Source organism: Camelus bactrianus, chromosome 8 (genome assembly GCF_048773025.1).
Source record: "Camelus bactrianus isolate YW-2024 breed Bactrian camel chromosome 8, ASM4877302v1, whole genome shotgun sequence".
Classification (NCBI taxonomy): Eukaryota; Metazoa; Chordata; class Mammalia; order Artiodactyla; family Camelidae; genus Camelus; species Camelus bactrianus.
The window spans coordinates 14,561,808-14,838,696 of NC_133546.1; the positions used below are offsets into that span (position 1 = coordinate 14,561,808).

The 276,889-nt window shown below is 38.9% G+C and overlaps 8 protein-coding genes, 4 long non-coding RNA genes and 2 pseudogenes across 41 annotated transcripts; 7 read left to right on the forward strand and 7 right to left on the reverse strand.

The window, feature by feature from the left end:
- Positions 1-16,320: 16,320 nt before the first annotated feature.
- LOC141578337 (uncharacterized) lies at positions 16,321-25,067 on the reverse strand. The gene is made up of 4 exons (XR_012508539.1): positions 24,937-25,067; positions 24,721-24,786; positions 23,512-23,683; positions 16,321-16,423 (listed from the first exon to the last, which is right to left on the reverse strand). It is a non-coding gene; the product is annotated as an uncharacterized LOC141578337 (long non-coding RNA).
- LOC105077450 (UL16-binding protein 1) lies at positions 24,825-34,383 on the forward strand. 3 transcript variants are annotated; one of them, XM_074368170.1, is made up of 5 exons: positions 24,825-25,142; positions 29,491-29,754; positions 29,995-30,270; positions 30,899-31,034; positions 33,072-34,383. In XM_074368170.1, exons 1-4 carry the CDS (start codon positions 25,067-25,069, stop codon positions 31,015-31,017), a joined length of 735 nt encoding a protein of 244 aa, XP_074224271.1. In that variant the 5' UTR covers positions 24,825-25,066; the 3' UTR covers positions 31,018-31,034; positions 33,072-34,383. The 3 variants fall into 3 exon arrangements, with proteins under 3 accessions (XP_074224271.1, XP_074224269.1, XP_074224270.1); XM_074368168.1 differs by having other exon boundaries at positions 24,828-25,142; positions 32,268-34,383; XM_074368169.1 differs by having other exon boundaries at positions 24,828-25,142; positions 32,364-34,383.
- Positions 34,384-60,793: 26,410 nt separating this feature from the next.
- On the reverse strand, positions 60,794-62,206 carry LOC141578339 (uncharacterized). Its single transcript, XR_012508545.1, has 2 exons — positions 62,072-62,206; positions 60,794-61,327 (listed from the first exon to the last, which is right to left on the reverse strand). It is a non-coding gene; the product is annotated as an uncharacterized LOC141578339 (long non-coding RNA).
- LOC105077317 (retinoic acid early transcript 1E-like) lies at positions 61,245-67,065 on the forward strand. 14 transcript variants are annotated; one of them, XR_012508543.1, is made up of 7 exons: positions 61,245-61,563; positions 61,929-62,022; positions 62,739-62,841; positions 63,453-63,716; positions 63,970-64,248; positions 64,721-64,787; positions 64,907-65,043. XR_012508543.1 is itself a non-coding variant. In XM_074368180.1 (7 exons), exons 3-7 carry the CDS (start codon positions 62,766-62,768, stop codon positions 66,263-66,265), a joined length of 867 nt encoding a protein of 288 aa, XP_074224281.1. In that variant the 5' UTR covers positions 61,245-61,563; positions 61,929-62,022; positions 62,651-62,765; the 3' UTR covers positions 66,266-67,065. The 14 variants fall into 14 exon arrangements, 13 of the variants coding, with proteins under 13 accessions (XP_074224281.1, XP_074224282.1, XP_074224290.1 ...); XM_074368180.1 differs by lacking the exon at positions 64,721-64,787 and adding an exon at positions 66,156-67,065 and having other exon boundaries at positions 62,651-62,841; positions 64,907-65,044; XM_074368181.1 differs by lacking the exon at positions 64,721-64,787 and adding an exon at positions 66,156-67,065 and having other exon boundaries at positions 62,654-62,841; positions 64,907-65,044.
- A 2,294-nt stretch (positions 67,066-69,359) lies between these two features.
- LRP11 (LDL receptor related protein 11) lies at positions 69,360-118,404 on the forward strand. Of its 6 annotated transcripts, XM_074368175.1 has the most exons (9): positions 69,360-70,136; positions 77,013-77,170; positions 90,628-90,769; positions 94,406-94,531; positions 95,237-95,443; positions 98,249-98,325; positions 102,498-102,587; positions 104,261-104,343; positions 106,698-106,831. In XM_074368175.1, the coding sequence occupies exons 1-8, from the start codon at positions 69,503-69,505 to the stop codon at positions 104,297-104,299; spliced, it is 1,473 nt and encodes a 490-aa protein (XP_074224276.1). In that variant the 5' UTR covers positions 69,360-69,502; the 3' UTR covers positions 104,300-104,343; positions 106,698-106,831. The 6 variants fall into 6 exon arrangements, 5 of the variants coding, with proteins under 5 accessions (XP_074224276.1, XP_074224274.1, XP_074224275.1 ...); XR_012508540.1 differs by lacking the exon at positions 98,249-98,325 and having other exon boundaries at positions 106,698-106,821; XM_074368173.1 differs by lacking the exons at positions 104,261-104,343; positions 106,698-106,831 and adding an exon at positions 116,496-118,404.
- Positions 97,286-103,039, reverse strand: LOC141578338 (uncharacterized). Its single transcript, XR_012508544.1, has 3 exons — positions 102,600-103,039; positions 100,762-100,878; positions 97,286-98,179 (listed from the first exon to the last, which is right to left on the reverse strand). It is a non-coding gene; the product is annotated as an uncharacterized LOC141578338 (long non-coding RNA).
- Positions 110,764-154,283, reverse strand: PCMT1 (protein-L-isoaspartate (D-aspartate) O-methyltransferase). Of its 7 annotated transcripts, XR_012508542.1 has the most exons (11): positions 154,028-154,164; positions 143,445-143,521; positions 138,993-139,097; positions 137,710-137,741; positions 128,528-128,632; positions 126,688-126,808; positions 124,856-124,941; positions 120,184-120,353; positions 113,900-114,043; positions 112,882-112,962; positions 110,764-112,373 (listed from the first exon to the last, which is right to left on the reverse strand). XR_012508542.1 is itself a non-coding variant. In XM_074368177.1 (9 exons), the coding sequence occupies exons 1-9, from the start codon at positions 154,254-154,256 to the stop codon at positions 112,361-112,363; spliced, it is 1,005 nt and encodes a 334-aa protein (XP_074224278.1). In that variant the 5' UTR covers positions 154,257-154,282; the 3' UTR covers positions 110,764-112,360. The 7 variants fall into 7 exon arrangements, 4 of the variants coding, with proteins under 4 accessions (XP_074224278.1, XP_010964002.1, XP_045380658.1 ...); XR_012508541.1 differs by lacking the exon at positions 143,445-143,521 and having other exon boundaries at positions 154,028-154,283; XR_006728577.2 differs by lacking the exons at positions 113,900-114,043; positions 143,445-143,521 and having other exon boundaries at positions 154,028-154,279.
- A 2,221-nt stretch (positions 154,284-156,504) lies between these two features.
- Positions 156,505-168,473, forward strand: NUP43 (nucleoporin 43). The gene is made up of 8 exons (XM_010965699.3): positions 156,505-156,694; positions 157,016-157,138; positions 157,925-158,002; positions 158,984-159,164; positions 160,505-160,640; positions 161,611-161,762; positions 163,870-163,992; positions 166,703-168,473. The coding sequence occupies exons 1-8, from the start codon at positions 156,575-156,577 to the stop codon at positions 166,930-166,932; spliced, it is 1,143 nt and encodes a 380-aa protein (XP_010964001.1). The 5' UTR covers positions 156,505-156,574; the 3' UTR covers positions 166,933-168,473.
- A 474-nt stretch (positions 168,474-168,947) lies between these two features.
- Positions 168,948-174,370, reverse strand: LOC123619795 (uncharacterized; annotated as a pseudogene).
- LATS1 (large tumor suppressor kinase 1) lies at positions 173,337-210,168 on the forward strand. Of its 2 annotated transcripts, XM_074368172.1 has the most exons (9): positions 173,337-173,605; positions 180,993-181,150; positions 184,208-184,675; positions 189,116-189,263; positions 193,423-194,936; positions 196,952-197,534; positions 199,976-200,158; positions 200,349-200,455; positions 206,325-210,168. In XM_074368172.1, the coding sequence occupies exons 3-9, from the start codon at positions 184,334-184,336 to the stop codon at positions 206,832-206,834; spliced, it is 3,387 nt and encodes a 1,128-aa protein (XP_074224273.1). In that variant the 5' UTR covers positions 173,337-173,605; positions 180,993-181,150; positions 184,208-184,333; the 3' UTR covers positions 206,835-210,168. The 2 variants fall into 2 exon arrangements, with proteins under 2 accessions (XP_074224273.1, XP_074224272.1); XM_074368171.1 differs by lacking the exon at positions 180,993-181,150.
- A 6,530-nt stretch (positions 210,169-216,698) lies between these two features.
- Positions 216,699-247,132, forward strand: KATNA1 (katanin catalytic subunit A1). Of its 2 annotated transcripts, none has more exons than XM_010965695.3 (11): positions 216,699-216,996; positions 223,042-223,215; positions 223,996-224,153; positions 229,385-229,565; positions 237,683-237,804; positions 238,726-238,831; positions 239,707-239,865; positions 244,215-244,341; positions 244,844-244,978; positions 245,474-245,600; positions 246,769-247,132. In XM_010965695.3, exons 2-11 carry the CDS (start codon positions 223,048-223,050, stop codon positions 246,965-246,967), a joined length of 1,482 nt encoding a protein of 493 aa, XP_010963997.1. In that variant the 5' UTR covers positions 216,699-216,996; positions 223,042-223,047; the 3' UTR covers positions 246,968-247,132. The 2 variants fall into 2 exon arrangements, with proteins under 2 accessions (XP_010963997.1, XP_074224291.1); XM_074368190.1 differs by lacking the exon at positions 216,699-216,996 and adding an exon at positions 220,402-220,423.
- LOC141578340 (uncharacterized) lies at positions 229,578-242,679 on the reverse strand. Of its 2 annotated transcripts, XR_012508547.1 has the most exons (4): positions 242,452-242,679; positions 242,214-242,361; positions 231,298-231,482; positions 229,578-230,896 (listed from the first exon to the last, which is right to left on the reverse strand). It is a non-coding gene; the product is annotated as an uncharacterized LOC141578340 (long non-coding RNA). The 2 variants fall into 2 exon arrangements; XR_012508546.1 differs by having other exon boundaries at positions 229,578-231,482.
- Positions 247,133-248,526: 1,394 nt separating the features above from the next.
- GINM1 (glycosylated integral membrane protein 1) lies at positions 248,527-266,362 on the reverse strand. Its single transcript, XM_010965693.3, has 8 exons — positions 266,205-266,362; positions 261,616-261,675; positions 261,349-261,445; positions 256,443-256,594; positions 255,566-255,722; positions 254,877-255,010; positions 253,311-253,474; positions 248,527-249,227 (listed from the first exon to the last, which is right to left on the reverse strand). The coding sequence occupies exons 1-8, from the start codon at positions 266,322-266,324 to the stop codon at positions 249,116-249,118; spliced, it is 996 nt and encodes a 331-aa protein (XP_010963995.2). The 5' UTR covers positions 266,325-266,362; the 3' UTR covers positions 248,527-249,115.
- LOC123619766 (protein S100-A11 pseudogene) lies at positions 252,034-252,343 on the forward strand (annotated as a pseudogene).
- Positions 266,363-276,889: the final 10,527 nt, after the last annotated feature.

The following is a 276,889-nucleotide window of genomic DNA, read 5'->3' on the forward strand; positions in this document are numbered from 1 at the left end:
AGATCCCAGCTCAACAAACATAGCACATTTATAAGGATTCGAGAAGTTCTACAGTCATGGTTCCTGATCTTCAGGACTCAAGCTCCACACCTTTTTAAAAAATACTTATTTTATTTTTCTAAATTTCTTTTGTTTAATTTGGGGGGATATAATTAGGTTTGTTTACTTATTTTAATGGAGGTACTGGGGATTGAACCGTGCATGCTAAGCACATGCTCTACCACTGAGCTATTTCCTCTGCAGCTCAAGCTCCACTTCTGAGCTTGCACATAAGGCTTCCTCCTCCCATTACCCTCCTCCACCTTTCCATGAAAACCAGTGAGTCCTTCCTCCACAGCAGCCCCTGCTCCTAAGATAATAAAGCAGCACAGGTGTGACCCTCTCTATCAAGTGGGCGATCCTTTGTCCATTTCCACTCAAGGAAACATAATTAGAAATGCAGTCAAGATTTCCAGGTGGGGAAATTTGATTAGTTGTTAGAAATAATAACCCAACTGTTACACAGCAGTTACAGAGAACAGTGGAATCTCCTTCTCCAGGCAGCTTTTAAAATGGGTAGAATTCCATCTGTCAGGAGCAATTAGGTATCTCTCTCCAAAGCCAGGGAAATAAAAGAACCACTTGTTCAAAGTCCTCCCACCCTACAGCAGCCACTATCTACATTGACAGTTTTCTTTTATTTATTTGAATATTCATTCCTTCTAACCCAAGGAAGTGTCTTCTTCATCACTAATTTGTCAGAACATGTGTCAAAGCCGTTGGGACTATACCAACAGAAACACCTTTAAGAAACCAACGGTCACAAAGCAACCAATTCACTCTGGCAGAGGGGCCAGTGGGTGGGCTGTCAGTTACTGGGGAAACTGTTTTTTCACCTGGAAGGCTTCCCAGGGAAATCAGGAAACCAGGCAGAACAGCACAAAAGTGGGGCAGCTGCCACACCTGAGAATAGCAGGATCTACCTCATCACTTAAGCCACTTAAGAGTGGATTAAAGGCTCCACTTCCTGCCAGGTTGAAAAGAGAGAGGGGTTCTGTATGTAAGAGTCCATCTTCTCCCCTGTGAGCAAAGACTTGGGCGATGCTTTAGAGAAATTAGCTGTAGGAACAATGCATTTTAAGGGGAGAGAGAGCTTCAATAGCATAATAGTTAAGAGAAAAAGGGCTTTGGGCTCAGAAAGCCTTGGCTTGGATTCAAGGTCCAGCTCTACTTCACAACCTTGTCCCAGCTGGTTAACATCAGTAAGTTTCATTATCCCAATTTCTAAACAAAAATAAAACAGTTCCCAGCTCACAGCATGGTTATGGACCTTTATGAGAGGAATCCATCTAACATGCTTAGCCCAGCTGCCTGCACATGGTTGCGGTAAATAAATTTGGCTATCATTATTACAGTGATTGGTGTGATTGTGACCTTGTCGTGTGTGTGATGCACAAGTAGATGAGGACTATTGGTATTAGTATGACTGTTATAATTATTATTGTGTCACATATATGATGCTCCCAGGAAGTTCCACCTTGTGGAGGGTGGCAGGGAAAGGATTTGTCCTTGGACTAATTGGGAAGTGGTAGTGAACTAAGAAAAATCAAAGTGGCCACATGTGCTCATGCACAGGTCACCAGTGTCTTGATCCAGACATTCCACAGACTTCTCAGGACTCATGCTGATGCCATGGGTCCAGAGGAAGACCTGGACAATAGCCCCAGACCTTAAAGGTGTTTCTAAGCCTTTTCCTCTCAAGGCACTGATTGCCAAGTTTTAAAACAATAACATAGACCTAACTGAGCACAGCATCGAAAGACTTGCATTAAACTAGACTTTGAAGTCTCAGTAAATAACCCAGCTTTACCCTGCCCCTCTTTGGTGCTAGTGAGCCTTGGTTGAAGTAGCTGTCTCCCTCTCCCTGGTAAACACCAAATCCAGCTTTGTTTTAATAAAAAAATAAATGAAACAAACTCAAAGAAACAACACAACAGTTGGCCACGCATGGACTTTGGGGCATCTTCCTCCCTGTATCCAGACTGAAGAGAGTCAGGGTGTCACGGGCTCCTGAAATGCCCCACAGGGGCCTTGTGAGAAATATTTCCACATTCCACATCATTTTTGACACTTTAATGATGAAATCTGTGGGCAGATTGAAACGGAGACCCCAAACTGGTTGGTTTCCAAAGAAAATCACCATAAGTTGGAAACCTGAATATAGCCATTCATCCTCTAGCCTTGGGATATGAATGGATCATTAATGAGAGCCAGGAAAAAAATGGCGCTGTCTCAGACAGGCTGGCCAAAAGGAAAAGTCTTCCTGACCAGCGTGTGTTCCTTGCAGGCAGGGGCCATGGCCAAGACACGGATCCCTGGCGGCCAGCCCAGCTCCAGGCACATGGTAGATGATCCACAAATGCAGGATGAATGAGTACAAAGTTGCTGTCAAAAGATGTGGGTTTGAGCTCCTGCTTTGTTTCCAGACAGCACAATCTTAGGAAAATTCTCCCCAGATTTCAGATTTTCATCTAGGTAAAGCATAGATTAAAAACAACACAAAAGAAGAAAAAAGAAAAAAAAGTTTTTTAAAGGGGGGAAGGTATAGCTCAGTGTAGAGCACATTCTCTGTAAGCCTGAGGTCCTGGGTTCAATTCCCAGTACCTCCATTAAAAAAAAAAAATTTTTTTAAGACTGTTATAAGAAATAATACTTAAAAAAAGAAACCAGCAACACACTTCTCTTAAAATCTTTGTAAGAATTATATAACCTAATACAGATGAAATTTTTTTACAAGCCACCAAAAGAGTTTGTCTAAGAAAGGGAGAGGGGAACTTAACTTTCCCTTAGGACCCGTTATTTACTAAGCAGACTGACAAAGACTGGTCACACTTGTGACTTCATGTAAAAGAATGTCAAATAGATTACTATTAGGTATTCATTAATGAATATGTCTTGATTGGCTTTTTTTTATTGAGTTATAGTCAGTTTACAATGTTGTGTCAATTTCTGGTGTACAGGACAATTCTTCAGTCATACACACATGAATATACATATATTCATTTTTACATTCTTTTTCACTGTGAGCTACAACATGATATTGAATATATTTCCCTGTGCTATACAGTATAAACTTCTTTATCTATTTTATATATACCTGTCAGTATCTGCAAATCTCGAACTCTCAGTTTATCCCTTCCCACCACCCTCCCTTCTGGCAACCAGAAGTCTGTATTCTATGTCTGTAAGTCTGTTTCTGTTTTATATGTAAGTTCATTTGTCTTCTTTTTTTTTAGATTCTACATATGAGTGATATCCTAAGGTATTGCTTATGGCTTACTTCACTTAGAATGACATTCTCCAGGGACATCTACATTACTGCAAATAGCATTATGTTGTCATTTTTCTGGCTGAGTAGTATTTCACTATATAAATATACCACAACTTTATCCACTGACTGGATTATTTTCTGATTGGATTTGGTTACTTCCTCCAAAGCCACCATCACTTTGCTGGTGATGGGGGCTATTGGGGACTGGTGTCACTCAGAACTGGCCTGTGGTTCCCACTGCACAAGGTGAGCAATGTCCCCAGGATGAGAGGCTCCGCAGGGATGCTCAGAGCTGTGGGCCTTGCCTGGGTGTTTCATGCACCTGAATGTCAGGAGACCAGGGACGACACAGCTAACCCAATCCAGGGGACCTGTATCAGGGTTTATCATCAAATGCTGAGGGGCCTTGGTTTATAAATCTAAATTTGTCTGAGGTATTATGCAAATTACATGAATAGGTCACGCTAACTATTGACTAAGAGTTCAATCATGAACCTGAAAACAGACACCTCAGATGACATCTTAGGCTCAAACCAAACTTTTATAAAGAGCTGTGTGGCTTCCTCCTCATCTCATCTGCTCCTCGCCGACTCCCACGTCCCTTTTCTAGAAGAAGATAAGAGGATCTGCTGACAAGGAAGATTCCTAAACTCATTCAAGAAAGGACAAATACCCACCTACCAGTATTGCTGTGAGAACTAAACGAAGGCAATATATTTAAATAAAAATAATTACTCCCATTTACTAAGCACTGTGCTAGGTGCCTTATGTGTGCTGCTCTGAATAGGTATTACTGTCCCCATTTTACAGATAAGGAAACTGAAGTCTGAAGAAGATAAATAATTTATCTTAGGTCACAAAGGTATATTAAATAGTAGACCTAGGATTGAAATCAAATCTGTCTGACTCTTAAATCTGTTCTTAACCAATATATGACTTTTGTAGCCTACACATCACCACTTGTGCTTACAACCACCCAGTGAATGTTATGTCCACTCTTCTCCTTTGGAAAGCCCAGCAACATACAGCTGCAACAATTTCTTTCCAATCAATTTAAACGGGGGGTGTGTGTGTGAATGTGAATATGTGTGTGTGAATATATCTGTGTATGCGATCGCTATTGATCTATTTGCTCACTGATCTACTGGTAAATCCATTTCCCATGAAGCCTTAAACGACAAGATTTGGCAGTCACACACATTCCAATCACTTTTTTGGGTACAGAAGAATAAATTATGGGCTTACAGTATCTGACAGATTCAGTTTGAATCCTGATTCTACCCCACACTGGCTGCATCAGTTGGGTTTTCAACTGCAAACAACAGAAGCCATGTTTAGCAGAAAGAGTCTGTTGAAGTCTCGGGATAGGCAGGAGGGCTGGAGATCCAGGCTTGCAAAACCGCAGGGACCAGGCCAAGCACAGCCCAGCCAGGATGACCCCAGGAGCATTCTACTTAGAACGCCACACTTGCCTCACTGGACCTCGCTCCACGCAGCTGCCGTGAGTAATCCCTGACTCTCCCTGCGTGTGGCCACACTGTTCGAGTCGGAATCCCAGGCAGAAGCATCCAGGCATCAGACTCAGGCCACAAGCCTGCTGCCTGGTTGCCGGGGAGCTGAAAAGAGATTCTGCCCTCCTTGGTCCACTCCTCATCCTGTGGAGCTTAAGGGAGAGCCGTGTTTGTGTTCCATAATATTAACTCCCTTCTCACCGCTCCCCGTCCGGCCCACGGCCACTGATGGCCGAGGCTCACTCTGTCTACCGGACTCTTGCAGACAGCCCAGTCGCTGGCCCGCCTCTCAGAAGCACAAGCTGGCTGACAGATCTTGACACTCCACCCTCTCTTGTTACAGTGGTGACTTGCTTTCCTGGGGCTTTGCTTCCTTGCTTTTCATGCAAACTGTAAGATTTTCATAGTCTCTAAACTGTTTAAACCACCAAGTCACAGAAGATGTTAACTCTCTGCTGGAAGTTTAATCACGGAAAGGCAACAGATCAGTGCAGGCCACATTCTGAGAATTTTCGGCCCTCCTATCTTGACAGTTTGCCCCCTCTTTGCTAGAGAGGCCGTCTGCTTTCCTGTGGCCACAGATTGTAAGATTTTCATGGTGTCTTCTGAACTTCCTTCAGAAGTAACAAGAATGCAGAGAGAGCAATGCACTTGACATCGAGTGATTTGGTTTCAAATTCAAGATCCCTTACTTGAGCCTGCCAGTTCACCTTTCCATGTCTGTGCCCTCACCTAGGAAATGGAGGAAATAGTTTTTCTTGACCAACCTGCAACACAAGAACCAGGTAGGGACCATGGAAAGAGCTGCCTAAACAGGAGTTTGGCTTTGCGAGTGAGAGATACAGTTGTAGAAAGGAAGGACAGAAAGGCAGAAGGCATCAAATTTCCCACCTCACCCTTCTTGGCTCAGTCAAAAGACAGCCCGGTATAGGCTTCCCAGGCCACGTGCTCAGCCTGCCTGCAAGGACACACCTCTCCCTCCCTACAAACAGTGGTGCCGGTGCAGAACCCTCCTCCTGAAAACTAGAGTCACTCTCTCCACAGACCTTCCAATGGCTTGTTCTGATGCACAAGCTTTTTAAAAAAAAGTGTCCTTTTGGTATCTCTTTTCTTTTGCTCTGGATATATCATACTGGTCTCACCTTGGAATAGTTAACACAGCTAACACATTAGAAGAGAAATTGCTCCTACTCCCAGAAGACCACAGATACATTCTCATCCATTCTCACATAAACAGAGGGGTCACCCTGTAAAAAGAGTGAATTTATGCCACCACCTCCCCAGCCTGAAATGAAGTAACCATGTTCACAGGAAAAAAAAAAAAAAGGCACAAAAGTAACTTAAAAAAAAAAACAACTCACAACATCAAGGTTTGTTTCTTTCTGAAGATAAAATATAGTTTAATAAAATAAATAGCAGCTCAAATTTGAAATGTTAGTCCAAAACACACACTGCAGTGGAGCAAAATATTTCTTCCCTTCTTAAGATATTTTGGGTCACCTTTTTTTTCAGAAGTCTTAAGTTTTAAATTAAAAGATAAGAATTTATATGCCCATCAACATTGCTTAATTCCAAGAAGCAATTTTCATGCTTATACTTTCTCCTGAATTTTCTACTGTAAATCAAATAACTTGCCAGCTGCATATCAGAAAGGAACTACTGAGGTGGGAAGCCCCACGAAAAAGTCTGGCAGGACCCCCAGGCAGGGCCACTACTCTCCTGCCAGCACCATCCGCTTCCCTGTCCCCTCCCTGGGGCATGCTCGCTTCTTGCCTCTGAAACTGCTTGCTTCTAGGAAAGCGGAACTTACCCCTAAGATTCTATTGGTTCCCTGAGCTAACTACTGATTGGGCCATTTGTAGCACCTCATTTGCATGGAGCTCACTCCTGATTGGTCCATTTCTATCACTCCCGATTGGTCCATTTCTATAAAGCTCATTCCTAATTAGTCAATTTTGTTACACCTTATTTGCAAATGATGTTGCAAAAATCTAGACTGGCAGCCTATAAGAGCCTGTGTAAACCTACAGATGGGGTCTAGAGCTTGGAGTGTTAACTCCTCTGGGCCCATCAGCATAATAAACCTGAGTGCTCCAACCCTCCAAGTGCTGCCTGGTCTCTCATCAGGATCCAGGTTGCTGTCACAACTGAGCTGTAATCCTGAGCTGTAACATGCTTTGTTGCAACAATACAAAGAAAAGAAAAAATCCACAATTGTTACTGAATCTCCACTGCCACTCCAATGACTTTTTAAAAACACAGTTTTTAACAATGTGAATCTTTTCAAAATCCAGACATTAAAGGTCAACAATGATGATAATATAGAGATGGGGAAAAAATCACTTGCTGAACAATAATTTTATAAACCATCTTCAGAGAAGCTCAACTATAAAACTTAGCTGTATACATAGGATTAGACTTTCAGAGCTTCAAGAAGCCTTGTTCCACCCCCTTATTTCATATCCAGATGAGCGAACTTGACTTGTAGAGGTCAAGTGACTTGTCCAAGGTCCCCCAGCAATAGTGACCAAGAGAGAAAAGGAACCCACCCACCTCTTCTGACACTGGTGTTCTTCCACTGCCCCACCTGTATGCAGCAGGAATTAATTTACTACCACCCTACTTGCTACATGGAAGGTAAAATATATAAGAGGCACTATACCAGGACACATGAAGCTTACTTAATAAAAAGAGTGTCAGAAAACATTTGGCAGGAAGAGAGTCATTTCAGGTGATGACAGGATGTTGTCTAATTTATTTTGCAGGGAGAAAGATGCATCGATTTATTCTTTCTCTCAACCCAGTCAGGCCACTGGCCTTTCATCATCAGACATATCCATTTGCTAAATGTTCCTGCCAACCATAATTTTTGTTTGTAAATATTTCATCAAAGTTTAAAAATCTGCTTTGATCATTATCATTATTATAACTTCAACTTACAAATAGGTTGCATTCAAAAGTCCTTTTGCATGTCATTTTAGAGCCTAGAACTTGCTTTCTATCAGAAACAATCCTACACATGAATTAGGTTCCCAGCTAGTCCTTCCCAGGGCTCTAACCCATAACGCCCACGAAGTAGCTTACAGCACATAGCACGCGGGACCCTGGAATAGGAAGTCCTGTCTTTCTGACTCCTCCATCACTCCTCTGAAGAGCAAAACTATTCCATTCCTTTCCCTCTCCCAACCCCTGCTAAAACAAACAAATAAACAAACACCAAATCTGAAATTTAAACTCTACCATCAAACTAAGAGTCAACTCTGCAATGATCATGCATTTTTTTTTTTTTTCAGTTTGGATTCCTTGTGCTGCTGGGTGAGAAAATCCCCAAACCTACTGCTCAGACCAACGGGCTGTGGGCCTTTTGCATTAGAAATTTAGGCAATGATTGTTTTATAAATCTGACACTGAAAGTCCTAAACATGTTACCACTTTCCTTCTAATTTCAAGGTATCTCGTTAAGCAGTTTATGCATGCTTCAGTGTATACAGGCACCTAGAGGCTTTGGAGTCAGACCAAACACGAGTTTACATCCCTGCCCTCCCACTTTCTAGTGTGCCTCCTACGTAAGATATTTAACCTTTGGAAACTTTCAGATCAAGTGTTCGGTGCTTCCCGCGGTACTGCACTGATCTCCTTTCCCGCTTCACCTTCCATCACTTTCCTACAGTGGCTGTTTCTACCTCTTCCCCAAACCCTCCATGCCTCTGGTCATTTCTTCATTTGGGCTGACACCCCTGCCCCATCACGTCTCATCTTCCAATTCCCACTTCACGTCTCCCTCCCGCATTCAGCATTTCTGACCCTCAGATGTGATTTCAACACGGTTCTGATTGCACTCTAGTTGCTGGTGTTATTTGTGTTATTTATTTACTAAAAATAAGCTTCTGGAAGACAGCCTGTGGCTTGAACATCTTGTACTTTCTGCTGTGGCTCCCACACTGCATCTTTGATGCCAAGGGTGTTCACTAAATATTTGTTGAACTGAATGAATCGTGATTCCTAACTTAGACTGCAGCTGGTAAATGCCTTGTCTCCCATAAATTCAGCCAGTTAGAAAGCAGAGGAAGGTAAAATAATAAATACTAACCAAAGGAAGAGCAGTCTTTCAAGGATTTCTTCTAAGTCTCAGCTGTTCAGTCTGGTGGGGAGGAGACTTGAAGAGGGCGGTGGCTCTGTTTCATAGAAGGATGGAGGAGGAACGAAGGAAAGAAGGGTTCTTCTGTCTCACCCTCATCCAGGACTCCCTGTTCACCAAGCCTCATTCTCATTATGAGACTGGTTCCCCAAGTGTGTTGAAAAGAAGGATCACAAATACTCTGTGCATCCCTGGCTCACTGCAAACCACTATCTGCCTGGGCTTCACCCCACCATCAAAGGGATTTTAAACATCAAGGATTTTCCCTGTGCTAACGTGGAGGGGTGTACATTTAATCACGTGCATTTGTTTTACACAATTATGCATTCACTCCTTTCCTGGTAAACTTATCCCCTGATTTGTCAAGACCCACCTCAAATGCCACCACCTCTGTAAGGCCTTCCATGATTCCTCATTCATTTAACAAACATACAGTAAGCCCCTACCATGTGCTAAACCCTGTGCTGAGGGCTAGAAATACAGTGCTGAGCAGAACAGACATGGTCCCTACTCTATGGAGTTCATGTCTCATACAAGGTGACATAGAGGCTTGTAACTGAGAGATCCAACTGCGGGCAGGGAATTAAAGCAGGCTTCTCTAAGGAAGTGGTGTTTTACACTCTCCCCTCCCCCCCTGTATTGCCCTTGTCTGTTATATCTGTAATTGCAGAGATTTGGGACTATCTGTATGTGTTAAAAATAGGGATATATGTCAGTAACATCCTGACCACAGAGCCTGGCACGGGGCCAGGGCCAGTAAGTGAAATGAGAGAACCAGCTCTGAGGCCCAGCCCTGCTTCCGGGAGTAGACGATGGTCACTTGGTAAGGACAAACATCAGCACATCACATCCTAACAGAATCAGAGAGGCCACGGGTCAGCTCTTCGGGAGGTATTTAGAAACGGCCCTGTGTGACCTCTCAGCAGACTGAGGTAAGAGTGACCCCAGTTACTTAGCTGTCAGATCATCAGCCTCTTGTCCTGACAGAGGCAGAGCCATGACTCTGGTGATAAAGTAACACCTTCAAGTAGAATGCTCTGAGTTTGAGATGAGAGGGAGCCCAGAACTCAAAAGCATTAAAGTGACTCTTCCCCAGCACGTCCCCTCCTGGTCACTGCCAGCAGGTGAGGTGTCAGAGGCAGAGCTGTGCCTTCTCTCCCTGGCATGACTGCAGGGGGTGAGGGGTCACACTGCTGCCCTAACAGACCTTGCAGACCAAGCCGTGTGCGTCAGGGTGTTTATCAGCCTTTCTAGAGGAGGTCCGGTTCTGGTCACAGTTATTTTATCCCGCAGAAGGAGAGAACTCTTGGGGACCGTCACAATCTTCTCTGAGACCGGCACGACCTGCAGAGTATTAGCTGTCTTTCCAAAGGGAACAGAGAATTAATTAGTATGACATTAATTATGGGAAGGCTGAAAACAATTGCCCACCGACAAGCTGCTTTAAACTGGCCTATTCCTACACAGATCGTGCGTTTTCTTCACAAGACCCTGCTCCATCAAGGAGCTTTCCCGCATGAGGCTCAGCGACAACTTCAGAAGGGCTGGCTGGGGTGGAGCCAGCAGGCTCTAAACAAATTTCTAAATATTGTCTCAGTGATATTTGAACCTCTACCAGCTGGGATGGGGCCAAGGCTGTTAATAGCTATAAAGAGGGAGACTTGACAAGAGGTTCTAGAGAATCATAAGCCAGAATGAATTTCTCATCTGGGGCCTTAGTATCTTAAAGTATTATTTATTCATTCATGCATCCACTCTCTCGTTTATTTACAGACTTCACGAGTCAAATATGCATGGCTTCTAATCTCATGGTGTTCTCAACCCATCTCAGGAGACAGAGGAACGGGGAGGAAAGTGAGGAACCCCGGTGTGCCACATCACAGGAGCACCACGGAGGGGTCCCTTGGCTGGAGGGCCCCTGGGGGAGGTGACACAGAGCTGGATGGTGAGGGACAGGAGTTCACCAGCCAAGGCTGGGGGAAGGCATGCAGACAGAAGGACACTCGAATACAGCTCTTAATCTCTACACTCTTCAATAGCTTATCTATAAAATGAGAGAAGGCACAGCCCCACGCTAATGACACTCCTGAGAGGACTGGAGAGCCTGGCTGAGATGGCGCCTGACAACCACCCCGCACTCCCAGGTTACACTCCAGCAGACGCGGGTGCCCAGCAGTGGGGGTGCATTGACAGAGATTCCATCTACCTTTTCCTCTTCCTCTTTCCATCTAGTGGCCCGGGAATGCCTTTCTACCTTCCATGGGCCAAAAGGAGGAAGTGCAAGTCTGTAGCCAAGGAAACAAAACAAAACTTAGCAGTGGAGGGAAATCGATGAGTCACCAATCACAGACCGTGCAGATAAAACAAGTACACTCGCCGGAGAGTAGAGCTGCTCACAGTAAGCCCACTCTCACCCCTTATCAAAGTGCCGTCAAGCACTGGATTCTAGCGTCTGGATTCTGTCCTTCTCTCTTTCTTTTCAATTGTGGCAAAACACACAGAATTTATCATCTTACTTTTTAAGTGTACAGTTCAGTGCTATTAAACACATTCATACTGTAGTACAACCATCACCACTATCCATCCCCATAACTCTTTTATCTTGTAAAATTGAAATTTTATACCTATTAAATAATAACTCCCCACTCTCCCCTCCTCCAGCTCCTGGCAACCACCTTTATACTCTGTCTTTATGATTTTGACTGCTCTGAAGTTCCTCATGTAAGTGGAATCATACATTTGTATGTGTGTGTGTGTGTGACTGGCTTATTTCACTAAGCATAATGTCCTCAAGGTTCATGCATGTTGTAGCATGTTGCAGAAGTTACTTCCTTTTTAAGACTGAATAATATTCCATTGTATGGATGTAAAATATTTTGCTTATTCATTCATCCATTGATGGACACAGGTTGCTTCCATGGCTTAGCTATTGTGAATAATACTGCTATGAACGTGGTACCAAAATCTCGAGACTGCTTTCATTTCTTTTCAGTATATACCCAGAAATGGAGTTGCTAGATCATACAGTAATTTTATTTTTAACTTTTCAAAAAACTGCCATACTGTTTTTGACAGTGGATATACTGTATATATATTTATATATGTAATATATATATTTTATATTCCCACCAATAGTTCATGAGGGTTCCAATTTCTCCACACCCTCACTAACACTTGTTGTGTTCTGTTATTTTGATAGTCATTTTAATGAATGCAAGATGATTAACTCACTATAGTTCTGATTCACATTTCCTTCAATGATTAGTGATGTTGAACATCTTTTCATGTGCTTTTTGGCCATTTGTATACCTTCTTTGGAGAAATGTCTGTTAAAGTCCTTTGACCATTTTTGAATCAGGTTGTTTGTCTTTTTGTTGTTGAGTTTTAGGAGTTCTCTATATAATCTGTATTTTAATCTCTTATCACATACATGATTTGCAAATATTTTCTCCTACTTTGTGGGTTGCCTTTTTACACTGTGGATAGTGCCTTTCAATACACAATTTTTAAAAATTTTCATGAAGTCTAATTTGTCTATCTTTTCTTTTGTTACCTGAGACTTCAGATATCCAAAAAATTATTGTAAATCCGATGTCATGAAGCATTTACTCTGTTTTCTGCTAAGAGTTTTATCGTTTCAGGACTACAATTAGGTCCTTGAGCCACTCGGAGTTAATTTTTGTATATGGTGTTAGTTAAAAGTCCACCTTCATTCTTTTGCATGTGGATGTCTAGTTTCCTCAACACCATTTGTTGAAAAGTGGACTCTCTCTCTTTTCATAGCACTTCAAACTTCACCTCACATCTGTTATCTGGTTTGATCTTTCTAACAGCCATACGAGGCAAGTACAATGGGTATTTGTATTTCTTTATTTTTAAATGCATTTCTTTTTCATTGACATATACCTGATTTACAATACCATGTTAGTTTCAGGTGTACAGCAAAGTGATTTGGCTATATATATACATATATATGTATGTAACTATATTCTTTTTTTAGATTCTTTTCCATTATAGGTTATTACAAGACATTGAATATAGTTCCCTGTGCCGTACAGTAGGGCTTTGTTGTTTATCTGTTTTATATATGGTAGTGTGCATCTGTTAATCCCATACTCTCAATTTATCCCTCCTCCTTCCCCTTTGGTAACCGTAAGTTTGTTTTCTATGTCTGTGAGTCTATTTCTGCTTTGTAAATAAGTTCATTTATATCACTTTTCAAATTACATATAAGTGATATCATATAGTATTTGTCTTTCTCTGTCTGACTTACTTCACTTAGTATGCTAATCTCTAGGTCCATCCACATTGCTGCAAGTGGCATTATTTCATTCTTGTTTATGGCTGAGCAGTATCCCATTGTGTGTGTATATATATACACCACATCTTTATACTACTCATCTGTCGATGGACACTTAGGTTGATCCATGTCTTGGCTATTGTAAATGGTGCTGCTATGAATATTGTAGTGCATGTATCTTTTTGAATTAGAGTCTTCATCTTTTTCAGATATATGCCGAGGAATGGGATTGCTGGATCATATGGTAACTCTATTTTTAGTGTTTTAAGGAATCTCCGTACTGCTTTCCATAGTGGCTACACCTAATTACATTCTCACCAACAGTGTAGGAGGGTTCTCTTTTCTCCACACCCTCTCCAGCATTAAGTGAATTTCTTTATTGCTGAAGGACTGAGATATTAAATCCTTTGTTCAAGTTACACAGTTGGTTAGTGGCAGAGCAAGGTCTAAAATTATGGACAGCCCTGCGTTCTTCATTCCCACTAGATTGCACTTGCTCTGAATTTTCTAGTTGGCTATGGCTGGGTTTGGGAGTAGGAAGAAATAGCCAAGGTTAAAGGAGGAAGGTATAGAAGCCCAAATCACAACATAAATTAAGTTTCCTCTTTGTGTTTTGGTTTCCTTTTATGTCAACTGAGATTGTTAAACAGAAACTTCAAATGTTTCCCCTTTAAATACCACTAATGGCAGAAGAACATGAGCAAGCATTATGCTTCACATCTAAGGACACAGAAACCCAGCCCAAAATAGCCCTCTGCAAAAGATAAAGTTCTTCGAAGTTCTTTATTTTCACTAAAAAATACTCATGTGCAGTTCTGCATTTTACTTCATAATATCCTCAGATTTGTTTTAACATAAACATAAATTAGTTCAGCTTATCCCATACAAATTTTTTACAAAAATGGGTTCTCTAAGGCAAAGCACAAGCTTATCCTGTGGTTTCTTGTACTCCCTGTCACTCAGCACTGGACCAACAGGTGCACACACCCCAGAGTGAGATACAGAGAGTTACCTCTTAAGTTTCCATCCTCTACGTCTTATAGTCCTACATCTGGGCTTCTAATAAAAGGTGTGAAGTCACACTAAGATTTGTTAATGAGTACTGAAAAGTGAACAATTAAAAATAATGATTTTTACATTTATACAATCCCCAAAATGGGACAGACCCTCGATTTGTACCCACTCCAGGCTAGCCCAGACCCCAAGTAGCCCCTGAAAGAGGATCAGTGAGGTAGCAGGCAAAGAGTCACCCACCTGATTATAACAGCTGTTCCATGCTGAACAAAAGAGTACACCACAGATCACCAGGGTAACATGCAAGGGCTAAAAATTCAGATCCAACGCGACACATCACTCCATCATTTACTCGTCACTAAGCAAGACTATTGTCAGCTTCTAATGAAAAGCATCCATGCTTCTTCTGATAGCTCCTGGTAACCAAAAGGATTTTTTAAATTGTATTTAAGCCCTTCCTTTCATGGAAGTAGCTACTGCACTGTATAGGTATCTGCTCAGTTTTTGGAATGTTCATATGTCAGAGCTACAGTTACAGTGAGAGAGACCTCCCAATTTTCTCAATATGCAGGGCTGAGATTAAGATGGAGGGTGGTACTTAATGGAAACCTTTTGTTATGTACGAGACACTTCATTTGCCTAGATTTCCATTATTTCTGAACTACAGGGCAGTTTACTGTATTATAAAAGGCCATTTGCAAAAAGATCTTTATTTGTTCCCTTGGACTTATGTTAACTGGCAAAAAAGAGTACAGGACAGAATATAAACCCTTATCACATAAACAGATATTGAGAGATAATCTACAAGTCCCATGTAGAATTTAACATCTAGTCTGTATGGAGCTGCTTGTGTTTCTAATTTTGTAAAATTATCATCTCTGTGAGAATTTGAAATGGTTCAGTTAATGAATACAATTTCAATGAATTATATTTCAGTTATTACCCATCCATCCTTATTCATCTCCAATGTTTATTATAGTCTAATGTGCATTTCTTTAAACCTGCATTTTCCTTGGGGACTAGAGTCACTGTGTGTATACTGCCACAAGGCTGAGGTATTCCCAGGAGTCCTCTCCCTAAGCCATGTGGAAGTCTCCTGTCTTGACACACTGGAAGCAAATACCACACACCTGGAAGCGCTTCCTATTGCATAAGAATCCACAACAAAAGATGGTTTTTGCTTCTATTATTTGTTTTTGTTTTATCAACACGACACTTTAAACTTGATACCAACAATCCAGGTGAAATTAACAAAACTGAACACAACCTCTCTTCCCCATCATGCACGTCCTGGTAACTGAAGACTAAATTAAGTAGCCTTTTTCCACGTGGTTTTCATGACAGACAAACATCCTGCTACTTTCACCTCTTCTGCTCCCACTTTTTTCTCACCCCTTAAAAGGACTGTCAAAGCTTAGCCTTACTTTCTCCCACCTCACTCTTTAACTCAAGTGCCCTCTGGTGTTATCCTTGATTTTAGCAACTACAGTCTTGTTTCAATGGTGATAGTTCTATCAGGCTTCTCTTAAGTAGCAGCTAAGGCTAAATTAGACTATAAGACTTTGTTTTTAAAAAAAGAAATTAAAAATTAGAATGTCTATTGTCATTCTAGGTGAAGTAAGCCAGAAAGAGAAAGAAAAATACCATGATATCACTTATATGTGGAATCTAAGAGGGGGAAAAAGAAGACAAACGAACTTATTTACAAAACAGAAACAGACTCACAGACATAGAAAACAAACTTCTGGTTACCATGGGGGAAAGAGGGTGGGAAGGGATAAATTGGGAGTTCAAGATTTGCAGAGACTAATTAATATATATAAAATAGATAAACAGCAAGTTCATACTGTATAGCACAGGGAACTATATTCAATATCTTACAGTAACTTATGGTGAAAGAGAATATGAAAACGAATATAGGTATGTTCATGTATGACTGAAGCATTGTGCTGTACACCAGAAATTGACACAACATTGTAGACTGACTATACTTCGATAAAAATATACCAAAAAATTAGAACGTCTAGATGCCAGACACTCCAACCTGCTTACTTAGTACAATTCTTCCAGGGCCTCACTTTCTCCGGTCGTGGACTTCGAGAGTGTTAGCGCAGAAATTCACCTTACAGCGCATGTAAGACAACGCTCATCTGAAAAACAAAGAAATCAAGACTCAGAGAAATTAAGAGACTTGCCAAGGTGAGAGAATGAGGGTTTAACACCTAGATCTTTTGCCACCATATAATGAAAAGAGTTAAAATTTCTTCAGTACTTACTACGAGCCGGGCACCATGCTAAATCCATTATGTGCATTATCTTATTTGAACCCCACAAAGATGTTTTAAAGTAGGTAATATTCAATTATACCTATTTTACAGATAGAGAAATACAAATTTGAGAGAGACAGTGGGGAAACGTGTGCTCCAGATCACACAAATACAGGTTTTAAACCAGGCAGCCTGATCCCAGAAACCATGTGAAGTCACAACCAATCTTACTGCCTTTACAGAAGCTGGAGACATAGATGCAGATAGACAGGTATATTGGTATAGATGGATATGCATGTACTAATGTATATATAAGAATAAGCAAAATATAGAATTATTTTGCATATCTTAAAACTTTGAATAGCATCATATTTTAGAATGAAAAATGAAAAACATTTGGAAGACACAGTTTCCTAAAAAATGGGTGACTCTAAACTATAGTGGCTAAGAATTTTGCACTTGGGTGCAAACATAAGGTAGTGGTTACTTTTAGGGGAAGGGAGGAGGTTCCGTTGGGATGGGGTACTTGAGGGAGCTGCTACGGTGGCTGCAGAATTCTGTTTCTTAACCTGGATGGCGGATACATGGGTGTTTGCCTTATAACAACTTGTTAAACTCATTAAGCAATACCAATTTTTCTCTATATGTTTCCATCTTCCCTTCTCCTCATCTGAGCAAATAGCTTTCTGAGTTCTTTCCCTCTGGGGAGATTCATGGAAAAGCAGAAAATAGAAAAGACTCCTTTCTTTTTTCCAAAATTCTAAGCTCTGAGAGAAAGTCCTAGACAGTGTCTTCAAGAAATACAAAGAGAAGATTTCCCCCACACTAAAGAAAGCCCAAGGATATGAAAATAAAGCAGTCAAAGACCTCTCGGACACGTGTTCGTCGTATGAGTAACAGTGGTGCACCACCGAAAACCTGTTTATGACTCATAGGACTGATTCTGTCTTGTGTTTCTTTCCCTTCTTCCATTTTTCTTCTCCTTCTCCTCTCCTGTTCCAGGGCAGATCTCGACCACTCATACAGTGTGACCCATCCGTTCTCCTTCCCACCAATGGCTACCGGTCAAATGAGTAACCTGGCTTTGTGAGAAAATGAACGCTACTTGTAGTAAACTTTGACTCAGCCATGAAGGGCCAGTGACTGGCTTAATGTTTTCCAGGAGGGAAACTGAGAGGCTAAATATTATAATCACAAAGATGAATCTTATGGCTCAGACTGAAAACAAGGAAGAGTCCTTACCAAAAAAAAAAGAAAGAGGTCAGGAAGAATTCAAGTTACCTTGGGTAAGAATGTTCTGCAAGCAGAAATCAGACTCCTTTGGCAGGAGTCTTTCAAAGGAGTCTTTGGGAAGTCAACACTCCTTTGACATAAAGTTTACTTTTAAGAGAGATAAGAAATATTTTGATAGTAATTTAAATGGACGGCATTCTCTTGACAGGAGCGATTTTTTTAAACATTCGATATTATGGGAAGAAAGAAGAGAAAATACACACCAAAAAAATTCAAACAATGGTAAACTGAATTATCATTTGATCAGTTAAATGTAGGTACAATTAAATGTTTAACACATGCCTGCTAATAAGCAAAACATTTTCATGGTAAGTGCTTATTACTACCTTTCCCTTTATGCCCATACACTTTTTTTTCAGGACAAATATTACTTCCTTCTATTGACAGCTTTCATCCACGATTGCGGAAATCAGAGGCTTAACTGTTGTTCGCGTTTGCTGCTATTAGCCCTTGTTTGTTAGTTCATCGGGAGGAGGAGGGACTTGAGTCAAAACGTTTCACAAAAGGAAATGGGAAATCACTTGATTTCTATCAGAAAAGCTTTGTGGTTTTTCTCACTCTGCTGTTGCTATGTCACGTGGAGTCTGCCAGCTAGAGCTCACAATTTTGGGGGGCAGAAAGATGCCTGTATGGGAGAAATTGCATCCCATGCGGTAACTCTGGTAATATTCATTTTCATTGCTCATTTTTGCTCTTAAAAGTACAATTCTCCTGACGTCATATTTTCCTGTAGTGCAACTCTGTCTGTTAAATCCGAAATTAATGATTTTTCCTTAAAGGCAAAATGTTACTGTAATTCACACTGTCCAAATATATTCTAAAAATGTATTTTAAACTATTTTAAATTATTCATTAAGATTCTGTAACAGTGTTAAAACTACCTAGTAATATCTGACTAATTCAGTTGAGTTCAGTGTTTAACGGGTGCTGTTTTCTACAATGTGGCTGTTTTTTAAATTTTTATTTAATTATTTTTTAGCAAGTTAACCTCTTTATTTTTCCTCCCAGTTTTACTGAGATACAATTGACATACAGCAGTGTATGACTTTAAAAGGTATACAGCATAATGCTTTGACTTACGTACACTGTAAAATAATTACCACAGGAAGCTTAGTGAAGATTCATCATCTCAAACACATACAAAAGAAAAAATATATTTTTCCCTTGTGATGAGAACTTTTTGGATTTTTCCCTCTTAACAACTTTAATATAGAACATACAGCAGTGCTAATTATACTTATCATGTTGTTTATTACACCCCTAGTACTTATTTATCTTATAACTGAAAGTTTGTACCTTTTGGCTACCATTATCCAATCCCCCCTCCCCCTCACCCCAACTCACCCCCAATTCCTACCCCTCCCACCCTCCCACCCCCACCCCGCCTCTGGTAACCACAAATCTGATCTGTGGGTTCTGGCCGGCAGAAGTCCCACTGAGACGGAATGAATTACTCGAGACTCTGTGGAAAAAGTCAAGAGAGCGAGAGGGAGTCGGGAGACAACTCCACGAGCCTCTCAAATTCTCCCACATTTATTGTGTACAATCAAAGGAGAAATCACTAACAGTTGTGTGATGGAATGCCAGAATTTAGGGAAAGACAGAGTGGGATGGAGATTGTAGAAGCCACAATGAGTACAAAGTCTTTGTTTATCTTTAGGGAAGTTGTGGGGAGAGGGGAACAAGGTACATTCTTATAGATACGTCAAAGCAGACCACCAGACCAGCCAGTTTCTTGTTTTGGGGATAGAAGACTATCTACCAGCAGGCACGCCCAGCCCAGCGTTTATAGCCGAGGGCTTGGGTCGTTGCTTTGCAATTAGCAGAGTGCTACCTAAAACCTCAACTATGCAAGCAAGGCATTGTCTCCGCTTTTATGGCAAGGAGACCGGAATGCAAATGCACAGGCGCCTGCTTGGAAGACAGTTACTAAGCAAGTTTGTTCTTCTTTAAGGAGACCAGCAGCTGGGGTCTGTTACAATTTGTTAACCCAATCATGGGCTCCCACACTGATCTCTTTTTTCTTTTTTTCTGATCTCTTTTTCAGAGTTTGTTATTTGTCTGTTTGTTTTTAAAAGCATAACTGACCTACAATACTATGTTAGTTCCTGGTGCACAACATAGTGATTTAACATTTCTATATGTTTCAAAATGATCACAACCATGTCAGTCAGTTTGTCACCATACAAAGATGTTACATTACTACTGACAATATCCCCCATACTGTACTTTTCACGCCCTTGATTCGCTTATTTTGTAACTGGGACTGTGTACCTCTTAATCTCCTTCGCCTATTTCTATCATCCCTCCATCCCCTCTGGTAACCACCTGTTTGTTCTTTGTGTCTGTTGAGTGTTTCTGTGATGTTCGTTCGTTTGTTTTGTTTTTTAGATTCCACATGTAAGTGAAATCATACAGTATTTGCTTTTCTCTGTCTGACTTATTTCACTTGGCATAATACCCTCTAGGTCCATCCATGTTGTCACCAATGGCTGTGGCTATTTATTTTTTTAAGTCTAGAATCAGTGTGTTTCCAACGACTAAAGGGACTGGATATTTCATTAAACTATCTATCATACTTGTAGTAAATCTAATATATGGCTGACCTTATGAAATTTATAAACTATAAAAATGATAGTGAGAGTTGTCATCTAGGTCTGCCATTCACTTTGTCTGAAATCAAGTGTTCACTAAGGAAAAAATGATTAGTTTTTTCATTTCTGCAAACTTGAAAATAGTACTGCTTGGTACTGCAAGGTTGGTTAAGATGTTTCATGACTGAAGGAATTTCATTTGCCTTGTTTTTACTTCCATAGTTTAGAAACATGCCTTGTAATGTTGCCAAATGCCTACATGTTTCTAATACATGCTAAAAGATAAAGGACTTTAAGCTACTTCTATTCAAAAAGAAGAGGAGTATTGTCTGTAATTATATCCGGATAAATTTGATTCACATAAAATATGGAAAGAGAATAACAGCTGACTAGCACTAGCTGAACAAAAGAAGAACAATGAACTTGTCCCACATATGAGCGCAGTTGCTGCTCTATTAGTTGTAAAAGTTTTTAAAACCCTCCCCTCACCTCCATGAGGCTAGCTGGCAGCCCAGCATGGTACAAAATTTACTTGAGAGAGATGGCAAAGAGCACAATCTTCCAGCTCCCTCCTTCAAATGAACCCTGAGACACGCAGAAATAAGAAGGAAAGAGATCCGCTGCAATATTAACAGCAGCCCTGGAGAACCAAGGAGTATTATCGTCAAAGACTGAAGGAAAAGAGCTTTGGGGCTAGAACTTTATATCCAGACAGATTTTCATTTAATCAGGAGGATGCAGGCATTAGCTCTCTATTTTCTCCATAACATATCATCACAAACCTATCGGCTTAAATCAACACACACTTAACTATCCGTAGGGAAAAGACCTGGGTGGGCCCTGTTCCTTTCTCTGATCTGGTTCTCACAAGGCTGAAAGCGAAGTGCACTGTCACCATTTCGCTTTCTGGCCAGCTTGGCTCTCGACCAGAGGGCCTGAAGGAAATCCACTTCCTAGCTCAATGGAATCCAGTTTCCTGCAGTTTCAGGACTGGTGACGCATTCAGACCCAGGATGGGGAAGGGGGTGCACCCCGCAGCCCGCGGGGGTTGGAGATCCTTCCTGCTGGGTGGTTTCCCCACCCCCTCCTCATTCCCCTCCTTGGGCTCTACCTCCTCGGTAAATTCTCTGGGGCTGGTGGCCGCCCTCCCCGCTAGGTCAAGGCCGAAAAAGAGAACACTGGCAAGAAAGTAATGCCTGGAGGGTAGCAGGTGGAGCGGGGAGAAGAGGGGAGAGGGCGGGGCAGGAAATGCTGCTGCAGCCCCCCAGCCCCCACCAGCACATTGAGAAGTCCGAGCCCCTGGAGACGGACTGGGCAATACCCAGACATACCCCGGAAAACACCTCTCTCCACACCCCCTACCCGCGTCCCCACAACACTGCTCTTTGCCAGCGACTTCCAAGACCGAAATAGCGGTAAACCGCAGGTACAGCAAAGGCTCTTCGTTCTCCACCTCACCTCGCACCGTTTATAACACATCTCTTCCGGGCCCAAGAAGCCCAGGGTCTCCTGTAATCACACCCTCCACCAACCGGCATCCTATCCCCTTGCCTGAGGACACATTCCAGCCAAAGCCTAGGAACCCGGCCGGCAGTTGCTGAAGGAGAAGGGATGGGAAGTACAGCTTCCCAGAGTCTGACACAGGCAGTGAGGGTGAGGACGCGCGCTCCCCCTTCTACCTTTCGGTCCCAGACCTGCTAGGGACACAAGCATCACAAAGGTCACTGATTTAGGCAGGAGTCTGCAAGCTGTTCCTGTAAACGGAGGATAATGAATAGCTTCGCCTTTGCAGGCTGTTTGGTGTCTGTCTCTGTACCAAGTAGTGCAGAAGCAGTCAAAGGCAACATGCAAACAAATGGCGAGGCTGGGGTGGGGAGGAAGGCAGCAGATGTGCCAGTGTCCTAGTTTGCTGACCCCCCAGATTTAGGGTATATACTTGCCCCAGATATGGGTGCCACACTCTTAGTGAATCTGCCCAGGAGTTCCTCAGCCTGGCTTTGAAGAGCTCTGTCCTGGCCATGGCTTCTGGGTGGAGTGAATGTGATAGGCACGCACGTGTGCCGTAGAGGGGCTCCTGGTCCAAGGTGCCACAGGGACAGCTCATAAAGCCGGAGGTAAGAGCAGAGGGTGAGCTGTAGTGCAGCATTTCTGATGTGGGGTTTAGGCCACCTGCTGGTGCAGCTTGCTTGTTCCCTGTGGCCCTGCTCATGACAACTGGGAGGAATCATTTCTGTCTTATAACCACTGGGTCTGTCTGGCCTAATAAGCAGTGGGCCAAGGAGCCCACTCTGGGCAGCTCTAGGTTGTATGGTCACTTGATACCCTATGGCCAGAGGCCTCATCTCTACCAGGTCCCAGGACTATACCAGGAGATACTTTAAAATGTGTGGCTTTCCCTCCTGCAAGTGGCATGGCCTTGCTTCTGACCCTACGCGTTCTGTGTTGTGATTCTCCAGTGAGGATGCCATAAACTGCACAGAGCATCACTTCCCCCCTCATATACCTCTGTGTCATAGGATCTGTTGAGTTGTAGGGTCCTAGTGGCAGGTCCCCCCACACTCATTCATTCATGTCCTGTCCATGACCCCTTTCCTGATGCAACAGCTGAACTGAGTAGTTGCAGAGGGGCCTAGGTTCTGCATAACCTGAAATATTTAGCCTCTAGACATTACAGAGGTTCTTTGGACCAGGGTGTTATAAAATGGAGCTATGAGAGGGATCACACCCCTGCATCATTCTGATTCCAGATGTTTACTTCTTACTGTTCCTTCTTCCAGATTTTTTTTTTTTTTTTTTTTTGCATTTCACTTGTTCTGTTTACGGAAAGCCTTCAATACCATCTCAAATGTCAAGTCCTGAGAGACACTTCTTACCATTATCTTCATGAGTCACCTCCTCTTCTGCCGTGGCATCAAATCACAAAGAATAAATAAATCTTTTTCCTTTATCTGTCCCTTGGGCACAGCAGGTCCTGAACACCTTGCTCTAGAATGTTGCATCAAGAGTTCTAAACATCAAAATAAAAAATAAGAGGAAATCCCCATCCTGTGACTCTAGTCCCTTTGGTCCACGGGGGCTGGTTACCTCTTTTGCTGATACGAAGAGTAAATGACTACAGAATGGGGAGAAGACCGCCGTGTGAGACAACCACGAGCACAAGACTTCTGAAGACAGTACAGTCTCCTGTGCAGAGAAGTCGCTCCCATCTGAACTGCACACCGAGGGGGCAAGTTGGCTGTGAGTTCAGTTATACTCTCTGATGATGCAAAAAAAAAAAAAAAAAGTATTAAGTTTCACAAGCTGGTTGTACTCAAATATATTTTCTCAGTTTCAGATCCTTGTCTATTTTATTGAGTGGAACGTCTTGAACTGAAAGGATTCAAGAATAATGTTGCATTTCCTTGTCTCAGGAAACACTTTTTATGATAACTTGTCAGATTGTCTACGAACAAACTCACTTTTTTAGGCATTATTGATAAAGTCTTTTCTTCACGTGATATTTTATGCAAGAACACTTCAGATGTGTTATTAGATGTGACTGATTTTAACAAATCCTATTAGATTTGTATCAACTAGTTACATGTTATATTCATAGTCTTTCGTGAATCATCGCCTTTTTGTTTAAGAGATGGCCTATTTTGACCCTTTGTATAGGTACATTCCTATTTTTGTGACAAAAGAACATTTAAAATTGTCCTGAACAGAAAAATAATGGCTATCAGAAATATGTTTTGTTTTAGTGTGAGTTACCGTTACTGTATTTGTTTATTTGAAGGTGGAAATTTAGCATTCAGTGCAGTTTTCAATAAAAAGTAATAAAAAAATCAAACAAGCAAAAGGCTGGATGAAAAAATATTTAGTCTTTCAAATGTGTGAATGAGGACTTCGGAATGACATACAATAAAAGTGGCCACCCAAATCCAAACCTCTCCACATTATCAGTAAATAGAGAGCAACAAAAGGGGCAAAGGAAACGTCTGTCTTCAGCAGGAGGAAGAGACTGAAAACACCTGAATCCATCTGACTCTTTAGCTATGAAGGACAATACAGGTAAAAATTGAATTGTGTCTGAGGTTTAAATGGTAGTAGTGTCTGAGTGTGAAAACTATTTTGGTGATTGCATTGTAATTATGTAGGAAAATACCCTGCTTGCATTTTTGCCTTCACTTGGAACTAGAAATTCTGGTCTCAGTCCACCTAGCTTTTTCTAGCGAGCAGTTACTTGGTTCACAAAAGGTCTTGGGCTCCACTAGCATAGAAGATGCTTGAAAACATATCGTTGGTGACACCTACCGGTAACGGCTGTCTTCAGTCCCTTTCATTAAGCCAGGAGAGTTCTCCGGAAAGAAAATACTGAGTCTTTAAAGAAAAGAAGGAATGACTGTGAAATCGGGAGTGGAGACGGGGAACGAAAAGGGGCCAGAAGAACAGGGTGGAGAAAGGCTGAGCGGCACTAGGACCAAACTTCCCAATCAAGAAACTGACAAGGGCAAGCGAGGGAGCGCTCACCCCTTACATAGGACGTGACACAGGACGTTGACGAGCGTGGGTGGGCGGTGCCTGGGACGCCGGGCGATCTTAAGCTATTAAACGGAGATTCACCGCTCCCGGCACAGTTGCGTCTCTCCAGAGGCTAGCGATGGTGCGGACCAGTGGCTCCAAGACCAGTTTTCGCTTCCTGCGTCTACTACTCTCAGTTTACATGGTGTACAGCGGTAAGTTTGTGAGGTCGGGCGAGGCGGGGGGCATCTGCAGAAGGTGAAGGGATTCGGGGGGGTTGGGGGGCAGGAGATGTCTCGCTACGGGGGAGGAAGTTTGCCGGGGTGGGTTTCTGCGGGAGTTACCGAAACTTCTTGCTGGATGGGTGCCGTCCAATCTTCTTCCCCGAGGAGCAAAGAGGCTCCTCCGTGGCTTCCCGGGGACCAGTTGCCGCCCTCCGAGCCAGAAAAGGGGCGGTTTGGGAGAAGAAGTAAAGCCGGGAGTGTGAGGTGGAGCGAGGAGAAGAGGAAGAGAGCGCGCGGCAGGAAAGTCTGCGCAGCCATGCAGCCCTGCAGCCCTCAGTCCCCAGCCCCCAGCCCGCCCCTCGCGAAACCCCAGCCCGGGAGCTGGGCGGGGCAAACAGGAGGCGTTCCCCCAGGGACGCGACCCAGAACACCGGCAAAAGCAGCCACCCCTGATCTGCTCGCACAGACCCTTCTGGTCCCTGCTGCTCTCTGTCCTTGAGTCATCCCAGGGGTAAATTTAAGACGCATCCCCAAAGAGACGCTAAATTTTTTTTTTTTAACAGAGACGCAATTCTTAACCACTTGTGAGTCAATTAGTTCCTCCCAGGAAGCTCATACTGTAACTGTTTGAAGCTACTACATGATTTAAGTTCTGCTCACCGCTGGAAAGGTCCACGAGTGGTGGCAGAAAAGGAAAAGTTGGTTTATTAAGGAGGCCTGTACCTTGGGAAGATGGTGAACTAATGTCCTAAGACTGTCTCCAAGTTGCCAGATGAGGAGATGATTTTAAAGGCAGTGCCAGGGACGGGGCTAAAGTGTGCGCCCTCAGCTTGTGCACAGCTCTCCGGTTGGTTGGCATCAAGGTGAAGTTTCAAGCATCACGCCATCTTATGTTTTCAACCAGTCCAGGGGTCTATGAGCTTGCATTCAGCAGTTTTATCCGGTGGGGGTTGGCTTCCGGGACATGTAATTTGGGAATGTGGATCAGATCTTTATATCTTTCAGAAACTCGGAATTCAGTGACACTGCTATGTGGCTAGTCGATAATCTAAATTGTTATCACTTTCCCAGCCCAACAAGTATTCTTAGTTTCTCCATCTTTACATATATTAATCTTTAATTGGGGGGGGGTATAGTTAGGGGTTTTAAATTATTTATTTATTTAAAATGGAGAGACTGAGGATTGAACACAAGACCTTGTGCATGCCAAGCACCTGCTCAGCCACTGAGCTATACCCTCCTCCCCATCATTAACTCTTGAACCAGACTTTTGAGACTCACAGGAGGCCTGGTAGAGGCCTTTAAAGCTTTTCTACAAACACTGGACAGGCAGGGGATATGGTGGGCTGGGTGTCTGTCCTGAGAAGGCCCCACAGGGTCCTGCTTGGTTATAACACTATTCATTAACCATCTCTCCACCGTCCCAAGGAGCCCAGTGCCTCCAACACCTTCCAATCTGTGAAGGGATTCTAATCACACCTTCTACCAGCTGGCACCTTACCCCTTACCTGAGGACACATCCAAGCAAAAGCCTGGGAACCCGGCCCACGGTTCCTGAAGGAGGAGGGATGGGAAGCACAGGTTCCCAGCGTCTGACCCAGGCAGTGAGGGTGAAGACGGGTGCTCCCTCTTCTACCCTTTGGTCCCAGATTCATATTGTCTAAGGACTGGGGAGTCAGCATCCTGTAATGGTTATTGATTAAGACAGGAGTTGGCAAACTTTTTCTAAAGAAGGCAGAGAATAAACATGTTTGTCTTTACAGGCCATGTGGTATCTGTCTCTGTGCACCAGGGGCCTCCACCTTTGTAGGACAAAAGCAGCCAAAAACAATATGCAAACCAACGGGGAATCAGATTTGCCCACTGCCCTGGTTTTGCGACCCCAGTATTGGGTGCCCCAGCCCCGAGGGAATCATCCAAGGGGTGCCTTACCTGTGTCTTTTATAACCAGGACCTTGCCCTGTCCCGACTGTGGCTTCTGGGTGCCGTGAATGTGATAGGAGCGTGGGTCCTGCAGATATGGGCTAATTCTACCCCTCCTTTGCTATAGAGTGGCTCCTTGGTCCAAGGTACCATAGGAACACTCGTGAAGCCATAGGTGTGAGGATAGCGTGAGTGGTCCTGTGACATTCCTGGTGTTGGGTCTCGACCACCCAGTGGAGCAGCGTGTTTGATCCCTGTGTCCCTGCTCATGCCAAAGCAGATAATCACTTCTATCTTACGACAACTGGCCTCTCTGATTAGTGGGTTGATGAGCCCAATTCATGATGGGCAACTCTGACATTCCATGGCCAGAGGTTTCATCTCCACCAGGCCCAAGGACCATACCAGGAGATACTTTTAGATGGTGTGGGTTTCCCCATGCAAACGGCATGGCCTTGCTTCAGAACACTAGGGATCTGTGTTGTGAGCCTCCAAGTAGAAATGCCATGTACTGCGCATAGCACCTTTCCGACCACAGGTACCTCTAATAGCATGCGTTCTACTGGGTCCTCTGCCCAGGAAGCAGGTCCAGTCGCACACTATTCACGTAGTGTCTGTGACTGCTTGTGTGCTACAACGGTAGCTGCAACAGAGACCCATGGTCTGCAATGCCTGAAATATTTACTACGTTCCATTACAGAAAACCTACGGGCCACACTGGCAATTAAATGGAGATAGGGTAGGGACCACAGCCCTGCATCCTTACAGAGGTTATAGGCTGGTACTCACTTCTGTCATTTCCTCCAGACAATGATATTGTTTTCCATGTGCAACTTGAGGGGTGGCGAGGCAGTGTGAGAAGCCTGAATTTGGAAATCACTACTATAGTAGTCCTCACCCACAGTAATATACTAACTACAAAGATTTTCTGTTCATGTTACAACTCCAGGGCTTGTGAAATGACTGCTGTGTAGATCTGTGGACCCTGTGGCAACACTGTAAGCGGGACTGGAGACAGATGTCTAGTCAGTACCTGGCCCTTCATACATCACCTCAATAACAGGAGGGCCATAATGATGCTTCAGGTCCCTGGGCAGGGCATCAGTCACACACTGGGTCCAAAATGAATCTGTGGGTAGCTTCTGCTTCCGAGTGTATGCCTACCCAAGTCATTGGCATGTGGCTCCCAAACATGGGGAAGGCCAGAAGGACTTACGCACTCTCTGTGGTGATCAAAGGGCCCTCCTCCTTGGAACCTGGCCTGTCTCTCTCTAGTAATGGATTCTGGGTGTGAGAACCAGCTCAGTTCTGGAAACTGGGCCAAGGATCTGGATGCTTGGTTGGAATGGCTGCATTCAGCCTCCTGATCACACATCCTTATGTTTTGTCTCTCTTTTACTTGTTTCAGTCAAGCAGTTTTCATCCAGACTGGCTGCCCATCTGTTGCCCCTGGGACCAGCCTGCTCTATCAGCCATCACCGTAGCTGTCTGCAGTCAGGCCCCAGCTGACCTTCTGGCCTTTCTAATCACTGGGAGCACTGCACCTGCTTGGCTCCTGACCTGGAGCACCTCCACCTGGCTTCTGCTATGTCAGCATTTTCCATCTCTGCTACCGCTGGAAGCCCACTGGGAACACCATCTCCTACCGCCATTCCCTGACCTTCAGCAAAAGTCACCCTTGAGCTGTTTGAGAGGCTTCTCAGCCGTGCTTTCCTCGCAGACTTGATAGGGTCCTTCAGCCTTTCCCGTGGAGGGTGGTGGCTTGGACACTTTTCTGCACTTTCCTATGATGTCCGCCCTGGCGGATTCACTTCTCTGGGCCTTTTAATCCCCTCCTCTCATACCTACCTCGGAAGTTCTGGATGTTCTGTGTCATGCAATGTGGGCCGTGCCTTTTTCTAAGCTTCCAAGGCTCATCCTACTCGAGATGAGCAGCATCTCCCCGGGCCTTGCTTAGTCCCATGACCTGTAACTGTACACTCTCCCTTCTCCAACTCTGGGTTCTCTGCTCATCCATCCTCAGTCTGATCAGATTCCTCAGAAGCAGCCCCTTCAGGCTCTCCATGTCCCCACAGGACGCTGAGCTGGATTCCGACGATCCTCTGGCTTCTAAGCTTTTCCTCCCACAGCCACCCGGCACGTCTCTGGAAAGGTTATGTGTCGGCTGATGCTGGGTACCGACCTGGTAGACAAGGGGATATATCCAGCATGTGTGATTTCTTGCCAGGAGGGAGCCGCCTCCTTCTCCCCAAAGAAGAGGGGGCACTGGCCTGTAACTGGTGGGGGGAGGGCCAGGCAGGGGCAGTCCTTGCTCTGCCAGCCCAGCCCCAGTTTTTTTTGCTGTCACCAAGAAGGGGGAGGGTGCATGGGTGCTTTCCTGCCAACCTCAACCCTCACTGGCATTTTTCCTTCACAGCTCCTCACTCTCTTTCCTATAACTTCACCATCAGTCCTAATCCCAGACCGGGACAGCCATGGTGTGTGGTTCAATGCCAGGTGGACAAAGAGTATTTTCTCTCCTATGACTGTGGCGCTGCTAAGATCCAATCCATGAGTCTCCTGGGAGAGAAAGTAAAAGGCACAAAAGATTGGGAAGGACAGATGGAAACACTCAGAGATGCTGGGAACGTGCTCAAAGAGCAATTGCCTGACATTGTGCCGGAGGAACACACTCTCAGGGGTAAGTCAGAAAGTCTGGGTGCACAAGGGAGCAGATTGTGGGGTTAGGTTCCTTCATTGTATTCGGGTAAAAAATAAAATAAAATTGGATTTTGCTCCTTCCCCAGTAGGCAGCAGAAAGAACAGGCCTTAAAGGAGAGAGCAGCACCAGATTAGATGGGCCCAAGGGAGGCAGACACCAGGTGGGGGCAAAGAATATGTCAAAACTGGAGGCTTACCTCTTTCCCATGGTGGGGGGCAGATCTTCTTACCCTGCAGGGTATGATGACATGTCACAAGAAAGCTAATGGAGACAGGGGTGCATCCTGGTACTTTGGCTTCCATGGCCAGATGTCTCTCACCTTTGATCCGGAAAATGAAACCTTGACATTGGTTCATCCTGAAGGCAGAAGGATGAAAGAGAAGTGGGAGCACAACAGGGATGTGACCAAGTTCTTCAGGAAGACCTCCATGGGCGATTGCAGGGCCTGGCTTGATCGTTTCTTGGAGCACTGGAAAGAGATACTGAAAACAACAGGTAAGGGTGGGGGAGGACGTGATGGTCCTATCAACATGACATTGACCTGCCCCTCTGTGTGTGTGTGAGTGTCTTTGAGAAAGTGATTCATCTGCCTTGAATTGTTCATGGGAGAACACAGGGATGTTCCAGCATCCTTCCTTTCTCTTCTCACCTCCTGACTCTCTTCCTCACAGCACAGGCTCTGGACCATTCACCGTGGATTCTTGCTGACCCCACACATGATGGCATCATTCTGATTATAGAGATTTACTTCTTATTTTTCCCTGTCTCCAGAATTTTTTTAAAATCTCACCTGCTCTATTTCTGCAAATCCACCAATACGACCTCAGATGTCAGCTCCTGAGGGGACTTCTCTGATCACACTGTCACGTGTCACCTCCTCTTCTTTCATAGCAGGAGTGGGTGGTAATACTATACCCCTCGTTGGCCCCATTAGCTGTCTGATCCTGGTGGAGACACGGCTCTTCCCTTTCCCTCTTTCTACGTCAGGACCCGGCACTAGGGCTGCCATGTGGTGGGTTAGAACTGTCTGCATAGGAGAGGCACCTGGGCCAGGGGCGCTGAGGAGGCATCTCCTCAGTTTTGGGGTCTGAACAAGGGCTTTCACTCTTCCTTTCCTCTGCAGCATCACCAACCACGGCCACCCACACAACCCGGTCCAGGGCCATAGCCGTCATGCCCACGGCCTGCCTCCTCTTCGTGGTCTTCACCTATGGGGTCTTCACCTATGGCATCCTATGCTGAGTCCTTTTCACTAACAGGTACTGAGGGCAGAATTCAGGGGGAAGGAAGGGGCAGAGGGCCTAGTGTGGGGATGGGAAGAGGTGAATCCCAGCCCAACCCCTGCCCCCTCACTGACCCTTTTCATCCTGGAAATGAAACCAGGTGGAAAAGACCTCATACCTCTCAATAGCCATAACTTGGACCAATTCAGCCCTGAGCGCTAGTAGCTCCTAAGTATCGGGTGGCAGTGGAAAGGGGTTGGGCCCTCACCAAGGCTCAGAGCCTGTTGATGCTCAAGTGGTTTAGCAAAGTCAGCCTGAGCGGCACAGGCACCTGTGTGGCAGGGCCCCGTGGGAGGTGGTGTGGGGCCAGCAGGCACACAGGGCACAGGCAGGACTCACACTTGGGTCAGAGCGGTGTGGTGGTTCCATGTGACGTGTCAAGGGGAAGGGGACACATCCAGGAGGCTAAGAGGAGAGGGGCCTGGGTCTTATCCCAAGAGGAAGGGATGGGAAGGCTTTGCAGATCCAATGCCAAAGGCCGGAGTTTGGTGCTGGTTCCCATGGAAAGTGGCTTAGGTCACAGCAGACAAGGCAGAAGGCCGGCCATACAGACCGTGCAGGATGGAATTAGGAGGAGGCCAGTTCTCTGTGGAGCAACAGGAATTCTGACTCCGCATATTGCGTGCAGCTGGCACCAGCCTCCTGCAGACTCCAGCCTGAGCCCTGGAGCAGCCCCTGCTGTGGGCAGACGTGACTCAGGAGACGGGTGGGACTGAGCTGCAGTGGATGCTCCCAGCTGGGCTGGACCAGGAATAGATGGGGCCAGGGCAGGGACCATCATACTGACAGAGATGCGTCCTGCTAGCTAAGAGGCTGGGAGAGAAGGGAAGAGACTCAGGCTTGCCTGCAGCCCTCCCTGAAGCTCTCAGGGTGGAAGGCCCCTCTCCATCAGAACTGCCACCAGGTCCTTTAGGCCCTCCATCAGGGGAGGATCAGGACCCAAGGAAAGAGGGCAGACTGACTCATTACTGGCTTCAGTCCTGAGCCCAAGCCCAGATATCAGGGCCTGAAGCTGATTCTGTGATGCAGTAAAGGAGAGAAGAGGTTAGGACAAGCTGCTGGACCCAGCATGGGGTGGGAGGGTGGAGAAATCACATGCCCCTCAGTGAGGGTGGGGCTGGAGGTGGGGAGAGACTGGGGAAGGGTAGCCCCAGGAAACTGACAGGATTTCCTCAGCCACGTGGACCAATACCTGTTTCCCTTCTGAAGGCTTATGGTGCTACCACAAAGCCCCTGACAGGGTGGTCTGCCTCAGAGACTCTGCCTTTTGCTTGGCCACCTTTGATCTTCTGCCGTTCATTTTAGACCACCACAGATTCACACCCTGCAAATCCCAGGGCTACCAGCCGATCCCGATGACACAGTAGATTGTACCATCTCATGTCCTTTTTCAATTTGGTGACTGTTCTACTCAGAACATTTTTTCTAAAACATTTTGCCACGTTCTCTTGGTGCTACTGATGGAATTCCTGCACTGAAACATTCAAATGTTTGAACAAGGAATCGCAACAAACAGGACCTTTTCCATCTTCTTCTAGTTTGTGGAAAACCAGACTCTTCTCTGCATCTCGTGACCTTGTTCTTGCAAATGATGATGCTGCCAGAAAAATAACATGTGCTGCTTATTACAGAACCTCAGGAATTCTTTCTGTGTCTGGGGAAACAATGTGAGGGTATTTAAGAAGAATTCAATCTTATTTATGATTGTATCTATTAATTTATTACACTAGATGTAATTCCTTCAGATTTCTGTTTTATCTTTTGGTCAACTAATCTTCGACAAAGGAGGCAAGAATATACAATGGAATAAAGACAGTTTCTTCAGCAAATGGTGTTGGGAAAACTGGGCAGCAGCATTTAAAACAATGAAGCTAGAACATTCCCTTACACCATACACAAAAATAAACTCAAAAGGGATCAAAGACTTAAACATAAGACAAGATACAATAAATCTCCTAAAGGAAAACATAGGCAAAACATTATCTGACATACATCTCAAAAATTTTCTCCTAGAAGAAATAAAAGCAAGAATAAACAAATGGGACCTAATGAAACTTACAAGCTTCTGCACAGCAAAGGAAACCAGAAGTAAAACAAGAAGACAACCTACGGAATGGGAGAAAATTTTTGCAAATGAAACCGACAAAGGCTTGATCTCCAGAATATACAAGTAGCTCATACGACTCAATAAGAAAAAAATAAACAACCCAATCCAAAAATGGGCAGAAGATCTAAACAAGCAATTCTCCAAGGAAGACATACAAATGATCAAAAGGCACATGAAAAAATGCTCAGTATCACTAATTATCAGAGAAATGCAAATCAAAACTACAATGAGGTATCACCTCACACCAGTCAGAATGGCCGTCATTCAAAAATCCACAAATGACAAATGCTGGAGAGGCTGTGGGGAAAGGGGAACCCTCCTACACTGCTGGTGGGAATGCAGTTTGGTGCAGCCACTATGGAAAACGGTGTGGCGCTTCCTCAAAAGACTAGGAATAGACTTACCGTATGACCCAGGAATCCCACTCCTGGGCTTGTATCCAGAAGGAACCCTACTTCAGGATGACACCTGCACCCCAATATTCATAGCAGCACTATTTACAATAGCCAAAACATGGAAACAGCCTAAATGTCCATCAACAGGTGACTGGATAAAGAAGAGGTGGTATATTTATACAATGGAATACTACTCAGCCATAAAAACCGACAACATAACGCCATTTGCAGCAACATGGATGCTCATGGAGAATGTCATTCTAAGCGAAGTAAGCCAGAAAGAGAAAGAAAAATACCATATGAGATCGCTCATATGTGGAATCTAAAAAACAAACAAAAACAAAGCGTAAATAAAGGACAGAAATAGACTCATAGACAGAGAATACAGCTTGTGGTTGCCAGGGGGGCGGAAGGTGGGAAGGGATAGACTGGGATTTCAAAATTGTAGAATAGATAAACAAGATTATACTGTATAGCACAGGGAAATTTACACAGAACATTATGGTAACTAACAGGGAAAAAAATGTGACAATGAGTGTGTATATGTCCATGTATGACTGAAAAATTGTGCTGAACACTGGAATTTGACACAACATTGTAAAATGATTACAAATCAATAAAAAATGTTAAAAAAAAAAAAAAAAAAAAAAGAAATAGTGCAGGCTGGGTTCCAGACCATGACAATAAAATCCCAACAAAGGGAGTCACATGAATGTTTTGGTTTCGCTGTGCTTGTAAATTTATGTTGACACTACTCTGTATTCTGTTCAGTGTACAGTAGTGTTATCTGTAAATAAACTGTATATCCCTTAATTTAAAATAATTTATTGCTAAAAAATGCTATCATCTGTGCCTTCAGCAAGTCATAATCTTTTTGCTGGTAGAGGGTCTTGCCTCGAAGTTCATGGCTGCTGACTAATCAGGTGGTAGTTGTGTAGGTTGGTGTGGTTGTAGCAATTGCTTAAAATAAACCAACAATGAAGTTTGCTGCATCAATTGATGCCTCTTTCACAAACGATTTCTTGGTAGCAGGCAATGCTCTTTGGTAGCTTTTTACCTGTAGTAGAACTTCTTTCAAAGTTGGAGTCAGTCCTCTCAAACCCTGCGGCTGCTTTTTCAACTAAGTTTATGTCATATTCTAAATCATTTGTTGTCATTTCAGCAATCTTCCCAGCACCTTCACCAGGTTGGAATTCCATCTCAAGAAACCACTCTCTTTAAATGAATATATGTATATATATATAAGTGTTGGGACATTGTACTGTATGCCAGAAATTGACACATTGTAACTGAAGGTACTTAAATTAAAAACAATTTTTTTTAACTAAAAAAAAAGTTCTGTGTAAGATCCATGACTATGACAGTTACAAGATAATAAACTTTCCATAAAAAAAAAAAAAAAGAAAGAAAAAGAAACCACTCTCTTTGCCTGTCCATAAGAAACAACTCCTCACCAGTAAAGTTTGATCACGGGATTGCAACAATTCAGTCACATCTTCAGGCTCCATTCGGTCTGTGGTCTTTTTTATGGCAGCTCCTGCTGACTAATATGGGTTCCTGGCTTCCTATAGAGACTGGGAGATGGGGGCACATGACACTTGCATTTCAAAGAGATGGCTCCCAGGACTTTGAGAAAGACAGTCCAAAGTTGTAAGACTGTTGAGAAAAAAATTATTTACAAGGTTTTGAAATAAAGTGTTCCAAGAAAAGGGAGGTCAGGAAAGAGACTATCTCAAGGTTCATCCAGCTGAGGGAAGATGAAGGATGTCTTGGTCACATTTGCCAAAATGCTGACGGTGGGAAACCTCACAGCAGCTTGTGTTTAGAGGAAAAAGCTGTCGACAGCCAGGATAGAAGGAGGTCGAGAGAGTTATTCCTAAGCCAAAGTCTCCAGAATGTCAGCAAGATACAAAGACTAGCAAATGATGGTCACGATCGTGATGATGACCGTGAAAGGTGAGTTATTTCTATGGCATTGCACAGATAAAAATGTTGGTTGAAATTCAGTCTCTATGAAAATATCCTGTTCCCCCAAAACATTCAGCCCATAATTTTAGCATCTATTGATGACCCTGGACTGATAACCATTTTATTAATACCAGAAAAGGGACAGCTAGTGAACATGCATTCATTCAATAAATATTTACTGGGAGCTCTGGCCTGGCTGGGAACTGGGCAGGCAGGAAGACCACGACTGCCCTCGCTGACCATCTTAATGTGGCCCAGGATCTCTGTGTCAGTTGGGGCTCCTCATCTGAACCATGGAGCACAGAAGCTGATTTCAGCGGCTGTTTCCTCAGTTCTCCCAAGATTATACACAAGGCGATAAACTCATACAGTGGTTCTTCCAATTAATTAGATGGATGAAATCAGATGTGAAGGAGATCAGTTGCCTTGGGAGATCATTTTCTTAAGCGCTGAGTACAGACTGTGAGAAATTGTATGACTGGGAGGAGTCCCAAGCCCAGAATTCCCTCTTCTCGCTTCTGCTGCTGCTGGGGTCCCACCCTCCCACCCAAAATAAGCACAGGACCTGGAACATCAGGAGAGGGCAGTGGCTTCAGCCCTGGCCTCCCACCTGCTTCCTCCCCACCCCACCCCCCATCATGGTGATGCTCCTGCAACTGCTTTGGCTTGCAATCACTGCTGTGGGGGCTTTTTTCTTTCTTTTTCTTCTTGTTTGGGGTGGGGGTTGTAGTTAGCTTTAATTTTTTTTTATTTGGAGGTACTGGGAATTGAACCCAGGACCTCATGCATGCTAAGCACACACTCTACCACTGAGCTATAACCCTTCCCTGGGATGCTGTTTTGAAGTTGCAGTTTCCTCTCTCTCCTTGAATTTGTCATAGCTCGGCAGTGCTGTGTCCCATCTGTCCTGGAGCTGGGGGTTCTGTCTTGGTGAAGGAAGGACATGTGTCCTTTTCATCCTTTTCTAAATCTTCTGAACCAGGTGCTTAGAGCTTTGCCTGTTTTTTTGTTGTTGTTATTGTTGTTCAGATGTGTATGGATGTCTCTGTCTTTCTTCCATGTGTGTTTAGTGAGGCTTGTGGGTTAACAGGGAGGTGCCCGGGGTAGCTGTCCCCACCCAGTGTTTGGAGAACCAAGTCTACTCTCCAATCTTGCTTCTTATCACCCCCAGGGTGGAGCTCCCTCCTCACAGGATATTCTGGAAAGCAGGGCCTCAGTTTAGAACCCCTCCCTCCAATCTTCCTCCTCTTCACTCTTGTTGCTAAGTCCCACCTTCTTCCCTAGGAGGCCTCTGACTGCCCTGAGCCTGGTACTCCTTTACCACACTTCCCAGGTTGTTTTGCCTGTTCACCTTCTGCTGAACGTCCTGTGTGTCCAGACAGACTGTGAGCCTTGAAGGACACACCTGATCTGGTACTGTTGTAACTTGCCCTGTACCTGGCCACATGCTCTGCTCACAGTAGCTGTTCCCCCAGAAGATTGGCCAAACGAATGCATTTGGCAACAGGGCACACACTCAGTGGTCTGTAGAATTTGCCATTCTTCCTGAACATCAGAGAGTCGGAGGGGACATAGGGCAGAGGACTCAGTGACTGAGGATGCTGGGATCCAGAATGGAGGCTGCTCCCTCTCCAGCCCAGCCCTTCAGAGGTTTCCTTGTGGTGTCAGGGAGACTGAGGACCTAAAATATCCTTTTCTCCCCACCTAGCCCTCACCAGTTTCTCTCTCAGGTGCTCACTTCCTTTGCTTCCACTTCACTGTCATGACTCGGTCCAAACCTGGACAGCCCTGCTTAATTTATATATTTTGATTTTCAACTTGTAATTAATGTATTCAAGAAATAAGATTGTCCTATAGAACTGTCATATTTTGGACTTGGCTGATTGCATCCTGGTACCTGTCTATATTATTTTGCTGACAATATTTCTCGTAAACCAATTAAATCCAGAGGATTGATTAGATTTAGGCTCATTTTTTAGCAGGGGAGGGGGCAAAACTCTTTCTTGTAAATATCCTATTATATTACATCAAAAGGCACATAATGTGCCGGAGCCTGCCGGCAAAACGAACAGGTCTGAAGACGCGGTCGCCACAACTAGGAAAAAAGAAGAGACACACACACAAAGAATGGGATCGAGAGGGACGGGTCTTGCAGCCTGCCGAGGCAGAGACCTGACACCGCCGCCGTGGTTTATTCACTGATTCTTTTTATAATGCTTGAGAAGAAAAAACATTGCATACCAAGGAAGATTACATAGTGTGCCTCAAGATCTTTTACAATGCTGTTTTGGACATATTTATTGTAGTCATAAAGTTAAGATGTCAAGCTTTCCTTATCTTGTTTTCCTTGGGCAAGGAAGAAAGTCCAGATCCTCTTCCAGGACAAACACCTGTTAATCTACAATCTTTAAGGTGGGGTGTCGGGACAGGGAATCTTTGCAGAGCAAGTTTCCCAGGGCTATGTCTTGCAAACAGGGTTGTTAACTCCTGAGTGCTCGACCCTCAGTCTTTGAGGCAGCTCCCCGCAATAATGTCCAATAATGTTGGGCTGGACCTTAAAGTGGGACCTGGTACACATGAGAGCCCGTGGGCCTGTGGGGCAAAGGACTATGCAGAGCTCTCCAACCACCTCCAGACAGAAAGCATCCACTTCAGGGACTTCGTGGCTCCCAGGAGATGCATGAAGTTCAGGACCATCTTCTGTGTGGAATAAGAAATTCACTCAAAAACACGTCTAGGAAAGTAGCTTTCACTTTGGCTTATTGATACTTTTATCTCCCTAAACCTTTCAGATCAGATGTGGTAATTTATACCTTTCTCTGGATTACTTGCCAACTGAAACAAACCATTAAAAATTACCCTAAAGATTTGAAATTTTTTCAAGATTTGACAGATGAATAACATTTTGGTGCAACTTCTATTTTTAGAGAGCTATGGCTGGACAAAACATTTTATTTTACAGCATTGCCCCAATTGCTTAAACTTTCTCAACAAAAAAATTGAATGTGCTGAATTTACAGAGAACTTAAGGTCTCAAATGCCCAAGTAATGAAACTTATTTTTGATGTATTACAGGAACAGCTGAATGTTAGTTGTTATCAGAACATGAAATACAAAGAAATAGAATTCAGCCGATAAATCCATGTGGCTGTCTACATCGTCTGAGAAACAGATGTCAGTGATTTAAAGTGCAAGGATTTCATCAAGGGAAACCCCTGTGAGAAAAGGAGAAGAAGCCTGGGGAGACTGGAGAAGCAATGGGACGGCTGCAGTTCTAACCCCAAGTGAAGGAGAGAGGGACAGACGGCTGGATGGTGGCACTCTGCATGGCCCTGTAGTCTAGGGAAAGTTTCACAAGGCCCTGGAGGAGTTCTTGAGTAAAAGTCACCCATCAGATGAGTCTGTGTCCCCCAGGAAGGGGCCTGCCTTAGTCACCCTGTCTGGCTCAGTCATTGGCTGGGAACAGATGTAGGGAGAGGGGTCTTGGCACAAACACAGCCATGGACTTCAGAGCTCAGCCTGGGACCTGCGGTCAAGTAAGCACCCTGCCATTGAAGACCTCAGGGGCCATTTTCAAGGCCAACAAGCAAAAGCCAGACAAAGCCCTCAGCTTGAGAGAGAACAGATTTTAAAAATATATTAGTATTGTAGGAGACAAAAAATAATTTTCCCTCTACCCTTCTGAGTTCTTGGCTGTAATAAAAGACAAGTTAACGAGAGAAAAAGAATCAGAAGTTTATTAATATGTATACCTCGTGTACACATGGGAAATAGCCAGGAAAAGTGAGTAACTCCCGAGGTAGCTTAGAATTCAGACTTAAATACAATGTTAATTGTACAGCACAGGGGATACAGCCACTCATTTATGGTAGCTATAAGTGGAGTAGAGCACTAAAATTGTGAAGCACTGCTATACACCTGAAATATTATATAATATCATACATATAATTTTGTGTATATTGTACATCGACTATAGCTCAATTTTTTAAAAAGTTTAATAAATGAAAAGCAGTTTACACCATGCACACACACGCACACACACAAAAATACTGCCTTAAGAGGGAAAGGGGAACGGGAAGGAATGTAGGCGTAGGGGAGTAAATTTTTAGGAAAGATGAATGGGCCCATAGAAGAACAGATGGGAGGTAAAGGAGTAGGTGACAATGTTTGTCCGAGTGTGGTGTCAACTTCTAGTCTCCTCTCCCCTGATGAGTCAGTCTTTCCCGTGGTCCCACTTCACAGATGAAGAAATCAAGCTGCAAAGACTTCCCAAGTGAACATCAGCTCAGCATCTGGATCTGGTTTCCCTAAGCACATGGACCTTGCGCTCTGCTCTTTCTGGAACACATGAGAAAGCTGGCAATTGGACTGCCAGTGAGTCACCAAAACCCACGTTGGGCTCCTGCGGTGCCTTGCCTCCCCGTTTTTAGCTGCAGCCTTACTGGTCTCAACATGGACAGAAAAGGGCCTGTGAGTCATTTGCTTGTTCCTGTTGGATTAGCTGGGAGTATTCCTGGTGGTGGCTGATCTGATCGGGAGCTTCTCTAACTCGGCTTGTCCACAGAAGACAGTCACAAGGATCTATGACGAAAACCAGAAATTTGGCTCCTTGGAGTGCCTGAACTGGGAAGTCTGTCCTAATCAACTGCTTTTTTATAAAGTCACTTGGTGCCTGGACTGCAGCCTTGTAAGACCCTGAGGAGACACCCCAGCCACGTATGCAAGACTTTGTGAGCTAATGACTGGGCCTTGGTAAACTGATGAGTTGGTGGTGCTTTGTGACACAGCAGTAGAAAACAAATGCGCATGCCTTCAGGCTGGGGGCAGTGGTGCAAACAGAATCATTTGATGATTAAAATAATTTCCCATGGACTAGCTTCAGCTCCACGCTTTTCAAACCGTGTTCCTCTTTCATTACCCACATATTTCCAGGCAGGAGCATAGGATATGTTAGCATGGCAACGCATGCTGTGGCTGTGTACCTCTGTGTGTGACATCCAGAGGGTTACCCCAGCGGGCTGGTCCTGCTTTGAAAGTCTAGTGGTTAGTTAATTCTATGTGCACTTGGAAAATAAAACCACCCCAGTTTTCTCAGCACTCCTACAGAAATTTCAGCCTCCTGAGTCATGTATACCAATATAAAACTAGAAAATGCTTGGTTTAATTTCCCCTAAAAGCAATTTACTCATCAAATACTATGAGAATTTAGAAATGTAGCCCTTGGTCTAGTTAATTTCTCCGTTCCCAGAAGGCTAAAGAATACAGCCTGAATTTTGACCCTAGTTTGGCAAAGCCCCAAAGAATCAGGACAGCTGGAGGGCCTGCTCTTGAAGTTATTTCCACTTCAGCAGGTAAGAAGCCCAGTCCTTCGACCATCTCTAAATCTGAAAAGGCTGGTTGGGGATTGTGGGGGTGCCTGGCCCCTGGAGAGATTGTGCTTACACACCAGTGGAGTGTAAGTGGAGAGAGTGGAGTGAAGTCTCTGGCCCTCTAGGCCTCCGAAGAGACCCTTCTGAGTGCATAGGGGTCAGCTGCCTCCTTCCTTTTTATAAACATGTTTCCTTGTTCTTCACCTAGGATACAACTTCCATATTTGCACGCATGGGACATTTGACCTGTCTTGTCACTTTGCTCCCCTAGAGGTAAGATTTGGAATATGGGAGCCACATAGTCATTATTTGCTTTTGAATAAAGACAATTTGTCTCTGATCCAGAGCACCTTGTGTGCACATTCAAGATAAGCTTAATGAGCATGAACTTTCAAAGCCCACCAGAAAGGGACTGTGAACCAGAGGAATGTATTTCATTAAACTAAATTAAATGTATTCCCAACTGATTCATCTTAACTAGATTCCTATGTTCATTCTTCCTTCCTGGATCCAAAAAATGTCAGTAGCCACTCCAATTCCACCTGACACGAGGGCCCAGAGAGGAAGAGAACTGAGGGTCTGATGGGGTTGAGAACATGCCACCCTGAAATACGGCACCTTGACATAATGAATATTTTAAGCAGAAGGATTTTGAGAAAACAGCAAAAACAGGAAGCTTGCTCTCAAATTTCTCCACCTTCTCCCCTGAAACAGATCTGAAAACCCTCCTGGGAGAAGCGCCCTCCCTTAGACCCAGAGGAAGGGAGCACCCTTGTTTCAAAGGGACTCTGAGAAGAATCCAAATAAACAGGCCTTGCTAAATTTCCCAAAATTCACTGCACTTACCCATATTCTTTAGCCATCATATTTCTAGACAACTGTCCACTCTTCATTAAACATGACACAAAAATACTCAGGTTTGTTTCTTTGAGCTTTTATTTCCTCATGAAATTTTCCATGTCACATAAAACTTACATTAAATAAATTTGCATACTTTCTCGCATTAAATGTTGGGCAGGTTAATTTCCAGACCCAGGCAGGAACCTCAGGAGGGCTGAGGAAACATGTTTCCTCCCCTGCACATCTATGAGCAACTCCAAACATCTATTGTCAATTGATTTTCAAGAAGGTTCTAAGACAATTCCTGGGCAAAGAATAGTGTTTTAAACTGTTGAGTGAAAATCACACAATGTGAGCGTTGTGGGCTAAATTTTATTTGGGGCAAAATGAGGAGTATAGCCGGGGATACAGCATCCCAGAAAGTTCTGAGAAACTGTTCCCCAGATGCAGGGGGAGAGCTCAGTATTATATATGACTTCAGTGGAGGGGGGACGTGCAGTCCGGCACACGTTTAGGCAGAGGCTGCTGCTGGTCACGAGGGGCAGATGTCACCGTTAATGATTTTAGTGCTTTTCTAGATACGAGGAGATGCAAGAATTGGGGCTTATTAAACCTTTTCTGGAAGATGTCTAACTATCTGAAGTCCTGTGTAGCCAGCTTTCCCAGAGCTCAGAGAGCCTCAGTCCCGATCTCCACCCTGAACTCCTTTCAGGGAGTGTTGGAGGTCAGCGGCTGCGGAGGCCCGTAATGTAATCCAAGCAGGGGTAGATGGCAAGTGCCAATGGGATCCAGTCTGTAGAGGCAGATGGCCAGGGCCAATTTTCAGTTGGCAGTTGCCCCACTTATGGTCATAAATTCGACCATAGTTTGGGAAGCATTTCATGGCCATTTCGTCCTATGGAGCTAGAGGAATGCTTATTCTCAGGTTAGGTGAGGATTTCATTGATAGGCCGCTCAGTGTGCTATTATGGGACTAGGCCTTACTAACAGTAGCAACAAGTCTCTGGACCACTGTCTTACTAGGCTGTTATGGTCCAGGAAAGAAAATTCCCTCTTGTTGCTTCTTCCCCTATCTGGAGTTAAGCTATCACCATCATTGGGCTGATACAGAAGTATGTAACTGGGCTCCTACTTCAAGTCACCGTTATTTCTACTGGAGGCTCAGTCACACATTTGGAATAAAAGAAACAATAATCCTGTAAAACAGACAAAATACAAATAATATAGTTAGCAGTATTAGTAAGGTCATAAGCAAGAGTGTAAGCCAAGAAGTTCCATTAGGTGCGGCCCAGTGTGTCCCCAGGTCATCTGACTTGGTCTTTTCTGTACCGATCCGTATGTGTAAGGAAGATGTTACACAGGATTGTTCATAAGGCACCCAGACAAATTTCCTAGTGTTGTTAGGCGGTTATCCTTAGTATAGTTTAGTTTTTCCCAACATAAGGGAGACTTTAAACTTAAATGACCATAGCCTGGTGTTAACCATGTGAGTCTATCCCCTAATTGTGGGAGGTGATACTCTTTGGCTGAAACTTTTCTTGCTGCTCTGATTGAGCTTTAGTAGCTTTAGAAGAAGATTCATATTGATGGCCTGGGTCAGAGCAGGTGCTAATTGGGCAGGTGAGGGAATCCCACCTAGTAATATCAACAGTGGCCTGAACAGGACTATCATTTCTTTCTCCTAAAATACATTTCCTAAGGGATGTCCAGTCAGAGCCTTGGAGTGGAGAAACCCACCAAGGTAACCCAGAAGTACTAAATATAGATAATTGATCATAAAAATAACAATTAAATTAGCTTTAACTCTGCGTAAGATTGTGAAATATATTTAGTTCATAAGTGAAGTTGTGAGCAATAATCAAAGTAATTGATTTACAGGCCTGGTCGGGTGTCTTGGGCCAGCTGCCTGCCTCAGATGTTGTCTTCTTCTCCTCCTGGTCTGGTAGCTTCTCCTGACAAAGATCCTTCCATTTAGGTTGGAGATAGTCCTTAAATTGTGTCTTTTCCAGTGTGAACGAAAAATACTGCAAACTATATCAGGTAACAAAGAATGCTGAAATCATCAAGTCATCAGCCAATGCCGCCACCCCACAGTGAGGACAAGCCTGCAGCCTGGCCTGTGCAGCCACTCACAATGGTGCACTCTGAGGGCACTCAGAATAATAAAGGACAAGATACTCGCCCTAGGTAGCTAGGTGCTTGTCAAAGGAATGAATTCAATGAGCCCAAATGTTTGCTTCCTCCCATCCATAGAAAAGCACTAAATTCTTTAACTTGAGATGCCTGTTTTTCTTCAGATAACAAATAATCTCTTAATGTTCCATCCACTTGGTCTTTGTTGTAAAGCTCCTATATATTCTTAGCTCCTCCCCTACCTCTTCGGAGCAGTTGCTCAGAGCAATATGAGAGGCTGTCACGCTGGCTCGAGTCCTTCCGCCAAATAAAACATAACTCTCAACTTTTAGGCTACGCATTTATTTCAGTTGACAGTTATGGCGACCATGACAAGGGACCCAGAGCAGACTTCTCTCCTTCGCCTAAACTCTACGAGGAACTGGAGACTTGGTACCAGCAGTGGCCCTTTGTGCCCATCTGCCTCCTTGTGGAGTCCAGACGAATTTGGGTGAGTCTCTCCTGCTTCTTGGATTTCCCATATTGGTTGATGATCGTAAGTTTTGTTTGGCAGTGTGTCCAGGTACCTGACCCTCCAGCTGAAAGATACTGGGGGGAAATACCCACCCAGTGGAGACATGCTGGGTGGAGCCTGGTTCAAAGATAGCGGGAAATACCCACCTAGCTGAGATGTAATATGTGTTGGGGGGGGGGGTGCTGACTGAGAGACACCAGGGAAATCCCCACCTTGAGGAGCTGTACTTGGGGATGGGGGGCAGGCTGGCTGAAAGACACCAAGGAAATCCCCACCTTGAGGAGATGCCCTAGGTGGGACTGGTTGAAAGATACCAGGGACATACCCACTCAGTGGAGACACCCCGGGTGGGGTGCGGTTGAAAGATACTGGGGTCTGGATTGAGTGATTAGGTAAGAGGCTGGTCTAACGCTTTCCTCAATTTGGCTACCTCCATTGAATTTGTTGGGATAAAAGTAAAAATCTTAAGAGGAACCTTTCAACTCCAAAAAAGGAACCCTCCTCCTGGCTGGCAACAGCTTTCTCAGGTGATGGAGAAACTTGCAGGAGTGACAGAGGCAAAGACCTCATGCCGTGCAGTTGTCCCTGCGGGAAAACCTACTAGGGATTTTATTCTGACAACCCGACCTTAGAATGGGGACTAGAACTTTCAAAACAAAAGAAAAAGAAATGACAGATTGCCAGCCTCCAGCTAACACCCCAGCCAGGCTGATGTATGTACAAAACTTACAACTTTAATTGGGAATTTAAAAAACTCACCCTGAAAATAACTAGCCAGGCCTGATAAAAACATTTTTTGGAATTCTGACCTTATAAAAACAAAAGCCCCTTTAGGGGGAACTTGGATTTCTCTTCCTGTGTCCTTGAAATGTAAATATTTTATCTTTCTCTGGACGTTGTGTTTGTGTGTGTGTGTGTGTGTGTGTGTTTCCTTTTTTTAAAAAAAGAAAACTTGGACTCTGCCATCCAAAAGGTACAAGTTATTGTGTACATATGACGGCCAAGCAGGCAAATTGGGATTCTCAACAATCCTTTGATTGTACCAATTTTCAGGCATTTTGCCATCTTAACCTTTGTTGCATCAGCTTGGACCAAAAAGGCCTTTACCTTTTGGGGAGTAAACTTTTGAATTTTATTATTATTAGGTGACACCCCCCACTGTCATGTGGAAAAGCCTATTCATTTTATTGGTTTAAAGTCACTGTATATATATAGTGTATATTATGTGTGTGTATGTATATATATAATATATATATATATATAATATATAATATACACATAAATATAATTGATGGCCGTATGATGGACCCTTTAATTTGGAGAAACTTCTAAATTGGTGAAAGTTGAGACAGCTCTCTTTATAAACAGCTGTCTTGTTGGTACCTATTAAAATAAATCAAGTTTAAAGGTGGAAAAAATATATCTAATGGTTAACCTGAGAACTTAGTTAAAAAAAAAAAAAACGGTTTGGAAAGCTACATTTGTGTTTTTCCTTTCCCCTCAATGGGTTTTAGAGATGCTAATAAAAGCATTAGAATAATTAATGTTAATTAGGTTGAGTAACTTGGAAAAGGAATGTAAAAGAATGTCAAAAGATTTTTTTCTTAACAAGAAAAAAATAAGGGACTTATCCCAAATGGATAAATATTTTTAGATGGTTATTTTGAATGGGATAAATAAAATGGACATTTTGGATTAAGATACAAGGTTTTGATACTACACTATGTAAAGTTACAAAAAGGACAAAGGGATCACCTACTTGTCCCCAACATTAAAGTTCAAACAAGTCTGCTTTATTTATCCCAGTTTAAAATGTATATATTTATAGGGCTGGAAAAAATATATAGAGACTGAGATACTTGATCAATGGTGCAACAGACTAATGAATCAAATTAAAAATTGACAAGGGCCTAAGTCCTTTGGCTCAAACTTGGGGATCCCAGAGACTTTTATATAAAATTAGAGAAAGTGGACAAGAAATAAAAGAAAAAGGCTTCTGGCACTCCTTCTAGAAATAAGACTTATTGATTAAACCTAATAAATATTAAAATTAAAGATATATGAGTTGATAAAATTGAGATAAAAGTTTGTAAAATTGGTGTATTTAAATGGGCTTTATATAAGCCTCTTGTGCTTCATTATGTTGTGAGATAGATATGTTTCGATGGAAAAAACGCTTCCCCTTCTTGGTATTATAAAGCTGGGCACATATTTGTCCCCCAGAAAATATTAATTAAACAAACTAAAGGAAACCAGTAGAGTTACCTGAGCCGTCCAATATAAAGTAAAACTAAAAGCTAATATTAAGGGCCAATAAAAAAATAATAAGTGATTTATCCTGGGTTTAACTATAACTCAAGGAAAAGAGACCTTACTAAATGCCTTCTGCAAGCTTTTGAAGACATGATGAAGTAAATCTTAAAGTTTTAAAACATGGAATTCTTTGTTTAGTGCTCTCCTCACTGTTACAGAAGAGCAAATTGAGGAGATACAACTGGGCCTAGGTGACAGACCAGTTCTTTGGGGAACTGGAAGCAACTGTCTTTGTCTTGCAGGTCAGAAATGTAAATACAGCAAACAATGACCTGAGACTGAGCCTAATCAGCTCAATGAGATAAAACTTAAGGCCAAAGAAATTTTTGGCATTTTAGAACTCAGAACTTTGACGGGTCCTTCAGACTTTGTCAAGGACAAATAGAAATCTTAAATGTCTTTTTCATAAATAGTAAGCCTTAGTGATTTGAGCAAGCAAATTCAGCTTACTCCAACTGTTACTTGTAAGCCGTAAATTTATATTGTAATACCTAACTCATAAGTAAGTTTTAAAGTGAAGCTGTGAGATCTCTAGCTTTTGTCTGTTTCTAAGTCTGTGTACACATTATAGATATATTTCTACTGCTAAGAAAATCAAAATCAAAGAGCTCTGCTTAATTGACTTAAAAATAAGAGCTTACAAATTAAATATTTCTAAAATAAGAACTGACCAAATTGACTTTCAGGTTCGCGTGAACTGGAAAACATTCAATATTAAGTTAATACTTGGTATTAAGTTTAGTTTAAGTTTGTTCTAATTAATATAGACATATTTAGAGTCATCAATATTAAGTATACTACCTTTACTGTACCTAGGTTTAATGAAAGTCAAAAAAGATCTTGTTATATCTGTTGCAGATTTGTCAAAAAAAAAATAATAGTAATGTGGTGTGATAAAATTCTAAGTAAATTAAAAGCAAATGAGATGAGAGCTTTTGGGTAAATTCTTTAAAAATATATTTTTAGAAATGTATGCTTAAGATAATCTCTGTAAGTATTTGGTATCTTTAAATTTTAGAGTTGTGCTAAATTAAGTTAAATGATGGGAGTTTATTAAATAGCTATGCCATTTTCAGATAAAATAAGATTGAAATATTAATTACTCAACATTTGACTTCCTCTTACAGAGAAACTAAAGGTGTTTAGAAATATTAATAAATGGTTGGTGCCACCCTGAAGTATTCTCTACTATTAAGGGAAACATCTCAGTATCCTAAGAAAGGAAGATGAATATGTAAGGGGAGATAGAAGGAATGGAATTATATTTTCTTAATGGAAAATAATGACTTTGTCCTGAAGCTGGTTACTTCTGAATGGAAGAGAAAATAAAGGACAAAATAATCTGAGTATAGAAACTTGTGGAAGGTTTGTGGAAGAGGAACCCTGAGGAAAGAGTTTTGTACATAGTCAGGATTGGCTAAGTTTAGGATAAATTCGTTCAAAGTAAATGAATCTCAGAAGTAAGCCAGTACAAGATTAGATTTGCTTTCTCTCTGTTAAGAGGACAAAGTTTTTTTCAAATATTAATCCACCTTCAGTCACAGATTGTAAAGCTTCTTTACCCCTTAAGTGATCTGTTCTGCATTTACCTTTGAAATATTTTCTTGTTAATGAATAAGTAGTATTTCACAGTGATCTATACTTTTATCTGACCAAGTGTTTTGAAACCTTTTAACAAGCTTTCCAAATATCAACTTCTGATTAAAGTTCTTTTGACCTCCAGTTAACGTTGGGATGCTACAGAGGGCCCTGAAACATCCCAAAGAGAGATTTTAAACTAGTCAGTTTCATTTGGTATGTTAAATAACATGGGAAGTATTGTCAAATGAATAATAAATCTTCCTAGGTTATATTGTATGAGAAAATATTCTTAATATAGATATTGTAGAAATTATATGGACTCCCTAAAATTCTGATATATCTGAAATGTTACCAGTCATAATTCTGGTTATTGTGACCAGGTTTCTTTATCAATTACAGTGTAACAGTGTTTAATCATGCTTTTAAATCTTTTTGTCATTTAAAGACAGTTATTGTTTATTCTGATGATTTTGCAAAATGCTTTTTCCTCAAGGAGATTTACTGATTTCTAATAAATTTCAAACTATAGCACTGAACTAAACTGGGCAAGAAATTTTAAAGTTCTGATAAAATGATTTCATAAAACTGTTAACAAAAGGATTAGTTACATGAGACTGAGTAAGCGGATAAATATGATTATAATTTTTGATTTTGTCTGAAATATGACTGGCTTTTAATCTGTTTCCCAGACATAAAAAGATCATATTTTAGTGGATATTAAATTCTAGTTTTGTTGATTGAGGTCTATATTTACTAAGACACTTCCCAGATCATTCCTTGCTGTTATGTTACATTGCTGCAGAGTTTAATTGAATTATTAAAAGGACACTCTAGGTTTGTTTCTGAAGCTCTGTAATCTTTCCTGGGATGAAGGTCCAATGCCCCATCACCTGCAACCAGGAGATTATATATACTGGAACAGGCATGACTTCAAGAACTATCTCCAACCTGAATGGAAGGACACTTTTTCAGTTACTCTTAGCTAGACCATACACAGCAAAAGCTGAAGGAAACTTGACTTTTGGATTAGTTTCCAGTCAGAAAGAGCCTCTGCACTGGGCTGGCCTATAGAGCACTGCTCACCTTAAAACAATGCTCAAATGGAGAAGAAGCTACCAGGCCAGGATGAGAAGACAACATCTGAGGTAGACAGCTGACCCAAGACACCGGACCAGGCCTGTTTACCAATTACTTTGATAATTGCTCATACATTTGATTATGAACTCATCCAGTTGTTAGGTTTATGGTACATTACCTCTATCTAGTACTTCTGTGTTACCTTGGTGGGTTTCTCGACTCCAAGGCTCTAACTAGACAGCCCTCAGAAAATTTATTCTAAAAACAAAGTATAGTTCTGTTTAGGCCACTATTGACATTACAAGGTGGGAGACCTCACCTGGCCAATTAATAATACCTGCTCTGAGCCTGACCACGAATATGAATTTTCTTACAAGATCACTTAAGCTCAATCAGAAACACAAGCAAAATTTTAACCCAAAAATATAACTTCTCGACTATTAAATCCTTACTCGTGACTTTATTCACGTTACTAGCTGTATCACTTATATCCTGTCTATTTTATAAGATTGTTGTCTCTTACATTTCCCAACGTCTAACTAGGCCTCCAACAAGATTGATGATGGCTAAACATCTTGAGGAAAAAGATAAAATGTATCACCCTGCATAGAATAATTGTAATAGTGTGATTCTAGGTGTGGAAATGAGCAATGAGGGGTAAACATTTCCTGGATCATAATAGCCTAGTAAGACAAGTGATCCAGAGAATTTTTAGTATCAACAGGGCCTGATCCAAAAATTAGACTTAGAGTGGCATGTCAACAGAATCTTCACCTGATCTAGGAATGAGACTTCCTAGCACCGTGGGACAAAATTGGTCATGAAATGTCTCCCAAAATATTGGTTGAATTTAGGACCAACGAAGAGCCCTGTGAACAAAAAATACTGCAAACTATATCTGTAAACAAAGAATGCTGAAACCATCAAGGCATCAGCAGCTGCCGCCACCCCCAGTGAAGACAAGCCTGCAGTCCAGCCTCTGCAGCCACTCACAATGGTGCCCTCTGAGGGGACACAGTATAAGAAAGGACAGGATACTGGCCCTAGATAGCTAGGTGCTTGTCAAAGGAATGAATTCAATAAGCCCAAATGTTTGCTTCCTCCCATACATGGAAAAGCAGTAAATTCTTTAAATTGAGATGCCTGGTTTTCTTTAGATAACAGGTAATCTTTTCTTGTTCCAACCACCTGGTCTTTGTTATAAAGCTCCTATATATCCTAGCTCCCTGCCTACCTCTTCAGAGCAGTCCCTCAGAGCCATCTGAGAGGCTGTCATCCCGGCTCGAGTCCTCCTGCCAAATAAAACATAACTATCAACTTTTAGGCTGCACATTTATTTTAGTTGACACCAGTACGCATAATCTCCTGGTTGCAGGTCATGGGGCATCAGATCTACATCCAAAGACAGATTTCTGAGATAAGCTTCAGAAATAAACTTAGAATTTCCTTTTAATAATTCAATTAAGCTTTACAATAATATAACCAAACAGCAAGGAACTGTCTGGGAAATGAGTCTTAGGCCGTAAATACCAACCTCCATTAACAAAGCTATAATTTAATATTCACTGAAACATAATCTTTTTCTCTCTAAAGTCACCCTCATTTTTTACCAAATAGAGCAAAGTCAAGATGAATTTGTTTGCAAATTAAGTCTGAGTACTTGATCATATAGGCTCCTTTAAACTGGCTGTGCTGGAACTTTTCATAAGGAGTCTTTGGCTGAAATTTTAATAAGGTCTCCTAGGGCCAGGAGAGCCAAGTCAAGGGCTTGTGACAGATTTTGCTTTACATATTTAGAGGAATTCTTCTCTTTTGGAGGTCCCCAAGATACCTTAAAGTTCCTATACCTGTTAGGAGGTGGTCTTCCTAATTTATCTGATAAAGCCATGGGGAACCTGAGAGTTTCCAGTCTCTGGAGGAATCAGATAGAGGGAAGAGATAACTGTTCTAAGTCTGCCGACATAGGTATAATCTACCAAATTGCTGTGAGTCATCATTAGCTTAAGGGGAAGGGTTTCTTTATATCTGGAAAACACAGATTAAAAGCCAGTAATGTTTCCAACAGGAACCATAAAAATTATAACCATTATTCACTGGTTCACTCAGTCCTATGTAACTGATCCTTTTTGTTAACAGTTTTATGAAGCCATCAGATTTTCCATTGGAATTCTTTAATTTCTTGCCCAGTTCAACATTATGGCTTGAAAGGTGTCAGAAATCTGTACTTATCACAGAAGTCTTTTCTTGAAGAGGAGGCATTTTGCAAAGAACATCAGAGTAAACCAGAACTATCCATGAATGGTAAAAACCTTCAGGCACAGTTAAAAACTTGATTACAATGCAATTGACAAGAAATTTGGGTACTGCTGTGACATACAACATTTTAAGTTAATAATTAGAATGATGACTCATAGCGTTTTATCAGGATATACCAGATTTTTAAGAATTCCGTATAATTTCTAGAATAGCCATATTAATAATATTTTTCCTAATATGACCTAAGATGATTACTTATTTGACAATACTTCCTATTTAATTTAACATACCAGATGAACCTAATGAGTTTAATATCTCTTTCTGGGATGTTTCAGTGGCCCTTTGAAGCATCCCAATATTTGCTATAGGTCAAGGAAACGTTATTAAAATTTGATTTGGGAAATTTGTCAAAAAAATAAATAAAAAAGGTTTTGAAACACTTTGTCAGATGGGATCATAGATCACTGTGAAACAATACTTACTCACTTAGCCAAAGTGATAACAAAACATTTCAAAGGCAAATATGGACATTTATAATAGATTTTTCATTCAAGATAAAAGAAACTTTATAATCTGTTATCAATAACAGATCAGCATTTTATGAAAAATTTGTCCTCTTATCAGGGAGAAAAACTAAATTCAAGTTTTGCACTAGCATACTTTTAACAACTAAATCCATTTACTTACTTAAATTAAATCTAAATTTAACTAATCCTGATTATGCACAAGGCTGTTTTCTTAGGGTCTGTTTCCACAAACTTTCACCACTTTCTGTACCTGTATTAGTTTCCCCCTTATTTTTTTTCCCATCCAGAAACAACCAGCTATACGACAAACCTACTTTTATTTTCCCTTAACAAAATGCAATTCCATTCCTCATACCTTCTCTACTGAGTCACACATCCTACTTTCCTGCTGTTTATTGAAATGTTTCCTTTATTTTTCCTAGTAGATTTAAGTAAAACTTTAAAATAGAATCCTCAACTCTTAAAAATCTCAATTTCTAATGAAAACTAAGAAGTAAGCAATTATGAATTCTTTTACACTAGTATTCTGTAGATTAGCAAACATAAATACCAATAATAATTTCTAAAAACCTTGTGCATCTTATTTTGGCACTAAACATATTTATTAATAGTCCTAAATACCTTTAGTTTCTCTGCAAAAGAAAGCCAGTATTCAGTAATTAATGTTTCAGTATCTTACTTTATTTGGGAATGACCTAGCTATTCAGTAAACTTCCATCATTTAACTTGATTTAGCACAACTCTAAAATTTTTAATAGTTTATTCATTTATTAACCATTTTTAGTTTATGTATTTATCTTATAATACTATATTTTTAATTGAAGTATAGTTGATGTACAATATTATATGTAACAGGTATACAGTATAGTGATTCATAATTTTTAAAGGTTATACTCCATTTATAATTATGATAAAATATTCACTATATTGTCCATGTTGTACAATACATCCTTGTAGCTTATTTTATACCTGATAGTTTGTACCTCTTAATCCTCCACCTCCATCTTGCCCCTCCTCTTTCCCTCTCCCCACTTGTAACCACTAGTTATTTCTCTATATCTGTGAATCAGTTTCTTTTCTGTTATATTAACTAGTTTGCTATTTTTTTTTTTTTAGATTTCACATCTAAGTGATATTTTACAGTATTTGTCTTTCTCTGTCTGATTTATTTCACTTAACATAATGCCCTCCAAGTCCATCCATGCTGTCTACCAGAAACTAATACAACATTTTGAATCAACTGTACTTCAATTAAAAGCAAGCAAACAAACAAACAATCCATGTAAAATACGGGCAGAAGAACCAGACATCTTTCCAAAAGAGGAAATGCAGATGGCCAACAAGGACATGAAAAGCTGCTCAACGTCACTAATATTGGGGAAATACAGATCGAAATCACAATGAGACATCATCTCACACACATCAGAATGGCCATCATCAAAAAGACACAAATAACAAATGCTGGCAAGGATGTGGAGAAAAGGAAATCCTTGTACACTGTTGGTGGGAATGCAAACCGGCCTAGCCACTATGGAAAACAATATGGAGATTTATCAAAAACCCAAAAATAGAACCCCCACATGGCCCAGCAACTCCACTCCTGGGCACATATCTAAGAAAAACAGAAACATTAATTCAAAAAGATATACACACCCCACTATTAACAGCAGCACCACTTACAATTACCACAACATGGAAGTATCCCAAGTGCACATCAACAGACAAATGGATAAAGATGATACAGCACATATATGCAACAGAATACAACGCACCCATTAAAAAGAAAGATATTTTGCCATTTGCAGCCCTTCATTCACTTTTTTTTTCCTCTTCAAAAACAAGAATTTTATAAGTGGCATAAACATTTCCACTGCATCAAAAACAACAAAATATCTAGAAATAAACTTTACCAAGGAGATTAACTATACTCTGAAAACTGTAAAACACCAATGAAGGAAACTAAAGATGATACAAAGAAATGGAAAGACATTCTGTCCTCTTGGATTGAAAGAACCAACACTATCCAAATGGCCACACTACCCAAAGTAACCCACAGATCCAATACAACCCATGTCAAAACACCCACAACATTTTTCACAGAAGTGGAATAAAGAATTCCAAAATGTATATGGAATCACAAAAGACCCCAGATCACCAAAGCAATCTTTTGCTCCTGGTTTGCTGGTGCTGAATTCTTTTAGATTTTGTTTATCTGTGAAGCTTTTGACTTCTCCATCAAATCTGAATGAGAGCCTTGCTGGATAGAGTATTCTTGGTTGTAAGTTTTTCCCTTTCATCACTTTAAGTATATCATGCCACTCCCCTCTGGCCCATAGAGTTTCTGCTGAAAAATCAGCAAATAACCTTATGAGAGCTCCCTTGTATGCTACTTGTTGCTTTTCTCTTGATGATTTTAATATTTTCTCCTTACCCTTAATTTTTATCAATTTGATGACCACATGCCTTGGTGTATTCCTCTTTGGGTTGATCCTGTGTTAAACTCTCTGTGCTTCCTGGACTTGGGTGACTGTTTCCTTTCCCAAGTTAGGGAAGTTTTCAGTTATTATCCCTTCAAAAATTTTCTCAGGTCCCTTCTCTCTCTCTTCTCTTTCTGGGGCCCCTCTAATGCAAATATTACTCTGTTTCATCTTGTCCCAGAGTTCTCTTAAAACAACTCTAAAATTTTAAGTTACCAAATATCTGGAAAAATTATTTTTAAGTAGACACTTCTAAAATATGATCCCTGCTAAAGAATTCATCCAAAAGCTCTTATCTCATTTACATTCAATTTGCTGTTTAAAAATTCACCATACCAAGTTATCTTTCTTGCGGACAAATTTGCAACAGATATAATAAGATTTTATTTGACTTCTATTAAACCTAGGTACAACAAAAGTATTATATTTAATGTTGATGACTCTAAAGACATGTCTATATTAATTAAATCAGCAAACTTTAATACCAGATGTTAATTTAATACTGAATATTTCCCAGTTCACATAAACCTGAAATTCATTCTGGTCAGTTTCCTTTTATATTTCTGAGAATTAATGTGTTTAATTTCCCTTAGGGTAATTAAGTTGAGCTCATTTACATATTAATTTTGATAATGCCATCCAAAGGTAAAGACATATAAAATACACAAATAAGCATATAGGCAGACACAACCAGAGATCTCATAGCTTCATTTACTAAACTTAGTCATGAATCAGGTATTACAATATAAAACTCACTAGTTTTAACAGTTGCAATAAGCTAAATTTAAAAGGCTTCTCCCTCTCTCCCTCCCCCACTACCCCTCCCCCCCCTTTTTCTTTCCTGCTGTCTCAGGAATTGGAAATGGTCCAGATGAGATAAGTGTTCCTGAGAGCCCGGGTCTTAAGGCACAGGGAGAGAAGAGCACGTTCTCCTAGAATTCTGAACAGATTCTCTAGGTCTGCTTTTAGTATCTGGGAGAAGTAAGTGAGGCTTTCAGGATAGCCCTGTGGCATTACAGTCCATGTATATTACCTTTCATTCTAAGTAAAGGCAAAAAGATCCTGATCATGTGGATGTATAGGAATACTAAAAATGTGCTACAGAGATTTATTACAGAAAAGAAGCCACTGTTTTTAGGAATATAAGACAGTAAGGTATGGGAGTTTGGCACTACAGAATGACAAGGAATAATAATAGCATTGGTAGATCTCAAATCTTGTACAAATCTCCAACCCTTGCCAGTAGGGTTTTTTCACTTGGCAAAATGGGAGTATTACAAAGGCAGGTGCAAACTACAATAAGCCCTTTCTCAGTGTAAGTGGATATCAAAGACTTTACTCCTTCTGTGGCCTCCTGCCTTAATGGATATTGATGAATATTGGGCAGGGGCTCGTTCTCATCGATAGTGATTTTAATGGTTGATGCAGAATGTATTCTTCCAACATTGGGAGAATCAAGTGCCCATAATTCTTTAGGTACTAAGCCTAGCAATTAGTTTAGTTCAGCATCATCCTCGTCATGGGTCACAAACAATATATGATGAAGGAAGTCTTGATTGGTCCTTCAGATCTAGAAACATTTATCCCTTAGGAGTAAAGGAAACATGGGCTTCATAAGTTTCCAATAGATCTCTGGCTGTCAGGTGAATAGGAGCGCTTCCTGCTAGAAAAAAAGGAGTACTTTTTCAAGCTCCCCTAAGTAAAACTCTAAAGGTAATGATTTAAAAGCCTTAATAGGTGCATTAGAAACCCCTACAACTGAACTGTATTACTTTGAGGGAGAGAGCCTGTAATTTTGGTGGGGTTCAGAACTGAAAAGGTGGCCCTTATACCTGTTTGGGCTTTAATTATTTCTCCTTGTATAATCATTTCTACTTCTCCCAGGGTGTTAGAGAGAAGAGGAAGGACTCCCCATGTTCTCTTGGAGCAGCCCTGTTCTTATTCAACTCATAATTCTGGTCTAAAATCCACTTTTCTTTCCAGGCTTCTTTTTCATAACTTAGAATTCATTTTCTGATGCCCTGTTTTTCTGCAGTAAAAGCAAAGTTTGGTTTTCTCATTCGGTTGTGGATTGAACAGGACTGGTTAACCTTTGACTGGCATTGAGTACTTAATTGGTGCAACTGAAGGTTCATGATTTTTGTAGATATCCCCCCCCTTTTTTTTTTTCTTTTTAACAAGGGTGTTTGTAATGTGGACCAACTTAGTTTGTGTCTTTTGACTAGAGTAGTCAATTCCTCACCTAAATTAAAGGATTATTTTGGTGATTAGAGAATGATTCAGGTGTAAAGCCAGAATATTGCTTGAAAGTTTTTTAGACCTTTCATAACAGTCGGAATTGTTTCATCAGGTCTTTGCTTGCACTGCTAAATCTTTGTCCAGTCCAGTTTTTTGGAAAAGGCTCTGGGATAAGTTCGAGTAATTTTCAAGCTAATCTGTTGCATTCAGTGTTAGTCTATGGACTATGCAATTGAAAATCTGTTAAAGGGCATTTCCAACCTGCTTTCTCCATCCATTCCCTTGCTTTGCTTTCAGAAACGGATAGCTGTATTAACTGGCATAGGCCTGAAAGCCCAGGCCTGTAGGTCCAGATGGTTAAATCAGACTCCTTAGCAAATACCAATGGATCGTGACTTGGACTGGGAAATTCCTTAGCCAAGACTCTAGTTCTGCTTCAGTCCAGGGTGTTGTACGTAAACACTCTTCCTGTAATAGGTTTCTCCTTAAAGGGAGCTATCATCACCTCTGACTTTTTTTTAATCCTTCTTTAGCAGGGAAGAGGGAACAGCAGAAGGTGGAAGAGATGGAAAAGAAAAAGAGATAGCGTCTGGACCAGGCAATTCAGATAAAAGAGGTTACCTGGGAGGACCAGAGAGAGAGACTGTCAGTGCTAGCAACTGTTTTTACTTCTGATATAGTTTCAAGCAATTTCTTATTGGTTTCCTGCAAAAAATAATTACTTTTTCATTTCTTCTTTTAGAAGCTTCTAAACACCAATCAAGTAAGCATTCCATTCGGTCTGCTTGATCTTATGGCCAGCTTTTTCTAACTCTGCATGCAAAAATATTAATTTTGGAATATCAGAAGACCCCCAATTTGGCCATTTTGATCAAGATCTCCTTTAGATAATTTCCCCAATTAAGTAGGTACTTGTAAGTATGAGCTCTCTACATGAATCTGGCTGGGGTGTTAGTCGGACATTGGTTTTCTGACACCCCTGTTTCTCTGTTTGAAAGACTCTGTTTCTCATTTTAAAGCTGAATTTATCAGGGATAAAATTTCACTTTTATCCCTGAAGATTTCTACTGAGGTAGCCAAATTAAGGAAAAGCATGAGCTCAGCCTCTTACCTAACCACTCAGTCCAGACACTGGTTTCTTTCAGCCAGGCCTCACCCAGCACATCTCCACTGGATGGGTATTTCCTCCCAGTATCTCTCAACTGGAGGACCAGGTACATGGATACACTGCCAAATAAAACTCAGGATCATCAACCAATATGGGAGATCTGAGAACCAGGAGAGACTCACCCAAATTCATCTGGACTCCCCAAGGAGGTGGACGGGTGCAAGGGGCCTCTGCTAGTACCAAGGCTCTGGTTCCTCATAGAGTTCAGGTGAAGGAGAGAAGTCCGCTCTGGGTCCCTTTGTGGGGTCACCAAAACTGTCGACTGAAATAACATCACACAATGTGAGAGTTGTGGGTTAAGTTTTATTTGGGGCAAAGTGAGGACTATAGCCTGAGAGCCAGCATCCCAGAAAGCTCTGAGACACAATTCCCAAGAGGCGGGAGAAAACTCAGTAGTGTATATGACTTCAGTGGAGGGGGGACATGCAGTCAGGCACACGTTTAGGCAGAGGCTGCTGCTGGTCATGGGGAGCAGATGTCACCGTTAATGATTTTAGTGCTTTTCTAGATATGAGGAGATGCAAGAATTGGGGCTCATAAAATCTTCTCCTGAAAATATCTCACTGTCTGAAGGCCTATTCTACCAGTTTCTCCAGAGTACCTCTTTTTTGGGGGGGGAGGGTGAGGAGCAGTAATTCGATTTATTTGTTCTTAGAGGAGGTACTGGGGATTGAACCCAGGACCTCATGCATGCTAAGCATGCGCTCTACCACTTGAGCGATAGCCTCCCTGCAAGAATAACTCATTTTTGATCTCCACCTTGAACTCCTTTTAGGGTGTGTTGGAGGCCAGCAGCTGCAGCAGCTCATGATGTAATACAAGCAGAGGTAAATGGCAAGTGCCAATGTGATCCGATCCTTGTATAGGCAGATGACAAGTGCCGATTTTTAGTTGGTACAACAAATGGTGCTGGGAGGACAACTAGACAGCCACATACCAAAGAATGAGGTGGACCCCTTCTTACACCATATACAAATTTAACTCAAAATGAATCATAGTCGTACATAATAGAGATAAAACTATGAAAGTCTTAGAGGAAAACATAGGAGTAAATCTTTGTCTTTGGGTTTGGCAAAATCCTCCTAAATACACCAATAGCATAAATGACAAAAGAAAAATATAGACTACGTTGACTTTTTCAAAATTACAAATTTTGTACTTCAAAGGACACCATCAAGAAAGTAAAAAGACAGGGGAGAGGGTCTAGCTCAGTGGTAGAGTGTGTGCCACATGCACGAGGTCCTGGGTTCAATCCCCAGTACCTCCATAAATAAATAAATAAACCTATTTACCCCCCCACTACGGAAAAAAAGCCAGCAAAAAAAAAAAAAAAAGTAAATAAATAAAAAGACAATCTACAGAATGGGAGAAAATACTTGCAAGTCATGTATCTTGTGACTGATATTGAGAATATATAAAGAACTCACACTCCATAATATAAAGGTAATAAACCAATTTTTAAATGGGACAAGAATTTGAGTAGAAAAGAAGTACACTAATGGCCAATAAACACATGAAAAGAGGCTCGATATCCTCAGCTGTCAGGGAAATGTAAATCAAAACCACGGAGCTTGCCCTGTACACCCACAAAAAGACAGAAGGTAAAAAGCCTTAGGGAGGATGTGGAGAAATTGGAACCCTCCTGTTAGGCTGGGATAGAGCTGATGGAGACGGGGCGTATTTTGTTTCCAGGGTGGCAAATTAAGCTCAGAAAATGAGACTGCCTTTGCCGATAGTTTGTTTAACATGGGTTCACCGTGGAAATTTCACTAGCTAATAGCATGCAGGTTAATATCTCTTCATAAGCCAATAAAGAAATAACATACTCCAAACACATGGTTGATGAAACATACTATTGTTCCACGCAAGGGGAGATGACAGAAATAAAGTCCAAAGTTTGTCAGGGTGTACGTTTTATATGATGGTTCCTTCAAAGTCCAGGAATTGCCGGCTTAACCAACCCGGGGCTGACTCAACGGCCGGTGCAAAATGACAGCCCCTTGTAGCAAGAGCATCAAGGCTCAAGTATTTGCGGCAGGTATGTTGCACGAGTAAATCTGTAAGTTAGTCGGCGACGAGTGCCTCCCCAAGGCAGGAACTCATGTCCCTTCTTTTCCTGAGACGGCTGCATCCTGTAACACCACTGCCCACCAAGAGAAGCAAGAGTCTGAAGAACTTCGGAAAGCTAGATCAGCAAAGGGAAGCTTTTGCCCAGTCTGAAACGCTAGGATACTCCTCACAAACCCTCAGTATTTGTAACCTAAATGTTCCTTCGCCATATTTGCTTCACCACACGTTCTTCTGACAATCCCAACAGGCATCTTCAGCAGCTGAGCTGCTAAGTGCTTATGAACCACAGAGATGAGATGATGACATTCTGACACATCTTTCATCATTCTTGTATCAAAACAACCCAAAACTAAATTTTTGTCTTAGTCATGAACAAGTGGATTAGAACAACTTCATTTAGGTCATAAACAGGTAGATTTGAAATCAGATCAAATCAATACACAACAGAGTCAGTGTGGGTGGCAGTGTGAAGTGAGTGGGTGCACGTGTGCTGGGGGAAAACCTGTGCATCTGTGACCCTGGAGATTCAAGGGTGAATGTGGGGACCACTATAGATGAGGAGCAGGGAGGAATGTTGCCAGAGAGTGGAGGTGGCAACCTGCTCCCTCTCACTTGTCCTGGCCTTGGTCGCAGATAACCTAGAACAGAGTCACGGTGAGATTAATGAAATCAAAAGTGGGGAGGGAGAGTCAGAAAAATAAATTAGATTCATGGTGTCATGTACTTTATTTTATCTATCTGTTTATTTAACTGAATTTACAAGGAATCCCATCCAAGAATGACTGTCGTGTGGCAGCAGCCAGGTGGGTAGGGAAAAGTGCGTCAGGAAGTATTTAGGAAACACGGTAGGGGGTGATAGAAAAGTGAGGGACAGGGCCACAGGTCCTGGAAATAAGAGACTGGGAAGTCGTTAGTGCTTCCCTTTGCCGGTCCCTCTCTCCAGTCCAGGACCCCAAAGCCCCGCGCAGGCAGATAGGAGGAAGGAAGCTCGTGACCGTCCGGGCGTCCCTGACGCGCCCCTGCGGCGAACCTCGCACTCGGGTTCTGCTCCAAGCCCTCGCGAGCCTCCCAAGGCTGTGTGTTCCGGCCCCGCGAGCCTCACCGGAGGAGTGCGGTTTCCCAAGCGCCGCGGCCTCCGCCCGGGCCCCTCTTCGCAGCCGCGTTGGGTCGGGATCCCAGCCAAGCCGCTCAAGACGCAGTGGGCCCATCTCTGGCGGAGCCAGGGCCGCGGGACGCCTGGGGGTGATGCGAGAGAAGAGGGATCCAGATTGAAAACCCAGAAAAGGGAGTTTCCGGAACTTCTCTCGGGGACGTCTGCAAATGCCGACGATCTCCTAAGCTGTGAGAGCAACTTTGGGTGCACCGGGACAGGCGAGGACCGCCCTCGTGGCCCGGCTGCTGCCTGCGGGCCCGGGGCCTCCCTTGTCAACGACCGCGCCCTACACACAGGAAGCGTTGGACCCCGGCTGCGGGTGAGAAAGGGAGGAGTGGACGGCTAGTAGGACCCCTGGGCTGGTCCCCCAAGGGTTCCGTCTTCTCCCGCCGTCCCGAAGCCACCAACTCCGAGCCCCGCGGACTTTTACCCACCTGCTCGACTGACTGCCTGGGCGAGGGGGTTGGGAGTTTGGGGGTGGGGTGGGGGGAACAGCTGCGGAAGTGGGGATGGGGGGCGCTGCCGGGCAGGAGGGGGTCGGGGCTGCCAGTCAGTGAGGAAGAAGGGGAAGTCCTACACCTTTGCTTTGAGCTTGCGCCTCCCGTGCCTTTCGAGGATTTTGCTACTTGCCGGTGAACAGAGGCTAATAACGCCTTGGCTTTTCTTGTTTCTCGGCTCTAACAGGATTCTAGGACTCTATCGTACTTGTGTTTTTTCTTTTTCACAAACAAGCACGCGCTAGACCACGAGCCAGAAGACAGCCGGTTCGCCACCCCGGGTACGTGCCGGACGTGCAGGGAGCGGCGCCCGCCACCGCGGCTACTTACCGGGCGCGAGCGCGCGGGCGGGGGCGCGAGGCAGGCAGGCGGACGCCGGGACCAGATGGCCCTCAGCCGAGGCGAGTGCGGCCCAGCGCCCGCAAGGAGGCGCCAGGCACGGCGGTCCATCCGTCTCTGATGCACCGGATGCCAGCGACCTGCAGCTAGTTTGATTTAACAGTGGGGTGTACTTGGTGAGAGTGAATCAGAATCATTAAAGAGAAAAAATTTGAAAGGTTAGGAGTGGGAGAGTGGAGGTCGGAGAAAATATGAGAAGACGGTGGAAGGGGGACAGAAAAGAGACAAAAGAAGCTGCAAAAAACCAAAACAAAACAAAACAAAAACCAGAGGAAGTTATCTCGGAGGTTAGAGGAAACGGTGAGTGGAAAGAGAAGAGAGGGGCTCACATTATTTTGCTCCAAGAGGAAAAGGGTTTTGGGAGTTGAGGGGGTTGTAGAGGGGAGGAAGTTTATTCAAAGTGAATTTACTTTTAAATGTTACCTCTTTTTTTTTTTTTAATGAGGAATTACGTTCTGAATACTTGCAAAACACTCCCGTGGTATAATTGTTCTTTGCATTGTTTTTCAGTAGAGCTTCCTCAGTCATCTTGGACTGAGGACTCGGGGCAGTGCTCAGAGGTGAAGGTACATAGATGCACACCAGGCCTCTTTTGTAGGTTACTGTCCTAAAACTGCTGGGAAGAATGTTGCCGACATCTCACGCTACACGTCTTCTTTTGCTGATACTGCAGCTTATAAAACTCGACAAGACTCTGGGCAGTGAGTGTCCTGGGATCCAGACCTGGCTGGGGAGAGGGGAGAATGGGAGGGAGAGAGGGAAGGGAAAGGGCACCACACTGGTGGGTGCGCATCCAGGTGCTCACTTAGAACAGTGAGGGTGTGGTTCAGCTGGGCTGGCTGCCCAGGATGTTACACCTGCTTTGCCTGGCCCCAGCCAGAGGCGTTATCCCTGCTCCAGTGCTCCTGTGACAACTCTCTCCCTGTGGGCAAATCCTACCTTTTACTCCAGGAAGCCTTTAGTGATTACTGTATGTGACATGTGTCCTATGGTGTCTTTTCCTTTGTGGAAAGTCCTGCCTGTTCATGCAGATTTTAAGTCCCTGGAGGATAGAGACTGTCTTGTACTTTTTTGTACCTCAGAACTTGGAACCTAACGCTAAATAGATTTGTCAGAAGAATCCTCCTGGCAACATTTTGTGCCCCTGAGGGGTCCATGGTAGCATGAATTTTTTTTTATTAATCCTCAGTTAAAGGTGAAGTAGGACTAAGGATGCAGCAGATGGAGGGTGTCTGGGATGGAGACTCCTCCCTCTGCAGCCAGGCCCTTCAGGAGGCGTCTCTGGGGACACCCCTATGTTTCTCTCTCACAGATGCTCATTCTCTCTGTCTCGACCTCACCATCAAATCACAGTCCAGACCTGGACAGCCCTGGTGTGAGGTTCAGGGCTCGGTGGATACAAAGCCTTTCCTCCACTATGACACTGACAGCAACGAGGTCAAACCTTTGGGTCTCCTGGGGAAGGAAGTAACTGCCACCAAAGCATGGACAGAATTGAGCCAGACACTGGCAGAGGTGGGGCAAGAGCTCAGAATGATGCTGCCTGTCTTGAAACCACACAAAAACAAGACCAGGGGTAAGTGTGGGAAGTGGGTGGGGAGATGGAGACAGTCAGCAAGAGAGGGGACAGAGCACAGCACATGCAGGGAAGGGGCTTTATTTGAAAGAACTGACCACGGGTCCAACCATAGAACACGATGCACTTAATGGGCAAGAGCGGGCAAGTCATGGGGAGAAGAACACAGGCCCCTAATGTGCAGAGACACTTGAGCCACTGGGGAAGGATGGGCTCCGGAGGGTCCAGGATGATTCTTTTTGTGGGATGGCAGGTCCTCCCACCCTGCAGGCCGAGCTGTGTTGTCGGCGTGAAGCAGAGCGATGCACTGGTGCCTCCTGGCAGTTCAGCGTCGACAGACACACAGCCCTCCTGCTTGACGCCATGAACATGAAGTGGACAGTCATTAGTCCTGGAGACACAGGGATCGAGGAGTGGGAGAACGACCAGGTACTGGCAGAGTATTTCAGGAAGACCTCTGTGGGAGACTGTAATCACTGGTTTCAGGAATTCCTAGAACACTGGGAGGAAAGGCTGGAGCCGGAGCCCACAGGTAAGTGAGCAGAGTGTGGAGGAGGTAGTAGCTCTGCCTTCCCTGTGCAGATGTGAGCACGTATGTGTGTGGAATTGAAAAGATGATGGATTGACTGAGTGATTGATTTCTTAGTGGTCTCCCTGTCTGGAGAGTGAGTGACGGGCACAGGATAGGATTTCCCACCATCCTCCTTTCCCTTCCCACTTCCCTCAGCTCAGGAGCCCCGAGCCCCCTCCCCCCAATAACCAATGATCCAGTCCCCCTGCACTGCTAGATGGTCCCCAAATGTATAGGCATCACTGTGCTTCCAGGCCTTCCTTCTCTCCTTCCTGTTGTGATCTTTATCAGCTCAAATGTCACTTCTTACGAAGCCCTCACCACCTTCCCCAGACAGAATTAAGCACCCCCAGATCTGTCCTCAGAAAGGTCTTTCCCCAGCAAGCATGTCTGCCTGAATGGTAATCAGATGGACATTTGCTGCCTCCCTCAGGAGAGATGTGAGCTCTATGAGGACCAGGCACAACGTCTGTTCATCTTCCTCCCCAGGACCTGGCAGGGTGACTTCACATAAAGAGTCAGTCACTATGTGGGGGGACATGTGCTCTCCGGGAACAGAAGGTGCTGAGGAAGGTGTATTTTTAGATCTGATAAGGTTTTTGCTTTATGTTTGTTTTAGCACCAACATTACTGTCCTCAGATAATGAGCAGTCTACAGACCTCCAGTTAATGGCATGGGTCATCCCATCCATCTTCGTCAGTTTAGTCCTAATTGGCATCACCATCAGAAACCACAGGAGGTCACGTACCACCCAAGGTGAGAAGCAGGCTGGCCTGTGGCTCTTGGGCAGGTCATGATCTGGCAAGGACTTGGGAGAGGTGAGCCACAGGCCTCCCCTAAGCTCTTGTCCACTGATCCAGCTCTACATAGAAATGCACTTTCTATGTCTTGAGCCCCCACACTCCACAGTCGGGCTGGGAGCAGAGGCTGGTCTGGGCAGCACAATAGTGCAGTGAGGGGAGGGGCAAAGTACCTTCTCCTGTGGGGGCCAGGGTCAGAGTTCTACAAGGCCTATGGTGAGTGTTTTCTTGATCTGGTCTAACCCAGGGCTCCCCTGTCTTTTGGTGAAAACGTTTTTTGTTCTCTGAGGTCAGCATTATTTAGCTCAACAATTTTCCTAATGTTCTAACAGCTGTTCCATTATCTGATATTCCTTCTCCGGACCGTGAGAAGGTTACGATGTTTCACCACCTCTTACTGGCAAAACCCAACCCTTGATGACAGTCTGGCTGCCGATCCAGGCAGAGAAAAATATGAGAAGGGCTTAACTACCTCAACCAAGCCAGTGGATTTATGCTGCACTCCCAGGAGCAAAGGGGGTTGGGGAACCAGTAAGGAGGGAAAAGGCCACTTTTAGAAACTAGGTCTCACAGTGAGGGTTTCAAGGAGGCTGGGCCCCTCCAGAGGACTGGGTGCTGCTGACTCAGCCTCCTTCTGGCTCCCTGAGCCTGAGGGCTGTAGGCCTGCATGTTCGGGCAGCAGCAGGTCAGGGCCGCTCCAGTGAATGTTGGTGCCACAGCTGAGCTGAGCAGAGGTGAGGGGCAGGCCGCCCCAGGGAAGCACGTGCTAGACTGAAGGGGGAAGAAAATCTTCCTCCGCCTTTGGGAGGGGCCTCCCTATAGCCTCTCACAGGCCTTCCCTTCAGTGGGAGCGCCAGCACCTGAGAGATTTTGTGTGCCCGTGACACACTCCGACTTTGTCTTCTTTGGCCTCGTTTGACTGCTTTTGCTGATGTGACAGGTGAGAGAATAACAAACAAGAAGACAAAAAGGTTGGTGGGCAGCATCTCAGATCAGGAGACAACAGGCAGGAGCCCAAATGATCCAGAATGTAGCACAAACACCTGTTTCTTTTCTGAGGGTAAAAGGTGGTTCCAGGACTGAAGAGCATGTCTCGACTTTTCACAACCCCTCAGACTCTGAGAGAAGCAGGAATCATGTGCACAGAGGGGTGCAGAGCCAGGACCCCCTGACCTGAAGGGAGAAGCAGCACCTGGGACCAGCTGCCTGGGGCCCAGGCCCTCCTTCAGGCCCAGCTGCCCTTCCTGCCCTGCCTGTGACACGTCTCACAGGCCCACCCACTGTGACCCCTTTTCCCCAGGCCAGTCTGAAGTGAGTGTCTCCTGTTCGCAATCCACAGAGATTTTACCAGGACAAATCTAGATCACTCAGCTGCAAGGCGTACAAGCCCATGCAACGGATCCAAGGAGGAGGCCCGGGAGGCGCCCAGGGGAGCCGCGGGGACTAGGAAGTGGTCAGGCAGCTCCTGCCTTCACTCTCTCCCTCTCTCAGGGCTGTGTGTACCCCGAGCTCTTCCTGCCCCTCCCGCCACTCCCTGTGTCCCCTCTGCTGAGCGGCTCTTCTGCCCCATCGTCCCTCACAGGATCCCACCTGGTTGCCCAACCTGGTGGCCCCACCTGGTTCCCAGCTTCACTTCCCTCACTGGTTCCACTGTCCCTCGAATCTAAGTTCTGTGTTCCTGGGAGACAGTGTCTGATCGCTGGGCTCGGGACAGGGGTTCCTCATGGGTCCATCAGCAGTGGACGGGCCTGGGTCACCTGGGAGCTGGGGCTGCCCCTCCAGGGATGTGGGCAGAGCAGACGCCATGAAAAGGGTGAGGATGGGAAGGAATCTTAGTGCAATGACGGCTGGGCTGGCGGGTGTGGGAGATTCCGGCTTCAGCTGGTTATGCGCCTTCTAATTGTGCAGAAGCTTCTTCATTTCTGTGGGGCCTGGGTTTTTTACCTGTAAAATTAAAAGGAGGAATGTGATATAATATTTATTGGCATTTATTGAGCATCTTTCATGAGTCAGATGCCTTTCTAAGCACTTCACGTGCACTAGTTTAACTTTTTAAAATGCCTATAAAGCACTTAAGTCAGTCACTAGGATGACAATCTGATTCCAACACACAATAATCTACCAACAAAGTGCAAATCTCAGTTTGCTGGACCTTTTCCCTTAATAATCTCAATTCCATCTATTGGAGATCATTAAAATATAGACACATCTCCATCTATTCAGATCACAGCCCTGAATTTATATCCTCACATAAAAATTCTTCTGTCCATTCATAAGGTTGTGACATTTAAGCTTTCAAATCAAAGATATTTTATTTCTAAAAAACTGAAAGGAGAAAGAATTAGAATTTGGAGATAATTTATTTCCTTTATCACAAATCACTGTAAAATATTCAAGTGATATAAAATCTTATGAAGTCAAAATGTGAACATTCCCCTTCAGTGCTCCCATCTGATACCCTAGAAATAACCACTCTTAACCGTAAACAAAACATTGTCTTTTCCACTTTTTCAAAAGATTGTGAAGTTAGCGAGGTGGGGAAACTTTGGCTGTGCTGGAAGGGCTTGGACATGTTGTCCCTGAGAAATGCAGTCCTGTCCCCGTCTTTCTTGTCCTCCCACCATGGAAGAAATGAGCTGGGTCTCATTCTGTACTGAGGCTCCATCGTTGTCCCTAAGATAGGAGTGAGGTCACATGTCCATCTAACGCCTTTGCAAAGGCTACATGAAATCATGTCATGAAAGAGTTTGCAAACTGGGAGATCATATACAATTGTTAGTTAACATTATATTATTATATCTGTTTATTTTTAATACTTAATAATTATTATAATAACTAGTTTTAGAAGTTTTGCTGGGTCTGAATACCTTCAAGGAGAATTTCACCACACGTGAAAATTTTTCCTCATAACGAGCTTTCTCAGGCTCTGAGGTGTAAGGCAAAAAGGAAACCTTACGTTGCTTCCTGGGCATCTCAAAGTGGCTGCAGTCGTGTGGGGTAAACGTCTTACAGCGGAAGAACCTGGAGCCCAAAGTGCTGGCCTCCAGACACAACCTTCAGGGCTAAGAGGCCTTTTTTTCTTTTTCCAGCCTCAAAGTCACTCAGAAACTTACTGTATGTTTCGTGAATGACAAAAATATTGTGTTAGTTTTTTTCCTTTTCTCTTTCTATTTTTACCTTCTAATTCTGCCTCCTACTCTGTTCTGGACCTGAAAGCTGTGGGTTCCCAAATGTCAGCTCTGGAAATAAAAATTATAGCAAAGACTTCTATTTTCCTATCCAGTGATTTATTCTTGCCCTCCTAAAAAACAGAGACACTTAACAATGTACAATTCACGACGTTCAAGTTTCTAATAAAAAAACTGTCAAAAGAAGAAAATATGATTCATAATCAGGAGAAAATTGAATCTACAGAAATGGGCTCAGAAATAAACAAGAAGCGGGAGCTGGTCACAGGCAGCTAGACTCTCGGGTAGCATTACCTGAATTGGACATTTTCATGTACCTTATTATGTCGTGTAGAACACAACTCTGTAGATCTTGCAAGACCCAAGATGATGGCCTCTGCTCGCGCTGTAGAGAGGACTCAGAATGGCCTGTGTTCAGACTTATAGTTATGTCTGGGTAAAAGTGACTGACTGCGACTATTATTTGTGTACTTTTCCACAGCGCCGCCGCCTTACGTTGCCCCCGAACATCTTGGGGACCTAAGATCGGGAGAGTCAGGGACGTTGGGGATGAAGGGTTGAAGATGGTGCCTGGTGATCCCCGGTTCCTAGCTGAGCACGCCCTGCCTCTGGAGCAGGCCAAGGATTTGTGAACCCCCTTCCCCTTCTCCCCAAGCGCGCGTAACCCTTTGAGCTGACACCCAAGGAGGACTGACTAATAACGCGCAGTGCGTTAAACACAAACCCGGCCCAGACTCGGAGGGCAGGGGGCGCAGATCCCTCTAGGGGACGCTCTCCCGCCAAGACTACTTCCCTCAACCGCGAAATGGGTGGGTGTGGGCGGGGTCAACGGGAGCAGAGAGAGGGCGTGGTGGGCGGGGCTTGGCGCGCCCCGCCCCCGGGCCACTGTTCCCTCCCCGGGTGCTGATTCTCGCCGAGGTCGCCTTTTCCGCACCAAGCGCCCCCCGGCTTGGGGCAGACAGGCGCCGCTGCGCCCAGAAGCCCCCAGAAAGGACTAGAGGCGGTGCCAGGCCGGGCTGGCCATGCCTCCAGCTGCTGCCGTTCCCGCCGGCGACTGCGCGCCCGCGGCCTCGGGGACGCAGCCGGGCCCCGGGCGGGCCGCTCTCTGAGGCGCCGGGGCCTAGCACCCGCCGCGGCAGCGCAGGAGGGCCGCAGGGCTCGCGCTCTCCCGCCTTCCTCGCGCTCTGCGGCCCCGCCTCGGCTCGCTTCCTCTGCTGCCGGTCGCCATGGCCTCCGCCGCCCGGGAGAGCGCGGGCTCGGGGCGCGGACGGCCGCCGCGGCACCGGGCGCTGCGCGGGCTGCTCCTGCTGTGCTTGTGGCTGCCCAGCGGCCGCGCGGCTGGGTCGCCCTCCGCGCCGCTGTCCGAGCTGCACGCGCAGCTCTCGGGAGTGGAGCAGCTGCTGGAGGAGTTCCGCCGGCAGCTGCAGCAGGAACGGCCGCAGGAGGAGCTGGAGCTGGAGCTGCGCACGGGCGGCGGCCCGCAGGAAGGCTGTCCGGGCCCGGGCGGCGGCGGCTACAGCGCCATGCCGGACGCCATCATCCGCACCAAGGACTCCATCGCGGCCGGCGCCAGCTTCCTGAGGGCGCCGGCGGCCGTGCGGGATTGGCGGCAGTGCGTGGCGGCCTGCTGCCTCGAGCCGCGCTGCTCCGTGGCCGTGGTGGAGCTGCCCCGGCGGCTCCCGGCCCCCGCCGCCGCGCTCGGCTGCTACCTCTTCAACTGCACCGCCCGCGGCCGCAGCGTCTGCAAGTTCGCGCTGCACCGCGGCTACAGCAGCTACAGCCTGAGCCGGGTCCCGGAGGGCGAGCAGGAAGGCCTGGAAGCTGGCGCCCTGGCCACCGGCCGAGCCGAGCTTCGGCTGGGTAAGCGCTCCACTGGAGAAGGCTGGGGCCAGGCCGCTTGGGTCCTGCAGTCGCTGTCCTTGGACCTATTGGTAGCAGCATCTGGGAGACCCGCCTAGGCAGGAGACCTGGGACCTCCTCAGCCGAGTCAGAAAAGAAACACCCTCGATCCAAGTTAACTGACTTACTTGCAGGCATGTAAAGGAGTGGCTTTGATTTCTCACCCTAGGGATGTTTTCGGAGAAACCCCAGTAGACTGGGCAGAAGTAGGCACGGTAGGCTGCTTCTGGAATTTTTCTAAGCTTAGGGAAGGAGGCTGATCTGAGAGGATTCACGAATTTAAAGGAGAAGAAAAGTTCAGGAAACAAAAAGTTTATTTTATTCTCAAAGATTCTTATAAGTCATGGTTTGTGTCAAGTAATTGCAAGAGCAAAATCTAATTAGATACCAGGCTGCTCATAGCACACCCTGATTTCTTAGCTTGGCTCTCGCCCTATGATTCCACCTGTAGTTGCTTTCATCAGACATAAATGGGAAGAGACACGTGTCAGGTTATTTTGAGGTAGATCCAACTGATTCCCATGAAGTACGCTTTTCTTTTGTAAAGAGGGAAAAGAAGGGACTTGATTAGTTGAAAATAAGAAAGCTTAAGGCACCTTTTGAAAAGGAGCTTAAAATGATGCTTTGCATTCTATAGTTTTACTTTCTAAGAATGCTCAGAATGAGAATCAAGACACATACTGGAGACACACAAAAAATTGTAACAGCTGGAGATTAAGGTCACTGAGGGACTAAAACCTTGATTGGGTCTGCTTGTGGTCAGCTCAGTGTATTTGACTGCACTCTGTTGCTGTTTACTTTGTAATAACCTAAGAGTGAAACCATAACAAGATTAGACGGGCAGAGCCTCAACCACTTTGGACATCTGGAGTCTCCATGACCTTTGGGTCTAAAGAGAAGGATCTGGAAATCTGTATCTACAATGGCCCACCTCACTACCTACCTCCAGGGGAATAAACATTAAAAGGTCACCCTAAGACTGCTCAGCCTTGACGCAGACCCTGGGAAGGATCCTAGAGTTTTCTCCCTGAAGTGGAGACAGGAGGCGCTTTCACTGGGACCCCCACCAGCATCCCTGAGCACACCCATGGCTGTTACACACACACACACACACACACACACCCCTTTCCTCTGCCCAAACAGGAACTCAAAAATCCCAGCCACAAAGAAGCAAAATCCCTTTCCCTTTTTCTCAGTGCCCATCTGGAAGAAACCGACATTGCCAAAAGGGAGAGCTCCTATAAGCCAGGGGAAACCAAAAGGAAAATAAACAAGGGAAGAATATGCCTGTGGGGGGCGGAAAGTTCAGTTTACTAGTAGAAGATTCTGAGTCATTTTTTCTTCCACTTTCTTTTTAGCCCTTCCCTTCATTGGGGAGAGTTTGTCTAGAAATTCAGTTTTCTAGATGGTCAAGGGTACATATAAATGGCCACTGGGCTTGGTCTTTATTCTGGAAAAACACTGTCTTGCTCACACTTAGATCCCCAGTGGTATGGATACGTCGAAGCGTGCAGCTCAGACCCAGAGCACCCTCATTCTGTCTGCAGGTAGGGCAGAGGTTACCCTAGCCAAGTGTTCTGCGTTTTCCCTGCCCAGACCCTTAACCTCTTGAAGTTCTTTGTGCTTCTGAGACTAAGTTTTTCCTTCTTGAGTGTTTTTGTTTTCTTTTTTTGAATCTTGTGAGCAGGTGAAGTTTAAGGCTAAAGTAGTAAGAAAACGGTTTTGAAAAGCTCTTGCAGAGAATCTGTTAGGGGACTGAGGGGAATGGGAAGATCATGAGGAAATGGTGAGGGGCCAGGTGGGATGGGCTAGCACAAATTTATAGCGGGTCCCATCAGCCCTGTTTGTTGCCACCTTTATTGAGTTTGGCACTGTTATAAGCTCCTTAGACACATGAACTCTGTCCTCAAAACACCTCAAAATCTGGATTCTTATTATAATCCCCACTGTACTCAAAGGCTTAGTGACAGAAAGTAACTTTCTGGAGGGTCTCGTAGCACATGAGCTGTGGAGCTGTTCTGTGAATTGTGAGCTGTGTTGGGTGAGTAGTGAGCTATGTTATGTGTGTTGTGTTATGTGAGTTGTGAGCTGTGTTCTGGAGCAGCTTGAGTGCTTTCTCCAGCAGCACCAGGCCACCTGGAAGCAGACACATCCATGGTTGGGTTTCCATGCTGGGACTGAGTAGGTGGCCGTAGGGGTTGTGGGAGAATGTGGGAATGAGTGGAGGATGCTGGAGAGAGGTGTGTTGAAATGACAGCATCTGCCTGCAGTGTGTGCAAAGGTCAGAGTAGGGGGCTTGAAGCTCTTCCACAAGAGGGTCCCTGCTAATCCTCTTGGGCCTTGAGTGCTTTCCTTGCCTTCCAGCCAGGCTGCTGTGAGGATCAATGGTGGACGTGCTTTGTGAATTATAAAGGCAGCACCCATGTACATGACGTTGTTATATGACCCTGGTTAGGTTGCGTGGCTGACTGGAGAGGTTGGGCCACTGGGTTCTCCGATGAATGTGAAGAACAGCAGGAGAAAGAGACAGGAGTGGTTAGGACCCCAGAGGAATCTGAGAATAGTTTCCAAGGGCTCATGGACCAGAACCTCTATTGCTGTTTCCACTGGACATTCAGCTTGAATACTGGGATCTCTGGGTAGACCCTCTGTAATTTGAGAAGTCAGGACTCTTTCTGTGTTAGGAAAAATCAGAGTTTTCAGGCAGTGCTCTGTCCTCCCCTCTGCAAGCCCACACACTGCCACCCCCAAGTACAGAGGAAGGAGTTGATTTAGGAAGGTTCAAGACTAATCTCTCCACACGTGCTCGACCTATCTCACATTTCTCACATTTTCAACCTGTCCCTTTTGTGTTATAAATAAACATCATAGAAGAGTAGCAAACAATTGTGCTTAATAAGTAATATTGAGATAACTGGTGGGAATGGTGGGGAAAATACATTTAGACCTGCAACTCTGATCACGCACAAATGAATTTCCAGTTGGGTTAAAGAATGGAATTTTTTTTTAAATTACACCATAGGTTACTCCATACATAGGAAGATTTGAAGGAAATAAACTTGCTCTTACACATATGGGGGGAAGATAACTTTCTAATCAAGAGATCACAAAGAGAAAGAATGTGTTATATACACATTTTTTAAAACTTCATTATGTCAGGAAACAAAAGGAATTGCAAATGAGTCTGAGAAAATATGAGATTAAAGCATTTATTATATTAATAGAAAGCTTATGTGAATCAGGAGGAAAAACAAAAAGAAATGAGCAAAGGATATGAACACAGTTCCCAAAAGAGGACATGTAGTTGATAATTATGAAAAAATGTTCAACCTTTGAAGTAATCAAGATGCAGATAATACCAACTTATACTGATTAAATTGGCAATAAGTTTACTCTGAAGTTTACGTTTACATTGACATGCTAATGGAGAACTTAATATAATCTTACATGGTCACTGAAAGTGTAAATACCACTTTTTTGGAAATCAGAGAAGATAGCAGAGACCATTAAAATATTCATTCTCCTGAAGTACTTTTTTTTTTAGGAAAACTATGCTAAAGGAAAAGTATGAGCAAAGAAGTTTATTATGGCATTATTAATAATGGTGAAAAAAAGTGGTAATGAAGTAAAATGTCCAATAGTAGAGGTTGAGAAACTGTTATGACAACTGTGAAGTTTATACAGTGACACTGGCAATGCTGGGATATATGAATAAATATCAATAAATAGAATATATTAATAAGTTAGTAGGTTAAATTCAGGATGTATCTTTATATTTACTATTTAAAACCAGAATATACATCTAATGCCCCCCAAGTACAGGGGAAGGACAGAACTTTTCAGTTAGACAGATCTGGGCTGACATTTGGACTAACAAATTTATCACTTGTGTGATCTTATGCAACTAAGCTAGCCTCTCCGACCCTAGTTTCCTAATGAGTGTGAGGCAGATGACAGTCCCTGCCTCAGAGGCTGTTGAAAGTTGAGCAAAACCGTGGCTCAAAAACACTGCCTGGTACAAAGAAATCACCCAATAAATGGTAGCTGTTAATTACTATCAGCTGCTTAGAAGGAGAAAGACTAGAACAGTACACACCAAAAATGAAGACAACCATATTGGGGTTGTGAGTAATTTTTTCCAAAATTGTTGCTATTAAGAAAAATACAATGAAAAAAAAAAAACAAACCACAAAAGCAAACAAACAGAAAAACCAACATGGATTTTGACCCATAATACCTAAGCCTCCTGCCGTTAGTCTGGCCCCACTTCTGTATCCTCAGCCTTGGCTGTATCATTTGTGCCCACAAGGTAAAACCCAAATTACAGACCTCTTTCTTGTTGTTAAGGCTCTGTTCAGAGCAGTGTTGTAAATCAGAGTAGTTAACAATATCTTTCTCCATATAAAATGCCACCTTGATGTGCTCCATCGAAATTGGAATGAGTTTTATTTCACCTCTGTGGAGTTTATCAAGTGTGCTCAGGTTTCAAAGGAAGTCAATGTTTCTATAGTACTTAATGTTGGTTTATTATATTTTTACAATGAAAATTCAAAGTTACATTTATCTTGTTTTTCATCACAAATTGTTTAATGATAGCACACCATTTCCTCTTCTTGTTGTCATTTGTTTATTTCTAAGGCCTGTTTCTGGGTAGATAAGCTCTGGCTTATTTTAAAATCCATTATACAGTGTAATTTGCCTGGACTCAAACTGAGGAGGAAATGTAGTTCTGTTATTTCAAATACGACAGGGACCAATTTAGAGAACATGAGGATTTCACTGTGTTCATAAATCACACCTTAAGGCTTACCTAAAGAAAAGTAAATGACTAAAGTGATGAGTTTTTTCTTCCAGGAGGGCCAGGATTAATTAGTTTTATAATATGTGGGATATTTCAGAGATTACCTACCTGATTTTTCCATCTTAAATATTTTTGGTTAAATCTTTGAGGACCTAAAAATACGTTATTAGTGTCATTGCTGTTTATATCATATAGGTATATTTTAGTTTGTCTACTTAAAAATGGTATTTTAAAATAAGTTTTAATGCAGATAGCTGCTAACTATAATGTATCACTGCTGAATTATAAGATTCCAGAATTGTTAAGTGGTAAACCATTGTGTGGAAAGTGAGAACCTTCCAGAAGCGAAGGAAAGTTCTCTGTAAAAGTGTAAAAGGGCCTATTAGTAATGTAATTGCCATCTCTCTCCTTACCTAGGAGAAGTAGAATAAAGACATTAAGCATCGGATCTTTGCTCACGTGTAAAAAGGCAGATCAAATTTCTTCTAAAGCAGGGGTTGCTTATGTGGGTTATTTAATTCGGAGTTACGGGTCCTCATTGTTTTCAGTAACTGTAAAAATGGGACTTACCTTCTCGATAGGTATGTGTACCCTTTGGCAAGCAAATGTGCTTATTCCTTGTAAACTTGCTCGTTAAAAAAAGAAGTCATCTGTCTTTGAGGCTGGCAGCGGCATTCTCATTCAGAAAAGCCACAGCTCTAAGAGCTGCAAGCCCCTCCTGACATAAATCCTGGCACTGGGACTTGAGAGGAGCACTAGATGACGAGATAGGGCTGCACAGGTAGGTCAGGTAGGTCTCTGGACATCCCCTGAAGCAAGGAAATGACCCAATCAGATTATCATTCCAGAAGAGTCATCCAACTGCAGTGACTACCCTTTGTTGCCTAATGAGAAACTAATAGGATTGCTGCTAACCCCAAATTGCTCACTGGGCATCTGATTGACCCTTAGAAGTTTACTTGGGAGGAAACTTTGGCTGCATGAGAAGAAAGCAGTGTCTTGTGCAACATCATTCAGAATAAACTAAGGAAGAACTAGTCTAAGCCAGAATTTGGACCAGAGCTTTGGCGCTGGAGGAGGGAGGAAATAGTGCAAGCCAAAAAGGATGCATTAAAAAACCTGTAGAGTTTGTTTTTTTTTTCCGAGCTACATTACATTACTACATTTCTTTAAAATATATGTGCATTTGGGTAAGATGCTTAAATCAATTAAAATATTCACAAATTTGCTCTTAGAAATTCTTTCTGTATCTGATAGCTTCTATGAGTCATCACTGAAGTAGATGTGAGTTAAATATTACTATTTAGTGAACACTAAATATTATTTAGTACCATTAATGATCAAAGGTAAATATATCCCTGTTTGCTATTTTAGGGTATCTCAGAAACTCTTTGCCAGCTTCTGTTAAAAAAATTATTACAAGCTATGAACCTCTTTTATTTCCATCGATGAGAAATTGGATTCCAGAGAATTTCTATCTGGATTTTATTTTGTGTGTATCCCAGAGCTTGCCTTAACTTTCCAAAATTTAATTTATTTCCTTTTCCTTGAACACTTTATATTATTTATATTTTTAAAACTTGAAGATAAGAAAAAAAGAAAATCTACATCAGAGGTAAATTTTGGGGAGGTTTGTTTCAAAATCTCTTTTAAATAAATTCATTTAATTCATTTGAACTTAACTTATTTATAAATTAAGTGAAAATTTCATTCTAGAGAATAAAACTACTCCTCCAGATTGAGGGGCCTAGTACTGTCTCATACCCACAACTTTGTCCTTGCTACTGCTAATAGCTAACACCCCACACCTCCTCTTCTGCATGTATTATCACTAAACTCTATATTCATAGTATATTTTATTGTTTATTATGTGAAGAGAATACAGTGAAATAATTAAGAAAATAACTTGCACTTGCTATACATTTTCTTGCTAGTTCTTTTGCTGGGCTATATCTATGCTAGCAAACAGATACCTCTCTTAATAAGTTAGAAACAAAATAGGAAATAATCTCTCTTGTGATTATTTTCTTTCACAGAAAAGGACGAGCCTCCACTTAGCAAGGCCGGGCAGGATGTGGTTTTGCACCTGCCCACAGATGGGGTGATTCTGGATGGCCGTGAGAGCACAGATGACCATGCCATCGTCCAGTATGAGTGGACACTGCTGCAGGGAGACCCGTCAGTGGACATGAAGGTAATTCATGTAGTCATTGTAATGAAAACTAATGTTTCAGTGACGTGGTCTTTGGTAATATCCCTCCACTTGTGTTCCCAACATGTCTATAAGCTAGCAGAAGAGGTATAAAATAGAGAAAGCATAAAAATGATGGTTGAAAAAATGTTTTATTACATGAATTTATTTTTCTACTGAGGGAACAGTGATCTTAATCATTTGTTTTGAAGCTTACCCTCATTCTTGATGCTCTTTTGTTGACTTCTTCTGAACACAAAACCACTTCAAGAAAAAAGACCCATGCTTTGTTTTGATGACTCAGCTTACTTAAAAAATTTTTTTAATTTCTTTTTTTTTTTTTGGTTCAGAGTCTAAGTAGAAAATTTGAAAAAGACAAAGGAGCATAAAGAGGAAAATAACAATAGAATGAACTCATTCTTCCCATGACCTAAAAAGCAACCACCTTACCTAGTAGTCAGGCCTGCTTGAGACAAATGAGTTAATAAATGAAGGGGAAGGTGGCACCAAACACTCCTATTCAGTGTTCCTCACTGATTTCCATCAGTCTTCTCTGAGCTGCGCTGGGATTGCTGCAGATGGGAATGTATCACTTGTTCTGTGGCTGCCTGCACACGGGGAGTCTTTTTTTTTTTTTTTTTTTTTTATTGAGGTATAATTGACATGTAACATTATTTTAGTTTTAGGTGCACAAGATAATGACTCGATATATCTTGTATATATTGTGAAATAATCACCACAATAAGTCTGGTTAACATCCGTCACTACACATACTCACAAATTTTTTTCTTATAATGAGAACTGTTAAGATTTAGTCTCTTGGCAGCTTTCAAATACACAATACAGTGTTGTTAAGTATAGTCATCATGCTGTACGTTACACCCCCATGACTTATTTATTTTATAACTGGAAGTTTGTATCTTTTGACTCCTTTCACCCATTCTGCCCATTCCCCACCCCCTGCCTCTGGCAACCACCAATCTGTTCTCTTTATCTATGAGCTCAGGTCTTTGGGGGGGGGGTTGTTTTTTCAGATTCCATATAAGCGTGAGATCATACAGTATTTATTTTTCTCTGTCTGGCTTATTTCACTTAGCATAATGCCCTCAAGGCCCATATATATGCACACCACATTTTCTTTATCCATTCATCCATTGATGGACGTTTAGGTTGTTTCCATATCTTGGCTGCAGTGAACATGGGGGTGCATATATCTTTCTGAGTTAGTGTTTTTGTTTCCTCTGGATAAATATCCAGAAGTGGAATTATTGGATCATCACGGGGAGTCTTGAGTTTTGAGGAAAGTGGTTTTTTATTAACCCTTTATAGATAAGAGTGTTTCCTGGCTTAGGCGGATAAATCTCATCCAGATCACTTCAGTCAGGGGAGGTGGGGAAAATCGGTACTGGTTTTCCGGGGTTGCCGTAACAAAGTACCACAGACTGGGTGGCTTAAACAACAGCAATTTCACACAGCTCTGGAAGCCAGAAGTCCCAGATCAAGGTGTTAGCAGGCTTGATTTCTTCTAAGACCTCTCCTCTTGGTTTGTAGTTGGCTGTCTTCTCCTCCCTGTGTCTTCACAGGGTCTTCCCTCTGTGAGGAAGCACTGATTTCTATTCTATTGTAACAAAAACAAGAGCAATAATTAGCTAGTCCTTCAAGACTGATTCAGGTACATTGATTTACTCAACAGTTACATAGTCTTAGAACAGGACTGGACCCTCAATCAGCATCTCACCCAGCCTCCTGTCCATGTAAGATCCCCTGCTGTTGCATCCCTTCCAGTGGTCATCCAGTCTCTGCCTGGTATTTCCAGAGAGGAAAGCTCACTATTTCACATCATGTTGCATGACATCTCTAATCAGCTCTAATTGTTGGGCCAGTAGGGTGTGCCTCCCTGTAACTTCTATGTATTGGTGCTGGGTCTTCTTTTTGGAAAAGCATTGAACACATCTTTTAGTTCTGTGTATCAGCCAGTAAAGTTTTGTTTTGTTTTGTTTTGTTTTTTAATGAATGTCACCACTTGGAATAGTCTTCTCAGAGCTCAACACTCCCAGTTCTTTCAGATGTTCTTCATATGAATTGATTTTCACACAGCCCACCATTCAGCCTCTTTTGGCTTTTCTCAGATTCATCCATGCTCTTCTTAAAATCTGACATCCCTAATTGAAACCCGTATGTAAATTGTGGCTCTTCCTGACCCGGACTATTACTTCCTGTGATCCAGATGTTGTCTTCTGTTCTACTAATGAAGATTCGTTTACATAAACTATGTTAGTAGCTGCTTCACACAGTAGCTTCATGTTGAGTTTTCCATTAGCAGGATCACCTAAAACCTGCTTCATCTTTCTACACGAACTGTTCTGATGGCCTGCGGTGATGGATTCCTACGTTTGTGTAAGTGATTTATTGAACCTGAGTGCAGGACCTTATATTTATCTTTTTTTACATTTCAGTTTTTGGCTTTCATCTACAACAGAAATAATTCTGAACTTTGAATGTCATCCATCTTATTGATTATTCTTCTGTGCATTGTGTCAGCTGCAAAATTATTATATCTTTACTGAAATCTCTGAGAACTAAGATCGATCAGGAAAGATGCACGGACAAGTCATTGCTCAGACCACTCTGAGCGCTCTCTTGAGATGGACACTGACTGTTAACGGGCACTCTTGGGATAGATTTGTTCAAGCAGCTGCAAATCTGTCTCTATTATCATTTAGCTTTTCATAGTTGCTACTAAAAGCTTTATTCTGTAAACAATGAATTGTGCATATGAGTGCTGAGTAAAACTAATGCTGATGATTCAGTATTTAATTTACTGAAGATATTTATAAAGAAGAAACAGAATTAGGCATTTCTTAGAGGCTTTTAGGGCTGACTGCAGTGCCATCAAGAGGAAAATCTGTACTGATTCCCCAGCCAAGCGTGTAACAGTGATAGCAGATAGACTAAAATTATAAAGCCACCATCTAAATGACAAAGTCTGCAATAGAGGAGCTGTTGGGTGCCAAACTGCACCCGTCTTATAATGGTGTCCATTCATGAATGCCCCCAAAGTTAACTCATCCCACCATGACTTCATCATAATAATAGCCATTAGTGATTGAGTCCCCAGTCAGTTTCAGGCAATTTAGACATATCTGAAATCCTGAGAATAACCTCAAATGTAGGCTCATTCTCATTTTGTGGATTAAGATTGTCAGAAAAAAAAAATAGTGAAAGACTTTGAAATGGCAAGAGGATACTTAGTACCTTTCAATTGAATGCCAGCATTGCCTAGCAGATCCTTCAGAGTTAGCATTTATAAACTGCAGAAGACTGACAGTAATGCAAGTGATTGTTGTCCATGGAAATGCAAACCATTTTTTTTCATATAGAGTTGCAATTACTTTCCACTCTGCAGAAAAGAGGGTTCCAAACATGAAACTTTAGCACCCGTAGGTATTAATTTACTATTAAATCCACTTCAGTACCTAACAAGTACTAACAGCAAACTTGCTTCAGTTTTGCATCTACTAGCAACTCATGTCAGCATTCATGGCTCTGTATGTCTGTCCTTCAGATTCTCCTTCGAGTCAGTGGAAGACCTGTTGGTTCTCTTTCATTAATGAGTTAAATGAAATCTGTGGCACACGTTCATATATACTGTGTGAGAGTCAGTTTTAACATCGTGAAAGCTTTCCTTTAACAGTAAATAACCACCTTGACAGGCTATCCTTCTGATCCCTTTTACTTGGGCCGTCTGATTTTACACCCTAAAATTTCTGACAGGAAAATGGGGACCCTCAAATCAAATCACCTTGTTTCTAAGAATGGGATCCAGCTGATGAGAATGTTCGTTTATATACTTCTTCAGGCTACAGAATGGGGCTCACCTGGAAGGTTGTTGGGAACAGAGGAAGGGCAGCTATAGCCCAACAAAGCAAAGCGATGAACTTAAAACCCAGTGTTGGATATCCTTGTTCTTCAGCCCTGGAGCCTCCCCACCACTCAGGAGCTCTCACTGGTTGGGCTTTCCGCTGGGTGCCTATCCCAACCCCTTCGTGAGCCCTCTCCTCTCCACCTCCCTTTTTTCCACCATCTGCAGAGTCCTCACCCCTTTCTCTCATCTTCTGTGGTAGCACAGTCAGCCCTCCCTTTATCTTGTGAAACTTTAAGACCAGGTTTCAGACCTATCCTTTCATGTCCAAACGACCCATTCAGGTGTTCAAAAAACAACAAAAATCAATGAAGTTCCCACCCTAAGAGGAACTGTGCTGCCAGCTTCATTATGATAAAATTAATAGTAACCTTTTTTAGCCTCTAGTGTGTGTTCAGGACTGTACTAAACACTTTCCATTAACTAAGCATATGGGAAAGGTCATGTTCCTGACTTAGTTTCTTCATTTATGAAGAAAATGAATAGGAGAGATGATTGGTCAGAACCAGGAGGCTATCCACCAGGTTATAAAGTTAAATAATCTCTGCCCTTGAACAGGATATTCTACATCCATTTAACTGAATATTAATCTACAATACATTCTTAAATGTAAGAAGACACATTTTTCAGATAGTCCATTAGATGACTGAGTTTCATAATTATTCAACATAATGCGTTCAAATCTGAAGTCAGAAAGTAAAATATGACATTTAGGAACATGATGTAGAATATAAAGATTTTCAGGGAGATTTGGAATTCATGAATCTGTAGGTTGATTTCCATTCATCAGTTGTGGAAAATTTGACTAAACGGTTTTAGAAGACCGTGTGTAATGGAAGCTTACTAAAGGGTGGATATTGTGTACACCAGTAGCTTCATTATTAAATTAAAACCAATTGCATGCTAGCATGCCTGCTGTACATAATTAATTTTTAAAAACAGGCGCTAACAAAACAAAATAAAAAATCAGATAGGTAGATTATCATCCAAATTGGAACATGTTTGGGAGTGAAAGGAGGTGGTATTAATAATTACACCTGGACCACAAAGACAAACCGGGGATGTCCTGAGCAAACAGAAACATGGATCCTTCTTGATAAAACCCAAGTTTCATGAGACTGGATGGTCTATATTTGGCCTCCCAATTAGTCTCATTTTAGACCACCTTCAGCAGCTCAAAATAGTATTTTAAAAGTGAATCTTGAGGGAAAAGGTTTTCTGGGAAAGGAACATAAATAGAAAGAAGAATATTGACTTTTTTTGTCACAGAGAAATGTTACTGAACTCAGGTTTGGCTACTCACTGCTCAAAAGCCAATAATTCGGGAGGCAAGTGTCAGTAGAAAGGGAAGGTGTTTTAATCAGGACAGCCGGCAATCTGGGGAGATGGTGGGCTACTGTCCAGAGACCAGCTCCAAAGATTCTGCTCAGCCCTGAAGATTCTGCTCAGCCATGACAATTTTTAAAGAGAAAAATGAGGGGAAGAATTTCAGTGAACTATCGAGGCAGGAGGTTGGCTTCTGCGTCACTCTCCATTGGCAGGCGAGATTCTCCCAAGGAACCCCAGCCCCAGATACTCACTCCATGTGCTCACCAGTGCCCAGAAAGCCTTCAGCAGGGAACAAAGCCTCACTCCTCAAATGCCTAGAGAGGAAATCCTTCAGACTCTGGTCTGAGTCAAAAAAGGGCTTTTAAAAAAAGTACAGTTTTTGACACTGAAAAAGCCAGAGGGCCTGGGTGTTTCCTGGGGGTTGAGAGCAAAGGCAGAAGGAGAGAGGGAGAAGCAAAAAATACACCACCACCCCCTCCCCCAGCAGCAAAAGAAATCTGAACCTCTGCAAAATGTCGCCTACGTCACTGCACCTGTTATTTTATTCACCCGAAGCTTCGAATAAAGGACGAAAAAGTTACGGCATCCCACAGGGCATTTTTGAGCTGAAGATTACCAGGCCTGCAAATTTCTTAAGTAACACATGGGGATAAGTTGGTGCACATGAATGAATAGTCCATTGTGGCTTTAAGAATTTCTTTGTATTTTGCTTCAAGATGAAGAGTGATGTCAGTTAGGGAAAAAAAAATCAAAAATCCCCAGCAAATCCTAGGACTGACTGCTCCAGGTAAGCAGGGAGACACATGAGAGCATCATAGACTGAGTAATAGTTCACATGGGTCATGTTTCAAAGTTAACCGTCAGCCTAGATGTAGACTGCCCTTAAGCATGAATTCTTTTTACACAATAGCTCAAGGCCTTGAATATTTAATTGCATTTTTTTCTTTAAGAAAATTACTTAAAAGGAAATGTTGAAAAATAATCTCCCCAGAAAAAAAAAGTACAGACTTCATGCAAAATAAATCTGGGTAAACCGAGTTGTGAGAGAGCTATTTCAGTAGCAGCAGAAGCTTGGAAGTCATTTTCCTGTTCAGAAACACTCAATTTCCCAGACAATAAGTTTGCAGCACAATAGACTTTCTGTATCACAGGGCTCTGCAGTCAGTCTGGGCTTTCGGTTCTCGTTGGGTTTAAACCACCAGACTTTCTGTCACTCTCCCTTCAGAGGTCCTAACACTTCTATTGCTGTGGTGGGGGGTAGCGGGCAGGGGGAGGAAGTGCTTTTAGAGGTTTTTAAACAACTTGTATGTGAGTGGGTGTATATGTGTGTGCGTGTGTGAGGATTACCTTGCTTTTTCTGACCATAGAAGCTAGCCGGTTTGTAGTATAAACTGTGCCGGAGTTCTTTCTAAGAAATGATTCTTGGTGTGAGGGCCCAGAAAGCCTAACCCTGCTAACTGGGAGGGAGAATTCTACGGTGGCTATGAGCGTGGAATTTGGAATCAGATGGTCTGGGGTCAAACCCGGTTTTGCCAATTCCCTAGCAGGGTGAACTTGGGAAAACTACTTCATTCTTTAAGCCTCAGCTTCCTCTTTTCAAGTAAAGAGAATATTACTACCTGAGAAGGTTTCAGTGAGGGGTTAAAATGCGGGGGGGGGATAATGCAAATAACATGCTTAGCACATTGCAGAGCATAAACTGAGCACTCACAGAGAGGTAACTATTACAGCTCATTCTAAACAGCCTGGGGTGTAAACTATCTGTGGGGTCTCTTTGACCAATAGTTTAACTGAACTAAATTCAGAATAAATTTACTCACTTGTATGTAAAGCAGACAAAAATTATGAAAGTCTTCTACTGGCGAGAAGCAAGGGAGTAAGGCGCTGTGAAGAATTGGTGGAGGATATTGCCCTCAAGTAGCTGACTCCTGTTGAGGAAATCAGATGTGCCCCTAAATAACAATAATACCAGGCAGAAGGTAGCAAGGCCAGAAGAAAATATAAACAAAGTGCTTCCGGAATTCAGAGGGAGGGAGAGATAACTATATATATATAAAACTGAATCACTTTGCTGCACACCTGAAACTAACACAACATTGTAAATCAACTAGACTTCAATAAAAATAAATTTTTAAAAACATCTAGTTGAGGGGAGTCAGAGAAGACTTTGCAGATGACGGTGCTATGGTACACATCCCTGTAATGTTAATATTTTGACAATAGGATTCATAGTTAGATTGACTTGAAAATTTCAGACTGGAAAGATCCACATTCTGTAGTGCAGAAATTTTGGGCACGTGTGAGAGCGTTTAAGTTCAGTGGATATCCTCTGATTACAGTAACCTAGGGCCATAAAGTCCGTAGACATTTAAAATGAGAATCATGTTTAGGCTTTCCCCAGAGGACAGTTGCCCATTTACCCCCGTGGTCTGTGCAGTAACATACTTTTACAAACTTCCTTGGTTTGGAAAGAAGGGCAGGGAAGTAGGAGAAAAAGCAAGAGGGAAGCGGTGCTGACCTTTCACCTGTAGAAACTCTGCATTCTGGCCAGATGTCAAGAAAACCGGCTCCCATCCTCAGGGAACATTGTCCTGCTCTTGGTGAGAACGATGAGAACTTTAGCCTTACTCTCTTTCTCCGCTCCTGTTCTAGCTGTCTCTCGTCTTTCCTGTTTGCCATTCTGTTCGCTCTTTTGTCCATTCATTCATCAAACATTCATTAAGTTTCTAGTCTCAGAACTTAGCACATTGGAGGTAAGAAGAGAAATAGAGCAAGATTCCTTGTTCCAATCACCCTCGTAAGAGAGGCTAGAATAGCTTTCACCCAGGACCTGGGGAGCGGTGTCCCTATAAGAAATGCCTGAAAGGTTGGCTTTTTCTTATATTGCTTCTATTTCTGTTTCTACACATTGTCAGGAGCCAAGGCTGCCCCGCCCCTTTGATTTTATATGCTGCTCCTTCATGTTCCTAGCCCTTCTTCCTACATGAGCGGCTTTGCTTATATCTCAAAGCATTTTTAAATTTTAGTATAAAAAGTGATTCTTCTCTGATTGGGCTAAGTTAGAGGCATGAAAGGGAAATGAGGGAAGAGTTGGGGAAAACTGGTTGTGAACATATTCTGAAACAATAACACGGAAGTAAACCCTGGTTGGGTTGTAGAATGAAGATTAAGCTCTGGTTCCCCATCTGTTAGAAAGATCTCAGTCCAAAATATTTCTCCCTTTGATGCCTGAAATCTCTTGATAAGCAATTTAGTTCTATTTTAATTACTGCCTTCTTAGGTTCTCTTCTTTTAAAAATGATCCTCCTCTGGTTAGGATGGTAAGGGAAATCCACAACTCTTGAAGAAATGCTCTTAAAATCACCTTCCTCCAGAATTGAGGACAATGGGCACATCAGAGTGCTGTTCTTTGTGAATATGATCTAACTCCATTCATGTGAGTGAGTACAACTAGGAAAGGACAGGCTATTGAGCTCCTTTTGCTTCTTTTTATGGAGCTCTGGGCCCTATCCATGTTGGAAAGTAAGGAAATAGGAAAAGGAACATGTAACTGAAGGTCAGAGCCTAAGCATGTTCACCTGAACTATCTAGACAGCTGTGGTACCAGTTTATGTTCCAGCCTCTGCTGATCAGGACAGTTGCCTCTTGTGTCTTTTTCACTGTCTGTATGCACTGGGGGAGGTGGCAATGGATTACAACAAGGGTTGTAATTGTCTTCAAACCACAAACAGAGCTCGTGTCCAGTTTTGCAAGTTGGATTAGTTGACATGAGACATAAAGCTAGAAAGCGTTAGCGTTTGTTGGCTTACTGAAACATTTTGTACCACAAGTTGTGTCACGAAAGGGATTCAAAAATGAAATCAATGTTTTATCATTTATGGCTTAAAAATGTAAAAGAATTGTCTGCTTCCAGGAAATAAAACAACAGCGGGCAAAAGTAACTTGAAATGATGAAATGCAAAAAGTCAGAGTATTTACTTCCTTTTTTTAATGAAAATGATACAGCGAAAGCTTTATACAAATTACTAGAAAGGAGGGGGGGTTAGGCTTTTGTAGAGGAAATTTCACAGGAGACTAACAGGATCTTAATAACCTTTTCAGTTATCAAAATAAGCCTCAAACAAAGACCTTGGTATTAAGTTACTATAGTTAGTTTCTGTTCATAGAGGCAAGGCCTACAGATGTGCACTGGTGCCAAATGCAAGCCCGCTTTAGAGGCCCTTTGGGCAAGATCCACGCTCCGTCAGCAGTTGTCAGTGTGTCAACCCCTTTCCATTGTTGTCCAAACCCAGCAGCTCTCGGAGCTTTCCTGTCGAGACGGCTGATCATCACTGCGCCTGTGGATAGCTGAGCTGCACAACCTGACACAGCTATCCTTCCCCTGCAAGCAGATTTTTCAAACTCTATTTATCTGAAAAAGGTTTTGAGACAAACTTCTACACACCTCCACTCTACTTGTTAGAATGCCCTGGCCCCACAAGAGCCAGGTGGAAATTTGGCTCATTAGAAACCATGTTAATTCTGCCAAGTGAATAAGGAGGCCCAGAGCAGTCATTTGATGACGATCACCAACTCACACACACACACACACACACACACTCACTCACTCACACACACACACACACTCACTCAGACAAGCCAGGGAAGGGATATTTAATCTGAAAAGACCTAAATTTGAGTGCACCCAGGATGTTGAAGGTGATTACCACGGTCTGCATCTGGATCCAGTGTCTCCTGCACTGGAGAGGAAGTACTGAGGAAGGCTGGAGGGCAGCAGCCAAGGCCCAGGCCAAGGGACTGGCCCTTTAGGTGGGGGATGCTCTGTCCTTCCAGCCCCAGCATTCCAGCCCTGGGGCTTCCCAGAGAAGGCCCCCAGAGTTTTAGTTTGGCACTGGCATGCTGAGTGACAGCACCCAGAAGCCCAGTGACTTGCCTTTGCAGAGATCTGACTGGGGCCTGGGTGATGACAGTGTCTGTGTGGATGGCCCATCCAGCCCCAGCCTCATGGCTTCCCTGGTCTCTTAAAATCTCCGCTAACTTCATCTCCGCCTTACTCCTATGGCCACACTCAGTGTCCCCCGTCACACCCACCCTACAAACCCCAACTCTGACTCACTTCTACAACCTACCCTCTCTTCCCATACACCCAGGGCAGCGACCCCCGCCGTTGCTGGCCTTCGGCAGTCGCATGTCTGCATTCCGGCAGACCTTCTAGGACAGAGCCTCTCTCACACCACCTTGCTCAAGGCTGCAGGGCTCATGTCAGCGCACTCCAGTGTGGTGTTCCCATGCATTCCTGTCTAAGTCCCAAGAAGCAGGACATAGTGGTGTAACCTGTTGCTGCCTAGCAAGGCTGCCTGACTCTGAGCCAGAGTTGGAAAGAGTAAGAGCCTGCCCTACCTACCACCTCCACGTAGGCAGATCCGTGCTTCACCACCCAGGCACTGTCACTGGCTCCCCTTAGGTTAGCCTCACATCCCTATGGCCATAGAGAGAGGTCTTCACTGACCCTTCCCTTGCAACCATGTGGACAGGAGTGGGAGAGAAAGTTTCTAGGAGAAAGGGTGTGTCAGGCCTCAATCCCACTGGAGCTCAAGTCTTCTGACCCCTGCAATGACTCAGGCAAGAGACAGGACGGGCTCAGACTGGGGTGGGCACGGTGGACGTGATGGTTTTTAAAGCAGAACCAGCAGGATTACCTGATGGATTGTATGTGGAATGAGAAAAAAGAGGAGTTAAATATGAACCTGAGGTACCAAACCACTGTTCTTGTCTCATTTTTAATCTCACTCTTCGGAATCTCTGACCTTCTCTGACTGTCCTCAGACTGACTACCACTCTCATCTCAGTACGGTCTTGTTTCTCGGGACCAGTTCCCACTCCAGGCTCTTCTAAAGTTATCTTATTATCTTCCCCTCTCTGCTAGGCTTTTAGGTAGTGTTTTAGTTCTCATGTAAACGACCCCGGTGTGATATTCTCTCGGTGCAGCTGGGCCTGAAGACAATGTAACAGGGTGGCAGTGATGCTCTCTAACATCTCTGAAATAAACAACAAAGGGCCGGTGGCCTCCTTGCCAACTTCTGCAAGGAAAGTGATGGGACAGCTTGTGGACTCCTTTACGACGGGAGGTCTCAATTCTGTCACTGCCTCAGGGAATGAAAGTCACTTTACTGAGGTTTTGTTTCCTTATCTATAAAAATGGTAATGTCATTCATCTTGACATGAGAATCAACCAATGGAGATAGTGGATATATTTAAGCATTTACTATATTAAGCTTTTTATATAAATTTAAAAAAATTTATATCTATAATTTCTATTATATTTAAATTCTATATTATGCTCTTTTTACATGGTTATCTCATTTAATCCTCATCAGGCAGGTGCTAACATTACTTCTATTCTTCAGGTGAAGAACCTGAGGCCCGGGTAGATTGTGACTTGTGCAAGGCCGCTCAGCCAGTGTATGGCAAGGCTGGTGTACAAACCCAGGTCTGTCGGATGCCAGGCTCTGGGCTCTTAACCACTTTACCCCTGTTTCTTCCAGTGTGATCAGTGCATCACCTGGGTGTGCTTGTTATGTGTCAATTCCCAGACCCTGCTCTCCACACCCACTGACTCAAACGCTGAGGCTGGGCCCAGAAATCTGCACTTAACAGGAGCTCTGGGTGATTACTGAGCAGCCTAAAAAACACTGTATTTCATTAAATTGCCTCTAAATGATTGTAAAGCATTCTACTCGTGTGTATATATAGTGCTCTTAGACAAATCCTCTAAGCCAAGCTTATGTGCAAGAGTCCAAATTCTAGAATTCCATAAATAAGAACCAGCAGATGATACTTATAATAGGGACACTCTCTGTACCTTCAAGTCCATTCATGCATCAATGTAATAACATGTGTAATGGTGAGAATTCGTTTGTAAACAGTAACATCCAGATTAGTTCATTTAAGCAGAACGGGATTTTCTTTTACAGTTGATAGTATCATTGGGATGGCTGAAAAAAACAGCCCTTCAACCAAAAGTGACTCCCCAAACTGAGCTCTTTCCACAACCAGGAAGCTGCCTGTATTGTGGCAGGAGGAGAGGATCAGGATGAAGCCCTGGGTTCAGGGATGTGCGGGAGTGAAGCCCATGGGTGATCAGCAAGGAATAGCTGGGAGAACTTGGACACAGAAACAGAAGCCAGGGAGGTAGAGAGCTTCAGAAAACAGGAGTGCCCAGCAGTGCTAAACACAGTTAGAGGGCCAGCTAAAATTTTTAAAATATTTTATGGAAAAAATATATATTATATCTTAATATATTTTTTAAAATTAGATTTAAAACATATGTAGAGACTGATGAGTATTGTTGACCATGATGACTGGATGACCTTTGCTGGGTCAGATAGTGAGTGAGTTTTACCAGCACAGTTTCAGGGAATGGTGGGGAAGGAGGCCGGGCGTGTGGGATAAAGAATAGCTGGGAAAAGAGCAAGTGAAAGCAGCCGGTGCAGCATGAACAGCCCTTTCAAGAAGTTAAGTTGAAATGGAAAGGAAGTAAGACTGGCTAGCAAAGATCTTGGAGGGTTTTTTTGTTTTACTGTTTGTTGTGTTGTTTGTCCTTTAAGTCAAGAGAAACTTGAGCGTAGTATTAGCAGAGACATTTGAAAGAGAAGTTAATTAATTGGTAGGTCACTGTACTGAAGGTCACAGAGGGACAGGGGCCAGGGACTAGGTGGAGGGATTGGCCTGGAGGGAACGAGGGACAGCTCATCTTATGGCTGGGGGAAGGGAGGTGACAATGGGTACAGATACAGTTACTTCCCAGGATGTGAGCAGTGGAACCATAAATATGGCCATAATTATGGTCCTAATTTTTTTCTTGAAATAAATGAGGTCACGTGCTGAGTGGGAATGGATAATGCTGGGTGTGGAGCTTGGGTGTGGAGCAGGAAAGAGGTACAGGTTTGTTAGCACTGCTGCCAAGGACAAGAGAAGGACTGTCAGTCTAGGATGTTATCAGCCCAGATAAAATTGGAGACTGTGAAATCAAAACAGGATCAACCCGCCAAAACAGTGTGTGATTTAGTATTTTGCAACCTTGGACCAGGAGTGGACTGGTGGGTCATGGGGCTGCTCCAATGGCAACACTGATTTCCAGTGCGGGATGATGTTGGACACTGTGCCTCAGTTTCCTGATTAAATACTATGTTTCCTATTTGGGTATCAGGTGCCTCAGTCAGGAACCCTGAAGCTGTCCCACCTGCAGGAAGGAACGTACACCTTTCAGCTGACTGTGATGGACACTGCTGGGCAGAGGAGCTCCGACAACGTCTCGGTGACGGTGCTTCCCGTGGCCTTCTCCACAGGAGGTGAGAGGAAGGCCCTTCCCTTGCAGTCACAGTGGCCCACAGAAACAGGCCATTGATGGAAAGATGGCATTAGACGGGCATTTTACATCCTATGCACTGCATGGGCTCCTCCATTTTACTTCTGGCTGTTGTTGAATGAGAAAGTATTTACTAAAAACATGGTGACAAAAATCGGCTTCATTATGTTTGGGGCTAAGTGACACTGCCATATTGGGATTGTGAGGGGAGCAATGCAGGGGACGAGATTTGACCATATGTGCATGGGGACCTTGTAGATGCTCCATCTTTCTGTGACTCGATTTCATAAACTACAATCATCTGGCTTTTTCAGGAGAGGATCTTGCTTAAAGGAGGGTGGTCTACTTGATACCTATGTTCAAAGAATGCAGCTAAGGAGTACATTTAAAACACATTAGAATATGTGAAGTACATGTGTCGATGTAAAAGGATTATTGAAAATTTTTCATGGATACTTTACACAGATGCGCAGATAACATAGCTTGACATATGTCTGAGGGCTCTACATTCTGTTGTACAATGTAAACTCATTTATCTGTTTCTTACTTTCCCAGACACTTACGTTTCTAAGATTAACTCATCAAGTTAAAAACAAATTTAGATGAACTTGGCAGCACTAAAGATACAGGGGTACTGCAGGGGGAAGCTCCCCACCCCCCCAGCAAATCACTGTGGGAAGCACTGAAGTGTTGGACGTGAGCGGGTCCTATCACTCGGTCGGCGGGTCTTTTCTCAGCGTCTGCAGTGTGCGGGAACTGTGTGTGAGGCCCTGGGCACAGGGTGGTGCACTCCACAGCTCTGGTAAATGTGTAGCGTGCCTCCTACATCTTTGATTCTTCAGTACTTGGATGATAATTAAGCCAGCAATCAGAAGAATAAGAATAAAAACATTGGAATATGGCTGTGATTTACTTGTACGTATGTCTGCTGATCTTGTCTTCCACCAAAGATGTGGGTCAGTATGCATATTGGAAATGAAGGAAGGAGACTTTAGAATCCAAGGACAGCCTTGATAATTTGCCTTCCACAAGGATACAGTGCATGAGCAGCATTCAAAATCAGGTTGGCTGAGGTTTAAGCTTACTGTGGGGGAGGAGGGGTGAGTGCAGATGGACAGACCAGGTCCCAGACTCTGGCTCATTGCAGCACCTTGAGTCACTGACAGTGACTAAGTGGAAACATCCAGCCCAGCCCACATTCGAGCAGACGCTCTATTTTTTAATTTATTGCAGCTGCACGGAACAGCCACACAGGTACTCAAGATATACCTTGAATGCTGGCCATGCGCCAGGGCCCTTGGAAACACAGCATCTGCTCCAGCTGGAATCACTGCCAGCAGGGGACTGTGGGTCCCAGAGGGCTGCCCTTCTGGAACTAGGGCTCCTTGGGCAGGAACCAAGTCAGGCACTGATTCCGGGAGGAAAGTGTTCATGGGAAGCTGTCATCCCCCACAGAAATTGGAAAAGGGTTGCTTTTGTACAACTGAGGTGCCTCAGAGGGAGAAGGGGCCCCGAGCTGACGGAAGCAGAGGGCTGACCACTCACCAGCCACTTGTTGCGCTGGTTTATTTACTCAGGCTGGTTTTCCAGAGCTCCCAAGGCAAGTTGCCAGTTGTACATTTCTGGCCTTTCTCAAGATGATAGTAAAGTGTATTTGAAGCTGCAGAGACTAATGGAGTCACCTTTGATTACTGAAAGGCCAACTGGGTATAGGTCTTATGTAAGTGACTTTATGTAGAAAATAAGAAAGAATGCTGTGTGTACTATCAACTGCTGTACGGAATCACTCACTGGTTAGATTGGAATAACATACTATGAATTGAAGTTCATCAGACACACACAGAGACATTGAGAACCAGAGGTGGGGCACTGAGAAGCGTTTCTGTCTCCTCTATTATATACAGGAATCTTGCCGTTAAAGACCAGCTTTCGTGGTAACCGAGGGTAACGCCTTCTGGGGTGAACAGGCAAGCATGTACCCCTGCTTCTGTGGTAATAACTTGGTTCAGTTTTGGATGTAGAGCCTGCATGTTCTCAAGCTTTGCAAAAAATAATCTATTCAAATAGCAAGACAACAAACCCCTGTAAATTTGATCCAGATAAGTGGCCTCCAAGTAGGAACCCCCAGAGATGGTCAAGACATTTTTAAGATGGAAAAGAAGACACTAGAACTTATATCTTTATTAATTTTTAATCTTTAAGTTTTCCATCTGTTTTATAACATGTATAACATGTTAATAGTGGTACATGAATATGATTTATAGATTGGAGATACGTGTGGTCAAAAAAATCTGGAGACCACTAACACAGAAATAGATGGATAAATTACTAATACGGATTTATCTCCCAAACTACCAAGGAGTAAGTAAAGGCTTGAGATATTTAGGATTTTCATGTCATGAATTTTATAAATATGAGCAGAAGCCACATCCTGCTTGGTAGTCACAGTTTGCCTTCACTTTTCCTCCCAACTCTTTCCTGTGACTGAAGCAGATTCTCCTTTCTAGGCCAAGTTCTCAGCCGTAACTGCGGGCTCCTTGCTTCCTCTTTCTCGGGAGCTTCTTCTACCACTTCTTTTTTTTTACCCTCTTCTTCCTCCAGAATCAAGATATCTTCAAATTGCCTTCTACCCAGATGGACTCCTTTCCCAAACTTTTAATTGAACTGCTTTCCAGTAGGTTATGTATCCAAGATTTCGTGTGGGCATGTATGCAGTGCTCAGCCATTTGTCTCAGAGGGGTATCATCATTTGCCACTCTTCTGTGTCCCAAGAGAATTGTCTAGTCCATCTGTACCTGGGAAATTATGGAACTCCTATGACCTACGTTTAGCCTGGTGCCTTTAGTCTGTATTACCAGTGTCAGAAAGCCACCCAATTGCTATGTAGCTAAGTCTAGTAAAGTTGGCTTAATCTGGAGTTGGGGATGCAGAGAATGCCTTTCAAGAACAATACATGTAGCTTTTACAAATTGCACTGCAGGCTAAAAACTCCTAACAGCTCAAAAAGGGAGAGAATTTCGTTATTTGTAGAAAATAAATTCATACCAGCTTGTTGCTAAAGATCCTGCTTATTCTTTATAGCACCAAAGATGTACGGTAGTCAGCAAATAGGGTTCAATAGTTGGAAGTTGATCTCAGTAAAAATTAATACTTAGGAGACATGAATGCAAGATGTAGCATCTGAAAAAACACGGTCAGTCAGCCAAGTGCTGTGCAGGGGTTAAAATTGTGTGGTGTCGGGGGCCTGCTGAGGAGTTGGTGGGTGGGATGAACAAATGAATGCAGAGTGAGTCTTCTTAGGGAGGAAACCCAGGGCTGGATGGGGAAGACCAGAGCTGAGGCTTCTCCGTTCCCATCCCTTAGTCATTGGCAGCTTGGAGAACAGCTCTAAGACAAGAAGTCCATGGTGATTCCTGAATATTAAGTCAGGAAGGTCAAGAAGAAACCCCCTAACCTTTCCAGAACCTTTTGCTCCAGCACAAACTGTCAGGTGCCTCCTCTTTGTCTGCATCTCTTTACCCAGATGCGTTTCATCATATACACAGTCTCTGTTAATCTTGACACAGTGGAAATCTTAGCTTTCCTGCCCTCCTGTGACTTGAGATTTGTTTACAAACAGGATGCTCAAACGCTTGCTCGCGCTACCACTTCTTTTGTGATGATGGCTGTTGCATTGACATCACACTGGCTTGCGACGGAGTGGAGCAATGTCCCGACGGGTCTGATGAAGCTTTCTGTCAAAACTGTGAGTTGGCTGCATCACATTTTGCCTGTATTCTCACAGTTAATGCAAACTCAGAGGTGTTGTTTTTCTGCCTGGTTTCAGGTATAACTTCACATGAACAAGCTATGCCTTAAATTAAATTGAGCATTTACTATAAGTCTTTCATATGAGTCACAAATGTCAAATTTTTTATATTACTTACATTTTTAAGAGATGTTTTCAATTTTCCAAAAGCTTCTTCCCCATCCTAAAAATGCTATTTAGCATATGCTTTTTTTTAAAAAAAAAAACAAAAAACTGAAATGAGTTCACATTTTGTTTTGATAAATTTTTTAGAAAATTTATGGCATATTAAGATGTGGCTAAGTCAGAGCTGTAAATCAGTCTTGTAATATTGTGTGTATAAACACGCACCGCAAGAAAGAAGGGCTGTGGGAAGGTTACTGACGTACTGGTTTGAGGAAGGATAAAGAATCTCAAAACCTGAGGTTTAAGTTGTGTCTTTGCCAATTTCTTTACGTGAACTTGTAGAAAGCTAATCGTTAGAAGAGAGAACTGATTCCCATTTGAAAACAGGAGTGAATAGCTTTTTATAGGGCTCTGATGTATCTTGGATGGGTTATCATTCCCAAATATCCATGACTTTAAATCTATTACAAATTTAGTGGTTTTAGCTAAAGTTCAGAAAAGAAACTCAACAACTGACAGTAGCTCTTTCACGCTCAGTAAGCCTTGACCGCAAGATGGTGACCCACACGGCAACCGCACAGCCTAGAACCACAGGACCCGGCAAAGAGGCAGGTGGGGGCTCCTTGTTGGAAAAGTCCCAGAAAGTCACTGCCCCCAAACAGCCACCTGTGTTATCAGCCACGGAGAAGAGGAATCATTCCACTTTTTGGGGACCAGAGAGTCGCATTGATCCTGGGATGCCAGGTAAGGACTTGAGGCAGGTTTTCACAAAGCGTTTCATTTTCTGTTATGACACTTGGCTCAAAATGAAGGTTCTATTTGAAGAGTGTTAAGGAAATATCTTAAAGGGAAGAACAAAGTTAAAATTAAGAACTTTCCAAAAAGAAAAAAAATCTATCTTCTCTGATTATTTATGGTAAAGAACACCTACTAAATATGTTCATACATACATACATACATATGTACCCCAGAGGAATCAATATATTTACTTGTAAATAAGTTAGAGTTTTAAAGTCTTAACACCTATGTTGAGGAAACTAATGCCCTAAGTGTTAAATTTTAGATCATTTTAAAGTGATGCAGCATAACCCCTATAACATATTTATGTAAATCCTCTTCATATTAAGGAAGTGAATGTAAAGAAAATATTATATTGAAATGGTTGCATGTGCTAGTAATTCAATATTATGCCTCCAATTTAACCATCTATCATACTTTTGTTTTTTAAAAATATGGCTAGTAATATTTTAAAATACAGTCATACTCCTAAAGCATTACAGGGTTCTATTGTTTAAAAAAATTTTTTACATATTTATATTTGTGTGATTATATGACATGGGAGACAGAGATACAGATTATCACATTTCTATGTGCTTTTGTGAACGTCTTTTCAGTACTCAACTCTGCATACATTTTAATGAAATAATCTGTCACTATTTCAATAACTTCTTTATGAAAATTTTTTTGTTCATTATAAAAGATACAGAAGATGCAAATAATAAAAAAGGAAATGGCTTTAAAAACACCCCTTTATTGAAAACAACTTTTAATATTTTGGTATATTTCCCTCCAATCTTTTGTTAATCTACTTTGTAGATTTTAAAGTGCCTTGATACAAATATGTCTACAAAATATCCAAGGAAAGGCTTTTCTTCTGGACAGGTTAGGTTAAGCACACTTCAGATGTCTGCTTTTGTCTTTTCCTTGTTGGTACTGCCACCTAATGGGAGAACTTTGTCACTCCATCCAAGCCTTGGGATTTGTTTTAATCCATTTTCTCCGTATGGAAGGGGAAGACAGCCACCCAAGAAAGAGAGCCAGGGGAGACCAAGTATTTTTGGCAGCAGGGATGAAGAGTTGATGGAGATGACTGAGTTCTCAGAGGCCAGGATGGGCCTCTGAGCATGAATGAATTAGCTGAAGGCGGAGTGGAGACTAAAGGCCAGTCTCCTTTCTTAGGTTCTAGTCTTGGCCCTGCCTTTAGGACCCTGAGTAGTTGCTTCATGTCTCTGGACCTCAGTTTCTTCATCAGTTAATAAGGGATTCAAACAGATGGTCTCTAAGTCCCTGTGTAGCCTGGTGTGTTTCAGGGAAGGTAAGTAGCCTGACACTCATGCAAGTCTCCGTCAGCCCTTATCTGTGCCAGATATTGCTCTGTGATCCCAGCTCTGTCTCCTGGGGAGGGAGGACTCAACCTCAGGGTCTTTTTGAAAATAACGCTCCAGGCTGCCACCACTGGTTAATGGGAGCGGGCACCCAATTTGAAATATATTTGCAATCTCTATTTCTGTTCTTTTTGATAATAAGCCTTTGACTTGGGCTATGAAAATGTAAGGAGTGGAGATTCACAGATGCAGAGAGATTAATATCCAGTTATTATTCATTATGTGTATTATTTTTCCTAATTATTAAAGTAATATGTGTTTACTATAGAAAATTTGGGGAATACAGAAAAATATAAAGAAGAAAATTTAAACCATCTAGCAAAAGCTCATTATTAACATTTTGTTGCATTTTCTTCCAGTTACTTTTACTTATATACATACATACACACATTTATTCACTTTTAACAAAATTAAGATAATATTATTTTTACAAAACTTTTATTTTTCTCACAAGCATTTTCATGTGTTATTAAATGTCCATCAAAAACATAATGTTTGAAAGTCCAGGGTGAAGAAAAGAATAGAACTTTGAAGATGTTAGAAAGGGCCCCTATGGCACATGGTTTCCATTTGGACAGCAGCCCTCTCCTTCCTCCCCTTCTGTTATCCGTGAGACCATCAGACTAGAATCCCTGGGCTCTGATCTCATGTGAGTTGAAATTATGTTATCCACAGCATAACATAAATAGACTTAAAATGCATTATTGTTCATGGCCTAGGCCTGAGTTTCACAAGGATCATCAGCTAGTACAGTAAATAGGGACAAGTTAAATTTTCTGCTGCCTCCTTCCCCCATAGACACGTTACAAGGATAAATAAGACTTAACTCACTGAAGACATGCTAAAGAGATACTAAGATTAATACTAATAATGCAGTACAGAAAGTAATGAGATTATGGCAGAGGTGAAAAAGTACAATAATTAATCTTACAAGAATACAGAGGAACAAGTCTCACATACTTTTAGTGGGATTCAAATTAGTCCAGTCTTCCAGAGGGCTGTTTCTGAAGCCTTGACCCAATTATCCTACTCTTGGGAATTTAACCCAAGCAAGTAACTAAGGATAAAGTTGCGGGTGTGTACAGATATCCAGTTCCATGAGCGAATGAACGAATGCACACTCCAACCTCTCACAGCCATGGGTGAGGATCCACCGCAGGGGTGCTGCTGCTTGCTCCCCACGCCAGCAGCACAACGGCTGAATTGTTGTTGGAGGTGGTTGCAGCTGGAGGGCCAAGTGATCTATTAACAAGGCCGTCCTCTTGTGTCTGACCCAGCCGGAGGAAAGAAATCTGGTTTCCATCTGTGCAGAGTGCTAGAAAAATGGTGATGTATCACAGTCACACTGAATCTGTTTTTTTGAAACTTGAGAATTCATGTTTAGCCCAACAGGTCAGCCAAATCCCTCAAGGATCCAGACTGAAGCATGGACTTAGGAGAATGCATGATTTCTGTACAGAGGTGAGGGCTTCTGCCTGCACTTTCTCAGCTTCCCTTGCTACTTATGCCAAAGCCTGGCTGTTTAGCTTATCTCTGGAGGTAACTAGAGTGAGCAGCCATGACCTTTGCATTATTGTGGAAAGAATTTTATTGAAAGAGGATATTCTCATAAAGAATGTTTAAAAGGGTGATTTTCACATGCCCCATATTTCATGTTTTTGTTATGGTGGACTGTCTTTATTCTAATTGTGAAACCATTCTGAAACTATAAAACATTTCTGGGAAGGTGGTTTGAAATTGTTGAAGCCTGTTAAGCAGCACAGGTGAATAGCCTGCTACGCTCCGGTGTGGCAGGGACCACCTGCATCTCCATGAACGGAAGATCCAGTTACGGGAAATTTACTTATCACAAATGAAGATAATCAAATGGTTATTTCCACTAACTTATTTTGAACTAACTAACATGGACCTACTCATTTCTTTGGAAAATGTCATTTAATCAGCTATAGTCAGCAGATGCCTTTAAGCATACCCAGATATTCTGCGGCACTGAGAGAAACAAACATGGGTCTTGGAAAAGGCATCCTCTGCCTTCTACAAGGTGTCAGTCTAAAAGCTTTGGTCACTGTAATGGGGATTACATCATTTTATTATTTGAAATCTATTGATGGCTTATGCAGTAAATTCTATTCTATAACATCTGATCCACTTGGGTCAGTCCCAAGGAACCATGTGGTTTCTTGGTATTAAACAGAATGACACAGTTCATTTTATCTAGAAGCTAGTTGAATACCTCCAGTATTCTAATAGGATTAAAACATGTCCCTCCAGCCAAATACAAATATAAGGTGATAATTTTCTTAGCCTTCCATCACCCATGAAATTGGAACTCCTTTTAACTAATCTTTGACAAGTTGTAAAGGCTTTTTTCAAAGCTGCCTAGTGTAGAAACAATATAATAATGAGCAAAGAGAATATCAACGAGGAGGTTATGGCTATAATGAGGACTGAGTAGCATTTCCAGGACAAGCAGATACGCAAGCCCGGCGTCATGGTTAACTGTAATCTGGCCCTAGTACCATCTCTAGAGCATTTCTTACTGTTTATTTTTACTTAGTTTTTTTTTGTGGCATGATAGCTCTTTTTATGTTTGTTTTGTTTTGTTTTTTGGTTAGTGGGAGGTAATTAGGTTTACTTATTATTTATTCTTAGAGGAAGTACTAGGGATTGAACCTGGGACCTCATGCATGCTAAGTATATGCTCTACCATTTGAGCTATACCCTCCTCCCAGTCTTTTTTTTTTTAATTGAAGTATAGTCAGTTTACATTGTTGTGTTAATTTCTGGTGTGCAGCACAATGTTTCAGTCATCCATATACATACACATATTTGTTTTCATATTCTTTTTCATATTGAATATAGTTCCTTGTGCTATACAGAAGAAACTTGTTGTTTATCTAGTTTATATGTAGTAGTGTCTGCAAATCTCAAACTCCCAGTGTATCCCTTCCCACCCCATTTCAGAGCATTTCTTGACGAGAGCTCCCTCTTACCTACTTGGCAGACACACAGTATTGTCTACCAGTGAAAGGACAGTTGTGTTGTCCACATTATTTGGCAGGTGGTCACAGGAATCTACAGAGCACTCTGGGAGGCAGGCCCATGTGGTAGCCAGTTTCCCAGCTGGCTTTCCAGTTTCCCTCTAGAACATGCCTGTATGTTCTACGGCAACTGAAAATGAGATTAAAATAGCTGCCATCCAGCTTCCAACTCCCTCTGTGAATGTGTAGCTATGTATGTTCGACATAACCCAATATATCATTCAGAGGAGGGAAAAAAATTTCCTGAAACATTAACTCTTCCAAAAGGATCATTACCAAAGTGAATTATTCGCAAAAGTAAGCGATGTAGTCGTCTTGTTTTGTTCTGACTTGCTGCACTGGTTAGAGCCTGTGATAGGATGTGTGGAAGTGAGGCATTTCTCTGTGGCATTCCATATGCTGCTGTCTGGGACAAGTGAATCAGGCAGTCTAGGAAATTACGGTCAATTCCTTCATAAAATGTAGAAAACAGAAATTCCCATTTCAAATACTAAGAGGGCAGGGCGGGTGCCCTAGGAGATTCTAGAGTCCTTGGCAATTGTGTCTTCTGAAATTTCCTCTGGGGACCGCCCTCTCCCTAATTACCCCATCCGTCCCATCTCTCCCACCTCCTAGATCGCTGGCTTCCTCCCCCAGGGCATGAGGGCAGTTAAGAAAATACTCTTCAAATTTGACAACTGAAGATTCAAAATGAACTTGTATGGTCCCAGCGCTACACCAGCCCTGTCATTTAGGTTGAGTAGTCCCTGTCCCCATCCTACTTAGGTGCAGGTCTCCAGCCCAGGTGACAATCCGTTTGCTCTAAGGGCTGAGCAGCCCCTACACCTGGCAGCCCAGCCACTGTAATGGCTCTTACCTGGCCGTCTCTCTCCCCTTTGGTTCCAAGGTGGTCACTGCCTTCTCTTCAGTCTCACACTGGCTGCTCTTCTTCCTTTCCGTCCCCTCACTGTGGGTGGCAGTGGGGCCTCCACCACTGCAGTAAAGTGGACACTAATAGAAGTCTATTTGAAAGATAAAGCTGATTCCTAGCCCACAAGAAATTGCTTATGCCTTATTCTTCCCTTCTCTTTAGGCTCAGAGTTTACGAAGGGAGCCCAAATGACCGGCTCTATTTAGGCTGGCATGCATGGGCTTTTAGAGGCACAGTAGAAGGTTGCGAGCCTGCTGGTCTTGGTCGAGAGAAGCAAACATGGGCTGATCTCATGGCACTGATAGTGAATGAGTAGGATGCATATCCTTTGCAGACACACTCCAGTAGGAACGTCTAAGAGCAGAAAGGCCGGGGAGGAGGCTCTTGCGGTTCCCGAGCCAAAGGTGATGGAGACCCAGGGCTGCGTGCGGCAGTGAGGACAGAGAAGAGGGTCTGCGTGATATGGTGACTGATGGGTTGAAGGGCTGGGTGGAAAGGGGCATTAAGGATGCCTTAATGAAATAAACGTAGTTACAGTCCCTTCTGTTTAACACGTGGCTGCAATGATCATTTACCATCATTGCTTTATCCGGCCCTAGTGGAAATCTGGAATACCTTAACAGTTTTCCATTTTGCAGTTGATTCCATGATCCTTAGTAAATTCATGAAATTCATGTATATTTCTTATTACAAATGACCAAAGAATCCCATGCACTACTTTTAAATAGTCTTATTTTAGTTGCAGGTTATTTTGAACATTTCTGTTGATGCCATATGAGTAAAGAAGCTTAAAAAAATTTTTTTTGGTTTCTTCATAAAGTTCCTCATGTCAGCTGATCATTTCCAATTCTTTCCCGTTAATCATTATATTATCCAAAGAAGTTGCACTACAGCCTGAGGGTAACTCCACTAACTCATTAATTATGATACTGTCAATGTGGTAGACACAAATGCTATGAATTCCTAGATGACAAATAGAATGACGCAGCCATGGCTCATCAGAACCTGGGATAAAAATCCTAAAATCTGGTCTGTCTTTATATTTGTTCTCAATAGTAAATTATAAGTTAATAGAATAGTTAAAACACAATTGATAACCTATCATTAAATCAGAAGTGCTGGTTTCCACCAACAAGCAGTTAGACACACCTGAGTTTCAATCCCAGCCCTGGGCCCCACTTACTGCTTGAATGAACCCGGCTGAGTGCTGAACCTCTCTGAGCCTAACCAGAAAAAAATGGAGCTATTACTGTCTGCTAAGCAGGGCTGAGATAAGTGAAGTAGCATGTCTGAGTACCTTATGTATGAGGTGTGCTTATGAGTGCTTTACATTTGCTCACTGTTCATTTTCTAAAGAAAAACTTTTCTGGATCGTGTCTGTTTCTACGTTATGAAGTTCAGAGATGACCCTTGACTTTCGGCTGAGGCCTTTCCTTCCTTCTCTGGGTAGGGGTGGAAGTTCTGGGACAATGTGCTTGTTCCCCCTTCTCTGCCCCCTGATTTTGTACTAGCCTCTCACTCTGGTTTAATTATCTCATGTTTTACTATCAAACATAGGCCTATGTTTATTGGAGAAATAAAGTCTGTAAGTGCTTCCTTAAAAAATAAATGAGGCTGTATTTTCGTGTCTGTTCCCTGAAGTTTCTGATGTACCTTCTGTATGTTTTATTTATTTTCTGCAGGTAGTGGTTCCTCAGGGAAGAATGGAAAAGAGAAAAATTATATTTTTGAGTCAAAGAGCAGTCAAAGAGAACACCCAGCCCCAGAAGCAGGTAAATATATACCTTGGAAATTCATTGCAGAGAATAAGCATTTGCAGAACCACACATCCTGTAGCTGAGGTTATTAGATGAAGCTGCAAGAGTTCATGACACGAACAGGGATCTGTGGGTCAGAAGAACCAGTGCATTCTCTTCTCCTACACCATGTTCGTCTTTGGGCTCTTGAACCAGTATCTTCACATCTTTGGGCCTCAGCTTCCTCTTCTGTTAAGTTAGTTGGACTGGATAATCACTATAGTTCCTTCCAGGTGTCACATTCTATGGAGCAAATAATACTCAGGACATAGTGGTTAAGAACATGGACTTTAGAATCAGATGCGAAGATTCACATCCTTGCTCCCCAACTAAACTCTAAGACCTTGGGCAGGTTATCTCTCTGGATCTCAATTTCCTCATTAGTCAGATGGAGATAATAACTGTACCTGCCTTACAGAGCTGTTAGAATAGAGGGGACAATTAATATAAAGCATTCAGCACACTGCTTGCTCATGCAGTGAGCCACATGAATGGCGGCTATTGTGACTGTTGTTTATGGTCAACAAGGGCGAAGGTCTTAGTGTGCCCAGCTCTCTCTCGAGGTGCTCTAGGGACAAAGGACAGAAGACAGCAGGAAGGGGGAAAGGGGGTCGGAAGGAGAGGGAGTACTTAGCAGGCAGGAGAAAAAGATCATAATTCCATCATTTTGGTTATTTTTAACTAGAAAGAAAGCAATTTCAACATACATACTCTCACAAACTAATTAGTAAAAGAATATTAAGAACAAAATATGATTCTCAAGTTATATATCTAAACATTGAGAAAACTTTCTTTACAAGTATTTTTTGTAATATCTGAACAATATTCAAGTATAATTTTTAAATAATAAATGACTAAAATAACCCAGAAGTCAAGTTCCTGGATGCTGCCCAGTCTGTCAGCTGGCCTGCTGAACTTAGCCTGTCCCAGGATATTTGGATAAAAAGATCCCATCCCCTGTCAACATAACAGAGAACCGGGCTTGTCCCTTGCTCCCATGGCCAGCTGTATCCAGAGAGCTTCAATTCTGATTGCCTGGTGCCTGTTCTAACTGTTACAGATTTGAGCGTCACTCCAGTCTTATGAACAGAATACCTAATTCATCCTCTTAGCTCGTTTCTGAGAAAACTATCGTGATGTGTTTTAGAAGGAGCTGGGAAATTTTAAAGTCTCAAATTACCCAAACTAAAAATATTGAAGAAGCTATGTCAACTGAGTAAAAGTTGAGAATCATTTTCAGTCTCCTAGCAAGTACGTTATGGGAGACTTATCTTGTCATCAAAGCGTTAATCAGGAATCATATCTGACAGTTCAGCAACTTCGTATCTGACTTTGGCAAACAGAAATCCTCCTAGATGAGGTGCTATCATTGTAGCCATAGCTAAATCTGAGCCCCAGACTTGGGGTGGGGTCTTCAACCACAGTTCCCTTCCCCTGGAGCCTGAACGCTGGCACTCATCTTTAAACACATTACACATATCTAGAAGCGCAACCTGCCCTGAACAAATAGGATCCGGGCTGGGTATTGGGCTCCAGTTTAAAACAAATGGTTTTGGGTTCCCAGGGTTTTTGTGGGGGTTGACCAAAGTCTCTCTGTTTTTCTCCAAATCCTTTGTAACAAACATATCCAACTTATGTCGCTCGTACAGGAAGATGCAGAAGGAACTGACACCTCCAGGTTCAGTTAAGCCCTTTCAAAACTTCTTTCCTCAGGGTTGCCACTGGGAGATGGGTATGTATGAGGCAGCTCTAGAATCCAATTCTAGACCATTGGTTTATCATTGATTTTTATCTTTCACAGTTCTCTATGGGAATACTGGCCTCACCCAAAACTTTGTTTTGTACCCGAGTCACTAACACAGCTTCCCCATCCCATCCTCCTGAACCCAGACACTTCCAGAGTACTCTTGAGAATCTTCTTCAGGAGGTTTACCTAGGATTCTACAAACACACCAGAGGTTGAAATGCCATTAGTATGTACTCAGCCCCAGGTCCTCTTGTCTTTGAGAGGAGGCCAGCTATACCTAGGACTAGTTTTAAGCTCAGAAAGTCAAAGTTATCAGGAGGGAACTTCCTCAGTTACTTACCCGCAGATGTAAACGCCTGTCTGTACTCACCGTCTCTTCCTTTCCTTCAGCACTGAGGGAAAAGGTATCTCCTCTTTCCAAGGTCAGTCTTTCCCCCTGACCTGGATGCAGCTCCTTATCTCTGCAAGTCTGTTTCTCCATCGTTTGTTAACTCCCAGTGTTTGTAATCTCTCCTGGCTCATTCCCCCAGACACATTCAGACACATTCTGATCTCTCAAAATATGTAGAAAACAAAACAGCATCCCTCAGCCTTCGACCTCCCTGTAAATGAATTCCAGTTGCCGAGTCCGGGCTTCCCCCCGCTTGACCTCTGCTTAGCATTTGGTTGTGCTGACCGCTTTCCTTTAGAAATAGCCTCATCCCTCTGCTTCCAGGACCCCCCTCTCTGTTGGATGCTGACCATTTCTCTGACCTCTTTGTGCACTTTTTGGTTCTCTTCTCGTCTGCCCTTTTAAATGTTGGTATTCCCTAGGGCCTTGCTCCTGGCCCTCCTTTCTTCTCCTTTTCTCTCTGGCAGTCTCACCCACTTTTGCGGCTGCAACCATCACCTTGATGCTAAAGGCCCTCAGATATTTAGGCCCAAATAATCCAACAGTCTAACAGAAAATTCCACCTGGACTGGCTGTAGGCATCTCAATCTGAAACTGTCAAAAAATAAATTAATCTCTCTCACTCATCCCAAACAAGCCCCATCGCATCTAAATCACTCAAGCAAAAATCCTACAAACCGGATACGTGGACCACTCCTTTTTATATCTGTACTTCATATATAATTCTATCATAGTAACTATAAAAGTTTATTGCATGTTTTCATTTAAATGTCTATCTACCCAGACATGAAGTCATTAAAAAACAATCTTATTTAGCTTTGGAGAAGTAGTGGACCACAGTGGTTCTGGAACTGCTGCCTGGGGCTGTATCCTGACTCTGCCACTTACCCTATAAACTCAGACAAGTCACTTAATTCTCAATGCCTTAGTTTCCTCATTTGTAAAATGCAGGTAATAATAGTGCCAACTCATATGGTGGTTGTGAGAACTGCTTAATCTATGAAGCACTTAGAACAGTGCTGGCACACTTTATTATCTTTGATTACCAGTATTCGGCCCATGGTTGCTAATTAATGCAAAATGAATGAATAACTGAATGAAAGAAAATGTTATAAAATCAGCTTATGCAATGGAGATTTTTGCTCCTCTAGTTCCACCAGTTGGCAAGACCCCTGTAGCTAAAAATATTTCCACCATATCATCTCCAAGCCTGGCCTGACTACAGGGTAGATCAGACTAAGAATAGAGCCTGCTGAGCTTGATAAGAAAGACTGATCTGGGGTACATTCTGTCCCTTCCAGACTCCTGAAAGGCTCTAAACGCTGCTTCTTGTCTACGTGTCTAGGACCAGCCCCACAGGAAAAAGCCTCTGAAGGAGAACCAAAGAGGTTTTTTTCCTTCAAGTTGTCAATAGTGGTTCTCCTGGCTGGGAGTAGGTTTCCTGGATTTAGGAAACAAATTCCTTAAAGCCCTAGCCAGAACAGGAAATGAGGAGTTAGTTCATACTTACGTTAAGAGAGAATGATCATATATGAATCCATAAATGTTAGCTGCAACTAAAATGAAAATATTTCCTATGGTCACAATGTCTTTACAGTTCTAGTCATAAAATATCTATTACAATTGGATATAAGGATGATCTAACTGTGACATTTGTACCCACTGGTGGCATACAAATCTTTTAGGAGCCTGGCTGGTACAGAATTTGGTTTTAAAGAAGTCTGGGTTTGAGACCTAGACCTGCAATTTACAAGCTATGTGCTCTTTGGCCAGTCATTTAATCTTTCTGCATCTCAGTTAATCTGCAAAATGGAGGTAATACAAGTGCCTACTTGAGTTGTTCCGATTAAACAAAATAGTGCATGCAAAGTACTTACCATATAATAAATTGTAGCTGTGATTGTTACTAACCACTGATGTACTCTGTTTGTCTCTGACCTTTGCACAGGTGCAGTGCTGCCCCTGGCCCTGGGTTTGGCAATCACGGCTTTGCTGCTTCTCATGGTTGCTTGTCGACTACGACTGGTGAAACAGAAACTTAAAAAAGCTCGTCCCATTACATCTGAGGAATCTGACTACCTCATAAATGGGATGTATCTATAATAAGTGTAATTTAAATAGCTGAGGTCAAGGACATGTTGCACTTATAATTTATACATATATTGGGTTATATAATACATATATTGGGTTACAATATATAATTGTAAACTCTTCTGTTTTTAACTGGGCTAAGAAAACTACTGAAAACCCTAGAGATTCTGCAAGACCTAAATCTTTGTTTTTATTTATTGATTTTCCTTGGAAAGTATGTGAACTATTTTGAAATTTAGAGAGAGGAGTCCATATGATTAAAGACCTTTACATAGCTGATTCTGATTTATATAAGGTATCCCTAAAAACAGAAATTTGTAGTTAGCCAAGGCAGAAAATTCAGTCTCTCAAGAGGTGGCCTGAGAAGGGCAGTGTTAACTCTTTACTTTCTGCCCTGCTTCCCTTGTTCTGTGGCCTCCTGTTCCTCACGTTCAGCTTCCAGGGCTCTCTTTTCCCTTCTCCCCTTCAAACCTGTTTCTGAGGATGGATCTCAAGTGTTTATACCCTCAATGAGATGGTATCTATGGCAGGAATATCTTAATTATAAACCTAAGGAGCAGATCAAAGAGGCCTCGGGGAAGGTGAATATGGGTTCTTCCCAATGCCTCTGACATCATTAACTTTGGGAGAAAAACTCAGACTTTGGATTACGTAGCTCTGACATGGTCATTAAATGAGATAGGAAATCAAGGTGGAAGCAGAGAACCCAGCAGGTCAAAAATTTTAACAGAAACTTAGCTGAGGGCAAAATGAGCAAAGAAGGTGATTAGTTCTTTCTTATATCTACTCAACTTGATGGTCCAGAACACAGTTGTTCATATATATAGTCACTGGTTTTCAACATTAGTTATGTGCTGAAGGAAGGAAAAATGCATTCAAATTGAAAAGCAGAACACTGAATGGATTTCTGGGTACGGCTTTTGTAAAAACATCATGTGTTTAAGTATCAGCAGTTCTTATGTCCAGTGGAGTGAGCCAGTTTTTCCATTATTTATTTAATGCTCTAAAATGTTATAATGTGCAAACAGCTAATGCCAGGCTTATGTATTCCCAGAGCATAAAGGAGTTTTGCACAAATTCATCTTTACAGAAAACCAGCATCTAGCTTATTAGCATCTTTTACCTTTTAATCTTCAGGATTTTAAAGGCATATTATTTCCATCATTGCTTAATGCTGGGATTATGCACATTCTAGAAATTATTCTACTGAGAGGAACATATGTTGTGATGTTCCTATTCACATAATATGGTTTTTTACTGTTAAGTGGCAAATCTTTTAAAATTCTTGAAACCCTCTAGAACACTTTATTTTTAGACTGAACCTGATATAGGCTTTTCCTTTGGCAAAGGACTTAATTTGGGTCACAGATATAACTGAATACATTAACAAATGGATGAGTAGTTCTAGGAAAACAAATAAATTGGTTATTTTTATTTCCTGAGAAACTCAAGCGTTTTGTTGAATTTTAGAATTGAGCAGATTTAAACTTTTCCTCAAGGAGTTTAGAGAAATGACTGTGTGAATGAACTGAAGATTTTGTACTCTGTATGTGATGCTGTGCAGTTTGTTTTTATATAGAAGGATGTCACCTACAGCCATACCCAATAAAATAAAACCTGATGAGGCATGCATCTTTCAGCACATCTTTTATACACGAAAAAATTAAACACAAGTTAGTATTGGTACGGTGTTGAAATACTTGACAAAAGATGTCCCATATCTATATGTACAATATTCCTTTAATAAATTGTATTATATTTTAATCCTTTTTTAAAACAACTTTTTAATATAATCACAGTTGCTAGTACAGATAGTCCCTGACTTCCATTGCTTTGACTTACTTTTTTTTGACTTTATGATGGTGCAAAGAATACACATTCAGTAGAAACTGTACTTGGAATTTTGAATTTGGATCTTGTCCTGGGCTAGTGATATGTGGTACCATCCTCTCTCATGATGCTGGACAGCAGCAGTGCAAGTCTTTTTCCCCAGAAAATATCCTTTTATCTTGATTTAAAACTGATACAGTATTGCTAGCATGGAAATGTTTCAGGCTCTTTGATCCAAAATGTAATTTCTAGGCAAAATCCTGACAGATAATCACCAAAGACCCAAATAAACAAAGAGTGCTGATAAAAGAAATTCCTCGACGCGATCTTTTAAAGGTCACGGTAAAATGTTCAGTGCGTGGGAATTCAAATACAAATGTCCTCAGCTGCCCTTAGTCCCTGGATTGCTGCCTCAGTAGTCCATCACCTGCCCTGTGGACAAAAAAAAAAATTATTGCGTGATGCCCATCCTATTGGGATACTCCACCCAAGTGAGAATGATTTCTTCACACCCAGCAGCCAGAACTTCATCTTATGTTAGGAAAGGAAATGAAGGGAAAGGGGCAAGAAGAACAAAGAGGGGAAAGAGAGTGAGGGTTTCACTGGCTCCTACAACACTCTATGCGGACTAAAGCAAGGGAGCATGTCACAGTCCTGGCCAAACAGCACAAAGTCAATTAGAAAGATGAAGCCTCAAGTGGGGAACCAACCACTGTGGTCATAGCAATGATATTAGGAAGGATTAAGGATAAGGAAATTATCAGACTTTTTTTCCTTTTTATTATATTATAATACATAAACACAAACTTCTTGGGCCCCATGGACAGCCAGTTAGTTCTCTTCAAGTAGGATTTTTTTAGTGGCCCTCTTTGTGAACCACCCTTTCAGTACAACGGGGACAAAACATTGTCATCTTCCTGGAAAATGGTAGGAGAAATTGAGAGACAGGAAACTGAAATCTGATTAGAACTTGTTTACTGAATGCAGCTCTTTAAGAGCACAGTAATTTATAGGAAATGATGATTTATACTCAGCAAGAAATTTATTACTTACCTAAGTTATTAGCTTTTTGAACCCCACTTAGAACATTTAAAAAATTTCCTATGTTTGTTATTTCATTTGCAATACTAGTTTTCCATTACCATAATCAGATGAGTTATTTTAGGGCTGTACCAAACCATTAGAACATTTGTTAACATTTGGTCAAAAACCAGTAACACCTACCTCTCTAATGAAACAAAACTAAGGAGTTTTATTTCTAGGCTGACAATCAGATGCCAAGAATAGCTTCAAAGAATTCATGAGTATTAAGTTATTATTAAAAAATATTTTATATTTTAAAATACACTGAATTTTTAAGATGCCCTAGTGTAAGTAACTTATAGTCAATTTAAAAGTATAATCAGCTTTTTTTGAGTAATGCAACTTTCAAAAATTACAGCAATGGGATTTTAAATATTTGCAGAATGTCATTTCTTTGAATACTAGTTGGGAAAGAGCTGAAACCCTTATTCAAAACTAAATTCTTACTTTAATTCATAATTGAGAGCTAGATTTGGCTTTAATAAAAGCAGATCTATAAAAATCATCTTGTATCAACAGGATCTCACTACGCTGGAACTTTTAAAAATCTTTTTATTGTTGTCCTTCATATTATGTAAAGGAGTGACTTATATTAAGGAAAAATGAAATGCTAAAATATTTTGGAAGTTATGAATACTAAAGATTAAAAAGAGATTTCTTCTCGGATCAAAACATACATAAATTCAATTCTTTTAAAGAGAAAAGTTCACAGATCTAGTTAAAATTTTTTATTTCTATCTCTACCCATTTATTGATGCTACCCTAAACTCCATTCCTATTTAACAATTTTAATTCACAAAAGTGTGAAGTCCAAGAGCAATGCTTGGCCCAGCATTTGTCCGCACCAATCAGATGCCTCTTAGGTTGTCTTATCAGATTTATAAATTATCCCCTCAATCAGATTGCAAACCCCTTGAGAGTAAGGGCCTTTTTCTATCCCCAAGACCTAACAAAGGGACTTACATAGAGTAAAATGTTGATAATGGCTAGGAAGGATACAGACCAGTGCATAAGTTGAAGAATTGGTTTAATTTTAATTTCTAAAGAATACCTGAGTCCAGAAGCAGTACCAACAACAGCAAACTGAAGCCAGCATTGAACTCAAAACTCACACATTTTGCCCACCTACTAATGCTAGTTTCCTATACCTAAGACTTGTCCAAGAAGAGACACTAGTGAAAAGACGTATGCATAATTTTTTAAAAGCCATTTTCAAAGAAGTAATGTTTAAGACTTTAAGAGGTGAGGGAGGGGTGTCTCACACCCTCACTAAGGCTCTACTTGCCAGTCATACGCACAACACTTGCACACAACAGAGGGAAGGGCTTTGCTGGGAGTGCTAGTTCTGCTACCTCTAGAGTTTCTATTTCTTCAGGTTCTAGAACCCTTAGAAAAACTAAGATCCTACTATAAAAGGTATTTAAACAAGATCCCAATGTGCTACTGTCTTCTTAGGAACTCATTTTACAGTTGATATAGTAATAAATCTATTTATAGGTGATGGATGGGTTTTGGTAAATTAATTCTCAACCCTGTTCTTTCTTGACATTAAGTCAATTCATTCATTCATTTGGCACTTACTGTACATCTACAAGAGGACAAGCCCTGTGTTAGGCAAAGAAAAATAATAAATGAGGTGTCATTCTTGTCCTCAAGAAACATAGTCACATTTTACAAATGTACAGTTAGATTAATGCTATTAACCCACTTAGATTTCACAAAATGGAGCATCAGAGGAACAAATTTTTTCTCTGTAATCTTAGCTCTCTGCACCTGGTGACATGAGGTTCTTCTATATTCAAACACCACCAATGCCTCTTTCACTTTTAACTTTATTTGGCAAAGCAGCACTGCATAAACTGTTCAGTAACTAGGACACAGCTTATACAGCATGTTAAATTCATATACATTACCAGCAGCAAGAGAAACAGAAAAAAACAATACTGAGCTACAAGTCTCCTATAATTTTTAAAGAGAGAAAGGAAGAACTATGTCAGTTATGTCCAATGTGAATAGATGGGTGTTTTAAGGGACATCACCTGCCATCTTCTTAAGTTTTAATATTTACAAATGCTTAGTTTTAAGGTAACAAAGCAGCTGATTGTATCTACAACATGCTATTCTATGACACCACATCAAAAGCTTTAAAAAGGAAGCTCATCTGTATTTTCTTAGTAGCATCTAACAGACATCCAAAACCCAAGAATCTTAACTTGTGAATGGTGGTGTTACCGGATGCACAAAAGCAATCTGATAAATTAACAGCAGAACAGAATTGTGTCTAAGAAAAGAAAAAAACCACTCCTCAAAATCAATTGACGAACTAAGTTCCTCATTTTGCAGAACCCCTTCTTTTAATATTTAAAGTAAACTGTGGGCATGTTAAAGTAATAATACACAAAATTATACTTTGCACCCTTCTTCTACCAATTTGGCTTCTGTGCCTCTTTGAAGAATCAGAAACTTCACAAAACCACACATTTTCATGCTGAAAATAGTGTAAGAAAGTCCAAAACAAGCTGTGATGCTGTTGATTTTCGAAAAGCTTTGAGGACTGAGATGAGCAATCCACTGTAATATTATATACTGGTCAAGCTGATGTTGCTTTTACAGTTCGTCCCTGGGGAGAAAAAAGAGAGAAATACATAAGTAGGAGTTACATACTACCAAACTTGGCTAATAGTTTAGGTATAACTAACAAATCAGTAAAAATGCACTGATTTTGTATAAAAATCCCCAAGCGACATATTATTTAAAAAACCAAAACTGAGCAAATGATCCCAAGTCAAAGCAAAAATGGAAATCAGCCATTTCAAACATCCTTCATGCTACTCCGGAATGAAGAGCGAAACCTAGAGGGCTTGAATTCTTTATTTTTTATTCAAAAGTAACTTTCTTGCTTTAAGACCAAAAATTCAGACAAATGATAAATTTTAGATCTAGGATCTTGCTAATACTATTTATTATAAAATTATAACGAGTAGTTTAGATCATTTTTTTTATAGTTATATTCACAAAATTGAACAAAAATTTAGTCTTTTGCTTAGGGTATCTGTTAGCAATTGTCGAGTGGGTCAATCTCAACCCAAACTCTGGGAGAAAAAGCATCATCTGTAGGTATAATATACCTGTCAGCTGATTTCATAAAGCAGCTTTATCAGCTCCAAAAGAAACCATTCGCTCAGCCAGGTGCAGCACTGTACCAGCAACTGCCAGTGAGAGGAAGGAAGGAATAAAAATGCAGTCTAAAATAAATTGTATGGTATATAAATTATACCTCAATAAAGCTGTTAAAATTGAAAAAATAAAGCTACCAGAAAAGCCTAAAAGCTTCATATTTGAGGGTAACTGAGTGGCAAAAAATTGTTTAACGCTCAAGTACTTTAGGGGTAAAGAAGTATGGTGTTTGCAACGAAATCTCAAATGACTTAGGAAAAAATATTACATATATGTCTATATGTAGAAAAAGAGGGAGTGAAAAGGAATGTGGGAAAAAGTTAATAATTGGTAATTCTGGATGAAGACATTCAGCTCTTTGTTCTATTTTTGCAACTTGTCTGTAATAAAAATTTTTTAAGGTTTTAAAAAGTTGTTAAAATAAATTTGAAGGGAAGGTAAATAAAGAGCTAAAATTTCCCAGGTAAGTGGTGAATTAAGGGATTATTAGACAATATTTTTAATTGAATTTTATAAATTGTACAAGAAAATATTTCAAAAATCACTTCTTCCATAATATGCCTTTGTCATACAGCACTGGATTATCTGTTAAACAATAAGTTATCAGTTCTGGTTCCTCTTAATATATTCCTCTAATTTAAGTACTATAATTCTCATTAAACAACTTTTACTTAAACTCATGCAAACATTAAAATATTTAATCTTCAAAGAGTTCACTTGCAAAGTCATCTATTCATAAATTAAATTCACTTGTGCTTTTTAAAATACAAAGATACCATTGTTGTTCTTTTAAAATAATTTTACCATATTTTATTTACCTGTTGCAAGGCATTAAGGATACTGTCAATAAATATCTTTATTGCCAAACAACATGGTACAGTATTTCCAAATAGCCTCTCCACTTAAAAAAATTTTTGAAAAGGGAAAAAGATAAAAGCTCTCAACAAACTGGGTATAGAGGGAACGTACCTCAACATAATAAAGGCCACATATGACAAGCCCACAGCTAACATCACATTCAACGGTGAAAAGCTGAAAGCTTTTCCTCTAAAATCAGGAACAAGACAAGGATGCCCACTCTCGCCACTTTTATTCAACATAGAACTGGAAATCCTAGCCAGAGCAATTAGGCAAGAAAAAGAAATAAAAGGCATCAAAATCGGAAAGGAAGAGGTAAAACTGTCTCTTTTTGCAGATGACATATTATATATAGAAAACCCTAAATACTGTACCAAAAACTGTTAGAATAAACTAATTCAATAAAGTTGTGGGATATAAAATCAATATACTGAAGTCAATTGTGTTTCTAAATACTAATAATAAACTATCAGAAAGAGAAATTAAGAAAGCAAACTCATTTACCATTATATCAAAAACAATACCTAGAAATAAATTTAACCACGGAAGTGAAAGAGCTGTATACTATTGAAGATGATACAAATAAATGGAAATATATTCTGTGCTCATGGACTGGAAGAATTAATATTGCTGAAGTATCCATACTACCCAAAGTAGTCTCATTCAATGCAATCCCTATCAAAATTCTAATGGCACTTTTCACAGAAATAGAACAAAACTAAAATTTGTATAGAACCATAAGGTATCTTGAACAGTCAAAGCAATCTTTAGAAAGAACAAGACTGGAGGCATCACACTTCCTGATTTCAAACTATATTATAAAGCTATAGTAATCAAAACAGTATGGTATTTGGCATAGAAACAGATACAGAGACCAATGGAACAGAATAGAGAGCCCAGGAATAAATGGTCAGTTAATTAAGGAGCCAAGAATGTAAAATGGAGAAAGAACAGTCTCTTAAATGGTGTTGGGAAAACTGGATAGACACATGAAAAAGAAAGAAATTAGACCCCTATCTTACACTATACACAAAAATATTAACTCAAAATGGATTAGAGACTTGAATGTAAGACCTAAACTTACTGTGGTGATCATTTTGCAATATATACATATATCAAATCACTATGTTGTACACCTAAACTAATACAGCGCTATATGTCAACAAATACAATGCTATATGTCAATTGTATCTCAATAAAACTGGAAAAATCATACTGTTAAAAAATATTTAATGATGTGGGACAATGTTGATGACATTTAATTAAATTAGAAAAGGAGATTACAAAATAATGCTACTGTATGATCTCAGAATTACAAAAGAGATGTATATAGATCTATGGATCTGAAATGTTAATAAGTGGTTATTTCTAGATTTGGGGATCATGGTTGACTTTTATTCTTTGTATTTTTTTCCTGTTTTTACAATGCACATATATTTCTTTGGTAGTCAGGAACAATATTGTTAAAAACAAATAGAATGAAATCTTTACAGCACCAAAAACAAAAACAAAAACAAAAAAAGGAAACAGAATTAAGTTTATAGGCCTGAATTGTAACATTCAGGGCCCCAGGGAAAACCAAACATTTGCTGCCAGTGCACATATAACCTTGTCAGATCCTAATACTCCAAAATCCATATAATCTTCAAGTTATTAATTTTTCCTAATGTTCAACATTTTATATAACCATATCTTTCTTTATCTGGCTTAACGAACATAGAACATTTACAATAAAAAGTAGTATGTCTTAAATTTCTAGAAATTTAAAAAATTACTATATCTGTGCTATTCATTAATAACTGTATATATTTCTTTGTTGTATAACATATAATTATACATAATTTAGTTACTTATTAGGTTAGTAACTCTGAGCTACTAACATTTAGTTTTATATACTCTTTATCAAGGACAAATGAAAAGATGTACCAGGAAATAACAATCAAAATCCATTAGTGTTTTCTAATTAATGGGTTTTCTTGGGTAACAAAAGCTTTGTATAATTAACTTTCTACAAAGCATTATAAGAGACATAAAAAGAATTCCAAAAGCAACAGAATATATTCCTGCCTCTGCATATGCAAAATATATCATAATGTCACAACATATGTAAAGAAATTAAAAAGGGACAGTTTTTAAATTAAATTAAAATTAAATTAAATTAAGAAGAATAATATGGAACAAAGGATCAATTGGATACCCCAGGACCTATACTGACAATCCAAGAAATGCTCAGTCAACTCACAACATCTTTTGCATGTGTACATGGCACTTCACGAAGATATCTACAGACAGAGCACTGTGAAATGAGAACCCTGAAACATTCCTCAGTTTCATAAACCAGAGATGGACTTATTCCACTGACTCTTGTAGCATTAAAAACAAAGATAAAACTTGTCAGAAGATTAACAAAATATTGATTTCTAGATATATAAAATAAATATACTTAAATAAAATACAAATTTAAAAATCATTAAGAGTTTATGAAGCAACTAATACAACTATTACACATCCACATTCATGAACATGATACCACAGGTTCTGGGTCTACAGCCTATGCATCTGGCATTCTCTCCCCTTCTACTAATCCAACAAAATTGCAAGGAATACTTTTCCAAGTTATAAGGGGGCAAAAGTCTACCTTCAAGTTTGGGGTTTTATTTGGCACTAGAATTCAGCACACCCACTAGTTCTTTTTTTTTCCATCTAGTTTCTATCACACCTCCTCAGCAAAGACTGGATCTCACTCACGGAGCACTGCAACAACTCTGCATGCCTCAGTAAGAGAAGGATGGAAAAGCTGGTGAGAAATCAGAGACTGTTTCATAAGAAAGCACCAGGATGTGTTCTTAAATTAACCCTGAAGAAAATTTAAAAGAACAGAAATTATCTAGCCTGGCAAGAAACTAAGGAGCTGTTTAGACGATAATTCCCAAATGTGGAAGAGCACTTAGAAAATGGTAAATGATCCTTTTAACCACATTCTATACTCACTACCACTGCCTTAATTCAGGCCACCATCACTGCACCTCTGACTTGTACAAGCACCTCCTGTTTCTGACCCTAGTTTTAACCCTTTCCAATCTACTCTCTACCCCACTGCCAGAGTTATCTTTCTGAAAGGTAGTTCTGATTACTTCGCTGCCTGGCTCCTATACTTCCACTGCTCCCCACTACCTCAAGGCAGAGTCATCACGCTATACTCTTAATTGCCTGTTTGTCTTATCTTTGGATTTTTTTTTTTTTTACATCCCTGTCATGAACTCACAGAAGTTCCACGAGAATGGTCAGTTTCAGATTCACAGCTATGTATTCCTGGCTCTATAATCCCCTGCATAGTGGGTACACCCATACTTTTTGAATTAATGAGTGCATTAAGGTCCTCAAGCTGAAAAATATTTAACAAATTTAACAACAGAACAAACTGCCCAAGAAAAGTATCAGATGTTGCTTTTCCAAAGGTAATTTTAAAATACACATTTTTTTTTTCATGTCAAGAACAGTTTAAGCACAGATTAACCTGAAGGGATGGGAACAGGGCACGTAAGAACTAGATGTCCCTCAATCTATTTCAGACCTAATTTTAAAAAGAAGCAGGGATATCTGCTGCAGAGGAAGGAAGGGGTAGGAGGTGGTGGTGAGAGCTGATTTCAGACTACATCTGTAACCTGGCTGCTTCCTCTCAACTTCCGGTTACATCTGCCCCATGTGACGCCCTGGTAGACAGAAGAGGGCAGGAGGAGAGAAAACTGACGTGATTCATAGTTCTCGGAGTAGCTGCTTTCCTCTGTCACTACAGCTTCTGCAGAGACCACACCCAATCCTACTTCTGCTGTCCTCTGCTCTCAGTGGTTTCCAGTAAAACTGTTTACTTGCCTTTAGGTTTAGAGTGGCAATAGCTTCCTGCTATCGTCCTGGGTATGACCAGTCCCTGGGTATGTCAACAGCCTTTAATGGTTCCCATAACCTTTCCCATATTTCTTTGAACAGTCCCTTCATTAAAATCACTTCAAAATCCTAGCTGAGCACACTTCTGCTTCCTTCCTGGACACTTAAGAGTTTACGAATACAAACAAATAGATTAATGGTCTCTTAAGATCTTAATTTAACTGTTGATGTTTTTACCCTTCCAAACATCCTATTTTCTAGTGATTTCTTTCAGTACAATTTTATTTTAATGTAGCAGTTGTTTTTTTCCAATTTCATTCCCAGACTTTGTTTTACTCTTTATATTCTTTAAAGATTTACATCTAAGTAAGTGATTATCTCTGTAATTGGAACTACATCTTTGGATGTTAAAAAATGTGTTTGAATAGAAAATTTGCAATAGAAAAAAGTAGAAAGTCCTCCTACTACAACTAAAAAAACATTTCCAATGATGCATACAACGAAAAATTACTCAATGTTTTAAAAAGCTGAAAGCCAAATAGAAAACCAAGTACATATGTGTGTGTGTGTGTGTGTGTGTGTGTGTGTGTGTGTGTGTGTGTGTGTGTATAAATAAATGTTTGGTGTATATATTTATGCATGACTGGGACATTGTGCTGTACACCAGAAACTGACACGTTGTAATTGACTATCCTTCAATTAAAAAATAAAAATAAATATTTGGTAAATGACTGAATAATTGTGCATAGATTTTTAAATTATTTTAAATTTAATACAAAAGTTTAGCCTTATCAAGAGTAAATAAAAGTGTGTGGATGTCTGAAGCTTATATAATTGGGTTAAGGGGAGAACCTCTCTACGAAGGGAAAAAAAAGGCAGACCAAAAACAAGACTATGCAAATAAAATTAGGTATAAGGCCATGAAGTTTAAGTTTCATTAGCTTCAAGCTTAATCCACCTCTGGTTATAAAAACAAAATTCCTTTTTGTAATTCCTTCATCATTAAATTACAGATGGAATGTTCAATACTAATATTTAACGTGTATAAAAAGAGAAATTTTAAACTTACTAATGAAAATCTAAACTCTTACTTGATACCAAATTTCTGTTATTTCAGTGACATGTTTGCCCCTTTTATACAACAGCAAGATCACAATTATGTAATGGTATAACCACATTAGAAGCAAAATGAAGGGAGGTCATAATTAGTTGTTAACAACTGTATCTGATCCTGACTACTAAGACTGATAGCTTTTTAAATTTTTTTTCAAGAAGTGGCTGTGCTCTAGGTTAGAATTCAAAGAAAATAGCCAGAACTACATCAGGTGAGGAATTAAAATGGAACTCCGAGTAAGCTATCCCAGAAATGGCCAATCATAATTTAGTTAAAAGTGAAATCTAGCTTTGAACAAACTGAGTTAGATTCATTACCATTTCTGCAACTGAACATTCATCCAAAAGGCACCTTTCCTCTTTAGAGAAAACAAAATTGAGAGGTCTATTGAACTTATAATCACCATTTTACTTATTAAGAAATTATCTTAAAATAAGTACCTCTGTCAAATAAAAATAGATTCTAAAACAAGGAAACAGGCTTTTCTTATTTTGGCATTTAATTTCAAGTAGTCTTAGCTAATGTCATTCTTACTTATTGATCTCACTCCCTCCCACTGGAGGGAGTGGGAAGGGCAAGAAGGAAGAGAGGAAAAAGAGAAATCTTGGCTTCAAACAAAATATTCAGATTATGCTGAGACATAAAAACAAAAGTGGGCGTTAAAATGAGCCATGCTGTGCTGAAGATTATGCTGCATGCTGCTGGCCCTTTGGGTGGGTGTGTGAGACCTGGGCACTCGCTCTGAGCCTAGAGAATCCCCTCTTCTCCACAGGAACTTAGAGTAGCTTAAATACTGGCCAGCCTGTTCTACAGAATGGTGAGAAGTTTATTCCTTACAGTGGCTCTGAAACAACAGTGGAATGTAAAACAGGCACCGATGGAAAGAGAGAAATCAAGCTGAGAGGGAGAACATCCTCTCTGGGATTTTGACACCTTCAAAAACTGGGACAAGATATTTTCCTTCTTTCTCTTCACAACAACGGTATAATAGAGAGTGAATGGGGCAGGAAATGACAGCCCCATCTCCTCGGATGAGAGCCTTTGTTTCCATGATCATACACAGCTATAAAAATTGAGCTGTCAATATAGAAATAGAGTGGCCGAAAATAAAATACCCTTAGAAATACTGAACTGTAGCTGAAATCTTCTTTAAAAAGAAAAACACCTTTGTGCCAACCAAGTCTCACCCCCCTTGCCCAAAGATGAGTTAAGCCAAAAGAACAGACCATGCAAAACCTTTCTACGTTTTTAATGTAGTGAATTTCTGATGTTAAAATGGAGTAGCATAAAGGTGACAACCAAAAAAGCAGCTCTTGTAGTCTAATCTCTTAAAATCCACACCCTTTCACCTTGCATGTGTGGAAGAAGAAAGAGCAGAAGATAAAATCACTTCCACCTGGACCACTGCTTTTCTTTATCTGTTAAAGGCACGTATATCACTCCCATCAGAGGTTTCATTTTGACACTGCCATCTTGTAGCTTGTCATACTGCTCCAACATCTGGTTTCCACCTGCAGGACCAACTGGCAATATCAATCTTCCACCAGGCTTTAACTGGTCTATTAGCTGAAAGAAAAAGTAAAGCACATACACATCAAGTTATAGATTTTATATTAATAGTCATTTTATATCACTATAAACAACAGTCAGTGTCCATGGGCAGAAAGCAGAAATGTACTTCATTTAGTACATACATACTTTAATTATTAAACTTATTACTCAATTACCTACCTCCTCATTTACCTATCGACCTCCCCCATTACAGTACAACTTCTCTGACAACAGGGACTGTGTCTTACTCATCTTTGTGCCCTTAACATCTAACATAGTACCTGGTACGACGGCAATGCTCAAAGTGTGTGAGTTGAACCACATAATATAGAGCTATCCTCTTTGGGAAGGCCAAAGGCAAAGGAGAAAATTTCGATGGCTTTATGCCTGTTCTGAATCTTTGTGGTTTGGAGGGGAGGAGCGAAAGTACAGAAAATCAGCAAGGAATCCCTGCCCTATCATAGAATTTATCATAGCATCACTGAACCAAAGATAAGGGAGCCTTGGTTTTATGACTGAACTTAAGATTACTGGCACCATGACATAGTGAAGGACGATAGGACTGGAGTCCCTGCTGTGTTAGGACAAAGACGCCCCTGTTAATGAAGAACCGAAACTACTTAATGAAAGCCCCTCCAGTAAAAATTTTAAGCCCTATCCTACCATTTGAATGTAGCCTTACAGATCACCACTAACCGAAAGCAGTAAGGAAGAAACTTTACTTTGGACAGTATTATCCCAAGGAAGAGTGCCTTCAATTAAAATTTTGGTTGTCAGCAAGTCTTATTTTTTCCTTTTTAATTTTTCTAAATGCCAAAGTTTTTAATGAAAAATAGCAGACTTCTTCCCCCTACTTCAATCTTGCTCCCTAAATCCAGTCATTTAAAATACTTTTTGCTGTGTCTTTTTGTAGTGCTTAATTCTGAAGCATGTCTTCTATTTTTTTTATTGAGATACAACTGACATATAAACATTGTATTAGTTTTAGGTTTTATAACATAATGACTTGATATATGTGTATATTGCAAAATGATTACAATAAGTTTAACCAACATCAACTATCACACATAATTTTTTCCTTGTGATAAAACAAACTTTTAAGATCTACTCTTGGTAACTTTCAATTATATAATATGGTACTGCTAACTATAGTCATTATGCTGTATAATATTTCCTTTTTTATTTCAAATTACATGTTAGATCAGGACTGAATTATCATAAACTGGGTTCTCATAAACAGTTGTCTCTTGGTATCCAAGGGTGATTGGTTCCAAAACCTTACCTCTGATACCAAAATCCACAGACCCTTAGTTCCTTTTATAAAATGGTGTAATATCTGTACATAACCTATATATCCCATATACTCTGTTTGTCTGTTTATGGGGGGAGGTAATTAGGTTTACATATTTAGTTTTAGAGGAGGTACTGGGGATTGAACCCAGGACCTTATGTGTGCTAAGCATGAGCCCTACCACTTGAGCTCTACCCTCCCCGCCCCCTTATCTCATATACTTTAAATCACCTCTAGACTACTTATTATACTACAATGCAAATATTATGTAAATAGTTGCCGAGTGCGACAAATTCAAGTTTTGCTTTTTGGAAATTCCTGAAGTTTTTTTCCTGAATATTTTTTATTTGTGATTGGTTGAATCCTTGAATGTGGAACCCCCAGATACAGAGGGCCAACTGTATTCTGTTTCTTTCCTCCATACCAACCAATATCATAATTTTTTATTGGAACCATTTTCAGTTATGACTGTGTAAAAATAATCCGCAGTTGAGCCAAAAGGCAACCGATGACGGTTTCCTTTCTTATGTAATAGTTGTTATCCTTGCAGTTAAAAACTGAAACTTTTTTTTCATTCACATTTTTTTGGTAACTGTTTCTAAATCTTTGTACCCACCCAACAGCTTCTTCATGAAATTTTCACACAGTCAAACCTATCTAATTAGTGTCTTCTTTTTTTCTTTTCTTTTTTTTGGGGTAGGCTCCCTTCTAGTACCTGCTCCAAATCTGGACTGGTTATTCTCCAGGCCCGCTGCATAGCTTTCATACTGGACTTCCCTTTGCAGTAATACGGGAGACTCTTACCATTTCTCTCCTGAACAAGATGTGCTACCTTCCTACATCCCATGGCTTCTTGTTTTAGGTTTTTCCTCTCTCTCTCTCCTCCCTCATTTTTTTGATGATATTATTAAAGCAATTCCTCCAGAAGTATTCAGTACATGGAAAGTGAAACAGTACCTGGGAATATTTCTAAAGAGAGGGACTGAGATTTGCAAGTCTAAAATTATCTTTACTGGATGTATTTAGCAATATGTGTGGGTACAGAATTCAAGATTGGAAATCACTCTCAATTCAAAATTGTGATGGTGTGCCTCTGACTTGTTCATTCTAATGCTGCTTTTCTAGTCTAATGCCTTTCTGATTACCAATCCTTAATGGATTATCTATTCTGTTTTTCTGGAGACTTTCAGAATATTCTCTTTATCCCTAATATTCTGAAATTTCACAATGATATTGTAGTTCTTTTCCCCCTCCCCCTTTTCAAAAAAAACTCGTTGTACTAGGCACTTAATAGAGCTTTTCAAACTGTAAAATCATGTCCTTCAGTTCTTAGAAATTTTCTTAGGGCTAAGGGCTTATTGTTCCTCATAAAGAATTTTAAGTAGCACCCCCTCCTTTCAGGCCAAAGCTTCATCTCTGATTTCCAAGGTCCTAATGCCTCTAATATCTAAGCTTTCTCTGAGTTTTGCAGAACGAATTGCTTCTGCATTGATACTCCCCTCTGCAGTCTCTTTGGTTCAACTTCCTCCACCCTTCTGGGTCACTTATTACGCCATCTGCTTTCTGTCTTCACACACTGTAGAGTTCAGGATTGCAAGTATAATCTCCTAGATAACTGAATATGGAGTTCATGTTTCTGTTTCTTGTTTTTCCACTTGTTTGGGGGGGATATCCAAAGGAGGCATAAACACCTTTTTTATCTTAAAACTGGAAAGCCCCTTCAGCATGTCTATCTTTAAATTTCATCAGATGTAAAGACTCCTATAATACTTGCAAGTGCTACTACAAGTGTTCAAATTCATATTGGGCTAAAGCCAGAAATGCCCTTCAAGATCATCTTAGGGTCTTAGTGGGGGGGAGATGAGACCTGCACCCAAGACCTTTCATTTAAACACAGTTCTATTTCAGTTTTTTGTTCCTACTAGGCTGCCAATATATATTTTTTTAAGTTTAAAAACCTACTGGTCATGTGTTCCTATGTGAAAATTCATTGAGTCATTCATTTATGACTTGTACACCTTTCTATATCATGTTAGTATTTCAATTAAAATGCGTTAGAACCACTGGTTTGCTTTTTATTTTTTTAAACAGGTAATGGGGCCAGAGAAAATAGGTGATTTTCCTAAAGTCATTCAGCAAATAAACAACAAGTCAATGACCAGAACAAATTTCTCAGCTTTCAGCTTCTCATAACTGTCTACACATACAAAAAAGAACACTTCCGGTTGGGGAGCAAATGAGGCTTGGCAGAAGACACAGGGTCACTTTTAGCCCCTTGTCATCTAGTCAAGAACCATGTAAAAATCATATGTAACAGAAACCTAAGCCAAAAGATTATCTGGGCTGACATAGTTTATCAGAGTCTTACTAAAGTGAAAAATTAATTTGATACTTAAATATTTCCTTGACTATGTAACACATGTTACTGGAATATCTGCCCTCTCGCTGCAACTTTACAAACCCTATTATTCTTTTTTTTTTTCAATTGAAGTACAGTCAATTACAATGTGTCAATTTCTGGCGTAGAGCACAATGTCCCAGTTATGCATATACATACGTATATTCGTTTTCATATTTCAAATCCTACTATTCTTTAAGATTCAGTTCAAATTCCATTCTTGTATGAAGTCTCGACTATTCTATGCAAAATTCTCTCCCTCTCTTAACTCCTGCAGTACATATTGTCTTTTTCCTTCAGTATCTATCACATGTTAATGATATGCTATCATATCATTAATTTCCCTGATACATGTATGACACATCTCTTCTATAGCATAAAGTTCCTAAGATGTATGATAAATACTTCCTGGTGTTACCCATGTACCTAACATAGTCTTGCAAATTCTGATACTGAATAATACACCAAGTGATTATCAGGTCATGAACTCCAGAGGCATTTTCCCAATTCTACTGGTGTACTATTTTTTAGCTGGATCAAATTCTGCTCCAAATAAGATAGCCATGAGCTAGGGTTTAGTAATCTTCTTGTCATTTATATAATTGTTTGCATATAAAAAAACCTGCCTACCATATACAATTAAAATGCACATGTTTCAATTAAAAAAAGTTGAGCATCATTATTCACCTCCTAAAATAAGGAAGGAAAAAAAAAAGCATAATGTAACATAGGTGATATTTTGACCATCACCTAGAAGTCACTTCTCTATAAATCTTCTAGAGCTTTAGCTGGATAAAGCATATAAACACAGAAACAATTTCAACTCACTGCCTGGGGCACAACTGGGGCTGCAGCTCCTACATGAATAGCATCATAAGGTGCTTCTTCGGCATATCCCATTCTTCCATCCCCCACTGAAAGAGTAAGAAAATGCTTTAAAAATCTGTTCAGCTAGAACTACCCAATGTGAAGAATTACAGGAGATTTAAAGCAAGGAAAGAACAGATGTTTAAATAAATGATGCTGGGACAACTGGATATCCAAAGTAAAAATAGACACTTGGACCCCGAGCTCATATATACACAAAAATCAATGTCACAAAGATCAAAGATCTAAATGTGAAAAGCTAAAATGATAGTGCTCCTGAGAAAGAATATAGGGACATATCTTCATGTCTTCAGAGTAGCCTTAAACAGGATACAAAGCACTAGAAGAAATTGGTAAGTTTGACTACAGTGAAATTAAGAATTGCTATCTATCAAAAAAGTACCAATATAAGGCATGCCAGAGAGTGGGAGAAGAGATTTATAATATGTATAAATAGACAAAGGGCTAGTCTATAGAAGTCCTACAAATCAAAGAAAAATATAAATAACTTAATATCCGAATAGCCATTTCACAAAGAGGAAATCCAAATGGCCAAACATATGAAACGGCATTTAATCACTAGTTAATAGGAAAATACAAAATTAATATCACAGAGTTACTGCCATACGCTAAGAGGGCAACAAGAAAAATCTAGTAATACCAAGTACTGGTAGAGATGTGAAGCAACAGGAGCCCTAATACACTGCTGATAGAAATATAAGTTAGTTCAATCAGTTTAAAAAACAGTTTTTACAGTATCTATGGTCACTCTATGAACCTGCAACAACACTGCTAAAGAAGTGAGTGCCTGTATGATAAGTGTACCTATTATGCATCTGGACTTACGTATATTGTGAATATGCAGCATTGTGAATATCTCCAAATCAGAAACAATCCGAAATATTCATCCAGAGTAGGATTAATAAATGCATTCTGGTAATGTTCCTACAATGGAATGCTGTACCACAATGAAGATGAACCATATGCACAAAGAAGGATGAATCTTACAAACATAATATTGAATGAAAGAAGTCATTCATCATTCAACATATACTGTATGGTTCCATTTAGCTAAAGTTCAAGATTAAACATCATTTATGGAAGTGCAGTTAGGTAGGAAATGCATAAAAGTAATGATATGAGTCACTACTAGGGAAAAGGGAGGTAGTTACGATGAGGAAAAAGCCAGCAGAGGACTTGCAAGGTACTAATAATGTTCCATTTTTTGATCAGTGTGGTGATTAAATAGGTGTTTGCTAAGCTTCACATTTATGTTTTATGCATATTTTGATGTCTGTTATTTTTCACAATATACAATGTACTCACATGGAAATATTTCCATGTTTACTACTGAATGGAAAAAAAGCAAACTAAAGGACAATATGTAGGGTATGGTCAATTTAAAAACCAAGTGTGTGCAATTTATTCATATGTATATTTACATGTCTAGAAAACTTAAGAGGGAAGAAGAGGGGCTTTCTTTTCCATCTTACACATCTCTGCACTGCCTAAATTTTTTATATTCAACACTTGTTACTTTGATATTACTCCTTAAAAAGCAATGAAGAAAGAACTTAGCATGGCATTTTCTGAAATAGTTAACAATCATGTCACCCATGATCAAGACAGAGTCAGTGTAACATTTAGAGTAACTGTTCTTCTTACTTAGTACTTAAAAGTACATGTTTAAAAAAATGCAGCAATTAGCTCTGCGTATTATTTAGCTTGCATGGGATTTTTCTGAAAATAGAAACCCTCCAGAGAGGAAATTTTTGAAGTTTTCTGATACTCACCAACCAGCTGCACTCTCCCTGAAGACAAAAGCATTGGATCGTCCTTTCTGACATTATTTATTGAGTCATCTACTAGCTCTTTAATGTGGTCAATTCCTATGACTTTTCCACTAGATCCAACCTGGAAGTGAGAGAATAATTCAATAGTTCACTGTTCTAAATTTGTTTTTCAAAGTGTTTCTTTATCCAAAGTCATATTCTGCAATGAGAAATCAAGACAAATAAAAAGCTTAAGCCTCCAATTAGACTGTTAAACACTCAGTTTACTATAAATTATTTGTCAAGTACAAACTTCTCAACTATAACCTCAAATGAATAATGATATTTCAGTAATTAAGAAGCTAGAATAAATTACAAAAACTTCTAATACTAAGAAAATAGTATTTAATATTTAAATCCCATTTAAAAGTGTGACTTTAAATATAAAAATGTTACATAAAAATTTTTATAGGGATTTCTACACCTGATTCTACTCCCATATTTGGAAAATATAAAAATACTAAAAAGGTCCCAAGTATAAATATTAATTGTAAAATAAATTTAACACTATAAAGGCTCTGAAGTCAGACTACCTGGATTCACATATAAGTTTCACCACTTACTTATAACTGCATATCCTTGACAAGTTATTCTATCAATCAGATTCCTTAGTTGTAAAATGAGGATACCTCATAAACGATGTGAGTAGTAAATAAGAGAATACATGAAAAGTGTTCAAAACAGTGACTAGCACATGATAAATGTGTGAAAACCATTAATTAATACCATTTTTGAAAAGATAACACAGAAATCTAATGACTTTTTAAATTATTATGCCTCTGAAACCATAAATATGTTAGGTATAGAGAACAAGTCACTAATTAAATAGCATTCCTAGTATTTAATTATATCCCATTAGTGAGGGTTTAACTTATACAAAACAAGTCAAACAACAGAAAAGAAATATTTGAGTCCTTATTGTGTGCCAGGCACTGTTCTGGATGCTTAGGATACATCAATGAAAACAATTCAGACAAAATTCCCACCTCCCTGGAGCTTACATTCCGGTAGTCCGTCGATTATGTATTCATAGCAAAATAAATGGATTCTAGTCCAAAAAGGATCCATAAACCATAATTTAACTAGACCAGAACCTTCCAAGTTGGCCTCCAGGAAGAAGATTTCTCATAATCAACCTCATTTGATTATCTGAGCAGAGATGAACCTTTACTACAAGGTGCTTGAGTAGGCCTCCAGACTTACACTCTGGATAGTCATTTACTAGATAAAGACTCCGGTGATAAAATTTGAAGTATAAAGAACAAGGCATTTTCCTAAGTGCGTTTTTCTTAATGTAAAAAAAGCTCTCCTTCAATCCTGATAAACCTGTAGGAGTGTCTGGAAATCAGGCTTTATTATGTTCTGCTAGATGAGAACTGGGAAGAATGAAGTCTGGGAGCTACTGGTTGTCACTCTGCAATCACAGGAGCACATACGATAATGAAGCCAACAGAAGCCAACATGTGGAAGAAAGCAAAGTCAAACCAAGAACTGGAGAGAAACCCATTATCCATAACATCATCTCATCTTCTTCTGAATCCAGCCATACAAGAAGCCAGATATACCTCTAGACTTTTTCATTATATAAACCAAATAAATTTCTTTTTACTTCTGCCAGTTTGGACTCAATGGTCTGTCACTTCAACCAAAAAAAACCTAAGTGATACATATTCCAACTGCTATCTTAATAGAACTTATAAAGAAAGGAAGAAAAAACCCTTAAAACTGCTAGTGAAAAAAATATATAGCCAAATCACATAATATGCTTCTGTCAGGCCAGAATGGAAAACAAAGCTCTTACCATACGTGCAAAACATGCAGTAAGGATTCCACTTCCAGATCCTACATCAAGAGCTTTAGCTCCTTCATGCAATTGATCAAAGAGAAGTTCTAGTGCATACGCATGCTGCCAAAAGAAAACAAAGCAAGTATTCTTTTTTTTCAAGATTCTATAAAGTATACATACAATGGCATATAAATAAAGTTGCTAGCTTTATACCAATTTTCCTACTATTGTCATCTACCAAAACAATGAAAACATATTATATACTTATACACAGGAATTACATAAGAAAATTCTTGTTTGATTAAAATTCTTGCATTTAGATAAAGTGTTTCAGTAATTTTAGATCTCTAGTGTGTGAATTTTATAATTTAAATTCAAATTCAAAGTCAAAAGCTACAAAATGACTTACAATAAAAAGTCTCCAGCCTACCCCTGTGAGTCCACAACCAGTCTCACTTCCTGAGGGCAACCAGCAACCAGTGTTACCAGTTTCCTGCGATTTCTTCCAAATGTATTCATTTTATGTATATACTAGCAAATACATATGCATTTATAAATTTGTTAATCTTGAGGGAGCTTCCCTGTCAATACTTAAACAGTGTGTTCACTCTTTTTTATGGCTGAGGAGTATATTCTTCTATAAATACATTATAATAACCAATATGCCTAATGAGAGATATTTAAGTGGGCTTCAATCTTCTGTAACAAGAGATGAAATAATTTTAAAAGGTGTATCTGTAAGATAAATAATCTTTTTAATAATCTTGTAAAGTGTATCTGTAGGATAAATTCCTAGAAGTGGAATTAAGGGGTCCAAATGAACATGTTTGTTTACAGTATACATAAATTGTAAATCAAATAAAATCATGTTGGTTATGCTTTGGATCAAACCAAGAAATAAAGCCTTATCTACTCCATCCTCTTTATAAACTTACATTTCAGTGCTTTTCCAAAATATGAGGTTAGAACTAATAAATGTTATCTCAAAAGCTGTCCTTAAATGCCTGGTATGTTCATTATTAAAAATCATCAGAGCCAGTAGCAATAGCACATTCACTACCAGCTCTTGGTTGACAAAAATACACATCCATGAATCCACAGCGGTAATAAGTAAATACATTCTTTTATACATACATAAATGGAAAAAAGGGGGAAACTGTTTCCAACTGTTTCAAATATAGATGGAATGATGAACTTAGGTTGCTAGTTGGCAATTATTTCAGTAATAACTGATTCAGGTAAAAATCATAAATGGATGCTAAAACTGGTGAATTATCATTTGATGAGTAACAGGATATTTACATCATCTCAAAGTGTTTGCCCAAGACACATTAATTACAAAAGGGAAAAATAGTAACTTTACAGTGGAGTTCAGAAGTTTCTTGGTAGAGAAACCTGACTGACTAGAACTATGTTAATCAGATGATTAAAGTTAATATCAACAATAATGGGACACACTGTTATCACATGACATCTGCTAAAATACATCACTTATGGGATATTTCAGGCAAAAATGCACAACTCATATCTAATCATGAAGAAATATCAGACAAATCTAAATTGACAGGCAATCTATAAAATAACTGGCCTGTACTCATAAAAACTTTTGAGACCATGAGAAAAGACTGAAGGACTTTTCCAGATTAAAAAAGACTAAAAAGACATGACAATTGAATGAAATTTCTGACCTGCGATTTTCTTTTCCTATAAAGGACACTACTAGAACAACTGATATCTAAATAAGGTTTGTAAATTGGCTAACAATGTTGTATTGATGTTAATTTCCTGATTTTGAGGACTGTACTGTGATTATGTAACTGAATGCCCTATTTTTAAAGGTAAAGAGCATTCTGCCTGCAAATAACTCCCAAAGAGTTCATAAGATACATACATATTTATGAATTATGTGTGTGTGTGTATATATTTATATATATATATTTATGGAGAGAAATAGTGAAAGTAAATGATAAAGCAAATGCAGTAAAATGGTAACATTTGGGGAATATGGGTAAAAAGTATATGGGAATTTTTTGTACTATTCTTATAACATTTCTGTGAGTGTGAAATTATGTCAAAAATTTTTTTTAATTTTAATTATCAGGAACAGGTAATATTCAAAATGGAGAATAGAACAGAAACTCCTTATTCTGGAAAACTAATTTAGGTGATAAAAGCTAGAATACTGGTTACCTAGAAGATGGAGGTTGACCAAGAAAAGAAACCTTTCTGACTGAGGGAGCCTTCTAGGGTGCAGGAAATGTTCTGTATCTTGATGTGCATAGTGGTTACACATTTGTACACATGTAAACATTCATCAAGCCATACACTTAAGATTTGTGTACTTTATTGCATCTATATTATAATTTAACAAAAATGTTTTGAAATACTTTTATTCCAATCACTAAAAGTGGGTGATCAGATATTTGTGTATGATGTGATGCAACAAAAGAACCATTAGGAACTGTTCTTGAAAAGAAAAAAAAAAAAGAACAAGTTAAATACCACTAGGTAACATTTATCCATGTTTAGAATACGGGGACTTCTATAGGACAAATGAACAAGTTTTGTCAATAAATAAATGGCATTTTTAAAAAGAGGGACTGTTAAAATTAAGAGACTAAAAAGACTAAAAAGGTGCAATGGAAGGATCTTGCTTGGATCCTGATTTAAGCAAATTAACTGTAAAAGAATTTTTTGAAAAACCTGGCAAAATTTGAACACGGACTAGGTATAAGACAATATTAAGGAACTATGTTAGGTACGATATGGTATTGTAGTTGTGTTTTTAGTCTCTCAGATTTATACTAAAGTATTTAGGGGTGAAATAATATTACATTTGGGATTTGCTTTCAAATACTTCAGCAAAAGAGAAACAATTAGATAAAACAAAATTAACAAATTGTAATTACTGAAGTTGGGTGATGGCTATGTAAGGGTTCATTATACAATTCTACTTGCATGTGTGGTGTTGGAAATTTTTTCCATACTAAAAAGTTTTTTTTTAAAAAAGAAAGAAGTTAAGGCTATCTTTTCCCACAATAGCATAAAAAGAGAAGGCCACTGATAGATGCAGCCTCATATAACACAAGGATTTTCAAACCATGTTCTAGAAAGTCATTAAGGTTCCACAGAAATGTAGACTGGTGTGTTTGGGAAAAGAGTAATAGAGAAATGTCTAAATTTATCAATTTTTCATATAGACTTTTTTGCAAAGAGTTTCTTGCCTAATGAGTAAAAACCACTAGTACTATGAAAAAGAGCCCTGGATTAAATGTCCCGAGTACTAGATTCTACCAGTTCTGCATTCATTAGCCCCATGACGTTTGAAATTATTTTTAGCTCTTTATTCCTCAGTTTCCATATCATTAAAATGGAGAGAAAAAAGTTGCTCTGATTCTGCCTTCTCCACAGAAGTACCATTGTAAACAGAAGTGATGAAGTATGGAAGTATGTCATAAACTCGAAAGGACTTACAAATAAAAGGTATAACATTTACATTAATGAAAATTCAACTATTACAGCACAATGACCTGATGCTGCTATTCTTCAAGGTACTTCAAAGTCATTTATACAGGCAAAATTAAATTAATCGACCTTTTACTTCCATTTAGTGTGTTTTTGATAAACTCTCTCTTAGGAAATCTCACATGTAACTGTCAGACAATCAGTGGCTTCACACTTTTGGTTAGAGAACAAAATGACTTGGTTAATAAAATATTCTGGTTACTCCCCTTTCCCTTTTCTCCTGCTATCCTGCCCCATCTGTTCCCTTTCTAAACAAGCCAATCCTAAAGCCACTGAGTTGGGCTGAGCAAGGTAGTTAGTTGCCCACGCCCAGGTGGCAGAGGAGGTAGCTACAGCGTCCAGGTAGAAGTGTCAGAGTCCAAGCAGGGTGAGGAGGGCATCTGTGTTTACATATGGGAGCAGATCCAAATAGGAGTCAGAATCCAAGCTAGATGAGGAAGCTTTCTGCACAACACGGTGGATCAGTGCCAGGTGTCAGACATAAATGGTGGAGAAGGTAGAGTAGGAGAGGGGTGGGGGGAAATTGGCTATATACCGTGGGATTGATGGAATAAATATATTAAGGAAAAAGGAACCAGGTTTCTCACTGTTAGAAAAGGTAGTTAAATATAAAAAGAGAGAAAATAAGAAACTATTAGATCTACAGTGGAGAAGGCTGGCAGACACCACCTTAATCAAGTGAGTATCAGCAGTAACGGGACAAGTCAAAACTGTACTCTGTCTGACACGATGTAATGAGAACCCAGCATCACTTCTGTGATAGTCCCACCAAAGAGGCATAACCTGAATGGAATCATGAGGGAACACTAGACAACCCAAACAGAAGGACATCAACAAAATAACTGGCCTGACTTCTTCAAAAGAATCAAGGCCATAAAAGTCAAAGAAAGGCTGAGGAACTGGTTCAGATCGCAGGAGACTAAAAGAGTAGTGATTCTGCACTGGATCCTTCTGCTATTGAGGACACCACAGGGACAACAGGAAAAATTTGAAAGGAGTTTGAACATTAGATGGTAGTAATGTATCAATGTTCATGTCCTGGTTTTGATGGCTATACTGTGGTTGTGTAGGAGAATGTCCTTTGTAGGAAATACACTACACTCTCAAGTAATTGAGGGTGATGGGGCATCATTTCAGGAATTTGCTTTCAAATGGAGTAAAGAAAGAAAGGTTCTTCATAGTGTACTTGCAAATTTTGTCTAAGTTTGAGATTGTTTCAAAATTTTTAAAACTCTAACCTATCTTTCTTTGATGTTTCAAAATGATACAGCAGGATACTAACTCTGAATTATTATGAACATCAACCAGTGGAACAAGAAAGTGTCAATTAATGAGGTTTCTATGAAACACACTGGATTAACTTTTACTGAGGAGACTGCTGGAGACATTTTATTTAGTCAAAGCTATTGCTTTTAGACAAGAGGCTTAGCCCAAAGGATGGAGTCTCTAATAACAGAGAGTTTGTGAACTTTTTTCAGGAAGAAGATCTGTAGCTTTTATCAGATTCTTAAAAATGATCTGGAGTCCCTGAAAAGTTTAATTTCCATTAATAAGTATCATATTTGTATGAAATAAAGAAATAAAGTAACTGGAAATACAATGAACACCCTTTCTCCCCATATAGTCACCAACTGCTTATATTGTACCATACTATATTACCAAACCATCTGAAAATATGCTGTAGACATCATAATACGACACTTCTAAATACTTTAGCATGTACCTGCCAAAACCAACAAACAAACTAGGACATCCTCCTTTGCAACCACACCACCATTACCACACTCAAGAAAATAATAAATTTAGTATCATCCAACATACACACCACACTCAAATTTCCTCAGCTGTCCCCCAAAACTCTTCTCTGTTTTCCCCTCAATCCATTCAAAGTTCATGCACTGCATTTGCCAGTCCAGAATATTCTCCCCGTACCTCTGTTCCACCTACCACTTTTCTTTGTTCATCAGAGTACTGGCTCCTTTTAAAAGTCCTGTCCAGTTGGCTGCCCTGCATAATAATTCACATTCTAGATGTGTCAATTTCCTCACAGATTCAGATCAAGGACCTTTAGCAAGAACACCACACAGGGCACCTCCCACTGCACCATATCAGGATGCACATAACATTGGGCTGTCTTACTGCTAAACTTGCCAAGCTTTACCACTCAGTAAACATGGTAACTACTAGATCACTCCATTTTCAAAGTATATTTTTCTCTTTATAATTAATAAGTAACATGTAGAATAATCATTCGAGACTACATGGATATCTTCCCCCAACAACATTCCTCTTAATGGTTTTAGATTAATTGATGATCTTTGCCTAATTCAATTATTATGTTGATGATTACAAAAAAAACTGATTTTTTTTTTTTTTTTGAGCAGAGAAAGGTTTATTACAGGGCCAAGCAAGGAGAATGGGTGGCTCATCCTCGAAAAACCCAAACTCCACAAAAAAATGATTTTTAAAATTCTATTATTCCTTCCACATTTATTAATTGGTATTCTCCTGTTTTTCATTTTTTTCTTGCCTTGTTTTCTTTTTTTTTTCAATCTCTATTGACTCTTGGATTTTTGTTTCTGAATTCACTGTGTTACAATCCATTATGTTCACTATCTATCATTTTTTGATTCTCAAATTGTCTCCCATTTGGCTTCTGGGAGTCTCTTCAAACCTGCTCTCCTATGTCCTCCTGACATTATCCCCATTAGCCTTTGAGTACTTCTTCACTTTCTGAAATTTAGTCACTTTTCCATGAAGCTCTAGTCTCTTTCAGTGAGAAATGGTATTTGGGATTCAATATCTGGAGGCTAAGTATGCTCCCTACTACCAGGATGCCATTTCACATTTTTCTATAATTAAGACTTTGGAAAATATTCTAAATCTGTGACTTTGAGGTTCAATAAACACAGTTATAGAAATGGTCAATAAGCACATGAAAAGATGTTCAACATCATTATTATTAGGGAAATGCAAATCAAAGACACAATGAGACTCACTTCGTAGCTACAAGGATGGACAAAATAAATAAAACATACAAGTGTTGAGGAGGAAGTGGAGAAAGTAGAACCTTCACATATTGTTGGTGGGACTGTAAAATAGTGTAGCCACCTTGGAAGTTCCTCAAAATATTAAACATAGAATTACTGTATGATCCAGCAAATTCTACTCCTAAGTATATACCTAAGAGAACTGAAAATATATGCACACATGAAAACCTATATATTAATGTTCATAATAGCATTTTTCATAGCAGCTAGAAAGTGGGAACAATCCAAATGCCCATCAACTGATGAATAAACAAAATGTGGTATATCCATACAATGAACTATTACCTGGCAATAAAAAGAAATGAAGTACACATGCTACAACATAGATAAACCTTGAAAATATTGTGCAAAATATAAAAAGCCAGTCACAAAAGGCTATATATTGTATTATTCTATTTATGTAAAATGCCCAGAATAGACACAGAAACAAAAAGTAGATTACTAGTTGCCAGGATCTGGGCAGAATGAGAGATGGAACTAACTGCTAATGGGTACAGAGTTTCTTTCTGAAGTGATGAAAATGTTCTGAAATTAGATGGTGGTAATGTTTGTATAACTTTGAATAGATTAAAAACCACAAACTATGTACTTTAAAAAGGTAAATTATATCTTAATAAAGCTATTATTTTTGTTTAAAAATGCACCCTTTGCCATGGAGTTACAGCTATGTTTCATTTGGCAGTGAACTGAACACTCAGCACCAAACTTCAAGGAAAAAAAAGAAAACTGACACTGTATTTATCTGAAAACATACCCGTCTGGGTAATTTCCCAAACATATTGGGTACCAATTCTCTAAAACAGCTATTAGGATTAAATGAACACATAAATCTTTCATTTTAAGGAGTTCAAACTGTGTGCAGGGATCTTAAGAATACATTTTTTTTTGGTTAATTATTAATTTCTTCGAATAGGTAATGTATACAAAAGCCATTCCTATCCTAAAGCAAAAAAAAAAAAAAAGAAGAAGAAGAAGAAAAAAAAGAACCTGATAATATACAGAAGGTATACAATGATAAGCAGATCTCACCTCCACTCCTATGCCTCCAATCATCTAATTCCCTACTTTAGAAGAAATCATTTTTAGTTTTCACGCTTATAGGAAGTTATGTATGTGTATTTATTTGATTGTTTTATATTACAGAATACTCTAAAAATTCTTCTGCATTCCACTTTTATGATACTTCTTGAAGAATCTTGCCAAATTCGTATTTACAGAGCTTCTTCATTTCAGTTTCACAGTAATTCACTGTACAGATATACCACAATTTATTAACCATCCACTATTAGTGGACTAGTAATGATTACTGGGTTTTTTTGCTATTATAAATAATGTGCCAGTGAATGTCTTTAGTCATTTTGCCCTTGTGCAAATATATTATGGGATAAATATCTTGAAATAAAACTGAGAGCCTAAGGTATATTTATTTCACACTTTATAGCTACTGCCAAACTGCCTTCCAAAAACACTATCAATTTACTCTCGACCAAAAAAAAATATGTTGACTTTCAGTTTCCTTTTTGTAATACAAAGTTACAAATTTTTTATTTCTAATGATAGGGAAAAAATGGTACTTCACTGTAATGCTAATTTGCAGTTGACTTAATCTAAGTGAAGATGACAACTTTTCATCTGTTTAAATGCCAATGTCAATGTATTTCTTTCTCTATGGATTATCATTCTTGTACTTTATCCATTTTCTTTTGGGTTTACTGATATTTTACTTCTTAATTTATAGGATACACACATACATATATATACTCCATATACATATATATATGGAAATTTGCCCTATACTGTCATATGCATTTCAAATATTTCCCTCAGTTTTTCTTCTTTGAATTTGCTTGTAATATTTTCTCTCTGCAGAAATCCCAGATTTTTATGTTACAAAATATATTAGGTCTTTTAATGGCTTCTGGGTCTTTGGTTACGTTTTAAAGTCATTTCTATTCAACATTTATAAATAATTTTCCTATTTTTTCTTCTAGCATAATGATCAGTTCATTATGAATTTATGCGCAGAATTTATCTTAGTGTAAAGAAGACTTTAAGTTTAAATAAGAATTTCTCCAACTCCAAATACTTGCAGAGAATCAGGAAAGCTACTGTTCTTTTCACCAAAAACCAACAGAGCACTTATTTAAATAACTGACATTTAAAACCCAAGAAAACTCGCAACAGATAAAAAGTGCAAACTTAAAACAGGTCGTTCTCAAAATTATACAGCTAGACATAGCTACTATACTCGACCAGTACCTAATGAATATGAAACAATATTACACTTGCGATTTCTTTAATATGTTCATTATATTATTTAAAATATTCTCTCCCTTAATTAACTCATCACTAAATAAATAACCTTTTATATCCAACTTTACATGATCAGATTAGATACTAATGACAACCACCAAAAACTTTAATGACAGCTTCTACCAAAAAGAATTCCTTCTATACACCTTGTATTAAGAATAAGATGCTTGTTACCAATTTCTATAATTCAGATGATAAAACCGATATGCTTAGAAGTTTAAAATGTTCTTTAAACCTTTTTTACCGAAGAAAACAGTCTTAGAGGAAAAATGTGATTCATTTGTACCCAAATGACCAAAGTTAACTTACCATATGTGGAGCACTGATTGTTGCTTGGAACCCTGCAAAAGAAGAGAACTACTGATACATTCAGCTGCAAAAACATATGAAGTACTCCGTGTAATTCCTTTTCTAACATCCATAAGTTATTTTTCTTTTTTTATTTTCTTTTCATAAGTTATTTTTCATAATAATTATTTTTATGATCTCAAGAAAATAACACTTTGATTTTGTACTTTAGAGTACTGTCATTACACAGTTACAATTAGAGAATACAATCATGCCAAAGGCTCGTGTACTCATCTAACAGAACAGCCCCACTATTTCCAAAAATGTCTTCTCCTATATAGTTAGCTAAAAAAGGAAGAAGTTCATTAAGTTGAGTTGACAAATTTGTGATGTTTTGTCTTCAGATTTATAAAAAGTAAGCTTCCACATATCACTGAGTATGCAAAATCTTCACAAAATTAAATTGTTTCATATTTTTGGCACCTTTAAAAATTAGAACAACTGGCACTCAGAGCAGCTTGAGATTAATGAACTACTTCAACTTACTCTCTATACTATCACCTGATGTTAATTTATACAATCTTTTCTTAGTTTCTAGCTTTTAGTTTTTTCTTCCAGTGTTGCTCTCTCAAAGCTTATATACCTGCTTCTGCATCTGAAGCAATTTTCACTGAGCGGTGGTAGCAGGTGCCTTCGGGGTTCAGAAGCTCCCCAGGATCTTCTCTGCTGACTGTTAAAGTGCTTCAAAAGAAGACAGCATGGCTGCTGGCCGACAGAATCCTGAGGCACCTCTAAGCCTCAAAGACGCCCACTGCCAAGGCTCAGCAGTTCAGCAAAACCTGCTTCAGGAGAAGGACTTAAATACAGAACTTTCTAAAAACAAGCACAAACCAAAAAATTGAGGGCAAGAGAAGCAGGGAAGTCAGTAATAACTTACTTACACATTCTCTTTAATGTTGATTTTAAAAACTGATGCTAATGCAAAAAAACCTTAGTCAACATTAAGAACCCTAAAAGAAAACTCAGCACGCAGCTTAAACTCTAAGTTCTCATTAAAAGTATATTTTAAGAAAAATTTTATAAAATTCTTATATATATATCACATAGTGTTTAAGAAAATAGAAAAGACACTTCATATACAACATTTTATTTAAATGGTTTGGATTATGAAACTTACTAAGACATAAAATTCAAATTAGTGAGGTAATAATAGATACATACCTGTGTCCCACTCTATTTTTATTTACAAAAATTATAGAGTAAATGAGTAAAACTTGTGACATTTTCAGAAACTCAACTCTTACCTATTGATTGTGGAGAATCCATATAGGGGTTACATTTTGCATAGTGGGAGCGGTCTGTGGCCAGCATTACTTCAAATACTTTATCTGTCTTGATGATTCCATTTTCTGAAATGAATGAAGCAATATTTTAAGGTGGGAGTGGCATGATCCAATGCATTTAAGAATAATTACTCTGACTACACTACAGAGACTAGGCTGGAAAAGAGCAAGTCTGAAAGCTGCTGCAATGGCCCAGGTAATCACAACTTGGTCTTTAATAATGACAGCAAGGATGAAGAAAAGTAGAAGGATTTGAGTTATATTTAGTAGGTAATGTATACCTGACTGACTAGGTGTGGAGGTGGGAGGGGAGTAATGCTTGGGATGCTGATGTCATAAACAGATCTGAGAAATCCTAGAGAAGGATCAAAGCTAAGAAGGAAAAGGGTAAGTTATTTATTCAATTAAGGGCTATGGACCATACACATTGAGATATTCAGTGGTCAGTTGGACACATGGATCTGGGGCTCAGGAAAATGATCTAGGATAGAGACATAGATTTCTAGTTGTATAGATGGCAAATGAAGCAATGGAAGTGAACTAAAGTGCCCAGGGAAGAATATGCAGCAAAGAAAAGCAAAAGTGAACATTTAAGAGAACTGCAAAGGAAGTGGAGCCTTCAAAGTTTATGACAAGGAGCAGCCACAGAGATAGATGAAAATCAAGCAGATATACTGTTACAGAGGCCAAGAGAAACAAATTTTTCAAGAAGGAAAGCAAGGTCTATATGCTCTTCCCTCAGTGTTCATGAGAGATTGGTTCCAGGACCCCAGCAGATAACAATATCTGTGGATGCTCAAGTATCTTATCTAAAATGGTGCAGTATTTGCGTATAACCTATGCATATTCTTCTGTATACTTTAAATCATCTTTAGATTACTTATAACACCTAATTCAATTTAAATGCTATGCAAATAATTGCCAGACATGCAACAAATTCAAATTTTGCTTTTCTGAAATTTTCTGGGATTTTTTTCCCAAATATTTTCAGTAGACAGTTGGTTGAACCCATGGAGACAGAACCTGGAGATATAGAGGGCTGATTGTATATATTTGGCTCCCCAACTATCAATTTTTTGATAAAGCCCTTATTAACTCATTATGTTTACTGACTATCTAACACATACTAGACACAGTGCTACATGTTTAGGATAAAAATAAACACAACACCATAGTTCTTGTCCTTACCTAAAATCTGTAAGATTAAATTACAAACTTGATTTTAACAATCCAGAAATCAATTATGTAAACCAAAACATGCTTTGCTTAATTTGGTTACATTATGAACAACTATTTTTTTTCAGATTTCTTTTTTTTAAATTAGGTATAATTGAAACACATTATATTAATGTCATGTATACAACATGATTCAATATTTGTATATACTGCAAAATGATCACCACAATAAGTTGAGTTAACATCCATTACCATATAGTTATAGAATTTTTTTTCTTGCAATGAGAATTTGTAAGATGTACCCTCTTAGCAACTTTCACATATGTAATACAGTATTATTAACTATACTGGCCATACTGTACATCCCCATGAAACTTACTTTATAACTGGCAGTTTGTATCTTTTGATCACCTTCACCCATTTTGCACCCCACCCACCTCTGACAACCACTCATCTGTCTCTGTATCTATGAGCTTGGTTTTTTGTTTATTTTTTTAGACTCCACATGTAAGTCAGATCATACAGCATTTGTCTTTCTCTGTCTGCCTTATTTCACTTAGCATAGTATCTCCAAGATCCATTCATACTACAAACGAAAAAAGTTCACTCTTTTTAACGGATAAATAATACTCCATTGTGTGTGTTTTACACACACACACACACACACACACACACACACACACACCCCCACAACATCAATCTATTCATTCATGGATGGACATTTAGGTTGTTTCCACTGTAAATAATACTGCAATGAACATATGAGGGTGCATATATCTTTTCAAATCAGTGTTTTTGTTTTCTTTGGATAAATACCCAGAAATGGAATTGCTGGATCATATGGTGGTAGTATTTTTAATTTTCTGACGAACTTCCAAACCTCCACTGTTTTCCAAAGTGGCTACAACAATTTACATTCTCACCATAGTGCACAAGGGTTCCCTTCTCTCCACAGCCTTGCAAATACTTATTATTTCTTGTCTTTTTGAGAATAACCATTCTCAGAGGTGTGAGCTGATACTTCATTGTGGTTTATGATTTGCATTTCCCTGATGATTAGTGATGCTGAGCATCTTTTCACATACCTGTTGGCCTTCTGCACGTCTTCTTTAGGAAAAAAAAGTCTATTTAGATCCTCTGCCCATTTTTTAAATTTGATTTTTGCTACTGAGTTGTATAACTTCATATATTTTGGATATTAACCCCTCATCAGATATATGATTTGCAAATATTTTCTCCCACTCAGTAGACTGCCATAACTATTTTAAAATGAGACTTCTGTAAAAGCATCATGAGAAGTTTAAAATGTTTATGCAAACTAATTTAATTTATTCAACAACAGTGGAGCTTCTAGATTCTAGAGGATAATGGCAGCCACCAGAATCTGAATTTCCCCACCTGGCCACTCAAAAAAAAACCCTAAACTTAAGATCAAGAAGGAGCATAAACAAAAGCACACATGATCCATGCTTTCACATCACTAAGAGACAGAGAATATCCAGACTTCAAATTATCTATTAGTAGAAAAATAAACAAATTCCAACAAAGTTCTTGCTTTTGCTACAAGGTGTATCTACCCCTATATAGGTAGGGGGTGAAGTTTAAAAGACTAAAAGAAGGAAGTAGGGTATGCAGATGAAGCACAGACAAAATCTTTCCCAGAAAGAGGAAGTACAACACTAAGTACTAAAACAGTGAACACAGGTCTGGGACTTAGAAGTTCACTGCACTGGCTACAAGGAAAGAATTTAATATTCAGTGGGTTAATGACAGTTCCAATACCATTCAATGATGAAAGAATAGTCTTTTTCAATAAGTGGTGCTGAGACAACAGGATAGCCACATGAAAAGAATAAAGTTCAATCTTTCCCTCACACTAAATATAAAAATTAACTCAAAATGGATCAAAGATCTAAACACTAGGGCTAAAATCATAAAACTCATAGAAGAAAATATTGGGGTAAATCTTCATGACCTTGGATTTGGCAATGGATCCTACATATGACACCAAAAGCATGAACAATAAGAGAAAAAAACAGATAAATTGGGTCTCATCAAAATTAAACACTTTTGTGCTTCAAAGGACATTATCAAGAAAGAGAAAAGATAACTCACAGAATGAGAGAAAATAATTTGTAAGTCATATATCTGAAGAAGGAATTCTATCTAGAATAAAGAATTCTTACAATTCAATGTGAAAGAACAAATAACCCAATTTTAAAATGTTCAAAGGATCTGAACAGACATATCTCCAAAGAAGATATACAAATAGCCAATAAGCATATGAAAAGATGCTAGATATCATTATTCATCAGGGAAATGCAAATTAAAAACCCAGTGAGATACCATTTCATATCTACTAGTATGGCTATAATCAAAAAGTCAGATAATAACAAGTGTTGACAAGAATGTTAAATTAGAACCCTATGTACTGCACGTAGGAACATAAAATGGTACAGCCACTTTGAAAAACAGTCTGGCAGTTCCTCAAGTGGCTAAACATATCAAAGGCCCCAGCAATTGTATTCATATGTGTATACCCAAGAGAAATGAAAACACATGTCCACACAAAAACTTGTATACGAATGTTCACAGCATTATTAAAAATATCCCCAAAGTGGAAACAACCCAAATGACCACCCATTGATGAACAGATACACAAAATGTGGTATATATCCATACAATGGAATATTATTAGGCCATAAAAAAAGAATGAAGTAGAATGAAGAATTGATTCGTGCTATTACAGAGATGAACCTTGAAAACATTATGCTAAGTGAAAGAACTCAGTCACAAAAGATGACACATTGTATGATTCTATTTAATGTGCAGAATAGGAAAATCTACAAGATAGAAAGTAGATTAGCAGGTGCTGTCGCTGATGGGTTAGGGGAATAGAAAGGCAAAACAGGCTATCTTTTTGAGGTAACAAAAGTATTAAATTGACCATGGTAATGGCTGTACACATCTGTAAATATGCTAAAAAACCATTGATTTGTACAATTTAAATGAGCAAATTACATAGTGTGGAATTAGATTTTAGTAAAGCTATTTTTTAAAAAATGTAGTGGGACCAGATGTGGCAAGCACAAGAAGCACTTGTTTCATACAAGCAGGGAAAGGACAGTGCCTCTTGATATGGCAATGAAGGAAAAGAAGGAAGAAAAGTAAGGATCCTACAGAAACAAAACAGCAATAAGATATGCCAACTCCCCCCCCATTTCCCACCACTATTACCAACATCATCATCCATTAAAGAAACTGCAAGTCACTACACTGACAGAAGGTGCTCTTGAACTGTGGCCACAAAATGCCTAAAAATAGGAAAAAGAAAAAGAAAAACCAACTCCAGTCAAAGCTACTGTAAAAAGAGAACAATACGCAAATCAAAGCAATTCAGCTGATTAAACATACAATATTTAAAACTATATTCTAAGAAAACTTAACAGGAAGTAAGTAAAATTATTACCAGAAACAATCAACTTCCAAGATACATACTAATAAAACTATCAGACTTTAAAAGCAAGGAATAAAATTCTCAGCATTTCAAAGCAAAAAAAATCAAATTACCTAATAAGGATTAAAAAAAAAGCAGGCAACTATCAGGTTTCTTAAGAGCAATATTCAAAGCAAAGCAACTATGAAGCAGCATTTTCAAGAAATTCAAAGAAAGAAAGTACAAGTTAACAATAAAAAGGAGCAATGATACACCCAACAACATGAACAAATCTCAAGAATACTAATCTCAGTGAAAGAAGCCAGACTAGGAGATTTTACACTATTTGATTCCATCTATAACAAACTCTAGAAAAGTCAAAATCATAGTGGCAGACGGCTGATCTGCAGTTGCTAGGGGTTGAGCTAATTCCTGTTCTATATCATTAGGGTTGTGGTTACACAACTGTATCTGTTAGTCAAAATTTTCAAATTGTAATCTTAAAATTAGGAATTTTTATGTAAATTATACCTCAATAAAGCTGAGTTTTTAAAAGTGTAAGCCAGGGATTTTACACCCAGCCAAAACTGTCCTCCAAATAATAAGGTTATAGAAAAAAAGTCTTGAATGTGCAAGAACTTCGGGAATGCTGCACACACAAGCCCTTCCTGAGGAATCTTCTAGAAGATGTACTTCATCTAACTAAGAGATGATCAGGGATACATTAGAAAAGGACACATATCCAACCTTAGAGCAAAGACTAAAAGGATGGATTGGTCTGCCTTCAGCAAGAATCCTGTCAAGCTAGTTTAGCCAGAATCCCCCATAACCTCTGATGTTTCCTCTTAGTAATTTTCTACCCACTGACCCCCACCCTGCTCCTAGGCTATGAATCCCCACTTGTCCATTCTGTATTGGAAACTGAGTTCAGTTAAAACTGAGGTCTCTCTTCCTCTATTGCAATAGCTTCTGAATATAATCTGTTTTTAACTAATTTTTTAAAAGACCAAAAGGGTAAAGACATGAGTTGAATAAAAAAACTTAAATGCTGTATATGTTCTGACAAAGTAGAAAGAATGCAACTAAAAACAATGGGAAGAGGAAAAAGAGGGAAAAGTAGAATTAGATCACTGACTGTGGACAGGAGGAATCAAAGGATACCATTTAATACTGACCAGACAGTAAACAGTTTAAAAATGGTGGTTTAAAGACACTATAAAAGGTATAAACACAAACTCTTCAAATAACAAAAGAATACTTATAAAACAATGCATGCCAACTAAAGAAATATTGTAAATAGTTACAGACTGGCCGACAAACATATCATCTTTCCATTTAAAAATATTATAAGTTTTGGATGAATTAACCCAAATAGAAAGTATTATCTCTACACAAATAAGCTTAGGCAAACTACCTGTAAAGGTTATTAAAACAGTAAAAGTATTTTTTCAAATGTTTTAAAAGCAGAGTAATAATAATAGATATATAATTTCCTAAATATTTATCATGTGCCAGACAAAATTCTAAGCACATTACATGACATACACTATCTCTTCTGAGATATAAACTTAGGAACTACGAAACAATCTTAAATTGTCTCTAACAATCCTATAAAGTAAGCACTATTATGACTCCATTTTACAAATAATAAAATTGAGTGTAGAAAGACTAAGTAGTTCAAGATCACAGAGCAAATAAGGGGTAGGGCCATTCAAATTGAGATGTTAGATTCCTGCTGACCACTTCACTGTACCGCTACTACCGTATTAAAATAGCTTAGTGACTTCTACTAATTCATTTCCCAAAATAATTCTTGAGTGGTTCATTTGCCCTGTATTCAATTCAAATTCCAGAGGGGTGATTCGTAGACTCTCATGGTCATAAGGGGCCTGAGAAGCCATCAAGTCTCACTTCTTCATAAATAGGTACCATGATCTCTACTTGAAAAGTTGCATTAATGTGGAACAGCCCTTTCCAGATTCAGACCACACTAATTATCAGAACACTTCCCTGTATTAAGAGGAAATCTCCCTCTTTATAATTCACTTACATAAACCCTTAGGCCTAGATACTCTCTTAAATAACAAAAAAATACTGAATTTTCTATCTAACCAACACTGTTTACACATCTGAACATATCATGACCACTTCAAGTCTTATCTTTTTCATGTTAAACAACCTCACTCAATACTTCAATTACTGTCATATATTCACTTACTCATTCTTCTCTAGATGTATACTTAAAGTGTGGCACTTAAAATTAAACGTGTGGTTTATAAGCACATTAAAAAAATCAAGTAAATTAAAGAGATTACTTCCCTTAAGCTAGATAATATACATCTTTCAAACTCATGTCAGTTTCTCTGGCTGCTTTCTTACTCTGTAGAGGCATACAGAATTTATTAAAAACCCTAAATTGTTTTAAAAGCATGTCACCAGCCATTAATTAAAAAGCTGAATACATCAAGGCTCAGGATAAAGCTTTATTAAACCATTACTGGGCAGTTTCCAAAATTTTCACCCCAAGGTTTTTATTATTTGCTTTTGCCCAGGATTCTATATTTTGAAAGATGCATAAAGCAAGATACATTTACTAAGTTATTAAATAATTTTTCCATTTTTGGTAAGCTGACATATACAACTGCCAGTGCCCTGAAATATTTCTAGCAAACTGCAAAGTAATTTAACGTTTCACTTTGAGTGTATAGCCTAATTATGAGTAAACATGCAATTACCATTAGGCTTTCTGAATTAGTGAACAGCTTTAGAACCACCCATACTTAATTTTCATGCACCCTAAGGACCAGGGACCCTAATTAAATAATTATAATAATGGCTAATGTTGATCTAAATATGCAATTGATCCAAATGAGAAGTTAGTAGAATTCAAAAAGGAGAATGCAATTGAAACCAAGCTGTAAATCAAATAATAAAAAGCTTGAAAAATTACAGCCACATTAAGAAGGAATCTGCTTCTCTTCTCAGACTTAAGGAGTGGGGAAGGGTGAAGAGGGAGATAAATTACAGGAAAAAAAAATACTATACAAGAGTCATGATTTACCCTAAGAAAACTAAACTGTGGCATTAATTGACGAAGTGTAAAACAAGGAAAAACATTTGACTATTCCTCTTCAATAGTAGAGAGGTCTGTGATATTAGAAACAAAGAACAGAGAATAAACTCATGGCACACTGCACAGCTCAGCAAAGTGTTAACTCAGTCATTAATGCTTGTAATGATGGTTACTAATCTTCAACACTTAAAAATAAACATAGTGCAGATTTATTTACTGCCCAGAACAAAACAAAATATTACCAACTTTGACAATGTAAAAGAGCAGCTAATAAGTTGCAAAATGAGTATCCTTTCTGACAAAGTGGAAGGGTTAAGGGATACTGTCAGTTTATAAATTGTGGAACAAGAAATTGAGGTTAAAGTATATTACTTAAAGTTAAAAAGGTAACCACAAAAGAGGAAGCAAAAATTGCAATATAACCATATGTGGGGAGGGGGGTAAGTTTATAGGGTGTAAATACTCATCCATCTTGGCAGATGATGATGTCTAAAGTTGATAAAACAAGAAACAGCAGTTTAAGCATATGATTTAGAGACATGAAGACAGTCACCAGAAGGACCAAATACATAGTTAAAAGTGGTTCACTCTAAGCAGTCTGGGAGTGGGGAGGAAGAGGGCTAGCAATTACTATTTTTCATTATAAGCCCTTCGGTACTATTTTATCTTTTAACCATGTATATATATTATTTAGCTAAAAATTAATCTTAATTCTCCTAACGTTACTACCACAGGTTGATAATATTTATATAGATGTATAAATACAATGTGTGTTTGCTCTAATAAGATGTAACATGTGGCAGGGACTCTTTTTCTTTCACAATGATAGAATTTTAATTGGATGCATTATCTAGGCTCTCTGTAGTTATGCACAGTCTTACAATTAAGTTCTTGTCAATGAGAACATAGGCAGAAATTATGTATGCAACTGCCGGATCATGCTCTTAAACTGATGTGGGTTTCCCCCTTGCCCCATTTTCCTCCCCACCAGCTAGAATATGGAAGTGTTGAGAACTTTAGGGAACACAACAAGAAAGAAGGAGCCCAGGTCTTAAACACCATGGAATTACCATATTAGCTCCGAACTGTTTATATGTGGATTGTTATGAGAGGCAGAAACTTTGATTTTGTTTAGGCCATTGTTATTTTGGTCTTTATTATAGCAGCCGAACGGGTACCCTAAAACACAAGGTATATGAAGAGTAAAGTGAGATCAGTCTGAAGAACAGGATTGGAGTTGGAGCACAGGAACAGGTTGCAGAAGACCCTTAAAAGGCCTGAAAGCTAAGCAAGAAGTGTTTATACTTGATACAGTAAGCAACAGAAGTCTGGGCAGAAAAGTGACATAACAGAAAGCAGTACACTAGGACAATCGGTGTAAAGTACAGAATGAATGTGAGAGGACAGAAATTGAAAGTATGATGACCAATCAGACACTTGGAGGCACATCACTCCAAGTTAAAACTAAACCTACGCCAGGACAGTATTGATGAAAATACAATGAAAGAAGGGACTACAAAAGGCATTTGTAATAACTATTGAATTAATTTGGACAGAATTAATTAATTCTGTGAGAATCAATGACTATTCCAAGATTTTTGATCTGGAAAATAGAAGAACAGAATCCTGGCAGAAACGGAAAAAGAAGAATGTCTGTGTTGGTATGAAGCACTGAAAACACAGGTAAGAAAATAAACTGCAGATGGATTTCAAGTCATACAGAAACTTTCTCTAAGTTTCTGTAAGTAACTTGTTACAAAGTTACATCTCAATAAAAGAAATGTTACATTATTATATTATTGTTTTATGACTTGAACAGTTTTTAATCATCTATTCCCTATTTCTTCTCGACTAACAAAATGTTGAAGTAAACAGTAAGAAATGAACAAAATGATCATCTTTCACTTCCCATCTAGAACGATTAGGTGTGATAAGAGGTAAGTAGAGCTTGAGACACTTTTGGTACAGAAAGTCTGAAAGGGATTCGTTTTAAATTCACACTGTAATCACAGAATTTTAAGTGATGGCAAGTTATGATAAAGCCTATCATCCAAGTACCAGAAATTATTCAAAATACATCTTTCTCTAGACCATTGTCACTCTTAATAGATACATAAAGTCAAGTGTTTTGACACTATTTCCCAAAGGAGGATGCTCCTGGGACTCCTCAGATCTCTGACAAACTAAAATGTTATGCAAAACTCTAAAATATAGGTAATCAAATGTTAATTTCTGTGGCTCTCTTCTAAAACACAAACACACACACCTCACCGGTGACTTCACGCAATCTAGGATGCAATTAAAATTACAGAATCTTGGATTTGAAAGGGTCCTCAGAGATCTAGTACATAGTAAAAGCTGAGGACAAACTTCTTCCACAATATCCCTTATGGTGAAATAGTCAACCATTCTTTGCTTCAATACATCCAATGACAGAAAACAATACTTTTCAAAGCTAATTTTTTCACTGTTAGGACAGCTTTGTGAATAATTCCTTATAATAAGCCAAAATTTTTTTCTCCCATTGTCCTGGTCTGACCCTCTACTAAATGACATTTCTTCAAATATTTATATATTATTCCTCTCCTTAGCTTTCTCATTGCTAAATCAAACAACCTTTATCTCATCAAATCATCACATAAAATGCTGTTGCTCTTGTCATCTTGATCACCCTTTTCTGATAATCTTCAGTTTCTTACTACTACTCTTAAAGCACGTTGGCCAGAACTAAATGCAATACTAATAAAAACATGTGGAACAGTACAATGGAACTAAGACCTCATTAAGTAGACTGTAATACAACCTAGCATCTAGATCTAGTGCTGTCCAATAGAATTTATGATGGTGGAAATGTTCTATATCTACCCTGTGCAACAGGTTAGCCACTAGCCTCAGGTGGCTACTGAGCTCTTGAACTGTGGTTAGTATGAATGAGTGGCTGAATTTTTTATTTCAGTTAGTTTAAATTTAAGTAGATACATTTATATTAAATCCCCCCCATCATAGCTATTAAATCTTATTCAATGCACTGTAAATTTACTTACAAGTATGTACCCGGAAGACTGACTAGATGTAAGTTAAAATGAGGATGTATTCTTCTGGATTCTAAATGAGGTCCACTTCTGCTTCTTTGTTTTTATGAGGGGGGAGGTAATTGGGTTTATTTATTTATTTATATTTGGAGGAGGTACTGGGGATTGAACACAGGACCTCATGATGCTGAGCATGCGCTCCACCACTTGAGCTATACCCTCCCTGCCTAAATGAGGTCCAAATTTCTGAAAACAGTCTCTTAGGATTTTATCACCTGGTTATATTTGGCCCACAAATGCACATGATAAAACTAATGGAATATTCTCTTTTCCACTAGTCATGCTACAAGTGGCTAAGAACTGACATTCTAAATAGAATGACAAAATAATTTCAATTTATTTGCAGAAATAAGGATATAAAAATTATAAATTATCATTATTCTTACAAATTAAAGTGCCTACCAAGGATCTTCACTTCAATATCTTATAAGCAACTCAAACCAAACATTCCCCCAAATAAACTCCTGCTCTCCCACACATCCTTACGTTCCCCACCTCCCCCAAAATCCCTGCTGCTCACTCATCTATTATTTCATACTCAGAAAATGGCAAATCATTGACATTGCCCAGGTCTAAAACCTTGGTGTCATATCCTTGACTCCAATCTTTCTCCCACACCCCAAATCCACACCTAGTACATTCTGTTCTCTCTGTCTCAAATGCCTGTCCCCCAGTTCTATCTGAATGGCTTGTATTTCTTCCCGGTCACCAAATCTTTATTCAAATGACACCCTAGTGAGGCGTTCTTCTGCAAACCTACCACCCTACACTCCCCATCCTTCTTCTCTACCACTTATCATGTGATTTATATTTTATTTATCTGCTCCCATTAGAAGTAAGCTACAAGAGAGAATAGATGTTTGTTTTTCACGGCTCAGTCTCCAGCGCCTGGCATATAGACAACAGCCAAATATCAGCTGACTAATTCTACAAACTATATATATATTATACATGCAAAATGACACAATCAAGAATGCAAAGGAAATATAAGTAGAAATAACTGATGCATTAGGGTAGCAGATTGAATTTTTTTTCACAAATAAAAATACGTAAAAGAACAATTGTTAGCATTGTTTTAAGAGGCCAGTACAGCATTTGAAGTCTGTTAAGAGTTAACCTTCCACAAACCCTTTGGTTTAGACATCCCTGCTCTAGGATACAGCCTTTCTCAACCTCATCCACTCTTGTCCACTTCTTGTCCTAACTTTACCATGGCATGAAATTATCCCAATAAAAGTAGAAAATAAATCCTAATATAAACATTGCTTGAATTGTCATATTCCCTGGATTAAGCACTCACAGTTGTCTTAAGTTAATTTGTTTCATGAGCACATTATCAGTCTATAATTATAAAATAACTATATTTTTCATTTCTATAGACCTATACTGTCCAACATGTGGCTAATGGTTAAAGTTAATTGAAATAACACAAAAATCTAATTCCTCTTAACACAACATTGTAAAATGATTATAACTCAATAAAAAATGTTTAAAAAAATCTAATTCCTCAGTTGTACTAACCACATTTCAAATACTCCATGCCCCACGTAGTAGTGGCTACCATACTGAACAGCATTGATACAGATATTACAGAAAGCTCTGCTGGGCAGGACTGCTATAGACTTTTTTCCTAAAATTTTATTTTAAAGTGATTCAGCTGAAACACTGGTAGGGTTTAACCTTGTGATTTTCAGTTCTCTATAGTAGTGATTCTCAAAGTGTGGTCCTTGGACCGGCAGCAGCACATTATTGTTGGAAATACAAATTCTTAAGAGCCCCAGCAAAATATCTTAATTTGTTTTAACAAGTTCTCCAGGTGATTCAGGAGATTGTGAAGAATGTTCAAGTTTTAGACCACTGTTCTCAGTTACTTAAGAGCAGTTATCATCAAAGTATAAACTAAGACATATTATGAGATGTACCATTACAGTCTAAAAAAATCAATAAATGATATATCAACTATGAAATCATAAACAATTATATTTTTGTCTTAAAAAACCAAGTAGATATTTTAAAAAAAATTATAACAGTATTAAAATGAAACCAATCATGAACTTTTTTCATTAAAAAAATTAAAACTGTAATTTGCTTTTCTTTCAGTTTGCAGATCCCTTTTCACTTCAATATCAGCATAATCATGTTTTAATCTTTTTCTAAAGAATCAGTTAGAAGCCTTTAAGTTAGGAAGAATACATAAAGGCAGAATAATCAGTAAAGAGTGAAAATTTTTCAATTTGTGCTAACTGAAATTTTCAAATGAGCAAACATTATTTTTACAATAAATTAATAAATAAAATGAAATCTATTAGCTAGAATTAATTCAGCAAAGTGTTGAAACAAAAGTTGCAAGAGTGTTACAAAAGAGGCTAAACAATTTATTTACTCTCACTTCCTCTTATTTCCTCTTACCAGTCATAGACCTAGTATAAAACTAAACTGTGCACTATCAACACCCATGTATGTTAAATATTTCTCATTAAATTTTCTGATTAAAAAAATCCTTAGATATTTCAGCTAAGAATAGTAATGCAATACATTAAAGTGATTATAAAACCACTGGGAGAAGATCTAGTCTTGGCTTACTACAAATTCGACCCAAAAAGGAGAGACTTTAAGAGCCCGATTGATTACAAATTTCTGCTACAGCCAAGTGTCTACTGTGATAACCTACCAGTGGAAAATTACTTAATCACAATTCAAGTACAGAATATTTCAGGTGTGTATCCTGCAACAGCAGGCACTAGATCATTTCAAAAATTTTTATACAAATATTTATAATATATTGAGCTTATGTGCAATCCGTGGGAACCTAAGTCACGATAATATTGTCTCAGCACATAAACTTCCACTTTCAAATATTCTTCCATAAAATGAATACTGGCAATGCTTGACAGAATTTTAAAATCTAAACATTCTTCATTACTAAACATTAAGGACACAATTTGCAAGTTTTAAATATTGTTTTGAAAAAAAGTCAAATGATGAATATTAAGTATTAACCATGTACCAGACAATGCTATTTACTTCTCTCACTAATCTTGATATTCCTAGCACAGATCCAAACATATAATACACATTTAATAGGCATTTATGAAAAAAGGAATGATTTTTAAGTTTTGAGAGGATTCAAAAAAAAGTCCCAGGCCTCAAGGAGGTTACAAATCGAATTAGGAAACATGACAAACACATGAAAAGCTAAATAATCTATAACAATTAAAAATGTCACATGGCAAGGTATTATTATTTGCAAAGTCAGTGGCAAATAAGAGAGCTATAAATTCTGACCAGAGTGAAATTATTACGGACTGCGGTCCTTCTGGTCTCCCGACTAGACGACAACACTGTATTTCGATTTAAAAAAAGAAAGTGACACAGCACTCGTCCCACCCTAAAATTATCATCAGAGGAAGGAATACAATAACTAAAGTGAATGGTGTAAAGAAACTTCCATACAAGGCTTTTAAAGCATATGGTAGCCCTGAAAAAAGAACATTCCACACACAAAATCGTTTGCTGGATCCCAAGACCTGTAAAGGCTCCTGAAATACAAGTCTCTCAGGAACAGCATCCCCTGATTATTTCTTCCTCCGCCCCCCGTGAAGCTTTCCACTGGACAGCCGCCCCAGAAATTTCTCTCAGCATCCGCAACAATACTCTCATCTCCCTCTCCCTCCCCTCGCCAGTATCAGACGGTGGCATCTCCCGCCAGAGGAAAAAACGGAGGGCGGGGGAGGCAGAATAGGGGAGAAAGCTTGCAGCTCGGTCGATTAAGACAGAGGAGGAGGTGAAAAGACGCGGGGGTCGAGGGTGGGGTCCCCTCAGCTACAGCCCAGACTCAAGGAGGCCCGGCCAACATCCCACCTCCAGGGCACTCCCCTCGCCCGCTGTACCCGGACGAGCAGGCGGCGGACTCAACTGACAGTCCCACAACCTGTGCCGCGCCCCCTCCCCCAGGCCCGCGGGGAAACGCCTGCCCCTGCCCCACCAGCAGCGGCCCCTGGCTCCTTCTCCCCAGTTCCCTTCCACATCGCCGATGAGTGACAGGTCCCGGGGGAGGCGATCGCAAGCGCACACCGTTCAGAACCGCTGGTGCAACCCTGCGCCGACGCCCTCCGGCAGGCACGGGGTGGGTAGACAGAATGTTCCGGGCGGCCCAGGGGGACCCGGTCCAGGCCTGGCCTTTCCCAGTGGCCCCACACCGGGCGGGGGTGGCACTTACTGCGGAGGTTGTGGATTAGCTCCGAGTGGCTGGCGCCGCCGGATTTCCAGGCCATCGCTAAGCACACCCGGAGCAGGTACAGAACCACCTTCAGCGCGGCGACGGTGCCTAACAGCTTCCCCAAGAGTGAGACCACCTCCCACACGGTCACCGCCCCGCTCGCGTCCCCGTTGTAGCCGCCGCTGTGACTGCCGTCGCCGCCGCTACCGCCACTGCGCGCTCCCGGCATTCCCCGCGGCACGCATGCGCTCTGTGACGCCGCGCGGCCTCGGGTGCGGTCGGGTGGGGCCGGAGGCGGCGGTGGCCGCGTGCCCGCCGCCTGCGCGGGGGACCTCTGCGGCTCCCTGACACTAGCGGGTTGGCCTCGCTGAGTCAGCGCCACTGCCGCTGCTGCGTGGCCTTTCTGAGTCCTCGGGCTGCGCAACGCCTCCTTGCTGGGTTTGGCCTGCGGCAGGCGGAGTGGGCCCCCGCGCGGTCGGTCGCGTGCTTCGCTGAGGTTCTGATTACCCAGCGCGGTGCCGGCATGGAAGGGCCGATCTGGTTCCGCCGCTGCCGGTGGCTCCACAGTCGCCGCTGGGTCAGCTGTTGGGAGCGGCGGGGGTGCTCCTATAGCTGTCCAGATTGTTAGACGGTGGGCTTCCTCCGTCCTGCTTCACCCAACCCAGTTGACTAATATTTAGGTCGGTTAGAGTCAGAACTCCGCGTGGTGGAGCCTAAGCCGGAGGGCAAGTGCCCTCTAATGCGAGTACTCTAGCCTCTGGCTTGTGACAAGTACATCAGTGGTTAGCAGAGACTTTGGGACCCCGGTTTGTTCTAAAACACAAAATCAGAGTGGCTGAATACAGAGAAACGGAGTCGGGGGTGGAGCGTGGGGAATGCTTTGCTCTTTAGAACAATGCAGGTAGTTTAAAATACCACAATATCCTATGGCGAATGTGTTCCTTTCCCAACACAGGTATGCGTTTTCAGCTAATTCAGCTTCATAAATTCCATTGTTAGACTAGGCACCAGCATTATTGCTATCACCTATTCAAGACATTGAGAAGCTGATAAGAAACATTGCCTGTAGCATCCAATTTGCTGACTCCTAATCGGAACTGAGGCTGGAAGAATCCAGTCATCATTTAGTCCAATAAACTTTTAAGGAAGGAAACAAAGCTATGTCAAGACATCGATGCTACTGCATCAGCAACAATTTTCAAGTTCTAGTTTTTACCAGACCTTGTCAAATGTGTTACGTAGTCTACTTTCAATCCGAAATATATATTAACGTTTTCCTGGGATTCTGCGACAATAAACGAAACAGTGTTCTTTACTTCAATGTTGGGGATGAAATTGTCGGTTTGGGACGCTAGTGATTTTCTATCTCATCTCTCTGCAGTTTCCTAATAGTCCTCCAGTTTAAAACAATACAAAATATCATTCAGTGTTCAATAAGAACCTGATAACTCTCTCTAAAGCTTATCCAGATGGATTGCATTTCCATGTGGTGCTTCTATAAACTGTTGCTGTGAAATAGGACTACCAATATCAAATGGAAACAAAATCATGGCCCCTTTTATATAGTATAAAGGAGATTTTTTTTAAAAAAAAAAAGATGAATAAGCCTTGTATGCATTAGGGATTTACATTCCAAGTGGGGAGATTTGCGTCAAAAGAAAACTAGCGACAGAGGACAAAATTTAAGTACTATTAAAGGTATAGATATTAAGTGATATGTTTATTTAGATCATCATGGGCTGGAGTAATAGGAAAAGATGGAGGAAGGAATTGGTCCTTGAAGGATGAGGAGGATTTTGAGAAGCAGAGAGGAGTTAAAATAAAATAAAATAAAATAAAATAAAAAAGATACCATAGGTCAAATCAAAAATACAGAAAAAGGAAGAGCTCTGGCTCCCCAGCTGTTGACGTTGTAGTTCAAAATCATTCTTAATTATATACAAAAATGAACTGAGGAACGTTACACAATGAATCAAAATTGGAACTGGGGTCTTCAGAATTCCAAATTCAGCTTCTGACACTGTGTATTAACTTTGAAGAAAAGGATTTGTTTTGGAGGGCATGAAGGGAGAGGTTTTGAATAATAAATTGGTATGTCAGTCACGTATTTCCATGAGAATTAAAGAATTTTAAATCTTTTCTATGCGCGGTGAAATGCAAGATTCAATGCTTAGGTGTGTCTACTGAGTGGTTTCTCTTACATTGATTTTGTTTTTGCCCTTAAATTTGTCCTACATTGCGTAATTATTGCACAAATGTATTGCCTCAGTATTCCTGTACTGACTTTGCAGATTAGGAGCAGGTACTACAGCACCGGGACCAGCACACTCTTGCCTCGGTCAGAGCCGCTGCCTTAGCTGCCTTCAGGAAGGGCGTCCCATCTGCCTCCCGCTGGCTCGTTCGTTCCGCACCGCAGACGGAGGAGAATTGGTTCTCTGCAGCCACCGTCCCCCTTAAGGTCCGGTCCAATCAGGACTCCGCGGGAAGGGGCGGGACTGAGTGGCGCGCGGTGTGCTTCTTGCTGTACGTGCCGCGATTGTTTTCGGCATGGAGGAAATTTATGCTAAGTTTGTGTCACAGAAAATCAGCAAGACTCGCTGGCGACCGCTGCCTCCGGGGAGCCTACAGACCGCAGAGACCTTCGCCACGGGGTCCTGGGACAATGAGGTACCCCTGCTCCAAGGCCGGGGAGCCCTGCCTCCTCCCTCCTTCCTAGAGCCGCGCCCCCGGCCGCCGGCGCGCGAACTCTCTCGGCTTTTAGCTCCTCTCGTCCTTCTCTGTGCCTCGAATGCCCATCTCAGACTCGGTTGCCCTGTACCTCAGAGCCATCGATAGGGTGCCTGAGCCTTGAATCTCGTTGTGTTTTTAATAATCATCATGCCATTTTCCTGAGATGCTTTTAAAGCAAGGTTGACTGTAGGCAATGCAAATTTTAATTTTAGAGTTTGACGTATATATCATTTCAAGATAAAACTTTCTGCTTTACAGGAAAATTATGTCTCACTGTGGTCTATTGGAGATTTTGGGAACTTGGACCCTGATGGAGGGTTTGAAGGAGACCATCAGTTATTGTGTGATATCAGACACCATGGTGATGTAATGGATTTACAAGTAAGTTTGTGTAATATACAAAAATTAACTTTTAAAATACTGAGGGTACTACATTTAGAGACGTAAAGGGCCTTAAAGTTTGTCTAGTCTCACCCTGGGTTTACAAGAAACTGAGTTCTCTGTAGGTTATGATTTGCCAGAATCAGGACTGAGGAAGGGGATGCAGAATTAATCCTAGCTTGTTTGTCTGGTTGACCATCTACTATTTACCACGCACTGTTTGGGGAGCTTTACATAAGTTAATTTAATTCTCAGTAACTGCTTGTGAATCAAGTATTGCTATCTCTGTTTTACTAATGAGAAAACTGAGACTAAGATCTTTTGAGCATATACTATGTGATAAATACTATGCAGGGCACTTTACATATTTTTGCTTTTTGAATTTTCATAACAACCACCTAAGTAGAGATTAGTTCTCTGCTTTGCAGGTTTAGCAAGGCTTAGAGAACATAACTTAGCCAAGGTCTAAAAGCCAGTAGTAAGTGGTGGGAATGGGATTTTCAGATTCTGATCTGTATGACTTCAAAGTCCCTGTATTTTGTTCTGTGGAAAATTGCCTAACCCTGGGAATGATACTTTCAGGTGAACGAGTTTAGAGAGAAAAAAATTAGTTATTCATTCTTAACGAAAATACTTTTATTTGTGTGGACCTATCACATTTTACTTGCTTAGCATTTACAGGCTCTTTGCATTTTAAAATTGTTGTACTACTAAATGAGTTAAACAAATAAGCTTCCTCCTTATGAATATTTATGAATCTATAACAAGCAGGAATTTTTTGTTTAGTTTTTTGACCAGGAAAGAATTGTAGCTGCTTCATCAACAGGATGTGTAACAGTTTTACTTCACCATCCAAATAACCAGGTAAAGAACTTTTGTTTGAAAACTGAAACATTTTAATTATTTGCATTTTAATTATTCTTAGGAAGTCTTAAATAAGATTATACTTAATAATGACACAAATAATAAAATTTTATAGTCTCAAAACATGAAGGAGGAAAATATCTATCTTTTAGTAGATTAATTCTAGGGCTATGTTTGTTTGAACTATGATTGAAATTGGGTATCTCTTAAATTCTATTAGATTAGGTCTAGCAATGAAGTATTCTGGCAAGTAATTTTCCTTTAATTCTCTCTTTTAAGATCCTGTTCTGGTCTTTTGAAGAAAGAAAGAGCACCTTCTAGCTCAGGTATCAGGAGAGAGAACAGGACCAGCTGCTTTGCTTCTTTAGATAGAACCTAGGTTTTCACCAGAAGAGAAGACACACTGTATGAAGGGTTGACAGTTTTTTCAATACCTTTCTTGTGTGCTAAAGCCTAAGAGTGCTGAGCGTAGTGATAAGGGCAGTCCTTTAAAGTAGCCCAACTTGAGGTAACAGTTTTAAGTTGCTGGAAGAGAATGCTTATTTAGATTTTGGAGTTAGTAAAGGTCATCTTACTAATAGAAGCGCTTGGTAAATGTAAGATCCGGATCTTGTTAAGTATTTTTCTTAATGGAGTCATTTGGAAAGCACTACAGAGATTTATCTCTTAGATGTAGGCCAGTTCACTTAAGAATTTAGAGTTGCTTTTGATCACGTAGTTACCTGATACCCAAAAACCATTTTTTTAGCTTGAAGTAAGTTTGGAATATTATAAACAGCCTTTTTTGGGGGAATCTAATCTGGTATATACAGAGCTTTGATGGAAGTAGCTTCTAGACTTTAATACTTGGAAATATGAAGGAAAAAGAGTATTCTTTTTCTAGAAGGGTGTGAGACAGAATTTTAAACATTTTAGTTGGGGAAAGTGGTATTTTTTTGGAGCTTTGGGTTGATTAATCATATCGTCATTTCTGACACCTAGACTCTGTCAGTCAGCCAGCAGTGGACAGCAGCTCACTACCACACGGGCCCGGGCAGCCCTTCCTGTAGCAGTGCACCATGCACGGGTGTTGTGTGTAGCAACCCAGAAATTGTCACAGTTGGAGAAGATGGTCGAATAAATCTCTTCAGAGCTGATCACAAGGAAGCTGTAAGAACTATAGGTAAGAAAAATCATATTTCTTTTGTCTATCACATAGTAATCGAGCACCTACTATGTGCTAAGTAAACACAACGCTAGGTGTTCGAGGGATTTAAAAATATACAAAGCAGGATCCCTTTATCAAGACTGTATGTTGATAAGGCATGTATGAAGGTGGGACTAGAGGAAAGAGAAATTTGGGTGAGAGAGCTGGAGGGGATTATCAGATAAAGAATTGAATGGCAGGTGGCAATTAATTTAATTTAGGGTCTAGACATAAGTAATGCTAAAAGATGGCACACCAGAAAAAGAGGACAGCACGGAAGCAGGGTAAGACCATTCAGAAGATGATAGAAAGTGTAGTTTGACCTGACTTTAGGTATTTGTATAGAAGAAGTGAGAGGTGAAACAAGAAAGGTAAATTGTGGCCAGGATGTCCATCAACAGACGGATAAATAAAATGTGGTATAAACATACAATGGAAAAAAAAAGTTGTGGCCAGGATGTATAGAATCTAATGCACAGCTGTAGAAGTTACATTTTGTTAGGTGGGCAACTAAGGAGCTGTTGAACGTTTTTGAGCAAAGGGTGATGTACTCCCTATCATGCTTCGGAAGGATTGTTCTAGTGTAGTAGTTCTCAACCATGCTCTGCACAGACTTGCCTGAGCTGATTTTTAACAGCCCATCACCTTAGACTTCCTGAATCAGAACCTCTGTGGATTGAGCCCATGAATCAGTTTTTTGTGTTATGATTTTTAGATCTGAGGATCACCATTTGTTTAATTATTAAGGACCAATGCCTGGTAGCAGTTTGGAAGAGTGTCACAAAACAAAAGTCCATAAGTATATGCTAAATTATGTGGCATAAACTTAAACATTCAAGGACAAAGAAAAGAACTATTAAAGCATTCAAGAAGGATTTCATGAGGAATAAGATGAGTAGACTTGCAGTGAGTCAGCACTACAAGGTCAGAGTGAACTCTGGAGGAAGCGCTGGAGTTTGGTCCAATAAAATGGAGGCTCTGGGTTAAGTAGTGGGAAAGAAAATTGAATATAGAGGAGCTTGAACAGCTCTCTCAAAAATGGAGGGTAACAATGTTAAGTGGAATTAGAAATATGTGAAAACTCAGCCCTCTATTTAAAAAAATAAACAGTTCAGGTGTCCTGTGAGTGATACAGTTTTTCTATCAAAGGAGAGTCCATTTTACATATATATTACTGTGCATTTCTCTATAGAAATTAAACTGTGACTTACTTAAATTTTGCTTGTAATATTGCAGTCAATAGAAGGAATGCAATTTAAGATTTTCATGGAAAAGGCAGACCCATTAACACACACTGCTGTTTTCTTAATTTGTAGACAATGCAGATAGCAGTACCCTCCATGCTGTAACCTTCCTTCGAACACCTGAGATTCTTACAGTAAATTCCATTGGACAGTTAAAAATATGGGATTTCAGACAACAAGGAAATGAGCCCTCTCAGATATTATCACTGTAAGTTTTGATTTGTGATTTCAGTAGTATAAAGCAAAGTTTATTTGATTATTTATAGCAACTGACTTTAAACCATATTGTATTTTAATTGCATGGTAGAGGATAATCCCTGATTAAATTTAATAAAGCAAATATGGTTGACCCTTGAACAACATGGGGGTTAGGGTCACTGACCCTCTAAACACCTGAAAATCTATGTATAATTTATAGTCACTGCTCTATATACCCAGAATCCTCTGTATCAGAGGCTGCACATCCCCAGATTCAACCAACCGTGGATCATCTGTACAGTAGTATTTACTAGTGAAAAATACTTTGCATATAGGTAGACCCATGTTGTTCAACAGTCAACTATATAATTTGATAAGCTTGAAATTACCATGCTGCATTTAGTAAATATTTGTTGTATTGATTCACAAGTTTATGTTATCTCTTTGAAGTTTATATTATTTAATGGAAAACTTATTTTTTTCATCAAATTAATAGTGGGTGTAATACACTCTAGAAGGGATTGGGAGAAAAATAAAATCCAAGATATTTTTCCAAAGCAGAAATCCCCTTTCTATGTGTACAACCTTATCTTCTCTAATAAGAAAATAACATGTATCAAGCTGAAAAGAAAATTATATAAACTAAGGATTAAATAAGGGAAGCAAGGAATATGCTGTTTAGCTGATATGTAATGTTTTTAAAAAGCCAAGAAATGGAAATCTTCTGTATATCATCAAATTATTTTGCTCCTTATGTCTGCAAATTGAAGAAAGAAAGAATAACTTTGGCCTTTAATCCTCTCCCCAAATTCTAATGTTTAGAAATATATTGAATGTAGTTAGTTTTTTGACATAAGTTCAGCCAGTAGCTCCAACCACAAAGTTACCATTTAGTTACTGGACTGAAACATGTTTCATGGATTATTCAAAGATAAATTATACTTTACAATTGTTTGAAGTCCTTGTATCTCCCATTAAAGGACTGGTGACAGAGTGCCCCTCCACTGTGTTGATAGACATCCCAACCAGCAGCACGTTGTAGCTACCGGTGGCCAGGATGGAATGTTGAGTATTTGGGATGTTAGACAAGGTACAATGCCTGTGTCCCTCTTGAAGGCTCATGAAGCTGAAAGTAAGTGTTGTGGAGATATATAAGGTTTTGGTGGGTGAACTGCATGGTATATTGTAAGTACCTTTCCATAACGATATATATGGATCATTCTACATCAGAGCTTTTGACTGAATTGTATAAATTTATAATAATTAACTAATCTCTTTATATTTGACATTTATATTCTTTAACATGTTTCATTATTATACAGAAAACCGTAGTGATTATCCTTATATATTCATCTTTATGTGCTTTTTTCTTAGGATAATTTTTAGAAGTAGAATTGATAAGCCAAAAAGTTTGTCATTTTAAAGCTGTGATTCATGTTGTCAGATTGTTCTACATAAAAATAATACCAGTTTATATTGCTATATCCAATATGTGAGAATGCCCTTTTCCTATGCAAATGCAGGCTGTTGATTTCAATATTTGTTAATCTGTGTGTTCTTCAGTTTGTATTGTACCTTTTTTTTTCCTTTTAACAAGAACAAAAGATATAAGCTCTTGTTTTTTTTTTGTTTTTTTTTTTTTCATGTTTGTCTTTTGATTTTGGTGGAGAAATTTTGGCTGAACAGGAATTTTTCATTTTACCACCACATGCCAGGTGGATTATAGTTTTGAATTCTGATGTAAGAGAAGTTGGTATTAATGTTTGAATAAAAGTATAAAAGAGTAAACATTATACCAGTATTGCAACTTCTCATTTTAAGTTTCACATTATTACTTTGGGAAAATAAATGATTTTTAAGATATTTAAGAAACAGATAAAGGGATAGAAATTTTTTGCCTCTTCCAGAGATAGCTATGTCCAGGAAAAAAGAAAAAAAGAATAGAGCATGCCCTCAGTCTGATGTTACTACCCAGTGGTAGCAGAATTCCAGACTTTCAGATCTCTTCTTACCTGCTCGCTTTTAACTGCTGGCCTATATTGTTAAGCAAAACACACAGCTGTCATGGCTTGTAGTGTATTTTGAATTCATCCTGACTCTTGGCTAGAAATGAAATAAGATATTTTATAGAGTTTGTTTTCTAATTTGAAAGTACATTAATACACTTTCAATAATATTGAAATATATTCATAACTATGTAAGAATGTACATTTGGGCAGTCTGCTAATGGCTCTGCAGGCTGTTTTGTTTCAGTTTTTTTTGTTGTTTTGTTGTTGTTGTTTCACTTTGTTTTAATGAAACAGTAAGAATGTGCTTTACGCAGGGTCTCACCCAGAACACATTCTTTTCCTCAGGAGGGTGACCTTTTGGTTGGTGGCATGATGTTTAATTGTGGTAACCGTCAGAATGAGAATTGCCAGCTTACAAACACGTGCCTTGCACTTTTTAGGCTGCACTCTGGGCACTTTCTCTGCTGCCTCTTTCAGGTCACCTAACCCAGAATTACAGAACCCTTGTTCACAGACTATACTGTTTTACCTTCATGGTGTAGATAACTTCCTTAGGAGCCTTGGCCAGTCCTGGGCTCCCAGATGTTTGTTGGTACACAAAGTTCCCTTAAAGTTTAGGGCTTGAGGAGTCCCTAGTCCCAAGCTGGCTTCTTAAAAGCCCTTCACCTGAAACTGGATCCAGACTTTCGGAGCATTTCCAGGTTTGGGTTTGCTAGAAGCTAGTTGCTATTTCTGTGACACAGGCCAGAAGTATCTAGATCCTGGCATGAGCCAAAATTGGACTCTTCCTCTTAGAAAGTCACTTGTATACTAATTTTATAGTCTTCTCTCTCTGTTTCCAATAATATAATCTTCATAGGTTAATGACACAGGAATTGAAAATAAGAGAACTTAACAATTTTTTAAAAATCTTTTCAGAATTATCCCATTGTCATACTTTCCCATTAAAAAATGTAATAGGTCAGATGATTAGCATTTATTCTCATTCACTTGCTAGCCCAATACACAATTAGATTTACTTGGCTTTTTTATCCTATATACATGTTTTAGCCATTTGGAGAGCTATATTATGTCTTCTCTTTGATTTTGAAGCCTTTGATTTTTATCATAAGCGTGAAGTTTGAAGGTGTGTGATGGAGGTTAATTGAAGATGATGTCTAGAGACAGGTTTTTTACGTTTATTCAACTTATATCTACACAGGAATAAGCTTCCTGGTTCTTATCTTTTAGTGTGGGAAGTTCACTTTCACCCATCCAACCCAGATCATCTATTTACTTGTTCTGAAGATGGATCTCTCTGGCATTGGGATGCCTCCACAGATGTACCTGAGAAATCATCACTCTTTCACCAAGGTAAAAAGTTTTAATGAAGATTCTTGTATGTAACTTTATTATATTTTTAAAACATCAAAGTACAAATTCTCATATTGTTAACATTAAGGAATGACAAAAATGTTTCCACTGTCTGGCCTCAGGGTGAATTCTAGTATCACAGAGCTTGCAATCTGACTGTCAGCCACTTACTGCCATACTGCTCATGACTAGAAATGCTATTAGGTGGCTAACTGCAGGTAGCCAAGGGTCTTATTTGTGAGTACACTGTTCTGGGCCCTCATACCATAAGATAGGCACTGATAACTCTCTTATGTTACATTGTCAGGGGTGTATGGCAGGACAAAAGTCGGTCTGTTATGTATTAAGGTACTGCTTTCTCCTCAGACTAAAAGACCCTGTCTCCTGATTAAAGACAGAGGCAAGTAAAGGTCAGCCAGAAACTATATACTTAAAATTAAGGAGTATTTTTGTTTCTGTTTTGGCATTTCCTAAGCTTCCTTTTTTTGAGTTTGTCTGTGGTTCCAAAGTTTATTCGTTCATTCATTCAGCAAACATTTATCAGATGCCTGCCACATGCTGGCACTCTTCTAGCTGTTAGAGCCCACGACAGTGAGCAGAAAAGCCTCAAGGCACATAGAGCAAATATTCCAGTAGACAATAAATAAATAGATAGTGTTTCAGCGAAAGTCCAATCAGAAAAGCAGAACCTACCCTAGATTTAGAGGAATTGGTTTCACATGGGTTAGAAGGACTAGAAGAACAAAAGGAGGGATGCTGGAACGGCAAACAGCAAAAACGAGTAATGCCCAGATATCAACAGTTGTTAGCACCTCTGCTGCTGTGCTGTTGGAAGTGCTGTCAAAGTTGGTCCTGGGTCAGCAGAAAAGGTGCCACCTCAGCTGGGGCTGGTATTACTGCCCATGTGGTCGTTGCCAAAAACCTGGAGCTGCTCCCCTGGTCTGCCTTCCCATCACCCACAGCAGTATCTCCCATGGGCAGGGTCTGCCTGGAAGGCAGATGGCAAGGGAACCTGGAAAATGGAGTTTGTCCGTATGATACATAGTAGAGCATAGAAAAGTAGGAAAGGAGACTGAGAGTAAAAAGGAAAAGAACTGGACCAAGTACTCTGATGACTATGAGGAAGTGAAGCAGAGTGGGGGGATAAAGAATTAATTGGGGGAGAGGCCGCTTGGCAGAGAGAACATCAGAGCAGAGACCTGAAGAAGTGAAGTTGTGAGTCATAGGAAAGCACTCCAGGCAGAGGAAACAGCACATTCCAAGGGCCTGAGACAAAAAGGCAAGGAGGCCACTTGGCTGCAGCTCAACATGCGGGCGACAGGTGGGGATTGGCTGAGGAACAGGACTTTGGAGACTGTGATAAGGACTTTAGATTTTATTCCAAGGGTGATAGAAGCTACTGGAAATTTTTGAGCAGGGGAGTTGCATGATCTGTCTTATGTTTCCAGAGAAACTAATAATTTTATCTAAGGATTAGCTAAGCACTTGGTGTTTATTTTTCTACTCTTATGCCCACTATCTTGCATTTGAAATTTTACTGTTTGAAGAACCTTGGTTAGACTGGAAGTAGCCTTTGTCTAGTATTGCAAGGGACAGTACTAGACTCTGTGAAAAGGTAAAATAATCTATGCAACCTGCTCTTGCAAAAAAAGTGAAAGTGAAATCATGATCTAAGACATATTATAAGGTAGTAAATTTTTTTTTTTTAACGGAGGCACTGGGGATTGAACCCAGGCCTTCTCATGCTAAGCATATGCTCTACCACTGAGCTATACCCTACCCCACATAGGTAGTAAATGATTAGTGGTGCATACAAGTGTTGAGGGTTCCAGGAAAGAAAAGAGAAGCATGAACTAGAGTCATCTTCAAATTCTTCTTAGAAAAGGAAGTTGAGCTGGACTTTCAAGGATCAGCAAGATTTAAACCCATAATCTTTAAGTTTCAAGATATCAGGGACTTTACCTTTTTCATTCCCAGCACTTAGCCCAGAGCCTGGCATATAGTAGATACTCAACCATTTATTAAATAAATGAAATCTGTCCTTATTTGGTTTGGCAGAAAGTTGAGAGGAAAGAAAATTGCAGATGATTGCTAAGATTGAAATATACTGCTTCTGTACCACTTAATCCTCTATTAAATACAGAGCACTGTCAGAGATAAAAGTTTATAATCTGGTAGTGTTCTAAAATTCTACTTTTAAGAACATTTACCTAACATAAAGGCTAACAATAAAAGATCTAAAGCAAGTTGATTATATTTTTAGAAGTATGGAAATAAATATACTTTTAGAAATACATCCAGAAGTTTTCTCATGATCACTTCATTTTTTGATTACCTGACAGCTTAGATTTCTATATATTATCTTCATTTTAAATCTCTTTTTCTCTTATTGTCTTTTGGCCATTTTGCTACATTTCTGAGGCTTTTCATTAAAGAATAAACAAGAAAACAGGGTCAAAATGAATCTTCTGCTTTGCTGAAGATTTCAGGTTTGACAGCCATAGTATCCCATGGAAACTTGAGTATTTAATACCCCTAAATAAACCTTTGGTCAAAAATTGTGCTGTATAATATGGAATTATCAGCCTGTTAGTCCTGAGAATTAAAACATGTTTAAATCATTGCCTCTTAAAAATACTGGAATTTCAGGTGTTTACTAGTATAAAATTAGTCTTGAAAGATGTTTTTCCCTCTTCTTTTTTTCCCTCAGGAGGAAGAAATAGTACTTTTTTGTCTCACAGCATTAGTAACCAGGCTAATGTTCACCAATCTCTGATAAGTTCCTGGCTCAGCACTGATCCTGCCAAAGACCGTATTGAAATCACAAGCTTGCTTCCCAACAGGACTTTGTCTGTGAACAGTTTGGATGTTTTAGGTCCTTGTCTTGTTTGTGGAACTGATGCAGAAGCAATTTATGTTACTAGACAGCTTTTTTCATGAAAATACTATAAGATTTCATGTAAAACATACAGTTGGAACCTTTCAAATTCCAACTTCTATGCAAATTTTCATTATTGGAAAATGTGAAATTTGCAGCGGAAGCATCCGTAAACTGTTGTTAATGTCGATGCCCAGTTTTGGCTTTTGTTAACTGAATCCTGCTCTAACAGTTAGTCGCTAGAGTCTGATTGATGACTAATGGCAAAATAATTGGAATGTATGGAAGAACATCAGGAATCCTTGTGGTCATAAATGCACTGCCTTCAAACAGACAATTCTGGACAGCTTATGGAATCAGCTCTTCATTTTTTGATGTTGTAGAGCTTAATAATGTCATACAATTTAATAATAATGCTACCAAGGAGTTTCTAGCCTTTTTATGAATAGTATATGGGGCATACTGCTCCCTGGTGGCATTAGCCAATGTTAGTATTTATTCTTTTTACTGCAAGTATTTTTTTCAATTCTTCCACATTTTATTTCCTTAATAATTTCAATACACTTTTTCCAGAAAGAATTGAGTAGAGCAAAATTGACAAATTTTTGTAGTGTTCAGATTTTTTTAAAGGTGAAAATGTTTTGACAGATTCTCTTAGAATGGATTTGAACAGAACTCTGTCAACTTTGTTTTTATTAAAAATAAAGACCCAACTTTATTTTTATTAAAAAGGAAAAAGACAAATACATTTTTTTCTAAGGATTTTTGCTCTTATTTGATTTTACAACATAGTTGAAAATTGCTGAACTGGATATTGTACAATAAAATAGAACTTGACATTGATAAGTGAGACACCTTTTGAACTTAAATTTAGCAGGTAACATGTATGAGTCTGGTATGATGATACAGTAAGAGTAAAGAGTTTTGCCATCTTTATCCTTATCCAAAGTGTTAATGATGACCTAACATGTAGTGTTTTAAGATAATTTTATGATACTGCCTTTCTAAAGTTTGTTACATTAAATGCATTATTGAACTGATAAGACCTTAATGACAAATCACTCGTATTACACAATTGAAGTGTATGTCTATTTACTTTACAATCCCAATAATAGTAATTTTCAAGTTTTGTTTTTCTGCCCCAATAAATATTTTCAATTTTTTTATGCCACCTTACCTCAGGGTTTTTTGAGTTTTGTTTTTTTGTTAACATTTTAAAATGGAGTACATATACACATCTGCTGTATACATTTGGCTCAAAACTATTTCATTAAAGATAATTAGTATCTTTGAGTTTCAAAGAATTCGAGAAGGAAAGAAAATATTGCTAATAGGAATTTGTAATTTATTTATAGTTTTATTGCTGGGACTAATTTTTAAACTTCCTGTTATTACAAAAAGTCATTCATTACAGGAAAAAAACAATCAAAAGAAAAATTTAAGTACTTATAATCTCAAACAGAGATAATTTGTTTCATACCCTTTTCTATCCATCAATGTATATAATTTTTTTAATGCAGTATACCATACATGTTATATTTGTGGATGCACATTCTCTAGCAGTAAACAGATGGATTCAATAATAAAAATATAGCTAAGAATTTTCCTTTGACTTTATATTTCCCTTTGTATGAATGTCTTGCTGCTGTGTCCCTCTTTTCACCCAGTACAGGACTCCTCCCATTCTATGGAAGAGGCTAACATCCTTGCTTTGAGTGGGCCCAAAGCTGATCTCACTCCTGGAAGACCCTAGTTCCCAGGTGGCACATTTTCCATGTTCAGTGAATGGCAAACTTGTGCCTCCACTGTGATCCATATTATTTGTTGCTGAAAAGTTTAAAGGTTTCACCTTCTCAGCACCCTCTTCAGTTTCCAGCAGCGATGTATACAATTTCCCTTGATCCTTTCAGTAAATAATTGGTAGACGGAGGAAACCAGCCATATAGGCTTAGAATACTAACTTGGACTGGAAACAAGTTTTAAGTTTAAAGCTTTGCTTTGCTTTAAGTGTATTTGTAACAGTAAATGAGAGACAGTACATTTGAATAGTGTTACATTTTCAATCAGTTGATGAATTTTGCTAGATTTAATAAGAAACATAAGCTTTATATAGTATAAATAAAACCCTAATATATGAATTTGTTCATTGTCACTTACTGCCTTTATTCATGAAACTATCAAGTAGAGTTTTTTGAGGGCTGTAGGAACTCAGAGGTGGAAGATAGCTCAGAGGGCATCTCCAACCTAAATTTAATCATCACTTCCACAGCATTCCCAGCCAATTATCCAACTCTACTTGAAAATGTACCATGATCAAGTTTCCCATTTTCCAATGCAGCCTCCACATTTGGACAGCTCTGATAGAGCATTATGGCAGGGTTTTCATGTGTGAGTGGTATCCCAAACAATCCTATAAAAAAGGGTAGAATCATGTTATTGTGGGTTAATGAAATGATCATGGGAACCTACTATAAGACAGAACCAATCACCAATTTATCAAATTTGCATTATGTTGGGGTCTTTTACTATAAGATTTCACTAAATAAATGAATGTTCACGTAAACTGAAATTTGCTTTCACTTGTCTTCTTTCCTCAGGAGGCACAAAAAATTTTTCAATTTCTTTCATCATATATTCAAATATTGAAAATACAGATTGTAGCTTCTTTGGGGTAAGCTTTTAAAATCCCTTCAATTGTTCCTTGTGGGCAAGGTTCCCTTCCCCGCCTTTCTTGCCCTTCTTGGCTAAATCCTGCATACCCTTCTGGACTCCTTTGAGGTGTCATTTTCTCAAGAAAGCCTTCCCTTGGCTAAATTGCACTCTGCATCAAGAGCCCATTGTGCAGAGCATATATTGTGCTTACGGCCATTTGTGAAAGCAGGCTGTCTCCCTCTGCTGGACCACAAGCTCAAGAACAGAGCCCATGTCTGAGTGTAAACTAAACTGAACTCACAATTCATGCACTGAATCAGTGTAAACTAAACAACTCACAATTTTGTCTTCCCTTTAAAAAATACCTCATTTGCCAAAGGCCGTCATTTAAGTGTGACTTCCAAAATGAACACTTTTCCAGTGGTGTCTGCCTTGCTGATAGTATGACAGAAATCTATTCTGGTTCTGGGTACAATATTCCTCTGCAATGCTGTTTCAGCTATTCTGACATTTGTTCAGTTAGACTGATGACTAGTTGAACTTAAACCCTTAATTTTTCATACCTGATACTCCCTAAGCCATAGTTCCGTATTCTTGAGTTCATGCAGGTGGTTTTGATCCTTTGCTGTTGGTCCATACTCCTGTTTAAAAAGACGGAAATTTTATTTCACTGTAGGAAAGAACTAACAATCATGACTGAATCTTTTCTGCAGAAGCTGATCATTTTCAGAATTTCCCAACGTGTTCTCCCCACGAGGAGATAGGTTAAATGGACTGAGTGCATAGGCCCACTCCTAGAGTCTTCCCAATTATCAGTGGCACATGAAACGTTGGTATTTGGCTACTGCTGTGAAATATTTATAAACCAACCTAATTTATTGACAGTCTGCCCCATTCATTTATCTTTTTCACAAGGCTACTGTGAGAAAACTCCCATGGTATAGCTATCATCCTACCAAAATTTTGGCATAATTGAAAAGTTCCTTGTCCTTTGTGAATAACACTTCTACTTCATAGTATTGTGGAAACATCCTTCTAATAATCCATTCTGGAACTTGTCCAAGAAGCATACTAAATTCACTTGTGTATAGTTTATATCAAGCCTTCATTTAAGCTTATGGTATCAATATGGTATCTAGCTTAGACTAATTAGATGGTCTGAAGAGTAGCAGTACTCTTCTTTTACAGATAATGAAACCTGGGGAGATCCAAACTATGATAGGCGACTGTTTAAACTTTCACTGGTATTATTCTGAATGGCAATTAATGTTAAGTGGCAATATAGAATAAAATAACTAACAGCCTAGACTACAATCATCTGATCATCAAAACAGTTTCAACATTTCACTATATTAGAAGAGGGAGAAAACCACGAAGGGGGGTGGGAGTGAGAAGAGAGAAGTAGAATGACTGGACTCTAGCTGATCAGGTAAAAAAAAATTAATTAAAAATAAACTAATGTTCAATTCCAAATTGTCATGACTGGACTTTGAGGGGACAGTAGCTGAGAGACCAGCCTAGCACTGCTATCAGAAATGCATCAACTGTCAAAACAATTTTTGTACAGGCTACGGATATAAGAAGCTAAATTGTAATTAATACTAGACTGTAAAATACTAGCTGCAACAAATCAAAACACAGATCTTACCCCTGCATGGTATGAAATCAATTTAAATTTTAAAATTTCTTAGCCAAAGGTATCTCACAAACAAGGATTACCCCAGTAGCCATGAACATGCCTAGAACCCAGATTTGTTTTGTAATACTGTTCTCCAATAAAAGGAACCAGGGCTCCTTGAAGGGGCAGGAAATAAAATAGGTGGCTTGTAGCATCTTGTAGCACCAGAAAGTAATAAAGTTAAAAAAAAAAAAAAAAAGCCCACAATGATGGCAGTGTCATAGGGACACAGAAGCTAACTGGAAGAGCTCCAATAGCCAAAGCTGGAACAATTTGATCAACAAAATATAGAAAATATCCAAACTATTAAATAAATATCCATGAATCCACACTGATAAGAATAAATGTTTGAATAAAATGGACAAGAGACAAGTCTGCTCAGAACTCCAAATAATTTATGTAGATTCTCCACTCTCAAGGAGGTAGAATACCATTCTCCACTCCTAAGTGTGGTCTGCTCAATCTAGAGACTTCCCCTAAGATAGTATGAATTCGTGGGAGGGCCTGTGTTCTCAGGACCACATTGCCCTCCAGGCTTCTTCCATGTGTGCTGCCTCTGTTCCTACTGTCACCCAAGCATGAAATTTGGCCCCCTACACCCATTGATAAAAATAAAAGGAAATAAAAAATCCCTATTCAATGAAGCATTGAGGGGTTGAGTAGGCTGAAGCTGGACCAAAGATTTTCCATCACAGCAATACAAAGACCTTTAAATAGAATGGCAGATACTGCCATTCTTAGACAGCCAGCACCTCTAGTAAGCATTTCCCTGGTCTTTCACCTCCACCCCTTCGCAGAGTCTCAGCTACTTTTCATCTTGGTTGTTTCTTCTCTCCTGACCATGCCCTCTCTCCTTTCCCTGCTCTTTTCTTCCCCTACTTCACAGGAGTAAACCTCTTGGTCCTACCAGAGCAATTTAATGAGCTCCTTGAATTATCTTGGAATTTTCCCAAAGACAGTAGTTTTTGGAGATACCTGCCTTTAGGTTTAGAGAGAATTGAAGAGCTTAAATGAAGAAGTTCTGAGGGTTGGTGACAGAGGTGACAAAGTGTGGGAGGCAGTATGCTGTTCCAGATATAGAATCCTTCTGGAAAGGGCAAGCAGGACTCTGAACATACTAGATTCATATAACTCATGCAATTTTGAAGCTGAAAGATACTTTGCAGGTTACCCAGTTCTCCAGTTGAAGAAAGTAAGACCTAAGGCTATTAAGTGATTCACTTTGTTCTATCTTCTACAAACTCTGTGCTTGTGAAATACAGGTTTTCAACCAAGTGGAATGTAATCTTTTAACAGAGGTTTTCACATTTGAACTCTGGATACAGTAGCCGGCAACAAATTCAACATCGGGGGGGGGAAAGTCTTTAATTGAAAAAAAAAAAGTTATAGTTAGTGTCTAGTAGAAAAATGATGAAAGGAGATATTTGAAAAGACTAACTGCATATATTTTCTAGAGGCAGAATTGGCAAAGGCGCTCTTTACAAAGAGTGGACAGGACCTTCAAACATCATACACCCAATGACCCCACCCCCAACTTCCAATTCAATTAAACAAGAAATAAAGCCTTTTCCCTCAGTCACCGTTATTCCAATTATGGCAATAATGACTTCCTCTTCTTCAGATTCAGTTGACAGATTAAAAATCTCAACTCTCTGGTCGGTTCTGGTTCGAGAATGTATTCATCTGGCTGATTCATAAAATACTTAAACTCACAGATTTACGTGGGAAAAGCAAAAATCAATTTATTTCAAAGCCACCAGAAATCTCGAATCCCGATGTCCACATCGAGGTGTCAGAGAGCAACACACTACTGTTTCCTTTTGAGAAATAAACTCCAGATGCTCATCTTTTATTCTCTATTAGTCCATAGAAACAGCTCAATTGAAAAAAGAGAGACATCGAAATAAATGAGTGGGCTTGGGAGAGGGAGAGCCTGACACCACCAGCCGGGGCGTCACCTGGGCAGCGCAAGGCGGGGACGACGCGGGGCGACGCGGGGCGACGCTCGCGGACACGCAGAGGAGCGGGCGACTACGGGGAGCCGGAGGCCACAGGCGGCGCGCTCGCTCCCCGTCGCCGGGCGGGCAGAAGCCCCCAGTCCTCGGCCCCCGCGCAAGCGACGCCGGGAAATGCCCACATCCGGGAAACCTGCAGCGGAGTGCGGCGGCGGCGACACCGAGTGGAAGGCAAAATGGCGGCGGCGGCGGCGGTGGCCTGGTGCTAAGGAGAGAACCAGGTCCCCGCGACCCCCGCGACGGGCCGCGCTGGCCCGCGGCAACCCCCCAGCGTTTCTGCCCGCCCTGCCCCACCGGGGATACTTGGGGTCCCTGGGACGGGCTGCAGCCTCCTCGGCGCCTGCCCTCCGGCCCGTGGCCGCTGTCCAGGAGCCCCGCTCTCCCCTGCAGGTAGGTCCGAGGCTGGCGTAGCGGGTGGGGCGCACTCTCTCCTCCCGAGCCCGAGTTGGCCGGGCGGTGGCCGCCGGGGCCCACGCCCATCCCCGCTGGCGGGGGTCCAGGGGCTGCTGCATACGGGCGGGCCGGTCCGGTCCGGTGCGGGCCCAACTTGGCTGGTTGCATCGACCTGAGCGGAGCCCTGCCCTGGGGAAGCGAGGGTTGGCCGCGCCCGGGGCTGGAGGAAGAGCCCCAGGCTTTGCGGCCTTGGAAGTTCAGGTTAGGTTGGGAAGAGCCTGGAGGCCTTGAGCGGACTGTCTCCCTCACACCTTCACCCTTATCCCCAACACGCACGGGTCATCGGTGTCTAGGAGGGAGGGAAGGCGAAAGGTGGTTTTGAAGGAAACTTGCAGTGAAAGAGCCACAGTTCTTTGCATCCCAGAGGAACCCGATCTTAGATAAACCTTAAAGAAATACTGGGAATTTCTGTTTACAGTTCACTGTAAGTAGGTTACTGTTCGTAGTTGGAAGGGGTAGGAGAAATGGAGGGGCCTTTTTGGAGTAGAAGTGTGTGTAAAAATATAGAGAAGGAAGGAAATTAAAGGAACATTGTTTATTGTAACTTCAAGAAGCGTTTGTATCACAAAGAATAACTTTCAGGTGACTTGATTTAACCCCATTCTTTCCAGTTGAAAGTTATTTTCTTCTCCAATTGTAAGTTCTTTTCTAAGGGAATAAAATTTTATGTCTGTCGACCCATATGTTAGTGTAACTCAAAATATTATATCTTCGTATAGAAGTTATTCATAAATCTAGTGAGAAATAAGTATAATCTCACACACAAATAATGTATGGAAATGGATTTGAATCATGAAGCTTGTCAGGCCTTTATGGATTATATGTTGAGGCTTAAGAATTTTTTTACCAAATATCCTCCATCTGGAGGAAAAAGATAGGACATTATAATTGGAATGAATGTTCTGTCCAAAGTTATATACACTTGTGATTTAATTAAGGTGATTACTTTAGTAAGTTGGCAGACAGGTAAAATGGGCTAGTTGATTCCCTAAGGCAGTGGAGGAATTTGATTTTAACAGTAAAAGTAGCAGCATTGTGCTCTGATCGGCTGCTACTGCAAGGAACTAGATCATGATACACGCTTGGGGAGGCCCAGTTTTTTCTTTGCCTGAATATGTACTGAATATATCACTTGCCACTCTCCAAAAGCAAATAATAAAATACTTCTGCTACGTATTTTTGGTATGCTATGTGGATTTCCTTCTATAGGTTGAATTTTTGTTTTTAATCCTCCTCCTCATTACTCTACACAAATGTAGTCTTGGAATAGTTCCAACTCTGGTGATTCAGTTTTCATTCTAGATGTTGTATTTAGATTAGTGGGGGATTTTTGTAGACCACAAACGTTACTTAGTCATTGGAGAACATTTTTATCAAGTAGAAATGGCCATCATTTTTCAGCATGAAGATAAAATATAGTGATTGTTTTCACTTTTGGTAAGTTAATTCTTAGAAAGTGAATTGGAGAAAATGTAATCAGTATGCAGAGATTCTTGAATGTTGCTGTATGAACAACTAAGAATATGCTGCTGAGACAGCTATTCTCATGACTGATTTAGTCAGAGCATTGAGACAGGCTATCTTTCTTATAAACCTGATTCAAACGGTAACAGTTTGAAATCTTCTTATATAATGGGATCTGTTCTCCTAAGTTGGACAAGGTATCAGCAATATTTGTTTGGACTTACTAACATTCTTGCATTTGATGAAGGTGTGAACTTTCTAAGAAATGAAGGTTTTGTCTGTTCAGTCTAACCAATTTAAGTATCCCTTCAAAGAATGTGAGTGAGTCACCATCCCTTAGTTAGAAAAACTAAATATGTAGGTATGGTAAAAAGAGCCCTAGGCTGGCTCAGGATGTGTAGAGTCCATTCCTAGCATGATCTCCAGCTGGCTATATGGTCTTAGGGGGGCCACTTTACCTCTCTGGATCCATTCCCTCATCTGACTATATATATATCTCCAAGACACCCTTGCTCTGTCAGTCTGTGATCTAGTAGGAAAAATGAGACAAGTGCAAGAATAGGGCAGAAACAAGTTTTATTTGACCGTGCAAAGTGCATTTGGAATTCAGAGGAAGATAACAACTGGCAGTTCGATGAAAGCTTCATGATGAAGCATTTGAATGGCACCTTAAAGGTTGGATATAATTTCTACAAGGAGAAATATGGCAGGGGTTCTCCCAAGAAGAGTAACAGGAAAAGAAAGAACATGAAAGTAGAGAAGCACAAGGTATGTTGGCTGAGAGCAAGTATATACAGTGTATGTTACATGGGGGAGAATCTAGGTAAGATAGTGGAAAGAGTGAGAGGATAATAACATATTTATTGAGCCAGGCACTTATTCTAAACATATGACATGTATTAAACCTATTTAATGCTTAAAATAACCATATTAAATAGGACCATTATTGCCCACATCTGAAGATGAAGGAACTGAAGTACAGCTTGCTGAGATTACAAAGCTGGTTACTGGTAGAACTGGGATTTGTTCCCTGCTGTTTGACTCCAGATCTCTGCCTTTAATTGCTAAGTTAAAGTAGGGTAGGTAGGGAGGTAACATGATCAAAACTATGTATTAGTTGTCTGGCACCATGTAACATGGATTAAAAAGGTAAGCTTTTTAGCATTGAAGACTTCTTTCTAAAATTCTCTTTATTTATTGAGTTTTCACATATCATATCAGCAAAGATTACTAAAATTTGTTAATGCCAGTGTCAACCAGACCTTGTTGGAGGGATTGTAAATTAGTCCACCTTTCTGGAAGGCCACCTTACAGTAAGTATCAAAATTTTAAATATGTGTTCTCTCTGACCCAGCAGTTCCACTTCTGGGAATTTATCTTAAGGGAAATGCTCAACATTGTGTGCACAAGAATTTTTATCATCACATTTTTTATTAACTAATTTTGATATGTACAAGGAATATGTATATACACGTAAGCTGTGAAGTGTAACAAAATGAACTCACCACTGATCCTCAGAACTAGAATGTTAAACCAGTACAATTGAAGTTATCAGTGTTTGAACGTTATTTATAAGAGAAAAAAATTGGAACTAACCTAAAGGCCCACCAGTAGGGGATAGATAAGTTATGACACATCCACATGATGTAATTCAATATACAGTTACTTTAAAAGATGAGGTTGAACTGTCTTATTTCCTCAGTTCCAAGACACTGTTAAGTCTGTAACAAGCAATCTATTTAGTAACGATTTTTCAGGGGAAGAAAATAAATTTATAGGGGGAAAGGTGTATCTCAGGGTAGAGTGCATGCTTAGCACGCACAAGGTCCTGGGTTCAATCCCCAGTACCTTCCTTAAAAGGTATATAAGTAAACTACCTCCCCCTGCCAAAAAAAAACCAGACACACAAACACGCAGAGAAGGAGAAGAATGGGAAAGAGCAATTGCTAATAAAATAGTTTAAAAATCTCCATAGGCAGATCTTGTGAAAGCAACCAGCCTTGGAGGAAGGGGAGATTCCTTGATAGCGCTTTGATTCAGTTATCTGGAGTGGGGAACTCCTCCCTCCATTGTTCTCTGTAACTGTTGGCCATTGTTCTCCAAGAACCTTCTGGGAATTCTTCTTCCATTATCATCCTTGGCCACATGAAATGTGAACTTTTGGGGAATATTCCCTCTTTGGAAGGTGCAAATCTTTCTTGACTAAATTACTGCTCATAGAAATTGAGAGCCCAAGAGCTTTAGATTTTGAATAGTTAAAGGCTTTTTTTTAGTTTGAACTTGAGTAGTTTTTTTTAAAAAGTTTTTAACAAAACAATTTCCTCAAAGTTAGTTAAGTCTCTGGTATGTTTAGGTCCAGTCAGTTGTGTTTCAGTAACTATAACCAAAGTTCACATGTGTTAGTAACCTCATCCAAAGACTTGAGAACTCTCACTTCTCTTCTCACTTGGTTATTTGAGGGAAGGCCGTACCGTTAATGTTGTTTTTTAAAACACTGAGGTACTTGAGTCTGCTAAGAGATTTCGGTGGACATCTGTGCTCAGAGTCTTTGAATCCTACCCCTTTGTGTTGGGGTCTAAAAGCAAGCTACTTTTCCAATTCCTCAAGACTAAGTTTCTGAACTCTTTCTACTCCTCTCTATTTCTGCTGGCAAATAAGCTGCTTTCTTGACCTTATCATTTATTTATAATGCTTTGCCAAATAGCCAACAGAAGCCAACATACACTTCTAAGATTCTCTTTTCCAAACTCTCTTCATAGAATGACAAGTTCAGTAGGTTCCTTGTTACCTTATAAGTTACAACAGGCAAACCATTTTATCAAATATTTTGCCACTATGAAACATATTTCCAGCCTCCATTCTCAGTTTCCTTGAAGCCCTCAGACTGACCACTTAGCCAATACCATATTAGGTTTATATTATAGCAGCACCTCACTTCTAGGTACCAATTTCTGTATTAGAATAATGAGAGACTAAATATACAAGTAGACAATGGCCAGATCATATATGAAAATACAGCTCTGATTCACAGCCTTAGTAGCAATAGCAGTAATTGCAAGCTTCCCTCAGGACCAACCAGAGAAAACCAAATATGCTACCCAAAACAATCACATAGGATGCCCCATTTCTAGTTAGCTGGCCTCCAGCTTCCTTGTGGCAGCAATCTACAGAGCACACCTGAAGTCTTCCCTTTTTTTAGTATAAAACTTCCATTCTGCTACCTGCCTTTGAGTCTCTTCCATACGTGAGTGATAGTGGGTAACTCCCTTGCTATAGCAAGCTCTGAATAAATAGATTCTACTTTTATTGGACAGTCTTTGTTTATTGCCACAATGATATTAGGCTGTTTTGTGGTAACAAATTAGAAAATATTAATGGCTTAACACAATAGAGATTCCTGTCTTGCTAATACAAAGTCCATTGGGGGTCAGTAGTAAGCCATCAGTGGCTTAGGGACCCACATTCCCTCTATAATGTGAAGCTACCATCTCAGAATGTGACCTGGATGTCATTGAAGAAGGAATAAGACATAACTGACACACATTATAGATCTCTACTCAAAGGGCTTTGGGAAATATGGGAGATAAAGGGTAGTATGTGAATATGGTCCCTGCCACAAGGTTAATCAATAGTGACTGGATAAAGACATACCACATTTCTTCCATGTCATCATTTCTGAAATCAGATGATGCCAATCATCTTACAACTGAAATGAGTATTTAAATATAATGTTTATTTCCCTTGAAAAGCTAATGTTGAAATGATATTGTTACATGGAATCAATAGTTTCTTTATAGAAATCCTTTGTGTTTTACTGTACTTCGTATTTGAAAAAGAATAATTTGTAGCAGAACCATTCCAAGATCCACCATAGTCATTTCCTTTTCTTTATTTTCTAACTTTCTGTTTTGGAAAATTCAGCATACATAAAAGTAAAGGGAATAGTACGGTGAACTCGCAGGTACCCATCACCCAGCTACAACAATCATCAGTTTATCACTACTTTTGTCTCATCTGTATTTCCATCCACTTCACCACGAAACCGGATTATTTTGAAATAAATTCCAGGCATCATATTTTATTTGCAAGTATTTCAACATGTACATGAAAGAGATAAGCATAAATAAATTATTCATTTATTTGAACCTGAAACACACTATCACACATATCCAAGAAGTAATTTCTGTGACCATTGTGCACTCGCTTGAATGTTAGGAGTGTTAGTAATTGCATTATCAAAGTACAGAGTTATGGAATATAGGACTAGAATGAATCTCTCTGGTCCAGCATTTTCTAAAGTATATTATGTAGAGAATGAATCTCATAAGATGCTCTGGAGAAAAATAGTTCTTTGGTCAGATGAGTTTGGGCAACATTACATTCTCTTCTTGTAAATTCACATAATTATGTAAGAGGATGGCATATTTTGTGTGTTTTGACCCCATCTTGATTAAGTCATATATGCTAGAATATGCAGTATTAATAATGATTGCATTCGTTTCCTGTGACTTATGTAACAAATTACTACAACCTTGAAGGCTTAAAACAGTATAAATAAAATTTATTCTCTTACAGTTCTGAAAGCTAGAATTCCAAACAGTATCACTGGCCCAAAATCAAGTTGTCAGCAAGGCCACTCTACCATAGGAGGTTCTAGGAGAAAAGCAGTTCTTTGCTATTTCTAGCTTCTCTTAGCTGCCAGCATTCCTTGGCTTCTGACCACACCCTCCAGTCTCTGCCTCCATGGTCACATTGCTTCCTCCTCTGTATATCAGATCTCCCCCACCTCTCACGCATGTACGGCTCACTGAGATAATCCATGATAATCTCCACATCTCAAGATCCTTAATTTAATGATATCTGCAAAGTCCCCTTTTCTAAATAAGATAACATTTTACAGATTCCAGGGATGAAGAAGTAGTTATCTTTTGGGATGTTATTATCCAGCTACTACAGTGATTCTCTGTTGAGGAAGGGAATTATGAGGGACTTCTGCTTTACATAATTATATAATATTTGAATTGTTCAATAAGGTGCATCTTTTTATAATTAGGGGAAAAACCAAGATTATATTTTCCTAAGAGTAAAAAGAAAGTCGAGGTGGAGGTTATAGCTCAGTGGTAGAGGGCCTGCTTAGCATGCACAAGGTCCTGGGTTCATTCACCAGTACCTCCATTAATAAATAAACAAATAAACCTAATTTCTCCCCCCTTTCCCCACCTCCCCTCCAAAAAAGTAAAAAAAGGAATAAGTCACCTGTATTTATTAGTTTAACAGATATTTTTGCACTGTCTACTGTTTACCAATTTGTGTGTTGGGAGGATGGAAACATGCTATATCTTGACAGAGAGAAGCAACACTATGCTTATTTTGTTTTTTTCCTCTCTGTCAAGGAGAATGATCTTGGAAATAGTAAAGTAATGATAAAGTGATGGCTAACTTGGAGTTGAAATCTAAAATAAGTGATATATTAAAGGAATACCTAGATGCTATAAATGAAAGGCAGCCCAGGTGCTAAGTGAACTGACATGTGAAAGTGCACAACCACTGTTGTTAATCCTCGATCATGGGGAAATGATAAGTTCTAGAACTGGAAATGGAAAATATCTTCCCTTTTGGAAAGGGCAAGGAGGTAGATTCTGCAGTTTTAGACTGGTGAGCTAAATGTTAATTGTAGAAAAACTCATTAGTAAGCTATTAAATTAATATTCTGGGAAGGCTTATCATTCGAGACCAGCTTTCTTCATGAAAGCACAAGATGTATCAGTCCTAATTTCATATATGAAGTAATTATCATTAGACTGGGTTATGTTGTAGACAGACATAACAATGACAAAGTTCATTATTTTTGTTTTTACAGAATGAAGAAACTTGGGCTGCTTATCAAGTAGAATTTGATTGATTCATAACTAATTTAGCAATTATACCACAAAGTAGAGGTGATGTCATCAGGAAACTGTGCCTCTAGTGGTCTGCTTCAGGGTTTCATCCTGTCTCAAGCTTTCTGCAAATTTTCATGTATGCGTATATATGTAATTAATATCCATAAATATAATTTTTTTAAATAAAAAGGGTTTCTTTTTAATAGCTGTAAGATACAGTTTATACACCATAAGGTTTACTCATTTAAAGTACACAATTCAGTGATTCTGTAGTATGTTTACAGAGCTGTACAGCCATCACCATAATCTAATTTTAGGATAGAAAATGGCTTTATTTTATACATAGTGTTTTGAAATTTGCCCTTTTTGCTTAAGAATATTAAAGAATATTATGAGTATCTGTTCATGAACTGCATCAGAAGATCTGCTTCATCACATATAGAGGTACTATAAATTCCTCAATTACCAATGAACATCTAGGTTGATGTCATCTTTTGCTGTTATAGGTGGTATTGCAAGGGGCAGTCTACATTTTTAAACAATTGTGTGTATATTCCTTTAGTTGTATTGGGTTGTTCTTCTTAATCCTTGTTCAAGCCGTAAGGTAAACCTTCTTACTCTAACTTTTTTTGCCTCAGGAGGCAATTTTTGAGAGAATTAAATGCCCAAGTCCACATTGCTAATAATTAACAGAACAAGGACTTGAATATTTTTGTTTGCTTTTTCATTACAAATGCTGTGCTTTTCTGGCAAAGCAGGATTTTGACAAACCAGAGTGTATCCAGAAGAGGATGATGAATTAAAGAACAGTTAAAGGAACTGGGATATTTAGGAGACATGTTTATTTCATTTGGTCAACATATATTTATTGAGCACTCAGTATGCGCCAGGCTCTGATATAAATGGTAGACAGACAGTGGTTATGAGACAAATAATGTCCTCCACTCTTACAGAGTTTTTATTTCAGTGAGGGGAGGTTGACAACAAGTAAACAAATAAGATAACTTTAGATAATGATAAGTATTGAGAAAATAAAATGGGATAATTGGGTAACCAGGGAAAGGGTCTTTGAGGAGGTAACACAGGTTTACTATCTCTGCTTTGTAGATGAGGAAAGTGAGGTTCAGAGAGTTTGGGTGAAATAGTTTGTAACTGGAACCATGGGGATATGAAACATTGCTAATTATCACCTACTGAGAGCCTATTTCTATTCTCATTAAGTGTAATCACCACTCATGTTACATGATGGTTGCATAAGAATGCGGATAAAGTTGTTTAGCACCAGCTGTAACAGGCTCTAAATATGCACGGAGATTTCATGGTGCTCCACATAAAACACATCTAGAAATTGTTGCAAATGGAATGGCTTTCTTGAGTTAGTGATTTCCCTCTCAGTGGGGACGTTTAAGTGGACTTTAGGTGATTGTTCCACCAGTGCATTGTAGACGCCATTCATGCATGAAATGAGGAATAAGACAAGTCCTTAGAGGTCCTTTCCTCATCCTACTGTCTTACTGTCTCTAGAGTCCCAGTCCACAGTTTGAGAAATAAACCTAAGCATCTGGTTTTGAAGCATAAAGGTGTCTTCTAGACTAGCGGTTTAAAAACCGTTTTAAAGCAGCAGTGCCCTTCCTTTTAAAGCAATCTTATACTTGAAGTCTAATTTGTAAAACCTAAAATTGGAGCCACCAGGTGAAGTTGATAATAAGAGGTTGCCCATTGTATTGTTCACTAGAAATCCCTTGCATTTGTATATACCATTGACCCTTGAACAACACGAGTTTGAACTGCACAGCTCCACTCCTACGTGGATTTTTTCAGTAGTAAACACTGCTGCACTACACAATCCACGGATGCAGAACTGTAGGTACAGAGGACGGATTATAAGTTACACCCAAATTTTCCACTGTGTGGAAGGCTGGCACCCCAAGCCCCTGTGTTGTTCAAGGGTCAGCTGCACTTTATGTGCTTACTAAAGCACTCTTAAAATTATTTTTTATCATCATAACCAGTACTTGAGGTAATTCTGTAGATTAGGAAATAGGGACATGTAATCCTTCATGGAGCCATAACTATAACCTAGGTCTCTTAACTCCTAAATCAGTGAGATTTCTCCCCCTGATACAGTAGTCTTCCCTTATCTGTGGTTTCACTTTCTAAGACTTCACTTACCTACAGTCACCTGTGGTCTGAAAGTATTAAATGGAAAATTCCAGAAATAATTCATAAGCTTTAAATTGTGCACTGTTCTGAGTAGCATGAACGTAATCTCACGCCATCTGGCTTCATCCTACCCAGGAAGTAAGTCATCCCTTTGTCCAGTGTATCCCACTCATAAGTCACTCAGTAGCCACCTGGGTTATCAGATTGATTGTCATCATATGCAGTGCTTGTGTTCAAGCAACTCATGTTTTCCTTATAATGGCTCCAAAGCACAAGAATAGTGATGCTGGCAATTTAGATATATGCCAAAGAGAAGTTGTGAAGTGCTTCCTTAAAGTGGAGGGGTGAAAGTTCTCAATAAGGAAAAAAAATGATGTGCTGACAAATCTGTAAGTGAAATTGTGTAGAAAGAAAGAGAAATTCGTGCTAGTTTTACTGTCAAACCTCAAACTATAAAAGTTATGGCCACAGTATATACATGCTTAGTTAAGATGGAAACGGCATTACATTTATACAGTAAGGTATTTAGAGAGACAGAAACTACATTTGCATAACTTTTATTACAGTATATTTGTTCTATTTTATTATTAGTTGTTAATCTTTTACTGTGCCTAATTAATAAATTAAACTTTATCATAGGTATGTACGTATAGGAAAAAACAGTACAGTTGACCCTTGAGCAACACAGGAGTTGGGGTGCCAACCCTCCAAGCTGTTGAAAATTTGCGTGTAACTTTACATTCAGCTCTTCATATCCACAGTTCTGCATCCTCATATTCAGCCAGCCTCAGATCATGTAGTACTGTAGTATGTATTTATTGGAAAAAATCTGTGTGTATGTGGACCCATGCAGTCCAAACCTGTGTTGTTCAGGGGTCTACTGTATGTAGTAGGGTCGGATACCATCCAAGGTTTCAGGCATCCACCAGTGGTCTTAGAAGGTATACCCCATGAATAAGGGGGTGACTGCTCTATATGGTACTACTTTATCAATCACTTTATAGCTTTGTTTATTTTTTCTTTTCTTTAGATTGTAAAGAACATTCCTGGGGACTTCTGCAAAGGATCTTTTTCAGTTTTGTTCAAGGGAAAGCTTTGACTCTATCAAGTATCTCTTAAAGAAGTCCTTTGTGGTGGTTATATATATAGATGTTTCATGAAGAGGAGTGAAAAGCCAGAAGGATATAGACAAATGAGGCCTAAGACCTTTCCTGCCAGTAACTACACTGGCAGCAGCCGTCAAATGCTGCAAGAAATTCGGGAATCCCTTAGGAACTTATCCAAACCATCTGATGCCGCTAAGGCTGAGCATAACATGGGGAAAATGTCAACTGAAGATCCAAGACAAGTCAGAAATCCACCCAAGTTTGGGACGCATCATAAAGCCTTGCTGGAAATTCGGAACTCTCTACAACCATTTGCAAATGAAACAAGCCGGAGTGCTTCAGAAGTTAATCCACAAATGCTTCAAGACTTGCAAGCTGCTGGATTTGATGAGGTAAGAATTTTTAAAAACAAAAGGAAAGGATTTTTCTTACCTTATACTACATAACACTTTTTAGGTGATCTCCTGCCTTAATGTTTGAGAGAATTTAACTGTGTATGCATATTTGTATATTCTATCAGCAGAGAATGTTGTTTACACTTCCACTAATTATTAAAACAAAATAATGATTATTTGTTTAGTTTTCTCTGTGGTTCTGGGATTTGAAAGGTCGTGGCATGAAGTCAGAGTGGAAGTGCAGGTGAGGAAAGCCACAGGTTAGGGCAGGGTAAGGACATCTGTGTGTGACAGGAGCTCTGGTGAGCTGAGTGGCTGTTGTAGAAATGACAGCTCTAAGGACATGAAATTTAAGTTTATCCTACAGAGAAAGAAATACAATTAGATATCATTAAGCAGTTATGTTCACATCACTCTCATACCCAAATCTTAAATTCACAAAAACTAAAAATTTACTTGTTGATCAAAGGTTTATTTTGATGAAATTTCAATTTGTGTTCATTATGCTGTCTTTAATATTTACCTTCAGAACTCATTTTTGAAAGTTTTTATAGTCTGTATATTTAATCATATCTTGTTTAGGTCGTTAATAGAATTTATTTTCCATGATAACATAATTTATATGAATATTTTAGTTGGCAGAAATCATTTTAGATAAAAATTAGCCATGGAAAATATAACTAAATGTGAATAATCAAGCACTGATTACATTTTCTTTCAAAATTCTAGTAACTTTTTTCCTGATTATAAAAGTGATACCTATTCCCTGTTAAAAATTTAAAAGTATGAAGGGGAAACTAAAAGTTACCTTTAGCTCCACTACACAAAAATAATTACCCTTAAAATTACTTCACCTTGTTAGTAATATTTTAGTGACCACATTTTCAGATATCTCTCAATTTAAATTAAAAAATGAGAACCTAAATATGCATTATAGTAATGGATTTGAAAAGGGAGATTTACAACTAAACTAGGAAGAAAAAAAGATTATTCTTTCTGGCTGATTCTTTTCATCCATTTGATTAATATTACTTCCTATTATTTTTATACTTAACTATTCTAAAAATATTGAATTTGCACCAGGAAGTACAGAGAAAAAGAGGAGAAGAGGACCTGGTATGTTTTTCTGGTTAGTAGTTGGAGGATTAAGGAAATGGCTTGAACGGAGATTCTCTAGAGCACTTTCTTCCTAATCCCTTAGCCTAAAGGCAAGAATACAGAGAAGGCTGAATCATTGCTCTTCATCTTTCCTCTTATATGTTGCTGGAGAAAGGAAGTTTAGAAAATCACATGGCTATGAAGGCCCTTAAGTAGTAATGTGTATGTTAGATAAGTCACATCAGTAAATATGTATTTATAAAGCTCTTACTGTGTGTGAACCTGTCAGTCAGGATAGTGAATTATACCAAAGATGGTCCATACCTCTAAGGAACATAAAAATTCTTTCTAACATAGACAGCTTTAAGAAGTGTCAGATGTTGGTCAATGCCCTATTCTTTATTTGTTGGCCATAGTAACAATAATTGTTTTGCATCACAAAATATGTTAGCTTTACTGAAATCACACATTTCAAAATTGTTTACCTTATGACATTAATAACCCCTTAAGCAAGGTTGCTTTATTAAAAGCATTTAGATGTTTATCAATCCTCATTTATCCAAATAATGAAGGAATGATATTATCTATACTCATAGTGGTATAAAGAATATGGCAATTTACTTCTACTACCTCTTGAATCATTGATTCTGATAGCTTCCCATTATATTGCAGAATTTATTCAAGATCCTTAACCAGTTTTTACTTCATTGTTTTTATCATTTCATAAACCCTAATCTTTTCCTTTACACAAAGTCAAGGCAGTTGCAGTATTTTGAGAACATGTTCCTGGTGCTCTGTAAAATTAAAACCTCAAATATTTCAAGATTAATTTCTTCGTAGGAATAAATGTTAAATAGGATTGATGCATTCTTGGGGCACATAAATCTACAATCACTGGAGTGAATATTTGCTTCTAAGCATGAAAAACAAAAGTATGGTTATATGGACATAATCACATAAGACTTCTATTTCAAAGTTACTGATTTGAAGTTACTCTTTTTCACACTGGCACTAACACCCCACTTAAGGGAACAATTGGTTGATATTGTTACAGATGTAAAAAGTATTTTAACATACAGCAATAAAATTCAAGAATAAGTCCCAGCATAATAATCACTAAAATGACAGGTTGAAATTCTAGTGCGTTTAAGACTATGGTTTCCACAATGTTGAAAAAGGATGGTGGATGCCATTTTTCTTATCAACTGAGATGGCACTGCCATGTGATAATAGCATAAATACAGTTACAGTTGACTTAGTTTAACCAATTTTAAAGTTAAGAAAGTAAATAAATAAATAAAGTTGTGAATTTTAATTTAAATTGGATGATATGTATTATTTTAAATTTGCACGTAAAGGGAGACTTTGTATCTCACTACAAATTTGCAAACTCTGATTAGCATAAAATGTGACCACAATATACCCTTTTACCAGTTAAGGATTGAGTTTGGTTGCTTTTAATAAAAATCCAAATAAGAATGCTTTAAACTAGGGGGAGGGGGTTGGAAGGGATAAACTGGGAGTTCGAGATTTGCAGATACTGACTGGTATATATAAAATAGATAAACAAGTTTATGCTGTATAGCACAGGGAAAGATATTCAGTATCTTTTAGTAGCTTATCATGAAAAAGAATATGAAAATGAATATATGTATATTCATGTATGACTGAATAATTGTGCTGTACACCAGAAATTGACACAACATTGTAAACTGTACCTCAAAAAAAATTTTTTTTAAAGAATGCTTTAAACAAAATAGTGATTCAGTTTATATAGCTAGTATTGGTTCAGTCTCTTAAAAATATTCAGAATCTAGGACTCTTAAGAATCTCTTGAATTTTCCTTTTGGTGGCAACTTGCTGTAGCACAGGTGTCATATCTATTGTCTAGGAAACAAGATGCAGGAAGGACAAATACCTAAATCAGAGATAGCAACATTCTTCCAGAAATCCTTGGTTTTTTGTCTCATTGGTCAGAATTGTCATGTGGCCAGTGTCGGTATAAGGAAAACTTCTTCCAACAAAATCAATAACTTTTTCCAAGAAGGGAGAATGGATCTTGAGTAGGCAACAAGTCTCTGCTGCAGTCTGTTTTTTGGTTGCTCTTGTAATCATCTCTGGGCATTTCACATAAGAGGATCATCTATCAGTAGCCTGTTCACCCATTAGTCTTACTAAGCCATTTCTCATTTTAAAATATTGTTTGAAATACCTAATCCTCTAGGACAAGTAAGTAGCTGCCTCCCTCTTGAAAAATGCATGTCAGTATACTTTCTGCATGGTAGTGTATAATTTGTGTTTACATGTAACATAAAGGACAAGGAACAGAGCCAGGAGGACAACCCATATCTGAGCTCCAGACACTGTGCTTATGTGCTTTTACATGTTTTCTTATTTAATCCTCACATCAGATCTGTAAGTGAATTACAGATGAAGAAACTGAGCTCTGAAATGTTAATAAGTAAGTTACCAAAGTTCACATGGTTCTAAATTGCGGCACATAAATCTACAATCACTGGAATGTATTTTTGCTTCTAAGCATGAAAGACAAAGTATAGTGATGAGAAGCTGCTAGAACTCAAACTCAGTTCCATTTGATTCTGGACTCCCTGCTTTTTCCTTCGTACCATCTAACCTTCTAAAGTCTTCATCACATTATCATATATATATATATATATATAGTCTGAATGGTTTTCTTCTACCATTTGTCCTGTATTTGTGTCCCTGTAAATAAAATTCTCTGAAAATGTAAGCTCTTAAGATAGGAACCAGGACTACATAGCTCTTTTACTAGTAAACACAGTGGCAAAGATGCTTTAAAAAGTGCTTTAACAATACGAGAATGCTTCCCAGTGTGTTGATTGGTGCCCTTCTAACAATCTGATAGTCTCTGTTTGTTTACACAAGAATGAAGTTAAGAATGAGAGATTTAGAATCATGTTGCTGTGACTGTAGCTGGAAGAAGAACCCTAGAAGAAAATAGTAATTTGTTACATGAAGGTGAAAATATTAAAGGACCATTTGAAGGATTTGAGGGCTTGTTTTGTTTTCTTTAGTAATTTGAGATCGTATGGGTTTTTATAGTCGTTCTGTGCTGTACACGATACCCTTGCAGCTTATTTATTTTATGCACAATGTAAAGTAGTCTGTTCTTCTTAATCCCCTACCTCTCCCTTGCCCCTCCACCCTGTAGTAGTTTCATAATCAAGACATTAATATTATGGCTTGGGGCCTTGTTCTTCAATATTACGAATTTCTCTAGTGGAAGTTGTAGTGTTCTTTCCTTCTTATTAATTATAAGATTTAAATTTTGTTTCTTCTTTTTTAACTTCTTACCAGGATATGGTTATACAAGCTCTTCAGAAAACTAATAACAGAAGTATAGAAGCTGCAATTGAATTTATTAGTAAAATGAGTTACCAGGATCCTCGGCGGGAACAAATGGCTGCAGCAGCTGCCAGACCTATCAATGCCAACATGAAGCCAGGTGATTAATCAAGTGTTTTTCCTCGTCTCTTATCTTATAATATTTGAAAATATTTAAGTATATAAAATGTTTTGTCTTAGGCATTGTTAAAAGCATCACAGTGAGTGAAAGTCTTAAGCTAGAATAATAACATTATACAGTGTCACACAAAAACGAATTTGCAGATAGGGCAGTAAAGTTCCATGGATAATTCTGAAAAGCAGCAGTCTAGGTTGAGAACTCCTTGATTGGTTATAATGCAACTAACATATTTCTTTTTGACCATAAATACCATCATTCAGACTCTTCCTTTTTTATATATATATAATCTTCTTTTTGTAGTAAAACATGTTCATCATAAATATTTAGAAAGTAAATAAGCAAAAAGAAAACACCACTATTAATACCCACAAGGTTTTGTTATGTTTTGTTTCTCAGTCTTTTCCTGTGGAAAACCTGAGTGCGTTTATAAGTGTGTATTTCAATTCTTGTTTAAGCAAAAAAATGGCTTCATATTAAAACCTACTTTATTCACTTAGTATACCATCTATAACTTTCCTTATTATTAAATGGCCTAAGTAATTAGCTACATTTAGATTTATCACATACATTATTTAACCATTCTCTTACTTTTTTGACATTTGCCTTGTTTCCTTTTTTTTTTTTTTTTTTTTTTTTGCCATTATAGACAGCACTGCTGTAAATCTTTGTACATTCCTGATGATTTGGTAAAAGTAAGTTTTCAAAAACTTACAAAAATTTATGAAGTTTTTCTTACAGGCGTACCTCATATTATCGTGCTTCTTCACTTTATTGCACTTTGCATATATTTCATTTTTTTTAAATTGAAGGTTTACAGCAACCCTGCATTGAGCAAGTCTGTCAGTTCTATTTTTCAAACAGCAATTGCTCACTTCATGTCTTTTTGTCATATTTCAGTAATGCTCGAATATCTAAACCCTTCACCAGTAAAGATGACTTGCTGAAGGCTTAGATAATGGTTAGCATTTTTTTTGCATAAAGTATTTTTTAATTAAGGTATGTACATTGTTTTTTAATTATAGTGCTATTTATTGCCCACTTAATAGACTACAGTAGAGTGTAAACATAACTTTTATATGCACTGAGAAACCAAAAAATTTGTGTGACTTGCTTTACTGCAACATTCACTTTTCTGTGCTGGTCTGGAACCAAACCCACAACATCTCCGAGGTATGCCTGTATTGCTGTACAGAAAGATATTACCAACTTAAATTCTCCCAATCAGTTTAATATGAGAATGCCTATATTTGTAAATCCTAGATATTATCCTTTTTGGATATATAATGGCTGTGAAAATACTATCATTTTACCTTCACACTTCTTTGGTCACTGGTAAGGCTGAACATTTATTTATTGATTATTTGTAAATTGACCTTTTAATTCTTTCTTAATCTTGTGTTTGTCTTTTTAAATTGATTTATAAGAAGCCTAATTTATTCATTGTTTCATTCAACAAATTTTTATTGATCAACCACTGTTTCACGCCCTTTGCTTAGCATTGGGTGTAAAGTTCTTACCCTTTTGTGGAGCTGAGATTCTAGTAAGGGAGCTCAAATACTCACACAAATACATGTAGAATTATGACTAAGTATGAATGAAGAGGGAAAATGTATGTGGTACTATAGACCCATATAATAGAGGGATTTTGGACCTAATAAAGAGTGCAAAGAAAACTTTCCTGTGAACTGATAATGGAGCTGATATCTGAAGAAAGACAAGATTTAATGGGGATGGGCTTAGTGAGGAAGCATGTTCCTCTGCATGGCTTGTCTGGCAGGTTTTGATGCCACATTCGAAGAAATGAAAGTGGCTAGAGCACTGAAAACAAGAGTATGAGATATGAATGGAGAAGTACATAGAGGCCTGACTATACAGGACTGTATTGATTTTACCTTAAGAGCAGCAGGAAGTTATGGAAACATTTCAAGCAGAGTAATGATATGATTAGATTTGTGTTTCAAAATGATAGCTCCAGTGGATGAGAACGGATCGGAGAAAACAAGGGAGGGTATCTGTATAGACTTGATAAGAAATAGTTTACAGAAAATGAAGGTTATCTGGACTAGAGTGATGGCAGTGGAGAAAACTGAATGCATTAGGAAGGAGATAGGAGGAGTAAAGTTGACAAAGACATGGCTGTAGATTGCATATAGGGGTGATAATGGAGTGGGATGACTCTTAGGCTTTTGGCTTAGAAAAATGGATGGTGATACCTCACGTTATGAAAGGGAATGCTAAGGGAGGTCAAGATTTGGTGGAGAAGGATCGTAAGTCTGGTTTTGGACTTAAGGTTGAGTTAGGTTCATAGAGTGAGTTATCCAAGTGAAATGTCAGGTAGGGAGCTAGATATATATATATTAATTAGTCTTGCGTATGAAATAGGTCACCTAAGGGAGATAACATAGACAAAAATGACAAGATGGCCTAGAACCAAGCCTATTACTTAGTAGCTTGTAGGAGAGGATAAGCCTGCAAAGACAGAAGAATTAGCTAACAAGGAAGGAAAAAAAACTATTAAGATTTCTAGTGTCTTGAAAGCCAAGGGAAGAGAATGTTTCAAGCGGAGGGAATATCAAAAATGCCAAATACTACAAAGAAAGAGAGGTCAACCAAGGTGAGGACCAGAAAATATCTTGTTGGCTTTAGTGACTTGGTACATTAGTTTGCTAGGGCTGCCATAACAAAATACACAGACTGGAGGCTGGAAGTCTGAGATCAGAGACAGCAGGTTTGGTTTCTCCTGAGGCCTCTCTCCATGGCTTGCAGATGGCCACCTCCTCACTAGGTCCTCACATGGTCGTCCCTCTGCATGCGCATGTGTCTGATGTCTCTCCGTGTCCAAATTTCCTTTCTTATAAGGATACCAGTCATATTCAGTTAGGGCTCACCCTGATGACCTCAGTTACCTCTTTAAAGGCCTTATCTCCGACTACAGTTAGATTCTGAGGTACCGGGAGTTAGGACTTCCTGAATTTTCGGCAGGGACACAGTTCAGCTGATAACACATGGGATAGCTTGTTTCTGTTTCAGTCACAATATCACAGTTGGTTGAATGGTGCTAAGTGTTTTATATATTTAAATCTGTCAGTCTTTTACTGTATGTTCTCAACCTTTGTCATACTTGGGAAGACCTTCCCAGGAGATACAGAGAAGTACCCCAATATTACTGAATGTTCACTGGCTTTTTCCTAGTATTTGTATGGTTCCATCTTTAACATTTAAATGTTTAATCCTTCTGGAATGTATTATTTATATGTATTGTATTTTATACAAATGTATTTTTAATATATGTTAAGTGTATTATATTGTTCTAAGTAGCCAGACTATTTTAAATGCTTCTCTTTTTTTTTGGTGTCATATGTTTTCTTGCCTGTTTAATTTATTTGGAAATTTCATTAAAGAGAGATTTTGTAAAATCTCTATCTTATTTAGTGTTCAGCTAATTATCTCCCTGCTGTCTTTTTCCTGTTGTAAAAGCCATACTGGAATGTATTTAAAATTAGTGTTGTGTCTATCTAAATTACAAATGGACACATCGTTTGCTCAATGATGCCACTTCTCTAATAATGAATCTACTTAATATATATAAATGAAATGATGTCTATACAAAATTTTTCATTGCTTTTTTGGGGGAGGCAGCAAAGGGTAATAATGCAAAACACTAGAAACAATTTTAATGGCCATCAGTGGAGAGACATTAAATAAATTTGGGTACATCCATACAGTAAAAAACTATAACAACATTTTTTTAAAGTGAGGAAACACTTTATGTACTGATACAGAATCTTAACATTTTCAATGAGAACCAGGCATAAGAGTATGTATGGGAGGTATACTATCTACTTATGTATCCCTAAAATTTCTTACTGATGACATTGATTACCTTCAGGGAAGGAAACTGGTTGGCTAAGGGACAGAGTTGGGTATCCTTTTGCACCTCTTGAATTTTGAACTATGAGAATGTATTACCTAGTCAAAAATAATTAAAAATTTAAAAGGTAAAATAAAACCACATACTTGAAATTTGATTTTTATGATTCTTAAAAGAGAGTTATCATTTAGTAGTAGTAGAATTCCAAGCTAAATTCTTTAAAAGTAGGAGGTTAAAAACATTTTTTTTTCTGTTTTATTACCATAGGGAGTGTGCAACAATCAGTTAACCGCAAACAAAGCTGGAAAGGTTCTAAAGAATCCTTAGTTCCTCAGAGACATGGCCCACCGCTAGGAGAAAGTGTGGCCTATCGTTCTGAAAGTCCCAACTCACAGACAGATGTAGGAAGACCTTTGTCAGGATCTGGTATAACAGCATTTGCTCAAGCTCACCCTAGCAACGGACAGAGAGTGAACCCCCCACCACCTCCTCAAGTAAGGAGTGTCACTCCTCCACCACCTCCAAGAGGCCAGACTCCCCCTCCAAGAGGTACAACTCCACCTCCCCCATCATGGGAACCAAACTCTCAAACAAAGCGCTATTCTGGGAACATGGAATACGTAATCTCCCGAATCTCTCCTGTTCCACCTGGAGCCTGGCAGGAGGGCTATCCTCCACCACCTCTTAACACGTCCCCAATGAACCCTCCTAATCAGGGACAGAGAGGCATTAATTCTGTTCCTGTTGGCAGACAACCAATCATCATGCAGAGTTCTAACAAATTTAACTTTCCACCAGGGAGACCTGGAATTCAGAATGGTAGTGGTCAGACTGATTTTATGATACACCAAAATGTTGTCCCTGCTGGCACTGTGAATCGGCAGCCACCCCCTCCATATCCTCTGACCCCAGCTAATGGACAAAGCCCTTCTGCTTTACAGACAGGGGGGTCTGCTGCTCCTTCATCATATACAAATGGAAGCATTCCTCAATCTATGATGGTGCCAAACAGAAACAGTCATAACACGGAGGTTTATAACATTAATGTACCTGGACTGCAAACAACTTGGCCTCAGTCATCTTCTGCTCCAGCCCAATCATCCCCAAGCAGTGGGCATGAAATCCCTACATGGCAGCCTAACATACCAGTGAGGTCAAATTCTTTTAATAACCCATTAGGAAATAGAACAAGTCATTCTGCTAATTCTCAGCCCTCGGCTACAACAGTCACTGCTATTACACCAGCTCCCATTCAACAACCTGTGAAAAGTATACGTGTATTAAAACCAGAGCTACAGACTGCTTTAGCACCTACACACCCTTCTTGGATACCACAGCCAATTCAAACTGTTCAACCTACTCCTTTTTCTGAGGGTACCACTTCAAATATGACTGTTATGCCGCCTGTTGCTGAAGCTCCAAACTATCAAGGTCCACCACCACCTTATCCAAAACATCTGCTACACCAAAACCCATCTGTTTCTCCATATGAATCAATCAATAAATCTAGCAAAGAGGATCAGCCGAGCTTACCCAAGGAAGATGAGGGTGAAAAAAGTTATGAAAATGTTGATAATGGAGATAAAGAAAAGAAACAGATTACCACTTCACCCATCACCGTTAGGAAAAACAAGAAAGATGAAGAGCGAAGGGAATCTCGTATTCAAAGTTATTCTCCTCAGGCATTTAAATTCTTTATGGAACAACATGTAGAAAATGTACTCAAATCTCATCAGCAGCGTCTACATCGTAAAAAACAGTTAGAGAACGAAATGATGCGGGTAAAACCTTTTAAAATGTCCATTTTTTAAATACTTGATCATGTATTTGCTTGGTGCTTATTTTAAACTATTGTGGTCTACTATTTTTCTTTCTTTTTATGCTAAATATATTACCAATTATTTAAAAGTCAGTAAACATTAAAGTACTTTTGATTATAGCATTTCATTTAGTATTTCAAGATTTACTCAGAATTTCCTATAATAAAGTTGTAATAAATTAAGAAAGATACAGTTTACAGTGTGCAGTTAAGGTATACAGAATCCCTTAATGGAAGCTAGAGCAAAGGTTATTTTCTAGAGTTTACACATTATCTTATAACATTTTAAGTTAAACTAGAAATATCTGGGTCCCATCTCCTGATAAACTTATGAAACATTTATTTTTACTTATAGTAATTTTGGGCTTAGGGGTTTATTCATCAGGTTGGTCTTATTAGAAAGTGTCAGAGATATCTCCTTTCAGGTATTTCCCCTTCTAATTTTATTTTTATAATGTCTGGGAAAATGTGCTGAAAGTATTAAATCAGACTCTACTGAAAGGAGATCAGAATAAGTAAACACTTCAGACTAGTATCTACTGTGATTCCATATAGATCTCCTCACTAGATACTATGGTGGTGCTATCATTATTGTTTTTATCATATGCTTGTAGTTCAAAGGTTTGACTCTGAATCTTGTATCTATTGCTTAAAATCCAAGAGGCTTAAATTTGATAAAACCTCCTCATGTAACTTGAGAGACCATTCTTTTAAAATCATTTTTCTAAATCTAATTTCACAGTATGGTTATTCCTGTTATAAACTGAATTTTGTTAGATTAGAAATACCATGATAACCTGTATGACTTATCCATATTTTTAGCTCTTAGGATTTCTTACTAAAGTCTCTCTGTATGTATTTTCTTAGTTTATTTTTCCTTTTTCCTCTTCACTTCCACTAATAGCTGATTTAAACTTTTATGGTGTTGGAAGCTTTGCTGACTTCTGTAGCCTCCATTACTGTGTAGGCAAGTAAGATTTTAAGAGAAACAGTTATTTACTAAGTCTGGCATGCCACCTCTCAAAAGATTTTGCATGTAAATGCGCATCCTAACATAAGCATGAAGTTGCTATATTTTAATTAGTCTTGCATTTCTAGAATTATACTCTCCTTTTCAAATCAGATTCTTTTTTTAAATTTAAACCCTTAATTAACTCTTTATTAACTAGTGAAAAATAAACTGCTCCTTCCTTCTAAATCCAGGTATTCCATGTCTACTTAGAAGTTGGTTTTTGTTTTTATCTGGTTTTGGTATCTTCATAAGTCACACTGACTATTCTTTGAAACGTTCCAAAATATCTAAAAGATTCCTTGTAATAAAACAAGTTGTCCCTTTTAAATAAGGTAGGACATACATACCCTTTGCATTTTGCGTTAGTGGTGGCTGTGAGTCTTACCCTTACTCTAGTGCTTTGGGAAAAATAAAAGACTATTAATGAATGGTTAGGTTAGAGAATACACTCTTTTATTCTTAATACATCAGGTTTTTTTTTATAATAAATGAAGCTGGAGTGGAAGAATTTCTTTTCATGAAGGATAAAGTGAAAGGAAGAATATTTGAGGCGTAGGCATTCCACAAAGAGAAGCATATAATGAAGGCAATCTAATTGTGTAGTTTGTGATGAATATGCATGGAGAGATAGATGAGGGTGCATGTTAACATGTTTGGTTACTGCACATTGGGAGCATTTTTTGAGTGCATTAGAAAGGAGTAGAAAGCTGACCATTGGTATCATCTTCTTGCTCTCCACAGCAGACTCTGCATATATACCTACCTTGTGTATCCTGTTAACTATCCCTTAAGCTGCACTTTTGATAATTAATTTTCTCTGAAATATATTCTAGATTTCTAACATGCTTTATTAAAAACTATTATGCATTTAACCTATAAATATATGCCTGAATTTCTTCTAAGTGATTTCTTAATATTCAGTATAGAAGATCATTCCTCATTTAATATTTAGTTTATTTGCCTAGGTTGGATTATCTCAAGATGCCCAAGATCAAATGAGAAAGATGCTTTGCCAAAAAGAGTCTAATTACATCCGTCTTAAGAGGGCTAAAATGGACAAGTCTATGTTTGTGAAGATAAAGACATTAGGAATAGGAGCATTTGGTGAAGTCTGTCTAGCAAGAAAAGTAGATACTAAGGCTTTGTATGCAACAAAAACTCTTCGAAAGAAAGATGTTCTGCTTCGAAATCAAGTTGCTCATGTTAAAGCTGAGAGAGACATTCTGGCCGAAGCTGACAATGAATGGGTAGTTCGTCTTTATTATTCATTCCAGGATAAGGACAATTTATACTTTGTAATGGACTATATTCCTGGGGGTGATATGATGAGCCTATTAATTAGGATGGGCATCTTCCCAGAAAATCTGGCACGATTCTACACAGCAGAACTTACCTGTGCAGTTGAAAGTGTTCATAAAATGGGTTTTATCCATAGAGATATTAAACCTGATAACATTTTGATTGATCGTGATGGTCATATTAAATTGACTGACTTCGGCCTCTGCACTGGCTTCAGATGGACACATGATTCTAAGTACTATCAGAGTGGTGAGTAAAATCATAAAATTTGTATGTGTTTATATGATTTATTAATGCAGTGAAATGTAAGATGGTATCACTGGATGGGAGTCAGAAGTCCTGGGACAAGTCTTGACTCCATTGGATAAATGTGGATGAATCCTTTAGACACTTAGACTTATAAAATGAAAGAGTGTGTTAAAATCAATTATTTCTAAATATCATTAACATTTTTGAGTTAACCTCTTTACATTTTGTTAATTTGAAATATGTCAGACAAATAACATTTTGAAAATAATTTGGAAATGAAGCCCCATGCTCACCATTCATCTTAAGAATTAGATTATCAGTCCTTTTTAAGAATTAGATTATCAGTCCTTTTGAAGTCCCAAAACAATCACTTCCTTTTCTTTCCTCCATAGAGGTAACCTTTATTTTAGAACTCTATAATCAAGTTCTTTACTTTTCTCTATACTTTTACCACATATGTTTATATCCCTAAACAATGTATTATTTCCTTTTGCCTACTCTTGAACCTTTATTTAAATGTAATCATTTTATATGTATTCTTATTTGAGATTCATCTATGTTACTGCATGTAAGATTTATTTTCACAGCTATTTAGGACTGCATTGTATGAGAATTCACAACTTGTTTAAACACTTTACGTACATGATTCTGTTTAATCCTCACAGCGTCATTGTGAGGTAGAGTGAAGAAACTGAGGCTTAGAATAAGAAACTTGCCCAAGGTTAGACAGAAAATAAGTGTAAGGGCTAGGCTTTGAACCCAGGTTTATCTGCTAGCAGGGCCCGTGTTATTTCTATACCACACTGCCTCATCAAGGTCCCTCCAAGCACTAATGGAAGTATAGTTCAATGTAACATTTGTTAAATACTTATTACTGACTAGGTGCTTTATGTATATTCTAATTTAATGCTCACAGCAGTCCCCTGAAGCCTGCTGTGCTTCTGTGAACACAAGTAGATTGACATTAAGTGGATAGAACTGAGACATCTGAACCTACTTTAATGTTCAGTTTAATGTAATTTCACATCTCCCTAGATTCACTTGAATTACTTAGTGTTCTGAAAAGTACACTTCTTAGGCTCTACTCCAGTCTTCTGATTGAAAATCCCCACTCGAAGGTAGAAATTGTATTTCAATCAAACATCCCAGATGATGCTTACTTTTAGGTTAATTTCAGATATTTTTTTCCTAAGTGATTTCATCCAGTCATGGCTTTAATTACTGTTTCTACATCAATGACTTCCAAATCTCTCTCTTCAGAAATGGCCTCTTCCTTTCACAAGGATTCCTAATAGGCTTTTCAAACTTAACATTGCCAATAAACAACTTTTAGTTTCTCTCCCTCCATATTGTTTCCCCTCCAAATTACCCCATTTTAGTAAACTACCACCACCATCCACCTAGTTAACCTTGATTCTCTTTTCCCCATACCCTCCACATCTAATCCCCAGTAAGTCCTGCTTACTCCACCTCTGAATATATCCTGAATCTGTTTACTTTTTTCCATCTGCACTATTACCATCATAGTCCAAAGCTTAACTGTGAGCCTCTTACCTGGTCTCTTTTCACCCTTGTCCTCTCTGTAATCTATTCTTTACACAGCAGTTTTCTTTTTCAAACATAAATCAGACCTTGTCATTCACTTGCTTCAAACTCCCCACTATCTTCCCACTGTACTTGGAGTAAAAGGCAAACCATTTCTTTTGCTTGCAAAACCCGTGTGCACTGACTTCTGCTCCATTTCCTACCATTCTCCTCTTTACTAACAACACTGGTCTTCCCTCTTGTACTGTTGTGAGTATACAGAATGCCTTGCTCTAGCTTTCAAATGGTTGAGTTCCTCTTCTTTTTTAATTTTATTTTTTTAACAAATGTCATCTCAGTTGGTCTTCCCAAGCCACCTGAGCACATTTGCCTTATTACCCCATGTTGATTCTCTGTATGTGATACATCACTATGTTTCTTATTATATGCATTTGTGTGTTGTACTTCTCCCCTGCAGAGAAGCTGTCTGAGAGAATACTTTTTAAATATATTTTTTATTGAAGTATAGTCAGTTTACAAAAGAATACTGTGTTTATTATTGTCATTTGCTGAATGAATGAAATACAAATCTAATTTGTTTGAAACTTTGTCCAGAGTAGTACTGGGGAAAAGTCTGAATAACATTTTCAATCCTGTTTACTCATGACTTTTATTATCATTTAATATTGAGTAAATTACTGCATCTTAGGCTAATTTTTCTTAGTGTAGAACTTGTCCTATTGATATCTGAGGAGTGCAGGTCTAGTCATTAATAAATACCATCAGTGATTTGGCATACATCGTCTTAGCTTGTCAACAAGGGGAGAATGTTGTTAACTGTAAACCATGATGTCAAAAGATTAAACAGACTTTAGGTATACTCTTGTTCTTGTTTTGTTTTGTTTTTAACTATATAGGTGACCATCCACGGCAGGATAGCATGGATTTCAGTAATGAATGGGGTGACCCCTCTAACTGTCGATGTGGAGATAGACTGAAGCCACTGGAGCGGAGAGCTGCACGCCAGCACCAGCGATGTCTAGCACATTCTTTGGTTGGGACTCCCAATTATATTGCACCTGAAGTGTTGTTGCGAACAGGTAAAATGTTTATATCATAATCTCAATATTCCTTTGCACCAGCTCAAACTTACGTATGGCTTATTTTGGGGTTTTACAATAAAGTATTAGTTTTACAGTATAAATTGGTGACTTAGTATTAATTTTGATTGTATTAACTGAGCACTTTTAAGTGCTTATGAATAACCATCACTTTGGTATCTCATTTTAGGCCATTCACAGTTATGTGATTGGTGGAGTGTTGGTGTCATTCTTTTTGAAATGTTGGTGGGACAACCTCCTTTCTTGGCACAAACACCATTTGAAACACAAATGAAGGTAAGGTATAGAATCTATACCAACAGAATTGTTAGAAGTCCCTATACCATAGACCTTTATCAGTCCTTTACTTGGAGCATCATAATCTAGAATTAAAGAATGAACTTGTAAGGATCTAGGAACCCATTAAAATTCTATGCATGAACACTTATCTCCACTGTATCACTGTTATCATACTCTTATCTGTCCTCATTCATACACTACACTCATATTTCATTCTCACAGAAGTTTTTAGTAGTTTTTGAAGATTTATTCCAGTTTACTCTTTGTTTTTCTGCTAGCTACTGGCTTTGTTTCCTTCCATGCACATTCTAGCCCTAGACTACAAACAAAGGTCTATATCTCCACTTTAAATTATCTCTGCCACTTAAGTGAGAAGCTGCTCACAGTTTTGACCATAAACTGTCCCATTAAAAAACCCTTTAATGGTTCCCTTTTCTTTGGGTTAAAGTTCAAATTTGTCCTCTGTCCCTTTGTTCAGACCATCCCCTCTGTCTGGGATGTCCTTTCTCTGCCACCTTCCACAGCCATCCCCACCTTCTGGTTCACTCCTGATCATTTTTAATCACTCTCTGAGAAGCTCTTGAGATGTCATCTCTTCTGTGATGTTCTCCCCAAGTTATAACTTCTGTCTTTGCATTTGATATATTTAAAACCTCCTTTAGAATTTCTTTTAGTACGAGTCTACTTGTAATGCATTCCCTCAGGTTTGTGTCAGATTTGTTTGTTTGAAAGTGTCCTTATTTTGCCTTCATTTTAATATACATGTATATATATAAATTTATGCATATTTATAAATACATATATATTTGTATGGATGCTGTGTGTGTGTGAAAAATTGAATGCTTTTTCCCTAAGTTCAAGAACAAGGCAAGGATATTTGTCCTAACCAGTTCTTACTTGACATAGTTCTGGAAGTCTTAGCAAAGAAATAAAAGGCATACAGATTAGAAAACATTAAAACTTCCTTTATTCATAGATGACCTAAAATTTTCTATATAGAAAGTCCCAGGGAAAAACCCCACAGAACGAATAAATGGGGTTAGGAAAGTGGTAGGATATAAAGGTAATACATAAAAATCTATTGTATTTCTATAGTCAAGCAATGAACAACTGGAAACTGAAATTTTAAAACACTAGTCATTTACAGTAGTTTCCCTAAAATGAAATACTTAGGTATAATTCTATTGGGTATATTATTAGGTTATATTATACCTATAGTTCTATTAGGTATAAATATGATAGATAATGAACAAGATCTGAATGCTGAAAGCTACAAACTCTGATGAAAAAAATCATGGAAGATCTTAATAAGTGGAGGAACACACCATGTTGATGGATTGGAAGACTCAACATAGTCAAGCTATCAGTTCCTCCCAAAACTAACCTAAACTTAAATCCAATAAAACTTCCCAACAGGAATTTTTGTAGATATAGATGAGCCAATTCCAAAATTTATATGGGTGGACAAAGGAACTTTAATAATGAAAACAGTTTTTTTTTAAAGAAGGACAAAGAAGAAGCAACTACTTGATTTTAAGACTGACTATGAAGTTATAGATATCCAGACAGTATGATACTGGCAAGAGGATAAACACACAGATAATGGAACAAGATAGTAAATGGAGAAATAGGACCACAAAAATAAGGCCATTTGATCTTTGACATAGGTGCAAATAGAGAAACAACAGTATTACAACAAATGGTGATGGAAAAATTGGCCAGCCATAAACAAAAAATCAGACTTTACACAAAGATTAACTCAAAATGGGTCATAGATCTAGAGATAAAATATAAATCTCTATGGCCTGGTGTTAGGTGAAGAGTTCTTAGAAATGACATCAGAATCATGATCCATTAAAGAAAAAGTTGAGAAATTGTACTTCATCAAAATTAAGGACTTTCAGTCTGCCAAAGACACAGTCAAGACAATGAAAAGACAAGCTACACTTTGGGAGAAAATACTTGCAGATCACATACCCAACAAAAGGCTTATATCTAGACTATGCAAAAAGAACTCTCAAAACTCAAAGAAAAACAGCCTAAGCCAGTAACCTGATGGAGAGCTCCTTCAATGTCTGGCTCAAAAAAGAAGTATGCCTGTCGCTTTAAATATTCCTAAGAGGGTCAAAAGAAAGGCATGCCTCTGAGCTGGTCCCTTATGGAATCACCAAGACCAACCAAAATGCACAACCTCAGATTTTTAGGAGACAAGGTCCTTACTGCCCACCTTGGCACCATACAGCCATTTCAGGAAAATGGGCTGCCCTTTTCATAACCTCACTGGGGCTGAGGAATGGCAAACGGGAGTTGGTTCATGCACACTCTTTGTTATCAAATTTTAGCAGGCTTTCCCTTCATGAACACTCCCCTCTTTGCTGTGTCTGGTCAGGTTCCAGAGTTCCAAAATGGTTGATTATGATAATAGTTGAGTTTTTCCCCAGTTTTTGTTTTTTGTGGAGGGACTGACCACTGAAGCTTCCTCTTGTCCATTTTCCATGAGATCTCCCTTTACTGTATTTTTGGATTACTATCTCTTTATATAGTTTTGTTAGAGGTTGCTCTAGTGATTTACAAAATACATACTAAGTTTTCACTGTCTGTGTAGAATCAATAGCTTAGCACTGACAGTTCAGTATAGAACCTTACTACCATATACGTCCCTTTAGTCCCTGCCCTTTATGTTTTAGTTATCTATACATTGCATCTGCATATATTTAAAACGTCAACAATGTTACAATTTTTGTTTTTAACCATTGACTTATTTTAAAGAACTAAAGATGAGAAGAATAGTCATTTATGTTTACTGAGATAGTTAGCATCTTCCTTGTATTTCTTACATTCTGATGTTTCAAGATTCCTTCTATATCATATCCCTTCTGTCTGAAGAACTTCCTTTAGCAAATATTTTAGAGCAGGTTTGCTGACAACAGATTCTTTTAGCTTTCCTTCATCTTGAGAATGTCTTTATTTAATCTTCCTTAGGTTATCAGCTGGTAATAGAAGTCTGGGTTTCAGTTCTTGTTATCTGCTTCCTTGTAGCCCCCAAAGTTTCTGATGAGAAATCAACAATCATTGAAATTGTTGTTCCCTCAAGTAATACATCATTTTTCACTAGCTAATTTCAAGAAATTTTCTTTGTCTTTAGCTTTCAGTATTGTAATTATGATTGGTTTGGGCATGGATTTCTTAGCTCTTATCCTGTTTGGTGTCTCTGAGCATCTTGAATTTACAAGTTTGTCTTTCATCAAATTCGGGGAGTTTTCAGCGATCACTTTTTCAAATATGTTTTCTGCACCACGTAGTTTTTCCTTTTGGAACTCTAATGATACCAGCATCAAACCTTTTGATATAATCCCACAGGTTACTAAGGTTCTCATATTTTCAAACCTTTTTTTCAGCTTTTTTTTTTAAGTTTGCTAATTCTTTCCTCTGACATCTCCATTCTGCTCTTGAGCCCATCCATTGAGTTTTTATTTTGGTTACAGTATTTTTCAGTTAAAAATTTCCATTTGGTACCTCTTCATATTTTTAATTTCTTTGCTGAGACTTTCTTTCATTTCAAGAGTATTCATCCTTAGTTGGAACATTTTTATAATAGCTACTTTAAAATCTTTGTCAGATAATTCTGACATCCGTGTTATCTCAACACTGACATCTGTTGATTTTCTTTTCCTATGTGGGTTGAAATTTTCATGATTCTTTGTATGCCAAGTAGTTTTGGCTTGTATCCTAGACATTTAGAATATTATGTTATGAGACTCTGGGTCTTGTTTAAATCTTATGGGCAATGTTGATATTGTTTTGGCAGGCATTAAACCTCATTGAATTCAGGCCTCAAGTTCCAACCAGCCTTTAGTGGCTTGTGATTTCAATGTAAGTTTCATCGTCAAAGCCTTTGCATTGCTAGACAGATCTCTCCCTGGTCTGTGGTCTCTTCTTAGTTCAGTTCTCAAAGTCTTTGATATGCTCTTTAGAATTAGATCCACACAGGTACAGTTTGGAGGTGAGCCCAGCAGTTTGTAAACAAGTTTTTGGTGTCAATTTGCCAACCTCCTCCTTCTTTGCCACATCCCAGGTACTTTCTGGTCCCTCAGACTCCCCTTTTCAGTTCTTGGACCAGAAAGTGAGGCTTTATTCACCCTACTCTGCCATACATGTCTCATGACTGGGCCTGTGTCCAGGACAGGGTGTGAGAGAACAGAAAGAGCAAAAAAGTGACAGAGATTCAGTCAATCTTCTTAGGATCATATGCTATATGATTTGATTTCCAGTTGGAGAGGAAAGGTCCCCTTTCAAAGTTTTCGATGGCCTTTACTGCACCTCTGTTGTGGCCAGGAAATTCCTTTCCCACTCCCTGAGCCTGAGCAAAGGGGCTTTTCCTGAAGCTCACTCTGTGCGAAACCTCTTCAGGGTTTGAGTTTCCTTGAGTTTAGGCCAGAGGATAGTAGAAGAAAAAAATGGTAAACTCACCACTGGTTGAATGGTATTTCAAATTCTTGTCTTTGTCCCCAGTCTCCCTGTTACTGTTTACTCTTCAGGATCCTCAGGTAGCTGCTCCCTGCATTCTTGTCCAGTTTGTATAGCTGCATTCAATAGGAGTATATCAATTACTCAGTACTGGAACTTCTGTCTCTGGCTGCTTTTAGGGTTAGTTTTCTCTTTAACTTTACTGTTCTGCAATTTCACCATGATGTGCCTATGTGTAGTTTTCTTTGTGTTTATCTTGATTGAGGTTCACAGTTTCTTGAATTATGGGTTGATGACATCCGTCAATTTTGGAAAGTTCCCTGTAATTTCCTCTTCAGAGATTTTTTCTGCTTCCTTCTGTCTTCTGGGACTCGAATTAGTATTCACATGTCTATGTGGTAAACATTGGATATTGTCATATATGTCTCTTATGCTTTATTCTTTTTTTTTCTATTTACTTTCTCTCTGTACTTCAGTTTACATTGATTTCTGTTGATCTATCTTTGAATTAACTGAATCTTTTTTTGCTATGCCTAGTCTTTTATTTTTACCTTTAACTGAAAAATCCTGAGTGTAACTTTGTTCAGCTGATTGTATATTTTCATTTCCCCTATCTGAAATAGATGTTGGAACCAGACATAAATAACTACTGTTGTATCATGATTTTTTTCCAAAAAGAATTCATAGAAGTATTTTATTATTAGTTGAAGCATCTCCTTTTTCTCAAAGACTTTAAGATGAAGAGATACTAGAGGAGAGGCTTTCATTTTCTCCCTAGTACACTAGCTGATAAGCACCTATATTAATAAAGAAGAATGAGGTTCATTTATTCATTTGTTTAACAAATATTTATGGACTACCTACCACCTTCCTTGTTTCCCTCTTGTCTTTCTTCCATCCCTCATTCTAGCTTATTCAGAACAAGAATAAATATATATTGAATATCTATTAATTATGTGCCAGGCAATTTGCCAAGCACTGGGAAATACAAAGACAAAACATGGTCTGTAGCCTTATGGAATTTTATACTCTAGTAGGACACAGACATAAATAGGTACCACAGAGTATTAGAGATAATTATGATACAAGTAAATACATAGAACTGGGGAGGCACAGTAGAAAGTCATTTCTGCCACAGGCAGAAGGGCTTAACAAGGGAGCTAAAACTTAGTGAGTCATGTCATATGAATATAAGTTGCCTGGAGAGGGGGAGATGGGAGGAAAGGCTATTTCCTACCAATGATTCATTATTAAAGGTAAGGAAGGCAAAATACCAGGAAATTTATTTTTTTAAAAAACACAAATAGTCCAGTAAGACTTTTTCATATAAAACTTGGAGGAAATTTTTGTTTTTCTTACTTACCTCTTTCCCCCTAATTTTTAAAAATCTTCTTTCAAGGTTATCAACTGGCAAACATCTCTTCACATCCCACCACAAGCTAAATTGAGTCCTGAAGCCTCTGATCTTATTATTAAACTCTGCCGAGGACCAGAAGATCGCTTAGGCAAGAATGGTGCTGATGAAATAAAAGCTCATCCGTTTTTTAAAACAATTGACTTCTCCAGTGACCTGAGACAGCAGTCTGCTTCCTACATTCCTAAAATCACACACCCAACAGATACTTCAAATTTTGATCCTGTTGATCCTGATAAGTTATGGAGTGATGATAATGAAGAAGAAAACGTAAATGACACTCTCAATGGATGGTATAAAAATGGAAAGCACCCTGAACATGCTTTCTATGAATTTACCTTTCGGAGGTTTTTTGATGACAATGGCTACCCATATAATTATCCAAAGCCTCTTGAATATGAATATATTAATTCACAAGGCTCAGAGCAACAGTCAGATGAAGATGATCAGCACACAGGCTCAGAGACCAAAAATCGTGATCTAGTGTATGTCTAACACACTAGGAAATAATTGTAATGAGGATTTGCAAAAAGGCCTGAAACGCAGGGTTTTTTTAAGCTCTGAGAATAAAATTATGCAACTATGACAGAGCTATGTATGTGTGCTCTGTGTACAATATTTTATATTCCTAAATTATGGGGAATCTTTTTAAAATGTTAATTTATTCCAGCCTTTTTAATCAGTAATTTAGAAAAAAAAAACTGTTATAAAGAAAGTAAATTATGAACTGAATATTATAGTCAGTTCCTGGTACTTAAAGTACTTAAAATAAAAAATAGTGCTTTGTTTAAAAGGAAAAGCCTGGTATCTATTTGTACATATGCTAAATAATTTTAAAAGACAAAAATTTTTGAAAGACAGTTTTAGTTTTATCTTGCTTTAACCAAATATGAAATATACCCCACATTTACAGAGCTCCTTTTTTTTCTCCCCCATATCTTTGTTTTTGGTTAAAAAAAAAAAAAAACTATAGAAATTAAGCCATCATGGTGGTGAGTGTTCCTAGGCTGATGATATTCTGTGTAATTCACATTTTGGAACTAAGAAATACAAGATCGAAACAGCATGCTTGTAAGAAGGAAAAATAATGCAGTGTATCTATCTTTTTTTCCCCTCTGTAGAATATTTAATTTTTTTTTAACATTTATATATCAAGAATTACTGGCTTTAAAAGAAGCAAAGCACTACTATTTTTCTTTCCATAATGGTATTTTTAATGCTGCTTTCAGTTTTAAAAGGGAACCAAGCTGTCATAAATTAAAATTTTCAATACTAAAAGCGAAGGTCTTTCATATTTTTACTTTGAAAAAATTTTTTTAAATTCCATATCTTAAACAGAGAGATTATTTTCAGTTTCATACAAAACTTTGATTAGAAATTATTTGTGGGTACTTACTAGAAAAGTACTGTTTCCATATAGTGACAGTTTGGATTATGTCATCAGTAATGTTACAGGTTTTCTCTTTCAAGACAGTGCTGCATACATGGATTGCTCTGGCAAAGGAAAATCTGGCTATTTGGCAATACATTACCTATGGGCAGATTAATTTGTGAAAAAAATATTTAACTATAAATTAATGTGGCCATTAGTAATTATGAAAAATTACATAGTGGTCTTAGTAGGAAATTCAAATCCTCCTAACTTATTTAAGGTTAAATAATGTTTTTCAGCATTCCTATTATATATAATACTTAGTTTTAAGAGTGACTTGTGGTTTCATACCAAAATACATTCAGATTATCTTTTGGGAAGGGGAAGAGGGCTCTATTCTGACATTAGAAAATTTGTATTTTATTCTTTAAGTTCCATTGATTGGGAATTGTTTTGGGTAGGAAGCATAATTTTAGTGATTTTCAAACTTTTAGCTTTCCTCATATAAAAGCTAATGGAATCATGTATGTAAGTAAAATTAAAGGCAAACCTTTTCCAGTTGGGGAGGGCAAAGAAAATTTTTTAGCTCACACTTTCTACTTTTCTGTAGGTTGCCTTCTCAGAGCTCAGCTTGTAAACCACTGCATAACTCACTCTCTAATGGTGGGTCTTTGGGAGTCATTGGTCCTTTAGAGAATCTGATGAAAGCTGTGGGCTCTCTTCTGGAAGAATGCACATCAGCACATACACAAAATGTTGCATGTAGTTTAGGGATTTTGGACATGTTGAAACCTGTCACAAACTCTTGGTTAAGGACCTCTGTCCCATAAGAACACTGATATATTAAATTAGGAATTTTGCTTTGAATTTACTGATTAGTACTCAAATAGCACATCTCATATAAACACTGATAACTTGTGATGGGAAAGGTCTGTACCGTGTGATAAGATACCCCTATGAATCCCTCTCTTGCTGGTACAACACAAACACATTTTAAACACTCTTTTGAGGGCACTGAAATATATGTTTGTCTTATTACAGGCTTGATATAGAAATATTTCTGAAGGACTTCTACTCAGAGAATTGTAAGAAAATGCACTATATAAGATGGCAGTCTTCACTTCGTGGAACATTTGATTAGTCCTGTAAAATTCTTTGCAAAGAAAATTAGTTCAAGAACTTTTAGCTCAGTACTCAAATTTTTAAGTTATCCCTCTCCTTCAGGCTTTCTCAGTCAGATTTATTTAAATTTCCATTTAGTTGTTTTACTCTGGACTATGGTGCAATACAGTACAAAACCAACTTTGTTACATTTACGTTGTAGGAAAACTAAGGTACTGTCTTTTCCCCTTCCCTCCCCAAAGTCTGTGCTGCCCTTATTCCTCAAAAGTAACACACTACAAATATTGTATTCTTTTAAATTTCCTCTGATGGTATAAGCTTTTGGCATTTATCTGAAGCAGTGTACAAGCCTTTAGTATCTGCATTTTTAATAGTTTGGATATACTTCATTAGCTATCTTATTCCCAGACTATATCCAATTCTTCCAGCATAGAATCTGGTGCTTCCTAACCAAAAAGATGAGAACAGCATCAAAAATCTATATGCTCTCAACTGAAACGGAGTGAAAACATTGGTTACTCATATTTTCTTTTTAAAATAATTTTCCCATTCAATAAAAAACTTGCTGTCTTTCTTATACTTACCCCTTTTTATGCATATCAATAGTATTTATGAAATGTGTTCTATAATTATGTAATAATGGTAGATACAGTTATGTATTGTCCAGTGACGTCCTAAGGCAGGCCCTATTGCTGTATCTTTTCTACCTTATTTGTAATAGAAACTATAGAATGTATGACTAAGAAGTCACTTTGAGATTGACTTTTTTAAAAAGTTATTACCTTCTGCTGTTGGAAAGTGCAAAACTGTGAGTGGAAATGTTTTATTCTGACTTAATAATATGTTGAAATTAGAGAATACAGTGGGAGGATTTTTTAGATATTGCTGCTGCTGTTACCTAAGGTACTTTAGAAATTTTTCTTTAATAAACAAAAATCCCTTTGGTATTTAAAATGAAACATTTAACTTGTTTGTTTTAAACTAAAACAAAAAGTAATTTGGGTCAACATATCAGTATATTTGTAAAGCGCCTTAATATATCCCTTCGTGAAGGCACTATACCACAGTTTACTTTTATATTGTATTGTGTATATAAGTATTTTGTATTAAAATTGAATCAATACAACACTACAGTTTTATAAAATAATGCTTTGTTAGGAAAAGAAATTACAGCTTTGCAATATAACTAAATTGTTTTGCATACTTCTGAATGTAGTAGATACGAATAATCAGCCTGTGTTTTTAATGAATCTATTTGTATTTCCCCAGTCATTTTCTCTAGTGTAACATTTGCTGGGATTATAATAAAAAAAAGGCAAAATTGAAATCTTGAAATTATGTGTGGAAAGCTGACTTTAAAGCTGCTTAGTTATGTTGATTTTTTAATTCAAAAATTTATTTTAATCTTTTTATTCTCAGAAAATTTACGATTAAAAACTTGATGCTTAGAATTAAAATATATATAGCTAATGATAACAACACCTACTTACAGTAAACTGAATAGAGTTAGTGTAAACCAGTAAAATGTTTCCTTTTGTCCAACATAAGTACAATAAATATTTCATGTTAAAGGCTCCCTTTAGATCAGCACAGATTTAAACCTTTTTAATTATTAAACTTTGATTTGTATTATTTGAATCCAGTTTATAACTTTTAAAATGTGTAGTGGCTAATCTGTTTTCCTTTATTTATAATCTTTTACTTTATCACATGAACTGCCTACCAAATAAAGTACATATGTTGATGTTATATCTTAAATCAACTTTACATAGATTAACAGATATTTAGGTTTTTTCCCCCTTTTTCAAGTGTCACCATAACCCTTAGGTCTCCTCTTACCCTTTTGTTTGCACTCACTTGTAAAATCATATTTGGTCTACGTGATGCTGTTGTACAGCTGATGCAAAGTGCATTAGGCTTATGATTCATTTTACTACAATTCATAAAAAACTCCAATTAATATATTTATTTATTCTTTTATTTAGCTGGCATATTTTTGGTAGGTGGGAGGTGACAAGGACTTCATGCAATCCAATTTCCTTTTTAATTCTATAGTTCTGATTATATGTTTCCAGAGAAAATGTCTCATAGAGTGTCTTTTGCCTTCATATGTCATAATCCTCTTGGCCAAGTTGGCTGTGGTTTCAGCAGGGCTGCACTGTAATTTCACTTCTTTCTTTGTCCAAGCTACTTTCCCCTGGCTTCCACAGCATCTTCTTGTAGAAGACTGAGCAGTGAACATACACTGCTGGTCTTGGAGAGCCTCCCGGAGAGGTGGGGGGACACTGTGGCTCACCCTGGGGACACAGACGCTGGCAGCAGCTGATCCTGGGAGCTGACGCATGGATGCTGGTGCTGGTAGGCACCTCCCTTTAGCTCATTAGCTCCTCATTTTACTACATTTTGGATCCATGTTTGGCATGCTTAAAATTGTGACTATACCTTGTTATGCCAAAGGAAGATACGCAGAAAATATATCTGCTTACGTGTTTGAAGGGTACAGGGAAGATGTCAAGTTTATGTTTGAAATACAGGCAGTTACTGTCCTCCCTAGTACCTAATCTTTCCTTCTTCCTTCCGTAGAGTCACCGACAGATCCTGACCTTTTTGCTGGATTCAGAATCTGGGTGGGAGCTGATTCTCCTAGAGAAGGGTTAAATTCATTCTGTGATGGAAAAGATTCTTATGAGAACCCAGCTCCCGGAGGGGTTGACTGATGACACAGGCTGCTCTTGTTTTCCAGCTTCCCTTCCCTCAGTTTTCCTTTTGTTAATAGAACCCCTATCGCTGTTCATGTTTCAACTGTCCCACAAGAGCCCATGTTTCTTACATTGCCTTGTAATTAGTTGTGGCCACATGACTAGGTTTTGGCCACTGGGATATGAGTAGACATGATATATGCAAATTCTGCTTCATACACTTAAAGTTGATATTGTGATACTGCTTGCTGTCCACGTGCTCTTCCCCTCTTCCCACAGGATGGAACATGGACAGAGTCGCCTTTACGTTGACCATGAAAACTAGGAAAACACCCTAGTGATGATGGATTAACAAGTAATAAAGCCTAGTTATGAAAGATTGTGAAGCAGGGCTGTCTGTCCAGCCTGCTCTGATCAAGTGCAAAATATTAGAGAAGAGGGAAAAAAGGTATATACATATATTATATATACATTATATATATATACACATTATATATATATATATAATTTGTTACTGTTGCTGAACTTGTACCCTAATACAGTGTATAATTTGTGTTAATGTATAATCTGATTTGCAAAACAATTTAAGAAGGTCATTTTTTTACCTTAACCATCTCCCATGCAATCAATATGAAATTCAGTTATTTACCTAGTACATTTTTCTCTAATTCATCATCTTCATCCCCATTGTTTGGTTAAACTAATTTGGTTAAGGCCTTCATCAAATCTTGCCTGAATCATTGTAATAATTTTCTAACAAGTCTTTGATGTCATTCTAGTCCTTCAAGTTTATTATCCAACCTGTCAACCAAATGACCTACTTGAAAGATAATTCTAGATTCTGCTTCTAGTATGACCAAGTTAGCTCCTGACTGATTGACTTTATCACATATAACTACAAACTCTGGAAAATAATAAAACAACTACCTAAAGATACTCAAAAATATAAAAAGTTTTAAAAAAAAGATACTCAAGTGGAACCAAGAGCAGGCAGATTCTGGGTGGAAATCAACGCTTGGAAGAGAGGAATGGCACTAGATAAATGTCTCATTTTCATGATACCTTGTCTGAGCAGGGCCCAAATCTAGCTGACTCATGAACCACATATGTGTGGGGAGGAATCCAAGCATCCAATCGAAGAATCGAAGAACTAAACTGACATTTGAGATGCTGCTCAGAAGAAAGCGAATCAAACCAAGTTAATTGCCTGCTTAACAAAACAAAACACCTCCAGAGGCGTATCACAGAATCCGAAGCGTAACATAACATATCCAGTATCCAGGACACACTCCAAATTTACCTGACATAACAAAGATAGGACCTAGTCTCAAGAGAAAACGCAATCAGTGGCTGTCAACCCCGAGATTCTATTTCCAACATCTGGAATTGGTAGACAAAGATATTACAATGGCTCTTATAACTATGAGCGATGATGTAAAGAAAAATATTCTCATAAATGTGAAGACAGGGAATCCCAACAAGAAAAAAGAAGTTATAAGAAATTACCAAAAGCAAATTTTCCTTGATTGAAGACAGTTTAAACTGGCAGATTATGAGAAAGCTCATGAGAGACCCAATAAGTTACATTATATAACTGCTTATATAATAAAAGTTTCTCTGGAAGGTAGTTAATGAATTTGATGTTATTGTCTCTGGGGATGGGACTGGATTTTTAAGGTAGCAAGAATAGTAGAAAGGCTTCCTCACTATATAAACTTTTATATCATTTGAATTTTGAACCATGGAAATGCATTGCTTATCCAAATACATAAAATGGAAATTTAAAAAAATCTTTTAAGTTCAAGTGGAGGAACTGGGCTTAGACAAAGAAGGACACACTTTCATTGAGATAGGAGGCAAAAACCAAAGGGCACGTGTGAATTAGAGACGTTTGTAAATTGGAGGTCAGAGTATTGGGTTTAGGTTACGCTGTGTATGAAAAACCCAGAACAACCATTACTTAGACATATAGTATGTAGAGCTGGCAGTCCACACCTGGGATAGCAGCTCCACAGCGTCAGCCCACACTTCATCTGTTCAGTTCTGCTACCCTCATCATATAGCTTATATCCTAAAGGTCATTTATGGTCAGCAGTTGGCTGCTTCTACTCTGTCCATCTTTTCTCTGTTCTAACCTGGTGAGAAGGGGGTGGTGTGGGTGGAAGGGGGATTTTCAGGGCCTCTCCCTTTAAGGTACCTTCCTAAAAGTTCTATACAACACTTCTACTGGCCAGAAGATAGATCCACGGCCACGCCTAGTTGCGTGAGAGTCTGAAAAATGTAGTCCTTATTCCAGGTAGCTCAATTTCATCAAGCTAGGTTCTGTTACTGAGGAAAAGGAGTATTCGGCAGGCAGATGGCAGTTCTGCCTCAGGGATCAAGTTGAGGGAACTGTAATCTGATAGCTTCTGTTTTTCTCCGAAGATGAAGACATGGTGATTTACTGAAAGGGCAGAAAGGGCTATGTGCCTGACCTGTAGACAGTGATGAAAGTTTGAAATAACTAATGGGAAAAGTGAGAAGAGAGATAACTGAGGTGGGACATGCAGAAACATATATTTCAGGTGGATTATAAGTCATGTAATTGCGCATCGGTCTTCAAGGTGGTATGTTTTTTCTTTTTTTCCTATGGCATTTAGCAATCTGGGAGTAGCAGGTCTGTGATGGAAGCTATTATTCAGGAATAATGTGTATAAGGCTAGTGAACAGCACTGGGGAATCTTTCCCATTTTGCTACTGCAAATACTGTGACATAATCTAAAAAGTCAGCAGATTCTTAATCATGGTTACAATTTCCTCATCTTATACATATGCTATACCCCAAGAGATAGCTCAGATTTTTGAAATAGGTAGAGGAGGACTAGCAGATGCAATAAATAGACCAGGTGAGTGAAACTGGTCCTGAAAGTCCTTTTAGATTTCATCAATGAAAAGTGTCATAAGTGCCTCCAAATTCTTTTTTAATGACTTTATTTATTCTACGAATATCTAATGCCTACAATATGACAGACATTGCTCTACTCAAATGGAGGAAGTTTCTACGTGTAAGATTATCTACTGGGGCAAGAAAGAAAACAAATGCATAATGTCAACAAGCAGTCTTCATGGTATTCCCTTCTGTGTAATTCCAGAGGTCCAACACCTCTTGCAACAGTCTCCCCCTGTTCTCTGCCTCTTCCAAACCTTTCTACTCACAGCTGCCAAATTAATCTTCCCATTTCCTGTATACATTTTTGCCTTCATGTGTACATGGTTTAATGGCCCCTTTGTGCCTGCTGAACAAAAACTGGTACCTATCTTTTTACCTACTTTTCCATAACTTTCCTTCATGCGTCCTATGATCCTGCCAAATGAATCCCACTATTCACCAGGAAGAAATAACCTCCAATTTTCTGAGTCTCAGTTTCGACACAATCATGTTATAAGGATGGTTGTAGAAGCCACACTGTAAAGGAAGAAATGTCTAGTGTAGAGGTTATGAGGGCAGTACACAAATATTCTGTTTCTCCTTCAGGGCACGCTGTAGAGTTCAACATCCCATCCCTTTGAATTCAGTCTTGGCCACATGACTTGCTCTGGCCAATGAAATGTGGAATGAAATGTGAAATGAAATGTGGGCAGAAGTGGACTGTATCAAATCCAGGCCGAAGTTATTCAAGTTATCTCATTTTTTTCCCTCCTACTGTCAAGGGTCCCAGTGCCTACAGCCACTCTACCATGAACACACAGAGTAAATGAGAAGAAAAAAATTCCTGTTGTTTGAAACCTCTTTGATTCAGAAGTCACTACAACATAGCCTTCCTGGACTAGTACAACTAATGAAGACACAGAAGTAGTAAATGTAAGCCACTCTTTGGTGGTTGCTTTTTACTTTAAAAATTAACTTCATTGAGGTATAAATTATGTACAATAAAATGCATCCATGTTATGTGTATTGTTCAATGAGTTTTAATAAACATATACACCTATATAATGACTACTCTAATTGAGATATAGAACATTTCCATCACCTCGAAACATTTCCTCCTGCCTTTTTGTAGTCTAATCCTTTCCATTTCTCCCACTCCCCAATTCAGTCTCAAGCAAACACTGACCAGTTTTCTGTTACTATAGATTAGTGTTGTCTGTTCTAGAATTTCATATAAATGGAATCCTACAATATGTATTCATTTTGTGCCATTTAAACTATAAATTGCCTTTATAGTTCAACATAACTCTTCACTCGTATTACAAAAAAAGGTTGTTAAGCCTGACTAGGGTAATTAATCTGTACTTCCCTGAATTGACTTTTTACCTTAAGAAGATACACTAATTATAGTTTCCTGTGGTCCATTACAATAGAGTTCATATCCACCATAGCAAAACTAATATTTTATACTTAGCTGAGAATTTTACAAGGCTTTTAACTCCAGGAAACATTCTACTTTGTTGACTACTGCATACTCAGTGCCTACAACGCTGTTTGGCACGCAGCAGTTGCTCAATAAATATTTGTGGACTGAAAGGATGTGTTTCTCTTGAATTGCCTTTATATAAGTCCGTGTTAAATTAATGGGATGCTTTAAATTTAGAATTTTAATTGCCACTCACTCCTAGAGGAAAACGTGTCTTAAGTGCCTCTATTCCACCTTAGGTGGAGGCAGGGGATGGATGTTGAGACTGGACGACGCATGGCCAATAGTATCGTTGAGTATGTACGTACCTGTACATCGTGGAACATCATAATTTTATGTGTTGTCTGGTTGTTTTAAAATGTTGATCAAAAAAATCAAGAAAATAAAATTCCACCAGTAGCGTGTCCGAAATCTTTGTTTACTCACTCCCTGTTTTATTCATGTTATGCCTTGACAAGCGCCTCAGCCAAATTCTAAGTATCTGGTTCTAAAACAGGATTTGTTATAAACGAATTGTTTGACTCTTGACACTTACCTGTAAAACAGACACTCTGACCCCCTCACCTCTGAGGAATATGATGAAAATCAAACGGGAGGAAAAGTGAGCAAGCACTTCGAAAAAGATTTTGAGGAACGCGAGGTGCCTGTACTAGCTTGCGTCCCTACCCCTCCCACTCTGTCCCGCCCGCCGGCAGGCGGTGGCACGGGACTACACAGGCGCGCCCCCGCTAGCCCCGCCCCATCGCCGCCGGCCCCGCCCAGCGGTCGGCGCGCGCACGCCGCCCGGCGTCCTCGTTCCCGGGGCGTCGCCCCGCGTGCGCCCGAGTCACCGCGGCCGGTCCCGGCACCGGAAGTGACCCTGGCGGGTTTGCCTTCAAATTCTTGGCGAGCTGAAGCATCGTCGGGGGCTGGTGACGGTTGGACCTGGCAGGGCTGGATCCGTGAGCACAGAGCAGGGTGGTTGGGGCCGGACAGGGCCGGACCCCACTCCCTCGCTGCCCGGATCCCCGCTTGGCCCTTCGTCTCCGCCTGGCGCTGGGCAGTTTCCCGAGGAGCCTCAGACGCCGCAGGTGAGTGCTCTCTCTCCCGGTGTTCTGGGGACCCCCGACCCCCATGGCCGGGTCGGCTAGGGACTCGGGAGCCTGGGATGCGAGCCCGCTGCGCAGCCGGCTGTGAACCTGCCGGTGCCTGCGCTGAGGTCTTAGGTCTTGCTGTTGTCGCTGATACCTGTGGCTCGTGACGGTCCCCCTCCCTCAGGAATCCTGTCTAGACGGTAACTTTTGGGGACCCCTGCAGATCCCACTCTAGGCCAGTGTCATTAGAGAAGTCTCCGGCCGAGAGAACTTGGTTTTTTTGCTGAACTTTTTTGATGTTCCGTCTCCCCGAATTCGTCCACGCCCCCGCCCGAAACTCTTCCCTGAAAAACCCCAGAAGCCTCTATTTGGGGAATGCAGCTTCCTTTCTTACATTTTGTTAGGTGGGTGTGATATTGGTGAGGATGTTATTTCTTAGTTTATTCTGGAGCTGGGGGTCCCCTGGAAGACTTATGGCCCTTTTTGTTTAGAGTTGGTACCTTTTAAAAACTTTGTTTCATACAGTGTATTATACGGTGATGAAGTTAGAGATGAACGTGGATCCTTAATGCCTTGCAGTGGGTAGTCTCAAACCCTTATTTAATCAAAAATAAATTTCTGTTAACAGCGAAGTGCTATTTTTATATCAGTTACTAACTTGAAGCAACATATTGTTGAACCCTTGTCTCTCTCTCTTTTTTTTTTTTTTTTTTTTGCACTCTTCTTTCCTGAGAGCACTCATTTGTCTTCCTCTTTGAAATCAGACCTTTAGTTACTGTTGAGAACATTCCTAATGTTTTAGAGGGTGTGCGATAGATCTTTGCCGCATAGTCACAATGATAGAACACCAAGGGGTCAAGAAAGATTCTTGTAATTGTTCATACAGGCCTAACTATCTCAGTGTGCAGCCCTATTTTATTTTTCAAAGGAGATGTTCTCTGTAATCAGTGAGTTCTCAAACAAAGAAATAGTGGCAAAAGTCTTTGTCTTGTATTAATACTAACTTGTGGGCTGTCTCATGCCTTTAAAAAAGGGGGCAGTGCCAATCAACTTTCCAACATTCCTAGACTATGAAAAGCTATATAAAGCTCCTTTATGGCATTGATTATTCATGAAGCTTTTACATTTTATATATTCGGTACTAGGCTACAACAGATTCTGCATTTTATTTTGAAACCGTTATCAATGCTTGACAAATACTAAGGATTAGATAATCTTGTAGAATTTACTGTATTAACAACAATGTTGAATTTCTATTTACAGCAATGGTTTGTGGTTTTGTTTTGTTTTTAGCTACTTGACTGGTTAAAAAGATAGTGTCAAGTCAGTATGATCAGTAGTGATAACATGCTAAATAGATTTTGCTTGTAGTGTTAATTGATATGGCTTGAATGTGGCTTTTAAAGTTACATTTTAATTGTTACATTCACTGATTTATTTTTGTTTTATTCAGGGTAAACTGAAAGAAAGTTTACCAAATACATATATTTGTTTTTGTTTTCTTGAGCAGATTTCTTTTTGGTGCTCTTTTTGTAGTGATAACTTTCTCGTGCTTCTTGAGTATTTATCATATGATGGTTATGAAGGTAAGAAGAATGTATGCCATGCTATAATTGGTCATGGGTCACTTATTTATTGTATTTATTCGTAATCATCAGTGACTGACTGTAAATTAGCATGGTAGTTGCTTTCATATCCTAGAGATGAACATTCTGAAAATTGCTTAACAGTATATTGTCACTTGTAAAGTTATACACACTTGGCTTACTGAAATTCCTTCAGGAAAATGCATGATTGAAGTTCATCTGTTTTTGTTTAGGACATTAGTTTTGCAGATAAATATTTTTAACATTGATGCTGATTTTTTAGCCTTGCTTAATGCTGTGTGCTTGTTTCCTCCTACTAAGCAAAGAAAAAAACACCTAGAATAAATGAAATGATACCCTTCCACCAAACTTCAAGATTTTATGTTTGTCTTCAGTACAATTCCTTGCACCTCAGTATGTATACAATATTTTTTAATGAATGATAATACTGTGCACATTACAGTAAAAACTGCGATAAAAGTGGAACCCAGTCTAAAGTTCCTTAAAAATTAAGTGAGTATGGCATCCTTTTCGATGTGGAATAGGAAAGCCCCCGTATTTGTCTTAGGGGAGAGAATAGGCATCTGAGAACTCAAATATTTGAATCTGTAGCCTGTTCTTTTTCATTCTCTTTGATCACTTCTTTTCCCTCATCCTGGAGGAGAAAAAGACAATTTAAGTGTCTTTGTGAGATACCACACAGCATCACATATTAAGTTTACTACAAATTTTGCTGTAATAGAGCTTTTAGTGTTTTAAAAATGTGACTCTGTTACTTGAATTAAAATTTCATGTTGCATCTTAGTTTAAATAAATGAATTTAGTCATTAGCTGAAATAAATACTGAAGCCATGTAAGCAAAAGGATGGTTTTCTGAGAGGAAGGATCATGTAAAGGAAAAGCTTGCTGTGAGATGAAGCGTGCATCACCTATGGTTACTTTTCTCTGTGATAATCTCTCTTTAAAAACCGACTGTCAGAGTTTTGGGCCAATCTCATTTTTGTAAGTGTTCTATTAATTGAACCAATAGTGTTTGTAGTTCATGGTGGTTAAATTTTGGTCTACATAGGCTTTTCTTCCCATATATTTATTTCTTCAAGTATTGCCAGATACTGTTCCAAGTAGACCCAGTTTCTGTCTTCCTGCAGTGTGATTTTAGCAATGATAAGGATATATTCTTGAAAATTGAAGAATCTCATAAATTTGTAGTGTTGACATTTGAGAAGAATGTCTTAGAGATGCTACAAGAATAGGAAAATTTACTTTTGTCTAACATTTCTTCAAGTCATGGTATTTTGATACATTTTCAGTAAACTCATTGTTTCTTTGATAACCAGGAACTTTTCAAGTCATTTTTAATGTGGCCTTGGATTGACTTTACATTTGTTTGTTAGAAAATGTCAGCTCATTGGCTCCTAAGGAATTTTATCTGACTGGAAAGAAGTATCCATAACACAGAACCTTCAAAGAAGGCCTGGAATGACTTCTGTGAGTTTTGGAACATTGAGTCATGGCCCACCAAAAAAAAAAAAAAAAAAAAAACAATCCACCTACAAATAAGTAACAATTTAATTTAGATTTTTTTTTTTAGTGTAGGGAAGGGAAGAAAGATCTGGAGGGAAAGATGGAGAGAAGGAAAAGACGTGGGAGTCTTGATATCTGCGTTCATCCAGATCAACTGTGTACTGCCAGTAGCTGACCCCAGCTGTGCTCTCTGACACTGCTGCTCAGACGAGGTGTCACTACAGGGCATGTGTAGCTTCAGGGCAGAAGCAGCCACATGGTTCTGGTAGAGATGCTTTGAGGATCAAGGAATGTGAGAGTGCTGAGGGTCAGAGGTAAGAAATTTTAGTAGTTAAGACAAAACCTGGCAGTGTTCATTCATTCAAAGATTTACTGAGTGTCTACTGTGTGGAAGGAAGCATGGTTCTAGGTACTGGGGTTATTTTATCAGTAAAATAACAGAGAACCATGATCTTTGGACTCAGTTGCTCAGTCTTAAATTACTTATAGACCTCAATTCATAGCTGTATTGCTTCATAGCAAATTGCCCTAAAACTTGATGGCTTAAAACAACAAAGATTTATTATCTCACAGTTTCTTTGGTCAGGCGCTGGACATGGCTTAGCTGGGTGCTTCTGGTTCAGGGACTTTCACAGGCTATAGTCAAGGTACCAGTCAGGGCTGCAGTTATCTCGAGGGTCAGCTGAGGGAGGATCCCCTTCCTGGCTCCCTTATATGGTTGTTGACAGGTCTCAGTTCCTCTGGACTGTTGGACTGAGGGTCTCAGTTGCTCACTGGCTGTTGGCCCGGGGCCTCCATCAGTTCTTTGCCATGTGAGCCTCCACACTGGGCAGCTCACAGCATGGTAGCTGCTTTCCCTTAGAGCAGGCCAGCAGGAGAGCAAGAGACAGTGAGCAAGATGGAAGTCACAATCTAATCTCAGAAGTGACATTCCGTCATTTTTGCGTATTCTGTTTGTTACAAGCTCACATTCAAGGGGAGATGATTACATGAGGGTGTAGATACCAGGAGGCAGAGGTCATTGAGAGCCATCTTAAAGGCTCTCTAATTATTGATGGTTATAAGGCACTTCTTTTGTTGCATTCATTTATTTTTTTGTTTCTCCCCTACCCTTCATCCTCTTTCTTCACCCATATTTCCCTATCATACCTTCCATAGACAATGTAATGTATTTAATATATATTCTTGGATGTGTGTGTAGCTTTTTAAAAAAGAGTGTTTTATATACCATATGTAAATACAGCATATTTTTAAGTTTATAAAATGGTATTGGGACTTAGATCTTATTCTAAGTTCTTTTTTCACCCAACCCTATGTATTGATGATCTATCCATGTTGCTATTTGTAAATTTTGTTCATTGCTTCCATCTGCTATGTAGTATTCTATAGCATGCATCCACCATATTTTCTTACCTGTCTCCCTAGCAGAGAATAGACTATCTCCAGCTCCTTGATTTCTCAAACAGTTCTGTCATTAACATCCAAAAACAAGTTCCCCTGTGGGTCTGTGTGAAACTTCCTCTGGAATATTTATAGAAAGGTAGGGTTGCAGGGTCATAGGATATATGCATGCAAATTTTGTCAAAGTACTGCCAGATTGCTCCCAAAAATGGTTATACCAGTTTATGCGCACAAATTGTACATGAGGGTGTTCTTTTCTCCCAGTCCTTGCCAGTACTTAGTATTACTGGACTTACTATTTTTTTTAATCCGGTTAATGTAAAAGGGGCCCCTCATTGCTTTATTTACATTCATCTATTGCTAGTATCTGTACTCGTTAACCTTTTGGGTTTTCCCTTCCATGAATTGCCGCTTATACTCTTTACCCATTTTTGTGTGAAATCCTTTTGTCCGTTAGTATAGGAATTATAAGGATGGATTTTCTGATCTTAAGTTATCCTTGCATTCCTGGGATAGACCTTCCTGATCATGGCGAGTGTGTGTGTGTGTGTGTGTGTGCACGCGCACACGCGCGCATGCATGTGTGTGTGTTTTGATATATTGTTAAGTTAGCTAGTCTTTTATTTAAGATTGTCATATCTGTGTCCATAAGTGAAATGGGCTTTGTATTATTCTTAATTAGTTTTGAAACTGAGGTGGTCCTCACCTCATAAAAAGAGTTGGTCAGTTTTTCCCTTGTTTCTGATTGGAAATTGTCTCCTGCTGAGAAGGTAGGTAAAAACCTACCTTTAAAAACCCCTTATACATATATCCATATCCTACTAAGTAAAAAGACTGTGCTTGGTTCTTGTATATGGAAAGTTTCAGGGAAAATGCATTTAGCACTTACTGAAGACCCACTCTTTGCCAGGTACTATGCCAGGTACTTTAAACCGTCATTTATTCCTTATAGCACAACTCTTGGAATTAATTACTATCCTCATTTTACTGATTTAAAAACTAAGCCTCAGTGAAGTTAAGGGGCTTGACCAAGGTGGCAGAATTAGAGTTCTAACCAAGATTTTTCTAACCGCAAAACATGTGCTTTCTGCTATTTCACACTGCCTTCCAAAAAATGATCTAAGACTTGTGTGTCGTGCACTGAGGTTACAGTCTCAGACTTCCTTCTGCAAATCATGTTCTCAAAGAACTTAGAGATTCAAGGTAGACAAGTGCTTTGAGGTGAAGGCCCCAGTAAAGTGCTGGGGGAATTTGAATGGGGGGAGCTCATTTTGAACTGAGAATTTCAGAAGGTAGACATACTGGGAGAGTTGCCATCTGAGTGGGGCTTTGACACATAGATAGGATTTGGCTGTGGGAATTAAGACATTTCTTTTAAGGAGTAGAAATTAGCATGATCAAATGTATAGAGATGGAAAGTGCAGTGAGTGGTTGTAAGCAGGGATCCTTGGAAAGTATACTTTAAAAAACTCTTTGTAGTGCTTATTTTTAAGAGACAAATAATATGATATTTTTCTTTCTTTGTTTTTAGCTTATAATGAGCATGAGTCTCCTTATGATTAGTGAGAATGTAAAATTGGCACGTGAATATGCATTGCTGGGAAATTATGACTCTGCAATGGTCTATTATCAGGGAGTTCTTGACCAAATGAACAAGTATCTATACTCAGTCAAAGATACATACCTCCAGCAGAAATGGCAACAGGTAAGAATCACGACTGCTGTTTGTTTTAATGGTTTAAAATACTCAGAGGAAAAGATTTAAATAGTTAGTGCTTTTGCAGTTATATGTTAAGAGTGTGTAATTTATTGCATGGATTTGTATATAATGTTACTTGAAGATTGATTTATTATATTAGTAATAGTCCATATTCACCATCATCAGTATTATGAGTTCTACTCAATTATTCTAATTTTCAGAATCTAATAGTAATTGTTTTGAAAGTTTTTTTCTAGATCACATTGTTACTTGGTAAAATATACATACATATATTCATTTTCATATTCTTTTTCATTATAGGTTACTAGAAGATACCGAATTTTTAAAAATATTTTTTTGAAGAGTGTTTTTTTAAAAGTTTTTTTTGGCGGGGGGGGTGGTAATCATGTTTATTTATGTATTTATTTTTAGAGAGGGTACTGGGAATTGAACCCTGGGCCTTGTGCATGATAAGCATGTGCTCTACCACTTGAGCTATATTCTCCCCTAACTTCCTAATTTGTTAGTTACTTGGAATAAGAACCGTAAGTCAGTAACATGGCTTAATTAGCCAGCATATTTAATTCATTTTATCAGAATTAATTTTGCAATTGAAAATAAGAATTCATGAACCATTAAAATTTCAACAGAATATTTTGGTATGATTTCCTGAATATCTGATGTCAAAATGGAGGCTTCTAACATCTTTAATAAATGGCCTTAATCTAATCTTGGCAGTGTATTAGTTATAGGAATTTAAAGAACCATATTCTCTTTTGAAACCAGGTTTGGCAGGAAATAAATGTAGAAGCTAAACATGTTAAGGATATCATGAAAACACTAGAGAGCTTTAAACTAGACAGCACTCCGTTAAAAGCTGCACAGCATGAGCTTCCAGCGTCTGAGGGAGAAGTCTGGTCCTTGCCCGTACCTGTTGAACGAAGGTAAGTAGAGACCCTTTAAGAAACAAAGTAGCGCAGAAGACTGACAGCATTGGGTTATCTAGGAGGAGAACTAGGGGACTGAGAGACAGGAATGGGAGGAGGTTTTTTACTGAATACCTTTCCTAACTCTTAAATTGTATATCATGTAACTGTATGACTCATTTCGGTAAATTAATTTCAGATGGAAATAAACCAAAACTATGCTTTTGTGAATGAGCTTAAAGTAGTGGAGTCATTGTTATGGAAGGAACATGGGGCTGGAGATGGAAATTTCTGGACTCTAGTTCTATCTTTGCCACTATCTGTAGCTTTGGAAAGGCATGTAACCTTTCTTGGCCTCAGATTTTTATTGTGTAAAGTGAGAGAATTAGACCAAAACAGTGGTTCTCAAACAAGCTATCGCAGAATACTGCTATTTATCAAGCTCTGTACTGCTGCTAAAGTTGAAAAATAGGTTTTTCAGATCACAGAAGAAAAGGAAAGATAAAATGTCCCCTCTCAGTTATAGGTTTTTCTCCAACATCCCCCCCCCCTTCCTGGTGCCAGCAAATGAACAATTAGTGAAAGTTAATATTTACTGAAATGTCCTAAACAGCTTATAATGCTTAGTTTCATTGCATATTTTTTAACTGACAAATGTGTAAATGGATGTCATTTATCTTTTTTACTTACATACTAGATTTCCTAGTTTGTATTGTGGGTTTAAATATGTGTGTGTGTGTGTAGTATAAATAGATGTATTTATATTCTGCAAAGAACACTGACTTTCAGGTTCTTTGACCCTTAACCACTTTGAGAACCTTGCATTAACACATCGCTCAGGTGTTTTTCAGGTGTTTGAGTCTATCATCATAACTTAATTCTTGATTGTATTTTATGATAGGTGCTAGATATTGAGTGTTTACAGGGTTCTGAGCACTAAAATAGACTATACATTTTATTTATGTCTCACAATAAGCTGTCCAAAGAAGTCATATTTTCCCTGTATTTCAGATAAGATAGCTGAGATACAATAAGGTTAGGTAACTTTTTCCGATTATCACCAAGCTAATAACTAGTGGAGCTAGGATTTGAACCCAGATATATTTGATTACAGAGCTGGCACACTCTGCCATGCCAGTGATTCTCAAACTCTGACGTACATAAAGATCTCTTGGGGCACTCATTAAGAATGTGGGTTTTGGGGTTTCACTCCCAGAGAAGTATGATAGCAGATGAAGCCTAGGAATCTGCAGGTGATCCTGATACAGGTGGTCCATGGATCACACTTTGAGAAGTACCATACCAAATTGTTCCCCCTCCAGTTTAGCATCAGCTAGTGAGTATTGATTGTTTCATAACCACTGTAATTTTCTTAAGCTCCAGGTAAAAATACTAATGTTGTTATTTACTCTGATAGTTTACAAATATTTACTAAATTTTCCCCTTACTTATAAGTACTTTTTTGTATATTTCCTGTTTTATTTTAGAATTCACTAAATCACTAAAGAAAAAAAAGCATAGCAATAGGCTAATTAAAGGAAAAACAGGAAAATGCATAAAAGTAGTAAGGGACATCACATAGTCCTCCTAGTACAACTTCTGGTGTTTTATGCATTGTTTCTTTTCATGCTTGCAGCTGTGCTCTATACATATATAGAACTTTGTACCCGTTTTTTTCAAAAAAATCCTAATAGTAGGCAATAATAATCATATACTTACTGTGTGCTGAGTACTGTGTTAATTGCTTTACATATACTGTTTAATCCTCAAAACGGTGTTAGAAGGTAGGTACTAAATTTGTAGCCCCAGTTTCTGTTGAGGAAACTTAAGCTTAGATAGGATAAGTAATTTGCTCTTCATATTGTAAACATTGATAATTTATAAGCCATCTCAGACCTTACTCTCTGCTGCTTTTAAAGGCTTATTTGCTACTCTTTTGATAGGATATAACCTGCATAACCATGCTCTTATTGGTCATTTTCCCCTTTGTTATTATAAATAAAGTGGGTATTTTCCCACATTTATGATTACTTTTTTATTAATTTCAGAGGTAGAGCTAATAATAGATGAGTCTAATTGTGTGTTTCTTTTCTATGAATATGCTTTACTCCTAATTACTTTCTTTCTTTTTTTTTTTTTCCTTCTTCTGGAGTCATTATTTGCCCATATATTAGTCTCCTTTGGCTGCCGTAACAAAATACCACAGACTGGGTGACTTAAACAACAGAAAATTATTTCTCACAGTTCTGAAGGCTAGAAAGTCCAAGATCAAGGTGCCAGTCAGCTTGATTCCTGGTGAGGACTCTTCCTAAGCAGATGACCTTCTCTCTGTGTCCTCACATAGCAGAGGGAACAGCAAGCTCTCTGGTATCCCTTATGAGGATACTAATCCTTAGATCAGGGCCCCACCCTTATGACTTTAACTTTAATTACTTCCTTTTTCCAAATGATCACATTGTGGTTTAGGAGTTCAACATAATGAATTTTGGAGGGACACAAATATTCCATCTATAACAGCCCTGTAATTCCTTTCTCAGTTATTGGTAAGAACTTCCCAATGAATAGATGTTCCCAGTGAAAATTCAGCTAATTTGAAATTTAATGAACTATTTGGTTGCCACAGTCTTAACAAGCAGAGGCAGAAATATTCTCTCTTAGGGGTAGTGGAAAGTTGAATTAAATGAGCCTCTTCATCCTGAAAAGTCTTTGATGATGAGCCCTAGTGTCCCTTAGTATTGCTTCTGGCTTTCTTCGGTATTTTTTTGTCTCTGATTTTCAGTGCCCTGAACTACTACTACAAAGTTCTCCTCTTTGGCTTTATTTGCTGCATCTTTCTGTTTCTTCCTGTAATTTATTGTACTTGCTCCCTCAACTGGATATCCCTCAAAATTCTTTATTTTTCTGTTGGTCTTCATTTGTGCTTATGCTTAAGAGAGCTTATTCTTTCCACTCTGTTGGTGATTCTAACCTTGACATCGCTGAAATTTTAGTCCTACCTAAAGAACAGATTCCACTGATCCAGTATTCTCTTCTAGGGCTGTGCACAAAAATGTTTGTTCAAGGAGGTTCATTGAAGCCTTTTAGAGGAAAATTTAGGAATAGCTTAAAAGCTTTAGGTATGATTTTTTTTAAATGTCTTTTAAAAGTCAGCTGATGTCCGTTAAATATCTTATCATCCTCACTTAATAAAACCCAAAGTTTTCCACATGTCTCTCAATGCCACCTTATGAGATCTGGTTCCCCACTGCCTCTGTGACCTAAGTTCTTAGAGTTCTCTCCCTCAGCCGTCTTGAACAAGTCAGACACAAATGTTTCCGTTCTCTGCACATGCCTTTCCTTCAATTCAGACGTCTGATGGCTTGTTTCTCATTTCTTTCAGGTCTCTACTTAAATATCACCTCAGAAGGGCCATCTCTGATCACCCTACCTGTATCATCCCATAGCCCCTCACCTTCTTTGTTTCCTTAGCACTTAGCATCGTCTGATGTACTGTTAATTTCTTCATTGAAATGCCCACTCCCTCCCATACACACTTGTATGTAACCCTATGAGAGTAAAGACTTTTATTAAAGTTTTTAAAAAATTTTTATTTCAAATGCAAAGTAGTGCCTGTCAATAATAATAGTTTAGTAAATTATTTTTTAGATGAATGAATCGCAGTAAGAAGTGGATAAAGTGTGGCACATTTTATGTGATTGCTATCTAGCCATTAAAAGTCATTTACAAGGTGATGATAGAGGAAAGGATACAGGAAATGTTTCATGATATAATGAGCAGAGAAAAATGTGAGTGTATGTGTCTATAATGATTCCAATTTTGTTTAAATGGAAGTCTATTCTAAGAATATAATATGGTAAGTGGAAAACTCTAGGTCGTGGGGTTACAGGTGACTTTTTAAAATTAAACTTTGTTATATTTCAGTATTTATTTTATATTATTTTTCTAGTAAGGGGAAAAATAAATATATATTTTAAAGCAGTATCTCTCCTTGGCTCTCCAAGTTTCTGAATCCAAAATTGAACCCTCATCAGTCCTTTCACATATTTATTGTTTTGGCTTTACCATTCTCCCAAATTCTCATTCGTAACCTTTCACATCTAGGAGTGTCTTTTTCAATAGCATGTCTCTTAGACTTTCATCTTTACTCCTTAAGCTAGGCCCTCATCTCATGCCTTGATAACATCTCTCTGCTTTTTGTTTTTCCTTCATCAGTATATTTAAGTATTAGACCCTTTTCAATGACAGTCAGCTAAAGACCAGGCCTGTTGTTGAACTGGCAGTGTTTAGATCTGCTCACTGAACCACTTACCTTTTCAGTATCATCTCTTAATGTTCACCATTGTCTTTATAGTTAGTGTCTTTATAACTTCTGCATAGATTAAGCTCATCTTGCTTTCTTTGCTTTTCTTCACTGGTTTTCTTGTCTGCAATTGTACTGTCTTGTTTAGGTTAACAAGGTTAACATGATTCCAGGCCCAACTTATTTTCTGTCTTCAAGGAGTCATTCCCATTGCCATTGCATTCTTTCACACTTTCTAGTATACTTGCCTAGTTTTATGTACCTTCTTTCTTAACTGTACTTGAGGTATTTGAGGGTAGGACTCCCCTACATTTTTTATTACTCATTTTACTTGCCCTAACCAAGTCTGGGAGCATAGTAGGGGCCTAGTAAATATTTGAGAGGTCTAAATCCTGCCACAGAAATGAAGATGAAATGAGGTGATCTGTGTAAAGGTAAAGCACCATGCGTGAGTTCTTAGAGGTGGCCAGAGCCAGTGCTTACATCAGTTTTTTTTTCATAGGAAGATGGTTACATTTTATTAATTAAAACGTGAAAACTATGATACACTCAATAAATTGGTACCAAAGTGTGCATGTGTCAGTAGATAAATGAGTTCTACACCTGTGCTTTGGTTCTTGCTCTTTTGATAAAATTCTTCTCTGATTATCGGTCTCTTTTCAGTTTTTAAGAATCAGACTAATTTATCCTTGATATGCAACAGATATTTCCTTTCAAAAGAGATGATGATCATTTATCTTTCATTGTTTCTACCATGTAACTATATTGTGTCCAACTTAAATGTAAAATCCTAGATTTCAGTGACCTCAAGTTTATTCACTGTCTTGTATTTAGTTATTGCCTTTGCTTCTTTAATTCATTGACTCTAACTTACATCCTGTATGTGTTCATCTATATTTGGACCACTCCAAGAGTTGATCATGATTTTCATGATCTTGTGTTTGATTAGACCCTCACCAGGACCTAGAAAACGCCAGTCTCCTCAGTACAGTGACCCTAAACCACAAGGTAACCGTCCAAGTACAACTGTCAGAGTTCACCGTCCATCCGCACACGGTCTTCACAATGACAAAGGGAAAGCTGTCCGTTGTCGGGAAAAGAAAGAACAGAATAAAGGAAGAGAGGATAAGGTAAATGTTACTGATTTTCGTAAATGAAAAAGTTATTTATTAACCTTAAAAATGAAGACTGTACAAATTTTAATAATTTTTAATCATTAAATCTGCTATTATAATAAAACCGTAGTCATACTCGACCTGGGCTAGAATTTTTCCCACTCACTGTTCAACAAATTTTTTTTTATAACTTTGTATCTTGATATAATGTCAGACTTGCAAACAAGTTGTAAGAATGATATAAAGAACTCTCATATATTCTTTACCCAGTTTTACCAATTATTAATATTTTATCCTTATGCTTTATCATTTACTCTCTGTATGTACTTTTTCCTAAAGCATTGAGAGTAGGTTGTAGATGTCATGCCCTTTGACCCTTAAATTTTAGAATTGATTTCCTAAGTACTAGGACATTCTTTCACATAAGCACAATACAGTGATCAAAGTCATAAATTTTACATTGACACAGTACTGTTATCTAATCCATAGACCTTCATAAAATTTTACCAGATATCCCAATAATGTCATTTATAGTTTTCCCCCCACCATAATCATGCCGGGATCCAATATAGAAGCATACATTGCATTTGGTTGTGATATTTCTTTCAATGTAAACATTTCCTTGGCCTTTATCTTTTCTGGCTTGGTGTTTGAGTTATTTTGTAGAATGTTTCTCGATTTGGGTTTGCCTGGGTGTTTCCTCATGATTAGATTAAGGTTGTGACTTTTGGGCAGGAATACCGCTAAAGTGAAGTTTTGTTCTTCTCAGTGTATCATATAAGGAAGCACAGGAGGTTTATTTTTTCTATTACTTGTGATTTATTTGTTCTATTACTTGTGACAAGTTGGATCTCTTGATAGGGTGGTGTCTGCTGAGTCTCTCCACTATAAAGTTACTCTTATCCTTTTATATTAATTTGTGGGGAGATACTTTAAGATTATATAAATATCCTATTTCTCATCCAAATTTCGCGTGCTTGTTTTAGCATCCAGTGATTGTTGCCTGACCAGTTATTCCTTTGACAATCAAAAAACCATTTTCTGATGCCATTATTGCTTCAACATGAATTGACATTGAACTATAATAAAAGCTCTATGTCTTCCCCTTTATTTAACTTAATCAGTATGGACTCATGGATTCTTATTTTAGTCCATGAATTATAATGTTACTATCTTTCTGATGCTTAAATTGTTCAAGACCTGAGGAGTGGGAGACCTTTGAAGCTGAGTCTTAAGTCTTTTTGACATGTACTCACCATTCCCTGAGCATTTCCTCATTTTCTGGCACAATAGGATGTTCCAGGCTCTTCTTGTATTTCTCCCATTTCTCCAGGGAACCCTGCTTCCTATTAGTGAGGAATGGTATTTGTAACCAAGATTTCAGTGCCAATTAATATTATTTGAGGGCTTACATACTCTCTTGTTGTAGGAAGCATATAGGAATTTAAGAACTTAGTTTCTGTCCCCTCCACTTCTGCCTTTCCCAGTCCCTTGCCCCTGCCACATAGCTAGTCTATGAAATGGTAAAGTACAGGCTAACTTTTGTTTTGTTGTACCAAAAGGACCCCTCCGTACCACTTGGGCAAAGTAGAAACTGGGTTATAACAAATGTAAAGCTCCAATGCTGCCCATCCATTCCTTTTCAAAACATCACATCAGCCCCTACTTCAAGTTCTTTTTCCTAAATTTGCAGTCTAGCTTTGTAATTCTGCTTAAGAACCTCATCCAGTAACCAGCCAGGCCACACCTTTAAACACAACCTTCCTTGATGATGAAGATACAGATGTGCATTTAGCTCTTGATTTTGTGTCATCATCTTAATTTCTCCTCTTCCTTGTACATCTGGACAGTCAGTTCCTTTGGGCCCCTCTCCCCATAGTTCTGTAGTCCTATATTTCTGTACTTTCAGCAACAGCAGTTCTGTTTTAGTTCCTGAAACAAGGAAGAATATGGTAAAGGTGGCTGATGCATCTGACTTCATGCAGTATTATCAGTAACAAGGTTGCTCTGGCCTGTCATCTAGGGTTTGGGTTGTAAGCCTTATAACCATCTGTGGTTTGTAGAGCTCAATATCCTATACCTTTTAAATTTTATATCTATAGTTTTATACCCTGAGAAATGATGTGTAGAATCTGAGGTACTATAATCAGCAAATCAGTTGTCCAAGATAAATTAAACTGAATTAATATGATTTGCTTGTTAAAGCAGGCAAATATAAAGCTTTTCACAAATATAGCATGATGGTTAAGAGTATGGGCTTTGGAATTAAGTAGACCTGTATTTAACCAGCAGCCCTGCTGTTTCTGGCTGTATTACCATAAACTATTTGGTCTTTCTAAATTTTGTTTCCTCGTGTATAGTTATTTTTAACACCTGTCTCATAGGGGTTTTGTCGGATAAATGAGATAACATTTTTCGGTACCTAGTACATAATCAGTAACTATTAGTTATTCTTTCCGAGACATTCCAGGTAACTGAGATTTTTACTGTATTTGCTGTTAGCTTAAACAGTTTTACCATTGCATTAAAAAATTTTTTTAATGAAATATTTTAGAAGTTGATGACTGCACTCAAAATACCCTTTAATTTATCTAAATCCAAAAGTAGAAACATTAAAAGTAGGATAAAAACAAATTGCCCAAAAGGAGGCTCACTTAAAAAAAAAAAAGTTCTTATTTATCAGTGAAAGTATTTTAGCCTTCAGTTTAAAACATACAGTGTTTCCACCAACCTTTGGTTCTGCATTGTTTCAGGAACAGGGTAAGGGGAGAGAGTATAGTAAATAAACATAAAATTGGCTACAATAAAAGGAGGTCTTATCTGTGTCTTTGCTGAGTATAGACATTGCTTACTTGCTGAAATCCTCAAGAGTTGAGTAGCAAAGAACAGATGTATAGAATAGGTTTTTTCTAACTAAATCAGCCACTGTGTCTTTGTTGAAAATATATGCCCAGTGTTGAGAAACTTATATCTGGGGAGACCAGACTAATATATTTCAAACAATTATAGAACAATTAGATGCTAAACAGTGATGGCAGCTAGTGACTAAACATAGCAGAATTCTTGCAAGGGGAATGTGGTACTCAGAAAGCTTTATGGAAGAGATAAAACCATTAAGTCATAAAGGATGAATAGATTTTTTTCCAACTTAAAATCTTTTATTACATTCTCATTAGAAAATAGAACAAATAAAAGAAAATTCAGACTCACATTCTTATCCACTCAGTGTTTTGTTAATGTCATGAATATGCTTCTAATTCTTTTCTATATGCATGATTTTTTTTAGCAATAACTAGAATTATAAAGTAGCCTGTTCTGTTCAATAAACAATGCATTCTGACAGTCTTTCTATGTTGAGCTACTATTCTTCTAAATAGTAGCTGTACAATGACTAGAGAAAAGGAAACGAGCACAGAACAATCTCATTTACTGTTGCATCAAAAAGAGTAAAATCCTTAGGGATAAGTCTGTCTTAGGAGGTAAAAGTTCTGTACTCAGAAAATGAGCTAAGGTAAGATATGGTAAGATAAAAGACACTTACGAAAGAAATTGAAGACAACATAGATGGAAAGATATATGTGCTCATGGGTTAGAAGAATTAATATTGCTAAAATGACCATACTATCCAAGACAATCTACAAACTCAATGCAATTCCTATTAAAATACCAATGACATTTTTCACAAAACTAGAGTAAACAATTTTAAAATTTATATGGAAACATAAAAGACCCCGAATAGCCAAAAAACCTTGAGAAAAAGGAACAAAGCTAGAGGTATCATGCGTCCTAATTTCAAACTATACTACAAAGCTACAGTCATCAAAACAGTGTGGTACTGGCACAAAAACAGACACATAGATCAATGGAATAGAGAGCCTAGAAATCAACGCTTACTTATATGGTCAATTAATTGATGACAAAGGAGGCAAGAACATACAATGGAGAAAAGACAGCCTCTTCAATAAATGGTGCTGGAAAAACTGGACAGTGCCATGCAAAAGAATCAAACTAGACTACTCGCTAACACCAAATATGGAAATAAAGTCAAAATGGATTAAAGACTTAAAAAGTAAGACCTGAAACCGTAAAACTCCTAGAAGAAAACATAGGTAGTACTTTCTTTGGCACTGGTCTTAGCAGTATTTTTTGGTTGTGTTTCTTTAGGCAGGGGAGACAAAAATAAATAGGACTACATCAAACTGAAAAGCTTTTGCACAGCAAAGAAAACTATCAACAAAATGAAAAGGCCACCTACTAAATGAGGGATATATTTGCAGATGATATGTCTGTATTAGCTTTTTCAGTGGTTGCTCTAGATTTTATATATATGGAATTTGTAGTGGTACTGGTATTGTCATGTTGCCAGTTTGAGTGAAGTACAGGAATCTCTCTATATCTCTTTATCCTTCCCCATTTGTAATTGTTTCAAGTATTTTCTCTACATTCATTTAGAGCACCATCTGTGTTACAATTTTTGCTTCAACTGTCAAACATAACTTAGAAAACCCAAGAGGAAAAAGCCTTTTGTATTTACCCATATTTTGCTTACTGTGTTCATTCCTCCTCCCTGATGTTTCAAGATTCCTTCTTAACTATTGTGTCTTTTCTGTTAAGAGAACTTCTTTTAATCTTTCTTTTGGGTTGTTCTTTCCTGGTGACAAAATTCACTTTTCCTTCATCTACATATGTTTTTATTTCTCTTTCATTTCCGAAGCATATTTTTGCTGGGTAGAGGATTCTGGATTGGCAATTCTTTTCTTACAGCTCTTTAAAAATTTTCTGCCTCTTCCTTCTGGGGTTCTTGGTTTTCAGGAGAAATCTGTTTTATATAAATCATTTTCCCCTTTAGGCAGGTATTGTTTCTCTAGATACATCCTTTTTTTTTTTTTTTTTTGTCTTTAGTTTTCAGAAATTTAGTTATAATGTGTATTGAAATGGGTTAATTTGTTGTTTTCTAATTCTTTCTGAGATTTTCTATTTTTTAGTTTGTTTCAAACATGTTGAAACAAACAGTGGCTTTTAAATCTGTCAGAAAATCCTAGTACCTGTCATCTGAGTTTTGTCATCTGTTGATTGCTTTTTTAAGCTTCAATTTGAGATTGTGGTTCTTGGTATGACAAGTGACTTTTTTGTTGAAACCTGGACATTTTCGTATTGTGTTATGGTACTCTAGATCTAAATTTAAACCTACTCTTTTAGCTGACACTGCTCGGGCAGGGAAGGTTAGGGGGAAGAGGAGCCATCCTTGCGAGGTAAAGGTAGAAACCCAGGCTTCCTCTTCCCCAGCCTCTGTTGACACCTGAATAGTGGGAGATGTCTTCTTACTGCCACTGAGCTGTGGTAAAGGCTCTCCGTGTAAACTCTAGTGAGACTGTGGCAAGTGGTCGGGGCCTTATACTGTCTCTCTACTAGTCTTCCTCTGACATAGTCTCAGTGCCTCGTGACTGCTAGGTGGGGTGGAAGGTTCCCTCTGTGGTCTCCACTGACTGAGTGGGGATCTTGTTACTGGTTGGCAGGGATGAAAATTCCAGCTCCCTACTTGGCCTCTGATACCACCCTGATGGGGGTTTTGGATGCCTCATAACAGCCTCCCAAGTGTGGAAATCTAGACTTCCCACTTGGCCTTTGCTGGCCTGATTAGGGCTGGGCCACAGCCTTTTCTGTGGTGCTTTACTGGAGTAGAATGTCGTTTGCCAGCCTGTCCCCTTCTTGGTCTTATGGCTAGAGAAAGCAAGCTTTGGTTGGGGCTTTCTTTGTTTGCCCATGTTGTGGTTTCTGGGTTGTTGGCTTCTTCAGCCTCAAGTCTGGATATATGAAAGAAAAAGAAAACCCAGAGAAGTCACCACCAACTTCCATCCAACTTCCCTTTCTGGTCTGCCTTGTTCCCTGTACCTTTCAAAGTCTTATCTTGTCATAATGTATGATGCCCAAGGGTCTTGGTTCTCCTTAGCAGAAGGAGCAGTGACGAGCACGGCTGCTCCATCTTCCTGTGAGAGAAAGCCCTGCTGTCATTTTTAATTAACTCTTTTGAGACAGTGAAGTTGGATTTTGTGTTTCTTACTTTGCCAGCCTTTAAAATAACTGAGTTTAAACCCAGATAGTCATCTCCTGATCAGCTGGCCCATCTTCAAGTTTATGTTGAGCACTAAAAAGGAGTCTGCCTTCTTTTTCATCTCTCTGTTGCTTTCTTTCCTCTCCTGGTAGTTGTTAGTAGTTTCACCTATTGAATCTGTGTGTGCCTAAAGGAAGTTGTACTAGTTCAACTTATTAAATAAAATCTGATGTGTATATATGTCATATATATATGACTGAATCACTGTGCTGTACATCAGAAACAATCACATCACTATACATCAGAAACCAACACAACGTTTAAACTAACTATACTTCAATTAAAAAAAGCAATCTTTTATGAAATTAAGAATAAATAAATAAATAAATAAAAATCCTATTTAAAAATATTAAGATTTGAAATTCCATTCCAGCTCCCCTTGGCAGACCTACTATAGAACTGTTTCTCTTTTCTGCCTAGCTTAAATTTGTTTTGCTGTGTCTGCAGACATTCCCCCAGCACTGTGTTCTAGGAGAAAAGAAAGAGAACTAGAAAGTGCCTTCTGTTTGTGCCTCCCTGGGCTTACAGTGTAAGTTCTCCGTAGTCAGGGACAGTGTCTTCTTTCTGTCCCCCACGGCTGCTAGCACAGAATAGGTTCTTGATAAATATCTCTGAATGATTAACTTCATAAATAAGAGATAACCTCCTCTTTTAAATGTTACACAATACCTTCCTTGAATTTTTATGTCACTATTGGATATTGAATATGTAAATTGTGAGACGAGTGCTTCTTTGGTCATCCGGTGTGAGACTAAATATCATAAATATTGGCTGCGTCTAGACTGACTTAACTACAACTTTAGACCACACCAGTGACAAAGAAATTGTCATGTTATGGGCAAAAAAAATGTTAATGAAGATGGTTTACCAGTCCTAGTACCTAAGACTAAATAAATAATCATTTACACTGATGCAAAGTTTCTTATATTTTCTTGACTCATTAGATTCATGAGTGTCTCAGTAATTTTTTTACAGCAGCTCTAGGACAAAAAGAAACCTATCCATTTATGAAGTTAGGTTCAAATAACTGTTTATGTCCTAACAACACGTGTTGGACACTGCACACTTTCTCAGACTTTGGAGGCAGGCATTCCACTCTCACTCTTCTTCCATACTGATTTTCCCCACTGTATCTTCTCTCACAGCAATTGCCAAAAACCCAGCTTCACAAAAATACGGCATCATTGAAAGAAATTGTGACAATTGAAAAGATTGTGACAATCTTAACGTGGGGGCAGGGGGTAGGAAGGGACAGACTGGGATTTCAAAATGTAGACTAGATAAACAAGATTATACTGTATAGCACAGGGAAATACATACAAGATCCTGTGGTAGCTCACAGCGAAAAAAAATGTGACAGTGAATGTATGTATGTTCATGTATAACTGAAAAATTGTGCTCTACACTGAAATTTGATACAACATTGTAAAATGACTATAACTCAATTAAAAAAAGTTGAAAAAAAAAGAAAAAGATCGCAACAATCTTAACGTAAAAACTGAACTACCTCGAGCTGAAAGTTCACCCAATGTTCAAACAGATGTTACTGTGTTTCCCTCAAAAACTAAAAATATCCTGCAGTGCCCTGTGAGTTTGCCATCGTGCTGTGGGTTACTTTAGTGCACAGCTTGAGAACTGCAGCCCAAATGGCTGTCATCACAGAAACTGGGAGGGAATCCATCTAAGGACTGAGGTGTCTCTTCTGATTTTCGCTAGTAACCACAGTGTATCTCAGAATCAATTTTTTTATTCTTGTCAGTTCATATGCATAATATTTTTATTTTCTTTAACACTATTGCCATACTTTTTATGTAAAAATAAAAACTGAGTATGAAACTCTGAGGTTGATGTAGAAGGACGACTTAGAGTCTTTGATTCTTTCCTTATTACTTGTACTATTACATTAGCTTTTGAAAAAATGTCACTTGAGTTCAATCTTTGTTTTTGATTCACATAAACAAAATGTAACTTTTAAGTCAATCAAAAGCTCTTGTTTTTTCCTTTTTCTCTATTTATATAGAACAAATCACCTGCTGCAGTTACAGAACCAGAGACAAATAAATTTGATAGTACTGGATATGACAAAGACTTAGTAGAGGCTTTGGAAAGAGATATAATTTCTCAGAATCCCAATGTTCGATGGTAAGTTATATCACAACAAAGTAATTGGGTACTGATGATGCTTTTTGAAATAGAAAATGGAGCAAGTGTGGGCATGCACTGAAGACTCATCCTTGAGGATGGAACCCCAGAGTACATGAAATGTGAGCATGACACATAATGAAAAACTTCACTGTGGTTCAGGCTGTACCAGTTTTTGTCTGATATTTTTAAATTTAGTGAAATAAGTAGTAATAAAATAAATTTTTTATTAAATTTAAAAAATCCTATATACAGAATGGGAACAGGATCACAAAATTTTATCATCTTTTTGGGACATCCTCTAATGGTAAAACAGCGGTGACTCTTATGCATGTTATCTGTAAGTTTATCCAATATATGTTGCTTTTATTTCACACACACATATACTCCCAGTTAGATAGAAAGAAAGAAAGAAAGAAAGAAAGAAAGAAAGAAAGAAAGAAAGAAAGAAAGAAAGAAAGAAAGAAAGAAAGAAAGAAAGAAAAAGAAAGAGAAAGAAAGAAAGAAAGAAAGAAAGAACGAAAGAAAGAACGAAAGAAAGAAAGAAAGAAAGAAAGAAAGAAAGAAAGAAAGAAAGAAAGAAAAGAAAAGAAAAGAAAAGAAAAGAAAAGAAAAGAAAAGAAAAGAAAAGAAAAGAAAAGAAGGTGGCATGATAGTACTTAAGAGTAGGCCTATAACCTGTGTTCTCATTCACCAGGTAAAAAATCAGAACTGCCAGGAATTAAAGATTCAGATTGTGTTCTTTCCACATACTGGTTGGCATAGCAGGCCTCAGCACATTGTGTTAGCTCACCAGTGCTAGGGAGAAACTTAGCATTCTGTCAGCAATGTAAAATCATGTGCTTCCAGTGAATCTCAAGAATGACTACACAGAATTAAATATATAATCTAACGTTGTTGGTAAAATATCTTCTCTTTCAGGGATGATATTGCTGATTTAGTAGAAGCTAAAAAGTTGCTTAAGGAAGCTGTGGTCTTACCAATGTGGATGCCAGAATTCTTTAAGGGCATTAGGAGACCATGGAAAGTAAGTGTACTGCTGTTACAGCACTGTGAAAGCGAATGGCAGATGCATTGCTGTAGAAAGTCAATGTTTGTCTGTATTGTGGGAAGTGAGAAGAGAAAATAGAGTATTAAGTAAAACAAATTTTAAATTAAAAACTATGTTGTGTTACACAGAACTTTGCTTAAACCAAAAACTGTTGTGTGGTTCCCAGAATAAGAAATAGGTACAATGTGATCTTTGGAAAATTGGACACATAGCAGATTTATAGTGAGCTTACATTTGCAAGTATAAACAAGTCACCTAATGCAAAAATATTTCATTTTACATGTCATGGTACGGAACTTGTATCTGTATTTCTTGGAATTGTTCTTAAGAAATTAATAAGACATATCTGCATCTAATGAGTTACTTTTTTAAAGTCATGTGCTGATTTGAAAAGAGACTGTCCAGAAACTCTTGGATTTGGAAAACATGCTAATAGCTAATTCTGTACTTATTTTTAAAGATTCTTGAAATGTTAAGTGATAAGCAAGATAAAAAGTTATAGTCATGCTTTGAGTACAACTATGTAAAAAAAAAAAACAAAAAACTAATTTGAGCAGAAAGACCAGCAGGAAATATATCCAGATACTAATGGTATCTGGTATGATATACAATATCAATATTATATTGATTATGTTTTTCTTATTTCTTAGTTCCAAATTTTTAATTATGTTGTTACTTTACTTTTGTAATGGAAAAAGTAAATGTGTGAAAAAGTATTCTGTTTACCTTTGTCTTTTATTTGTCTTAATATTTTTAAAAGTTGGTTGAAAATTGATCCTTACTAATGGAATTGTTGTGAATTAGAACAATGGCAGGTGAATCCTTTGTTGATGCTGTTCTGTTCCCAACAGGGAGTGTTGATGGTTGGCCCACCTGGCACAGGGAAGACCCTCCTTGCTAAAGCAGTAGCTACGGAATGCAAGACAACGTTCTTCAATGTCTCTTCATCAACTCTGACTTCCAAGTACAGAGGAGAGTCTGAGAAGCTTGTTCGTCTTCTGTTTGAAATGGTGAATGTTTGAGACAACTCTAATGATTCTTTACCTCTGAAAGGGGAGAAAGTGAGTTGTAACTATCTCCAGCACACATGTAGAATCACTGGCAGGATGACTTGTGCCCCGAGTGTGATTCCTGTGCCCTTGCAGCCGGAACTTTTTTACTAACATGAATGACTTGCATTTCTCTTTGTCTCCTCTCCTCTGGAGGACGGGCTTTTCTCTGTTAGCTCATGGATGTGCTCACATTACAGGATCTGCATTGTGATACATACTGATCGGCTCTAGCAATGTGAAATTATATGCTTTTTCAATCAGCAGACTTGGTTATAATATAGTAAATGCCGTGTTATAACAATCATGAGAAAAAGATGAAAATCTTAAGTAGATATGGAGCTTAGATTACCTCCAATATATTAACTATACCAAATACCCCGACTTTAATGACCCAGTCTTTGGATTAAGTACATTGAGTTTTTTTTCCTTCTTGCCCCACCACACAACTGAGTATCAGTAGAAGTGTAATTCAACAAGTTCTGGTTGAGTGTTTGGATGGAATTCAACAGCTTTTTCACTTCACAGATTATTTCCATCTTACCTTATTTAAGAAATTGTGTATTACATGCATGAGGACAGAGTTATGCATATTATATAGACAGTGACAAAGCTTTATATTCTTAATCATAGTGAATAAAACCTTAAATGACCATGCTAATATTATACCAGATCTTCCTTCCTAGGCTCAGAGTAAAACAAGCAAGCAAACAAAACCCCTCACAATTTCAGGTTATCCATTTTCTGTAAAAGCTTCTTCCTGTTTCACTTCCCATTTTCTTTCTTCTTGAACTTCGATAATTTATAAGGCAGGATGCAAATTCTGGTAGGTTCTCATGGATTATTAATAGTCTACCCCACAATAGGAGTCTAATGGAGAACCTCTGAGATCATTTGGAAAATTCACACGCTATTTGCTTCAGGGAAGAAAATTATATTGCCAGAATAACTAGGCCTTTTTAAAATGTAAGCTAAATAGACTGGCGAAGTGTGGAGTCCTTAGAGTTAGGTGGCCTGGGTTTAGTTCCCACCTCTGTCACTTTCCTAGCTAGTTAACTGGGAAAATTCCTCTCCCAGTCCTCCCAGTCTTCAGTTGCTTTATCTACACGGGGAGGACAATAATTTAGGACCTACCTCTGTAGTGTTCAGAGAGTGAAATCAGCTAATACATGTACACTGCTTAACACAGAGCCTGACTCATAAGGGCTCATAAGTATTAATGTTGCTGTTTGAAAATTATTTGATATATTTTTTAACGTAGGATTTTATATTTGGGAAAAATGACCATTTTCTTCTTTGAGGGAAAGGCTCTTACAGAGTGCTAATTTAAGTATCTTTTTATAGTGTGGTTTATAAAGGCTTATCAAACAGCTTATGTTTGACTGGCTTCCCTAGTATTGCCTAGGAAAATCTTAACCATCTTTTTAAAAAATCCTTGCTTACTTAGAGTATGCTCTTTGAGTTGCTCACTTCAGCAGTGGCTCAGTCACAAACCAGTGCCTGCAGTTTGGAGCTTCTGCCTTTCTGAATTTTGGTTATGGCCCATTTGAAACCATCTTGATTTTTTTCTGTATGTTATATGGACTCTCTCAAGGAGTAAAATTGCACTGCCTCTTATATCTTGGTTTTGACTTCTCTGTAGATAACTGCCTCTCTCTTGAGTGCCCCTCACCAAGAATCCCTCCAAGTGAGCATGCTTCAAGGCCTATATTTTGAATGAAGCCAATTAAATATTACTAAAATCTGTCCAGAGTTTTTCATATGACTTGGTAACAAAGCATACAAAAACTTAATTGTATAATTTTTGCTGTATTGTCAAGAACTTTTATTTTCAAGTGTCAGAAATCTAATCAAATGTATTCAAACAGAAAGAATAATATATTGGGTCACATAACTGGAAATGATCAGAAGGTGCATTTTAGAGTTTCAGGCGTAGCAGGACCCAGCAATTCAAGTATCCTCAGGAATTGTTTCTCCCTGAGCTTTGGGCTCTTTTTACCTGTGGGTTGTCCTTGACATTGGCAGGTCCGTATGGTGACCAAGATAGCCGTCAGAAGCCTAGGCCTAATTTTTGTTTTCCTTATGGTAATCCCTGAGAAATTAGTCTTCAATTCTCGGTTGTTCCAAGAGATTTAACATTTGGCCTCTTTTGAATCACATGCTGGACCTTTCATTCTGGCTAGAGATTTGGAGTGATCTGATTGGCCTGGCCTGAATCATACCCTTGGGACTCCAACAAAGTTGGCTCTCTTGGTGGAATAAGAATGAGAAAGAGATGATTTACAAATGAAAAAGAGAGTTTCTCTTACCAGAAGAAGGGGTGCCCTGCAGGCAAAAACAAGTAGTGTCCCCTTCCCAGGTCATCCAAAGCCAGTTTACATGTGCCACACAGCTTCAGCTTTAAGTCAGACCATTCCACACACCCTCAGTACTGGGAAAGAATCAGTCTAGTCGTTTCTGCTTGGTGTGGCAACAAACAGATTGAAAGTTAATTTTTGTCAATGTAGGTTCTCTTGGTAGCTGGTTGCTAGCTAGAATTTCACTTACAAATTTTCTTTCATGTTTGCTTTTTTCTTTCTTTCCCTCCATCCAGTTTTTTTTTCTTCCCCTCTGTTTCTTGAAAAGAAAGTACAAAAATGTTTGTACATCATACCTAAAATCCAAATAAAGATGTCTTACTCAAAATGGTATTATCTTTTTAGAGGGGATAGATGACTTAGAATTCAAATTTTTAACTAGAAAAGAAAATGAGATTTAAATATGAGGATTTTCTAAGTGAGCAGACTAAAACTAAATCCATATTTTGGAGGCACAGTGCTTTCAACCCAGTTAATTGCCTCATAGAGGATACTAGATTGTAACCTCATGGCTCAAAGAATTGAGAGGCCCAGTACACTTGGCATGTTCAAGTCTAATGTTCCCTTGCTGTTGTGGACTTCTATTTTTAGAAAAACCTTTAAAATGCTGTTTGTTCACTTAAGCTGTTTTGAGAAATCTTTGTCATCATTGAGGTTCAAGATTTCTTGTGCCATGATTCTATAAGTTTGGATATTTTGTTTAAAAATTATTAACAGTAAGCTTTAGTTACTGTAATAAAATGCTTCTTTTAGAAAAGGGTAATACTATTGAGTCCTGACACAACTATTTACTAGATTAATACTTGACTAGATCTATTACGTAATAGATAATTTTCCCCATCCTTTGGTTTAAGAAAGAAATGCATTTAATGTTCAAAAATAAACTTAGGGAATATTATTCAGCCATAAAAAGAAATGAAGTATTCCATCTGCTACAATATTGACCATTGAATGTTGCATACTGAGTGAAAGAAGGTAGACACAGAAGGCCCCATATTGTATGACCCCATTTATTTAAAATGTCCAGGTTAGGCAAATCCAAGAGACAGAAAATAGATTAGTGATTGCCGAGGGCTAGCAGGAAAGAAGTGCAGGTTATCTTTAGGGGACAATGTAAATGTTCTGGAATTTGATAGTGATGATGGTTGCACAACATTGTGAACATACTAAATACTGAATTGTACACTTTAAAATGGTTTAAATGGTGAATTCTATGTTATATGAATTTTATCTAAAAAAAAAAAACCAAAAACCTTAGGCCATATAAATTGACTGTTAAGGATATCCTTAAGGATTGTCCTCTGAAGGATAAAACTCAGCTGACCCTTCAACAACATGGAGGTTAATCCACATATAACGTATAGTCAGCCCTCTGTATCCACGGTTCGTCTGCATCTGCAGACTCCGCCAGCCGCAGACTGTGTAGAACTGTAGTATTTACTGTTGAAAAACATCCACATATAAGTGAACCTATGCAGTTCAAACCTGCATTGTTCAGGGGTCAGCTGCGCTTGTGTCAGCCAAATGAAAAATAGCTATTTAATTAGAATTTCTTAGAGGGAATCTATATGATTTTATTTAAGGTAATGATTCATTTAACAAATTTTTTTCTAGAACTTTAGAACACTTACCAATATCTGTACATGTTTTCCCACCATTGTTACCCATATCATTGTTGTGACAGGATAATCCTGTATTTATACGACTCATAAATAAATATAGCCAGTTATAGTATTGAATAGTTATAGTATTGAATGGTACAGAGTTGCCATGTAATATTTAAGTATATAATTCTATGTTAGAAACTGTATTTCAGCATTTCCAATTCTGTCCTTTCTCCCCAGAATTAGGACAAGAGGGAGAGATGTGCAGTGTGGCTATGTTCTAATTGCTAAACTATAGATTATTTTTAGATGAAATAAAAACGTGGTGTTGCATGGTTTCTTCCTTCAGGCTCGATTTTATTCTCCAGCCACCATATTTATTGATGAGATAGATTCCATTTGTAGCCGCAGAGGGACTTCTGAAGAGCATGAAGCAAGCAGAAGGGTGAAAGCCGAGCTGCTGGTTCAGATGGATGGTACGTGCCTATGTGTGAACTGACTAAGCCCCACTCCTAGTGCTAACCACACAGCTCCAGACAACGAAGTGGGGGGGGGGCAAGGAGGTCATGGAGGTGGACAGCAGTAAATCGGGCACACTGACAGTGGTGACAGCAGAAATAATGGCTGTTCATTCACAGGGCACCCTTTGGCGTATACACTCATCTTATTTTTAGCCATAAAATCGAAATAAATGGAGATAAATTGGCTTTAGAGAGGGATATGTATGGTTTTGAAGAATTTTCTTAATTGCTATGTAGTTAAGCTGAACTGATTCAATTTATTTTAAGTCATATTTTTTGCACACTATAAAAACTCACTTTTCTTGGACAACAAATTCATATATGTACCAGTTAGCTTTATAAGTCTTAAGGAGGGTTGATGATTACATTGCCTTTTAATGTTGTGAAATATTTGATAATCTTTCAGTAGTTGAGATCTATTTTGTGTCTTTTTACTGTATTCTTACCCTTCCCTAAGGTGTTGGAGGTGCTTCTGAAAATGATGACCCTTCCAAAATGGTTATGGTCCTGGCAGCTACTAATTTTCCTTGGGATATTGATGAGGCTTTAAGACGACGCCTTGAAAAAAGAATCTATATTCCATTACCATCAGGTATCTTCATTTGAGTCAGAAAGTTCATGTTAACTCTTAGGTAGTTTTGCATAGAAATTTTAAAATTTGGTATTAATTACTTAACTTCCCTTTTAAAGGCAAACGTAGGATGTCTTTTATTATTATTAACTAGTTTGGCTATATCTAGAGCCTAAAGCCTTGATACTAGGAAATTTAAAATTCAATGAAATACTTCAATACAAAAATTAAAATTAATCAAAATCAAAATTTTAAAAATAAAATAAATGAGGAATAACTCTTACATTTTTTAACCAGATGAGCTCTAAGAATTGGAAAAACAACTTTTTGAAGTAGACTTGAGAAAAGTAAAAAATTGTTTATGTTACATTTTTTAAAAAATCTTTTTTTCCTTTTTTTTAAATGGAAGTACTGGGGCTTGAACCCAGGACCTCCTATGTGCTAAGCATGAGCTCTACCACTGAGTTACACCCATCTCCCGAAGGCTTACATTTTAAAATTTGTTTCTACCATTAGCAAAAGGCAGGGAGGAGCTGTTACGAATAAGTCTACGTGAGCTGGAATTGGCTGATGATGTTGACCTTGCGAGTATAGCAGAAAACATGGAAGGTTATTCAGGTGCGGACATTACCAACGTGTGCAGGTATGAATTATTTTGGAAGCATAGGTTTTTGTGGGTATAAACTTCTATTATGAAGTTTTGTGTTGAATTAAGATGGATGAAGAATGAAGACCCACATTATAATCTAGTCTGGATGAAGAATGAAGACCCACATTATAATCTAGTCACAGACACGAGTTTTGGTACTTAGTGTTATCTGGTGCTGGTAAGTTATTTGGGTATCTTGCGTGTCAGTGAAGTGTCATCAGTTCATTTAAAAGCTGCAGGTTCAAAAAGCTAATGGTAGAACAATTTGTATAAAATAGAAAATCATTAATTGTCTTGGATTAGAAAAATTAATGTTGGTACATTCGTTCAACATACTGTTAACAGAGGAAGTATAACTTGAAATAGATTGATTTGGCCTGACAAAGGGGAATACAATCTCATTTTCAGTGAAAATGTCCTAAATGTGATAGGAAGAGCAGTAAAAAGAAGAGATGGTCTCTAATCCAGCTGACTCAAGTAAATTTTGTCCTAATCTAAGTGTTAGTTCAGACACTTACTAGCGAGGTATTTGACTGCACTAGTTTTCTCACCTCTCAGGTAAGCATACCAGGCAAGGCTGATGTGAGGTTTAGTGATAACGTGTGTATGAAACAGCTGTGTTTGTCCCTTTGCACATATATAGTGGCTGCTATTAAGGATGAAACTGGGTGAAAGGAAAGAGGTAGTTGAATCTGAAGTTTCCTCTTTAAAAAACAAAAATAGCATTAATACAGGAGGCGGGGGAGGAAGGAGAGACCATCTGACTTAGTCATTTAGCTTTTCTTACACATGTAGTAGAAAAATATGTAGTCTTCTAGCTAACAGTTTCTCTCCTGTCTCTATGGTGCTTATGTATTTATGGTACACTTTTAGTAAAATTCAGTTGCTATCTTATTATATCCTTTTACTTCTTCTTGGGCTTCATGCTTAGTGTCAATTATTTAAGTTGATTAGCACTCATATTTCATCATGGAAGATTTAACTGCTAGAAAACAACTCAAAACAGACCTGTGGTCCAATACTAGATTCTGTGCAGTGCTACATATGTATATGTAATAACAGAATAACACACGCACGGAAAAAATGTTGTTTACGAGTTTTTACTCAACCAAAACATCACTTTCTGGTTTTTTTGTTTTTGTTTTTTAAATGTAAAACCTAGGGATGCATCCTTGATGGCAATGAGAAGGCGGATTGAAGGTCTGACCCCGGAAGAAATCAGAAATCTTTCCAGAGAAGAAATGCACATGCCTACCACCATGGAGGATTTTGAAATGGCTTTAAAAAAGGTCTCCAAGTCGGTGTCTGCTGCAGACATTGAAAGATACGAGAAATGGATATTTGAGTTTGGATCATGCTAAATTCTCACATGTAAACTGTGAGAAACCTGCATTCAGTGTTTGAATAATAATTAAATGTAGTAGTTCATTGCACCAAGCGCTATATTTTTTTAAACTTTCATAATGGTAAGATTTTTTTAAAAAGTATGATTCTGAATAAAGGCAACTTTTAAAGCTACAAGCAAATTTGTTTTACTTTAACATTATTCAGTTTCTCTTTCACTGACGACAAATATTGCAGCACAAATACTATTACTTAGCTTGAAAAGGTGTCTTTATAGCACTTCTGAGGGTATCATCTTCTCTCCCACTGCCTGCGACCGTTGTTCCTGCTGGTGAGGAAGACTGGCTCTGGCTCCATAGGTGCCAGTGGGTAACTGCAAACTCCAGGACGTCTTTATACAAGTCGTCAACTGATGCATGAAACCACACCCGGCGTGCTTTCCTTCCTGCCTGGTGGTGTGCTGGCGTCCCTCCTCTTCCTGGGAGAGCTGTAAATACCCTTCATTTTACTTTGTGTTTAAAAGGGAAAAAAAATTACATCTATGTACAGCCTTGCCTGCCTGCCTGCCTTCTGCCTACGTAAGAGGCTGCCCTATAGGCAACTAGATACCTTTAAGGCCGTGCTGCTCACTCTACTTGAATGAAACTCATGAACCCATGACTCATGGATACAAAGTGCGAATAAAGTAGTAGTTGATAGTGCAAGTAAAAGTTAATAAAGAAAGGTTAATGGTATAAAATTTTAGGTAAGATTTCCATTTATTGTTACTTCTAAAAAAAAAACTTACTGTATCATCCCAACCACTGAAAACAGCTTCAAGGAGACTGAGTGTCTCGCCACAGTCCTAAGCCTCACAGGTAACGAGAGGGCAGGATGGGAATTGCTTGCTGACTGCAAAGCCTACAACACTGTTCTCCTCACTAGAATCTACAAGCCATGCTTAATGGGTGAAATAAGACGCTGTCATCACACAGAGTTAGAATTGGTGATTTCTAGCAATGTAGAGAGCAAGGAAGTACATAAAAAATATGGTGTTACTAGCTGGGTGACTCTAGGATCAAATTATAAATTGCATACTATTCGTCTATAGTTTGGAGATAGTACATTACACAGGGCTGTTATTCCTCATTAAAAACAGCAAGGCAGAATGAAACTTCACTCTACTGCCTGTCATCCTTCCTCCACATTAGGCTGTTTAGCCTACATCTGAGGTGTTTTTAAAAACCAGTCATTTCTTTCTTGAACAATGTGTTTGTTTTAAATGATGAGTTGCAATCAATCAAAAAAATTTTAATAAAACAATAGAAAGTATCACATGGAGTAAAGATAAGTACTATATGTAATGGATCACAATGTAAAACATACTTCAATATGGGTAATAGTTAAAAAAAGACCAAGCACTGTTACAGGGTAAATAGGATTATACTGAGAACCACAAGCACAAAGGCACGTTGTAATTCCATGATATTGACAGACTCATTAACTGATTTGCCCCTTGGTTTCAGTGAGTGTCATGTGAAAGGAGCTGTTATAAGTAATTCTCACGTGGGCAAAGTTTTTATTCCAAAAAGACTACTTTTTTTCTTCAAAAAAAGTTTATTTTAGAGTGAGAACATGTCACTATTTTACAATCTTGGTTCATTCAAGGTTAAGTAGTCTTGGTACAGGATACAATCAAATCATGATACACTTCAGTGATTTTATACTGAGTCACATAATATAAAGGCACATTTTACTGAATAAAAAAATAAGTGTTCAGTTCTTGAGCTTTTAAATTAGAATTTCATAAAGTGCTTTTCATAAAGTCTTATATATTACAGTAATTAAGTGGATATAATTTCCCTAACAAAGGCACCTTGAAAAGTATTGGCACATGGCATTTTGTCTTGCCTTTTTTTTCTTTTTGGTAGTTTCAACTTTTTTCCACGTCTTCTCTTCCATTTCATTTAAATTTTCCTTAATAATTGATCATCTGAACAGCCAGTCCTATTACAGAATAAGGTGAAGTTTAACTGTCACTGTAAAGGTCAAGTCTTAAGCAGTTTTAGGAATTTAGCAATTTTTCTAGGGTACAAACTGATTCTTAATGATTTCAAGAAAATTATATTCGAGTGGCAAATTTGAACCAATAGACTAATTCTGAGTCCGTGATTTAAGATGGTGTTTTAAACACGTGTTTTATCTTCAAGATTTTCTGCTGTTTTCTCAGGACCATCTGGATATAAGTTGACAGCTGTCACAGGTATAATATTCACTTTATCCAACTGAAGAATTCCTCTGAAATATAAAAATTAAAATTAAGCATTTCCTCTGTCTATAGTTTGGAAGTAAAACAGGGCTGCTTCGAAGTTGTAATTAAATATACACCTGTGGTTAGGTGCTTTTGCTTCATCTTATTTAGTTCATGAGGGTTGTATGAACTTAAGTCCAAAGTTCACTTCAACCAAACTAATTGAGAGAACAGAAAGGAGTAAGAGAAGTTCCTTACCTGGTACTGCAGGAGAGGACAGGGTAAATACAGATCCCCAAGGCAGACAGTCCTAGATATGCACCAGTTGGGAAGAAAGACTGGCCCAAGCAGCTTCCTAACCAGTACTCCACTGGAATGCTACCTTACATCTTTAGACAGCACTTCTCCTCTGTTACTGAAACACCTGACCAGGGAGAGCTTTGGATTGGATCCAAGAAACTGTATTGCAAGTTCAGTGTTACCTCAATCAAAACATGAACAAAAGTTAAGTGTGTAGAACCGAACAGGCCGATTCTAAAGTTCACAAGGGAGAAACTGCAAGAACAGCTGTAACATTTTTTCCAAACAAACAACATGGAGAAGAGGCAGCTGCCCTCACTAGCTACCAGAGGTTTTATTAAACCATATTAATTAAAACCATGCTACTGGCTCAGCAACAGACAAGTGGATCGGTGGAAGAAGAGAATCCAGAAACAAGACTAGTGTATAAGGGAATTTAGTTCATAATAAGTTAAAATTCTGTCAACGGGCAAATTACTAACAGATCAATGGCCTCTCTGGTAAACAAAATCAGAACTCAAGTCAAACTATACACAAAAGTGACGGTAAAAAAATGTTTTAAGAAAACAACGTCATTTCAAGATGGGAAAGGTCTATTTAAGAAAAATTAAAATCCTAGAAGCCATAAAGGGAAAACATTAATTGCTGTGACCCCAAATTCAAAACTTCCATATGATATGGAATGCCATAAATAAAAGCAAAAGACAAACCATAATCTGGGATTTAAAAATAAACATATAGTGTATATTTATGCATATTATGTATGTATGACAGGAGCTCCTATATACTGATGATTACAGAAGGCAATACAATTGAAAAACGGACAAGGGCTATAACAGGCATGTCACAGGAGAAACATATACAGCTAAGTACACAAAGACGCTAAGACTTAGACTAGTAAAGATGCTAGTAAGAAGAAAATGCAAATTAAAATGAGTTTTATCCACAGTATAAAAGCAAAAAAGATTGCCATCAGGTGTTGAGAAGATGTTAAAAATATATATATACACACATATACATACACACATACTCTTTGACCCAGTAATTTCACTTTTTAGGACTCTATTCTACATAAATACACCTGTGCAAAGAGATATATGTACATTTAAGAATATACACTAGAGCATTATTGAAAGTAACACGAAATTGGAAATCACCCAAAAGTCTACTGGAGGAATGGTTATATTACGGCATAGCCATACTGTGAAACACTTTGCAGCCAAAAAGAGAATAAGTAAGCCCATATACGTATTAATAGGAAAAGATCTTAAGTCCATGGTTCTCAAACTGCACTGAGACCCCTGGGGTAGCTCAGAGAAGAACTACAGAATATTAAAAATTTTTAAGACTCTATGTGTAATACTAGCTTGAGGGTAGTTCACGATTTCAACATTAGATCGTACTATACAGTCTTTTTTCAATGAAGTCATTTGCAAAGCTGGACTTTAGGCAGTTATTGGGATAAAAAGCAAATACTGTACAAACAACTAGTGTTGAACAGGAAATGAAGGTGGCAGTGTCCAATCTGATTCCAAGGTAAGAGTACTGTGTAGCACGCATATCCCATCTGTAAGCTAAGAATTATATAAACATACTTTTCTTTCAGTTTTTCTTCTGGCCTAGGTAGGGGCACCAGGAAAACATTCCTGGCACACTAAGAGAGCTATAAACCAAGAAAGTTTGAGGGCCTCTGTTATAAATGAATAACATAATCTGTGGGACAGATAAGAGTCTAGGTTGAGAAACAATTCTAATTATCTAGTATACAATTTCATCAATATATAGGATTTGGATAAAAGATCCATACCCAGTTAACAATTATTACCTCTACATACAAGAGTTAGAGAACACAGAAGTGAAAAGTTTTAACTTAACTGCTCTCAACATTTCTGTATTATCAATTTTTTACTACCAGAAAGTATCCTTAGTACAATTGCCATTGATAAAGTATACTGAAAATTTGGTTCTTAATTTTACATTGCATCTTTTCACAGAGGAGGCCCAGGGCAAATGAAACATTTTGTAAAAGAACAATAAAAAAATTTACAACACTGTTTTCTATGCAGATTTGCATAATAAAGGCCGAAAAAAGTTCTGACCTTCCTGGCAGCCAAAAGGAAAAGAAAAAGGAAGTAACTATTCAGCTATAGAATTTTCATTAGCAGAAAGAAACGTGAAATGTGAATTCTTCAGAGAAAACACAAACTAAAAGGCAGGGGCACTAATACTTCTTTACTCTCAGGTGTTTTTCTTGCATTATGACTTTGACCTTTAACAATCCTTTAAGGGGAGGCATTAGTTCAATGTGACACATGAAGAAATGGGAATTTTGAAGACCTCTTGACAAGCAAGTGGAAAAAAAGCAAATGTTTAATTTGGGTCTTTTTTTTTTTTTAAATATAAATCCTATGGTCTTTCCAACACAGTACAATGTAATTTAGCTAAGACAAGAATTGTAGTCATGTGTATTGAGATTTAATTCTATTAAGACAATTAAAATGGGCTCGCGGAGCCGCTTCCCGCTCACAGCCCCGTGCCTCGCTCCTCTCCAACATGGCAAAACTATCCAGCCCTCGAGACTGAGCAGTGCATGGAGTCTCTGATTGCTGTTTTCCAAAGGTATGCCGGACGGGATGGTAGCAGCTGCAAACTCTCCAAGACCGAGTTCCTAATCTTCATGAACACCGAACTGGCTGCCTTCACAAAGAACCAGAAGGACCCTGGTGTCCTGGACCGCATGATGAACAAACTGGACCCCAACAGTGATGGGCAGCTAGATTTCCAGGAATTTCTTAATCTTTTTGGTGGCCTGGCCATAGCTTGCCATGACTCCTTCATTAAGGCTTCCCATTTCCAGAAGTAAATTTGAGGAACCTTGGGGCCTGGTCTCTAGACTCAGCCTCTTTCCTTCCAGCCTCCCAATTACCTACTCCTCACAGCCCGACATACCCTGAGCCCAGTGCACCCACACCCCATGCAGGCCACTCCTGCTTGTTATAATAAAACAGTATTGTTTTTTAAACCCCTCCCCCCAAAAACAAAAAAAAAACCAACTAAAATGATTTGTAAAAATAAATTCATTTTTAAATTTATAAAATACTTTCTTACAGTTAAAAAAAAAGCTACACAGAAAAGGAAAAAGGGAAAGTCTCTCCACCCCTGCTCTCATTCCCACTCATTAGAATAACATTTCCTTTGTCATTCCCGAAATTTTCTATGCATTCATATACATTTACACACACTACTTCTGTTTTACCCAAGTTGGATGATACCATCAGACTTTCTTCCCCCCCATCTAATACATCTTTGGCTTCCTTCATTTACAAGGTGCACAGAATCTCACTGCATGGTGAACCGTTAATCAGCCCCCGTGTTCACATGTCCTCTTTTGCTTTTGTTTTCTGTTACAAGCAATGCGGCAGTGCATATCCTGCTAGTCTTCAAAAATTTACATCATTTTAAATTGATACTTTGGGGTTGAAAATACATAGTGAAGCCCTCTTGTTTCATTTCTTTCTTATTATTACACACATTACATTTCCCATTATAGGTATTTGTTTCCTTTCTCTAATAAAGTTCTTACAGAGTAGAGTTTGTCTTATCCATATCTGAATTCCCAAGACAAGTGTCTTGACCATACTACGTACCCAATAAATGTCTTTTAATTTTGCTAAAGTTGGAAGATGGGATAGAAAAAAAAATATTGTTTTCCCTCCCACTTGTCTTACCCTTCCTAAATAAAAAAGGTTTTATATTTTCTACTCTAAAATATAGTCAATACAACTTTTTCATCATTAAAAATACTCGCGTTGTTCAAAAATAATACTTACTTGTATTCACAAACTGGGACGAGCACCTTTAAGATGGTTATTACCACAACTGCTCCTGTAATTCCAACCACCATGACGTTCAAAAACATAAAGAATATGGGGAAAACACTGCTCCAGAACCTGCAGAGATCTTTTCTGAACTTTTCCATCCACTGACACATCACCTTAAAAAAAAAAGTTTTGATTAGATATGCCAGTTTCATTTGAGCTCTAAGAAACTTTAAAAATTATGTTCTAATTTTGGGGTGATGATAAAAAATTGTATTATATCTTGACTGAGGTGATGGTTACATGGGTGTCTACACTTGTCAAAATTTATCTGACTCTACACTAAATGGGTGCATTTTCTTTTTAAATGTACCTCACAGTTATTTACAATTTAAAAAGCAATGTTCTAACAACCGAGGCACAGAAATGTCACTATGCTTTACAATTATTTATACTGTTGTCTAACTAGAAACCAAGTGAAAATAATTGCCAATTGACAAGAAGGCAGCTAGTTCACTTATATAAAATGGACCAGTCAACTGTGGGTTTCTAATAGCTGGAGGACAAGAGAAGAAAGACAAATTTATCAGTAGCTTTGGAACAGATGGCATTCACTATGCACAAAACACATTTCTATACTTAAGAGTCACAAAAGAAACTCAGGCATGCACTGAGGGCACAGGCTTTCAAAAGTCTGTTGGTGGGCCTCCCTCACTGAAGGAGGTGGGGTGGCCAGTGAGGGCGCTAGAGTTCAGGCAGCAAAGAGTTCTCTAGCAACCCAGAGGAAACAATCCTAACTTTCAGTGAGACCCTTGTCAAAGAACCATCTCAGGAATCCTTTGAGACTAACCACAAACCCTGCTCATTTAAACTCGAATTATTTTGAGTAAGGAGTCTAGCTAACATATATGGAGATTTGAGGATTCTCTCTCTGAACCCTGAATATCTTCAGTCCGCAGTGTAATGTCATTGGTAACATATGAGTACTAAACAGGTGCCAATGCACATTTACATTTGTACCTGTCTTATTTAAATCCTTACAACCTCATGAGAAAGGCATTACTGTACAAACTAAGTGGGGCCCCACTGTACAGATAAAGAAACTGAGGTTAGAGAGGCTAGGAACTTGTCCAAAATCACACAACTAGTAAGTGGCAGAGCCAAAGTATACTCTTAACCAAGTGTGCTTAGTCACTGTACAGGATCCTGAGGGGACTGTGTGTGTGTGTGTGTGTGTGTGTGTGTGTGTGTGTGTGTGTGTGTGTGTGTGTTAGAAATCACAGAATGAACAGACAAGTGGGGATATGAGAAAGACTTTGGAACTGAAAATCCCAAACAAAATTAAATCCAGTGCCCTGATAATCACTATCTGACTATATTATTAAGTGGAACTTGAAAAGGAAAATACGAATACCTAAAAATACCATATTAACACACTGATGAGTTCACTATTAACAGTGTCCCACAGATTCAACCCTCATGGTTTCCACTTCATTTTAAATGCTGGTATTTATTTTCTTTACCATAACCATAAATGCTTGTAATATATATAAAGATAATCCCAAATACCTGCTTTACCTTATATGAAGATGGAGGCTCTGCTCTAAGAGGAGTTTCAGGTAACTTGCCAGGTAAAGCGTCTTCATCTATGGTGGTTTCCACATTCCTGATAAGATACTGGCTGGTGGTCTGCAGCGAACTAACACTTTCTCCTGAGGAGGAAGAGCCAAGTTAACAAAATGCTGGGCACATGCTGGTGTCTCTCCTACTAGTCCTAAGATTACTATATCAGTAACATTTCGAATAACAAGAACGTAAATTTTTCCATGGGAGGGAAAAAAAAATTTGTTGTTTAGATTTAAATGCCAGAAAGGAACCCCAAATTAAGAGCTATAGGGAGTTACAGTAGTTATGACTCTGTCACACAGAAAGTCAAATTTTTTAAATTTCTGTGCCAGTGGGAAAAAATGGATGCTTCCTCTTCTAAATGAACAATATTCTTACTATGTATTTTGTGATGATTACCCAGAGAAAGATTAGATGGATGATTATAGCAAAATGTTGATGTAATCAACATTGATCATATTCCATAAAGACCTCAAGTGGATATATAAAGCAAGACGTTATAAAGCATTTTTGAAAGCTTACTTCTAAACATATTGACTATGATTAAAAAGACAACAAATGAAAAATAAACAAAATTTTTAAAAGTTATCAAGTAAAGAAATAATTTCCTTAATACTTTAAATAATGGTCTTTTAAAGTACCTTTTTTGGAGAGGTTGGGAAGGGTAAATACAATGTCATTGTCTCGGGAAATTGAGTACAGCATGCTTTCTTCCAAAGGTAGGGTGTAGTTTGAATGTCTGAGTATTCCCTGATTCTTAACTAAAATATCAATTTCAGTAATGTCCTTTTGTTGAGCCTACAAAAAAAATAGCAATTATTCTTTATTTTAAATAATGGCACAATCCAGTAAGAATCTAAAACTGAACTTCTCTTTCTGATTTCTGAAAGTAAAAACTTGTCCTACTCAAAATTCTTCTTTGTTTTCCCCTCTCCTTTGATGCATTTAATTTGCAACTTAGGAGGGGGAGGGTTTAGCTCAGTGGTAGAGTGAGTGTTTAGCATGCATGAGGTCCTGGGTTCAATCCCCAGTACCTCCATTAAAATAAATAAACAAACAAATCTAATTACCTCCCCCCAAACAAACAAAAATTTGCAACTTTAATCACACTCCTGTGTGCTTTAGCACTCACTACTATAAGCTTGCTCCCAGTTTCATTTCATTGACTTAGAGGCACAGCCAGAGGAAATGGCAGCAGAATTACCAGCCACCATCTCTTCACTTATTTGTTCTGCTTAATGACTTTCATAATATTTTAAAGTGATATAAACATGTATGAACATTATCTTTTTAAAAATTAAGACTTCAAATGATAAAAGATTTATACTAAAGTATAAAGTATTATACTAAGTAAGTATATATACTAAACCAAAAGATTCTAAATGATTGGATACAGACAACATTAGGGTACTTTTTTCTGTATTAGAAGTCAGAATAAATAAAATAACTGAACGCATGTGTAACAGTGAGCACAAATCTTTACAATTTAATTCCCAATTAATAAGCATACTATCTTACTTGTTTTCCATCAATCTCTACTACCTCCTCTTGAATGACAATTAGTTGCAAACTGGAACCAGATGTCATAGGCCACTCATGAACTAAAATCCTTACACTGATAATTCCAAAATATTCTTTTTCCTCCAAATTTTCCAGATTTTCATCCTTCACTATAAAAAAAAGTAGTGACAGCTTTGAACAAAAAAATGCCACCAAATCAGTTACTGAATTTGATTATTATGATGACATTTACATGGAACAAGACAGTTGCAGACCAACATCTTTGTCTTTCTTCATTTCTGACCTCACTGATGTTTCAGATTTATGACAACAAAGACAACTTGACAAATTCTCACAGTGCTTACAGTCATTTGAAAAGGGAAAAGTCCTTGATGGTCTTTAGATTTTGTATGAACCCCACACTAGCAGCATCATTCCTATTCTACATATTTTGTCAGTGAGGAACCAACAGGGCATAACTCTTTACGCAGACACTCCCACATTTGGGATTGTCAAAGCAAAGTGAGCACGTTCATCCATCCACCCATCCATTCATTCACAAAACCCAGCGATGGACGGGGACCAAGCAGTAAGGATACTAGAGGTTTTTTTTTCTCAATCTCTTCCCCAGTAAATGAATTGTTCTGTTGCAGAGGGCAGGAACTGGGAAGTGGGTGGGAAAGCCCTGTAATTATTCCCTACTAATGGATGATGGGGTGGGGTCAGCTACTGGCCATGATCCTCTCTAGCTGAGAACCCTCACAATGACCCCAGTGGAGATGGGGTGTGGAAACTGCAGCTGGTTCAGAGAGCCAACAGCTACTCTATTACGGCAGAAAATACTATAGAAAAATATAAACCAATGAAACTGCTGCAAAAGCAGCATTTTGTTTCTGTCCCTCAAATGTTATTGTCTGAGGATTACTTGCCAAAAAGGAACCCAGATGCATGTTCTGCATAGAGACCCATCTGTTTAAACTGATTCGGTGCCTTTATAGAGCTATTCCCTTTACCTACTTACTCTCCTCCCATCCATTTTTTAATAAACTTCTACTTAGGTAGTTCCACATACCATATCTCTACAATGCTCAAGTTCATGCCTTTTTTTTTTTAAAGCACTAACTTTCCTGCAGTGTAGCTCTTAGTTTATAAACCTGTCTCAACTAGGCTGAGTTCCTTGAGAACATGCATCAAGTTTATTCTATAGCTTTTGCGAAGCAGTGATTTCATCCAGAATTATAAATACATAATTTAAAATAAATATCCTATCATAAATTATCAATAATGTTCAAATACCTGGTCTAGTGGTTCTAAATCCTAACTACACATAAGGATCAATTGGGGAACAGTACAGATGCCAGAGCCTCACTCTAATCCTAATACATCAAAATCTCTGGCGGGTATTGACTAACATTTACAATTTTTTAAACAGGTACAGACATTTTTATTGAGAATCAAGTGGCCTAACCCTTGATTTCACTAAGTCTTCACAAAACTGTTCCTCCTCCATTTTTCCGTTTCTGTTAATAAACCCACCCTTTTGCCAAGCTACCAAGGACAAAAACTAAATTACCTTTGCCTTCTTTACCCTCATCCTCTATGCCCAGTCAGTTGCTTCCTCTAGGCCATTCCAACTCCCAAGTATCTCTTTTGTCCTTTCCATCTCTACCTACCTCCCCACTCAACATCTAGTTCATTCGCTACTTACTATTACAATGCTTACCCAACTATCCTCCCTCCTGTATCGCTCCCCCTTTAAACCGCGCACAACAGGGCCAGAGTAATCTGACCACAACAGAGCAGCATCCACACAACCCTTTCGGCGGCTCTCCGCCTGGCTTCCTCCTTCAGCCTCGTTATGGTGTGCTTGTCGCTCCTCTCTCTCATCTGCCTAACCTCCCTCACGCCCTCTGAGGCTCCTAACTGGCAGACTTCCCCTCTCTCATGGTCTATTTCAGTGTTTTCACAGTCTACCCATTGGTCTCCCTCAAGAAACAGCAGGCTCTTTGCCAGCCTGCTTGTATGCCCAAAGGCCGGTGCACTAGGACGCAAGAGACTCAACAGATGAGAAAATGCGGTCATATAAATACATCAAACTGCAGACTCTTCAGACTCCAAATCTGGTACCGATGCTATAGAATACAACTAAAAACAACAGAAGTCCTTCATTATTTGGACTTTCTCTGCTCAGGTAGACAGCTTTCCAAAGTGGCTCTCAATGACCCTTGCCGCCTGACACTCACTTCCTTGTGCAATTCTCTCCCACTGAGTGCGAGCTGGACCTAATAACTTGCTTCTAATAAACAGCAAAAGTGCTGAAACGGCACTCGTGTGATTAGGTAATAAAACATTGACTTCTGTCGTGCTGGCCCGCTTTCTTGCTGGCACTCTCTCTTGTACTCCCACTGACAAAGCCAGCTGCCACGTTGTGAGATGCTCTGTGTGGCCAGGAAATGAGGGAGGCCTCCAGCTACCATCTTGAGAGGAGCGGAGGCCTCGGTTCAACAGTGCACATGGAAATGAATGCTGCCAACAGCCACATGAATGAGCCAGGAAGCAGATCTTTCCCAGCTGAGTTAGAAGCAGAGGACCCAGCAAAGCCAAGTTCAGATTCTGAACCTATAGGAACTATGAGATAATACTGCCAGAGGCTACTTAGTTTTGGGTTAAATTGTTACATAGCAATAAATAACTAATCCATCTACCAAAGAAGAATTTTTTTAAAAGAATTAAGCATAGAAGACTTTTTTGTTGTAGCTGCATTTAGTGTTTTGAAGATTCCTGTGACTGATAAGATAGGCTTTTACTTCAGCTTTCAGGGAAATAAGCTCAATGCAACAACAGGGATGACTTGAAGGATGAGCACGATACACAGAGCGGCCAGACTGCACTCCATGTCAAACTCCTCATGAACACAACATCAGTGGAACAGCATTCAAACCAGTAATGCCACTTCTCTTCCCAGCTGTGATGGATTATCTCGTAGTACACCCACTCTCTCACTGAGAACCACTAGAAAAGATGTAAAAATACAAACACACACACACATACACTCAAATCTGCACTAAAAAAATACTAAGGGGAATTCTTCAGGAAGAGGGAAAAGTACCCCAGAGGGGAACACAGATATTCGGGAAGGAATGAAGTGCCTCGGTGAAGGTAACCATGCAGGTAAACATAAATGAATACTGGACGACAGAAAAATATTAGGAACAACTACGTTGCTTAGGGTTTAAGAACCCAAAGAATTAAAGTACATGACAATAGCGACACAAAAGCAGAAAGGGAATAAATGGAGTATAAATGTTCTAAGTTTCCTGCATTATTTGGAAAATAATAAAAGTATTAGTTTACTGATCTCAAGGGTAACCATTACAAGAATACTAAAATAACATAAAAACCAACAAATAGAGAGGAACGATGAAACAAAAAGTAAATAACCCAGAAGAGGGCAAAAAAGGAGAAGAAAAAGAAACAGAATAGGTGAGATACAAATAGGAAACAAGATGGAAGATCTAAATCCAAATATATCAGTTATTAACATTAATGCAAATAAATTAAAATTCCAATTAAGACAGATTGACAGCCTGAATTAGAAAAAGAAAAAAGAAAAAGAAACCTCAAGTAGGTGCTGCTTGTAAGACATTCACCTTAATTATAAGGACCCAGAAAGACTGAAAGAAAGTGGACAGATGAAAAGATACCACAAAGCAATCCACCTCCCCCCCCCATGCCCAGCCAAAAAGCAGTTATTGCTAAAATAATACAGAGAAAGCTGATTTTAAAGCAAGAACATCACTAGAGATAAAGAAGGTCATGTGATGATGAAAGAGTGGATTCACCAGAAAGACACAACAGTTCTAAATCTGTATGAATTTAGTAATATTGTGTCAAAATATATAAGGCAAAATTGACAAAACTGAAAGAATAGACAAATATATATTGTAGAGATTTTAACATACCATAACACCAGGAATTGACAGAGCAAACAAACAAGAATCTGTAATTTCCATAAAAGACTGAACATGATTAACAAATTTGACCTGACATATACAGAACACCATATCCAACTAATTATATAATTTACTTTCTTTTCAGGTACACATGGAAAGCAACATTTACTAAAACTGACCACATGTTAAGCCATACAGCAAATCTCTAACTTCAAAGAGTTAAAATTATACAGCGTATATCTCTGATGACAGAGGTGGAATCAGTTAAAAAAAAAAGTCCCAAAATATTTGAAAATTAAGCAACATACTTCTAAATGATCCACAGGGCAAGGAAATATCACAACAATTAGAAAACACCATGAATGGAATTATAATAAAAATCTATAGTGAATCTAGCACAGGATACAAATGCTTAAAACATTTACTGCTTTAAATGCATATATTAAAACAGGTAATAAGAATACAATACAAATTTCTCATATTCTTTATTTCATTCAAACAATAGTACATTCCAATGTAATACATTTGCTTGTCTTTAAACTCAAGATTTTACAAGGTTAAAAAGGAGAACGTTACAGACATAAAGGCAGAAGAAACTGAAATGTAGAAAATCAGAAAGACAATTCACTTTTCTCTGTTTTTTACAGTTGTGATAGGCACTCCTCCCAAGATTTTGACTCTTGCTTGTAAATCTCCATTCACCACCTCTAGGCACATTCTTACATAGTTATCAACCTGCCAGACATGCAGTTCCAAGCAATACCAATCTCATGACACAGAAAATGTGACCATGCCAGAAATAATCAATGTGAAGTAGGAAGAGTTTTAAATACATTAGTGTTATTACATACTCCAGTAGTGACATATATTATTAATTTAAAATGGAAATATAGAATATCCAAGAATTGTGTTTCACTAATTTAGTGTTATTAAAAATAGAACAATTACGGAAATAATTTAGCAGTACTCACCTATCAAAGTCTGACAGCTTATTCGGGTTACACCACTATTTACAGGCAAGTCATTTACATATACCTGTCCACTCTCATAGGTTATGTTAAGAACAACCTTAAAATAAAGCAGTATACACATTAATTCCAATGGTTTACAAATGATGACAAACTCTTCATGTCAAAAATACATTATCTAACTAAATTGGATGTGTAGATAAAAAATAAGATAGGCTGCATAATACTTAGCTCAGTGATAGAATACAAACATAACCAGAGGAGACAAACCTGTTCTTTAGATGTCTCCCCGTCATCTTTCAGGGTAGTTACATTAACTCTGATGCTGTCCTGCAAAACAAATATCACACAAGTTGGACAGGTATGCATTTCCCAAGCCGAGAATAACTCAGCGCTTTTTCTTCTCCCCTCAATTATATTTAGTGTAGAATCACTTATGACATTAAAAGACCACTTAAAAAAACTCATCAACTTCATTTTTACAGAGTTTTTAATGTTCTTACTTATAACTCCAATTTTTCATAATGTACATATTTTTCCATTTAATTATAAATTATATCACATATCTGAACATATAACATGCAAACATAGTTTAAAAGAGAAGATTAACACTCATGTGCCTACTACCTAGGTTAGAAACGAGAGCGTCATCCACACCTTGAAGTCTCCCACACGAGCCTCTCCGTCACGTTTCCCTCCTGCTCTTCAGAAGGAATCCATACATTGTCTTCTATGTTAACATCTCTTGCTTTTCTTTACAGGTGAATTACTTGTACATCTCTCTCTAAACAACACAGTGCTTAGTTTTATTTGTTCCTGAGCTTTATGTAAGTAGAGTAATATTGTATGTATTCTTCTGGAACTTCTTTTATTTAAAAATAATTGATGCATGCAGCTGTAGACATTTATTTACAGTGCTGTGTAATATTCCATCAAATGATCACCAATTTACTTCTCTGTTCTACTATCAGTGGACATTTGAAATGTTTCCAGCTTTATTGTTTTCATGAACAAAGCGGCTCCAACCTTCTGTAACGTGTCCCCCAGTGCCCCTGAACAAGGACTTGCAGTACAATCAGTTTTAGTGCCTCTCAAGGTATGCTCAAAAGCTGTCTACTCAAATAGTTAAGTTTGCTCAGGATATGCTTACTATAGAGAAGAAAGCACTATTTTAAGTATTCAGGGTCACAGGAACTACAATTTGTCATTTGTAAATCAAATTCTTTCCTAAGTTTATTCACAGACGGACATTGTTACCTGAGAATAAAAATAAAATTCCTCTTAAATATTTTTGTCTTGGGGTATTCTTAACTTTGAAAAGAGAAAAATTATTCATAAATATCAAACTAATACACAAGCATATTTCTTGGCACCATGAGCATCCCCAACACTTTATATATTTCTAACAAATGAGAGACTAAGACTGAAGTGATCTTATGAGGCTGACTTGACTCCTGGGACAACTTGAGGAATAGGAGTTTAACATGTAAGCCCACACCATTCATTTAGGATGACTTTGTACACTTCCTAACTCTTATAAGAGCCCAGGAAGCTTTGGGATAGTGACTCCTCAGACCTAGCCTGGCTTTCTCCTGGTCCATTCTAAACTAGAACTAAGTGTGGGCTAGAACAAATATATTCATCTCTAGAACAAACCAACATTTAATAAACCATCAAATCAATGGTTGTATTGTTTTATGCCCAAATTCCAGCCAAGAATTCATTCTTTATCCAAACTACAGGATCTGTTAACTGTAGACTATTGTTCTTATAACAGCCCAGAGATAACCCTCCAATGATGACATTCTAAGAAATCTTTTTATAGCTTCTGCCTTTCAAGAGAGAACATACACTATATTGCCAGTGGTTTACTGCATTTACATACATCACTTGCCCAGTAGAATATGGAGTTTGTAAAAGAAAATTAACAGACACTAGCACACTACATTTTCCAGAGAACCAAGTTCAATTAAAGTCTTTTCAGTCTTCCTGAATTACTTCATATCAGGAGAAACTCTCATCCCTTACTGCCTCCTGACCCAAAGTTCTGAGCCAGGTCATATTCCCTGCTCCTCCTGAGAGCCTCTGCCTAAACTGGAAGTTCAAGCTTGTGAGCCAGGGCAGTGTGTACTTGGAAAGCAGGTGGCAGAACTGAAGTTTCTCCCTACCCATTTTCAATTCGCCTCTAATTCCCTCACTCACAAGATGCCCATCTGAGACACAATGGCTTCCTAAGGGTAAAGGTAATAGATACCTGTCTTAAAGTAAATGAGTAAGTCTGAGGGAAATATATGTAACAAATATTTACACATATAAAAAAATAAGTGTCCTCTAGATGCCTCTCTTTGGTGACCAAGTTATTTTAATATTAGAAGAATATGCTGTAAAATTTTTTATTTCACAATCAGTGTAACCTCAACTTCTGACAACTACATATGTAAACAGTGGATGAAAAATGTCACCTGCTGTACAGTAAACAAAGGACATTGCAGCCATCAAGCCAACAGCCACTTCCGTCACCCTCAACTGTGCACCCTAAGGGGACTCAGATGGAGAAAAGCAGGATGCTGACCCTAGACAGTTAAGGTGCGTATCAAAGTAATGATTTAATGAGCTCAGACTCTTGCTTCTTCCCAAAGGTAGAAAAGTGAGCTAAATTAACTTGAGATGCCTGGTTTTCTTTAATTAACAGTAATCTTTTGATGTTCCGACTACCTGCTTTTGTTGCAAAAACTCCTATATATCCTGGTTCCTTCCTTATCTTTTCAGAGCCGACTCTCAAAGCTATCTAAGAGGCTGTCCTCCAGCCTTAGGTCCTCAGTTTTGTCTGCCAAATAAAACAAAATTCTCAACTTTTAGGTTGTGCCTATTTATTCAGTCGACAAGAAAAAACAGAAAAATGCTTACAATCCAATAAATCTGAGTCACTAAGGAGAGAACAGGGAGAATTTTCCCCACTCCAACCAGTTTTCTTACATTTAGATCAGCCTGGATACAAAGATGAACAAGTGAACAGATGTGTGATAAAATGAGTAAATATAAATGGTAGTCTAAGTTTGCATTATTCAATATGGTACCCACTAACCACATGTGGCTATTTACATTTAAGTTAACTAAAACTAAATAAAAATTTAAAAACTCAGTTCCTCAGTCGCACTGGCCACATTTCAAATACTGTATAACCACAGTAGTCTGGTGACTACTGTCATGGAGAGAGAAGACATGCACCATCACTGCACAACGGTCAACCAGACAGTTCTTATCTAATATGCGTGACCGCTATACAAATTATTTTAAGTGTTCTGTACATTTGAGAATTTTCACAAAACATTAAAAAATTTTTAGATCCAGAGGCCTCAGCTTCCCACATACACATTTCCAATGAGATTCTCCTTCTGGCTGCACGGCGTTCATTTAATCTATGAAATTCTGAGTGTAGATCTGGACTTTCCAAAAGTGGAATGAAGTCGTAAGGAGAACTAAAATGAACTCACTAACAGGCCACAGTGTGGTGTATTTTCAGCTTGCAGTCAAAAAACATTTTCTTTCAGATTATAGGGACAGACTCAAATGTCTTTCTGGTTCATAAGTAACTATGATTAATCTTCAAAATCTGGAAAATTGGGAAAATTCCAGAACTTCAGGAATTATTTCACTTTTATTTGGCCTCTTGGTCTCATATTCATAACTTTGAACAGCTGCAACTGTGGTCCACATATTTTAGATATAAGTGGTTCTTAGCACATGGGATGGTGTGGCTTCTTGGAATGTCCCAACAGAACTGAAACCGAGATATGCTATTACAATACCCAGGGAGAGTAATGTAATTCGAAAACATTGAAAGTAAAAAAGTGACGTTTGTGGGGGAAGGTAAAAACCTAATTACCCTCCCCAAATTTTTTAAGTGACATTTATGGTGTCAGTCACCCCTGAATTTTGACTAGTAAGAAAAGCTGCTTTTCATTCTAGGAAAAATTTGCATTTTAAAGTCTTCAAACTTTTCCCTACCACACATTAAATTGATGAAAGGCAAACACTGGTTAAAGTCAGCACGATTCCACACTGGCAAAAGTAGTAAGAACAAGCCACCCTTCACGACAAGCATGCAGTGGTTCTCGAACTTTAGCTGGCCTCGGAATCACCTGGAGGGCTTACTTAGACTGCAGGGTCCCCACCCCAGAGCGTCGGATTGGTGCGTTTCTACCAGGTTCCCAAGGGATGCTGATGCGGCTGGTCCCACCAGCCTCGAAGATCCACCCCTCTAACAACACCCGCCAAAGGGACGACGTCAGGGTCAGGGTTGGTTGGGTTCTCCGCCTCTCCCCTTCTCCCGTCCCATCGACCCGGCTTGCGTGCACCCCGGAGCCCTGCGCGCCCGCGGAAGGCATCCTCCCCTCCGCTGGCCCGAGCAGACAGGTGGCCTGGAAACGCTCTCGCTCTCTCCCATTAAGCAACTTCCACATTTCCCCAGCACATAAACACTGCCTTGACCCAGAGCCCGGCTCTACCCCAAGAAGGCGCCATAACAAAAGGTTGAGATCACTTATGATCGGCTACTTTGACGGCAACCCCCCGCCAGGAGGGCAACAGTTTCGACTGCTTAACAATCAGTCTCGGGGCACCGGCTGAACCACACGTTAAAGAGCTCCCTTTGCTCTCTCGCCTCCTCCCTCGCCTGCCGCCCCAGCGTCCTCGGGTGCTTCTCCCCACTTCTCCTTTGGGGGCCCGGCCCCCAGCCCCTGGCCTGCCTGTCCTAGGTGGGAGGCGTCCAGGGGGACGCCGCAGTCCCACGTCCCGGCCCGGGCTTCCCCCAAGGATCCCGGCGGAGGTGCTGCCAAGCCGCGCCCGCCTCGCCCTACCTTCGGGGCTCTCTGTGGCAGCGGTGGCTCAAGGGTGCCTGTCGTCAGCCACCCGGCGGCCGGCAGCACCGCGAGCAGGAGCAGCCGGAGGGAGAGCGGCGCCCAGAGAGCGCCCTCCATCTTGGTCTGGCAGGCGGCGGGCTGCGGGCGGCGGGCGGGGGCGCGAGGCGGGGAGGTGAGGGCGGGGCGGGCCCGAGGGGCGGGGCGTTTGGGGGGCGGGGCGATGCGGGGCCCGGAAGCCTCCGACAGCTTCGGAGGTCTGGGGCTTCGGGGTCCCGCGCAGCGTTCAGAGGCCGAGGGAAGTCACAGAAAGCCTGATCTCGTCATTAGACCGGCACTCTGATTTGGAGAGAATTTCCTCACCTAAACAAATGTAAATACTTTCGTTGCCATTATTTTTGAATTAGCATATACTGTATACGTACACAGGTATTTCTCTGTACATATTTACATATGTCTATAAAGTGAAAATAATGGTAATGTAGCAGAAAGCTATTGTACATTGAAATAAGATATATCACCTTTAGGGGGGAAATTTCATTAAATTGGTACTTCCTTCTACGTTTTGGGAATTGCCTAAGCACTTTTAAAAATTGCTGATTCTGGTGTATTTGGGGACACCTGAGTTTCTGATTTAATTAGTTTGGACTGAGGCCCAGGCATTGGTAGTTTTTAACGTTCCTCAAGTGATTTATTGTGCCAAGGCTGAGGATCAACACTGTATTGAGTTGAACATTCAGCAAATCACTGGAGACCTGGGGGAACTACACTCAACTGGGAGACAAACCCTTTGGACACTTAGGGTCTTTCTAGTCAGTTTCTTAATCTATGAAAATAAGATGATAGATTTTTCTTACCCCTTTCAGAATTAAAAAAAAATTATGAAACCTTCCAAAGCAAGATGTGAAAATAAATAAAAGAAACCTCATTTAAAGTGAGGTCTGGGAGGTGGGGGAGGGGAAACTGGATGAAAGTTAAAAGATACAGTTATAAGATAAATAAGTACTAGGGATGTAATGTACAACATGGTAAATACAATTGGCTCTGCTCTGTATTATAAGTGAAAGTTATTTGAGTAAATACTGAGAGTTCATATCAAAAATTTTTTTCTATCTCTTTAATTTTGTATATACATGAGAAAATGGACGTTCATTAAACATACTGTGATAATCACTTCATGATATAAGTCAAATCATTATGATGTACACCTTAAGCTTATACAGGGCTATATGTCAATTATGTCTCAATGAAACTGGAAGAAAAATAAACAAGATAAAATAAATAAAATAAAATAAAAAAAAAAATAAAATAAATAAAATGAAGCCTTTAAGCCCTGGAGGGGGCGCTCTCATGCACCATCACTCCTTGTGTCTGCACACCCCAGAGAGAGAGGTACCATGCATCTCCACAAGGAAGACGCTTACCCTCTTACCGCACTACCCCAGCAAAAGGAAGATTTTCTCCTTACCCAGCAATAGCCCTGGCAATGAGAAACTGCCACACACAGCCAATGAGAAGTTTGAACTCCTGCTCTCTCCAGTGGACTTTTACTCAAAACAGCCCCTCCCACCTTCCTCCTTTTTTCTATAAAAGCAAGCCCCTCTCCTTTGTTCTCCAACTTGCCTATAGTTCCCCATAGTTTGCATGTGCCTTAATGCAGTTCATCTGCTATTCCTGAATAAACTCATTTTGCTGGTAAAAAAAAAAAAAAAAACTGGGTATTTTATTTTTAAGGTTAACACAGAAAATGCCAAGAAATGCAGGCATTTCAGGTTAACAGGGTTGCAGATTGATTGAGAAGAACTTGGAGATGCCATTCATGGAAAGTAAGAAACAGTCTTTCTTTAAATTCAAACTTTTGACATGAAAAACACAAATCTGTTTCTCTCTTAACTCCTTTTCCTCTTTTATCAACCCTCCACCCATGCCTGCATAGCTAGAGTAAACTACAAAATCTTTGGCCAAAATCTCTGTACAATAAACTACAATCATTCAACTAATTTCTTGCCTATTATGACATTCAGCACAACATTATTAACGGACAAGTGGATTCTACAGTGACATCTCATCCACTCATGGGTTCCAACTGTAACCACCGGCCTTTTCACTTTCAGATGGCTAGGATTAAAATGAATCAAATTCATGGGTCAGAACACATATTTGTTCTAATTCATAATTCGAATTAGTAATATACGTATAAGGTTCCAAAATACATTTGAAAGAAAAAGTAGTTGCGGATGGTAAGATAGTCTGTATCTCCCAGCAGAGCCCTCCCCATTGTTTGAGCATCCATTGTTCTTTCACTTGTTTGCCTCCAAAAGAGTTAAGTTTGCCTACAGAAACTCAGTGTATTTCTGTGCACATTAGATGCTTTATGTTCCTTGAAGTTAATTTTTCATATAACAGAAGATATTCTAAAAAAAATTTAATACATAGAATATAAGGCATATAAGATGTATAAAAAATACATCTTTATTCTCATACCAAATAGTACTCAGACTCTAAACTTCAATATATCTCCTTTTTCAGCAACTGAGCCCATTATTTTTATCATTCTCAATCAAAACTTGAATTCCTCTTTTTTCTGTAATCCAAAAGCGGGCTTGGCACCAAAGGGAAATCTGGGACATAATCTGTATCTGTTTTCAATTTCTGGGAGAGTCACTGCATTTCCATTGCAACACAATCTACTCCATTACTTTCCAGAGTTACTCAACTGCACATTTTTCAACTTTTTGAAGGTTCAAAGGAAATGATGAAAATAAGATCAAGAAAGAGAGAAAGATCAAGGAAGTGGGTATAGGTTAGTGGTAAAGTATGTGCTTAGCATGCAGGAGGCCTGCGTTCAATCCCCAGTACTGCCATTAAAATAATAAATAAACCTAATTACCTCCCCCTAAATAAATTAAATTAAAAAATAAAAATAAAATAGTTGGACAAAAAAAAAGTGGCTGACATACAATAGACATTCAAAAAACAGGAAAGATATTCCTTTTACATATCCAAAGTCATTCTCACTATAAATGTGATGGTAACAGGGAATAGGATGAACCTTAGTTTACCAAACTGGATTCCTCAGGGTCTGAGGAGGAAAAGCAGGAAAAGGGGCAGATTAGGTACACAATGTCAATATAAGAGAAATTAGTCAAGATGGTTGGTGATGTTGATGTTTGGAAAGTAATAAAAATTTACTGATCTTGTTCTCCAGAGAAAATCTACTTTAGTGTTTACATTTGGTAGAATTTAGAAGGATATATCTCATTTCTTTTCACCTTTTTAACTACTGCACAAATCACTTAAATATTTATATCATTAGAAACTCAAAGTGTAATATGAGACAAGCATAAACTATATAATCATCATGAAATGATATTTTTCCTATTAAGGTAGAATATTTGATATTTAGTGATATATCAGGATGGACAGATAGATAAACAGATAGAAAATAAAGATATGGTAAGTTACACCGTGAATAATGAATAAGTTATTCTATCTTGGGCTTAAGATATCCACACGTGGGTCTGAATTCTTCAAAACAATCTGGCAGTATCATATGTGGTCATTAGTGAATCAGTTCACATATGAAGTCATTCCTCATATTTATTATGTCAATTTCTAATTCTCTTTGAATAGCCCAAATTTGTCTTTAAAAATTGTTTGATTTTTCCAAATCCTCTCTTTTTTCTTTGGATTCATAGTATTTCTTTTAAGCATATCCAGGATTTTACCAAATATTACCCTGTAATGCTATCTCTAGTCTTAAGATTATATTGGGAAAAATCAAATGAGTTATATACACAGTATCAAACAATTAGTTTGAACTGATGTTTCAGTTTTCAAAGATTTTTGAAAAAAATACTTTCTTTAGACTCTGCAAGGTTATTAGTGGAGGATAATTCTCTATGGGACTCTAGAGTTTCTGTACATTTTGTGAGCAAGGTACTGACTGCCCTTTCTTCTAGGCCATCTTTCAAAGAGATTTTATACACACATACATCAAACCTTGATAAATAGGTGTCTGCTTTCAGAGCAAAGGGCTGGTATGTTTATGCCCATTAGAGAAGGTCAGGCTCCCTAACCTCAGGAATTCTCTTCTGTAATGCAACCCAGTGAATGTGCAGGTTGTCTGGGCCCTCAGCGTTGCACTTTGGGACTCTGAGGCAATGAAACTGATGCAAACATGCTGGTACTCACTTAACTTACTGTGCTGAGTAATAAATTATCTTTGTCTCTGACCTGGGACTCTCTTATCTTCTATTAGCACCCATGAAATTATGGCAGGCTAACTTGTTAATCTGAAAGCAGTAAAAACTCAGACTTTTCACAGTTCTTGACAATTACTTCCTAAATTCCTGTAATTATTTGTTTACATGATATTTTGTGTTAAGATTTTATTTTTATTGTTCATTGAATGGAATTTCTGTGTTTCCTCATTTCAGGCATGGTGCCTATCACAATTACCTGCTTCTGTTTTGACATAAAGCTTTAACAGTCCTAACATTTTTTGGAAATGATGTCCTTGTTAAAGCTTAGACTTAATTGAAAAAATGCCCCAAAAACCCCAAACCAACTGTATATATATATGGAGAGAGACAGAGAGATTATAGCAGCTGGCTCTTGTGGTTATGAAAGCTGAAAAGACTCATAATCTTCTGTCTGCAAGCTGGAGAACCAACAAAGCCTGTGGTATAATTCAGTCCAAGCCTGAGGACCTGAGAATTGGAGGGCTGATGATAGAAGTCTTGGTCTGAGTCTGAAAGCCAGAGAACAAGGTGTGCTGATGTCCAAGGTTAGGAGAAGATGAAAATCCTAACTCAAGCAGAGAGATCAAATTTGCCCTTTTTCTGCCTTTTTGTACTACTCTAGCCCTCAAGGGATTGGATGATGCCCATCTGCAATGGTAAGGGTAATCATCTTTACTCAGTCTACTGATGAAAATGCTAATTTCTTCCAGAAACATCCTCACAGACACACCCAAAACAATGTTTTACCAGCTCTCTGGGCATCCCTTAGCCCAGTCAAGTTGACATAAAATTAACCATCATGGATATTTTTGGTAAAACATGATTCAGTATTATGTAGCAATGCAATAAGATTTGGAAAGAATAAAATTAATGAAATCTCTTTTATTTAGCGTCTACTATAGTAAGGTTAAGATTTTTATATGAGTGGGGTTGGATAGGAGTGAAAGGTTACTGTCTCAGGGGACTCAATATTTAGAGATAATCATGGAAATTGTAACCATAAAACCATGGAATATGTTAAGTGCTACATACATAAAATTTAATATTTAAGATTGTTTATCTTCTGAGTCACTTAAGTAAAAGATGAAAAATGGCAAATCTTTTTTCTGTATACACACTTCTTTAAAGCAATTTAAGGTTTAAAGAAAAATTGAGCAGAAAGTACAGAAGAGTTCCTATATACCCTCTCCATCATCTCCCAGGTTCTTCTATTAACATACTGCATTAGTCTGGCACATTTGTTACAATTGATGAACCAATATTGATACACAATTATTAACTAAAGCCCATAGACTATATTAGTGTTCACTCTTTGTGTCATACAGTTATTTGGGGTTTGGCAGATACATAATGTCATGTATCCACCATTATAACATCATACAAAATAGTTTCACTGACCTAAAAATTCTTATATTTCAGCTATTCATCTCTCCTTCATTCTGCCAGAAACTTGGCAACCACTGATATTTTTACTGTCTACATACTTTTGCCTTTTTCAGAATGTCAAATAGTTGGAATTACACAGCATGTAGCCTTTTCAGACTGCCTTCTTTCACTCACCTATATGTATTTAAAGTCTGCCGTGTCTTTTCATGGCTTGATAGCTCATTTCTCTTGATCTTTAAATAATATCCCATTGTATGGATGTTTATTCCAATTTGTTAAACCAGTGAGTTTATTCATTTACCTATTTAAAAAGTCCTAATTGCTCCCAAGTTCTGACAAGTATGAATTAACCTGCTATAAACATTTGCATGCTGGTTTTTGTGTGCACATAAGCTTTCAACTTATTTCAGTAAATACCTATTGCTTGATATCATGGTAAAATTATGTTTAGCTCTGCAAGAAAATACCAAACTGTTCCAAAGTGATTGTACTATTTTACATTCCCATCACAATTTCACTGTTATTTTAATTTGCATTTCTTTACTTAATTGCCAATATTCATTTATTCAACAAATAATTATTCATCTATTACATGGCAGGCTGTCGTAGGCACTAGGAATACAGCAGAACACAAAACAGACAAAACTGGCTCTCCCTCTGGAGCTGACATTCTAGTAACAGTATACAAATATAAACAAATTCCTAAACAGCATGTTAGATGGTAAAAAGTACTATGGAAAAAAAAAAAAGAGTAGGTATGTGGGGTTAACTTTAATTATGGTGGTCAGGGTAGGCCTCACTGAGAGGTGACATATGAGCAAGGGATCTGAAGGAGGTGAAAGAGAGGAAGAGGGTTCTGACCAGATGGGATAGCAAGTGCAAAGGCCCTGAGGCAGAGCCCCCCAACACTGCCCAGTAGTGTTCAAAGATTAGCAAAAGTCTAGTGTGACTTGAGGGGACTAAGAAAGAAGACAGGAAGATGGGTGGCAGAATATAATGTAAGGCCTTATAGACTATAACAACTTTGGTTTTCAGTCAGATATGAAGTTATTGGACATTATAAGTATGTATAAAATGACATTAAAAAGAGTAACCAGCTTGGCCAGGAGAGTTTGAGGAGTAAACTTCTCATGGAAACCCTCAATGGAGGCCAAAAGTAGTTGTATAAGTTTTCTAAGTTACAGTGTGGATGAAAAAATTAATTAATAGTCAATCTAAGAAAGAAATGGAGAATTTTATTTGAGCCAACTTGAAGATTATAAGATGGGAGATTATAAGAGAGCTCTGAGAACTGTTCTGAAGAGGTAAAGGGGGAGACCCATATATATGTGATTTTGGCAAAGAGGTATATGAAATCAAGCACTCATCTTGGTAGGTTACTGCTATTTGAGAGGAACAGACATCTTAGTTAATAGTCTTAGTGTTTTTCTAAGTATATGAAGATGTAAGAAACTGGGTTCATGAAATTTTCTCCTGAAAATATCTAACTGTCTGAAGGCCAGTTGTATCAGTTTTCCAAGAGCACAAAGTGCCTCATCCTGATCTTTGTCCTGAATCCCTTTCAAGGGATATTATAGGTCAGTGACTGTGGTGGCTAATGACTTGATTAATGACTTGAGTCTTCTAGAACTGGATGGTGGGCAATATTCTTTTCCTTCTTTATTTCTGTCTTTCTTTCTTCATTCTTTATTTTACAATCCCTTCCATTTAGGTCTTAATTTCGACCAAGGTTTGGGAGGCATTTCATGACTAAGTTTTTGCATGATTCTAGGAATGCTCATTCCCAGGTCAGGCAAGGATTTCATTGATAGGTTACTCATTGTGCTCTTACTGGACTAGGCCTCATTAGCAGTAGCCCAAATCCTCTGCACCACTTGTCTTACTAGTCTGTTGTGGTCCAGGACATACTTCCCTCTTGTTGCTTCTTCTCACATTTGGAGTTACACTATTACAATCAATGATCTTATCACAAAAAAAGAAAATCACAGGCCAATATCACTTATGAAACTGGATGCAAAAATCCTTAACAAAATACTAGCAAAACAACTCTAGCAATAATTAAAAAGATCATCATCATCATCAAGTGGAATTTATCCCAGGGATGCAAGGATTTTTCAATATCCACAAATCAATCAATCTGATACCACATTAACAAATTGAAGAATAAAAACCATGTGACCATCTCAATAGATGCAGAAAAAGCTTTTGATAAAATTTAGCATCCATTTATGATAAAAAAAACTCTTCAGAAAGTGGGCATAGGTGGAAAATATCTCAACATAATAAAGGCCATAAATGACAAATCCACCGCTAACACCATACTCAACAATGAAAGGCTGAAAGCATTTCCCCTAAGATCAGGTACAAGACAAGTTTGCCCACTCTGACCACTTTTATTCAACACAGTTTTGGCAGTCCTAGCCACAGCAATCAGAGAAGAAAAAGAAATAAAAGGAATCCAAGTTGGAAAAAAAAAAGTAAAACTGCATTGTTTGCAGATGACATGATACTATACATAGAAACTCCTAAAGACACTACCAGAAAATTATTAGAGCTCATCAATGAATTCAGCAAAGTTACAGGATACAAAATTAATATACAGAAGTCTGTAGCATTTCTATACACTAACAATGAAATATCAGAAAAAGAAACTAAGAAAACAATCCCATTTACTATTGCATCAAAAAGAATAAAATACCTAGGAATAAACCTACCTAAGGAGGCAAAAGACCTGTAGTCCGAAAACTCTAAGACATTGATGAAAGAAATTGAAGATGACACAAACGGATGGAAACATATACTTTGTTCTTGGATTAGAAGAATCAATATTGTTAAAATGCCCAGACTACCTAAGGCATTATACAAATTCAGTGCAATCCCTGTCAAATTACCAATGGCATTTTCCAAAGAACTGGAACAAAAGATTGTTAAATTTGTATGGAAACACAGAAGACCCCTAACAGCCAAAACAATCTTGAGAAAAAAGAATGAAACTGGAGGAATCATGGCCCCTGACTTCAGACTATCCTACAAAGCCACAGTAATCAAAACAGTATGGTACTGGCACAAAAACAGACCCATAGAGCCATGGAATGATAGAAAGCCCAGACATAAACCCATGTGCTTATAGTCAATTAATCTATGATAAAGGAGGTAAGAATATATAATGGAGAAAAGACAGTCTCTTCAATACGTGGTGCTGGGAAAACTGGACACTTACATGTGAAAATGAAATTGGAACGTTCTCTAACACCATATACAAGAATAAACTCAAAATGAATTAAAGACCTAAGTGTAAGATCAGATACTATAAAACTCCTAGAGGAAAACACAGGTAGAACACTCTTTGTCATAAATCACAGCAATATTTTTTTTTTGATCCTTCTCCTAGAGTAATGGAAATAAACAAATGGGAGCTAATTAAACTTAAAACTTCTGCACAGCAAAAGAAACCATAAAGAAAATGAAAAGGCAACCTAAGGAATGGGAGGAAATATTTGCAAATGACATGACTGACAAGGGATTAATTTCCAAAATATACAAACAGTTCATACAGCTTAATTTGATAAAAACAACCCAATCAAAAAAATAGGCAGATGACCTAAATACACATTTCTCCAAAGAAGACATCTGGGTGGCCAATAGGCATATGGAAAGATGTTCAGCAATGCTGATTATTAGAGAAATGCAAATCAAAACTACAATGAGGTATCACCTTACACCAATCAGAATGGCCATCATTAAAAAGTCTACAAATAATAAATGCTGGAGTGGGTGTGAAGAAAAAGGAACCCTCCTACACTGTTACTAGCAATGTAAATTGGTGAAACCACTATGGTGAACATTATGGAGTTTCTCTGAAAAGCTAAAAATAGTTACCAATGCGAAAGACAAATATCATGTATCACTTATATTAGGAATCTAAAAAAAAAAATACAAATGAACTTATTTACAAACCAGAAATAGAAATACAGACATAGAAAACAAGCTATGGTTACCAAGGGCTGGGAGGGATAAATTAGGAGTTTGGGATTAACATATACACACTAGTATATATAAAACAGATAAACAATAAAGGCCTACTGTATAGAACAGGGAACTGTATTCAATATCTTACAAAGTATAATGCAAAAGAATCTGAAAAAGAATATTTGTATGTATATGTATAACTGAATCACTTTGCTGTACACTAAAAACAACAGAACATTGTAAATCAACTACAATTTTTAAAAAAAGATAAACAAACCCCCAAATATTGAGCTTATAAAACTATGTATTTGGTCAATTCTTTCAAGTTGCCTAGTCACCATTGTTTTTATCGGAGGCTTAGTTACACATTTGGTAATGCAAGAAATCATAATCTTGTAAAACAGGCAGAGTACAAGTTAATATAGCTTTTAACATTAAGATCCTAAGTATGTAAGTTGAGAACTTACATTAGATGTGGCCCAGTATCTCCACAGGTTATCTGACTAGTCTGTGCTGTACCAATCACTGTCTTTAGAGGAAGTGATATACCGGCATTGTACAAAAAGTTCATCAAAGATGTTTGCACATGTAAGGCGAGTGGTTGGTCGTGACCTCTTACAGGATTAAGAAAGGAACAGTTATCTTCTAAGGAGTTACATGGCTGGCCCCAGAAGAAGAAAAATTGATCTTTAAGGTTGAATAAGTATTTCTGCCATTGGAAAGCTTTGGTTAACACATAATGCAGATGCACCATGCACACTGGAGGGGATGGAGGAGACCAAAGGCAGAGAAGAAGTTTTACCTTTACATTTTTGTCTTGCCTTAAAGTGTGAATTTTATTTTATCAAGAGTATTGATAAAACCAGAAGAGATTTGGAGCTGAAGCCTGTGGTTTTTAGCTTATCGCCCCAAGGATCCACCATCTGCTGTGATAACAGGTATAGTCTCTGCCCTAGGCATGGTTAGCCAGGAAAGAGCTCTGTTTATCACCTTTCTGAGTAGCAAATAGTACCGTTAAGGCCTAAAGTTTCTGATTCAGGGCGATAAGAGATCCATTAGGAAACCCCAGTAGTCGTCCCAGTCGGG

Coding starts and splice junctions, on each gene's coding strand:
- LOC105077450 (XM_074368170.1), top strand. CDS start 25,067: ATGGTGCGGACCAGTGGCTCCAAGACCAGTTTTCGCTTCCTGCGTCTA. Junction 25,143..29,490: donor AGTTTACATGGTGTACAGCG/GTAAGTTTGTGA, acceptor TTTCCTTCACAG/CTCCTCACTCTCTTTCCTAT. Junction 30,271..30,898: donor AGAGATACTGAAAACAACAG/GTAAGGGTGGGG, acceptor TTTCCTCTGCAG/CATCACCAACCACGGCCACC.
- LOC105077317 (XM_074368180.1), top strand. CDS start 62,766: ATGTTGCCGACATCTCACGCTACACGTCTTCTTTTGCTGATACTGCAG. Junction 62,842..63,452: donor ACTCGACAAGACTCTGGGCA/GTGAGTGTCCTG, acceptor TCTCTCTCACAG/ATGCTCATTCTCTCTGTCTC. Junction 64,249..64,906: donor GCTGGAGCCGGAGCCCACAG/GTAAGTGAGCAG, acceptor TGTTTGTTTTAG/CACCAACATTACTGTCCTCA.
- LRP11 (XM_074368173.1), top strand. CDS start 69,503: ATGGCCTCCGCCGCCCGGGAGAGCGCGGGCTCGGGGCGCGGACGGCCG. Junction 95,444..98,248: donor CATTGATCCTGGGATGCCAG/GTAAGGACTTGA, acceptor ATTCATGTTTAG/CCCAACAGGTCAGCCAAATC. Junction 98,326..102,497: donor TGCATGATTTCTGTACAGAG/GTGAGGGCTTCT, acceptor TATTTTCTGCAG/GTAGTGGTTCCTCAGGGAAG.
- PCMT1 (XM_074368177.1), bottom strand. CDS start 154,256: ATGCCGGGAGCGCGCAGTGGCGGTAGCGGCGGCGACGGCAGTCACAGC. Junction 128,633..137,709: donor CAATCAGTGCTCCACATATG/GTAAGTTAACTT, acceptor TTCTTTTGGCAG/CATGCGTATGCACTAGAACT. Junction 124,942..126,687: donor AGGGAGAGTGCAGCTGGTTG/GTGAGTATCAGA, acceptor TTACTCTTTCAG/TGGGGGATGGAAGAATGGGA.
- NUP43 (XM_010965699.3), top strand. CDS start 156,575: ATGGAGGAAATTTATGCTAAGTTTGTGTCACAGAAAATCAGCAAGACT. Junction 159,165..160,504: donor GGAAGCTGTAAGAACTATAG/GTAAGAAAAATC, acceptor CTTAATTTGTAG/ACAATGCAGATAGCAGTACC. Junction 163,993..166,702: donor ATCATCACTCTTTCACCAAG/GTAAAAAGTTTT, acceptor TTTTTCCCTCAG/GAGGAAGAAATAGTACTTTT.
- LATS1 (XM_074368172.1), top strand. CDS start 184,334: ATGAAGAGGAGTGAAAAGCCAGAAGGATATAGACAAATGAGGCCTAAG. Junction 189,264..193,422: donor CAATGCCAACATGAAGCCAG/GTGATTAATCAA, acceptor TTATTACCATAG/GGAGTGTGCAACAATCAGTT. Junction 200,159..200,348: donor TGAAGTGTTGTTGCGAACAG/GTAAAATGTTTA, acceptor ATCTCATTTTAG/GCCATTCACAGTTATGTGAT.
- KATNA1 (XM_010965695.3), top strand. CDS start 223,048: ATGAGCATGAGTCTCCTTATGATTAGTGAGAATGTAAAATTGGCACGT. Junction 238,832..239,706: donor GCATTAGGAGACCATGGAAA/GTAAGTGTACTG, acceptor TGTTCCCAACAG/GGAGTGTTGATGGTTGGCCC. Junction 239,866..244,214: donor TTCGTCTTCTGTTTGAAATG/GTGAATGTTTGA, acceptor TTCTTCCTTCAG/GCTCGATTTTATTCTCCAGC.
- GINM1 (XM_010965693.3), bottom strand. CDS start 266,324: ATGGAGGGCGCTCTCTGGGCGCCGCTCTCCCTCCGGCTGCTCCTGCTC. Junction 261,446..261,615: donor GGGAGACATCTAAAGAACAG/GTTTGTCTCCTC, acceptor CTTTATTTTAAG/GTTGTTCTTAACATAACCTA. Junction 253,475..254,876: donor AGCCTCCATCTTCATATAAG/GTAAAGCAGGTA, acceptor TTTTTTTTTAAG/GTGATGTGTCAGTGGATGGA.